Source organism: Lepeophtheirus salmonis, chromosome Z, assembly GCF_016086655.4.
Source record: "Lepeophtheirus salmonis chromosome Z, UVic_Lsal_1.4, whole genome shotgun sequence".
Lineage (NCBI taxonomy): Eukaryota > Metazoa > Arthropoda > Copepoda > Siphonostomatoida > Caligidae > Lepeophtheirus > Lepeophtheirus salmonis.
The window spans coordinates 20,832,870-21,121,227 of NC_092584.1; the positions used below are offsets into that span (position 1 = coordinate 20,832,870).

The following is a 288,358-nucleotide window of genomic DNA, read 5'->3' on the forward strand; positions in this document are numbered from 1 at the left end:
GTACAAAAACTTAAAAGTAATTTCTGTAGCACTCCCAGTTTTTAAAAACTTCTTTATTTCAGTTCAAAACATTGTCTTCGTGGAAGAGATATTAAGTCTAGCAATTGATTCACATTTATCCTCTTATGCTAATGAAATAAAAAAGAGTTATAGAATATCACGTCAATTAGGTTGTGCCATTTGATTTCGAGCCCTAAAAATATACTTATCCATAGATTAAGTTGAGTGACTGAGCCTTGTTCCAATCTAGATATTAGTAGAGTTCATTGATAACCCTTGAAAATAGTCATAGTCCCCACATTTTTCATGTGCAGGCTCACTTGTAGCTACTTAGATTTTTTCTCCTCGAGAATGAAATTATGATGATAAGAGCTTTGACGATGTACAGCTGTAGAAATCTGACATATTTTAGAATCTGTACATAAAATCATTAAATAACGAGCAAAAGCCACCCGTAAGGAGAAAAAAATTTATATATTAGGATAATCTGAATCCCTAAAACTGGATCCCTGCAATGAGGTGCTTGGCTGATGCAATATAAGCTACACTGATTGCTGCGCTAAATTGGATTTCCATGGCTTTGGAGGGAAATGGCAATACCATCGGCGTACAGTGATAATAATATATATATATTTATAAAACAGCTTCTAAAATAAATAAAAATCATTATTCAGGTTTGTAAAAACAAAAAATACTTGGGATTTACAGTCCTAAATAAGCTCCTTTTTTTCAATGAAAACGCTAAGCCTTATCTACAAGCACTTCTGGTTGAAAATAAGTCATCTTCAAACATATATATATATATAAAATTTGCTTAATGAATATAGATTACAAATTATTATTCTTAAGCATTGTTTCAAGCCAAAATATTACACGTATGTCTTGCAATAAAACCTATTAAGAAAGTGGTCAAATATTTTATGAACGACTTATGAAAAACGGATAAAATAACGCAAAATTGCAAATTCTTACTATAAATAAATTCATACTATATAAATCAAACTATTTAAAGTATTGAAATATTTTAAACAAATTGAAAGTTTTTGTAACTTCAAGTTCAAATATTCTGACGTTCATATCAATCTCATTTTTACATTAAATTAGTTTTCTACCAGATAATATTTTGAAAAATGGTCAGAATTGTACAATAACAATTTATTAAAAAAATAAAAATTGAAGGGAAAATGGATTTATTACGTATACAAAAAATGATTCTTTTTGAGGAAGATTTTTTTTTTTTTAAACTTAGTATCATACTAATATTTTAGTGCTTTTTGTTGTTATTTATGAAAAAAATAATAAGTTTATTTGGAAATAAAGTTTGTTAACAAGTTTCTTCGTTAAGACTTATTATTTAAAATATATTTTTTTAAACCTTGTAATAAAATATTATTTTGTGCGGTTTGCAACATTGTACCTAATTTAATAATGGTTCCCCCTTCTCTGTTTTTATATTTTAAGTAGTTGAATGTGCTGCAGAATACCATAAATTATAAGTTGAAATGACTGGTTATGTATATATTTTTTTAGCTGTTTACCAAACCAGTCAACCAATTTGTTTTTTATATATAAGTTTTTAGACTAATTTTCTTAACATGAAGACATCGAAGTTGTATCCTCAGTTGATTTTTATAGTTTGACAAGGTAAATTCCAATATAATTAAACCTTTTATATGTTTTGTCAATGTTGATTTACAGTCAAACCCGGATATAAACTCACATAAAGTGAACTTTTTCTTCCCTTTTTCCGCATCAAATTCATAGGAATTTATTACTTTGATGAAAAATAGGATTTTTCATTGTTTATTAGCACTATTACTAATATGGCCAGTACATCTTTTTCTGGCGCTTTCTTCTTAAATTAATTTCACATTGTTTTTCATCAATGAACATAAATTTCTAGATGTACCCCTTTTAAAAAACCAACTAATAATGACATAGGAAAGCAAAAAACATTAATGAATAGAAGAAATATGAAACAAATATTATGTTTTACTCTAAAAATTTGGTTTTATTCTGTTAATTGCATAAGTATCCAAACACTGTGAGGTTCTGGACTTTTTAAATAAGAAAAATCTGGTGCATGGACGAAACATCAATCGTCAAAACGTCAACCGCTAGAACGTCGACCATACAAATAGTCAGCTGACAGAAGGTCGACGGTAGAATATAAAATGAATGGCTACTTGAAATAGTGTTAAGATATATCCCATTTAGATATTTCCCCGCCTGAAACATAGCCCAGCAGCACCATTTCTATATAAACTACCAGTAAGGGGCCCAGACAATCCCCTTTATTTGGGGATGTTTTCAGTCACCGCCATATACCAAAATGGCATGAAACCCACTGCCACTATTTAAGCAACAATAAAAAGCCCTTCATACCCCATATGTACCCCCAAAATGTTTGAGCTATTTTCGGATACGGCCTGGCCCCAAATGGGATGAAACCAACCGCCACTATTTAAATATAACCCACTTCCATTTACACCCCAAAAGGTCCCCCCAAATTAGAAACTCTTTTGGGGTTCTTCTCATTTTGAGGCCCGGTGGTACCCAAAATACCCCCAAATTTCTGGATATAAATGGGGGTTTGTGAGGGTACCTTACTGTTAGTTTATGGAGGGAGGTGGGGGTAAATATATCGGGCTAGAAATGTCTGGAGTGAACTGTCCTGGAAACTGTTTTTCATTTTTTGAAATGTAATATTTTCCGGACGACGTTCTGCCAGTTGACGTTCTATCGGTCGACATTTTTTACGGTCGACAATTTGTCTATACGACGTTTTATCCATTCGACGTTTAGTTTATTCGACGTTTTGTCGGTCGGCGCCTTGTATGTCGACGTTTTGTCCTACTATCGAAAAATCCCGCTATAAGGACCTTTTAACCTGAAAAATAGTTGTAACTGGATTTAACAGTATTTTGCTGTTAAATTATAAGATGACTTCTTTAAATAATTTCATAAAATTAAACGTATGATATGAAATATGATAAGAATCGAAATTTTTCTCTAAAAACGTTATTTAAAAAAAGCCTTTTGAGACAAAAGGTATTGCAATTAAAAATTTTAAAGACCATTTTAGGGTTATTGCTTAAATACCAAGAATAAATGTAAGTTTTAGCCTTTGGGGGTTCTAAGACCTGCATTTTGTTGCAAAGTGTTATGTCACTCACTGGTTGTAGTGTGTAGAGTGGTAGGGGATCAAAAGGCGCATTGCCTACAATCAGGCATTCGTATTTGGTCAATTAAAAAAGTAGGACAGGAAGGAATATATGGTTCATCAAGTGAAACAGGTCTCATTGCTGAATTTAAGTTGGAATAAACTCGATTTACTTTTATTCTTTAATTTTAGCAAAGTTATTTGTTGTCATTATAAAATTCAAACACCCAACTTCTTTATTGTGTCAAACTTATTCATAACAATTTCAACGGGTTTCAAGTATCAAATCTTCTCTGTACATGTTTCAACATATACATACATACATACAAAATCTCATCTACTCCAACATATTCGGGACCAATTCATTCAAATCCTTCGTATTTTAATATTATAAAAAACCGTGAATCTCTCAAAGGACATTTATTTATTCGTTAGATTCTAGTTATTTATTACCCCCACTGCCACATCCACTGAACCAACCCTCATTTAGAGATACATACATAAGTCATTACCTATTGAATAAATGCTATCCTGGGCGTTCCTTTTCAATTCGAAAAGTCATACATAATTCTCCAAAGCATTAAATCACGATTCACAATTTGTTTTGAGAGTCTGTCAATAAATTTTATCTTTATTTATATTCTACAAAACACATAAAGAATTTATATGTACATATATCTTGGTTGGTTTTTCATAGAATAATGGTTGACTGAGCACATGTGTACACACACATCCACTGCTACTTTTATCACACCCTGATATTGATATATTATATATATACACCAATATAAGTGAAATAATTAAAGGAAGAAAATAAAAGTATATTTGTAACGGATAATTAGTTTGGCTCTTTTAAGCTTCAAAGACGATGTGATTTCTTATAAATTCCCTTATATCCGGTTATCATAGCGATGGAATAACGGTTGATTTTTTTTTTTTAAAATGTAATTGAGCTGATCGGTGTCCACAAATGAATCAAAAAAAGAAATATATATATAGGCCCTGTAGGGAATAAGATATATACTTAAAAATAATTATGGATAATGATTAGAGATGACCTTTTTCGGGGAGTTTACTTTTAAAAGGAATACAAAAAAGTGTATAACGGCTAAAGTAAACATTTCTGAGCGGTTTTTTTTTTGCTTTATTTTGACAATAAAATTAACAGAGTGAGGATTATACGATTTAAATGGTTCCAAACAGGTTTTTGGATAATCTTCAGTTCCTGACCAATAAAATAAATGATCATATGCCGGTCCAACACGATATTTTTATTATTTTATCGACATTTTCGACGTACATATTACCAGAACAGAATAGTTCAAACCACTGCTGTGCTGTTGCATTGGATACTCTATTGGGTCCCTAAACAGTACAGGTTTTTTTAGGCCCTTGCTCCTCCTTTTCACCTTCTTTGTAGTGATACTGAAGATTGAATATCTCAAATCTGGTCAAATTATGCAAGAGAAAATCCTTTCAAAAGCTCATGCAATTTAATATACCTATGTTTAACAATGTTTACTCCTTGATATGTTAACAACTTAAAAAAAGAAAAAAATGAAGTCAATTAATATTTTAGTTTTTTTTTAATGTCCCGTTTTCTTATGATTTCAGTGATGTCAGTATTTCCTATATTTGTTTTACAGGTTAGGAGTTATTTGAATTTTTGTCAAAAATTCTTACTTCACCTAAGTACTTACTATTTGAGACCCTATGAAGAACAAATGCGAATTAATGGGATTGTTGGCGTCCAAGTGACTCACAGATAACATGTAAACATGTCTAAAATACGGGCAATTCATCTATTCAAAAATTTGAAACATGTGGTTTCCACGGTAGATGGTGAGAAGAGCTTTAGTAGATTGAGGATCAATGGCACAGTGGAAGGGGAGGGAGATGTATGTGATCAGTGCCTCCTCCTTTTGATAAACATTTTATAGTAACCAAATTCGACAAAAAAAATACAATACAAAAAATTCCAACTTTTGTTCTTAAAAAAATAGATTTGAAATCATTTTTTTGGCACAAAAGTTATTTTAATCTTTGTTGCTGTCCCAATATATTTCAGTTAGATATGGAATCAGAGGGGGAAAATGTATTTGTTGAAATAAGGTTTTTTTTTTTTTGTAGTATTCGCACTGACGCGAATTATTGTATATTTTACAAGAATGGATCTAAATGCAAATAATTTCTTCTACACTCATGAGCAAGAATCCAAAAGGCAGCGTATAACAGATCATCTAGATGACTAATTTTAGTTGTGGAGGAATATGGGCATTGTGCTGTGATCCAGGAGCCTGGTTTTTAAGGTGGCCAGGAGGAACACCTTTCAGTGAAAGCAGGAAGTAGAGTACATAATTTAAAGAGGGTTTTGAAGTTTCTGTCCATCTTGGAGAAGAAGATCCAGGAATATCCAACTAAATCGATAAATTCCCTTCACCAGTTACTTCACTGTGACTGCTCAGCCTATCTGAAGGCCTGTGAAGGGCAAATCGGGGTTGTCCTCATACACGAGGATCCAACACCACCTTCTGACGGAGGCTGTGAAGGCCAGGAGGCTCGAGAAGTAAAAGTGTAAAAGATGTGGCACTTTCCTCACCTCGACTTAGCTGTATGGGCACTTTGGAGAGGGAAGCCAGCATAACTTTAATAAGTTAAGTTGTCTAATTTTTTGATAATGTAACAGATTTGCACACAGAAATCTAACTTTGCAAGAATTTAATCAGGAACAATTTTGGATGGGTATTATATTTTTTTTCTTTGCCAATTAAAGCGTCTTTTGCTTTTTGTGTATGTTCAAATTATATTACAATCAACCATCAGGTTCTTTCATCTTATTTTTGCAAAAAACTTTTTCTTCTATTTATTTTTGGCAATAAGTCAAAAATAAAATTATCAACGGCCCATAATTACTGTAACACTTTTGTTTAGGCAACCCTATATTTATAAAAAATGTCTGAAGCTCCAAATATATAAAAATATAATCATAATTATTTATAAAGTTATCATGCAATCAGAAGGAGAACATTAGTAAATTTATGTCAAGTAACTAAATAAAAAATCAATTTCTTATTATTAATGTGTTCTAGATTGATCAAAATAAAAGCAGTTGTTACTACCACTGCAATAGGTAGTATTTATTTTTCTTAGTATTTTGTTCAGTAGATCACTGTTACTATATATATATATAAATTGATTAATGTTATTGTACATTTTATTGAAGTAAATATTGCCTATTAATGTGACATCATCATTCTATAAGTTAGCCATTTTGATGGAGGCATAAACAACCACATTCTCAAAGCAATAAACCCGTTTTTGTCATATAAATCGGTTGATCTAGTCAAATCTGAAAACTTACTAACTCAATTATTAATGAAAATTGAGTAATTGAAATTAATTCATATTTCCATATATTAAAACATACACAATTAGTTACAAAACAAAACATAACTGAGCTCTCCAGCTTCATTAGAGGATGTGGAAATATCATATGAACGTGATTTGCGAATTTCCAGGCCACATTGGACAAATACGAGTGAAATAAAACATCCCAGGCCAATCCCCTCAAGTCCATTAGGGGCCATGGAAGATATCTTGGGGTGTCACACTAGACCCTTCAAAGAGCTATCAAGAAAGTAGGTTGAAAGGGCCTTGTTAGAGTAGAGAGGCTACTTTTAACACCAGCAATGAAGGAGATCCATTTTCTCATTTACAGGACTCTTTTTAGTTATTTTGAATTCTTTTTTTGACATTCTAACCTCCTCGACTTGCACCCAAAAGGCCTGCATTGTCCTTTATCTAAAGACTGAAGCCCTCTAAGACACTGTTATCCAGCACTGTGACGCCATTACAGAGTTTAAAAGAGCCTTGTAATGGATAAGATTTGTTGAGCATGTTTAAGTGTCATTTTCTCAACTTTTACGGAAGCTGGAAAGCTCAGTTTTGTTTTGTTTTGTAACGAATTGTTTATGATTTAATATATGGAACTATCAATCATTTTCCATCATTCAACCATCTTTTATTATTAAATTAGTAAGTGCTCAATGAACCACTCAGTATGTACATTCTTTTTTAATATCAGCTCGTTGTTAAAAATGAGACCTCATCCAATACAAAAATAAATGGAGAGACAAAATTTCACTGAAGAATAGATCATTCTTCTGATGAAGATAATGCAAAAATTTAATATATTATGGTTGCCCAATATTAATGTTAAGGTTTAACAGTTGACTACAGGGATTACTAATTGATATTAAATTTTGGATACATTATAAAGTTCAAATGCCCTCAGAAATATTCATCAGATTTATGTAATTTAAAAATCGTTGTTTTTTATATTATATATGAATGAAATGATAACATCAATTAATATGTAATTAAAAGGACTGATTTTGTAATTTATTAAAGTTTAATATAGTTTGAACGTAAATTACAACAAACAAAAATTTTAGAACAAGTATATAAATTTTTTCTAATTTTTGGTACAAAATTTCATAGTAGTATTTATCCATAAATAATCCTCCAACAAGCTGTGCTTTCATCTTACAATTCAATCTGTTACGTCAGTCAACCCCTTTATTTGTTTCTATTTTGAAAAATTATTAAAATAATACATGAATATTTTTTTACAATCATATAAGTAGTTAACTTAGAGAAAATAAGTATTCAAGTTGTATATTGCATAAAAAATTATTTTATAGCCAAAACATTTTTTTGCAGTTTGTAGCGCACTTTTTATTTTTTGCAAATAGTTCCGTGCACCAAAATATTGAATTTGTTTCTTCAAATAAATTTTTTGTCTGTCAAATATATCTTTGAATATTTTACCTTGCTACAATTGAATAATACATTTTGAAATGGATATTGAAAATTGGAAAATGAATAAAAATTTATACTAAAAAACCAATATAAAGATAGATCGATTTATTCTTATAATTATTTTATCTTACAATATATATAAAATCTTTATATTATACAATTTTGAAACTGGTAAACCTTCCTTTAATCCTTTTTTTAACGCTGTTAATGAATTGAGTAAAAAAATTTAATGTATCCTTATAAGAAAATAATTTTAACAACATGAGTAATAGAATTTATATGAATTTCCATCATCAAATTAGTACTCATTTTTTTGTTGCACAAAATAATAGATATAATATTATATATTGTTGCTACCATCGGTCATAATAAAAAAAGTCCAAGAAATAATCAACAAAAACAAAGGAACGTCTTTTATGCCGAACAGTTATTATCAATAACTAAATTTAAAGAAATGTCTTTTATACAAAATTATTTTCAATAACTAAATCTCAATTAACACTGGCGTTATCAATTTAAAAATAGAATTACATATAACCTAATATAATGTTTTTGGAATAATACTCCAAATTATTACTGTTAAAATGTAGATTCCAAGGAAGTTACAGAACTTGGGACGACGTCAATACAATATTTGAATCATGCATATTTTAAAAGTCCTACTTTTCACTTTTTTAATTAATTTATTACTATAATTCAAGTATTTTGATGCACGTTGTAAATTTAAATGTTCTCAGTTATAAGACACATAATAACCGTGTAATTTAAATACATCAATAATAAATTCATAGTATCAATCAATAGTTGGTAATTAGACTGACAAATTTTGTAAATAAATAATGTAATTTTAGCTAAATATATTGAGGTTTGTACAATTTTCTTTTACAAGTTCTAACTTGTACAATCATTGCAATTTGTTTCCCTAAATATTAAAAAATATCCCAGTTTCATGTTTGATATATGGAAAAGGAGATATGGAGGAGGAATCAAAAATGAACAAAGCCACACATTATTTTTGTGTCAGAGAAATGATTGATAAACTTTTACAATTCGGTACTAACGTTCCATATTGGGAATGATATATGTTTTTTGTAATAGTTGTAGATGCGACATTTCAGAAGTATGATATTTTTATACAAAAGTTACATCCATTCTTGTGATGTATAAGCTCACTTTTGGACCACAGGTTGCGTAGTGTATTTTACAATTATACAACTCTCAGATGCAAAAAAAATAAGCTTCTTTTGCCTTGATATTTTTGTTTTTGTTGCTGCCTGTCTCCAGTTATGTAACTCAAGAAACAACTTTAAAAAACAATGTAACCACCATTGGTGATACTATGTAATAAAAATAAGCAAAACCAAAAAGGCACTCTGTACAGTGCAAAACCTTCCCCTAAAATCAAATTGCAGGGGTGTCCGTAGGGGGTGGACTAAAGGTGCTAACCCCCCTCACTAATTTAAGAAATATTTGCTTTTTACTATTAAATTAAATATTTATATTTCTCTTTCAAAAAAAAAATATATTTGAATTTTTCTTTAATCTTTTTTTTATAAATAAGTTTTAAAATTTTTTGTAAATGAATATAGATTTTACATTTTTTTACAAAAAAAAATTAATATTTAAAATTATTTTGTCAAATATAATTTTTTTTCTATAAATTTAAATTTTTGTAAAGAGCTAATGATATCTGAACAAAATTTAAAAAAAATTTAAGATTTAAATTATATTTTTTGAACTTTTTTCCAACAAGTTAATTATTTGTAAATATCTACGGATTTTTAACATTTTTTGAAATGTGTTTTCAAAAAATTATTCACCAAAGTATTACTATAATAATGTTTACTTATACTTAATCAGTGTAACTCCATCTATCTCATTATAGGAACATTTAAAATAAAAAATAATTATATCCTAGTATAACAAAGTATAATAGTTTAGTCAACAGCCTTGACACATATGAATACCTTAGCATAGAAGTACGTCTTAACAAAGTATTTCTCTAAGGGATAAAATATATGTTCACCTATATAACGAATAAGGGATTTTATGGACTTAATTATTTTTTATATGTGCATATTTATTACATTGAATTAACTAATATCAAAGAGACTTGAATCCAGGATTATTAAAAATAGGGGAAAGGTTCCTCTGGAGACTTTCAATTGAATGTTCTTGACTTCATAATCACATATGAATGTACTATTCTCCCCCCTGTGTTCAATACAGAAAAGTGTCGAGTGTCGTCTAAACAAAGTAAAATTTATCTTACTAAAATATAAAGATAGATTCAATTCCACAAATTTCCAGTTTCAAGAAGACGGTCATTCTTTTATTGTAAGTGTATAAGTCTTTATTAAAGTCCCTGAGATAGTATTTCTGCATTTAAGTTCCTTGATTCCCTCAATATTAAATTATTTATTGAACTAGGTCCTTTTTTTTTTAATAGAGTTTTTTCCTCTCCTGTGTGACATTAATTATTCTAAATTGTTTTTTTTTAAGGAACGAATTAAGTAAAAATATGGAGTTGAAGGGACAACGAAAATGATATCGGCTTTAACTTTTGAGTTGCTTTATTTTAGTCATTACCAAGAAACGAATGTCGATATTTTGGGGTATTACATTCTGCAATATTTCTTCTCAAATCATTTCTTCCATTTGATCAGTTATTTGTTATAGACTCAATTAATTTTAAATTCCTTTGAGTCATCGATTCTTAGAAAAATGAATATTTAATTTATTTTATGATCATTTCACATTTATATTTTTTTTATGAGGGTAAAGTGTTAAAATAAATCTGAAATTTTGGCTTTGTGTCTATAAATTTCATTCAAAGTGTTCTACACTTGTTTTAAATTTTAAAAATATAAGATTTATATTCTAATTAGTTGACGAAACAACAGTTATTCAACTATTTATTTAAGTTTGGTTCACATACTTTTTTTAGAAGAATGTTGTAAATGTTTACATCAACAACATTTAATTCATCTACATTTCTGCTTTATTTATTTTATAAAAAGAACACCCATTAAAAATGAAGCATCTTTCTAAAACTTTTGTTGATGATGAGGTAGGACAAGGAAGTTGAATTAGGACACATATTCAAAATACGAGCCTTTTGAGTAGTTTTTCAATTTTCTGACTATATCAAAAATAATGTAACATGTATTGCCTCAATATTATTTTGTTATGTAATCTGTGACGTCATTAACAAAGCTTATATGTCCGGTTAAATATACTCAAAGGACAGAAGGGTCAAGACAGTTGAAATAGTAATCAAACAAACATTTAATACATTGCGCAATAGACAATTTTAAGCCTATCAGAATTCAAGCTAATAATTTATTTACTCTCCAAATTATAAGTTTCTCTTAGGGTCCAATAACTTGTGATAGACGTCTCAAAGTAAATATCAAAATCTAATTAAACTGAAAGAAAATGACCACAATATAGGATAGGAATAATTGTCACCTATTACAGACATTATCCTAATTAAAATAAGCAGTTTAAAAAATGCATATATATGAAAGGATCTCAAAATACAAGATACTACATACATTGAACTATAATTTGAAACAGAAATTATTTCTCAGTTCCATTATTAATCTCATATATATATATATATATATTATCAAATATGTTATGACTGGTCCATCAGCCACCTTATTACTTTGTCTAGTCATGTGTAGTGGTCCTATTTTTTGTGAGTCATTTAATTTCCAAATTAATTGATAAGAAATTTTATCAATTTTTATGATATTTAAAAAATATATATTTATTCGTTTTTTTAAATATACTTATTCGTCAATGAATGATTCATGACAGTAATATGAGAATTATCATTCATCTAGACATGAAAAAGTCAAAGGCATCATTAATTCATAAATTAACTTTTCATCTAGGTTCTTTCAAAGAGGAAGTCAGTTTTAACATTGAAGATACTAAAATAAGTAAAATTTTATTCGATATTTACTTAAGAAAATAATTCACACAGGCTTACAATTAAACAAATATTAGCAATATAAAAAAAGAGTTAAACATTTATTCAACTCTTGTACTGAAATAAGAGTCTCATAAATAAACTCACCACTGACAATTTAATGGTAGGTATATATTCTTTCAAACAACAAAAATGTAATTAACAAGAGAGCTTTTTGACTTTTAAAACATTGTTAAATACCTTAAATAAAGGAGCAAGTAAATGAAGTATTAATAAACTATTGCGTCTGATAACTGAATATTAATCTTAAGTCTCAAGGCTGGTTATTCAAATTCATGTGCTATTTTACGTCATATGTCATTAACAATTTTTCAATTCAATTGTTATTTTATAATTGATAGATAGCTTGTATTGTGACGAAAAATATATTAGGTTAAGTATATAGTTCTGAGCGTTTTTTGCTAGATGTCATTAGTTAACTATGTCTTACAATTAATACATTGTATACAAAAAGCTTTTGTTATACATATGTAAAGGCTAAGTGTACAATTAAAAAAAGTTTATTTACAGTTTTCTGTTTGTTGAAGCCAGCTGTGTGATACAATGTTCCTAAATGGAAGTAGAAAAAGTACAAATTTGATACATTTTTGAGTATCCCTACGGCCAAAGTAAAAAGGCAGAGCATGAAGCAAAAAAAAAAAAACCATGTGCTGTTTATGAATCAAATACAGTATCGAATGCAACAGTGAAACGGTATTTTCGACGATTTTGTCGGGGTAATATGGACGTCAAAGAGAAGGAACACTCTGGTAGGGCAATCATCGAAAATCTTGTTATAATAATGTAATGTTCCGAGTTTCACCTGCATATGTGTCCTTATTTCGTTGCACAGGAACTGAAGATCAGCCAGAAAACTGTTTGGAACCATTAGTATAAGCCTGGTCCTAACTATCTACATTTTATTGTCAAAATAAAGTGAAAAAAGGAAATAAATTTTTTCTTCATTTATTATTAATCTTAAATCTCAGCTCTGTTTAATCAAATTAACTAATTAAATGTACATTCTATTTACCGTCATATGTGGAAAACAAATTTTTAATTTAATGATATTGCATATTGGTTATTATATAATTGATATCCAGCATTGTGACTAATAATATAATATGAAACTTAATCAATCCTCATTCGTCCATTTATTGTAAAAAGTAAAAATAACCTTACTTAAAGTCCTTTTTAAATAACGATGTGATCCTTGTTGAATTTTAAAACCTTTTTGGCAATAAATAAAGAAAATATGTCAAGTTGGCAAATTAGATTAGGGCATTCAAGGAGTTCATAAACTTCTGGGACTCTTTGATGGATATGAATCCATGATCATGGGGATTGTATCAACGGGGAATAAGGAAAGGGGTTCATGTTTTGTTTTAAAGATTTGCCTTTCTCAAAGGAGCAATCCATTCACTGATGCCTGATCTATGGGTCATCAAGTTCATATGATTCTTCTCCCACGAGGGGCTGATGATAATTGAAGACTCCCCTCCCAACAACTTTGAATATTGATAGCTGATATGCTGAAATCAAGTCTACCATATTTCTAGGATATTATCGCCACTTTAGTTATTTTACAATAAATAAATGCTATTTCCTATAATATGAAAAAGAAAAAAAAGATTAATCCGTTACGGGTTAATTGCGAATATGAATTTTTGCTACTTTCAGTGGAATTAGGAGGGCCTCAAAAGAACTTGTGCATATAAAAATACAAATATGATCCATAGTTAATTTTGAGAAATAAAAACAATCTAACTTGCTTTTATGTTGACGGGCTGCAGAGCATATAATTTCAATATTATATTAAGAATTGCCTCCTTGAGAAACTTTTTTTTTCTCTTAATTTATCTTTTCCTCTTCCGAATTTATAGGACACAAGAGGCCAGGAACTTTTTCACGTAGTTTATACATACTGTGTACATAACAAAAATTTATGGTCAATATCTCAAAAGTTAAAAGTATTTCCTGATCTCTCTTCTAAAATAATGTATTATTTGAGAGGCTAAACTTATATACTCAAGAGTTCATAAATGTTTATTATACATATGAATGTTGTTTGTATGTATATTAATTGGAAAAGTTTTATAAATGTAATTTGTTTGGATTGCTCAGTCTAGCTCATTCAACTCATTTTTACTAGTACTTATGTATAAACTTCCAGATAAGCAAAGGGGTTTAATTTGTTCATAAGGGGCATCAACATTTTTCACTAACTAAGGGTAAGAAAAAAAAATTTCTTCCTTCGTACAACCATGTTTTTTCTCTCTCGAATATTTATAACTAACTACAAGGTACGTATGTACTTGACCGAAATACATTATATACAAGGTGCAGAAGGAAAAATTTCCCAAAATCTAATCCTTTATAAGAATGTATGTAATATATAAAAAGAAGTCATTTTTTTTCTTTTAACAAAAAAGAAATATCCTCTTAGTAAAAAGTAATTACTTATTTTGTTGTCTGATACTTTTTCGTTCTAAGTGTTCAGAATGTTGATTGGTTGAATTACACAACTGTTATGCTGCGAACAATTCCACAGAATTCAGAATTAGTTCCGTAGTCGAGAAGATTTGGCCAAATACCAACTGATAAGGCATTTTTTCTATTTATTTTTGTGTAAAAGTTGGCGTAATACAATGAAAGTAAGCAAATGAAACTCTGCGGAAAATTCACACTCTTTATAATCACATAATATTATATTTTAATAGTTATTATGAATATGGTTTACCAAACCATAGTTACACAAATCTTTCATAATCTATTTTGTATGTGTATATGTGACACTTTCATTGCAAAGTGTCCATTGCAAACATTTTACAAAGGTTTTTTTTTTAAATATTAAAAAAGGATTGAAATTGACAAATTGAAATTTTTCAAATACTTTTTATTCTATACAAAATGACTTTTGTACATTATCTAATACTTTCCTTCCTATGAATATACAATTTTAAATTAAAAAGTTCATTTATATGGAGAATTGAATAGAACAAAAAAAAAAGCAAAAAAAAAAAACAACGTCAAGGTTAAGTAATAAAAATTGATTTTTACTTTTGGCCTTCCTTCGTATATTTGATAATGGAAGATTATAATATTACATATAAGACTTAATAGGTACATATATTGATTTTTATTTCTCATGTTATGTCAATTTTTTATAGGTTCTTTCAACGTTAATTTTCTATCTTTTTATGGAGTGAATTAATACGTACCGGGTGAAGTGTAAAAAAAAAACCACTTCGTTTTTGCTAAATAAATCCAGGGGATTGTGAATGCAGTAAAGCTATTCGGGTCAAATACTAAAGAGTATGAAATAATAAATCTTCCTAAGTGTCTTAGAAGCCGAGAAAATGCCATCTGAATGCGGCAAAACAATTTATGTCTGCCCAGTTTTGGACGCTGGAAAGAAATTAAACGAGATTGCAAACCAGTTGGGAATTTCCAAGTCAACCGTCCATGCCGTTAAAAAGTCAGAGATGGTGGACAGGAAGCTCTAGGAAAAGGAAATCTAAATGAAGTCAACCAAGCTGCCTAGGCCTACCCTTTGAAATCGATGCAGGAGCAGACCAAGGACTTTGATGTTTAGGACCAAACTGTCCGAAAGACCATCAAAAAAGCTGGGGATAAGAACTAACTAAATAACTAAAATGTAAACACTTTGAATTTTAAACTTGAACCAGATATAATTTATTACCTAACAATAGAACTCTAATAAAATTAATGCTATAAATAGATTTTTCTAATCATTAATAGCCTCTTAACCTTCCCAATGCTCTTTCCACGGCCTTTTTTGATAGCTCTCTAGACAGTCTGGTATTTTTCTTGCATGGACCCTCATGGACTTGAGGGAATGTCCCTGGGCTGTTTTTTTTCATTCGTACAGGTCTAGTTTGACCTTTTTGATAGAGCCGTTCTTCTTTTTCATCGTTTCAGACTTGTTGATAGGGTAGGAGATGTTCCTGAAGACGCCCAGCGTCATGGATTGCAGGAATGGAAATTCGTCGATTACATTCAAATATCATTTTCTCGGCTGTACATAAGCTAAAGAGAGCTCAAATTTTTTCCTTGTTTTGTAACTATTTTTCACAACTAAAACTTCATTAATTATTGAACTTGTAAGTGTTCAGAATTCAATGACCCACCAGTTAGACTTCCCCAGGTGCACCAGAATCAATTAAAAAGTGAGAGGATAGTTTTATAAAAATGACATCATATTTTAATGGCATCTGTAACTCATTGTATTAATGCATTATTCTGTATTTCTAAAGGTTCTTTGTATGTGAGGCTATATAGCTAACCATTACTTGCAGGGGTATTCAAATACCCAGTAATTCTTTTCTACTTGGCTCTATAAAAACCATCCCTACTAATAATATATATTTATTCATTGGTGAAAACTAAACAAAAATATTTTTTACCTACACTATTAATTAATAAAGATCTATAGACAAGATCTTAAGAAACTTTTTTCAAACATCCTTGAAATTTATCATACAAATACCAAGTAGGTTTTATTTTTTCATTTCCTTAATTAAGTTATATATATTCTTATCAAATTAGATGTATCTAAGAATGCTATTAATTGTCATCATATGAAGTGGAAATCTCTGTATGTACACAGTAATACCTTAGATTAGGAATAGTTTCTGTGTGGAAGAAGTCCTGATAATACTTGAAACGGATTCAATGTGTGACTTTTAAAAATGTATTTACTATAATTCAATGGTAATACTTAGTTTTGTGTCGGCCCTTATTTATTCTGTCTTATGACTGCTACTATGAGTCTTGGAACCGATTGTTGAGACTGTTGGTCTATAGGATTGTCAGTACTAGTTAGAGAATAAATAAAAGTTGAGGAACGTAAATAAGAACCAAACTTAATATGATTTTAGGCCTGCTAAACTGAGCCTAATTGGACCGAGATTGAAGTGGAAGAGACTGTAGTCTCCAGTCGCTACTAAGGATGGATACAGTCAAATTATAAATACTCAAGGCTTCTCTAGTCGTATAAAGCTAAATGTTGGAAAGAACAAAAGAAGAAAAAAATTACAAGTGTTCATACTCGGCCCAAAATAGATACTAGTCTATATACTCTGTACATCAAACACTCTATACTGTATAACAGTTATTTTTTTTTCTGCTTTGTTTTAAAATGTATATTTCTTAGGCATTAATTTGATTGAAATCATAGTTTTAGATTTTGAACCAAAATTTAACCGATTTCAAAGTCCAGGGTTGAGATCAGGGCTTGAGGAAGCCCACATGGAGGTAAGTTCGAAAATAGCCAATTCGTTTCTGCAGGATTATTGATTCTTCTTGAATATATGAGGACTTATTGACGTTGTAGGGAGTCTGGCTGGAGATGCCAATGGTCAATACAGTCTTCTTGACAATGACGTCGGGGGAGGAAATTGCACACGCGTTGCTTTTTTTATTTTCTATAAATTTATGTTTGTTCAACATTTGGTCCCGTAATAAAATCTTGTAGAAATAAACGGTATAAAATACTATTTTATTTTTACTGGAAGTTTTGGGTGACCATCCGCAGTGTTGTGAGATTATTTGAGTTAAGACAAACGGCCGGGAAATGAAATATAGTTATTTCATTTTATTCATTCAGCTCCTTAATATTGACAATAATAGTAGATAAGTGATAGAATCGAATTTACAAAGAAAATGCGTAAAGAAAGAGTTATTCTTTGAGCGTTTGATCTGATCAAAAAGAGTAGTATAGAATATTGTAGAAGTGTTCGTATTTTACAAATTGTGCCTTCAACCCTACAGAGAACACTGATTTCAAATTGCTTATCCAAGTTTCCAGTACCAACTTCTATGTTTCTTTCTTTCCGAAAACTCAACCTTTCCTGCATTCTAGACATAACATTTTATGTGGATGACATTCTGTCAGTTATTATATAAAGAAATACAAAATAATGTGTTCATGTCATTAGCCTCATATACATATATTATGCTACATTGTACAAGATAAAGATATATATATATATTTATTATATATGATGATACAAATACATAAAGCTGAAGTGTAACTAGGTATCAGCAAATACATTCAATTTCTTAGAAGTTACAACACAAACTTTGACAACTTTTCATTGGTAAAAAAACATTTAGATAATATTAGCTTGACAAAAAGTCCTCTCAAAGAACTACAACACAATTACCATCAGATTTCACATACTTGACTCTTGGTATGTTGACAGTTTCAGCTCTGAGTATGTATGTACGTACGTATTTCTATGTGTGTATACATTTTTTATTTAACACTATGGAATAATAGTATGAATATATATATTCAAGACTTTTGAATAAATGAAAATTTAATACATTCCATAAAAGCATAGAAAATTTATATAATTGCAGACAATATGAACAAAAAGAATGGAACGGAAGGAGAAGAAAGGACAAGATGGAATCTTTTCTTGAAGAAGCTTTATAAATTGGGACATGGAGGTAAAGTAGAAGGGAAGGGGGTGGGTAAAAGAGGGAGATTGACTCATATATAGGTATATACATATTAATGTAATCTTCCATTCTAAGTTAAGAGAAAAATAGATATAAAAGTTGAGGAAGGGAGAACGACGTTTAATATTTAATAGGCGTAGGAATTTTTTTTTATAAATTACCTAATTATAAAAGGAAATACTTTTATATACAACACGAGTTCATTTTTTACAATCCAAGTTTTTCCTTAAAAAAAATGGACAAAAAGACTGATCTGAGTAAATCAATAGAAGAAACAGTTTATTCTAAATTTTGTTAATAATTCAGAAATGTATGAAGTATCATACCCAATCCCCCAAATTGGATGGAAAAAAACATACTATAAACTAGAATGAGGACTCGATAGGTTACCAAATCTCCTCTTTAAATCAAATTGAGTTATATATCTCAATTTGTTAACAAGTTATGGTTGATTATGCATTTTGTAGGTTTTGTCTTACCTATCAACATTTTATGCTATTTATTTTTGTTCATATATAATTTTTGTACCAATTTTGATCAAAATTCAATCCGTAGCATTTGTCAAAATCCTGGCGACTAACAAACAAACCAACAGTTAAATATAAAATAATAACTTCCGTTCAATTTTGTTGCCGGAGGTAATTAACAATTTATATGAAAGTTGGAGGCAAAATGTGATATTTATAAGATATTATAAGAACATTACAGTCCCAGATGAGTCAAAAAGAGTTGAATGAATTATAATTTTAATATAACATTACAATTTGACAATATTTCTACAATGTATAACAATGGAATCCAGAGCTTTTGATCTATTTATTTAAATTAACATAAAATGATTATTTTTTAGATTTATTCTTAAAACAAAAACTGAGAAGCCGATACAACTTTTGAGAATATATCTCACACGGAGTAGCCTCCATTGGCCTCAATAACGAGATCCATTAGGGTCCTGAACCACACACATACCCTAAAAACTAGAGCCAGATCTAAATGCTTGCATTCCAGGTCAATGGAGTCGATCAGGTACTTTTTGATCGTTTGTTAACCAGAGTGTATGTTTGATTCAAGGTAGACCAAACAAAAGAATCTATCCGATTCATGTCGGGGAAGCTCAAAGGGCAAACATTTTTATATACCCTGTCGTAGGAGTGATCCAATAGCTAATCCTAAATAGTTTTAGAGATGTGGTAGGAAGCAAAGTCCTGTTGCCCCACCCATGGACGATCATCTTTGAGCATTGTATACATTTAGATCGTTGTTCACCAAAATCATTGGAACATCCCATCTGTGTTCTACTTCTAAAATGTACTTAGCTATAAATCTGAAGCGCCGGATTTGTTTTTAGACCCTGCACATACGAAAATACATTAAGACCCTGGAAATCGACTGCTTTAGTACTCACACCAAAGGGATATCAATTTTTCATCTGAGTTTGTCGAGTAAAATTTTAGAATACAACCAGTTTTAGTGTTCCATAATTCCCATATCCGGGACATTGAAATTGGGTTAGCAGATAAATTGTCACAATTTAATCAGGTTTAAAGTACAAGCTATTCTGTTGATAAATTTAAGGCTTTAACATTGTGTTTACTCTATTTTAATTATATTATATAACTCAAAACATATTTTTCTGAACTTCCTTATATAAAAAAAAATCAATGGTAAGGGATTTTTTTAAATTGAGAACGGATAACTCCGTGTTAAGTTATGCCCTATGATACGTATGCAGAAAGCGAGTGGATACTTGATGCTTTCGATCGGTAAAAATTGAAAGGGTCACATTGAGTGTTTCTATAGAAAAAATCATCATTCAAAAGTTAAAAGTAAAAAAATTATCTTATTTAAATTTTGAATTGTTGGCTAAAGCTTTAGTTCCAATCTTTATCTCAACCTTAATTAACAAAAACAAAAATACTGTGCGGAGTAGATAATTAGATTAAGAAGAAACATGTTGATAGTGTTGTGTAGTTGCAATTTGTTTGGTCTAAACCAGTCCTATTGTCTATTTCATCGATCTTTAAATTGTTTCCAAAATGTCAATTGCACACTTTTTGCAAAAAAAAAAACAAAAAACTTTCCTTTTCATTATAATTGTTTATATTAAAGACATATTTTATTTTATCTAATAATATTATTGACATATTCTATTAAATATAACTGAATATTTAAATAAAATAAAAAATCATCGATGAAGTCACGAATATTCCTTTATTATGAACCGTTTTAGGGAAAGTATATAAACACATTACTCTATTACTAACTTTGCTAATTCGCCGAATTCACCCTTTTAGCTGAAATAACATGATAAATTCTGCTATGTAAAGAAATTGATTTTTGTATTAGATAGGGATATTTAATTATTACTTAAAAAGTAATCTCTTCGTCCCTTTCATTTATGAACAATTTAAAAAATAGGCCTTCTCGTCAGCTTAGATTAAATAATATTATTTAATTATACTCAAAATTAGCTTATGTTTACTTTTGGAGAACTTTAATCAGAAAAAGACTTTTCAAAATATAACAACAATATCCTAAATATAAAACATTCAATTGTAATTTAATAAAAAAACAAACTGGGAAAAATAATATTTCAATAGAATTACTTATTACTATATATGGTTAAGTCCAGAGAAGCAATAAAAGCATATCTTTGATTCTCTCTTGAAGCAGAATTCCATTGAATTTTATGGAATACAAATAATGGATAAATAGAAATTGGACGAAAAAAAATATATTTCAATGCTTCATAAGCTTTTCATAGTAAATTTCAATGTGAGCTCTTTGATATATTTCATTTTATACTGTAGACATCGGAAAGATGGAATACAGATATCTCAAATCTAAATGGATGCCCTCCTCCAGTGGTACTGGAACAATTGGTGTCATTGCCCCCTCCCCCACCTTTGCCTGAGTTTCCATTGTTATCAGAGATCAACTTTGCTTAATTAATATGATATTGTACATTGAACTGATCCCAACTTCCTCATCAAACTCTAGTACATTTACGTTGTTACATGGCGAAAAAACCTTATACTACAATTCCAAATCCAGTCTCAAGTCTTTGTTCACAAACACAACACACTTGATTATTTTCATCAAGTCTAGTTCTAGTCCACAGAAAATAAAAGATACTTAAAATCCTATTAAAAAATTTGAACACTTTTCAAGTCCAAGTCTAGTTGCGGGTTTTTGCTTTCCAGTCTTACATTGTTCGATCAATTCGAGTTGCAAGTCTAAAAACTTTGATTGAGGGATCAATCTGAGTTGCAAGTATTTAAAATCAAATTCAAGGCCATGTCCAGCCTCAAGTAATATATATAAGATTAGTGTTGGGTCGGTCGTTATGAATTCGGTCCAGTTCAGTCTATGGAATGGTCCAATCAGTCCTTAGGACTGTTTTTAAGACTGTAAATTCATTGGACGGTCAGTTGTAGAACTGATTCAAAAAAGAAGAAATAAACTTGAGGATATTATCAAGGACCGAACTTTATTAGTTTATAAGACTCAACTTGAGGGATTTTATGAAGGACCGAACTTTATTAGTTTATAAGACTCAACTTGAGGGGATCAAGACTTAACTGGATGAACTGCAGTCTTTCACCCTAAATAAGGCCTGATGCAGGACTATCTATGACTACTAGTAACTGGGTCCAATCTTTTTTTCTCCATATGGATGGGTGGAATACTAGGTAGCAGGTGCCCTGTTCAAACTGGAATATTGTGCCCCAAGAAATATTCAACTAGGTAGTTATTGTTCAATTCTATGAACAATTTATTATTATGAATCATTTGGCGAGGCAGGAAAGTGCAAAAGTTTATCGTCACAATAACATAACTAAAATGGATAAATATATATTTTTTTTTTTTGAAAAGTTATATCGGGGCTCAATTACGTCCTACAAAACAAATTGATGATTTAAAGGATAGTAAATATTGTAGTGTTGCCTAATTTATCCCAGAAATTTGAATTTAATGCTGTTTATCTTACCAAGATGTCTAGAACATAATTGATGAAATGATTGAAGTATATAAATAAATTAGACATTTATCCTAATCTTGATTTTGTTCCAGATTGTTTAAGTGTTAACAGAGTACAAAACATGGTGATACTTTTTTCCAAAATGTGGAATCAAAGAGTACATTTTGTTACCCAGATTACATCACTTTCTCTCTTATTTGTATATATCCCAATGTAAAATGTATTTGTGCAGGTACTATATATATATATAGGAATGAACATTTATATAAAACGTTGAAGGGTTAAAAAAATTAAAGTTTTTTATTTCAAAAAATAGGGGTGTCTTTATGTATGTACTATGTACATACAGTTTAATGTCACAGTGATTGAGGAGAAACGAAAGAGGGAGGTTCAAATAGCATACGTACATCCAAGTACATTCCCCTAAAAAGAAATAAGAATATTTCCTTTTCATTTTCTCTTTTTTTCTTTGCCTTTTTTTGTCAATTATACATGCACATCAATCTGAAACTTCTATGACAACAACAGCGAGCAGCAATAGTTTTGGAACTCCACGAAGAAAAACAGTGTCTTCCTCATTCACCGAGGGAAATATTCAATGTACATAACTAATTGCGAGAGTTGACATGTTTGTAATGAAAAAAACTACATTTAAAAATAGAAAAAAGTAAAAAGGGATTTATGTGTGTGTTTTTTTATGTATCAAGGCATCCATGAGATTATATATATATATATTTTTTTTTTTTGGGTGGGGAAGAACTTGGTTATTAGTTTTTTTTTTTAAATACAGTTTTTTGGAAAAAAAAATTGAAAATTAAATATTTCGAAAAAAAAAAAATTTGAAAAATTAAATTTTTTGAATTTTTTTCAAAAATCCCATTTGTTTACAAAGAGCCTAATTTTCTGGGAAATTTTTTTAAGAATCCACATCATTTTATATAAAAAAGTTTAAATTTTTGACAAGAAAAATTAAATTCTTTGACATTTTATTTTTAAAAATTTACAACTGTTGAGAAAAACATTTAATCTTTTGAAAAAAAAAAATGGAAAAAAGAATATTCATATACTCAGTTTAAAAAAAAAAAATTCAAATCTTGAATTTTTGTAGAAAAATTAAAAAAATTCATTGGTATTAATTGAGCATTAAATTTTTGGAAAAATATATCAATAAATTTTAGCTATTCAGAGAAAATTAAACTTTTTTGTTGCAAAAATAAATAAAACTTCAAATAGTAAATTTTATAAATAAAAAAATTAAATATACATTTTCTAGGAAAAAAACCAAAAATTATTAATTTGTAGGAGGGCTACAGCCCCTCAATCCCACCCTCTGCGTACGCCCCTGTGAAAAAAATATGACTTATGGGTATGTTTAAATCCAAAAATGCCATTGTCAGTCATCCTAACAATTTGAAGTTTATATGAAAAACTAGCTGCTTAGTTTTCATGACGTTTCATTTATATCAGCTACAAGCAGCTATGAAGGATAAATTAATGATTTAAAAACAAATCTCACTGCATATTTAGCTAGCTTAAAGGGAGGATTACTCCTAACTGCAGCTTTTAATTACACTTTGAGAGCTCAGAAAGAATTTATATGTATACCCTACAGTGAAAATCCACTGTAGAGTGAGGATGTTAAAAAACAACAGCTGATAATCAACATGGTAACCCTGACAATTTGAAGAATGTTTTGGAGGAGAGAAGAATAATGCTCATGACATTTCATTAGATCAGCTACAATCAGCTGTGACAAAGGAGAAGGAAATAAACAAGGAGTTTGACAAGAATTACTCCGATTTCAACCCTCAATTCTACTCTGAGTCCAACAAGGACTTTGCAAAAAATCATCAGGGTCTTTTATCAGCTCACATGATTGTTCAATCAGGTTTTGAATATTTTTGAATCTATTTAGAAATGGAGGTGCATTACTCAGGAATTAAATAATAATGACAACTGCGTAGGAAAAGAAAATTCATTGCTCAGATGACCAATTTTAAAAAACAGGTATGCTAAAAATTACAGCAGATTTATTTCACAGTTTATAACTCACAGAAAAATCACCCCACACGTGATTCCTTCATACTTTAATGATCTTTCCTACAAAATAAACTATTGTTTGGGTTGCCAAATAGAAAAAAATCTCTCACACGTCAAATTTTCAACAACTCTACCCATTAACCTACTGTTACATTATACTTGAGCTCGAGCTCAGACACGTGACTTGATTCAGACTGGTAAAAGTGAGTAGGAAGTGTACTTTTACAAAAGCAGGTTTGCATTAGTATGGAATTACGAGTAATTACCCTACACGTACATTCCTCTTAATCAAAGGTGTGACTGTAGCTATGTATATATGCATATATATAAAATACCATGTTTAAATAAGAGCTCATATTATGAGAAGTTCACTGTGAAACTCCATTGACTTCACTGTGAAGACAAATTGTAAAAAAAATAAAAAGGAGAAATTTATCTCAAGTCTATGAAACAAATGTTTGTAGGGAAGGAAAAAAAAAAGTACTTTTGTAACTTATATCACTGACACGTGATTCTATTTTCTTTTTTATTAAAGAAAGACTATGTTCATATGCATATGTAATTGAACAGTCAAATCCGGATACGAGCAACACTTCCGTCGCAACAAAGACGTTGCTTTTATGCAAAACTATTTTTAAAACTCAATTCAAATAAAAAGATATTAAACATTTTGTGGGCATTTAGCAATGTATATGCAAGTATAGAGGAGTACAGTGTTGGCTATGAACATTGTTTGTACATCCTTTTTAGAGCTATATTATGACAGCATTATTTAGAGATGAGTTTATACTAATTTATACATATATTATTTGCAAAGTAGTGTCAATATGAAAAAAAAAAATTGAATTACTATAATTATTTGTTAGGATGAATATTTTTATAAATAAATGATTTGCATTATTTTGCCGCAAGACTGCGCTTCTCTCTGCTGCTTTGCTTACATACTAATACAATGCTCCAGCCCCATACGTCATATATTAGTTTACAATTAAAGAATTGCTCACAGCTCTAGTTTTGATAAGATTTAAAAAAAAAATGATGCTGCATTATATCTAATAATCATATGAAATTGTTTTTATTTATAAATATTGGCTGTATATTAAAAAAACGACAAAATTGAAAACATAAGAATTCTTGTCCTGGAAATGCTCATGCCTAAAAAGATCCCAACCAAGATTCTCAGTTACCTGAGGATGAATGACATTAAAAAGCTTTTTAACCATAGGAGCAGTCCCCAGAAAGTCTGGGCTAGGTCAGAAAAAGAACAGGCCATGATAATTCGTGCCAAAAACTGCCTGTTTAAAAATCAAAAAGAACGATTTGCCGTATGGTAAAGGTGATCAATATGAGCTAGATTACGCTCTAAAGGATCATTAGAGATCATTTGAGAGCAAAATTAAGAGCAAGAAGAAAGAAAAGAAAAGCATCTCATTCTGACGGCCACAAAAAAGATACATTTTTCTATAGACAAGAACTTGTGACCTGCTAGCTCACCCGATCTTAATCCTTTGGATTATGCCTGCAAGACAAAGATTGATGTAGCCCCTTCAACAAGTCTAAAGGGATGGGGGATCATTGGAGTCCACCATCAATGGCACATGGGATAACTTGTCAGAAGTGTACATCTGTAAGGTTGGCGAGACCTTCAGGAAGAAAGATGAGAAGGTCATTGAGGCTAAGGGAGGCTACATACAACAAAAAAATGTTTAGTTCAATTATATTTCACTGGAAATAAAGTTTGAAAAACAATCTTCAGTGGCAGCTTAATTATGACGTATGGGGTAATTGGTAGGTAGCCTGTGGGCTCAGCAATTGAATGCTGGGTAATACATATCAATAAATAGAGATGTAAAAATGGTCAACATCCTCCAAAGCTTTGTATTTTTTCTAAATACAGTCAAATCCAGTTAAAAGAAACTTGATTATATCCGGATTTGACTGCATATTTTTTTTACCTACAAGATATTCTTGCTATAATTAATTCATATGCATATTTTGTAAATTAACACGTATGATCAAGAAGGAAGAAGCACACTTGTAATTTTTGTTAGAAGATATATCGGCCTTCAATGTATTTATATTTTTATGGCCATCTCTCCGGCAAGGCATTGACACTTACTTAAATATAGATCATTTTGACAAGTTTTAAACCAATAAAATACCTTTGAAGTGCTTGATATACATAAACTAGCTACTTTTGAGCAGATAAATATTTGTTGGGAATGTTCATAATTAACAAAACTAATTTCATTGGTAATTCATGGGTAAATTTACGAAATAAAATTATTATTATTATTTAATTTATTTTCATTTAAAGGCGTAGAAGACCGAAAAAGTTTTTAACCTTTTCACTAAATTAGTCAAGCTGGTTTGACTCAAAAAAATTAAAATTTATCTCAATATTTTTATTGGATGGACCAATTTAAAGATAATAAGGGTCATAATACTGCTACCAGTTAAATGCTACGTTAGTTAGTAGCATTTTTCAACAGTCCCCTAGCTTCCTTAGAACTGGAGAAAAAAATGGTGTTTTTATGTTCCTGCAAATTAACTTTTTTTTTTTTAAATACAATAAACCAAATTTAAAAAAAAAATGCATTATTAGCAGGGAAGTGATTTTGCTGCATCCTGTATATATATATGAATTTATCTGTTATATCGATGCTTTACTTTTTTTTATGTACCTAGTTACAATAAATGACCATTGCAAACTACAAATTCTAGAAATGCATGATTAATAGTTGCAAATTATGTGAGGGCATTTTTTGATGGAGTGGATTGGCTATTATATTACTTGTAGCTCATTTAAAATGTATGAAAAAAATATATAATGCATTATTTTTACAATTTTTAAGAAAAAAAAACTTTAAAAAAAAAAAAAGAATTTTGAAAAATAAGTAATTTGCTTTTATACAAAGCAGTTCATTGACTTAAATATAGGAGTTTCGAAGTTGAAATCTGAGAATTTAGAAAGAAGAGGAATAAAAAAAATAGGAGAAAAAGACAATTCCTCCCATCAGCTGACAAACCCGTGTAAATTGATGAATAAAATGGTCTGACAATGACAAAAAAGATCGAAATTTTTACTTTACATTGCACGCAACACATACATACAAAGATCCTAAACTTGACTTAAGCAACTATTGGCATCGATACGAGCTTCAACAATATGGTGGACCGCCACACAACGAAGGTTACGCAGTCTTTTTTATGGACCAATATTCTATTCTGGGCGAAAATAATGTGCCCGTCGGTTCTAGCACAATTCCACGAAAATATTATTTACAGAAGGACAATTTGCCGAATGTACATTTTGGCCAAATAATATTTGGGAAAGGACCAGTGTGGACATTTGTCCAAAAATGATATTTAATAATAGCCGAAGTAAAAAGTACTGTGCGTTTTTTTGCTTTATTTAGACAGTAAAATTAACATAGTTTGGATTATCCGATTTAAATGATTCTGAACGGTTTTTTGGCTAATCTTCACTTCTTGAACAATTGAATACGTACTCACATACAGACCAAATAAACGATTTCCATTATTTAATCGACATCTTCGACCTCCATATAAACACAAAAGAATCGTTAGAACCACTGGATTGCTGTTGCTTTCGACAAAACAGAAAAATCTTAATGAACTTAACCTTTAAGCATAATTTATGTTTCTTTTATGGAATATATTATTTGTAAGATACTAAAGATATATATCAAAAAACGCTCATAAATTTTTACATAATCTAATATACGGATATATGCTATTGCATATTTTAATTCAAATTAAACTAATAGTATGATAAATAAGTTTTGTTTATATGCTTTATAAGTCATACAGGTAAATGATTTAGTAATAATAATAAACAAACCTGACAGTGCTTCAATTGGAAAAATTACTAATCATTTCTACATTATCAAATACTACCACTTCTTTTTAGTGATCCTGGATTTGCCAGAAGAACTCCGATTTTGTTTTAGTGCAATTTGTTTGAATATTTACATGATCGAAAAAGCTTACTCATCAGACAATAGATAAATTTATTTGAATAAAAGAATAATATTTCTGTTATAAAGTAAGGAACCATCAATTTGATGCCAATGTATCAATTTTTATATTTTGATCCGATATATTAATCCACATTTAATATATATACTAGATTGGATCGTTTTAATACATTATTTATTACACATAATCCTTTTCTATCGCAGAAAATCAAAGAATTTTGAATAAATTTTAACATAAATAGCTCATTTAAACCTACTTGAAATGATAAATGCTGAACACAATGGAGGACTACAACTTTAATAAAATAGGGAAATCCCAAATCAATGAATATATGCTTGACCCATAAGTTCTTCAAAAAAAGTACAGAGTTATGTTACAGATAAACGAAATAAAGAAATATAAAGTTTATAAAGCAAGGCATAGGCAGGTTTGATATCATTCCAAGTATTCCTCCAAATGTATCCCTTTTCACAAATTTTTCTGCCCAAGAGTTTCCATAATAGTTTTATCGGGTCCAAAATATGAAAATTGAGCTGGCCATTAAATAATAAATAAGATGTGAGAGGCTTCTTTCTTTTCCAAGAAGTTTTTGCAGAGCGTGAATGTATGTCTTGGATCGTTGTCTTGTTGAAAAACAAACTTCCTACCAATTAATCTCTCTCCAAAAGGAATGGGTTGTGTATTCAGGATATAATGATAACCATTCTGAAGGAATTAACTACTAATCTCTCTTACTTCCCTTAGAGAACCATTACATATGAAATTAAGCCTGGCCTTAACAGCAGGGATTTTACAGACAAATAATAATTTAAAATTTAATAAATCTATTTTTTTCATAGTAATGTTCATCGTTTAAAATAAAAATATTGATAAAGTCATAAACATTGATGAAAAGGACGAATAAGTATTTTTCTCCAAACTTTTTCTTGTCAGTGTATAATATTAAAAATTTATTATCTTTATAAGGGTAGAAATGACCCATAAAAATTCAATTTCTACAGGAAAATAAGTTATTTTCACATTTAAATGGCTTATATTACGTCAAAAATGGTCTGGAGGCCTCAAACATTGCCAAAGTCAGTTTTTTGATTGTCTCCAGTAGACATGGATAGTTATCTAAATATTTACCGGTCTGATGTTTTTAGTTTATATATATTTGAATAAAAAATATTGGAGTTACATATTTAAATTATCATTCATCATTTAGATTGAGGTTGAGTAATGTTATTTTCGACTAGGATGAACGTTTAAAAAAGAAAGGGATTTTTACAGAATACAAAATTGTCAAAGTCTTGCTGATAAATATAGGTATATATATCCTTGAATTTTTTTATCTAAGAAGAGAGGCAAACTTTGTGTGCCACTCTTCTTATAAGAAGTGCATAATTAGAGAGGATAATCTTGGGTATTTTGTCATTTAAAAAATAAGAAACCGGAAATAACCTTGCAATTTGAAAAGCAGATAAGATTTTGATCTGTTTTCATTAAATCAGTTACGATCAACTGTGACAAATGGGGAGGGGGGAGAAGGAAATAAAAAGGACATTATCAAGAATTACTTTGATTGTAATCCTTTATATAACTCTGAGTGTCACAGTAACTTACATTTTTTAACTCTGCAACAAATTATCAAGTTACTTTTTGCCTTTTATGAGCACCTACGAATGGTGAATCAGGTTTGAAATATAACTGAATGTAATAGGAAAGGAAGTTCACTTATCAAGAGTTCAATATTAATGACAACAACGCAGGGAAAAAAGTCCTTCATCAAATTACTAATTCAAAAACAACCTAAAAAAAAAATCGGGCGACCTACAAAAAGCCCCAGATTTTCATCAGTACACATCATAAACATTTATTCATTTATCTTGGTGTGAGTGTATTGCCTTGCTAGATTTTTCTGATTGTATCATAGAAAGTAATGGGTGCAAATATCAAGATTTTTATGATTTTTCTTTTCACTGATGCGATGACGATATTAGACTTTTTGTCTAAAAAATGGGTTACCGATTTCGATCCGATATATCATAGCACATCTAGGCTTTATCAGCAAAGGTCTTTGTGCAGAAAAAAAAATCCAAAACAGGTTAACATATACTAAGAAATATAAAAACGCTAAACATCATCTCAGATATCTAAAAGAATCAAAATATTCCGTTGATAATATAAATTGATTCTTCAAAAAAAAGAAAAAAATGAACGATAATTGACTCACACGTCAAAGTTAATAAACGTATTTATTTTTTGCAAATATAGCAAAATAGTAGTATTTTTTGTAGCGGCCTTGACATCTTAAATTAATTACATTTGTGCCATGCATTAGGGATGTCAATGATTTTAAAGCATCTTGATTCGCTCAGTTGGTGAATTATAATAGGTTTTATACCATACTTATGTTGTTTAAATTCGGGTTTTTTTTATTAGATACGGTCAGAAGTAAAATTAATTTGTATATAAGTCCACAAAAGTATTAAAATCTTTCCGGATATAAGAAAAACACGCTAATAGTCAACGTTCTCTTAGAAATCAATTTTTTAATAAATAAAATTCTTGGGAAAGAAGAAAAAAGAAGTAAAAAAATCCGCATCTTGAACTTTTTCTTCCTTTTCGTTGGTATTAACTTCATAGAAATTCATGAGAATAAATAATTGACAAGAAGATTTTTCTAATTTATTGGTAGTAAATATAAACTGGCGCTAATCAATTTTTTACTTAATGTTTTTGTAATTTATTTCATACTGCTTTTCAATCAATATTAAGGTCCCCCAACCCCCCAAAAAACACTAACACTGATACAATTGCATGATGATCTGTCAGAAACAGCAACTAATCAACCACAGGTGCCTCAAAACAGAAAGTTTCAAAACTAATTAACGAAAGTATGCACAAATTATGTTTTTTTTATACTTGAAATAAATAAAACATCCGTATTTAGGAGTTTTTTATGCAGATTTGACACTATATATATTATAAATCTTTAAGCGTCGGAACTTTAAACGTTTAGAGAATTCTTTCTATATTTAATTCTTACAATTGACAAAGAAATTTACACAACACAAGAAAAACTACATACGGATTGGCCACATAATATATATTTTTTGATCAGTTATTCATTTGTCAAAAAATTACCCAGCCCTTTTAGACGAACAATAATATAAAATTGGGATTTTCAAGATATCGAGTCAGTGTTGCAAAGTTTCAAAGAAAACGAATAGTCACTGAAAAATAATTTTTCAATATATTATCAGAACAATTTCCACTTGGACTATTCACCATACCCGCGCTTTATGAGTCAAACAATAAAAGAACGTGAATGTACTGGATTTATAAAATTTTAAAGCAACTTGATTAAATATTATTTATTGAGCCAGGGTTTATAATATTTATGTACGAACATATATATTATATATATCTTTATATTAGATTAACATTCTTTATGCAAAATATGCGAAAATATATTTGCAGTTATGGTCAAATATATTATTGGATTAGCGAGTTGGGCATTTCAAGGAAAAAAACATAGACACATTCATGGATTACACATTTAAAATTGGTATAACGAGCTTAGAGTATCTATTTTTAGTCTAAGATCCATCACTTAGAGCATTTTGACGTCACAGAATCTTTTAGGAAGTCGGCCATTTTGTATAAGGCCATAAAATCAAATTTTTATAGTAAAAAAATGCTATAGAGGCAGGTCAGTAGTTTTGGTTCTTCCTGGCTGCATGGAGCTTTAATGTACTTCTTGATGTTGTAGAGAATTTGAATAGAGATGCCACACGTCTCTGCAGCCTTCTCAGTACCGACATCATGGCGGAAAAATTACTAATGTATTGCCCTTTTGGTTCTTAGTCCCCCATTTTTATACTTAGAGCCATTTTATTAAGATAAAACTTTTTTGTTTTTGTTGGTGCTACCTTTGAAAAGGTTACGTAATGAAACCTCACATATATATATAACAAAGTTAAGATCATACTTAAATCATACAGCATGTTTTGGGTTCCCCATTCTGTATATGATGTAAATGAATAAATTTGGCATTTCTTCTTTTTATTTAAATTTTGTTCTAGATTTTTTTGTGTTAACTAACCGCATATTTAACTTGTTTAATGAAAATATTATTATAGTCCATTTGACTCCCAAGTTTCTTTATGGTTTTGTGAACATTTTGTTAAATATCTACATACATCAACAGCTATAGCTCCAATATGGTTGAATATACAGTATGCAAGGTCAGTGAAAACACTCTGTTGTTACTTTAAAAGAAGAGGTACAATACCAACTTTAGTTCTATAATTTTAATTGAATAAAACTTATGTAAATAGATCCCCTTTTGATGAAGACACAAACTATTACATTATCTATTGACTTACTATATATAAATTCAATGGAAAAATGCATTGAATGTACCAACCCTCCTTTTTAAAAGAGTATGAGAAAAAAAAGATACCAGCAAAATGTACGTTATTCATTTACAATACATTTGGATTATACTTTAAGTATTCCATAGGAAGTTTTTCCCACCTTGGCACGTGTTAGTTAGAGATCTAATTGAATATCAGCAGCTGACTATGAAATAGTAATGATTGTCACTGCCTTATACCTGGAAGAGTAAAAAATGGTACAACATATTATTAGTTTTGTATTTAATTGGCAATCTGAACAATGTTATAGTTTCATTATCTAAGGTGGTTATAATTATTCCTTCATGTAACAGTTCCATTTCAGTACTGAATATCAGTCCTAAAACTTATATAGTTTTGTTCTTGATGACGTCACTCACTTTTTTTATTATATACATACGTTATAGTACTGACAGTCAGAATGACCGGTTCTAAGACTGGACTCGCCTAAATAAAAAAGGACTTGCACTGTACAAATTATAAGAAGAAGGGATGCAAATTGGGAGTACTTTTTAACTTGACCATTTTTTTTTTTTTTTGGAGTTGGCAAACTGAAGACTGAACTTTCCTTTCCTGAGGTGTTTTCATTTTATTTATTTCGTACGAGTGAACTTCAATACACTTGCTATAAAAAAGAGTGGAATTTGAGTGCATTGAATTACTCTCATAGCTTATTTTATCCAATTTAATAATACATCAAGACGTCAGACCATGAAAGCTGCTGTATATATTTTCTTTTCGAAACGAAAAATTCTTCAATTCATTCTATCAATAGTCTTGATATGGACAAAGAAGTGACTGATTTGGGATCATGAGTCTACTTTTAAAGGACTAATTTGCTAGTCTTACCTTATTCATAGTCTCATTGGATGCCTTAAAAAATGTATGACACTATCATGGATAGAAAGGAAGGAAGGTTTCAAGAGTTAAGAATAAAGGGAAATTACAAACCTGTACTGGGATTTCTATAGGTAATTCCACGGATTTCATTACGTTATTAGTAGTAAAATAATTGTTTAGTTCTAATTTTTGTACAAAATTCAGCATATCTGCTGCTGAATGCTACGCATTTTTTTAGTATTTACATGTCATTTAACAAAATGAAGAAATTAAAGAATTGAAGTGGAGCCTTATCCAGCATATTTCCAAGATGATCAAAACCACTAATGTGTACAAGAAGACCGTATTTTACGTCCAAAAATAGCTCTGGGATGGTGAAGGCCTCAATAGCTGACCTCGGAGTGGCAGACCAGCCAAGTTAAGATCTAAAGATTTGGAAGCAGTCTTTAAGGCAAATCCAAAGATGACACCTTTTGCCAAAAAGGAGGTGTCAGTATATATATAGCGGGCAGAGCAGTTAAAAAGAATGATTGCCTGTCTCTAAGACATGTTGACAGACTTCTTCTAACTCCACAACTGCAAGAAGTCCAGCTGTTATGTGGCAAAATCTCCAATAGGCGAAATTATCAGGGGCAAAAATATACTTTGCCAAATAACGGAGAAATGTTTTTATTTCGAAGAGATGGCTGACTTACTCTACAATGACGTCATTTACAAACTCTTTATAAACTATGTAAAAGTTATTTGTCTAATTATTTTTAAAAATTATTCAATATATTATCTTCAATGAAAAATAAACTATTTGAATGTCATCATCATTATATATTTATAAATATATAATTTGCATTTCCTTTGACATATGGTATACCTATAATGTAGGAATTTTACTCGAGGAAAAACGATTGATTCCCTGTATGGAAGAGGACCACACAAATGACAAAGGTATTAATACATATTGATCAGTAATATCTGGCGAATATATTAAATGAATGAGACATACAACCAAAATGTGTGTGTGCTGTTCTATTGACTATTTTGTTATTCCCTGTCTTCCATCATATTTTCTCTTTCTGAAGCTACAAATCTTCATAATGAAACGTTCCCATCGTGACTTGATGGTTTATTATCGTCTCAAGCAAGAGTAGAGTCCTATACAAAAGGGACAAAAACAATGTCGTGATTTTTTTTACTGTCGCTTATATATGTATAGGGTGGTGATTTTAACTACGGACTAAGGTTTGAGCCCAATATCTGGTCAACCATCAGACTTATGTTTATGAAAATGTGCTCATCGGACTCAAACACTTCATAAGAAAAAATATCAACAGTTGGAGTTTCTTTCCAAATAATACGACCATTCTTGTGTACCCTCCAAAGGAGGCAAATTATTCAATAGTTGATAATGTGAGAGATTTTAAATTGACATGAACAGATTTGGTGTCATGCTAGGATTTTAAATGGGTAAATGAAATCAGATTTAGTCTGGAAAGCCCCATATTTTTAAGACCTTTATTTTTTGGGTAAAGTAAATGTTGTAGCCTCATAGCTTTTCCAGATCTGAATCCCTTGGACTGTTATAAAAGTGGTTTTTAATCTCAAGGCAGTGTCCATCATGGGCATGGAGTTCCTAATCAAAATCTGCACCATAGGGTGTGCTTGAAAAGTTTTGTCTTCACTATGAATCCCGTCTGCGAAAGCTGAACTGATTTAGGGAAAATAACTTGTAATAATCAAGGATGGGCAGAAAAACGTGGATTAATTCATGTTAATTTTCCCCATTAATATAGGGAGGTTTAGTGATTATTTTGTGGTATTTGGTTAAGGCATCTTTTCTGCATATACAAAGCATAATAAACCGTCATCTCGACATCATGAATCTCATTTTTCCTTCTTTAATATTCCTTTAATTGGTTAGATGGAGTTGCACGGATTAAGTATCAGTAAATATTATAATATTAAAATGGATACAACTAATCTAGGAATCGTGTATGAATTCTATATAGATAAAGTATATTTATTTCTCTAAGTATCATCTGTGCACGAACTTACGCAGATTGAGCTCCAGAGAATAATTTCTCCCGAGCGATTTGTCCATGAGCTAGGGAGATTCCATTAAATATCTTGGATGCTGAAGTTCATGTGGCAATTATGTACTCTGTGAGGTACTCCATAAGTTATGTTTCAAGGTGGCCAAGAAGAAAATGAACTCTCCAGGAAAGAACAAAGTGAGACATAATTTAAAGAGAGATCCGGAGATCTTGTTCAGCTTGAAGATGAAAATCAAGGAGGACACTATCTAATCCGTGAATTCCTTCTCCTACAGTTTATCTGTGACTACTTGGACGTTATGTAGGTATGTAAAGGGCGACTTGTGGTTATCCTTATACAGGAGGATCCAAACTCAATTTTTTTATGGAAGTGATGAAGGCCAAAAGGCTCGAGAGTCCACATTTTGTTGCGAAACCCTGCGCATTACCCTTATATTTTTGGATTTCAAATCCTTGCCCTGTTTATGTTATTAAAAAAGTGAATAGATTAAAGTATTTTCTTTTACATATACACATGAATAGACGATGACGACAACGCCAAGGGTAAAAATCAGAGTCATTTTGTGATATGTTTGAATAAGTGTACATCTATATAAGTATGTATACATGAATATGTATTGAAGGTTCTATATACACCTTTGACTACATCATAATTCCCCTTAGCCTTAATTCGTCATTATTACTTCTTGATGGACTCAAGGCATATTAGGGTGAGGAGAAATTCTGAAATTTTGACAGACTTGTCTCTCCTTTTATTTACACTCTGTATCCATAATGTTAGATAGAAACTTTTGCAGAAAAAGATATTGGCAGATTTATTAGAAATCCATTCAAAATTTAAAATCCATCCCTAAGACGGTATTTGAATGCAGTCATCCACAAAATCATGTTGTGAAAAGATAAAATAAGAAGACATAAATAATAAATTTATTTGAAAATTTTTGATCAATATTTTTACGTTACATATTTATTAATAAAGCAACGTTTGTTTGACTGTGAAAATATATGAAAATGATTCTCAGTCTGAAAAGTAAATCGTGCTTCATTATGTATATCATTAAAATATTTTGAATTAAGAAATGACAATTCAACTGTAATCAAGAAAATACCTATGCAGGTTTGTGTATATGGTGTCAAACTGATATACAGAGTGCACTTTATATAGTGCTACCTTATCTATATCATATACATATTTTTCATCTAGGAAATACCAATTTAGTCTTATTTGTGAAATATTACAAGGTTTGCATACAGCATGGAACGTGCATACAGGGTGCACAGTAAATAATGTTCCGAAAATGTATCTAATGACTACCATTAGATTGATAAATCAAATGTATTTTCAGTACATGTTACGATTTGAATTACATATAAACGCTGGTTCTACTTGAGCGCACTAAGGACTAAAGTACTCACGAGTCATCACAATATATTTTTTAATAATATTATTTTTTTTTGTCATTGTTAAGGACAGAGCACAAATGAATTAATATAAGCATAAAGGAGTTACGAGTACAAAAAACAGAGAGTAACATTGAAGATTTGGCAAGAATTTATCTTCTATATTATTAAACCAAAATTTGTTTTTAGCCTACGCCTAACTACTACGGTACATGTGCTAATTCTATAGTAATTTTATTTTAATTAGTTATTTACCGTGATAGGATTTTGTATGCTTAAGTATTTTAAAAGTGTTTTTAAAAAAAGAAATACTCGAGAAATTACTAGCCATACTTTTTGCTCCCTATAAAAACTTCTTCCTTAACAAAATATATTATGTACAGAATTTTTAAAGTTTGTTATTTACAAATTGTTTTTACTTTTCAATCAGTAATAATGAGATTACCACTCATATTTGTAAGCTTCTCAGATGAACAGCTTTTTGAGTACGAATAAAGAAATACAATTTTAAAAACTTTCATACTATAATATTTTGGAAAAAGAAAGTATGATTATTTTTGAAGATTTACGAGTAAATCTTCGCATTTTTTTTATTTTTTGTTTGTTTAATAGATAAATTCGAGTACCAATAAACATGTTTTTTTGATAAAAATATCGTTTATTTGAGTATCAAGGAAATACAATTATTATACTTTATTTAAAAACCCAAAAATGTGATTTTATTAAATCACATTTTCCACTTTTCCCAATAAAAATTTGGCTTTGCCATACAGGTTAATACTAATATATATCAGAGAATTTGGGGAGACGTGTTCATTAAGTATATTTACAGCACCAACAAGGTTTAGCTTGTTTTTATAAAGATGGGGAATCAGCCTATCACAGTGGCGCCAGAACCATACGTGACAATACCCCTGCACCAAATTTTGAGGAATTTGTATTGGATTAAAAATATTTCGACTTGGATAAATAATGTCAATGTCAAAAGCAAACGAAACAAAATATAGTATCTGCAAGGTAGTGTGATAGTTTGTTGCTTAAAGAAAATTATGCATGACATAAATAATTTTCTCAGTTCTAGCTATGTGAGTATCATCCAGCTATTTCTTATTAAGTAATATATTTATTCAGAGAGTTGTGTTATTCTTCTTCAAGATGGCGCCACTCTCTGTTGCTTTGTTTAGAAACCAATTGAATTAAACCACTCTCATGGGTCATTTTATTTTAAATGTTTATAAAAATCTTTGTTCAATTTGTTTTTTTTATATAAAAAACAAAAAGATACTAAAAATTATGCAAAAAAGTCCCGTCCCCAAAGATATATCCCAGTTAAAGCCCTGCAACATAAATATAATCCATCGAAAGCCCCTGATGATGTCAGCATTATATCATACGTGCATACATTGTACAAATTGCCCATGGCTATATATATAAATGTTATTTGAAAGGTGAATAAATGAGTTTCTTGGATAGTTGTAATTTGTAAATTGCAGAATGTATTTTCATCGCGTCCCTGACCGATTTCGACAACCGTTTGTTTTGTCTATTTGTTATGTACGAGTAGTGATTTTGTAAACAGTTGGTGATTAGTATTAGTTCAAGTTGTAATCTCTGTTTTACACAACTTTGTAACAAAATTTATCCTTTTAAAGATTTTGCAGAATGACTTTGTTTGTAATAGGTTAAATCTCAGTCTTTACTCTTGTAAAATTCCTTTCTTTTTTTAGAATGAGTTTCTTACATTTCTTTGAGCAATAACTAATTTATTTTACGTATGAATAAGGTGTAACTAATCAATGATTCCTTTCAAAATTGACATATGATCCTGGATGTTTAACTCCTTAATTTTGAGCTTTAGCTAAACACGCTCGTCGTTGTCAACTCATATTTATTCCTTGAATCTACGCAGTCCTCAAAAATGGCTTTATAAAAATCATTAGCAACTTAATAAAATGATGTAAATTTGTCATGCTAACAGTATTTTAGTACTAGTTCTGATACCAATTTAAGTACGCGTATTTTTGTTACTCTTTGACTAAAAAAAAACAATATTGTCGTAAAAGGTAATTGATACACACTTTTGTTTTCGGTGGTGGCTATAAAATTAATTTAATTACTTTTTGTTAAAAGAAAATGTTTTACTTGAAATATATATTATTTACACAACTGATGAAACAAGTTATTTCTGTACAAAATGATATATTTTACTCATCGTAACAAAAGACATGATTTATAAATTAAAAAATTTGTCTTTTAACATACGAATATGGATGAAAATAAATATTTCAAGGATATATTTGCATGTTCATTGCCCAAAAAATTAATTGTCCTTTATTGCAAAGAATCGTTTGGTATGAAGCAGTATTATGTATAAATTATTTGGGTTGAAAACTATATTTCTACAAGTCTAAATCATTTTAACGAATTGTAATCCATAAATAAATTATTAGCATAGGAAACTATTGTACTTATATCACACATTGTGACCGGTAAATAACGGTTAATTCCCGGTATTTTTCATCGTAGTAAATTTGTTTCCTTCTAAATTCATTCCCAAACATTTATTTCCCATCATTTGTTTACTTCATTTGGTTTACGCTTCTAAACAGGGTTTGTAAAATTGTGTAAAACTGAACAGGGATAGATCGACACCAGAGACGTCGGAAGTAGGGGGGCGTTTAATGTTTCAGCACCCCATTAAATAACTACTCATTAATACGCACTTCTTTCCCAGAAAAAAGTTCCAATGTCCCTGCTCGACACTGTAAATTATAATTAGTCATGGGAGACAGATATGATTAATTATGGACGCCCATCTATTATTCGTTTTGCTCACGTCACAAATGAATAATTGAGCAGAATTGAGCTAAAGAGTTTGATAATTTGATAACTAAAAAACCACCACTTTGTTGGCGCTGTCTAATCATTTTGACAACAAATGAAAACGTTGTATTATATGTTTTTGAAATTTCGTCATCGTAAGCCTAGAGTAATAAAGAGTCATTGAATGTACAGAATGTCCCTGTCAATGGTTCTTTTCTGTAAGAATCCTCTCACTACAAATTGGCATTCATCCTTTCATCTCGTCACGGTGATCCTTTTGATTCCGAAGTGAAGGTATGGAATCTAATTTCATATATTGACGCAATAATTCTGGTGTTTCACGTGGAAACTTGGCTAATCACTGCTCAGATTCATCAGCACGCTTTTACTGATCGTAACTGTGAACAAACTCTGCCAAGGTTTTAAACAGAGGGTTCTTATGGACAAATGATCATGTAATATAAAGGAAATGGGTTCTTTTGATATCTTTACAATACCAGCTAACCCACACACACTCACTTTCATATAATTCAAAAATATTTTTTAATGTTTTCTGATGTTACAGCCTCATTTAGAAGGCCACTATGTTCAGCATCATTCCTATCTCTAGAACCACGTTTGAAGTCAGAAGACCAACATTTGGTCATTGTTTGTGATAAAGTACTTTTTAAGCAATTGCCTAGCTATTGTATACCATCAAAAAACACAGTAAAATTAAAGCATGAAATGATTGTTTTAGAAATAACAAAAGTTGCGTCACACTTAGGCCAATAACTCACTAACAAAGTAATAGATTCTCATAAATTTTGACAGCTGTCCTTTGAATGATGTTGGTACTAAATGAAAATGAGCTACTTTAAAAATATGACCGTTATCTATGTGTGAAGACCAGGACTTTTTAACCCATGTGCTATAAATAGTACGTCATACAATGGTATTGAATCTTGTACAAATTGGATTACATGGAATGAAAATTCAGGCTTTTTACATAGCAATATCCCAGATACATAAATAATAAACGTATTCGTTCTTCATTACCCGTGATTATATCTTTTGTTGTTATTATTTTTCTTCCTATCATTATCTTCCAGAAGTCAAAAGTGATCAATTCAATGGCTTAATGACTTAATTATAGGTATCCTATGAATAGTATTTAATCACTTTTGTGTTGTTGTTTTTTTTACAACTTTGGAGGATTCGTGGGATTTGTTCAATATGGATTCAGTATAAATCAATATTTCAACTGATCAATCATCGTACTTATGTAGTTAGTGTTTTATTTCCATCATAAATGGATGATTAGGGTGGTGGGTGTGAGTTTATACTCTGCGTACAGAGTAAAATAAATCGGTTTTTGTATCCATGATGATTCATATATAACTAACATACCCATGAAGATATTATTCTGCTTTGTTTTTCTGATTGAAAAGTATTTGTGTGTTTCCTTTCTTGCAGATGAAGAAAATGTTGATGAAGAGAAAAGAAAAGAAATGAAGGGGAGTTGAGGGGGAATCAACTTCTATTTTATTGCTTCTCCAGCACTTTTTTAACCTCAATTGTTTTCCCCCTCATAAAGACGTACATAAATAAAACATTCACAAATATTCAGCAATAGATTGAAGAATCTGATTGGAAAAACAGACTTATGTATCTAGCTATTATTAGATCAACATAAAAGTAAGTTAGGGTAAATATTAAGGAGGATTGTGAACTAAAGGGAAAAATGACCATCGTTCCAGGGATGCACATTTAATAAATGGAACTATTATTTTTTGACGTTGAAAGCTAAAAATTGGATTTGAGCGTTCCATTTCTATAATTCGCCCGGGATTTATTGTTAAAATTGAAATCACTTGGTTGATCAGTGTTTGACCATAAGTAAAAAAAAAAGAAGTAATTGTGAATGATACCTTCAGAAACTCTATTGACATTTTCTCTAAAAAGTAACTGTGATAAAGGCACCAACACATATTTGATCAATTCATACAATTTTAATAAAGGATTTTCAAATAAGTTTAAATGTTCATTTTATTAAAATTTAATTCAAAGATTCTCTCATAGCAGTAGTGTGATTTATAATTCAGTTCATGGTTTCAAAAACTCAAATTAAAGAAAATAGGGCCTTTAGACATTCAATAGAGTTATATAAAGATTTAAACCCATTATGACGTGTTTATTTAAATTGTTATTAAATATAGTTCAATTGATTTTTAATCTCACTTAAAAGTGAGCTTAAATCAAATTTTTAAAATGATGAAAATCAGATTTTGAGTCGTCGAAATATTCTACGACTTCACAACTTTGAAAGCAGGCCTATATCTGAACCATTTATATTGTTATTTTGTAGAAGCATTTGAACACTACACTGCAAGGTCTGCTTTGATGTAGTAATCAGCATTTTATTTGCTAGAGCTTGGTCAGGACCAAATCTACATTAATTGTATCATATGAAATTATGTTATGTTAAAAATATTTTATTTTCAGTCAGCCTTAAAATTATAATTATGTTTACTAACGCCTAACAACCTATTTGAATGAAATGAAACAAAGTGAATGTATTATTTTAGTAAATACAATTTTAAGAAATTGGATTTGTTAATGAGTTTTAAATTTACTCCAAACAATGGCAATTCCTTGAATACAAACTTGCTAAATAGTTTTTTGTTTTTTTTTCACCTAATTTTTATTTATTAATTCAATCTTACACATTAGGTTGTAACACTAATTTATTTATTACACTTTATAAATTGAACGCTGAACGGTAAAAAAAACTAAAAATTAACGAAACGCTTACAACCCTGGTTTTAAACAACATAAAGAGTGCTAGTCCCTTTGAAAAGTAATTGCAAAAATACTCACCCAAAAATGCAAACATAGATATTTGGAAAAAAATAAAATTTAGTGAGGTAACACCCTGATTTATTGGGGACTGTTATTATTTTTATTACAACAGTTCTAATGACATGACTGTTCCAACAAACTTTTGGAACACTTCATAATAAAATGAATCAATAAATTATTCATTAATGAACACATAATTATTGCGATTTGGGAGAAAGAATTCAACATTGTATTTTCTAGAATTTTTCTAATATGAATGGGAGTTATAATTGCATAGTTTTGCAGTATGAATCCTCAAATAATATGTTAATTATTTTTTCTGGCAAAGTATCTGCGCCTTATTAGGGATGTATCCGTAGATAAATTTTGATGTTTTTTCCTAGATTTTTAGGACACAATCGATTTGGATACAAAAGCTGTCCCAATCAAAAAAAAATTACCTAAATATTATAATCCTAGATATATGTGAGTAATGTCCTCATCTATATATTTTCACCAATATTTGTAAGAATAAAATATACTTTAATTCGGCATCATTTCATCATAAAGGTAAACTAGGCATGAAAGACACTAAAAGTTTTACTATTCCCACAGGTTGTAGAAATGGTAATGAGACCTGCCTCTAAGCCGTCATTTAAATATTCATATTTGATCAAGATGATGTTCTACATAGAAAATTTTACTATAACAATGCACATTAATTATAAATCTGGCCACCATCAGCCTCAATGAGAGCCTCCAACCGTCTCTGGAACCCCTTGCACACATTGGCAACGTAGTCCTCCTTTAAGCTCCTCAAGTCCTGGTTGACAGAGGTATTCAGCCCATCAATATTCGGGGACAAATTGGCGGGCCTTTTTCTCAATTTGCCACCATATGGAGTAATCCAGTGGATTTGTATCTGGGCTTTGAGGGGACAAAGGTTCTTGCCCTTGACGTTCATGTTACTACCTATCCACTATTGTACCATATTGGCAGTATGGCTGGACCCTCTTTCTGGCTTTACTACGTACGTGGCCTTGTTCGACTTCTTCGTAGTCTTGGTGATCTAGGTTACCACATTTTCCTTAAACATCATCAAGTAGGCGGCCGCATGTAACCTTTATCCAACAGGAAACCAAATTGGAGGCCTTTTTTCTAGAATGATGCCACAACCTCAAACATAATCAGAAAGTCTGGATGTTATGTCTTGTCGACTGTCCAATCATTTCATCTTTTTGTTTTTTTTGAGAATAAGTTTCATACTCGTTATTACATTTGTTTTGCAAGATTAATCATTTTCTAATTTTTCTTTTTTACCTAAGTGCCCGTTAGGCAAGTTGGTCGTTTGGAAAAGTGGTCATTCGTCAATGTGTCCGTTTGGCAAATTAGCCATTTGTCAAAGTGTCCTTTCTTCAAAATGGTAAGCGACAAATTGTTCCAAAACCAGAAAAGATAAAAATATAACTATTCTTAAAAATTATATTGACGCATATGTTGTATATCTGAATCTTTCGAAGGCACTGCAAATTGTTTTTAAGTGTTGCTCAAATTATCAGTCATAAGTATAGTAAAATTCATTTGAAAGCTCATATCAAGTGATATAAAAATAATTAGTGATTTAAACTATCAATAACATTCAAGAGCATTCCCATATTTCTTTTAGATTTGAATATAAAGTTTAAAATAGACTGAAGTATGCCTTTGTAATATTGAGACTTTTATATTTATTATGTAAAATATTTCATAAAAAATATATTTTAGGAAGACGAAAATGTTATCCAGTTGTATTTATAAATTACTAGTGTGTTGACACAAAAAGTATTATTTTTGTAAAGACCTGTTTGACTTTTTCTCAGATCAACGTAACAAACAACAATAATTATTGAAAAATGAAAATGATTTTGTAATATGTGCAAAATATTTAGTATATGATTTGATTAAAAGTTTATAATTTTTAGCTGTCACTTAAATATATTGCAAAAAAAGAAGTTATATTAATAATGAAAAATGTGATTATTTTGCTCATCACTAATTTTATCAAGCCTTGCAACACTTCTACAAAATGTGTATTTTTATAAAATGTTAACTTATTTTGACAATTCTTTTTATGATTCCATAAAAATATTAAATTTGCAAAATAAGATGATTTTTTTTTTTTTGCTGTTTTATGACAGTAATATTTTGTTGCTCCTTTTATCCATATTTTATCATTAGGTTGGTTTAATGGGTCGGTTTAAAAGTGTCAAGGAGATAAATGAATTGCGCCACTATAATTGGTTTTTACATGTAAAAAGTTTTAATTAAGATTAAGATAAAGAATTTGTAAGTGGAAAAAAACCCCAAATTTTACCTATGTACAAAGTATTTCCAGAATTAATTTTTTGGGTTAGATATTGTCTGATATTTTCGACCATGTAATTACGTTGATTAATACGCTTTATTTGATGCAGTTTTTGTTGTGAATCGAAAAGCAAATAAGTGAACAGGAGCCAAAATGGCATCGTGTATCCTACTTCCTTGACCCCATATATTTATGTTTGTGGGAATACTTTTTGCGCATGCAAACCCGAGAATACAACTTTTCCTATCGGGTTGTTCTGTTCTCTTTCGGACATAAACAAACCTTTATTATTAAATAATTCTTGATGGCCGATGCGTAATTTTGAAGATGATTTTAAGATATCTGAATTATGACTTTTATTAACAGTACAACGTATCTAGAAATTTACTACACATAGAAGCTTTTCTTGACTAAAATATAACTTTAATTTGTTACTATTCAATCCAAATAATATTATCAAGTAAATGTTTTAATGTAAATTATAGTTTATTGTATGGTACAAAAGGTATTCATTGTCGTAGTATAGAAGTTAGGTTACTCATATTAATATCAAACGAATCGTACAAAAACATGTAAGTAAATGAAATAAAAACTACGAAAAATAATTTTTTCATGAAGGTGTAGATGTTCATTGCTGACATAGGGACATAAACCTATTTATATAAATACAAATCTGTCACTAAATCTAAGGGGATAATTAATTCTAAATTTGGTGTAATCTTTAATATTCAAAATACTTATACTTCGCTAGGAAGGAGTTGAGTCTTATATTATGCAATGAGGCAATAATAGTGTGTGAGCTCCTAGAATAGAATATCCAAGAGAAGGCTCTCATTACTTTTAAGTCACCATTAAGGATGAATGGATAACTTTGGCACAAAATCTAAGGAATAGAAAGGAGAAAATAAAGTAACAAAATATTGAATAAAAATATTGTTAAAAATTTACGTGTTGTCAATTAAAGAATTTCAAAACATTCATTCAATTGAGTAATCAATCATTCCCTAAATTTCTGACTACTTAGTTTGGAACTGTTTTTCGTATTTATATTATTCATCATACTAAAGACTCCCTTTGCATCATTTACAATTTGAGTATTTATAGGATAGTTTTTTCTCATGAAATATTGTTTAAAAATTGATTTTCTAGGAAAAAGACATTTTTGGATATTTATTATTTTTGTCAAAATTAATTGATTTTTATGATATTGATATCTTTTAAGCTATTCATTTTTCTTTCTTTTTGCAATCAGTGTATATAACTTTATCCAAATTCAAATCCCGCTCAGTCAGATAAAAACATAGAAAAGTAACAGATGAAAAAAGTACCGATGTTTTCTTCATAATCCAAATTTATTTTCTTTTTTTTTATAAATATTTACACGTCACGGGTGTTTTATGTTGATTAATCCAGGGTCTGATCTACAATACTGATCAGTGATTATTAGAAGGGGTACCCAACCTCGATTTGTGGATCCATCAGTACCGGGCCGCAAAAGAATTAATTATTTATTTATATTCTTCGTCTGGGACGTTAGTAAAGGATAACTTTCTATTTCATTTACAGTTGCCAGTAAAAAAAAAAAATATTAAGCAGAAATGTAAATTACCAAGGATAATTAATTGTGATATGTGGTTGTTAATTAGTTTTGAGTTAATAATTTTTAATTGACTCATTGGATATCAAGAGTAACAAGCTAGAATGACTATTTTTTTTATTTTCTTACTGATTTCAGATAGAATAAAAATCCCTCTTCAATCATAGTCCCAGTTTTAATTAGAGGGGTCTTTTATGTCGAAAAGATCATGTTTCCTTCCCTAATGGGCAAAATTAAACTGTTATAATAACATTATAATCTTAGAATAATGTGCTAATGAAGTTCAATTTGAGTACAGAGTGCTATAAAGTTTAATAGTACTTTATAATCACCTTCCAAAGTAAAATTGTCAAGCGTTGACGTTCTGCAATTTGAAAAACGTGTGAGAACAATAATCTATATTATAAATATGAATATGTTTAAATCTACTATATTACATTGAAAGATCATTATTCAAAACCTTGAAATAACTACAGACTTACTAATTCTTTACAACATTTTATAAGTTTTTTTTTCTTACTCAAATAAACTTTCTGAACAGTTCCAAGCGTTTCTGTTTTGGGTAACAGCTGTAAAATTTAACAAATCTTATATAAATGTGATTTTTTATACGACTACTGACTGCTACAATTGTTAAATATATTTAAATAATAGTAAATACTGGGTGTGATACAATGGTCTCCTTTTTTTAGAAGACAAGTTTTTGTTTTTTTTGCTTCTCCTTAAATAACTTTTAATTGAGAGTTTATTATGAGATAGTTATTGTATTGAATATTTAATTAGAACCATTTCTTGTTTTATAGATTTGGATGATTAGAAAATTAGTTTTTGGAGATTTTGAAGAGGTTTTAAATAGGTTGGTTTCACTGAAATACATAAAGTTTTCAACTATCCAATTTGAACAAATTATTCCAATTTAAAATTCATTTATAACGCAAAATCTTATAGCATCACGTATATCTATGTAGCACTTTTATCTATGGAGTTATTATAGCTCAAATAATTTGATATAATTTTAATTTGATAAATTTCCAATTATGAAAATGAATTGAAAAAATCTTTTTTTTTAAATTAAAAAATAAAGGGATTAACTGATTTTCATTAATAGCACTAATAATAAATAGCAAAATTGCTAAAGTTTCACTTAATAAAGTATAATGTCCAAGAATTTTTTGGTATTGTTTACTCTCGAAGGAAAATACACGTTCCTCACTACTCCAACAGATGTTCGAAAAAACTTTTGCAGCCTGATTGCCACGCACATCAAAAAAGGAAGCTCTCTCACCTTGATACATCTTGTCAAATATTCTCGTGCTGAATCAATCAAACTTCAAGTATTTGAGGCAAAACGTGCTAAAAGCGTCTTGGGACTCTCCTACAAAAAGCAACTTGTACAATTTGCTTGTACAAGCTACCAAAACCTCAACTCGTACACAGTAAACGATTTATTTTATTGGACAAATTATCAAATTATCAGACAGAAAGGACAAACTCCGATTTTTGGAATGAATTTTTGTATAATCATTTGTACATATTTATTTGAATCATTAAATTATCTCAAAACATGTTTTAGTAGGTAAATGCAACAGATTTATAGACCATCAAACAAAAAATAAAAAAAGACAAAAATCACATACATATACACAAACTTTTGTGTATGTCATAAAAAAGTATTTTTATTGTTTGGCCATCTGTCTAATTGAATTAAGTTTTGGATATGTGTATGTATTGTACATGTAGCCTTGTGGGGGTAGCTGATATATGTTTCATAGACAAACAAAGAACTGTGATTTTTGTCACTATATAAAATTGTACATCATGGATGTTTGTGTATCAGATATTTTATTTAGAAATTTAAGGAATGTTCTGACAAATTTCATTTGTAATTATCCAGGTAAAGAAAATAAAATGGACGGATGGTGAAATAAAGTACCAATAAAAAAAAGAAAAAAAAGCGTTCGAAAGAAAATTATTTTAATAAAATTAAAACATAAAAAAAAAAATCCAAAAAACTATAAAACTCAACTTAAATAGAAAGTAAAAAATAGCAATATATATATACTTTACTCACTTCTTTTCCGAGGGAATTTTTTGCATACACTGAAATTTTAAGCGTTTTTTTTTGTCCCATTATATATGTAGAATGTAAATATTGACAATACTGAAGCATTCATTTTAAAAAGTTTTTTTCCCCTTCAATGCTCAAAGTATATTCATATATTCACATACTTAAAAATCAATAAAACAAGTCATAAATCCCCCCCGTTTTGTAAGCTTTTATTGCCAAATTTTATACGGAATGTAGGCAAATTACAACTACTTTGTGAAGAGCAAGGTAATGACAAGTTTTATAGATATTTTATGTATCTCTTAGATGAAGAAAAATATGTATATTTGATCTTTTTAATGCTTACCATAGGTCATTTTAAGCACATATGCTTGTACATATGTAACGCAGTAATGAGAATGAATTTCTAATGTTTTTATGCTTTAGTATCATCCCTTGTCTTTTTTTTATTATTATTACTATATATATATATACAGTAATACTTTCGATTGCGAGTTAGACATTTGATTAATAAGTTGTTTGTCTTAATAGTTTCATTTATAAATATTTCTGTAGAGAGTATTTAGATTTTTTACTTACATAAAGCGCAATATAGGCTTTGAATCATCATTTTTATGGAAACCAAGAGCAATCAACTATAATATAGTTATACTTTTCAAAAATTACAGAAAATATACTTTGATTAATTTTGTCTTTGGTGATAACCAATTGTAAATATTGATCTCTAAAAATCTTGGTTTCAGATAAAGGTTCCTTGTTCAATCACAATAAACATCGACACAATCACAAATAGTGATTGTGTCGATGCATATTTATTGGGTTCAGTCCAGACTCAAGAACGGTCCTATCTATCCTTAGGTCAGTCGGTCCTTGGATTTTTTCATAGAAATATGGATTAAAATCATTTCAAAATATCTTGTAAAAAATACTCATATTTCCAATATGTATATTTCCAGTATAATACAAACATATTATGTTTTTACCTAGTCAACATATATAATTTATTGAATAATATAACAGAATAATTAATAAAAAGGAAAAACACCCTTTAAGACATCACGAAATATCGAAATATATATTCCAAGGACCAATCAGTGGGTCTAGACTATGGCCCTTAGTCCTAAATAATACCCGACATACAATATTTATAATTGCATACCTCAGACTCTGGGTAAGACTTATCTCTTAGAATATCGGTGTCCCGGGATTTATCAGGATTTTACAACTACTGATTTTTGCAGGAAATCACCATTAAACTATTTTACAATATAAGTTTAATTTGATTATATATTCCACAAACAACTTCCTCGTTCAAACTATGTTTTTTTTTCCTTTTTGTGGTTTGTATTGGATTACAAAATTTAATAAAAAATGTACCATTTGACTCTTAATTAAGCTAACTTACACACTTGTAATGATTAGGATAAATCTGAAAAATATTAGAATTGAGAATATATGTGTGGAACTAGCTAAAAATGTATCCGTTATTCTTAACGTATAATAAATAATACTTAAATTTCACAACCTTCATTATTTCCTAAGGTTCTCCTGATATTGTCAGGCTTGTGAGCGATCAGGGAAAAAATTGCAATCTGATCAAAAATTACGATCAGAAATTCACTGCGATATAGCGATATTCCGATGAGGGCCATTTGCGATCAGCGATCCAATCAATTTAATTGCAATTCAAAAATACAATTTCTTTAAACCTATATATATATATATATATACATATACGTTTTTAACTTAATTAAACGATACACCTTTTTCAGATGTATTTATTTATAAATAATTTACAATAATGAAATACAAAGTATATGTAGAGAAAAAATAAAATATTGTCTGCCGGCGAATAATGAAATATCTATATAAATCTCTTCTCGTCTAGTTTTCTTTTTTTTGTATTTTAAAGGATCTATTTCACAAAGTTGTCCTCTCTCGGCCTCCATCTAGTTCTTCTCAGGATCTGTTTGACCTTTGAGAAAAAACGCTCCCTTCTGGCACTGCTATTTATAAATATCGACCAAAATCCCTTCCCAAGACATATATAGGGATCGATACCAATTCAAGACTGAGATTATAAAGTTTGAGACGAAAATCAAGACCGAGACCAGTATTATTAGTTGGAGACCCAGACTGAGTCTAATTGACCCAATACCAAGATTTTGATGTTTTGAGACCAAGACTATACCAAATCGATAAAAAACCAGTCTCAAGAGCTGTCTCAATATAAATAGCAGTCTGAAGAAACCACAGCACTATCAGATGACATGTAATTTTGTACAATTTGATCAGATCTCGATTGTTTGCTATTTCTGTTGCCATTTAAAGCTCAGAAACAATTGCAATACTGCAATCAGCGATAAAATATCGCCATATTGCAATTGATTGCCGATCAGAAAAAAACGTAATCTCGTAATTAACAAATGCTTTTAATGCCACCCTGCTTTAATTTACAAATGTTTTTAATGCCACCCTGCTTAATCACAATATCCTAGGAAAGGAAAACCCTGAATTCTTTGTAACTTGGTTAGCAAAAGTGATTTGAAATATCATTGCAAATTAGAGATCCCGGCAAACTCTGGAATTTTATAAATACTGTCAAATTAATATAATTTATTTTATATTCTAAGAAAAACACCTAAACATGATTCAAGCCTTACTCATACACATATCAGTAAAAGATTCAAATGCATCCTAATTTTTTTCTTAGATTAGAAGGTGAAGCTTTAATTAGATATACATTTGTGGAGTTGTGTATATAAGTCATTCGTTATGTAATATTTTTTTGTCGATGCACATCGTAGTGCATCATTTTGCAGTGCATAAATCGTTAAAAACTTTATCTTAAGTGAATCTTCAATATATATTTAACTTTTTGTTGAGTAGAAATACACAAAGGATGCTTTTAATATGAAATAATTAAATTTGAAATATATGAAAAGATATATTTTTTCTCGGGAATTGCTTTTAAAATCTTCCATATAATTTAAGGAACATGTATATTTCAATTGATTTCCCAAAATTAATTCAGCAATTCACAAATCTGTTGCTCTTACATGTAGAGGGAGTCCATAGTGAAGTATATCACTCAAACCAACCACCTCTAGCTTCAACCAAAGTCTTCAATCTGACACAGGCCTGGATGAGGAACTCTTGTCCATATTGGCTACTGTCTCGAGAATGGAACCCCAAAAGGAATCAAATGTATTATGGGCACGTTAATTGAACTTTCTCACCATGTTAGCTTAATATTTAATTAGGCAATTAGCATGATTAAGGATGATTAACATACACTCTCTAACGCCCATTCCCTTCCTTGTTATATAGTTAATTCATAAGGTGTCAACATTGTTGGCACATAGTAGTCCAATGGTCCAGATTTGACGATCTAGGAGGGCAAATATTATTTGCCTTTCGCTTCAGGAAGTATGGATTGCGTTTTTTGTTCTCAGAATAAATGAGTATTTGTTGGAGATGTTCCCGGTCCATCAGACACCTTAATAGGCTTGGCAACATCGTAAAAAGTTTATTTAGACAACTTTGTAAACTAAATCATTTACTTGTGCATATGTCTGGCACGGATGCATACTACATGGCATCAGAGGACATCTCAACTATTTTGTATTTTTTCTTATACAGTTTTGTAAGTTGAATCTGATGAGCACACTTTCATAAACATAGATCTAAGGGTTCCTAAAATATTGAGATCTACATTTGTTCCTGATTTAAAGTTCTCAGCCTGCATAGTTTGTATATAATGATCACTTTCCATGTGCAAATTTATCTAACTAATACAATTGAAAAAATTTATTCACATAATGTGACCGAACTATTTATGAATTCCAAAGGTATTTAATATCTTTTCACCGTATGAAATTGAAATGTTGGTTAAAACTTGGGGAGGGGGGGGGGCTTAATCGGTCTTGGACCAAGTCCCAACAAAGAAAACTTCATATCGTCACCACATAGTAGTTAGTACATTTAAAAAGTAAGAACAGAGTTAATTTCTTAATCGCTATAAGGATGTTACTCGTAATCTAAGCTATATACTGCATATTCACACATATATGTCTATTAAACAAATGTTATCTTTTATACTTGATTAGAAGAGATTAACATGGTTTAATAAGGCAGTTAACTTATAAATATATTTTTCAATCTGTCAGTTTTATATTACAAGGGCATTTTGAATCAATTAGGTCACTAGCATTAACCGTTATGAAGACACACACTCCCAATCATCCAAATCCTTATATGGTATTTTCTCAAAACGTCAGCATTGTTTATTTTGGCCATCTTGGGAGGCTAAAAGCACAATTATTATAAGAAATATGAAATAAAAAATCCATCCTTTATATTTATGAAAAATGTACATATTTGGATTTGAAATGGAATCAACAAAAAAAAAAACATTTAAGCTGTAATTGTCTATCAAAAATAGCAAGTGGGACATTCGCTATAATAAAAATTAAAACACTGTATGATTTTAGCAAACTTATCAAAACAAATTTGGTGTTTTCTTCGATTGCTGAAAAAGGCTTGAAATGTAAAAAAAAAAAAAAGTCTGAATTATACCGGTTAGATCCAAGTTTCCTGATTTTTTTTTTTTTTTTGAGTGGAAACACTAATGATGGATTACAATTTTAAGATTAAATGCCTTAAGAATTAGTAGAACTGAACGATTAAATCCCATTTTTACCGTAGAATTTAAAAAAAATGCGTTTTGTTTATAAGCCTGCAAATATCCTATATTTTTTTCAGTGCTTATCGAAGTTTTTTAATGTGCCAAAAAATAATTATATTTTATTAATTTGAATATCCTTGATAGCATTTTGAAAAGGCTTCATTAACTTTTTTTTGGTTTTTTTTAGAGGGGAAGAGGCTCAAGAACACCCATTCCGAACAAAAGATGGAACTAGCGAAGTCAATGATCAAAATTTATTCGCAATTTGTCGATTTTATTTTGAAAAAACAGGAATATCCCCAAAATGGTGTTGCCTTAAATTATGATACAGTTTGTCACGTCACCTAAAATAATATTTTGCTTAAGGTAAATTGCTTTCTAATTATCAACATACCCAGCCCCCTCTCAAAAAAAATAGCTAGTGACATCATTTATCAAGATTTTTTCGAAACTTATCCATTTTAGTTTTTAAAAATATCACCTTCCCACAAAAAGCTTTGACTTTATTTATGATACAGTTTGTGACGTCAGAAAAAAATGATATATAGCAAAAGCAAAGTAGTTTACTATTTATCTATATAATACATTATAACTATCGATATAAATAAAATATAAACTGATATTGAATCATATCGCTAGATCTGTAAGGATAAAAGAACGTTTCCATGAATGTTTTTTTTTTTATGTATTACATTAAAATGTAAATAAGATTTTTGACGTTTCATTTTGATGGATATTTCTTAGAGTAGTAGAAACCCACTGGTTTTTCTTTTTCTTTTTTTTTCTTCAGAGTATCTCTACATAAGCCGTAGAGTTATATTAATATCTATATAGTCCTATGTTGTAAAATCAACCGGCTTCTTATCAAAGAAGATGCGCGCTCGTTCACTACGCTCTCGCGGAAAATATACGGAGTGAGGGGGGGTTCAGAACCATAGCCTTTAGTTACATTTTGTACGTATATCGGGGTAGAACGCATCTCGTGTTTAATACATAAAGATTTGAATATATACATGTGTTATTAAAATCTGTGTCAAAAATGATACATATTTGATAGAAAATATACATATATTCATATTAAATAGAAAGTATACATTTGAATACACAAATATATTTTATATTTAAATATTCAAATAATAGCAAACAATATTAAAAAGAAATAAAATAAAATACAAAACTGTGGAATAAATATTCTGGAAAACCTAAATACCAATACTTAAAGTGAAAACCATGAAGAGTGTGTTGTCAATCATATTTCTTCTCCTTGGGCTATATTCTGAAGGTAAGAACTCTAAATCATATTCATAACAAAAATTGTTGGTCTATTGTGTAAGAAAAAAATAATATATTAAGACATATATGTTATATTATTTTTAAGGACATGGAAGCTGTAGTACATGTATATTATTTAGAGGAGTTTATTTCGAGACAGCTCAAGGGGATGAAGATATCTTACAAAGTGTATATCATGTATTTTCCCTACAAAATTTGGCCACGGAATATGAAAAAGAAACTTTTCAAACGTTATATATTTATATTTAATAGAAAATTCATTTATTCCGGATTTTCATAATTTATAAGCCTACATACATAATATTAAACAAAAAATTATTACCTATTTTTTTATTATTGGGAATCACAAATTACTCATGTATAAAAATAAATCAAATCACATTTTAAGACAATATTGTTTCGTACTTTTACAAAAATCAAATAAGCCATAGCAAAGAGTCTTATAATCAAAAAATTTCTCTAAGGATCTTAGTTACTATATATGTGAAAGTAATTTTTGATAGATTACTTTTCATTATATATCCTACCCCCTTTGATATATATTGATCCTTTGAATATTAAAATTTTTGAGCTTTTGGCTATTTATTAAGACTTTTTTTATATACTCCTAGTCATTATGGCTTTTTTTCTTCTTATAACAGCTATTAAAAATTACATTTTTTCTGAAAAAAACGTGGTTTTAATATCTTTTTTTATTTATGGGATAATACATTTGCTATTCTACTAAAAGATCATTAGTCAGAATTTGCATTTTCTCTGTTTAATAATCCATTAATTACATATTTGTAATTTCATGCGTGAAGTTGTGAGAAAACAAATGATCAAACTTCTCAAATTGTGGGCTCCAAAAATTTATGTATCAAATATGATAAAAATGACGTTATATGGCTATGAGTCTTAAACTTCTTTCTTGAGGAGTATTTCCCAAATTATCGATATTAAGAGTCTCCAAATCTTACACAAAATTATGACATTTGATAAAAATTTATTGGGCAGTTATTTAAGTAGCCCATTAAGACCGTATTCGATCAGTCCTGAATGGGTAGAGTTTCTTTTCTTTCTATACTCCTTAGAGTAATAATATCCTTCATTTTCTGGAAAATAATATTTTGTTATACTGATAGTGTTTGACACTCTGGTATAGGTATTCAAAAATTAAATTATCCAGGGTCTTGATGTACGTTTAAGTTTCGATTGGTTAAAAAAAACTATAACAGATACTCCATAAATAAACATAGACCGTCGATATATTGTTTACACATAAATGCCTTCAAGATATTGGATCAGGTCTCATTAGGTTATAGGCAATAATTTATTACATACTTTTAAAGTTGTTTAAAAGCATGAATGCTTTAATAGGACTGTAGATATATAGTGGATACCTGGAAGTCAGGAAACGCTCAACAGTTTGACTGTTTTGAAAAAATAAGTTTTTATAAATTAAATAAATAGTGAAAAAAGTTGTCAATTTCGTAACACTCAATTGATTGTTGCCTTATTCATTTCTATATTTATTGTAATAGCTAAAAAAAAAACTACTTTTAAAATGATAATTACTTTACGTACCACCTGTTTTCTTTTATTTTCTTTTTGAGTTGACTTATTTACATAGGCAGGAGTTTAATGAATACAGGAAGGTTATTTACCTTATGCAATGATGAGAACATCCCATGATGTTGATCAAAAAGAATATATAACAGCAATTATAAGCTGTATAAAGACTTCCGACGACCCTATAAGTGTGGCATTCATGTGAAATGCTCATAAACATTAATCATAAGAAAAATTTATTTAAAAGTTTTTCGTATTTTTTTTACAAATGTATTAATAGAATTGATACATTTTTCAAATTCTTTCTGTATGAATAAAATAAAAATCTATTAGATACTGGGGGTGGAACCTCGAGCAAATCTGGTATTTTGACGTATGGATAAAGAAGGTAACAACGCACTCTTGTTTAATCAATACACACATAGAAAATAAATGATATTTTTAACACAGTGTACAAAAAAGGCGTTATTATGAAAAAAATAATATTTTTTTCTTACATAATCTGCTCAAACCAAAAATAAGTGTATATTATAATTCAAATGCATATTATAAATCTTTCAACAATAACAACAAAAAATACCCGCGTAGAGTCATTATATAAAACTCTACGTTATTTATCACGAAAAAGATACATAGATTGATTTCAAGTTGACTTGCCAAAAAAACAAAATAACAGATACCAAAATTGTTTGGACCTTGGCAAATGGATGATATTGTCCATTAAATAAAGCGTCAGTCGTGGGTCATTACATTTATAAAACAGGGAGGATATATTCCTTGTATTAGTATATAGGTTAGTTATTTATGGGCAAAAGTTACTCCTTTGTCAGGAGAAACACGAAATGGTTGAAAAATAGGGAAATTATAGGTATCTACGCAATAAATAAATGTTTAGCCATCAACTTAAAAGCAAGCTGGAATTTTTTTTTTTTTTTTTTTTTTTTTTGCAAAATTAAGCCAGGATACCGTTCGTAATGTCTGACAAATTATCATCCATTTAAATCCATATCCCACTTAAAAGGGCAACAATTTCTCGTCACAATGAAAGAATTAGAAATTGATAGATGTTATTTTAAAGGAGCCATATTATTCAATTACTTCATTCAAATGAAGATTCTAAATTATTTACTTTGATATCTCAATTCATTCCATAAATTTGAATACAAAGCCGATAACTGATTGAAATATGCCTATGTAATTTTGGGCTGTATGATATACAAAAACTAAATTAGGAATTCTTTTTTTTTTTTTCATGATTTTTGTTCAAGATTATTTTTCTGTGTTAATTCACCTCATGTCTCGTATTACAAAGTACTTCTTTAAGGAGTGTTCATTCTCAATTTGTCTTTTATTTGTGTGATATTTTTTTTATTTTTACTTTAATCATTTGAAAAAGGTATCATTATAAAATTTCGAGTTTGACAATCAATTATCACTCTCTTGACTTAATAACTACTAAGAATTTGTCAGTTATCTTTAGCAAAGTTTAACTAAGACAATGAACATCTGTTTTCCACATATTTGACTATGATCAAAAGAAATTATTCATGCTTAAATATATTATAAAAAAGGATCAGCATAGACTAGAAGCATTTGCCTTAGTTGTTCATAAATAATAATTTTTAGTTTACAATGTTGTTCGTAATATACACTTTTTGACTCTATAATCAAACTTGATTTAATTATAATAATTATCCAAAAATAAAAGAAGTAGAAATAAAAACCATGAGAATACAATGAAGAATTACAAATTACGCAGCTTTAAGATGGATTGTGATGTATTGCAAAAAAAAAAAAAAAAAAAAAAAAAAAAAAAAAGTGAATGGAAAGATTTCACAATCAGATCTATTCATAAGTTTCCAATAACATTTTCTTATTATAATACAATATATATATTATATAAAGGAGAAAAAATCATTTTTTGTGTTAGATGATTTTATTTCAATGACGGATTCCTTTGCATCACTCCTATGCAGACGTTTTTTTATGTACATATTTTTTTTTGCAAAATTTGCAAAATACAACTAACCTGATGATACACGCCTCACTTTATTAGACTATAACTTTATTAGTCAAGAAAATCAAGTATATTCTACTATATAACAACGAAATAATAATTAACTAATAATTTTATCATCTTCAAAATCCGTCAATTTGAAGAGTGTTCTTACTTGAGGAGTATTTTTATATATAGTAATTATTATTTATGGCCTTCCGTCTTGCTTGCATGACAATTAACAGTTTCTAAATTGACTATTTATAGGTGAATATCCTTTTTGAATTAAATGTTTTATTAGACTTTTATTTGTCTACTACAAATGACTTAAGTCATTTTTTAATTCTTACTTATAATTATGTGCATAAGATGTAATAATTAATATTTTTACAAAAAAAAAGAGGTTAATTATCCATTATATTAATAAAACGATGGTGCGTCAACATAATTGCAATCTTGAGCAGAAATGTTGAAGCTTAAAAAAAAACAGAAATACATTAAAATATGAATATTCATTTTAGATATTTCGATCTGTTATGGGCTTTATTTTCGACTTTTTTTATTCGTGGAATACCAAAAAATATTACCAATAAAGAAACTTCATTTGTCTATAATATGGTTTTTATTTATGGTTTAATAATCCATTTTTAAATTAATCACTAATAATCTAAAAATTATTGAATGAAAAGTTATAAGATATAATTTGTTTAAAAGGATTTCAAAAGCTAATTTGGCAAAGAAATAGTCTGTTGATGAATTCGTCATTTTTTGGTATAACTTCTATACATTGATACTTTTATCCGTGCCAAAAAAAAAACCATATCCGTCAAGTACTGCCTTAAACACAATGGTAGTATAATCTCCTGTTTACTCATAGTATACTTACTTAAACAAGGTAATTAGTTCCTAATTAAGATAATGTGTTTATAATTAGTGCTTTAATAAAGATTGATACACTTTTTTCAAGTCTTTATTCATAAAAATCAAGTCCAAGGCTTATAATTGTGCAAACTGTAATTACTTTTCTTCGTAATGTATTAGACCTACTTCGAACTTTCTAAGCCAAAAAAAAAAAAGATGAAAATGAATGTGACGTATTTATTATTTTATAAGCGTATGTGCAAAAACCAAAATATATTCATTATGAGTCATGAGTTATGAATGAGACACGAATATTAATGTGACTCTGATTCATTAATTTTTGTTTTCGCCCCTAACAAAATGCTTAGATATGAATATTTAAATAAGAAACAAATTGACGCGAAAAAAACAAGATTTAGTAACTTATTTTTGTAGCAAATATATGTTATGTAGATAGGGCTGAGGCAGGTAGGAACGAAATGAAGATTTGAAGATAAAGGGTTAAACACATATAAAAATATATTTAGGCATAAAATCATTCTATGTAGTCATCATAAACCATTCTTCTTACAACATCTCAAAAGTATAGAAGGAGACTTTTTTAAACGGACTCAAAGTACATTTAAAACTAGTCAAATTTAAATGAGTTGACTAGTAAATTTGAAAGATTCAATTATCAGGGGCGTCTTCAAGGGATAGGCTGGAGGGGTATTAACCCCCCCCCCCAAAAAAAAAAATAAGGAATTTTTGCTTGTTAATAGAAAATTCAGGAAAATTATGCAGCAGAGCACAAAATTTTAGATGAAACTTTCTTAAAAAATTAACTTTTTGTCAATAATTTTGGATTTTTGAAATTTGTTCAAAAAATGTCAAATTTGAAATTGTATTTTCAGTGAATGGTTATGAGCTTTTGTATGATTTTCCATATAATAATATTTTTTTGTGAATTAATATTGATTTTACAATTTTTTTTCGAAAAGTTTTGATTTTTTTTCCAAAAAATTGCAACAAACAAAAGCCCTTCCAACGTTATATTTATGTATATAATCCTATGTATAATATCTATGTCATAGAAAATAGAAAAAGTTCTAAAAACTGATTTTTTTTGGCCTTGATGATCTTCACAGAACACTTTGTAACTGCTTAGCATGTGGCCCACAAGGTTTTTGACCCAAAATTGCTTAATGTGAACATAGAAGTTGTTCTTGGTCGTTCTTGAAACACTTAATTAGCCTTTCTCTTAACTATTTCTTACATGATAAAATCAAGGAAGTTCATATCTGGCGGAGATGAGGACCTGATTAAAAAAAAAAAAAAAAAAAAGACCGCTCTATCATTTGGACAAACGGACAGTTTGCCAAATGACCAAAAACTCTTTAGTAACAAGGATAATAATGTAAATCAAAATATATAAATATCTACGAGTAGGTACTGTTGAAAGCTAACAGCTTGATTAGTGTAGGCCTTGCAGACCCATAGCAGTAGATAGGTTTTCAAAAATTTCAAACAAAATTATTGGAGTCCAATATTTGAGAGGAATCAATGCTCCATTTCTTCACCTTTCAGCTTTCATACCCCTTCTCTCGTGCATTGCAAAAGAAGATACATCAAATGTTGCTTTTATTGAAACTATACACCTTTTATTATGATGTAAGTTGAAGCGTTAATCCGTTAAAAAAAGCGTTAAAGAGAGTAGTGATATTTCAAATTAAAAGTAAGGCAACAATTTAAATATTTGTATATTTAAGAAGATTTTTTTTTTTTTTTTGAATAATGATTACTATTTTTCGGTGTTGGTTTTTGTCCGTTTGCAGCATTTTATGTGAGATAAAGATCTCTCAAAGAAATATGGAGAAACAAAAAACGGTCATGACTAAGTAAAAATTTGATCGATTTCATCAATCTACATAAATATATATTTGTTTGTACATTCAATAACACACTTTAAAACAATCATTTTATTTATTTCAAATGTGTTTTTTGAGTTTCTTTTATCGCGATGAGATCCTTTATATATATATAAGTAAAAAAATTGCCGACAAATCCATTAACCGTTTATCTTTTAGGGGGGGATGAAAGACGTTTAATATTCATCTTTTTTACAACTTCAGATGCAGTCTTTAAAAAAATATATTCATTAGACTAATCCTATGTATTTGAGTAACCAAATGGTTAGTTCTAAAAATGAACTATTCTTAATACAATGATCCTACAATTTTTTAAAGCTGTTTTTGGGATTCCATTTTTTATAAAGAATTTTATGGTCTACTAATCTAATAAATTGTCCGTCGTTCAAACAAAGAAATAGTTATGTATATTTCATTTTCAAAGGAAGTAATTAAGTCCTTATTTCAACTTAAAGGCCAAGGAAAATTTAATTGAAAAAGGCATTACCTATATAAAAATTATAATATAGCGAAGGGGGTTAAAAAGTTCCCAAGTTTTTTTTCTGTAACCATAATAATCTGAGTATATACATATGTATATACTGTGTTCGAGCTGCAATTTGCATGAGTTTCAATTTCTTCATTTTAAAATAAATCATTTAATTACCATATTCCTTGTTCTGATAATCAACTATTAATTGATACAATCCTTTCATTTTGATCTAATAAAATGACCTGGTTATTATGTATGTATGAGTAATATAATACTTGGAATTACAACTTTATACTCTTCCAAAGAATACTTAAAATAATCAAAAATAAGACCAATTATAAATCCATCATTAGTTTAACTTTCAATAATTGTATGGCCCTCACCGCAAGTATTGTAAATTCTTCTCTAACATTTTGTTTTCTACTTGTACAATTTGCTTATACAAGTTACAACTTGTACAAAATATATATGAATACTAATTAATGACAAATTTATACAAATAGGTTACCATAAAACAAGAAATACAAATGGTTGTATCGAGTATAACGTGCATTGTTTTTCTTATTTTTCTTCATATAAAATTTCAAGTATTACATTCAGACGACTAAGTTATTACAAATATACTCATAATGACCTTAAATGTTAATTTCATTTTCATTTCATCACATTATCATGCCATTTAACAATTATTTTTATTCATACACTATGAAAATACACTTCAAAATTGGCATTTTTTCTTTTAAAACTAGTGCAGTTTAAAAATATGTAGAAATATAAATGCAATATTTTTTTATTCCATGTATGTATTTTTGTACACCAGTGTTGCAAAAAAAAATCACACTTCTAAGGCATTACATTTGATTATACACGTTTGCATTTGAACTTACATACTATGGTATACTTAAAGTAAGAGTTATATTTATAGAACATGTTCATTATAACTCAACACAAAAGTTGTTTGGTAGATTGCTTGTTTAATAATATGTGTGCTTAGGTAATGGGCATATTTTTTTGAAACACCTTCCGTTTGACATAATGTAAATGTTTTAAAGTGGCGATCAATATATAACTTTTTTTTTTTTGGAAAATCCTTAAATGAGAACTTGTTTTGTCCTTGTACATATAAATCATTTTTTTTATTTGTTGGAAAACTTTGAATGTTCATATACATTCATATACTTTGAGAAGTACGCAATGAAAATATGTTTTTACGGAGCAAGTGTATAATTAGTATTCAAATTGATCACACCCTCGTATTATCTACGTATATGTATATACAAATCTATCGAAATGTATCAATGTTAAGCGATGCATAAATGATGAAATCGAAAATTAAAGTGGTAATCCTGATAATTGATAAAATATTTTGAGGAAAAACGCTTAGCTGTCATAATGTTGTACTAGATCAGCGGCGAGGAGCCGGTAAAAACACAAATCTTACTCTGTTATAGCGAGGACATACAGACTGGAATTACTCCGATGTGGATCCTCGATTTTACTCCGAGTCCAACACGGAATGACACGAATAACTCATGGTTGCTCTCCGTCTTTTATGAGCTCACGCCCTTAGATGTTCGGTATTCAATAATTAAATATGAATGATAGTAACTTTTTAAAAAGTCAATTAAGGAGCCTGTTCAAATTAACCTTACAATAAGTCAATCCCACAAACTAGGGCTATTTTATATACCTCTGTTAATTTTCTACTTGAAAAGAAATAATTTTTGTCACTTTATCCTTTGATTTCTTATATTCATCCTGTGTCAATTATCATAACAATTACAATTTATCATATTTCTGGAGAAAAGAGTTGGAAGAAACATTACTACAAAAAAGTATAAAAAATATAGGGTTGCTTTTTTTTTGGCATCATGGTAGAGATGCTATGCAATGAAATAAAAAATACCTTTTTATTAAATTTTAATGTGACACTTGTGAAATTATATAATAAAAACAATTAAACAATAAATAATGGGTTGTCTTCATGCCACGAAAGATATTTTACAAACCTATAACTATACTCGTATGTTTACTATTTTTACGAGCCTCTTTTGTCACAAAAGAGTTGTAAACACTTTATTTTCCAAGTCTCAATGTTCTCATATTTGAAGTGAGCTGAGCATACATATGTAATGTAAATATAATATATATCATTTGCCATCTGCTCAAAAATGTAGTGGCGTCCGAAATAAACAGAAAAAAATTATGAAGAGTAGTAATACATAAGACATAAATCAGATATTATGTATTTCGTTATTTTTTATATACATCTAAGAAGGTATGTTAATAATGTGTGTATATTTCCTCTGGTGGACAGATGGACCTGACTCTACTATTTATTGACTTATTTGTTCATTGACGATGCTTGGCAATTGTTTACTTACATATATGAGACTAGGGGTAGTGCCCGGCATGGCTTGAAGAAATGAAACGTCGATGGTTAAAGTTCTATTCTAATAAAATAGAAGAATACTCCCTCAAAAAATCATTTGCGTTACTTAGCGTTTTTTATAAGCAGATCAACATGTAGTTATTTAATTCTTAAATTATATCTCCTCAAGAACAAAGGAATAACAATATCAGCTTGTTATTTAATGTGATGGACAAAGGGAGTATTTTAGTTTGTAGAACGCTCACTAGCTGCGCGTTACCTACAAACGCTAGTTTCTAAACCTTAATAACCTTAGTTTAAAGTCACAAACATTATTTAATGTTTTACCTTCCCTCTTCAAATTATTTTATTTAGATGCAAAAATGACATTAGAGATTAAATATATGAATACACAATGATGAAAATTCCCTATATTTTTTTTAGGGAGTCCGTTTTGATGGAATTGCTAATCTCAAGATTGATATTATCTTCTCCTATGCTGTTATCATTATTATTTAAAATCTGAGTAGTGTGCTTCCTTTTCTATTAAATTAAATTCTATTCAAAGCCTGATTGAACATTTGTATGTGCTAATAAAAGAAAAATAGTAATCTTGTGGATTTGTTGTGAAGGTATAATTATAAGTCATTGTTGGGCTCAGAGGAGAAAAATTGATATATGTAAGAGTGATTCTTGCAAATGTCCTTGTTCATTTACTTCACCTTATCTTCATTAGTCACAGTTACTCAAAGTTGATTTAATGAAAAATTATGATAGCTTAGATGCTTAAATGCCCAAAATAATAGTTTTCGTCACTATCTATTAGTGATAGGAAGATTTCGAAAAAAAATAAAAAATCTGACAGCAATCCTGATACAATTTCCGTAAAAATCCCCGACGCTGACTTCAAATCTTTAATATTTTAAACTATAGTTAAGAAATAAAATTAAAGTTTTTGGATTTTCTAGAAAAAAATATCTAAAATTGAAATTTTTTTCATAAAACATGTGAATGTTTCAATTTCCTACAAATAAAAATATAAGCACCCCATTACTATTCGAAAAAAGTTGAATGATTCGAAGAAAAATTTGAAAAAATTATTGAAAAATTAAAATTCTAATTTAAAATTTTTTGAAAAAAATTTAAATTATATAATTTTGGAAGAAAATTTAAAAAATGCATTGTTATTCACAGAGAGTTTTTAAAACAAGTAAAATTCCTTTAGAGCCCTTTTTTTTCCAGAAAAAAGTAATTAATAGTTAATTACCATTAATAAATAGGATTTAGTATCACAAATTGAACATTATTTTCCCGATACTGATTCCGACTCCATAAATAAAAGACCAGATTCTCTTATTTTGATTAATTGTCCCATCACTACTATCTATACATCTCTTTTTGTACTCGTTAGATGGCTCTTAAGTTGAATCATTGTTAATTTTGAAAGCCTCTTTCATGACAAATAACAAGATTCTTTGTAAAAGAAAAAATACTTTATTCTTTTAAATTGTACCAACATACTAAAGAGACAAATTTTATATTATGTTCAAATAAAAAAACGCTCCAATTTTCTATTCAGGAAATCCTTTTATATTGAAAGAAGTTAGAGTAGTTCAATACACACTTTGCTTGGTTAATCTACAAAAATATGTAGATATATAGCATAGAAACAGTTGAGAGGAATAGGAACTTACAACTTTATTTCTAAGCAACTTATTATTAGAGATTTTTTTTAAAGAATATTCAACAATACATATGACGTCACCATTCTGAAAGTCAACTATGCTGTTAGAAGCATAAATAACGAGAACTTTATTTAAATAAAGGGTATTTCTCTTAGTTGTTTCAATACCAAAACAAGTCTGAATTATTATTAACAAAATTAAATATTTGTATTGTCTGACGAATTACCATCTTTGAAGTTATTCCTTTTGATGCATCACAAATTTTACTGCAAGTAGCTAAAATTTCATCGACACAATGAAATAATGATAGATTTTATTTAAAAATCCCATATTGGGACCAAATTAAGTTTTATAAATCAATTAAATATTATAAGTAATTGTTAATTTTCTTTGATATTTCAATTCATTCCATAAATTTGAATATGAAGCTTATAACAAATCGAAATATGTCTAAAATCATGGACTGTTTGTATATAATTGAAGATTTTTTATATTTTTTTTATTATGTTTCAAGATTGTTTTTTTAAATTACTAAATTTTTATATTCTTAACAAAATAACTATACAACTTACATCGAACATTGAGGCTTTTTCAAGAACTTATACAATCTGTGAATTTACTCAAAAACGCTCTATAAAACCATTTATCAACCTTGATCTATATGTGATAGTTGACATACTAAAGACATAATTGGTATAGGATGATATATTATGTATTTACAAATTATCAGAAATAGTCTAACAACCATTGCTCAAATATATATTTAAATATACAAAACAGACAAATATATTCTCCCTTAAAAACAGTACATATTTGAGAACCAACCCCAATAACAAATATCATTAAATGAACCCAATTTAAGCACGTTGTGTGTCAAAACAACATACTTTGTCTAATCCATCAAATTGACACTATGGATGTTCATTTCGTTCTATTAATAGTACACCATGGTAAACAATAGATCCGTAATTGGGGCTTTTACACGTAGATAGATTGGTAGGTACTTATTAATCCCTTTCATCCAGGATAAAACTTTCAATGATATAATTAAATTTCCACCTTTGTCTATGAGTTGCAAGGTAATTAAAGTCTATTAACTTTGATTCCTTTGTTTAAAAAAAACCAAACTAATCGTCCCCTTTTCACAGAATCTACATATGTATGTAAGTATCCAAGCATGAATCCAGCATTGGCTGATAGATACCTAATACCAATGAAAAGCAAGTTAAACGTATTTTTAAATATATGTATATAAATATACATACATATATAGTAATCCAAAATATAAAATAAAAATCTACCAAAATGGTCATTTTATTTTTTTGTTCTAACCTTAAATAGAATAATACATATAGGGTATATATTAGGTTCTCGCATTTTTTTTTGGTTCATATTTTTTCCCTTGCACTAAAGAACTTTTTTTTTCGTGAGGACAATAAAAAAAATGACTTTGGCAAAGTTTGAGGGATCACAGATCATTTTGAGCGTTGTTCAGGACCTTTTAATTTGTAAAAAAAGGTTTTTGGGGTCGATGTATTATATGTTAAATGAATTGCATTTACTTTTTATATTAAATATAATGTTATTTGTTTTTTTTATCAACATACTTTAACCCAGTGCTAAAACATGGAAAATGGAAAAAAAGAGTTAAGAGTAATTTTAAATGGAATTTTGGATTGAGCAATTTTTTCTTCATAAAAATTAAATATTTTTGCGCATTTCAAAATTGAAAATATGGTCACTGTAATTTTCCCTGAATTTAATCAGTGCAAACTTTTAACACCCTAGTTTTAATATTGGCAAAGATGGTCTATAGTTGCTCCTAAATTGAAAGATATACTTATCAGTTCAAGATTTTGTACAGGTTGCATGTTTTCGCGTTGGACCAACGATATAGTAATTTGTCTACGGATCTATCCTAATCCTATCTATAAAAAAACCCGTTAAAAATAGAAAACAGTTCTTGTCAAAAAGTATTCATAAATTAGTCCTTTATGTTTCTTCAAGCTGTTGGAGTTATTTTTGATCAGCTCCAAGGCCCCAAGCTTATAATATACAAGCTGTTAACCTGGAGTAAAGGAAACTCTGTGGACGGTTCTTTGAAATAGTGACTTTGGTTTTTAACTTATCTCCAGGTCCAAGGGTTATCCTAAACAAAAACTGTTTACCTGGAGTGAAATTTGAATCTCCTTACTTAAATTTTGGGAACATATTGAAAGTTAAATATCTGAGGTTTTGCTTTGTGTCTAGATACCGTGTTTGGTGGTGGATAAGCAAACTATCACATCTCCAATTAGGTTAAATTATACTTCATTACTTATTTTTATCTTTGATAAAATAGGGATAACTGATGATCATACAGCAACTCTTAGAGATCCACAATAATTAAAAAAGAGGTGCACAATATTTTTTATTTATAAATAAAAGGCTAAAAAATATAGCATTTACAATTTTTGACTATGATCATATTCCAAAGAGTACGAAAGGCTTAAAAATGGTCAATTTCGACTCATAACCCGCATTTATTTCAAGTTAATATGAGGCTAGAGATACTTCAAACTTTTCCAAAGACGGATTTTTGATGGTCTGCAATATAAAAAGCTTTTGTGCATGGTTAACAAATATCAAAGCAGAAAACAAAACAATCTAATGTTGACATATACATATATTTACAAACAAAACTACTTTTCAAAAATAGAAAAAATTGAACAAACTTTTTTTTTTTGTGTGTGTGTCTGTTTTTTTAAAGGTTTGTGTGGATTTTTCATTACTGCCTTTTTTTTTACCCCTATGCATACATACATACATAGGTTTTTATGACTTAAAAGCCATGAATGTTCATATATATGTATGTAGCGAGTCGTAAAAAATTTGATAAATTTCATTGATATGGTCATAATTTTTAGAGATTTCTACTTTTTCTGAGGATGTAGAGGCAATGAATAATACTTTAATATATATTCTCAATTATAAATGTCATTTTTTCTACACAATTTTTTTGGAAAAAGAGAGGTAAGATGGAAGTTTTGCCCTAGTGATCTGCCGACTCAAAAGATATTAACTCGGTTCGATTCAACTTGAGTAGACAGTTTTTCGACTCGATGATGATTATGTTTAAAAAAACAAAAACGAGTGGGTTTCATTTTGATCAATAAAACTTATTTTTTGAGTTTGTAAGTGCTGCTGTCGTGTTGTGATTTTCTAACCAATCTCAGTTTCTTATAATGGTTCTTTTAATAATTTCTGAGGAGACATTACACAAAGACATATACACAGTGTTGCGTATGACTTAAGAAAAAAACGGATATATCCACTTTCAAGAACGGCTAAATATCATATTTTGTACATCTAGTCACATAACACAGACTATTTACATGTGATAATAAATTTGTGCTTCTCTTCTAAAGAGTGAACCTTTTTATTTTGGTTTTGAAAAACTTCTGCTACATTCAAGTATCAAGTTATGACGTCCCCGGGTTTGCTCTAAGCTAAAAGATATACACATTCCATTTGAAAGTAATCAATTGGCAGAGTATTTTCATATTCTATAAACCATCCACATAATTTGTAGAATATAGATGGTAAAAATCACTAGAAATAGGCTACAAATGAGCTAAACTATCAGCCTAGTTTTTTTACTATCAGCTAAACGATAATTGCTTTGGCTAGGCATGTTAAAATATTCTAGATTTGACCAAAATGAGATAAACTGACAATAATGCATGTTCGATGGTCTTGTAGCAAATTTCATCATCTCTTAATTACTAAAGAAAATACACCAATTTTCTCACCAAAAAACTACAAAAAAAGTCCACTTCAAGCTTTCTAATTAGGATCATTCAAATAATCCATGTAGTAATTAAAAAAGAAAATTAGTCTAAAATTTGTTAATTTATGCTTTGAACGAAAATAGCTCTCTTTCAAAATGATGATGCCATTTCAAAATGGTTTATTAAGTTTATATTTTAAACTATAAGTGGATTATAACATTTCTTTGTAAAACTCCATATTGTTAATTAATCCAATCGCAGAACGACACAACTTCATATGCAGGTTACAAATCATTATCCCTTGTACCACTATCCGTTATGAATAGCAAACCCTTCTTTAAGAGATTCAATGGTCCTTGCTCCTAAACCAAGATCTAACTGAACATTGTTACCTAATTTGTAGCAAATTGAGTCACTTGTTATGTAGCCTCGAAAATTTCCAAACTTTTATTGGCACCCATGAAACCATTAAAAAAGTATATATAATGTATTATGTATTTTTGAGTAGATGTTTAATTATAACCCAATAATTATATGACCCAATTTCTTTTACAGGTAAGAATTTATTTTTTCTTCTTCAAATATCGACATAATATTATACATATAATTTGTTTATATGTTTACAACACCAAAATTGAAGCAATTTTTTGAGGATTAAACAATGAAAAAGCGTTTGTAGGCTCAATATCTAGCGTTGGTGCCACTATAAAAAAAAGATATAAAATGGTGCAAAAAATTATTTATTACAAGAGAAAATTTAGTTTTTTTTTTATTATCACGCATATGCTCTAGTTGTTTACCATTATCCACAGAAAAAAAAAAATATTTTACAACATAATAATTAGATTTTTGTTACTACTTCAAAAAATTATATATAACAGAGCAAAAACAAAGGGACATAGGCCTATATTTAAGCAATCATAATAAATTATTCATCGGTAAGTTTTTCCAAGGTTGTTTGCCAAAAACATAACATATCTATTAGTGATGCGATTAAGTCTTTTTGGAAAAATCAAATTTAATCTTTTTACCATCTCTGATAATAACATTGGTCTGGAACGTTATTCGTTATATCAGAGCTATAGCGATAATTGGGATGGTGGTGCGTTTACATCTCTACTAAATCGGTACCCCTAGTTATATATCCCCACTATGTTTAAAAAAATGACCATGAACGTCCCCCTCACTGCAAACAAAATTTTAATGTATAAGCAATCCAGAATGACAATTATTCTTTATAAACATTCCACAAATTTCTACCAGCCAAAAAATATCTATGGGCCCAGGTAGCTCAATGGACAATCCACTCGGGAGAAATTCTTCTCTTGATCTTATTGTGCGTAGGCTCGATAAATTTTCGTTCCTAAAGAACATATCATGATCATATATAGTAAATGTAAATACTGAATCATTGCAACTCCATTTTACCAATTACAAGGAATTTTTAAAAGTAAAGAAAAAAAAAGCTTTGAACGTACATTTAAATTATTATAAAATAATTTTTAATTGTATATTTTGTGTCGGAAAAGTATCGAAAATTGCCAAAATACCGAATCCTAATTTGCTACCAAAACATGTTGGAAAGTATTGGTATTGTTCGACCTATCTTGCAAAAACATAAAGATAGAACAGGGCTACTCAACTTATTTAAAAAAAGGTCCAATTAGACAAGTTTCAACGTACGCATTAGATTGAAAATTTTGATTCAATCTAATCAGAAGAAAATAGCAATCTGGAACATACTACAACACACATACTTTTGGAGAGTAGGCAGTCAGTTGAAATGTTTTGTTCCATACTCATATGTTAAAAATGACGTCAATAATGATTATATAATTAAAAACTTTTACTTTGAAGGCATCATATGGGATTTCCATTTAAACTGACTAATAAATTTCCGTTCCCAGTATGATGAGTCCAATTAAACAATTGATATTAAATTATTAACTAATTACCGGACCGAGCACTAAATATTTATCGGACCGAGTATCAACACTAATGCCTAACTATGCAACTTTTACTTACCTGTAGTATAAAGGTAAATATTTATTATACATCGTGATGAAATGGTCCTTATTTTATTATTTTGTACTAATATCTTTATTTGGGCATTTGAAGATCGATTAAATAATTGGGTAATTATCATAATTAAAGATCTCTCTCTCTCTAAATATATATAATTAATACATAAATACCCAATAAATCAATGAATAAATTTGAGCATGCAAAATATGATTCTTGGAAATCATTACCCAATTTCCCATTACGCTCAAAAAAAAAAAAAAAGTACCTAGGTATATTTCTTTGAATTCCTTTTTTTCTTTGAACATGTAAAGGGGAATCGAGTCATATATATATTACATATATTTAACTATAATTAATCATAATTATGGAGTTTTTTTTATGAAAAATAGAATTACAATTTGGTAGTATTTTTTAATATTTTTTGTTAATGTATGTGGTCAATGTCATCATGGGCATAAAAATAAATGTGTTATAAATCAAAAAACATATTTCAAATACATATGAATTCACGTGAAGAAAAAAAAACACAACAACCCACATTTCGTGACTTTTTATAATACCATGATTATTTATTTTCTGTTCTTAAGGCCTCTGTCTTACGTCATATAGGTGTAGATAGGTATTTAGTCATAAATGCCCTCTATCCATTATTTAAAAGTGTGAACTTTTAAATAATGTTTTATTAGGGCACGACTGATTTAAAACATTTCATCATAGTGTTATTTTAAAAAAAACTATATCCAATAAAAAAGCCCTTACAAGTATTGTTGTGATAGTCATTATTTAAAACTGAAACCATTGTATCGTTATGATCGGCCTTGGTCTGGTCCAGTTCAGTCCTGAAACTAATAAAATTACGTTCGTCAATCAACTTATTTTCTTCTTCTTTAATCAGTTTTAGTACTAACAGTCCGATTTACCAATCAAACTCATGGGACTAGTCCTAAGACCGGACTAGACCGAATAAGTATGAACAGACACAATACTACCCAGAAGCGAACCCTTGAATAACTATTTAGAATTACATATAAACTCCCTTCTAGTCAATAAATAATTTTTCCTTTGACAATTATGGACAATCATTTATTGTTCTCATCTCGACTCTCACACACCTCTCCGCATAATGAGACCTTTGATCTATTTTCATGACCTTATCCAATGTGCTAATAATCAAAATACCTTGAAAAAAGTGGAAATCCCTCTCCTCTTAAATTAATAATAGAAACTTTTTATCCTATGAAATAAAGTATTGGATGTGGGCACATTACACCCTATCAATGAGTATAACTCCATTGCTGAAAAGATTATGATGCCTTTTTCATGTTCCTTTATAGAAGAAAGGTTAGGAAACACACTAACAGAAAGAATATGAATTATAAAATATATTTTTTTCTTATAATTGGCAAACTTTCTTTGATAGCCAATTAGTATTGAACTGCAAATAATTAGTTAATTATGAGGTAGAGGTAAGACTCGACCTGATCGTCCCTTAGTCAGTTTTGTTTTGTTTTGTTGGAAAGTCAATATCAATGGACAAATGATTATATGCATAAAAGAAACAAATGTATACCTACTTCTCAATAAATAAGTATGTGTGTCCTTAGTCTGAAAGAACAATACATTTGTAAGAAAAAGGGGTGAGGAGAATAAGTTTCATACAAAATGATTTCATTGACTAAACATTATTATTTTGTGCTTTCGATCGTGTTATTTATTATTTGTTTCTTACCTTTTGCAGTAGGTGGCTTTATGCATTGTGTATATGTATGTGAGTTCTTATAAAATACACACAAATATCAATCATGAGTTACCTTTCAATTCATTTATAGTAGAGTTATTTTACCATTCTTTCCCAAGACCTTTTGAGTAGATTTATACAAGTACTACTTGTCTTAGCTATCCCTCGTAAAAGATAAAGAAATGACAACACCGAAGGAACAACTTTTATTTTTTTGCTATCTCTCATTTGGCAAATGAGGGAAGGAGCCGTGGGTTGAACTGTCATTGCTAATTAAGTAAGAGTAGATATTTGCAAATATGAGGGGGAATCATTTGTTTTATATAGATATATACATACATGAAAGGTATTTGCATACGTCCATACTAACAAGATGACATTTGGAGGATCATATCCTGATTTGTACATATAGTAATGGCATGTTCTATAAGAAATATCATTGTTAAAGAAGTGTTTTTAAGTCCAAACTGACCCGGATCTGGATTCTTAATGATATAATTGCGATAAGCTCAATGGAAATAGCATTTTTTTGCTTGACTTAAAGGCCCTAACTACTAATTTTATTTAGATACATTCCTAATAAAAACGGAATTCGTACTTATCGTGCCTTAGACATTTTGCCATATTAAATCCTAAACAACATTAGTCCTCAATAGCTTTGCAACCCGGATATCTACGTTTATAAAAGGGTCCTTTTCAGATTTAGCTGACATAATTAGTTATAATCCTATAAAAAAATATTTGAGATATTCGTCGAATACCAACGGCCAACAGTATTTCTTGTGTGCCTCCATATTCACGCCCAAAGAGATTATTGAGCTGACAAAACTCCCCCAATCATCTGATTAAGATGTTGCCAAGGCTTTCAATGTAGCTGATGGGTAGAAAAAAATCTGGAAGGAAGTCTCATGGCTAAAACGAAAAAAAGTTTCTTGATGTCAGATAAAAATAAGCTGAAAAGATTTCTTAACTGCAATTGCTTTTGCATATTATATGAAATAATTTGCAAAAGTAGTTACACCCTTTCAACACAAAACTAATTCCTAAAATAATCTTTCTATTTTTATTTTTTTTACATTCTTTATTTTAAATTAATTAATTAATCAAAAACTAGCATCTGCTCCTGGGCGTCATTTTTTCGTCCAGGGTTTTAGATTATACATAATTAAAATAATTGAAACTCGAAAAATCGGCTGTAGCAATGTATAGGTGTAAATACATTTTTTTAATTTTTTTTTTCGAAAAATGTTAAAAACGCAATCCATGTTCAAATAAATAATCTTTGTATAGAAATAAATTAATGTCTTTTCACCTGGATGATCTAAATATATTCTCCATGACTTCTGCATATTGTTTCAATACCTACCTACAGCAAACTACCAAGTTTTCAATAAGTGTTTTAAATACACACATACATACATAGGTGGTTGTATTTAAAACTATGTACAATAATAACATACTTTGATTTAGGCGTGTCAAAGCTATGTATATATTCTAAATGATTTTCTTTTTCGGTAAATCAGGAGGAAAAATACTTCGTTTTCAAAATCCTTGAAGCGTAGTATATCACGAAGGAATTTTTTTATTCAAATAATGTAAAGTATTTTTTATTTAAAACGTTAATGAGTTTAAAGAAATGAGCTTATTTATACTCTAGAGAATTGTTCTTCACGTCACAGATTTCATGATAGTTGTTGTACTGTAGAAGTTTATGGGGAAAAAGAAGTTAAGAAAGTTTTATCCAGAGAGTGGTCACCCAAACATGCAGTATAATTTAATTATGATGTTATCCCATTAACTAAAAGGTTTACTTACGCAACTAATTATAGTTTTGTCCCATATCTCTAGCCAATAAAGCTATCGTATCAATAACAAATAAACTAAATTCGGTTGCAATCTCTTCCGTGCCGATATAAGCCCTTAAAAGGCTGCAAAGACCATTGGTACCACCATCCATACTACCCACAACATCAAAAAGTCCATTAAGAAAGGGAATTATGTTTTCAAAAGCAACACAGAATCCAAACTAAAGACTTCTGGACTGCCTTCATTTGATCCTCTTTCGCCCTTGATCTCTGGACTTAGCAGATTGAGTCGTTTTGGAGAAAAATGTCTGCCACTTTTCTCATTCAAATTTGAATTTGATGACAGCGTGTTACGCTATGGATACGTCCTTTATCATCAAAAGTTATCAATCTGTTGTCCGGGATGTTGAGACTGTTATTGATTTAAATTGTGTTCATATTGGATAAAGAAATTAGCTAAATACAGTATTGACAAATATTATTTTTTCCCCTTTAATAAAATGATGCACTTTTCATATATTTATTAATAATTTAATACATTTTTCTAGCATTTTTGGCTTTAAATGGTCAATAAAACAATGATTCAACGTGAAAAATCTATACTGCTATTTTTAGAAAATAGTTTACAACGAGAAAAAATATTTGTTTTTTACTACTAATTTTCATATAGATATACGATAATTCCTCATCTTATAAAAAATGTCTTTTTATTTGGAAAAAGTATTGAATTGGTTCATCTGTTAATGTGAGCTAAAAGTGTTTTTTATATATATATAAAATAACTGGTTGCAAATTATTGCATCAAATAATATTTAACAATTAAATAAGATTATAAAATGCTTTATTTCTTTCTTCAAACAAACAGAAAGAATTGGAATTATTCTCCCAGAATGAGTGATTCTAACCACATGACCTAAAATTAACGTATTTTCCTTGCTTTTTTTTTCTTCAACCCCTGGTTTATATACACACACACATATATATAAACCATATTTATCTACATAAATAATTATAATGTTATGGTTTTTTTATGCATGGTTGTAGAAGGGTTTGGAGTTTGTTAAATGATCTTACCTACTATGTATTGTATAACATTGAAATAAGTATTTTGAGGGGAGGGATACAGGGGTGTACAAGTTACATACCTACGTATTCAAGCCCTACCAAGGAACCAACTTTTAGCAACAAAAAACAAGTATGTGATTATCAAAATAGAAGGCTGATAATTATAGTACTTATATTTTGAGGTATTAACTTTTCCTTTTCTTCTCGAGGCTATCCTGACGACCGACCTCTTTTTGCCCCCTCTATCATTACACCCATTGAGAAAAGGAAAACACTTGGGCATCCACATTTCATATGTACATAACGGAAGTCACTCATAATATTATGTCTTTCCGCCAAAAAAGAGGGGGAAAAAAAGGGAATTCAAAATATTTGTTTTCCTTTTTTCCTTCTAATATTTAGAGTAACCATTTCTGTGAGTGTAGGCTTCACCCTGACTCACACCCTCCATAGACAAATAAATAAACTTTTGTTGTTATAGTTAGATACATATATGTTCATTAACGAGGTGTTGGAGAACTAACACCCACATACATAGTTAGACAAAAAACACCGAGTCTACATAAATCGAACTAAAAATGTACAAATATGTACTAGAGACAAAAAATATAAATAGAATAATTTTCTATCCTCTTGAATATATATATATATTGTCAATCATCACTCCTTCGACCTCTTCTTCAATCTCCTCCCCCAAGAAAAAGTGTAATAGAAGAGTATAAATACGAGAAGAAAAACGACGCAGACTGAATATTCAATTCTCCCGGTGATAATCATAACAAAAGAATCACATTAAGTTAATGAAAACAAGAGGTGAACAATGTTCATATCTTGGGGTGAGACTAGTATCAACTCTTATATTTGGACAAATAAAGCTTCTAGAAAAGACATGCGTAGAGGTAACAAGATTGAGCCAAGATATCACCGGATCAAGCGGGTATTCCATGTCGTCAAATTTGCTTTTTTTTATCTTAATAATGAGATATTCAACTCTGATTAACTCTAATATATGCCAATGTTTCATGTACGTATTTGAGTCATTTATGGGCATTTACGATACCCCAGGGTTTAACCATAATTGAGAATCTTTACTTGATTTAAAATACTTATATTAGACCGATATTCATGCTCAATTTGAGAAACACCAAAAGGTACATGTGAATACATATGAATGATAATGATTCGTCTAAGAATACAGATGTAACCTACATTCAATTTTGGCAAAAATAATTCTAACTTGTTTTTATGTTGACGGGCAACTTATGTTCTTCTCTTTTACTTTATGTGCTCACTGAGGACAATTTTTTTTTTGGGGGGGAAAGGGGATTATTAATTATGAGTTCATTTCAATTGAATGATTGCAAAAAAAAATTTTTACATGTCTAATTTCCAAAAATGGGTCCTTTTTTTTATGTGCGTTTTTTTCAAAATGTCATCGGATTTGTGCTTTAAGTAAACATGGACCTATTTCTATTTTGAAACATGTTGAGAATCCATGGCCAATACAATTAAAAATTGAAGCTTTTTTGGACAAAATCCGGGCATCAGACTCACTTTAACGTACATTTAAAGGCAAAAATAGCCATTCTTCTTCTATTAGTTCAATTAAGATTCTATAAAAACTACATCATATTGCAACTCATGTATTGATTATAATGTACTACTCCTTAATACTCGAATATATTTATATTTAGTCTCTCCTGGGAAATCAGTTTTTATAGATAGTTTTAAGAGTGTTTTTACTTATGTTACGTTTTATCTATGTATCTATCTATTATATGTTGTTGATCTTAATCAGCGTATTTATATGGATCCTTTGTACGTTTTTTTTTATATCCATGTACAACTATATTTCAACTTATTATTATATCAAAAATCATGACCAAAGTGAAGGTAAACTAGCACCTTCAAAATAACAAATAAACCTTCTCATAAAAATATTGTTTATACATATATCAATAATTATGGCATAATTGCGATCTTTTTTGGATCTGAATTTGTATAAGATGCTCAGAACTTTTGTGGTAATATAATTCATTTCTTTTTGAGTAGGGACACAAGTACTTTGGTGCATGGTTGCATTTGGTATAATATTAGGGGGATTGGGGGAATAAATTTCTTTTTATCATGCCTCGCATTCAGGCAGGTTCTTTCTAAAGGTGAAATTCTAAAGTTACTTTGGAAATACAGACAGTTGCTATCATGCCTTGAAGTTCTGGTGAAATAACATTGCAAGAATATGGTTTGATATACCTAATATTATATTAAACTAAAGTAATTAAAATGAAGGTCCTTAGTTTTTATTGTTGAGATAAAGTTTTTAGTTACCTTTTTAACTCATGAAAGCTACAAATTTGATTTTTTTAAAAGACAATTTATTTAGCAGGCACGGTATTAAAAATTTATAATATCGTCTCAAATTTTATTGTTTTAGTAGGATAAAATCTAAATTCTATTATTTTTTCATTTGGAATGGATGCACAGTCATAATTTTGGGCGGACAAGGCTACGGCAGTGGTTCTCAAACTATGGTAGCAAAGCCCTGTAGAATTTACGTTGAGGCGTGACTGACAAATCCATATTTTAAAATAAATTTGCCAAAGAAAATTGTAAATCTTGATATTCTTTTAATGTAAAATGTTTAAGACACAATTTTCTACACCAAGTTATTTAACATCACATTTTATTACCAAAAAGATACTTACTTTTTTTCATCTATTAAAAAAAGTGTATACATAACACCTGACACGACAGGTGCAATTTTATAAAAAAAAATTATTTCAATACAATGTAAATTATTTAAAAGAAATCTAAGGATATATTTGGAAAATTCTTAATTTCTATATATCCCACTCCTTTGAAATTTCCTCCTTGTTGACTCGTACGTCTAAATGCAAGGCACGGTCAGAAACTGACCTTAAAAAGAGTACATACTAAATTGATATAAATTCAATTCATTCAAAAATGGTGTTACTATATTCATTCATACTCCCGTAATTAAATATCTAATCAAAAACTTGTTCCGAAAGAAAGTAAAAACACTGTGTCCATATCTTTATCAATATCCTACTTATACTTAAATTCAAGCCAAGCTGCATAGTTATTAAGCAATTAAGAAACGGGGAAGAAGAATAAGAAAATATAATATATGGGAAGGCAATATGTATCTTTTTTTTAAGAGAAAAAAATTCTAATTATTTTCTGTTAAACAAACATATAAAAAAAATAAATTGAAAAAAAAAAACCAACACAGTGAAACCTTGAAAATGAAAAATATACATATATACAAAATAATGAAAAATAAGAACCTAGAGGCACTTTCTAAGAGAGTCCAAAACACTTTGTTTCTTTATTATGACATCAATATACCTATGCCTTGTACACACGGACCGATATCTAGGGCTTTTTTCTCTCCCCCCCCCTGACATGTTATTATTATTTTGGTCCTATTAATTATTCACGTCAAGATTTTAAGAAAATGATAATTTCATTATACCTTCTTTTTAGACGCGATCAATCAAAAGTGTTTTTATCGTGTTAGCTACAAAAACAACACTATTTACCTACTTTTTTAAAAATATATATATATTTTTAAAAAAACCAAAAATTGTCAGATTTTCATCTCTACATTAAGTAGATATTAGGTATTTAATTATTATTATTTTAAGTAGAGTGGAGATGTCTTCTCTATCAGTACATATTTCTACAATAATTATAATTAAATCCTCAACGAGCTTACCTTCTTTATATCTAAGTGTAGTCAGGAACGCCATGTTGGAGGTATAAAACCGTTAATGAAGAATGTTATCAGATTTTAATTTTTGTTTTTTTGGAAACACATATTCTAAAATTACAAGTAAAATGTAGATTTTACTTAAGTAACATTTAGTATTCAGAAAATAGTGGTCAGCTGTCAATTTTTCTGTTTTTCCCCCCTTGTCAGTATTTAGAGCGTGTAGGAAATGAATTCGAATTAGAAGCCTTTGTTTCTTATTGATATCAATGGTCTAAAGATAATCATAAACACAAAATAAGGAAATTCAACCGGAAAATAAGAGAGTCATATTCAAAAACACGGAGCAACGCAGAGGTGCAAAAGAGGCCAAAAGAATTAATTAATGGAGTTCAAGACACAGTTGAAGGCAAAATAGTCAAGGTGACCGTCAAATGGACTTGCTCATGAATTTGACAGCAGTCAGGCAACCATTCTCCACTTGGTGAAGCAAGAATCTACCCTTATTTCCTACAAGGGAACTCCTTGTTAGGTTTTGAAGACTGTAGATAGATTAAAGCGTGGGTCCCGATTCAAAATCCTTCTTAACAATCTTGAAAAGCAAGAGCTTTGGGATTACCACAATCCTGACGGTTCCCCTCTGGGCTTTGTTATTTTTTTTTATGCCCCAAGGGTAAGCTTATGGGAGTCGGATAGACAAAAAAATATTTGACAATATTTTTTGAAATATAACAATTTTCCTTAATTTTAAAAAACGGGTTGCATTTAAAAAGGAGAAGACTGTTTAAGGGAAAAAATACGTCACACAAAATTATATCAATTTATTTCAGAAAAAGCAATCTTATTCTTGAGAATTTATACAGCCTACACAAAAATAAGTTCCTTATTTCCTTCCAAACCATCCTTTGACTAAAATAATAGGGCTGTTACAGACAAGACGGGGGTTGTATTAGGCTTATAATATCTACATACATAAATAAATAAAACATACAACCATGTAAGACTATCTAATTTGACTACACTCCACGCCTTAACCTAAATATATACACATATATTTATCCATCGTGATCAGTAACTCCATTGCTTCTTCCTTCCTCTCTCCCCCGACATAATTTGATTATGTAAACTTTGTTACTCAATGGTGTACCTACTTTGTTCCTATAACAGGAACATATCTTTTTTATTTCATGTAGTAGTTTTTATATGTATCATTTCCGAGTTCCCTAATATCTATTTAATATACATACAAATATGATACTTATCAATGTATATATTAGGAGGGTTGTTGTTGAACTTTTTCTTCTAATTTTAATTATGCAAAAGTCGTAGTAATGTATTTAAAAACAAAAAAAATGTTCCATGATATAATTTGTAGGTTACATATTTTGGTGTAATTTTAAAGTAAGGCAAAAATATTATTTAATTAGTCAATCATTATCAAAATATAGGAGTCTTTTTTATTTTACTAAAAATAAAGTTTTTAGTCATTGTTCTAACCTTTCAAAAATATCAATAAAGTTATCATCGAAAGTCACCTTATGGAGCTGAAAGAGATAGTAAACTTGTGCACAATACGCAGATCATCAATTTTCTCCGACTGCCTTCTGGGGCAATCCCACGCGAAGGAATTTTACAATTTTAATCGTCTTCTTTTACTGTGTACTCATGCTAGCGACTAGGGCAATTTTTTTGAGCAATGTGTTTAATGGCATTGCTCAAAGGAAATTTGTAAATTAAAATAACTCGGAACCTTGCAAAATTTGCAAATTTGAGATGAGTCAATCATAACGATTGTCCGGTTTGGTAAAAAAAAATTTCTACAACAAGGATTTTTAGCTATATAAAGAAAAATGTTGTTTCTTAAAATATTTACTGCCTAAGATAAAGAATATAACTCTCTTTTGTCACAACTTAACTGAGAATTGTGATCTAAGGATGATATTAAAGAAACATACATTTTTGCATAGGTAGTTAAGCTCTTAAATGACAGCTTTAGCCATACTCAAAATTCTTAAAAAGTATATAAACAAACCCTCCTAAAATACAGTTATGTAATATAAACCCTTCCCCCCCCCAAAAAAAAAAAGTTAGATTAAGAGACATACTTTTAAAATTGCTTGAAAAATTCAAAGAGTTTTCTTTCAAAGAGCGGAACGAAGTTGTATAACATATATCTATTTATTATAATGCTATCAGATGTCCTTTCGTTCGCATTCACTTCTCGACATCTCTCCTTGACAAACGCTTATGTTATGTACAATATAATGTACGTTTTTTTGATACTTACTATCCACGTTTCAACCACTGTGTCAGTGTTCATGGTTTTCTAGTAATAACAAAAAACAAAACAAATAAGCTGCCTTTGCACATAAACTACTTATTCAACAAAGAAAATAAATGTATATAAAAATTCCACGTATTTTTTCTGGCTTGAAGCCAGAAGTGGACTACTCTCTTAGGCTGGTAATGGATAAATATTTTACATGATGGTTATACTTGATGGTTATAGGGAATATACTCGTATATATTTACAAGTATCAAGGTAGGCATAAAAAATGAAGTATAATATATGTATTTTAAATTATACAATCAAATGCGGACAAAAACGAAATGTGATTAAGAGCAATTCTTTCCAGTACGCGATATTTTATACTCTGTATTGGTTTTGATTTGTGTAAATCCAACTAATTATTAAATTCCCAAAATAAAATTATTATAAAATTACATATGGACTGAAAAGTAAGGGGATTCACACATAGATGGCGTTGTTGTTTTTTTTAGTTCACTTTCAGTTAGTATCAACCTTCAAAGTTAGGGAGCTGTCAAAATGTCAAGACAATGGATCAAAAACAATTTCGTATCTTAATTTTAAACTACTTCTTGGTTGGAAAAAAATACTGTTTAAGATAAGCAATGGCTGGAAAATTATCATTAGGCATTATGAGCTTTTTTCTTATTTGTACTTCAAGCTATATGATTGCACCACTTTAAGTTTTTAATTGTAATTGAGTTTGCAAAAAAGTTTGCAAATGCCTATAAAAATTGAATATAATTTGAATTATATATAAATATGATTTATAGAAACGTTTTTGTTAGCGTACTTCTGGTACATATCAGCTCCATATCCATTACAAATATTCATTGTCACTTTTGACTTATTTTCCCATTACAGGGAGCAAAAATGTACAATATGGCAGTTCTTTTACCTTAAGACGTACGATAATTCACGACTGAACCGGCTTTGCGATTCTTTTATACGCTCACAACTTAGTAATGCCTTATAGCATGATCCCATGTGCCCAATATAAGAATAATAAAAGATATTCGTAGTTTCAAAAAAGTTGCAGGAATTATAAATTTACTTTTTCTTCAATTTGATCATATAGTTTTAACGATTTTTTAGAAATTTATTAGAAAACTACATTTATACATTGTGGACGGCCCTAGAGATAAACATTTTGTTGAGTTTGAGGTGTTGATTCCTGGCAAAATTGATTTCAAAGAAATGTATATGATGTAGGTATTTTTGGACTCGTTTTGTTCAACAAACAATATTTGTTTGTTGATATTTGCCTCCCTAGGTGGTTTTTGGTTGTTTGTCCACCCCCCCCATTCCCCCATCCCTTTGAAAATATTATTTATTTTGACAAATTTGATTTATTTTTCATATACATAAATAATTTTCACCCTCACTAGTAAATATTACTTTTTTTTTTTTTTTTTACTTATTGTCCAGATAAGTAAATATTTTTACTAACTCCACTGCTGCGTCCAAGTTATGAAAGATCGCATCATTGATTCCTTACAAACATACAATAAGAAAAAGAAAGTAGGAAATAATAGAAAATAAAAAAAGATTTTATTTTTATTTTCAAAGAGTCATCTTACTCTTCAATAGATATTGTATTCTCTGTCTTTTCGATGGTAGAAGTAGCCCCTTGAGCTGCAAAGATATATTATGTGAGTGAGTGAATAGAAAAAAAAAAAAAAAAAGGAAATCACCACATTCCCAAATATTTTGACAGATATTTATCATGGACCTGAAAAGAGTGTGAGCCGCAGAAGCCACCACACACCTGGCTGTGAGTATTTTTAAAACGTTTGTTTGTATAAGATGTAGCTCATAATTATACACCCCCAAAAAAAAAAAAAAAATATATATATATATATATATTACTCAGTGATTATATTTTGTATTGGAAGATCAATAAATACTTTTTTACTAGTATAATATTGTTCCACAGTTTACCTCACTCAACGTGATTGCTCTTGTTCCGTAAATATTGGCAGAGACGCCTCGGTAATAAATCGTAGCATGTACGAAAAAAGTCTTCAATAATATAGGTCTCCATTCAGGGGCTGGGCTATTATTTTGTGATGGGGACTGAATTTTAGCGAAGAAAACTTTAAAAATGTATTTTTACCATATTGACATTAAATTTGTTTTCCTACAAAGACATACTTTTTGGGTGACAACTATACAAATTATTGATTTGGAAGCTACAGTCCGTCCAGTCTACTCCCTATGGATACACCTACCGTGGCCTGTATATCTACCATCATAGATTTGTTGTCTGTAATTTTTTTTAGCCTTGACCGTATTGTGATACATTGCAATATCTCTGGCTGGTTCTATACCCAAAACACAAAAATTGTTTTTTGAGCTCAAGAAAGTTAAATGGGGGGTTGAATTATAAGTCAAATAGTGACTGGTGTCTTAGAAAGCAAAGCTACGAATGAGAACGTTTGCCAAATTTATGGGGGAAAAAATATATCGGTGAAAATTGTACCTTTTTTTATTTATTCAAGTGTAAAAAAAAAATGTAAGGAAACGATAAATTTTGCATTTGTAGATCAAATAAAATTTGTTTTGGCATTTGTTTGAATATAAATTTAACAAAATAAATAAAGATGCTGAAGGGGTTAAGGATAGGTCAAGAGGAAGGCCTTAAGTTTTTGTACCAAAAGTGTTTCATACTGTTTTTTTTTTTTCGGAAAAATCACTTGGATAATTTCTATATTGAATATTTGTAATTGAGTAGAGTTAAAGGTAACACTATATTAATGAGCTACTTTTATAGGTATTTTACAAGTTGAAGCATGTTATAGTAAAATGTACAAATTGCAAACAAAAATGAGGAATTCAAATGGTGAATTTAAAATAACTATACCATCATGAAATATTATTGTATATATATATTGATGATTCTTTTTTTTTTCCTATGGAGATGACAAATTGAGCAGATGTGTTCTGTGGCAATTATCAATTTAAAAAGCCCATAGTTGAACTACCTATAAATATAGAATAACCAAGAAATTTCAATAGATAAAAATGATTTTTTATAGTTAAAGTAATATATTTTTAGACTTTAGATTTATAATTAAATAAGGCGGAATGAGGCGTCTAAGTTGGAATTTGTACATTTAGCTGATGATAAAAGTTGCAACTTGTACAAAACAGATATATATATAGACAAATAAGAATTTTTTTATTTTGTGAGAGTAGAGTGGATACAAAAAGCCTTCAGAAATGTTTGTGGTTTTTTTTGGCAAAGGCGTACACACGTTAAATATAATACATTATATTATCATTTACAACCATTTTAATTGCTTAGTTTTTACCTACAAAATCCCCAGAAGGTTAGAAATGTTGTGTGGCTTTAATTGTAACAGATTGTTATGAAAGTAAAAAAAAAAAAAAGAGAAGAGAAGTAACGTTTCATTTGGCATTTTTAAATGAATCAACATAAACTATTTTATTTATAAAGTAATACAAATGTTTTAGGATTATAGTCAATGGTTGTGTAAGAATATGTTCAGTGGATTCAAGCAACAATGAGCATTTGTATTTCCTGGTTACAATGTTTATTGCCTATTAGTGTTGCTTTGGATAGTAGAATAAAGTATTTTACAATGTTTTTTATCAAAAGCATATAGTAAAAGTTTCTGTAAGGACCGTTTGTAAGGATTTTTGTTTTTACTCAGGGCTAGTCTCAAAAATTAAAATTTTGTTCATAATTAATTTTGTTTGGAGTGGAGGGCCCCATAAATTTTGATTGAAACGTTATCGGTAGGTCAGTTTTTTTATGAAATAATGGTACTTTAAAGTAGTAGTTCTAATACCCATTTTGTATTTTACCCGGTACCACTATGATACCGGATATGAACAACTCTATTACCTATTTGTAAATAAATTTGGATTATCTACTAATGTGGATAATTTCTTAGATCTTCACAGATGACGTTCAACATCTTATATTTGTTTTTTACATTTTAATTATTCTTAATCATTTTATCTGCAATAAAATCTTTATATAGGTATATTGAAAAAAGAAAAAAATATATACAATAATCATCATTGCAACGAAAAAAACAAAACAAATCCGATTAAAACCATTGGTCACTGACATAAATAAATACTTAAATATATAAATCCCTTTTGATATACCAAGCGTGGAAAGTCATTAAATTTTCTTTTTTTAAGTTTCTAAGAAAAAAAAATGCACAGATTTTTATTCAACGACGTAAAAAAACACCCGTAAAAATATGGATTAATGATATATTTGTGATTGCTCCTTCATTAAAAACTGAAACAGAAAAAATCTCATTTAATCTTTTTATGGTCATAGAGCCTCTGTGCGTAAAGAACAAATTCCTACCTACAACGTGTTTTTTTAAAAGAAATATATAGGTATGTTTCGTATAAATTGTAACTACTAACTTTTACTCTACGTAGACTCTATAAGCTGGAATTTTATTGACTCTTAAATGCGTATTAATTATTATCAAACTATTTTCTTTGAGAGATCATTTTATTTTTAACTATTGATTAGATTCAGTACACATATAGTTATTAAGGATATAAATACAAAAAAAAAAGAAGGGTTCTCAACCATAGTTAAACAAGGATTCAATTGATAATTCTATAAATTACATTTAAAAATTATTGTTATGGCCACAAGGGTCAAAATAATTTACTAAACACTGCTCAATATCCATGCCGACGTTACTTATGTGGTATCTCAAAGAAAAACATGGACACCCTTAATATCTATGTATAATTAGTAGTAACTTTTCCCGGCTTTACAAGAACAATGTCTAATTTAAACTCTGAAGAACATTGATTAGGGGCAAAAAAAGTAGGAAAATCGACAGCTTCCACTAAAAATATTGTAAACACTACACTAATTTTAAAAGATTTTAGCTAAATTCTTAATTTTTTTATTATAAAACGTATAACATAAGATTTAATCAACATTTGATTGAACTAAAAATTAGTTATAAATAAAAAAGCAGTCACGGAACCTCTTTTTTTCAATAGGAATATAAATATTTATAATAATATATCCAAATTATATGCATATTCATTATTCTATAACGATATAATTGTCGTTCCCCCTACCTTTTTATTTTATTTTTCTTATGATGGAAAATACATAAATGCTGCCCTTTTAAAAACCATTAAACATTCTATACATAAAGAGAGATAGGAAACGGAAAACAACAACTCAGTTCCCGAAAAATGAAATGAAATATTGAAATGATTAATGACATATGGGTGATATTTTTTCCTTTTGTTCTCCCTCTTTCGGTTTCGTTTTAAAAAGGGTCATTAGAAGAAGAGATGTGCGTTAGGGGATTTTTTTATTTGTGTGTATGTGTGTGTTTTGTTTCTTTTTAGCTGAATCATTTGAAAAATTAGAATAAAAACAACAACAATAAGAATTTCTTAACAGTTCAGTGATTTATAAATAAGCAAAAAGGAAAAGAATAACTAAGTCACATTTACTTTTATGGAAATCATCCAGGATTTGTACATTCTTTGACTTATATGGAAACCTTTTTTTGTCTCCATGGAATGGGACATCTCTTCTAAGTGAGCAGCTAAAAAATATAGGTGCTAATTAATTTTGTATAACCTGTTTTACTCCTTTTTTGACTACTATGTAGGTTTATACAGTCCTATAATATTTTTCAAAGAAATATTTTTTAACAATCTGTCATTAATAAATATATTTGTTCTGTACAAATTGTAACAGATGTACAAGTTGCTACTTGTATAAGCAAAATGTACATGTTGCAATTTATTCCTTTTCAAATGTATGATTTAAATATACAAAATTAGTCATTCCAATTACCCACTTTGAAATAAAAAATGGACTGGACTGAGACTAAAATGGAGGGGACTTTAGTCTTCAGTCCTAAATAAGGATAAACAAAACACTTATTTTTTAGGAATCTATAATTGAAGTAGTAAAGTGTTCATCTAACAAATTTTGTTATTACCATTCGTATTTGACTGATTCATTTGGAAAGTGAATTTACCTTGGAATAAGTATGTAGGTAAATGTTCATTTTTAAACCTCTTTATGTGTCCTTTATTCTTATGAATCCATATTTACTACTCTTCCATAAATCTTTTAAATATTCATAAATCTTAAGATGACATCAATTGCTGAATAAAGGGCTTGTATAATTAGATTTTCCTTCTCAAAAAGCCAAATCACGTTTTTCTCATTAAAAAAAAAAATAATAATAAGAGTAAATCTGTCGTCTTATTATGATTATTTCTATAATGACATAAAGCAACCATGGTCATAAATAAGTCAGTAAGGTGCAGAGTTAGAGCCTTATTTTTTTTCCAAGAAGAAGAAAAAATTGCATATTCAATTTGACAAATATAAAAGGTTTTTTCCAGACTGAATTGAAAAGCTATAAATTACATACATATATCGCATGGAATTTCTAACTCACGAATCGTTTAACATATTTCGTGTTTGTTTATTGAACCAGAAAAAACCATCAGCTTATTGTTCATATATTTATATTTATTCTAATCTTTGTGGTTACTCAAGGCTATAGGGAGCTAGAATGAGGAGTTGAACATTACATTTTTATTCTTCAACGTATTAATTATCTTTCCTTTGCTATTTATCAGAGCCATAATCACCCAGGTGGCCTAGGTGGGCATGGGCTCCCAATATTTATTTCAGTTGTAGCATTTATCTACATAGTTCTAGATTAAGTACTTAGGCGTTCAACTCAGGTAGCCACTGTTCTATCCAATGGTTAACTTGGGTTGTGAAGTTACTATGCCCCTTGATAATATGCCCCCGTTCTAAACAATGCATCATGACTGTGCACCTAGACGGAAACAGTAAGAGTTTATTTACTCTAGTATTGATTTGTGTCTCTCAAAAGTTATACAGTCTTATCACACTTACAATTCAACAGAAACTTCCTGGCGCACTCCATACAAACTATGACTATTACTTTATAGATATAGAATATATATTTGTGAAATTCTACAGAGCGAACTTGAAAAAACTCTGAGACGCTTCAGTCACCAAGGAGCACATTTTTTGAGCCATTGGTCTTGTGAGTCATCTACAGTCACTCCAATCAGGTCCAATAAAAAAACCGTGATTATGAAGCTATTAATACAATATTCTGATTAATCCTTTATAGACGTCGTATAATTCATTTGAAGATCACAACAAAAATGGTCAGGCTTCATTAGTAAGATATATATTCTATTTTAATGACTATATCCAACCTAAATGCAGTATCCTAAAGTCAAAGGAAGACTCTTACAACTATAACTGAACCAAATTGACCATAATATTTCAATGAAATATTTAGGGGTGTATATTTTTGTACTAATAGAGTAAGTTTGCTTTTGTTGAGATTGCTTTGGTTTGAGAGACTACATATTTTTTGGGTCCATATATTTGGCTTAAAAAATGTATATAACATTCTGTGGTATTATTTTTTTTGTATGAAAAAATGTCCTATGTTGGTCACTTGATAGAAGGAGGGGTTAAAAATCTGTTAAATTTAAATTAGCATAAAAACCCCACTAAAAAACAAATACCAATTGGTAAAACAAAAAAATGAGGCATAGTGTGAAGCATAAGAAAATCCCACATATCACACAGTTGGATATCACTTATTAAAAAAAAACCCTTTATGTATTAGGTAAATATTATCCTTTACAATGAATTCCTATGGACAAAGAAGAAACACATTCTCGATCTGTTTTTTGTTCAAAAATAAAAAGTGTAACCATTCCTTTTCTTTTTAAATTTCACCTAAGGGGTTAGCCCTTCTAACATTCAAATGGATATTTTAGCAATGTACAACCTTATTAATTCCTTAGCAATAAGTGTATTGTCTACCTTTCCGTATTAAAGTTTACAATATAGAATTCATGGCTTAAAATAGTAGTTGTCTATAGAATATTACATTTGGTAAAATGTAAAGGATAGTTTATTTGTCAATCATTGGTCACCATCAAACAAGGAATGCTCAATAGAATATAAGACATTTCTCATTTCTCCATACTTCGTTCATACTCAACTAGCTAATGTATTTTGTTGTCAACTGTCGATTATCATGGGCATTTTGTAATTATTGTTTTTGATAAATAAAAAAAGTAATAAGTTATATTGCAATATTTTAAATATTGGTCCTCTTATAATTTGTAGGAATACATTTTGGCAAGTATAGCAAAAGGCAAATATATAGCTGTACATTCAATACAATATTAATTAAATATGAAAATCCTATGTAGGATTTTAATATTATTATAAACATATTTATATGTAATTGATTTTAAAAATTCCGACAGAAAATATGACAATGAGAGTTTGGGATTATTTAATAGGAAAATTTACAAGACATTCTTTGAAACCTCCACAATTATTTACCAAATGTGTTAATGATTCAGAAAGTAACAAAAGTTAGATTAAAAAATTAAGAATTTAATTTGAAAGTGGAGTGTGAATCCTTTTACTATAACAAAGTAGAAGAAGGCACATTCCGTATAAGTGGTGGATATATACCCCAGTAAAGTAACATAGGGTTAAATGGTCTTTTTTTCCCTGTCGTTGTGGATTTATAGAGAGAGAGAGGGTAAGAAAAATATTACTACATACTATTTCAAATAGCAAAACATGCCATACAAGGACCGGAAAACGCAAATTATATTATGTAGTAAATCATAAATCATTCTATAAATGATGTTTCAAACTCTAATCTACTCCTATCTAGTACTCATAACTGTTTTAACTTGAATCATTTCTAGAAACAAATTTGTCCTTCCTAGGATTGAACTTGTGGATGAAACTTTAATGTCCACATTTTGTACACCTGGTTTTTCCTAGTGGTTTCATCTAATGAGCATTATATAAAATCAATTAAAATACATGTAACAGACATAAAGTAATATCTAATTATAGATTTTTTTTTTTTTTAGTTCATGTGTTTTTTCCTTCTTAAAAATATATAGATAGGAGAGTTAAGGGTTATAAGTTATGTTGTTCTTAATAGGGTGATGGATTCTGAGTACTCCTTTGCTATTCCCCTCTTAGATAAGAAACAATTTTAAGTAGCTGTTTTCTGGAGGGACCCCTTTTTACACGGGTTATCTGTACATTAGACTCCTTCATTTTCGAGTTAGTATTTCTTGTTACCCCCTTTAAAAACATTATTTCTCTTCAAAACAATATAAAAGTTCACTTTGCCAAAGTTTGAGACCTCTGAAGCCATTAGTAGCTTGATTAAAGCTATTTTAATATAGAAAAAATGAAATTATTTACTCAAAAATACGCCTTTTTAGCCTCCTTATACTTAAGGCTTGACGGTCGTAAAAAATTAGCCACTAGCCAAGTTTCGGGAGTACATGAAGAATATAGTTTACTTAATAGTCACACATAATATTTCTTTTTCATGTACATTCGACGTGATACGTTGGCATACACAATATTTGAACCCGAATTCCCTATATAAATACGCCATTATGTAGTCAAACTATCTAGTAACAGGCCACTCTAATTAGGCCGAATTGTATTTTTAATATCTACGGCAATGTGTGTCTGTCAAGCCCTGCCTATACTGTCTAAAATATGATGCCATGAGTCAAAATTTGTACTTTTTATATTTTATTTTAGTATTGGGTTGATATTTTTATAAGTATTGAGAACCAAATCCTTAGTATAATTAAGGATGTGCAAATTACCTATTTTTCAGACTTACCGGGTGCTGGCGAAAAACCTCTTTACACTTTCAATCTAGAAATGTATTAAGAAATAGTTCAGCAAACAGTTGTAACAGATTATGTCAATAAAATCAAAATAACAAATATGATGTTTTGACTATCCTAATCATCGATTGGGATAGACAGTTGGCATGGAGATCCTCAACTGTTTTGCAATCTCTGTTGGTTTTTGCCAGCGTCCAAAAGTGCGCAGACCGAAATTCGTTGGTAACGTCCTAAGACACTTACGAAGGTCTAGTTTTTTCGGGTTTTTTCCGGTTTTTTTCCCGGGCAAGTTTACCGCATTCACAAAAACCTTGATATATGTAGCAACAACGAAGTATAAATGATTTTTCAGCACCCGATAAACTAACTAAATGTAATCTTAGTTAGTATTGTGTCGGTTCTTATTCGTTTGGTCCAGTCTTCAGATCGGTCCATAGGACTATACGTAATCGAACTTGATTAAACAAAGAAGAACGGGGACGTTATTAAGGACCGAAATTTACAAGTTTTAGGACAAATATGCACGACTTAACTAGTCTGTACCCAGACTTAACTAAAACGGACTGCATTTTTCCGTCCTAAATAAGGACATACACAACATTTATTCCTGTTGAAGTGATAGTGGTTGATCAAAAAGAAGGAACAATGCGGGAAAACGTATTAATCCAAACATTCTAGTGTAGATTTACTTACAAATAAAAATAGGGAATCCTTACACTTTTTCCAATATATTTTAATTCAAAGAGTTTTTATCTTTGTTTTTGAGGGGGAATTCATACCTTATTTTTTTCATTTGTCATTTTCCTTTGATATTTGATGATTTTTTTTTTTAATATTGCTTCTACTTGGCGAAATATATTTATATATTGCATTAAAGAAAAACATTTCAAATTTTGAATCTCAGTTTACATATTTGCAAATAATTAAATTTACTCTCTATATACTCATGTACAATGCAAATTGTTTTTGTTGCCAAAATTAAAAAAAAATATATACCGTATGAATGAGTATGTAGTGTTCGTAATTGAAATGTGTATATCCTTAGGGCCTAGATGTGTATCAGCTCTGTAGATAATTGTGTATATGGTTGTTGCATACACAGAATGATATTTAGGTAGGTAAATGAAAATTATATTCCGTTACAAATAATTAATATTAAAATTACTGAATTGCTTGAAGGAGATTTTTCTTTTATTAATTAGAAGAGAAAATTGATATTTTTTTGTACATAGATAATTAATATATGTAGTTCATTTACAGAAAAGCAAGACAAGTTTGATTTGATTAAAAATGAGTAAATCTTAAATTGTATTGTTAACGTATAAAATCTTCAATTACTATTGATAAATTAAAATTACTAATCTTTGTCAAAATACACATATTGCATTCCAAAGTCGCAAAAATCCATAGTCATTATTTGGAGGAAGATTAGGATAGATTCCAATTATTTAAAAAGGCCAAATATGGCTTCCTTTTTTTTCTTTTTTGAGCATATTGAAATCTCAAAAAATCGAATATTGTTTTTAACAAAAGTCAAAAAGAATATCTTTTATAACAGGCGATCAAACAAATAATATGTATTTTATAAGAAAAAAATGGTGTTAGATAACCAGGAATATTATTCGTAGTCTAGATCAAGGCATCCAAAATAGGATTTTACAGAATTCAAGGATTCCTTTATAGACCTCCTAGGATTCTGCGAATAACATTTCCTCGCATATTTTCATTTACTAAACTTACATATTTGTGAAATAATTTGGAGCCTTCCTTAGGAAAGTTTCAAAACCAAAAGAGGTTCCGTGTTGAATACAGTTTGAAAAACTCCTAGCCTAGTACTAAGGGGACCTAACTTTTTAATATTTATAAATCAAATCTTGAGGTCCAGGGGGTACTGACCCCCCTTCCCCCGCTCATAAACTCCCCCTATGCCCTGGAGCATTAATTTGCAAACTTTTGATAAAAAATATCCTGAACTTTTCCCCTGATCCATCAGAGACCTTGAAAGCTGTTATATTATAGCCCACATTTGATTTGTGCAGCTTTCTAAACTCTAAATTATCTTTGTACATGCGCCCAGTACAGAGACCCACTATAATTGCCACACAACGTTCGTATTCGGAGTATATCTAAGATAATCTAGTACTTTTTCTGATACAGTGTTGTAGGCTGAATATGATAAGCAGCCTTTCATGACAAGGATCTCAGGATTGACAAGTATTTGAGTCTAAACTTGTTTCATATTCAAAATCTCCACCCTGTATTCACAAAGGGAAAAAAACCCTTCTGTTTAAAGTATAAGAAACAGAAATTAAAAATTAAACACAATTATTTTACATACCTACAACCGTACAGCTATTGTGTACGTAGTATACAAATGTTTTTACATGAAATTAGAAGCAATATTAATTATATTTTTACGGATCTGTGGTTTCCGGATATGATATGTGTATGTACAGTCATAATATTTATTTATACTTATATGCATGGATATGTCTTTAATGTTAGCATGAGTTGAAACACGATTTTACTTGTGTCTATGGTAGTAGATAAATATTTTGGATTACAAGTGTCTTAGTCTAAGATTTATTATTTAGTTAATTGTACATCAATTAACTACAGACAACATAGTAACAGCTCATTTACATGTGTTAAATTGTGAGGAAAATAACTAATTACTACAAAAAAGTGTAGCCTTAGTTTCTCATTTTATATTATGTGGACATACCTGGGATTAGGAACAGAATATGCTTCTATGGAAAGATATTTATTTTCCTAAGATCCTCGCTCTGTAAAAATGTAGTTCTCAATCACAGACGTTATCTTAACACATAATCATTACTTACAAGTATCTTATATTCAAAAGTTCATTATTTAGTACTAGATACTGCAGTCCCGTACAGTTCAGTACGGTGTTCGTTTCATCTCAGTCCTAAAATATATAAAGAGTTCGACCTTAAATGACGTCAATCAACTGCATTTCTTCTTTTTTAAACCAGTTCCAGTACTGACTGTCCTAAGGATCGATAGTCCAAAGGATCAACAATCTTAAGGACTGACCCCAAGGATTGATAGTACTGCTTCTAACACTGAACTGGACCAAAGTTTTAAAGTATCAGTTCCAAGGACCGATAGGGCCTATCCTAGAACTGGACTGGCCCGAATAATTGAAGGACTTACTCAAAACTACTTTTAGATAAGTGTTGATAAATAGATAAAAAAGATTGCTTCTTGCATATGAATTTATATGTTACCATTAGATGTCCATAATATTTAATGATATTATGGAATAAATTGTTATCGATATATGTCTCCTAGTTCAAGGATTGTTAGAGAGTAACTAAAGTATACAAATATTTTACAAATCATATATATAAACTAATATGAAAATAACATATTAAATACATGATAGAACTCCATGTTTTTTTTATTCTACATTTTTTTGTCAATTGTCAAATTTTCTGTATTTTTAAAACCTTTTATAAAATTGTAAAGTTAAACGTTATAAATATTAATGCTTTTCGTTTCTTGTACCATTTATAATCCTTCGACCGAAATGTAATAAGTATACAACATACAACCATTCAATGAACACATTCAGAAAGTGAAGATGTAGTTACTTTTAGAAGAGCCGAAAGTGATTCATTTTCCTCTTTATTGTCTTTCCAATAAAACCAGACGTTTGAAGTACATGAGTTCCTATAGACAAGAAGAGGGTGGTTTTCTGATGGTTGGTTGAGAGTGTGTATAGTTATTATTATATAACATTGTGTTTTTTTCCCCCTTCTTCAACCTTTATTATCGGTAACTAGGAGGAGATGGGATATTTTCTTTTAAATATATATTTCTGAACACGTTCATTTTACATTGTACAACATGGACTTACAATATATATTTTCTCACTGATTGACTGACTGACCCCTCCCCACAACACCTCTTTTCATTATTACGTAGTAAATGTTTCAAAGATGTAGTAGATTGGAGCTTAATGGAAATGATAGGTTGAATAATTTTTTTATATTAACTATCCAAGTTGATTTAACAAATGAATAACTTAACAACTTACTCACACAGAAGGGCGCTTTTATAAATTCATTTTTTTAAAAGGATTTATTTTATAATAATACTTAATTTAATATTTTGTGATTTTGAATTTAATTGGAAAGAAACCCTGCCAATTAAAACTATACACAAATAAAAAATTGTAAGTTTCTATTTCAAAGGTAATTTTTCTATTTTATAAACGACTGTTACTCAATTCTAGTAAATATTGACGGAGTTGTATGATTCTAAAAGTCAATTATAAGAACCACCATTAATTAGTGAGGCTTAGGAAATTTAATACAATTATTTTTTCATGAAATGAGGGTAAATTAATAAAAGTTCTAATTTACTCAAACTATATAAGCGTGAATCCACTATCGGAGGTTTGGGAAAAGATCAACCATAATCATTTGTACCAGAGGAGGAGGGAGAAAGGTAAAGAAACAAGGACATTGTCAAGAATTACTCCGATGTTGATCCTCAATTCGACTCGGATTCAAAAACAAGAACTTATTATTATAACTGTGCAATAAATCCTAAGTCCACTCTAGTTCTAAAAGGGCGGCAAAAATACTCAAAAAAGAATTAAGAGTATGCCTCAGCAAATTTAGTTTCCCCATACAAAAGACATTTACTAAACCTTATTCTTTGCCTCTGTTTATATTAATAAAATATGAGCTACGCTTGGATCTGCATTATCTAAATGTTTTCACAGATGGATAGAAGATTGCGGACAAATTTAGTTATGAATAGTGCATTTCCATAGAAGACGAAAATTTATTCCACAGATACGGAAATCTGAGCTGGTTTAGGACTGTTTTTCAGGCTGAGTTGGAAGGTTTTTATCAAGCAAAGCGTGCCCTAAATGATATGGATGATTACTTCATATCCCTTCTCATTTTTGACGTTGACAGTATGGCAGCTATTGAATGCTTAGAAAGGAAAAGAGGGTCCTTCACAGAAAAAAAATGATGTATTTAAAAAAAGATTGGAATTTCAAAAGGACCCATAAGTATGAAATGGGTATGGGGTCATGACAGACCCACTGAAAATGGGGTGCCAAATGACTTATCAATGGGCATTAGAAGTTCCACAGTCAACGTTGGAGAAATATATTATTAAAATATCTATTTGTTTAAAGGACTTACATATATAGCATCCCTCCCGAAGTTTCCAGACTTTTTCTTAATACGTACCTCTTCCTTAATTATTTTTCTGCCTGTATGTAATGTCCATTTCAAAAACTACAAAAGAATAATCTATAAATATCATATATATATTTACAATGTACGACCGTTAATATATATTTTTCTTGTAATGTAATTTAAATAAAAAAAAACAAAAAACTTTATGTGGAAGTTTGGACGTAGATTTTTTTGTACATACAAGGGTACATGAGTAAGTATACATCAAATGGGGTAATAGGGGGCTATGTATTTACATATGTAAGGTTTTATTAGGTATTAAATGTAGAAAGAAGTAAGAGAAAAAACCAATAACTTTTTCCTACATATTTTTCTTCATTTTATGAATTAGTTTTCTGTCTTGTTGTGTCAGTTCTTTGCACTATTTAAATTTATATCTACTTGCTATGTACAGGAGTATTGCATAATTTAATATACGATCTATGGAAATGTTGGAAAGGTTGAGAGATGTTAAAATTAACGTCTAGCTCTATTCTCAGCTCAAATACCTCGATTGACAAAATGGAAAGGAAATTTGTCAAGAAGAAAAAACATATGATTATTCAGCTCCAGTATTTTTCTTAATGACAAATGTAAAGTATACGAAATATTTAAGTATTATCATTGGTAGATGAATCATAATACTTTATCCATGGTCAATATACAGAGTGTATTTAAATACGAGGTTTCATTGCATAACCAAACGATGTTTGAAACAAAAATAAACTGTTTCAACATCAATTTGCCCTACTTTTGGCCTGCCTCAATGTGGCCTTCTTCTAGCCCTGACCTCAAACAATAGGGCTTTGCTGTCAGGGGCATCTTGGAAAAGAATGCCTGCAGCATTTCTCATCCAAATTTGGATTATTTCCGAGATACAATCATGATCACGTGGACCGCCATTGAATCGGCCTTCATGGTCAAGAGATGCCAAGTCAGAGTGTCGAGGCTGTTATTGCTTGGAAAGGAGAACATATTCTATAAGAAAATATAGTTTAAAATATTAAATATCACAAATTGGTCTTTTCTTATATCCAAGAAAATCCCGTAATTCAAACTAATACAAAATTGACGTCTACATTCAAATAAAGTCTCCGATTTATATCAAATAATATTAAGATCAAAATTATATGGAATACCCTTTTTAAGTTTGTGATACGTCGAGTTAGTCAAAATGTCATATGTAGGGGAAAAGGATTGGCTATACACTTGAAACGGTGCATTATTTTCTGTTACTTTTTGGAAGAGAGGTTCCGAGATACAATACTTATAACAACTTGACAAAAATACATATATTTTTTTACTACGTGTAATTTTTATAGTCTCTGAGTGAGTAAATGTGTAATAGTCTAGACTAAGTATTCGATCACGCAATTCCATCACACACACAAAAAAAAATAGAACACTTATTTCCCCCTGTGTTTTTTTTTTTTTTTTTTTTTTTTGACAATTTATGTTTGTATATATATATATATATGTTCAAAATCTAATCAGTACTCGGTTTTTCTTATTATTTTTCATTCCTCTCCCGCTTCATGTACATATATAATAATATCTTGTTGAAATAATCAAACGAAATGTGGACATAAATCCATTCCCAGTTTGTTTTTTACATATTTCTTCAGATTCTCAAAGAAATCAAAGAAAAGTTCAAAGAGGCTTCTATTTAATTTTACAACTACAATATGGATTTAATTAGAGAAAGATTGTGGATCAAAAGAAGGGGTTTTTTGATCGATTCGTTGTATCAATCTTGGATTTATATATATATATATACTTCATTGATAATTATAAAGGATTCTTTTTTTGGGGTGGATTTCTTTTTTTTTGGACCTAACAAATACAAATTCCTTAACAAATTTTAATATCAGTTTCTTTTTTCATTTATATATAATAAGAATGTTAGTGTCATGTTATTCTGTCAACTTATTGATGACAGGTCATCATTAAAAGTCACGCTATAACGCCCTATATTCTTTACGTACACACGCTGATCATTCTGATTTTTTATACTACGTATCTAGAATATTAGAAAATTAAAGCCTATTTTGGAACTGAAATAATAAATCTTATTTTTCTTATTAGACAACGTTGTTTTTTTTCATTCTTTTTTGACAGAAAAATGTTAATTTAAAAAAATCTTTTTTTTCTTTCTTATCCAATTTTTGAAATGTCTTTCATCAATGAATAAATTGATTCTTTAGAAGGTCAAGTCCTTAGAGCTCCATGAGCTTTATAAAAAATAGAAATAACTTTAATACTCTTCAGCTCTTCAATATTGTTTATGGAGTAGCTGATTGGATCTGTTTAAAGTTATGTTTATGAATAGTCCTATACAAAACCAAATATCTTTAGATCGTGCATCATAGATCAATGTTTGAAAAAATGGACAAATGATTTATTTTGTCATTAAATACTTAGATTAAAAAGCATTATTCATTATTTTAAATTAAAACATTTTGATGGACAACTTCAACTTGCAAAAGTATTAATAAACTGCGTTTTTTTCCTGAAGTATCTCTTTGGAGCAGAGAGATAAAATACCGTGAAGTAATTTTTATAATCCGCGTATAAAACCCCTCTTTTTTTATATTGTCAAAATGCACATATTACAATATACGTTCAAAATTTTCTAATTAAACAAAAACTTCTTAAATACTTCTTAGAAAAATATCTATTTAAATAGTTTTATACAAAGTAAATTATAATGTTATTTGTTTCTTTTTAAGTCTTCATTAACTCAATAAATAATGTGTTGTTTTTTTTCAAAATTTGATGGAGATGTAAAATATGAATATAACTTTGTTTACCAATGCAATTTTTCAGAGAAAATTACTAGAATTGTATTGACTCATGACAATACAAAGAGCCTTATACCTAATTTAGAGGGTTGTATACCTCTGTGAGAGAAAAAATTCTTAGTAAATGAGATTAAAAATAAACAGTACAAAAAATAATAACAAAAAAGAAAGTCGACATACAAAAATAAAGGAAGGGGTTGAATGGTGTTGGGAACTTTGTTTTCAAATGAGAACAACGACACTTGGAATTATTTCAAATTAAAGAAATAGACAGGGAGTATTTTTTCCTTCATCTCATAGTCTTTGTAGTCCCTCCTTTCATTCATATCTAGTAAATTCTTAGTCTTGAAATACTAATACAAAGTCTGATGTTGACAATGTTTGCAATGTGAACAAAGTCTTTAAAAAATAATTTACTCACTTGTAGACAAAATCTATTTGAGTTATGTTATACAGAATATTATGATAATTACAAAACACTATCAAATACCTCAAATTAAACTATCGAATATCCAGCTACAACACTTATTACATTTGTTGAGTTAACAAAAATATAAAAGGACTATCTTATTCTTTTCCATACGTCTTTATGTCCCAAGATTGAATGATTTTTTTTTCTTTGAAATTCAGTATAGATTACATTTGTGTTTTTTGACGAACGACTCTCAATTTTCACTATTAAATTATTATAATTAATCCCTTAGAAGCATCTCTAGCAGCAGTTAAATTTGAAAAATTCATCGTCATACAAATCTTTATCTTTCTCAAAAAAAAAAAAAAAAAAAAGAAGTCCGAAATCAGTTGATAGTTAGTCAAATCAGCTAATCATAGAAAGTATTGATTACTCAGACCTCTCAAACTATCATTGTCGTATGATTTATGTACAAATTTTAGAAATTAATGCCATATACAAATATGTCATATTATTAAAATCTGAAAGGGTAGCTTATTCTATACCGATTTATTAATATTTTATAAAAAGTGGTACAATAGATTTGTAATAGTAAAGTTAGCCAAAATTTCTTCATAATAATAATAAAATGTACTAAATATATATATGTTGTGTGCAAATTGCAATTTTGTACAAGTTAACACTTGTATATTGCATACTGTAGAAATTGATTTTTTGTTTATTTTAATACAATTTACTTTAAAATATTAGTTGTCTGTGGCACATTATAAAGCTCAGATAGGCACACAGCTATACTGTTCATTAATACATAATAACCTATTAATTTTAATAGATTAAAATTGAGTGATAGTATCAATTAATTGTTGGTAATTATAATGATCAAAGTTTGTATAAAATAAGGTTTTTAAGACAAAGAAAGTACAACTTGCACAAAATATGTATATATAAAAGTATATATCTTTTTGGACACGAAGCATAATTATAGTGTCATTACTTATTTCATACTTTATTCATTTGATAAATAAAGTATGAAATAGTTTTGACGTAATAACTGAGACGATGTAATCGACAGTTTATAAAAAAATACATTGGGTATTTTTGTGCTAGGGAAGTCATGTCTTGTATAATGAAATAATTAGAATTATATATGTTTTTTTTGTTTTTGTTTTTCAATAAACAAATAATTTAGTAAGTAATAATGATTTAATTACTCAACCTATCAATTATTTGTGTGTTTTCTATAGATGAATTGATAAAGAAATTAATTTTCTTAACTGTATGTATACATTTGTGTTTGTGCGTGTCGAATCATGATGGTTTCTAAGATTCAAAAATACATTTAATCGTATAATCAGTTAAGTTGAATGGAAAGAGAAGAAAAATACACACTAAATAATTCGTCTAACGATGCATAAAATTGGGACAAATCTCTTTTTCTTCATCTTTTTTCTTCTCATAGTGAAATCAATCCCTCGATCCTACATAGGGGGGACTGATCCTTTTTTCCTTTTCCTCTCTTTTACTTGATTGAAGCCATTTCTCCCCCATTATATATAAAATAGATAATATGTATATATAAGAGAAAGGAAGAAAGAAAAAAAAAACTAGGGGGAATCGGATTTAGCTAAAGGTATGAGATTAAATAAAAGTAGAAGTATTATTTAGGTTGATGTTCCCTACAGGAATCAACTCTTTTTGTCTCCATTTATCGATCATTATTTGTCTATTAACTTTAAATCATCTATTCCTTTATATAATACAATCTTAAATACCGAATCATTTTGTACTTAGAAGTAAGATCCTTTAGAAATGAATTTATCATTCTCTAAGTCGGCCATTTTGTTAGATTCGAGTGTTTGCTCAATTATATACAAATATACGTTGTTGTCCTTTAAGTAAGCCCTTAATTTTTCCAATCATTTTTCAAATATAAGAGTTTCAGCCTTTATTGAGAACTAAAGACGACTTGACCGTCCAGGTCAGTCTCGGCCCGATCCAGTTCAGTCATACATATCAGTTCTAAAACTACTAAAGTTTGGTCCTTGATGACCCCACTCAAATTTGTTTTCGTTTTTTTCTTTTTTTTAATCATTTCTTTTACTGATATTCCAAAAGGCCAGCCCCAAGGACTCATGGGGCTGGTCCTAAGCATTGAATGGACCAAATAAATAAGACTGACACAACACTATTTATTAGTATTCTTAATGTTGATTGGTTGATTTTGTACGGCTTTTGTTCAGCTCTAAAGAATTATTTAATAGTAATTTCATATGTTGGAAAAATTAAATCCTGATTTTGAGCTTTTTATGTGCTTCTTTTTGAAGAAAAAGGAACTCTGTTTTTAAAAACAATTAAGTTTTTATAATAAACAAAAAACGTGAAGTTTTCTAATGATTTTTCATAGGAAATGTGTCTATTTTGTATGATACAAAATGGCGTCGCTTTTGGTTATTTGCCATCAATAAAGTGAGTCACTTTAAAAAAGACACATTTTATAAAAATAAATATACTTGTTTCCATCTATTTTTGTAATATTTTCTATATATTGATTATCATATTTTTAATTGATTTTTTTTTTCTCATTTATTTTCTATAGGTAAGACAAAGTCCATAGTTCCCTATTTTTGGACTTACAAATAGATGAAACTATTTCCCCCCATGTCTGTTAAGAATCATAGATCTTCCCATAGTCCTTGATTTATCATCTACTACATGTAATTCAAATAGAATATGTGTACGTTACGGAAGCATGCTTCATCAGTTTTTTATAAAGATATATATTACATATCCAAATATAGGCTATGTACATGTTGGGAATTGGTGCAAGTTTTGACTTGTTTATACTCTAAGTAAAACGTACTTCTCTACGCGTCATATTTAATTATATTGCAAACTGTTTCAATGGATATAGTTGGACTAGTTTGCTTGTATATCATATTACATATTTCTATACAGAAATTGGAGACAGGGAAAGCAGAAAGTTGGAATGATATCATCACAAGCTTTTCTTAATAAGGAAAGACTTTGCTAGATTAAGATAATTATATAAGTTATTATCTTATAATCACTTGGAAGGATCTTGAGAGTTGATGGAAAGTCTAATTACCTGAGAGAGTTGTACGTTTGTCTCATATGGAGTATTGATAGTATGGAAGTGGCTCAGAATTAAAACGTAGACTGTGGTGTGAGGGCAGAGGAGATTAATAGGATGCTGAACATAATGATGCATTCATAATTAATTGTCAATTAAAGAAAAGGTTGTAATGCCTCACATAATGAAATGTGATCCCTTCTAGCCTCATTCCTCTGTTCTACTCTAATCCCTTCCATCTTTCCGACCTATACTCCATAAGAGACGAACCAACAACTCAATACTATAATGATCTTCTTTCAGGATACTTCAAAGTTTTGCATAGTGAAGTTATCTCCTTATTATGAAAAGGTTATGATAAGTGAATTCCTCTTTCCAATTTCGAGACAGAAAGAGAAATTTGTACCTGCGGACAAACATGTAAGCCATATTCATTTTAATTATACTTTTTAATTGTTGAAATCATTTTATTTGACTCTTTCAAAAATTATGTATTATTTTTACATTTAAAGGCTATGGTGGCCCTTGGCATAGGTAGTACTGGCGTATTGTTATGTGGCCGAAATAATCCCCCATAAGAAACAACTTTCAATAATTTCAAACTAACTTCTTTTTTTGACAAGATGAAATGAATTTGGCAACCAAACCATGTCTAAAGTCCCTTTAACATTTGTGTGTAAATGATTGAAAGAACAATTTACTGTAATGTGGAAAGAGGGATTGCATAAAATCTTGCCAAGGTTCAGGCCGGGCTTGTTTATAAGTAAAATGACTCTGTAGCCTTGGATTATAATGCAATTTAATGTACCATAGAATCCTTCTGAAATAGTAGTTTCCTTGCTAACAGTTACAAATTATACCCTTAATATATGTGTGTTGTCCACCCTCAGTAAATTATTCATATAAAATATTTCACCCCATTTTTTACTGTTATAACTTGTACGGCCTGCATATAATACAACTTGCAACTTGTATACAAGCAATGCGTGTATTTTGTTGTCAGCTGTCGATTCCCTCGTCTTACTTTATATGTCATGGCTCCTTCATAATGTTTTCACTCTGGATAAATGAAGGAAGTAATCAGTAATTATGCTCCATTTTCAAAAGGACAGGAATAGAACTTCTTGTTAATTCTTGTCAAATATATATACAAGTGTACAAGTTGGAAGTTTGTATAAGAAAATTGTAAAAGTTTCAATTTTAAATGCATGATTTAATTACCATTTAAGGATTTCTTGGGGAGTTTGCTTCTATATTTTACAGTAAAATTGGTGTTGTTAGACGGCGCTTAATTACTACGGACAATGCTAAGTACTACCACTAGTGATTAATAGTTCTACAAGTGAGAAGAATGGACCACTCGCACCTGATTTTGAGGCAGTTTTCTGGGGTTTTTGGGGTTTTTTTTTGAGGAAATATTGGAAGATACAGTCAAGATGATAAAAAAGAAGAAATGGTTGTAAAATACAAAGGTTTTTTTTCTTCTTCTTTTTATATATCGAACAAAATTGTCCCCTTATACTCGTAGTTCGAGATATTCGATGTACATAAAAAACAGAAATCCAAAGGAAGAAAATAAATACTGAAGTAGAGCCACACCAGCTCTTTGTAAAACTAATCTTTAGGGACTCATAATACTAGAGAATAACTACTCCACTTAGAACATAAACTTCCCAAAATCTTGATATACCCATGTACCTAATAAAGATATCTGGTCGTCAATTGGTATAAGGCCATTAAAAAAAAACTCTTTGACGATTTCTTTAATGTTTTTTTTTTATGATGACGTAATCAAGAAATAACATTGTACACACCTTTTGATACTATCATATCAAAGTGGATACAACTTTATGGCGTCCCTAGAGGTTTTTTATATTTACCCATCATGATTTGATGTCAACCCCTCTTTTTTCTTCTTAAGCTTTTGGCAATGATTACTCTAAATATTGTTATTGGATTATCTATCCCATAGATAATTGGACACTCGATCATATTTCTATATCATTGTTAACCCCTTAAGGTATGAAAGTAAATGACCCTTTCTGTATGTACTCGGACCACTCCTTGGTAATTACCATAATAAATACTTCCATTTACAAATCATGAATAAATTGAAATAATTTTTTGCGGATTTTTAATTTCTTATTTTTTTTTTCAAAAAAGTTATATATTATCAAAGCAAAAAGTGTCTATTAGCATACGCCTAGTTACTTTGTATGTATGAAAAGCAGTGAACAGGTGCACTCTATATAGTGATTCCTAATGTATATCATATACATTTTTTTAATTGAACAAATAAAATGTTTTTGTTTTAAAGGTGTTTTTTTTTGTTAGTGAGGGTTCTGTTGATTAAAGAACTCATCAGTCATCTCATCATTTAAAAAGAAAAATTATTTCAATCTTGAGGAGAGCACACGTCCTACAAATGGATATAAATATTGAGTAGTAACCTGAGAGAGTGTTCTTATGAAAAATGGAGTATTGTAATGCGGAGTATTATCGAATGTGAAAAATAACTAGAGTTTTCATGATGTGGAATGATTATAGTCGTATGTATTTTAAGATATCCTCCCGTCTTCGACTGTTTCTAAAATCTTCTACCTTACAATGTTTCACCTTCACAAAGGAAATGCTCAAATGCTTTAAGAAACAAGAATAGCGACAACAAAAGGAAACAACTTGCTCCTAATTATATGAATACTCCCATCTAATTAATTAATTTCTTTGGAAAACTGAGTCAAAATCATCATGGTTATATCCGAAAAGAAAGGAAATATAAATTATGTATATGAATCAAAAATTAATTATCAGATTTTAATTAGACGTATCAAAAGAATTTCCGGCCTCATCTTTCTTGAAATGCCACAATGGAGAGACTAGAATATAATTTATACAATCATATCTGGGATTACGAGGCAGTATGTATATAATTGCATATCTTTATTTGGTGCGTCAATATCAAACCATCCTCAAACCTAATGGAGTGAGATACCAATGAGTGTTGACTATAGCCTTTTTTTATTACATATAAAACTCTGATATGGCGTTTTTAAATAGTATCCATATATTGTGAACCTTTTACGGTCTTTCAGTATAACTTTTGGTGCCTCAGAATAATTGAGCATGATAATTGGTTACATAATTAATTAGAATACAGATTTAATTCAGATTCATTTTTTGAAAGAAAAAATATTCAGGTTTGTTTTTATGCTAACGGGCTGCATATGTATATTCGAGCTACTCAAACTTTTCGACTTGCTCCTTCACCCTGATTGTATTGAAACATCTGTTCTTTCCTCCATCATTGTGGCAAAAGGATTTGTAGAGTATAAATATTTTATTTTTCCCTCTAACGTTGATCCATGTCCCCATTATTAGTTATGACTAATTATTTCCAAAACGGTAGAACAGATAAGCCTGAAATTTAGTAAGTAGACGTATAAAGTAATCAAGTATATTCATTTTATATTTTTTTATGGCTCCGTGGTTATTAAACGACTGTTTTGACAACAATAAAACGTTTTTTCCCTTCTCTCTTTCTGCATCTCTGTATCTTTGCGTCAACCTTCATTCTTTGTTTTTATTCATCTACAGTACTCTGCTACTGTACTACATATTTAGAATAAGTTTACATTGCTTTCCAAATTCCCCCAAAATTACCATTGAACGATGGTAATGGTAAATGATCGAACTATAAAATGTGGATTCCATTTAATTACCAAACTATGAACAGTTCTTAGAGTCATGCTGCTTATACTCGTAATCCAAGAATTTACTGTAATTACGTATATCTATGTAGATTATAGGTACCATTGTCTTGTAAGTCGTGACTTGGAATCCTATAATTCAACAATTTCATTTAATAACTTTACTTTTTGTCTTTTTTTGCTATATGTAGTTCGTTATTAATAGGTGAATACTACATTATATACGAAAATAATAATGATGCCTCCACACAAAAAAGCTCATAAATTCCCCATGTCTGTGTGTTTTTTTTTTCTCTATACATAGCATTATGTTTCGTCACACTTTTGCCGAATTATAAACCCATTTTTTAATGCCATTGTTAACATCTATATTAATCCAATGTTGGAATGATTATACGAGGTGTACGAGTGCGTATGTGAAAATGTCCGATCAAACTCCATAATATTTTTGCAGCCAAAATAGTAAAACATATATGTTAAATCGGTATACAAATTTCATTAACAAAGAATTTCCTTTGCGAAAGTTTGATTCAAATATAAGAAAAATGATTGACCAGGAAAATAAAATCTTCCTGTAGATTTAAGTCCCAAAGTTATTGTCAATATTATTCAATAGGTGTTAGCCACTCTGTTTGGCAATGCCAACGTGGCAAAAATAGTGGATTAGAAACGCCCAAGGAAAGACTGTCAATTACTAAGGAGTTGATAAAATTTAATGATAATGCCATCATTCAGGATTGTGCCAACAGAGGTGAGGCTCTGATTAAGGCTAGTTAAGGATATCCATGTATCTAATACATCTATTTTATTGTATATACTCTTATTACAAAAAAAAAAGAAGGCAAATTTTAACGTAAGCACCCTGTATATAAGGAAAATGGAAAAACTAATGGAATTTGGAGTTGCAAAAAGGATTTTAATTTCCTACAGCAATATCATATATTAATTTATGTACAATATTACTTATCCTTGTGTAACCAACACAAGAAGGCAACATGTATGAATGCTTCGGATTTCATGCTCATTTAATGAATAGATTAATGTGGCGTTAATCTTTTTTTATTAGAACGTAGCTCTTTTTAACAATTTTCGTGTACCTATAAAATGGACATTCATAATATGTAGAATGACCGTGTTAGGTATTATCTCATTGACACCAAAATGGCGGCTAAAACATTGTATGTACATGCATAGGTGATTTGCTTTGTCGAAGAAGCACCCCTATAAAATAAAAATTTAATTACTATTATTTTGTTCTTGTTTTAATATATCTACTTTTTAATGGCCCCATTTTACTTCTCACAAATAAACAAAATATCTCGTTGTATTCTTACCCAGAAATGAAGGGAGATAAGACGTTTGATAAGAAAAAGAGCTCATTTATTTTAAATAAACACATTAACTAACTAAGGCACACTATTAATATGTATCTTTTAATAGCTTCGGAAATTGTTCTATTTGCTATTATCCCCTAATTAGTCAAATGACATAGATAGAAATTAGAAATATGTAGTTCATATTAAAGGGAGTGGACTGTTTACTTGCAATGTACGTACATAGTTCATCACTGAGTCGATTAATCTGACAGTTTTATTAGATAACATACCTACAACTATGTAAATCCTCTGTTTGTCTTGAACTGGCGTACTGACTAATGACCCCACAAATATTTTCTCGTTTGTATCCATTAGTTCTGCTTTGGGAGAGAGAGAGGCAAACGTTTGTGGGAGGAGTAATATTAGTAGTTAATGAGCTCTAATTGTGTCTAATTAATTAAAAAAATGATTATGACTTTGATTAACAGACTACTCGTTTTTTTTTTTGTTTTTTAAATATATCTGTAAAGGCGTAAGCATTGATTTATTTATATTTTCAAGTATATATGCTCCCTGTTAATACATAAGCAAGTTAGAATGATGTTTATACAATATATTATTCTGATGAATCCTTTGAAAGTCCTGCAAATTGCAACTGTAAGTAGACAAAACTCAAAACAAAATAATGATCAATATTATTGGAAAGATCAGAGCAGTGACAAATACGCTTACAAGAATCAAATAAAAGTATGTTCTATACTATATATTCCTGGCTATATCATCAACTTATCCAATAAAATTGAATAATTGATTTAATTGCATCCATCAAATCGGAGGCTATACCCAGTGTTGGTATTGTAGATGAGAGTGGCAACACATACACATTCAAAAATTAAGAGGGTGAGAGATCCCCTTAAAAAGCAGAGTTATTTCGTTCAGTTCGGGGGCTAGAGTTACGCATATGAGTAACACATATGCCATAGAGCTATGGCATATTAACCAACACCCCTTTTCCCACATAAAAAAGCACGACACTTGAAAACCAAGAATTTAATATTATTTAAATTGTATAAAATGGGAGTACAAAAATAAGAAACGACTATTTCATAAAATATGATACAAAATGAACTGATTTTAGGTAGCTGCAGCTGTCACGTAGAGCACATTATGTTTTTTGTACGTACTTTTTCGGGGCAAAATAAAAATAACCACATATATTATGATCCTTGTCAAATGGTCAAATCTACAACCAACCATATAAAACGATCCCAAGACGTTTCTCTCATTTTTTTTCTTTATAAAATCTGATATGATGTTTTGAATCTTTCATATTATGTATATGTAAGTACATAAATATAATATTATTTTCTTCAGCTGAAAAAACTGTTATCTCTTGGGTTTTTTTGGAGACAAAATATTCGAGAAAAAGATATCTTGCTTATGTACAAAGGAACTAAAAACAAATATTATACAATTTCAACAACATGATATTTACATATAATATATTTTAAAAAATGGTCAAATGTTTTATGCTTTTTGCAAAGGCATCAATCTCTAACTATTTTATTTTTACATATAAACATACTAGGGTTTATTTCCCAGGAATTCCCGGTACTTTAGACTTAGAGGAAATTCAAGGAAAATCCTGCTTTAACCTATAATTAGTATTGAGGCATTCCTTATTTACTCAGTCCAGTCCATTCTTAGGAGAGGTCATTTCAGTCCTTGGGATCTGTCTTACAATATACAGTACATTGACGTCATAAAAGACCAAATTTCATCAGTTTTTGGACTGATATAGACTGAACCAAGACTGAACTGAACTTGAATCCAGTCTTTTTTCCTAAATAAACACCAACCAGCACTACCTATAACAAAAAAAGATGGAAAATAAATCCTGGGGTGACCGCCAAAATGAACTTCTCATATCCATTTTATGTAGAAAAAATGACCATACTATTATTCACAAAGTGAGAGAAGCGTTTCCATACTTACTTCTGCTATATGTAAATATTTGAGTAACGACAATATGGCGCTCACCTCTTTATATGCTGTGATTAGTTAAAAATGTATTATTTTATCTTAAATATATTAATAAATACTTAATATAGATATCATTTATGTATTACTAATGGGATACGGAAATTTGCCGGGATTTTGTAAGTCAAAAAGGTGCTTCCCGGTATATTAGTAACCCTAATAACGAAATATATTTATATACAATCGTTCTCTCGCCTTGTCAAACTCATGTAAAGTAGGCAGAACAAATGGCACATCACTCAAACTCTATGCTAATTTATTCAATGTAATCATATTATAACTCTAAGTGGGTTGTCTTTGTTTCTTGTGAGGTTCTTTGGTAGTTTTGTACTACTAAACTTACCACTCAATACATGGATATGTAACAAATATGTATGTATTGGTACGAAAAAGGGATTGGCAACGTCTTAAAAACTGTAACAATGTCAGACGCACCTTTTGCAACCTTTTTTAGATATGGTTATGTCCATTGGAATGTGTTGGCATTTTACAATCATTCATTTAATTTGCTACGGGGATGCAGCATGTAGATTTAACATTGAGGAATAATCTTGATTATTCCTCACTTTTTTCTTCTGAGATCCTTGATTGACTTTAATTGTGGTGAGGGAGGACTAGGCAACAACAATAAGCAGCTATTTCCTCAAGTTGTTCCTACTCTTACACGAATATACTCAGTGTTTCCTCGTGGGAGTCGACAATGTGGGATCCGAGTAGACACAACAGATCCGTGCTTCCCTCTTGGGAAAAGGTTTGTTCCTAATGAACAAGAACAAAGTGATGTGTAAGCCCATCCTTGGACACATATACAAGACCAACCAATCCATCAAGGCCGGTGCTCTGGCTCTTATGGAAATTTGGATCAAAATTATATAACTTTTTTTATGACATTGTATAATTTGATATCGGGATCCGTCTTTAGAATAAGAACAGTCTGATGTGCTCTCAAAATTGATTGGTATACATAACTTAAAACGTCAGTCTGAAACGATATTTTAATGAACTGTTGATGACGTCAATCAAGCCGAGCAAACGTTCAGATGACATTTTTAAAATGAGGCTAATACAATTTTAGATTCACAGTCTGATACCAATTACATAACAACCAAAGGTTTTAAAACTACTATATTTTGCACAATTTTCTAAATATGATTCTCGATATAGATATTAATTACAGCCTTACCTCGCTGTGATAAGTATTTAACACTTTACTTAATTTTCAGCTGTCAAAATTTGTCTTCTCTTCCCCTTTATTTAGGCTTCTAAACATTGATTGGTTGTATTTAAATGAGCACTTGTATGCTGTAAACAATTTCCAAAGATTATTGTGCAATAATTTTATGGTTGGGATGAATGTTGTAATTCCAAAGGAACATGAGACTCTTCTCTGTTTTCATTTTTTGAGGAAAGGTTGGGAAATTGTATAAAAGTAGATCAATTCATGTAATAGCGGACTGAAACAATCGACCCTCTTCGAATCCCAACTCTAATACTTATATAGACACCTATAGTGCCTCCCTCTTTAAAACTAAACATTCCTTTCGAAAAGTTAGTTATTTGAAGGTGAATTTATGGTCATCCGTCAATATTTGCTATGATGAAAGGACTCAATGACAGGTGGGTAATTTAGAAACGACCAACGATTTTCAAATAATAATGCATTACGTTTCTTTTGGGAGGATTTGAAATAAGAATAAGGAGAATGAAAATATAGGTACACAGGTAATTTAAAAGTATTTTTAATAAATATTTTTCTGAGTTGCAAATTTGATTTTTCCTAAAGAAAAATATTTTGCGTAAATAATGGATATTTGCATAAAAATAACATGTAAAAAAAAAAAGAAGAAAAATGATAGTAAAGTCAAAACAAGGAATGCGATCAACATTTAACAATTTATGATGAAAGACACCGATTTATTATTTTTGATTGCTTGAAGGCATAACACTCATTAATTCTCAGGAAAAAAACTTTGGAAAAATCGAATCAATAATTCAATTTATGTGTGTGGCGTGTCAACAATAAAACAATCTTGAACTAAAATCAAGTGAAAGAAAAAATGGTCTTTCAAATAAAATCTGTCAATTTTACCTCCGCAGGATTAGAAGAATACATTGCTGATATAAATTCACAATGATTTGGTAAAGAAAACAATTATTATAGACACTCAATTTTGATAAAAATTGTTATAACTTGCTTTTGTCTTGACGAACAACATATGTGAATGTCCTAAAACTTCTCTATTAAAGAAATATAAGTAGCCAGCAAATTTTAGAATCAGCTTACTACCAACTGATTTTCGACACTTTTCCCTTCGTTTCTTTTAAGAAGAGAGATTGCGTGATACAATCATGATAGCAACGTGACATAGAATACATGTTTAACAAAATAATACAATGAATATTTACGACGTATTTAACAAATTACAGAGAGAGAAGGTATTTCAAATGATACAACCACAATTATACACAAAAATTCACTTTCTATTTGTGATAAGGTGGTTTCCTTACAAAAAAAAAAAAATAATCTTATTGATTTGGCTCTCTCACCAAAAGGAAAAGAATTAATAATTATTATTATCAAATTATGAAATCAATTTGTACAAACATCTTTTTGAAGTACTCGTACATATTTTAGAAAACGACACAAAATAATCTCCTCCCCAATACATTTATTGTGTACATACCCACATAATTATGGTTCTTCTATACTAACATTCCCTTCAAATAACGTTTACAAACTCAGGTACTCACATATGTAGATATAATCAACTCTTTTTATATTTATCTCTTTTGGAAGTGAATCAATTAAGAATCACAGGTTTGATTATAAAGAGCTTTGGTGTGAATGCTAAAGTCATTTGAATATTCCCGCCATTTTAAACAAATGAATATGATTTTTTTTTTAAATACTTGGAGTATTTCTACTTTGCATGGGTTCAATCATTCATGCAGCTTAACTTGTGTTTCTTTATTTTTAAAGAATGGAATAAAAGTTGACGTTGACTCTTTGTCCCCACTCTTTATATATTTACCACCTCATGTGGGAATACAAATTATACGTGTTTATTCCATGGTTTTTGAATTTCATGACTAGGGACTGAATTACGACTATTCATTCGAGACAAACACTTGATTATGGTGCCTCAAGTCCTCTTTGAGTCACATGAACCAGTCACTCCCAACCCATTGAGTTATTTGACTCAAAAATGTCTTGATAACAACTTGTTTGTTTGATCCCCAGTGGATGGAAACCATCTTTATCAAGTTATAGTAAACTCAAATAATGATGCGTAAATCATTCTCGAAATTAGAGACTCGAGTCTAGTTATGTAAATGCTCGGACTGGAGTACTTATTTATGATTATACATGACTTCATCCTTTTAAAAGTCTGTCATCTACTTAGAGGCATAAATAATATCATTTTATACGACTAAAAACACTTTTTCTTATACAACACATTCGGTATTCTCATTTTCAAAGGCGTTTCAATTAGATTTTGAATAAATGATGTCTAGTTTGATGAACACATATTGACGTACCTTAGGGTGTATTATGCAATAAGTGACGTCAAGAAATAAACGCTCTTTATAAAATTTGCAAAAAAAATGTTGTTTTTGATAGAGACAAAATAATGTAGTAGAAATCAGGTAATACTTTAAACATCCTATGCAACATTGTCTGTCATTTTTTTTTTAAAAGTACTAAAGAATGAAAAACAAACAACATTTTGTGTCATCAATAGAAGGAACCTCAAAATATTTGCCACAAAAAAAAAAAAAAAAATCTTTCTGGGTGGCGGAAGCATGATACACAAAACCACTTGGTCCTAAATGACTTTGACCTCGAATAGCTTTGTGAAAAAAAGGAACATACAACTGATTCGTTCGCTCTATGGGGTAGGTACTCTCCCCCCTTCTGTCTCTATTGTTATTCATGAATGAATAACAATAGGTCGTCTATATTCATAATAATGGTAATTTCTATTTGACAAAAAAATAAAAAAATGAGAATAATGAGACCGTGACAAAATTATAAATAGCACATAACTTATTATCGATGGCTTTTTATGGTTACAGTTTATTGTAAATGCGAAATCAATAAATTATCTATGTATATATTCATTTATCTCCCCCCCCCCCTCCTTTCCCCATTTTTTATATTGCATACACCTCATTTGTCATTTTATTTCTCCACCCCTTAAATAGTGGCATGATTTGTCATTGAATCCATTTATGGGGCTATATTGATTTGAAACATTGTTCATTGATATAAAGCAACTGTATAATATGAAATAACGATCTTTATCATTGAATTTCCCAACCTTTTCACCTCCTAAAGAGAAAACGAGAGATACAAAAAGGAGGGGAAAAATCATTTCGAATTAAGCCAATTTCTCTCCATTATAGAACTTTTCTGTATAGAAGTGCAGTCGATGTTCTTCTCCAGGACGCTCCAAACTATACAGCCAGGGGGAGGGAGATCAGGTCTGGAGGAGGACCACATAGAGCAAGGACAGAAGTCAGCCATATTATGGATACAATTATTTTGGTTCTTCTTGTCTGTTAAGGTGGGTTGTAATAAACATGATGATGTTGTAGGTCGTCCACTTGGAGATGCCAATGATCTCTGGAGCCTTTACAATACTGACGTCGGTAAAGAGGAGATCACTGTCTCATATCCTTCTTTGTTGATTCCCTGTTATTTTAATACTTTGAGACATAGATTCAAAACTTACTTTTTTACTTATGTTTCTCCTGTCCTTTGATTGCCTAACCAAAAGTTGTGATTAATAATAACTGAGATAAAATCGCAGAATCATGCAACTGTATGTTTTGGGTACCTATCTGTGAATGAAAATTATTTATAGCTCTTAATAATATTTAATGTTATTTTTACCGCCCAACGCTTTGAAATCTTATCAGAGGGGGTTAAAAAGTTTGTAAGCAAGCCGTTCAATATTTTTATGGAGTCCCGTTTATAAATCTATAAATCAAGTCCTTAAATATGACGTAGTAGAAAAGAAGAGTACTCTATTTTTATGGAGAAAAATCGAAACGACAAGGAAATGGTATATTTTTAATACTTTCCTTTAGTATGAAGAGTTAAAAAATCAATCACCTTAAAAAAAATTATCGAGTCGAATCAAGTCTTTGATTTTGAGCTCAAGTCAAATCGTTAGTTTTCAAAACTTTGACTCGAATCCAAATTTACTCGTAACTTATATTCCATGTCCCCACATCTGATATTTGTAATATCTCTCAACCTTTCCTTCTTCGAAAAAGAGAGGGATTAATCAGTTAATTATAGTTAGACAATTCTCTCTAACTGTTTGATCATTTGTCATTGAGGTGGAGGGAATCATTGCTAGCTTTAACGAGTTATGTGTAATAGAAAATTTATTAGGTGATTACCTGATGTATTGTAAGCTTTCATGCAAGCTATGGCGTAATATCACACTCTATAGATGTAAAAGTATGTTTATTAAAAGAAATTGAAAAATAAATTGGGAACAACGTGAAACGTAAAACAACGGGAGATAAAAGGAGTAACCATGAGCCTACTCTGTCAATTCTAGTAAGAGCCTAAAATAGACTTACACTTATACCCCCCCCCCTAACAATCCTTTTATATTAATATCCATAGTCCCTGAGCTCAGGAACTTTATATCATGATGTTCCTTCTTCAAGAATGAACGAATAATTATATCAGTTTATGAAAGTAAAAAATAAAAAATTTGTGCAGGCTACAGTTTTGTCCAAGTTCATATTTATTACAACTATGTCGATAACTATCTATGAAATTGTGAATATGCTCCAAACAACGACTATTTTGTAGTAGTGAATCATTTATTATATTTGTTAACAATTTATTAAAAGATTTCTTCAAAATAAGTTCTTATATAAAAAATAAATACAGACGACTGATGTAATAAATTATAAGATACTTGCCATCAAAATAAGATAAATCAGATAGGCGTTTTTTCTCCTTCTTTCTTCATGATTTACTTTTAAGGCCTACTGCCTCTTTTGTAGAAATAAATAAAACAATATCATGCTCTATAAATATATTTATACGTAATACATAGTTAATAGATCAAATTATTTAACCTACCCGATTTCAAGCCCCGTATTGAGAACTGCTACAACCCTTGTCATATAACTAATAAACGTAATTTGTATAAAAAAGTTGGAAATTTAATCCCTTTATAAACTTATTGAACATATAATACACGAATATTTATAGTACATGTTAGAACTTGAAAAAATTCCCATCTTATCTATAACATTTATATAGGATTTAAAAAATAGATTGAAGCATTAATTTTTGGACTAGTAAGTCATCCTTTTAGTCAATGTAAGAAACCCCTTATAAGAGTAAAATCCTTTTACTAAGACAACTACAAATGAAATAAGAATTGAATATGGGTCAATGGCTTTTAGTTTTAGTTTTTTTTTTTCAATTTATTATATATCTTTTTTTATAAGTAGGAGATTATGGACATTTTCAAAAAATCCTTTAAAATACGTATATACTTAAATAAGCGGATGCTCGATTATTCATTCTTAAGTCTGAATTATCTTTTGATTTACATAGAAAATGTGTCGTAAAAAAGAGTAATTTATGCTTCATTTAAAAATATAAAACTGTTAAATTTTTGTCAATGAATTGGGATAGAAAGTAGAATAAAAATAGTTATGTTAGAATTATGAATAATTGAAAGATATTCACTTTTATAATTCGTTGGCATAAGGCAAGTAATATGCTATTATAGAACAGTGCAATGTCGGCAATTAGATAGCGTTAGTACATCGTTCATTCCTTCTTGTTATAGTTTTAGTTTTATGTTCGGCATTCCATTGCTGGCCAGCATTTGAACAAATGTAAATCAATATCAATATACACAGGTAGTGTTAAATTTCGCTAGTATTTTGGCCATGTTAAAAAAAAAACCAAAAATCAACATGATAATCCTGACAATTTGAAAAATGTTTTGGAGTAGAGCAGCCTTGCTAGCATGATGTTTCATTAGATCAGCTATAATCAGCTGTTATGAGAGGTGGAGGAATAGCAAATATAACAGGGTCTATGCAATAAATACTCCGATATCCTTCACAAATTCAAGGACTTACAACTATTACTCTTCAACAAATTCTTTTGAGCGACTTTCCGTCTTTTATAAGCACTCACGAAGATTCCATCATGTTTAGAATATAATTCAGTATTGTAGAGATAAAGTTCACTACTCAGGGGCTAATTAGTAATTACAACAGCTGAGGGGAAAAAAATCAATTATTAAAAAAAAGAAACAGCCAATAATAAAATACAACGGGGTTTCATAACAAAAAATATACTCAATTTTAAAAGCTCGACATGCTTTAGGTAGCGTTAAGCATTAAAGTTTTCAATGGACTATGCAGTAAAGTCTTGTTTTACAACAAGAAGTAAATTTTCATATTCAGGAAGACATTTGATTAATTTGTATTAGATAAAAACTTATTGTATTATTTCTTTTCAAATCCCAAGTTTTCATATCTTTTTTAAAGACATACAAATCCTGCTCTCATCATTTGTACAAACGATGATACTCGCCTACATAATACTCCATTGTTCATAAGCCCTTAAATATGATGTAGGGAGAGAAAGGTATTATGAAACAATGGTACAATTTATCATATATATTATTCAAAAGGGGGCTTCAAAATCCTGTAACATCTTCAAAGGAATCATCATAATGATATCCATTCATAAATATGTGTTTCAATATCCTTTCATCTATATCTTTGGGAGAATTCCCAATGGAGGCCATTTTATGGGTGGAATAATTTAGTTGGTTTTTTGTATCAAAAAAATAATGCCAAAATATCATCATAATGCAAATCTTTGTTTTATATGTAGAAAAGATGGGGGGGGAAGGGGGATCCTATTTCCATTTAGTCTTGTTTTATCTCTCTATAAAGGGTATCGTCCCCTACGTTTTTTGTTCTCCTTCCTGTCCGTAGCATCATCATCACTCAAAAAAACATCTGATGATAAATTTCCTACCAATATTCCACATTGTGGAAAATATTATTTTTCTGATATTAAATTTGACCATATGCGTTTATTTACGTCTATTGAAGGAACCCCAATAACAATGTCTCAGGTTTCCACCATTTTATTTATTTCATACCATCATTAAAGATCTTGATCATTAATCAACCAAGGAATTGTGGGATTTATGTTTGAATAAACAGCTTTATACATTACTTAATGAACCTAAAGTATATAATTTGCTAAAAAAAATCCATTTAACTCTTTTCTTATCAATTTACCTTGTTTACAATACAATACGGGCCCCCGTAGCAAATTTTTCTGCTAAGAAAAATACAAACCTATTTGGTTTAAAAAAAAGAAGAAGCATATTTATAGAAATTGCTGTCAAATCACAAAGGCTCCATTTTATTGAATATGGTCTCCTTTAGAAGCAATGGCAGGCTCAGTACGGTACGTAAAGACGGTACAGGTTTTGACGATATTGTCCTTGGCTTTGTTGGCCCAAACATCGAAAATGGGGGAATAAAGATCATTCACATTTCGGCGTGGGGTTGCATTTGTGATGCCTTTGATGACACCCCACCAAAATTAATCAAGGAGGTTCAAGTCGTGCAACACCGGAGGCCACATGTCCTTGAGCCCGAAATCAGCAAAGTTGTTGGTGCAGAACTCTCCTGCAATGGGAAGACGTAGCTAAATCGACACTCTAGAAAAATTATTATCTTGAACTGAATGTACGTAGATTCGCAGCTTGGTCGTTTCTAGATAATTAAATATACATTATGTATGGACTTTAAAGACAATTCATAGAGAAGACGGAGTAAATTTAGAAATATATTATTTAATTAAACTTAATCAGTGCAAATCCATCGGACGAATTAAAGAAACATTGACAAATAAAAATAAAATCCACTTCCTGAAGCATTTGAGATCCTATTGCCAACGTTGTTGGGATGCTTGATATTGCGAAAAGTCCTCACATTGGTGGCGACGTCGTTTTGGGCTATGTGAATCTATGGTAAGTTTAATACACGACGTCTAGTTCACTCTGAGTCAATAATTTGGTGCCGGACTCAAAACAAAACCGCGTCCAACAAAGATTATTTATGACGCAATCTATTAGTCCAAAAAGTCCCATAACATCTTTCTCTAAAAATGTATTAAAAGGTAATTAAATCAATCTTAAGTTATGCTTACATATGCACCCGATTTTTATTTTGCATCTCTTAAGATTCCTTTTTGGTACATAGGGTTTTAAAGAATATTAATGGATGAATGGGGTTGTCTAACTCAATAAAGGACTTAGAACAATAGAAAATAAATGTCAAGAAGCATGAAAATTTGATTTAATTCATGTTTCGTTTATTTTGTATTACGAGTTTTTTTCTAATATATGATATCCTCGTAGTCCAAGGAGTGGCTGTACTTAACATGGAGTGACAGACTCAAAAGGGTTCTAATATAATATAAGAAAATAGAGTTCAAATATGCACTGCACTTGTCATCCCTCATAACTAAATGTCAAAACCAAAAAAGAAATGCAAATTAAGTCATAGGACTGTATAATATGTAGTCTGTCTTTAGTTAATCCCATTCCTCAAAAAAAAAGTTAAGGGGGAAAAAAGAGTTACCCCAAAATGCTTTCTTTTTCATCATTTGATGATGACAATGAGATGATCGCCCCTATCCGCCCACCCCTTTTCTCCCTACATATATTAAAATATAAATAAAATTCTAAATAAAGAGAGCAGCACGCATAACAAATCTAATAAAAATGCAAATGCTATGCTCATTTTGACAAAAAAAATTAATGTATTATAATTTTATCCATTCCTTCCTTGTAATTACAAATGTTCATTTATTTGCCGGTAGGGGAGACTGAGTACGGTTGTTAGAGTCATTTTTTCGGTATAATATACTTAGAGTTGACATATTTGTAATGAAAACAAAACAAAAAAACAATGTAGACAAATCGGAAGAGGAAAACCGTTTGTTGCGTATGTTGTTTCTTCTCTCTGTTCATCATGGCCGTAGTCCTGGATTTGTTTTTCCGAAATAAGGATTCTCGAACTGGTCGGTGGATGCACAAACACGTCTAATCCCAGCTTCCGAATCTTCTTATACTCATATATACTTAGTTACAATAAAAGAAAGGGAAAAACAAAATTACTTTTCGCCAACATATTATATTGAAATTTAATTATTCAACATCATAAAAAGTAAAGTTATTTATTTATCCAATTCATATTTAATTTCTACCTCAAAGCCGATATTTGTCCAATGTTGCAACGGTCCTTGAATAGATTTCGAACAATATTAGACTTATATTTAGGTATTAGTTCTGTTAAAATTGGACGAGTCTAAGCTGAACATTCTTTGAGTAATTCTGACAAAAACAATTAGTGTTGCAAATGTTGCCGGGGTCTCCCCTACAATGTACATATGTAAATATACTGAATCTAATTATATATGACTCCAACACTCCAGAAAAAGTTTCCCAACCAAATAATACATATGTACATAGACAACGAAACAGAAAACAATTCTCTTAATTCTTTTTCAAATATATGTATGTATTCAGGAAGGGATGAGGATAAAGGATAATAAGATATGGGGTAACACTATTATTAATTCTAACGCTAAGCCTCAAAGATATCAAGACTGTTTTACTGTTCGTTTGTTATTATATTTTCTCATACTCTTTCAGAAGGGTTGGATTGATATTAGGTATTTGAGAGAATGTCTTTTGTATTATGATACATGGCTCTGTGTCGTAACTATTCTGCGTCTATTGTCCCCTTTATTTTTTAGTTATGTAGCGATCAAATAGGGATGTTTCGTGAATTTAAAATAAAAATGTATTACCGTGAATATCAACTCTTTAACATTTGATATATTATTGCTCGGGTAACTTCAGTGATCAAGATTTTATGGAACTTTGATAAATGTGAACGGTTCGTTCTTCACCTAAATAACATACTTACAGAGTGACAAAGTATAGCGTGCCGTTACCACTTGATTTCATGTAGGCAGCTAGCGGGGGATTTTATAATTAAAATCTAACTTTTAGTTGTTTTGTCTCTTGCTAATCTGTAATTGTAGATGTAGCATAAAGTTCACTGTAAAACAGCTGACATGAAAACCTGGGATTAGAATATGCTCAAATTATCTATACTTATCAATGGTTCAGCCTCCGATCCCATTATATACTTCCTTCGCCTTCTAATGTTGTCTTCCGTAGTTTCATGTGGAATCAAAGAGGTAAATATATCCACATTTTCCAACATTCAAATTCGGTTATATCTAGTCAAGTAGTTTCAGCAGTTCCGGGGATTTGCTAAACATATTTTTGTATTCAGAATTCTAAAAAAAGTGATTTGAAAAAACAAAAATATTAATTTTAAAATTGATAAAAAGAAATTGAAATTTATTTACAAAAATGAAAAAGTTTTAATTTAAATTTAAAATAGAAAAGAAAGGTCCCTTCACTTATTTTTGCCTTAGTCCCACTCAAATTAAAAATAAACTGTATTACTTGCCTTCTAATACCACATTTTTGGTTCATTGTGGAATCATATACAAAAAAAAAAAAAAAAAAAAAAGACATATGTATATTAAAACCACAAGTGGAAATAATGGATATTTTTCCAGTGAAAAAGTGATACGGATATTGTAGATATTGCTAATTGAGATATTAATATCCGTCCTTATTTATTTGGAAAAGTCCAATCTTAGAACCAGTCCTATTTGTTCTTGAGGATGGTCCTTTGGAACAAATTTAAAAAGAAAGAAAACAATTTGAGTGATATCATCAAAGGCCGAAATTTATAAGTTTTAGGACTTATATACATAACTGAATCATCGGACTGAGATTGAACTGGAAAGTAGAGCAGCCTTCAGTCCTAAATAAGGACCCGCCCACCACTTTGTGGATACATGTAGAATGCGGGTAATCTGCGAAGTAGAACATTTCTAAAATATAAATAGTTTACAAATGCGAACGATAGCATTCGGTACATCACTAGTATGTACAGATCTACCTTAATATTTTGGTATTGTAAGTAGCTTCAAGTCTCAGCGGTATATGAACAGACACAAGACTTTCTCCCATTTAAGCATTGTGCTACTTCTAATTCATGGTCAATGGGCTATCTACTTATTAACTAACTATGATTCTCATAGATTCGAAAGAGAAAAAAAAACCCTGTAAATACATAAATATAATCATAACAATACCCTCAAACAAACGGGCTCATAAATCACTATGCAGCACAAAGGGGGAGGAACCGAGGGACGCTACTCGGAAAAAGAGACCCCTGGCTCCATAAATGATATATATAAAAATAGTATTATATTTATTCAAAAGTACAAAGCTAGCCACGCTCGCTATGGGTTTGTTATCATCGTTTTTCTGTTAATGACAACCTTCCTTGCAACCTCAGCAAGAATAAGAATGCATTTTCAAAAGTTGTATTATAATGAAAGGCATAGCGAAGATTGGGTAACGTCTGGAGCGAATTGACGTGTCATTTGGCACACGATTCAATGAATACAAATATTATATATATTTGTATTATTTTTCACTTTTTCATCTATTCAAAATAGTATACAAATTTATATGTATATCTGCTCTTCAAATGAATTAGATATGGCAAGTTTCTCTTTGTGCTCAAATGTCCTTCATGGAATGATTTCGTAATTTTTGATTATTCATCGTTTTATAATGTGGAGCACAAGAGTGGATATTTTTAACACTTGGTGATATATTATTAGAAATATAATGTTTTCTATGGTCAACAAAAGCTATTACTCATTCACAGAGCAATTCATTGCATCTTTCAATTTGAAAGAAATATACACAAAATGGGTAGTATTTAGCCAATTACTCCCCTCTGGCCCAGCCCTCATGAATTCACTTTTTTAATTGAATTATCAAACTTAATTTATAGGGTTATAAAAAGCGACATCTTGTGGGAGTGGAGATTTCCTGCAGACAATTCAATAAATAAAAAAACATTTTATGGAGGATTACAATTGATAATTAAATTAGCTTCGTCATATGTAAACATTCGTCGACCGACATATGCAAGCAGATGTAGCACAACAATAGCTTATAATGTCAATTTAATTGTATATCAATAGTATTAAGTCCACTACGTACTTAAAATAATAAAAACCTTCAAAAAAGTTAATTATGCATATTAGGAGTAAGACCCTTAAAATTTGCAGTAAGATATCCTTATTCCTATGATTAAATACTTCCTTTAACCAGAATTAAAATGGATATTTTTAAATTATGATTTGCAATCATCCAAGTAAATTTGAACCCCATATTAAAGATACACTTTTTCTTTTGATATTTTTGTGTGCTGATAGCAAATATTTCAATGCACTTGGTAGACCGCTCACCCCTCTTTTCTTAATTAACTAAACTTTAATTAAGAAGTTCTTCGCCACAGGGGATAGAAAGGGTTTTTTTAATAGCCATGGAGTCATAACATTATAGTTCTTTAGTACATATAAATTAAGACTTGAACGTCATGTAAATTGACTTAAAGCTGTGAGACCCCTGCTCCAATTTAGATATAAACAAAATAAAAACTATATGGATTTTTTATCATATTATTATATATAATTGATTTAGTGTCTTAAGAACAAAAAGTGAGGGAAAAATGTTTAATCAATTTAGGCTTTTATAATATCTCTCCAATAAACAGAACGCTTCTTAAATATATGGTAGGATCGTAAAGTTAATTCTTTTTTACTCTATCATTGGCTAGATAGTTGTAAGAAGTACGTACATACATCAAAAATGTCTTGTTTTAATTATAACAAGCATATGATTTATGTGATGAATTCCCTATTTTTTTAAATAGATAAAGGATGGTCAAAATGTTTAATTTTATTTCTCCATTTCGGAAGCATTTCAAATAAATAAATTTTTATTACCCCTTCATTTACACATAAATTTTGCTGTCTGTCAGTGATGTTGATTTATTGCTCATTTAATAGCATATATATCTATGATTTATACGTCTATCTAGTGTTATATCAATCCATATTTATTTGGTCCAGTCCGGTCTTAAGGGTGATCATACAAGTCCTTAGGAACGCTACTTAATACCTTTGCACTGTCAGTATTAGAACTGATTAATCCTATCAAAGCTTAATACAGTTTTATATTTTATATATTTGAACTGTATTAGTTTAAGGACTGATATACAGGACTGAACGATACCAGACAAATTATTTGGATATATTCGTTGAAAGTACCGCCAATTACACTTACAGTAATACAATTTTATCGTCATAATGAACAGATTGATAAATTATATTTGAAATTTGGAATCATCCTAGAAGTTTGAACAAAAAGTCTAGAAGATACCGAAATGTTGGTCTATTTGTATATAATTTCTGTTATTTTCTTATAATTTTAACCTAAAAAATATCGCAACATGAAGTAAAAAATTACTCACGCAACCTGAATCCATATAAAAGCAAACTAGTATGGTTACTTAAAAGGATAATTTACAAGTGACATACATTATTATAATGCTCTACTGAGAAGTGAGTTTAAATGGCTAACACACGTTCACTACTCAACATCCTAAAAAGGGCCGTCATCATCATTATCATTGAGGAGTATAAATACTGTTTATTTATTATATGTACTGTATAAATAATATATAGAATAAAAAACTGCCATTTGATGACTCTTATTTCCGTTAAATAAATAGATATGGCATAGTGTATGAACGTATGAAATGTACACATTGATGATGATATAAATAAATCTTCTGTTAGTTTTTTTTTCTTCTTCCATTTTTTCCTCCTTCTTTTCACGTCATCAGTTTCATCAGAAAACTTCCGGACTTCCCCTCCTATTTTTATTTTTTCAAAATGGCAAACGAGAAGTCCCTAATGGAACTGGTTTTTCTTATTCATATCCCCTCTATACTCTTACTAACATTATTATTAAATATGATGACTGAGCTCCAGGATTCCTTTGATCTAACTATACTACTTTGATGTGGTAGTTGTCTGTCTATAAATACAAAATGATCAACTTCAAAAAAGAAGGGGCTAAAAAGTGAAAAGTGTATTGAGTACCCTTTACTCAATTCAAAAAGCACATGACAGCTGTTAATCTATGAATAAATTCCGCGTTACGTCACTAATTCATAAAAATGTACTATATTTTGCTGTCAGCTATCTATTTAGCTGATTCTTTACGTCGTATCAATGTCCTGAAGGTTGATTGGCTGGATTAAAATGATGGCTGGGAATAGATTTTAGCAATAATTTATAGTATTGAAGCAAAGTTTGTCCGTCTGGTTGTAATCTCTACATATATTTTTTCATTTAATAAATAACAATGTAATCATATGAAGGAAATGCATTTTAAATGTAGATGCGATTCATATTAAAATAGAAGAAAAGTACATTATATAACTAAAGAAATTGTCAATGTAACTTCAGATGAGGTGTAGTGACGAGTGTTTGTAGCTAAAGGTCAGAGCGATCTAGTGGATTAAAGTACTCCCTGCCTCATAACGTCTTATTAAGAAAATTCTATGGAGCAGTCATTATTCTTTTTTCATTCTTGAGGAGAGAACATCTAACTAACTACATGTGAGCTAAAGCTAAGGATTTCATGGAGAGTTATCGTCTATAGTGTTCGCCTGTTCTTCGACGCCTAATAACTCTGGATAATATCGTGTACAACCTCTAGTTGAATAATTTTTCAATCCTTGGCAATAATTGACAATCTACTAACAAATAATTGGGCCTTCTCCCACCTGTTCTTTTTTTTTTTTATGAAAGCTTAAAATTTCTAATAAATGTAGTAATTTGAAAAATTGACAGGTTTTGTTGTTAGCTGTCGATGTTTCTGCTTCTTTTCCGTATATCACTATTCGTCTAAACATAACTTGTTTTAATTCGAATTAAATGTTGTTAAACTTTAAACAATGCGTTACAATAATTGAATAACTATTGCCTATCTGCTACAAACTGATTTCAGGCCTTTTTCATTAAATGAAAAAGTTGCGAGGTACAATGAAGATAAATGCCGGATAAATAATTTTATTTATATATTTTATCAATTAAATAATATTCCTTTAATATCCCAACTTTTAATAATTATATTTTCTTATCTTTTTTAGGTATGTAAAAAAAATAATTTATAAATGGACTCGGTACTTTTAATATTCCGAGCTAATTTGGATGGTCAATGGATAGGGTACGACTGTCACACATTAGAAAGGTTTGAGCAAGGCACAATCTGTTTTTTAAGTACTCAACTTGCAATAGGTGAATTTTCTCATCTATCGTACGTGTGGCACCTTAAACAACGCGTTTGGTAGTAGACATCTTACTTCTAAGAACTTTGTATATAATAAATTGATAACATTTTGAAAATAATGAGTTTTTGTGATTATAAATTGTTATCATTTGAAGAAAAGAAACTAAAAAGGACAGAGGAGACAAGATGTTTGATTTAAGAAAATAAATAAAAACTATGTATATGAATTATATCCTGGATTCATCTAACCTCGATAAAAAAATATAGAATGTATATAATTTGATAGAGCCTAATTATGATTCAGATACAATTAATTTGCTTTTATTTAATAGTTTATGTTTTTTGTTTATTCTACAGAAAAATGCATTAACCTGCTTAAAACGTTCACTTGTATTTAATTACATTAGATGAATCTTAGTCAAAGTGTACAAAAGATAAAGATGGTGCATTCACCGAATTTTAAACGAATCAGAATTAGAGATAAGAAAAAAACATTCTTGATTTATATACATGAATCCTCTGTCCCTTATAGTCTCTTTAGTTTTAATGAGATTCAATACCATAAAGAGATGTATTTGAAAACACGTGAGTCATTTTGGTGATTCCTTAATTTATAATCGTATTTTCACTCCTGCAAACAAAAAAAAATATTTGAAAACAAAGATACTTTTTATTTTGAAAGAAACAATTGTTGAACTATCATGATTATAATATGTAAAGGTCTTGAAAATTAATTCTCCACATGTGTGCGTATCAAAATTGAACACGTATACACGATTGATAAATGTCAAAAATCATTTTTATGATAAAAAATACTGTCAAGACAAGCGTTAATTATTATCAAATGTATAAAATCCGTTTCCAAAGTTTAGTTCAATAAAATAAATCACGGGAAGTACAATTAAATTATATCTACAACATTTTACATATTTTAGACGTTGTCTTCATAAAATCACTTGATTTTTACAAAACAAAAGTGTTCATTGTTATAACGGATTCTAATTTTTTTTTTAAAGCAACAGATTTGAAAATTATCTAAAAATAGGTTGCGTTACATACAAGTAGATATAAAGTTGCGTGAAAAAAGTTATTTAATATTTTCTAATAAAAAGTTCCGTGATATTTTATATTCTTTTTCTCATTTGAAAGGTTTAAAAATCATTTTTAACAAAATGAAATATAATGCATTGACTTGAATATAAAACTTTGCAAATTAGTATGTTTTTTACACATAATTTGAGTGTTTGTTTTTAACTTGCACTTAAAAACTACAACATCAATAAGTAGTCTGTAAATAACCTTTTTTTATCAATAATAATATGTTTATTTTTCAACTATTTATCCAAATACATAATATAAAAATGAGATTTTTTGAAATATGGAAGTTTGTTCTTAAAAGTAAAAAAAATATATTTATATTATCAATTATTTTGTAGGAACAATTGAAATATTTGTTAAGAGGTTTTAAAAAAATATATATTTTAGAGCATCTTCTAAAAATGTTTAAAATCATTAGGTAGCCCAGTGAAAAATATGATTAAAACAGACACTTCATAGTCTAAATGCAAATGCCCTGAGACAGTGATGAACAAATCAAAATAAGAGCTCTAAATAAAATGGCGAGTGTGTAATAGAAAACAAGACTTTTTGAATATGGAATTTAACAATCTTAATTTGGGGAAATAGGAGAGCTACATTAAATAAAATTCCACAGATGGTGGGACATTTCTAATCTTCAATGTATTCTCCATCGACTTTGATAATGGCTTGGAAGGAAAAAGACTATTTACAACATCAAAAAAGGTCATTAATGACGGAATTGACATCTAGATGAGTCTCAATAAGTTGGGGGACGGATCGTACACAGCGAAGGTACTAGAGTCCTTTTTGAAGACCAACATTCCATTTTGGACGAAAACAATGTGGCCACCCTTGGCGATACAGAAACACACAAGACATCAAATAAAGTACATGAAATAGGCTGTGGCTGTATTTCATAGTCAATCATTTTCAGTTCTAGAAGGGTTTTTCTTCTTGAGAAAGATCCATAATTATATTCCTTAGTCCTTGTTTTTAGTAAAATGAAATGTATTTTTGCTGTTAAATGTTGAGAGAATATTATTTGCACTGCGGTCAGGCCGTTTATTTAAATTATTCATTAATAATTAAAATGACTTGAAAATGTCATCGTTTTATTTGTATAATTGGAATGTATTTATTTATTTACTTATATGGTGAAGTAAAATAAATCCATTAATTTTTGCCTGAGATTATTTAGCGTTGTTAAAATAATTGGATTTAGATCCAATATGCACAGTTTTATTTGATAGATTTTTGCAATTTTGAAGGTAATCCCATTATGTCTCTATCATAGGAATCCTTTTTTTTTGCAACCTTAAATATAGGAGAATTTTTCATAAGAAAATAATTCTCGATAGACAGGAACAAGCGATAATCACTTGATGCTAGGTTTGGACTAAAATTTGCATGCATAGGAGCCTCCCAACCAAGCTCCCAGAGTTTCTGGAGAGTCACTATCGAAGTATCTCCCCTGGTCCAATTTGTCTCTTAATGGTCAAAGCTAGGCGCTTTTTGGCGATTGATTCATTCAGGAGATCCAATTGTTGACAATATAGGTACAAATTAAGAGCCTGACGACAGAAGGGAGCAGTTCATAGTAATACACGTCCAATCATTCCAAATACATATTTATGTATTTATATTAAAAATTTCAGATGGGATTAAAATTATGTAAAAATCCCTGCACCCCAGACATTGTCAAGGGTCATTCAAGCACCCCAAGGCCACATTTTGAGAAACGGTATTCTAAGCAACAAATTTGTTAAAGTAATGCCTTTCTACAAAAATGATGTATGTAATTAGAGATATTAATTTTGAAACTTTTGTAATTAATTATTAAATAAATTATTTTATATTGTTTGTATCTTTTCTTTAAAAATGTATTCTTTTGCAAAAAAGACATTAAGGACAACATATGTATATATTTATAAAGGCACACAGGCTTGATAAGTAGTTATTAATTATATATTATTTTGTTGCCAGGAAAAGCAATTATACAATATTAAGACATTTTATCTACCGGTTGTGGATTTTCAAAAACTTGATAAGTAATATTAAATGAGGATAATAAAGTAATTGAATAATCCCCCTTTTTACGTGACGTCAGCAGTGTTAATGTCAGTCACTTTGAGGGCCTAAACAATCAAGTTTTTTGCCAATTATATTAAGGAAGATAGCCAACTATTGGATGTGAAAATGAGACCCACAAATCAAACCTTATGGTCTATATAATTTTTATCGCTCTATTGTCTAGTGGTATTACATATCCTACCCTAAAAGGTTTATAAGATATCTTGTTACATCGTTCTACAATCTTATTTCCGTGCTGTAGAAAAAAAATATCTATTAAAACGGAGAGAAGAAGATATTTATCTTTAATTATCCTACTTTTTTCGTCGTTAGTAGATCACAAGTTTTTTATTTTTTATTGAAGCAACTTAATTATATAAAATTATAGTTCATAGTATTTTGATTTAATTCAAATATCTGGGTGTACCGAGTTGTACATTCAAATCTGAACACTTTGAATTTTAAAAATCATGAAAATATAATTTAATAATTAACAATAAAATTTCAACAAAATTAAAACCATAAATAAATGTACGTCTGAGCTATCATAATCATTAATGTAGCCACCCTTAGTGGAAATGATGACTTCCAGTGAAAAGCCTGGCACCCTGCTGCGGATGAATTCCTCTGCCATGGCGTCTCTTTGCTGTTTGAAAGTAGCTTTAAGATCTTCAGTGTTTGGATGACGGATACTACACGTCATCTTTCGACATACATCCAAGAGGGGTGGTCGGATGGGTAGCATCAGAAAAACTCAAAAGAGTTTTGGCACGGAAGAGATGGAACTCTTTCATAGAAAGTGTCAAAAGTGGCCTCTTCAACCTCAAAAGTCTCACTCCATCATTTTTTTTTATTTTTCTCTGGAGGGTCTGTTGTGAAACCTCAAGATCTCTTGCATGGACCGTTATGCACTTTAAGGGTTTGGCCTGTCTTGTTTGGTTTTTGTACTCCTCCGGGGCCAGTTTGGTCTTTTTAACTGAGCCCTATTTCCTCTCCAACGTTTCGGACTTGCTGATGGCGTATACGGTATTCCTTTCCAGGAATACCGTCTACGCCATCTTTAACTGCTTGGAGTTCGCGAAATGAAATTCGTGGATCATTTACAAATGTATTTTACTCGACTTGTACGTAAGCTATATAGCTCAAATTTGTTTGATTTTGGATCTCGTTTTTTATGCTTTAATATATTGAAATATGAATTAATTTCAATCACTTAACCTTGATTAATTATTGGATCAGTAAGTGTACAGGTTTCAATGGACCACCCGGGAGTATTGTCATCGAGTAGTATTCAATGCAGATCTGATGTATTGCTTTATTCTTAATTCCATTTGATGAAGTGTCATCAAGAATGATATAAAACGAACAAATTATAACTTATATAATCTGCTTCTATGTGTTACACATTGTACAAAATTGCAAATGGAACACAATTAATATATAGTGTATTATAAGGCCTTCCCATTTCTCATAAAATTGATTCCTTTAATAAAGTAAATATATATTTGAGGATATTGTTGTTATTTCGTATTAAATAATTATTAATATAACACATCACATTCCTCAATGTAATTAACTCATCATTCACTAAATCGCTAGTATGGGACAAGATTAGTACAAAAATGAAAGGCTGAAGAAAAATACATCGCAAATCTGGCAAATCAACAACAAATTTTATATATTTTTTTGTTAGCTGTTGATTTTTTTACAAAGCTTACCTACAGAAAGGATGGATTTACATTTTTGTTTCCTTTGGATTTAGGTTGGTTCAGAGCTTTAGACAGTAATAATTGTGTAAATTTCTGGTACCCAAACTTTGGGATCCTGATCTGAATTAGGATTATATTTTTACTGAAACCGAAACAATAAATATCCCAAAGTTATTAATAGTAGAATCATTGTTATAACAACATTGGGCACGTCGTTACATTTATGGGGTATCGCAACCTCACACGCACAAAAAACTCAAATCAGTTGATAGTTTGTCAATTCTTTCAACTATGGAATTATAATTCAATTATAGTTGATAATTGTTTAAAGCCTTATACGAAATAAGTCAAATCCAACCAATCAATGTTAAGAACACTCAGAGAGAAAGAAAAGATAAAAAGTCGCCAGCTAAGAACCAAATAAAGTGTACATTTCAGTGTTTGCTCATGAGGTAACGCCATATAGAATAACTACATGATTCAACAGTTTATGTAGATGCTGCTCTAATCACTAATCATCATTATATATTTTTCATAACTAAGATTAATTATTAAACAATACTATATAAGCTTTTTAAGATCAGAAAAATCTGTTGGACCTTTTTTATAATCTGTAAAACTTTGGGGCCCATAAGTCAGTTTGGATCTCGGATCTGGGGTACTTCGAATCCAGGTCCAAGATACGTCCTTTCACTACAATCATACCCCATATCAATGCTCTGATAATTATAAATGTGTTGAAATGGAATTAAATCATATTAAGAGCTGTAAACAATGTCCAATTATTGAATTAATAAATGAAAACATCCATTAGAATTACCAACTGCCTTTCCGTTCGTTCTTGGTTGAAAGATTGGGAGATAGAATGAAAATCTTTGATTCCTCTTTGAGCAAATAATATCTGTTTTTGTTTTTTCTATTCAATTTTGAATAGAAGATTCTTGAAATGAAATGAAAGAGAGCACTGAATTAAAACAATAGGTTGTCATTAGAAATTAAAATAATATTTTTGTTTATCTGTTAAATTTTATCATCATACTAATAATTAATAAAGAAAATGATAATTTTATCTTTTAAAGCAGTCATTAGACAAGTGTTTTAATTGAATTATCTCTTTTCATTTGTATAACTATTCAATAGAATAGTGAAAAAGAAATAATAGCCCTTAGTTAGTCAAAGAGGGGAGGGGGGGAAGAGTGTGTGTTCCATGTTTAGAGAACATGACTATATAGATAAATTGGGAATTTATTTTGAAAATGCTATATCTGGGCGCCCACTTTGAATTTTGCTCAGAAGATTGTATTGCTATCACTGTCTGCATGATCTTTTTCATATGAGACTTTGGTTATTGAGGAAGCCATATAAGCTCATCACTTTTCAAAGCTTTTGAACTACTTGAAGCACAAGGGTGCTTCAAAAGTTAGTGTCCGCAGTGATAAGAAAAAGTTTTTGGTGGACGAAATATCGGCAAAATATAAAGGTCATCACATATGATTCAAAAAAGTCCAAGAATCCAGAGGGAACCATGGTTTTTTGGACCTGTGACTACAAGGCTGTAGTTAAGATCAACACAAATGTCTACCTGAAGATCTTGAAGGACGTCTTGCTACGATGGATGGAGGAAAAGTTTGGCCTGGACAATGTGGTACACCTGAAGAACATGGCCCCGTACCATGCCTCCAATGCAACTCAGTTAATCCTATCTGAGAGGGTCCTGATTCTCTGTCAAGGCTGAAATCTTGCCTAATATTAATCCAAATTTGAACATTATCGATTACTATCTTTGAGGCATCCTTCAAGAATGGAAGAACCGATGAGAACTGTAGGATGGTTCCAGGCCGCAGCAAAATTCAGGCCAAGGATCAATAAAGTTGTTGAAGCTGGTGGTGGTCACCTGAAATGATTTCAAGTGAAAGATTACTGGCATCAAACTTTCATTAAATGACAATGCAATATATATTATAGCTTCCCAAAATAAATTTCCAATTTATCGGGAAGGCCCTATATTCCCTGATTAAGTTACAAACCCTTTCTATCCCATTGTCATTCTCCAACAAACCAAGCATTTTTTTTTTAGGAAGGATAGGATAAGATTAAATTGATGTTTTTCTAGGGAATAAATGCCATGAGTTGAAAATATTTTCCCCTATCTACATATTCCAGTTAATTGACGTAGTTTTCCTTACAATAAGAAACTACTTCTAAGAGCAACAATAGTAATCCTTTTGATTACTTTATAAGAGGAACATTTTTGTGTAAACGATATTCAAATGAAAACAGATGAAAAGAAAATTGTTTTTCTATTTTATTTATTATCTGATATTCAAACATATTGTTTTTATCTGTGGGCCCTATTGAGGATATTCATTTGCATACATGTGTCATTCCTAAAAAATATATAGATTTAAATATGTTTAAATAGAAATTAAAATAATATTTACTGATAAAGAAGACAACATCAAAAGAATACCGATAAAACTGACAAAAACTGTGGGTTTTTTTTTATATTGAATTATTGGTTTTTGTTTTGAAGTTTCATATTCAATTTTAAAAACACCCTTACTATAAACAAATCAAGAAGGCAGACTTGGCTTGTTAGTTTAATTAAATAAGTTTTCATTTCACAAATAAACTTAAATAGAAAGTAATTATAAAAATCTTTTATTATTAAATGTACAACCCTTGGGATAACTCACCTTTTTTTTATGATAATAAAATGAGTCTTTTTCCAAAAAAAAAAAGCTCATTATTCATAACTAGCGGTAGTAACCGGCACTGTCCTTCTTAATTATGGGTATCCTTAACAGATAAAACATTGCTTAAATAATATAAAAGATAAATCCCCAAATAAAACATCATTTTAATTCTCTGTTTCTCATGAGCACACTCATACGTATCTACTCGATGCTTATATGTTCTCTCCACAATAATGAACCACTTCATTTGTTTTTTTAATTATGTGATTAATTCGGGAGTAGTTTAGTATCTAGAACGCTCATTAACTATGCTATATCTACACACGCTCTTTTTTAAACATCATCTAAAGTCAGGTTTATTATTTTATTTTTGTAATTTTCTCTTTTTTGTAAATAATTAGTTGATAAAAATTGAGCCCCCATCCGACAGACAAACACACAGGGAGGTAAACTTTGCTTTATTAATATGGAATTGACCCTTACGTCACAGTTTAACCTTTTATTTATCTTAATTCTACTTTCTTACTGTATAGTTTATATAAGAGTATTTTAGAAAAATGGCCAAATTGGACGGTAGTGATTGTTGGACTAATAATCTCTATTAAGTTCAAGAAATATGCATAACTTAACAAAATATAATAATAATAAAAATAATACTAAAAGGATATTTATCATAAAGAAATATTGGTTGTTCTTGGAGTAAAACGAAATTCTACTCCTTATTTTATTTTCCCTCCGGAAGAAATGAAGTAGAAAATGATGTTGAATATTTTTTTCCTTTTTTGTCAACCCATCACTCCTTGTTTATTCTCCTTATGTGGAAATAAAAGTTATGCGTGATTATTCCAGGTCTTTAGGAATCCAGGAACAAGGTAATCTGTAGGTAGACCCCTCTTAGGTATAAAAGTGTGCCTTATGTGGCAAATTGTAAAATATACTCCCCCCAGGAACTTATATGTCTGTATATTAATTTCAAAATTATACAAAATATAAGAAAATCTTCTGCTGCTGTTTTTTGCTTATATAATTATGTGGTATGGTTTTTTTAAATTCAATTAAAGACTTGTGAAAAAAAAGCAGAGTTAATGAAATTATTCGGTTAGTCTAATTAAATGTCCCGTATACATATGTACAATATAATTTTTTGGTGAAAGCATTTATTTAATGATTTAAAAGGATCTCTTTTTGTATCTCCAGGGTATTGTTAAAATATGTAGCTTTTATGGCATTTTTGCTTTTAAAGTCCATGTATTTCAATTAAAGTAAGTGGATACGTTTTTTTTTTTTTTTTTGAAGTGTATACTTTTCAAGTGGTGTCATCAAGATAGAAGATGAACGTCTTGTTAGGTGTATAAGTTACCACATTTTATATCAGCTCTGTAGTTTTCCGGATGTAGCCTTTCTCTCGATGATAATCCCGTTATTAAAGGCCTTTTTGACGTTGTGAATATGCTCCTTGTTTTCCTTAGTCAAGCTTAGTATCTCAGTTGGTGGATCTTCCATACAAATTAGAGTTGCAATTTCCATTCTTATGTCTCTTTGTAAGGCCAATTTCGGATGGATTATGTTAATGTTTTTTGGAAGGGAATGAGAATACACATAGTTTGTCAGGCTAATATGTTTTTAATTACTCTTTCTTATAAGACTCTATATTTTCACTCCGCACTCGGTAACTCGAAAATGGCGTCGTTTCTATTTATTATCCAATCTGCTATGTAAATGAAAGCACATTGTGATCTATCCTCCTTTTCTTCTCCGTTTCAAATTTTACTAATATTACTTTCCATATTTTTTAACCTTCCTTAAAAAATATTTACTATACTTTTTGAAATAAGGTATCATATGACCACTGTTGATAAACGCCTTATTAAATCCCCCCTCCTCTTTTTATATTTTTTTCCGGGAAAAAAATATATATCCGATAGATCAAAGAAATAGCAAAGTTGTTGTTTTTTTCTAATATAGATCTTAACAACCAATTTATGGGAAATCTGCGTTTGAAGTTTTAAAAAAAAAATAATTATCAAATTATCTGAAAAGATTTTTTTTAATTATAACTAAAACACAAAATTTTCTTATGATATTTTATTCGTTTGATAAAGTTAATGGGTTTGGAAAATGTAATACCTTTAACATTGAATGATTGCTAATGGCATATAAGACACAAATTAATTATTAACATAAATAATGCAGTAATTCATTTTATTTTTAAGTGAGTCCCTGCTATTCATTCTTCAAAAAAGATTGTTTTAATACTACACTGAAAGTATCATAAAAATGATAAAGGATCTATACTTTATTTAGAAAAGTAATAATTTGGAGTTTGGGATCTACGGGTCAAATATCTTAAATAATTAATAAGTAATACAGTGGTCCATGCTTACCATTCTCCCTCCTTTACTTTATTCTGAAAGGATATATGATAAAAGAAAGTACCCCTGTAAAGAAAGAACTAAGTTTAGGGATTAGAAAAGTAAAAACGGTTGTTGCGCGTGATAATTCTTTTAATTTGTTCATTCCTGGGGGTGTTCAAATACCATCTCTATATATGATAAACATCAGGGAATACTATGTAGAGTGCACCCTTTGACGGTTTTTCGTGCATAAAGACATACTGATAAATAAATTTAGCGTTATTAATTGAGTTAATACAGTATTATCTTGTAAATGCAAATGAAATTTGCAGTCTGTAAAGGTATGAATCATAATAGTTTGTTGGCTGAAATTTACCATAATAATTGGCTAATGAATACAAATACCCACAAATCCCTATTGCTGACTTTTAAGTTGACGGGCAACATATATACTGATTTTTCATTTTAACATTTTTGTGAGGAAATGCGTCTCTATGTAAAATCTCATTTGTTTTTTTCAACTAAATTAATTACATCTGTCATATAATATGTGTTATAGAAGTTTTGTAAGTACATAGTGAGCTCTATGTTTGTTTGTATGGGCCTAAATTATTTACATACTACATAAGATGTAAACAAACAAGGCACTGCTTGGAAGAGTGCGAGAAAAGCTATAAATGTTGAAAGCAGAACATCTGACTCTTTTGTACAATAGTAATTACATACATTTTAGTATTAATACTAGTTCTAAAGATGAAAGCCAATGCATAGATTAATTTGCCTTTCATACTTAAATACAAACAGAGAAAAAAACCTAAAAGAAAATCTTGTGGAGGCACTGCAGTGGCACTATGTACATATATTTAAACAATAATATAATATAATAAAAAAAGGCTCATCTAAGTAGCATTAAAATACTTAGCTATTTCCATTTATATACCTATAAACGTAGCTTGAGAAAAGAATAAAGTAACTTGCTCCGGGCGTTAGCTCACTAACAGAATAATTTACATTGCATTTGTTATATATTTCTGTCTTTTTTTTTCCTAATCAGTGCTCGAAACGTTGATTAATTGATTTCGAATAATACTAAGTGTAGTAAAAACTACAATATTTTTCCAATAGATGGTTTTAGTTATGTGTATTTCGCATTATATAAATGTGGCCCATTTAAACTTTAATTTGTAAGAAAGATAAGATTAAGTACTAAAAAACTTCTTGGATATATCTGTGATTTTTTGAAACAGTATTCTGTGAGTGGCCGGCAAAGATGGACACCAACAGAGAGAAAATATGTGATATTGTATAGTTTTTTATCAAACAAGGGCAAAACACAAGACAGGCAGTTGGAAATGTGAACGGTGTATTTGATTTAAATACGTTAACAACCAATCAGGGGCAATTTTGGTTTTGTTGATAGTTTTCGAGTGAATTTGTTAGAAAATAAACAAGAAAAAGTCAAAATTATGTACATAATATTTGTATTTATGACTTTATTCTTAGAACTGGTACATAGTTAATTGGAGATTTTAAAAGCTTACGTTCATAGAAAGAGGATTCATTGTGTTTCACACAAAAAACAACTATAATAAAACCAAATGTTTCCTGACTGTTTGTGGGCCTTTTTGAAATGTTACAGGGGGACTGATGATATTTTCCACTCAACTTTGCAATGACAATTTTTCTAACTCTACTTAGCTTTTCAGAGACTGTCCTGGTCGAGGTTTTTATAAGAGGCACTATGGTAGAGGTAGTTGCATGCCCATATACTAAAGTGTGGATAGCTCCAACAGCTTGTCTACTCCAGTGAACTAAATCCGGCATGAAGTAGGCCTAATTCCCATTCTGGAGTAACTTGAAAATAAATCAACTCTACAATGCGCATAACATCGACTTTATTGATCTCATCTTATCTGCAATACAGTAGTGCTTACTTTATTTAGTTGTGTGTACTACTCCATAGCCAATCAATCCTGTTCTAATCTTAATGTTATACAGTATGTTAGTCTTTCATTTTATCCCATAGAAAAATGTCATTTTCTTGTATGAACTTTTGACTTTTTCTTCAATTTTTGTAGCTTATGCTTTTATACAATATGGTTGACTTTCATTAGGAGCACGTGACGTACAAACGACATTATTAGAGGAGTAAAAAATTGCTTTATTTCAATTTATTTCTATTGAAATAAATCTTTCGTTATTTGTCAAAGTTTTTTTGTCAAACATAAGGTTCTCCCTTCTATTTTCTGTACATACATATAAAGAGACAAAAGATTATTTATACATTTTGATTTGTAAAGAATCTGAATATATTTAACTTTTCTTTCATATTTTTTTCTTAACGAAAAAACAACTTTCCCTACTTTTATTGAAATTTATTGAAGCTTAATTTTCTTACAAGTCCATAGTATACATGTATGTATACATACATGAGGTATATTTACAGTATACAGAAAGTTTGTGAGTGAAAAAATGGGAGAAAAATATATCAAAATGATTCACTTAAAATCCTATAACAGAATATTGAAAATGTCTCACTTATTTGTATTTTTTTCATCCACCAAAATATTGAGAAGGACAACAGAGATAAAAAAGCCTCACACTTTCATTCAACAAATAATGATGAGGGTTTTTGTTATTGAAAAGGGGATTATTTGGAGTGGGATTAATCAAATAAGGCCAACAATATATAGAGTATTAAAAGTGCCAGACCCTTTTGCCTGAAATTCAAAGTGCTAGTGTTGGGGTTTAGGGCCTTTTTACCCCTAAAATGAGAAAAATGCATGAACTTTAGATAAGGAATTTATCTGACTTTTAGATGATGAATTTCTGTCTGATTAGCCTAAAGTTTACAAGGATGTCCGCAGTATTATTAAGTTAACCCATAAGGTGTGCACAACTTCCACCACGCTTTTTAATAGTGATGTCATAGAATATGATTGGTTGTGTGTTATATCAAAATGTGTATGTCTTGCCTAGCAGTCAGTGCGATACATCAAATTGAAAATTTTAGCAAAAGTGACGTCATTGAGTATGATTGGTTGCATATTTTGTCAAAATCCGCCAGTATTTGGTACAATATATCAAATTCAAAATTCTAGCATGCCCCATTACATAATGGTCTAACCTTGTATTTCTATTAACCTTGAAATAAACATTATCCAAATTTCCTATCAGTTTTTCACCAGTGTGTTAAGCAGAATCCCTCTCCGTGTCACTAGGGATACGCATGATATAGTTTTGTCATCAATGAACTGTCTGTTTAGACCGTCAATATATCGTCCTATTATATGAATAAGTGGCCTGTCAACACAAAAGCAAGTTAAATGTGTTTTCCTAAAATTGAGTCCAGATTGCATTTGCATTCTTCAATTATTGATTTTCTATATCTCAGAGAGTATAATATCCTGATTAATCCTTTAATGGCTCCACTAATTTAACTTCAATGGATAAAATTTCAAGGAACATAATACAATGATTATTTTGAAATAGCCATATTGAGACAAATTTAAAGATGATCATGAAACGAATATTTAAAAAAAAGTAAGCCTGATTGTTTGCTTATGAAGTATTAAATGGTTTTGAATTTATGATGTAAAGATATAAGTGTTGTCTTTTTTTTTTCAATAATGTTTTGGTCTTGAAACATCACATTCGTAAAATATGACAATATTTCTACAAGAAAATCAGATATATCACGATTGAAATCAATATATGGAAAGTTTAATTCATCGATCCACGTGATTTATTTACTCATAAAGAGTCATTTATAAGGATTAGTAATATATTCGTAGGATTATGGGTATCTGTTTGATGGTAGGAAAAAATATTTTATGAATTCAAATTAGATGATGTACTACATAAACTTTGAATTAATTTTAAATTGATTACCAGTTCAGTCTAATTCAGATCTTCTAAAAATGTGGTTCTTAACCAGAGGGATAAAGATATCGTATAAAACGCCATGTTTTATGTAAATCTAATTTATTTTCAATTAAAATATTGCATATTTGAAAAGAATGTTATACTGAAAAAGATTATATTTTGACTTAAAACTATACCCTTAAAATAATTAGAATCTTTTAATTTATTAAATAATTTCACGCTTGCCAATTTTTTTTATATTAAATGGGTGAATAGAAGCTTGGGCGGTCTTACAGAGAGAAAAAAAAACAGATTGCAGAACCCTCTTTGGTCATCAAGCTGACATTTATATTGATGTAGTTTTTTTTTACAAAACTTGAATAATATTTTTAAAAAAATGCTATGTTTCAATTACTTTTTTTTATAAAGAAAAAACATTCATTTTCAAAATAAGACCTTTTAAAAACACAGAACAGTTTTTATAAGGAAGGACATATTTATAACTTGCAGAGCGTCTATTTTTTAAGAATCAAGAGGAGGGCTGACAGGAAAGTCCCCATAAAATGGATATTGAATAAATAAGGCACAGTGAGCTTGCGTGAGTAATTTATTGCATAGTAGATATGCTTTAAACGGTGAATTATGCAGAATAAGGATTTTTGATTTGACTTGCTAATTGAAATTAGAGCGAGGATAAAGATTAAAAAGAACAGCATCTTTGACGCATAAGATAAACTCTTATAATATGTAAATATACAGCTACAATGTAGGAGGGAGAAAAACAAAGAAAAAAGATATATTTCATTATCCTTAAGTGGTTTTGGCGTTTTTTTTTTTTTTTTTTTTTTTTTTTGTTATTTATCGATCTTATAATTTATGTTTTAAATCCCTTGATGAATGAGTTGGTTTTTATTTGGTTCCCCTGTTATTTTTTTAAGTATGAGCATCATGGATTAAAAATAGTGACAAAAGAGGCGTTAAGATGCATTTTTACAAAAATAAGTCATTTTATATCAGGAGTTTACTATGTACGGACTCTCAATATTTCATTGTTGAACGAAATACTTTTCCTTGTTCCATTTTTATCAAGCTTGTAACATTATATTAAATGATGATATTCAAAACATATTTCAACCTTTTTAAAGAAATCTAATCCTTTGTTAATATATTTAATTTTATTTTTATACCACTTGCCAGAGTTCTTCGTAAATCCATCCCATAAAATTAATTTGTTCAGTTATTGTTACGTTAGAACTCATTGTCACTGGACCAGAATGTAGAAACAAATACGCAAATTCATCAAGCCAAGTGGTGTTTCTGATGTATATATTCATTAAACTAGCTACATAATTCTAGATATACTCACGGATCCATCATGATCATAAAATAAAAGGAGTGATTGGTTAAAAAAAAGGGGAAAAAAATAATCAATCTAAATTTTTATTCAATCCTTCATGAGGAAAAAAAAAAAGAAGAAATATTCCATGTGTCTAGAATTCCATGCAAGGGAAAATGTTGTGAGTAAATCATGGAATTCCTGAATGATGGAATAATCATGCTTATTTTTCTACATTTCCCCTCTTGAAGGAATGGAGTAACAAATGAGAAGTTTTTCTACATTTCCCCTCTTGAAGGAATAAAGTAAAAAATGAGAAATTTTTCTACATTTCCCCTCTTGAAGGAATGGAGTAAAAAATTCCTTTTTTTTTTTTTCAAACAATCCCTCCTTTTACATTATCCTCATATTGGATGCGCAATTATTCCATGTCTCTTCAACTCTATGAGTAGAGTTGAGTAGTTTGTAAAGAAAAAAAAAAGACCAGGATAATGCAAGAGCAAGACATATGGTACATCTACTTAAGACCCCTGTTAATATCAGCTGCGTGTTATATGATTTTGTGGGTCACAGGCAGCTTTGCCTAAAAAATGTTCGTATCGCACTCTTTTGCTTCCTGCACCCTCGCCGTTAATTTTTTTTGCCGTCATACATGCTTGCCTCCAACATGTTTGTACTGCTATGTACTTGCTACCCTACATTTCCGCTGTTGAAAGTTAACTAATCCATATTATACAGTTACTAGCCTGACTTGTCAAATAGATCCGAAATTCACATGGCAAGTATGAATTTTAAAACTATACACGTGAACATTCTGCATCGTGCTAAGCCACTCGTGGATGTCTTTGTTGGAATGTATCTTCTAGTATCAATGAATAGTGATGGAACGGGGGAAAAAAGAAAAGAAATTTCATGCTGATAAAGATATTTATTTATTTTATAGGTACTATGAAAGTCAATTTGTTATTACATGCCCAAGCCTTCAATTCAATTTAGAACTAAAAAGTATTTATTTATTTCTTAAAATAGCAATTACATGTCAATATTTACTTTATAAGATCTATTTGATAACTTTTGACGGTAAAAGTCCTGGACGGCAAGTATGTAGCACGACAAAGAAGCGTGACGGCGAGTGTGCAAGAGGCAAAAGAGAGCGAGGCGAACGTGTTTGAGGCAAAATTATGTTAAAAAAGATTTTTTTTTTTTGGGGGGGAGAAAGCAATTCCTACTACCTTCATGTGGATAACTTTCAACTATTTAAAATATCATTGGTCTATTAGTTAATTTTAAATTGAATTAAAATCATCTATTTTTATTTTATTATGAACTTTTAAGCCAATTTACTTCAGAGGGGGAAAAAAGAAGAAAAAGCACAGGTAACAACTGTTTTTCTTTTTTGAATTTTTAAACGTAGTTTTTTCATTACAAATCACACAACTCTATCCATGAGTAAATACAGTTAATAATATAACTGTTTAGATAATAGAGGGACGAATATGACATCCAGGTACATTTTGGAGGTGATATCTTTGTCTAAAAAAAAAAAATTGTGCATAAATAAATAATTTACCCGCAAATTATCTTAGTTATAGGCAGCTAAAAGTTTGTATACTGAACTATATTAGAGAAGGAAACAGACATTTCCATACTCTTAGCCTCTTGAAATTACGTTTCTCTCCTTAAAAAAGGAGGAATTGATGCTTCAAAAGTTTATTATGATGATAAATAAATATATCTAGACGATCATCAGGGTCTTGCAAAGTGTACCCATCTACAAATGCATTATTCCTTCTACTTAATGAAATATATAGAACTGCGCAATCAATTAATCAAAGTGTGCATATATTTGTTTTTGTATATCGATAAGTATGTACATACATAAATTGTTTGTCGTCAAAAGAGGGGGAACAGGAATAGAGTTGTTCAAAATATATAACTTTAGACGGGCGCAAGACTTTTTGTAGTTGTAATCTGAATTTTTTTCTTTGATTATGCTTCAAAGCTGTTGTGATTATATAGTTATTGAGGAGAATATCTGAGCATATAGCACGTTTGATCATGAAGAACGGAGATTAACACTGAGTATTTAATAAGGAGTTATAATTTGTGTACTTTTGGGTTGTTAAGGAAAAAGAAACCGAAAATCAAGAACGTAATCCTTACAATGTGAAGAATGTTTAAAAAAGCAAACAACTTAGCTGTCACAACGTATCTTTAGATCAGCTGCTAGTAGCTGTGACGGGGGGTCCAATATCGATCCTCAATTCTATTCTTATTCCATCAAGGACATACTATTCTAACTCTGCCAACAAATATCGAAGTGAGTCTCTGTCTTTTTACGCACATACAGGAATATTCAATCAGGTTTTGAAAATAATTGCATGTAGAAAAAATAAAAGTTAACACCTAAGGCTTTAAATAGATTTTTTTAAAGAGGGCGCCGACCTGAGTACACTCATAGTTACTCTCCGAGTAGTTGGTATATAGCCATGTCAAGATGGTCTACGTAAGCACCTTATTGTGGACTTCCTGGCCCATTTTCTGCCATCCCTTGAAAAAGAACAGAGGCATCTTCTTTCCATCAGAGCCCATATTGCTGAGGGCCAATGTTTGGGAAGAATATTTGGTATGGTAAACCCCTTGGACCTCTTCTTTTGTTTCCCCAATCCCATGGTTGAACTTTTTTGTATTCCTGATCCTCCTGGAGTTCCTACCCATTGTCAGAAGATGGCGTGGGATCCTTGTGAAAGGAACTAATCCCAAGTTGGGCTTGGAGGTCTGAGATCCGCTGTTTTTTTATTCTGACTCACTCATGATGATGAAATGACTAACTGATTAGTTAAGTTTGTTTATGTAAAAAGAATGGTAGAATCAGAATATTCAATGAAAGAGTCACAAAACCTTTTCATTGAAATGGGACAATATAGATTAGTTAAAAGTCCATGTTTTGCTGCCTTGCCTGTATACCTAAGATAAACATATGTAAAAAAAAATTCTGCAAATATTAATAAATTTTTTTTTTTTAAATAACCAATTATCACGAAATAGAATAAAACTGTTTCAAAAAAGGTCAATATTTACTTAAATGGCTGTGTGCTATGTAAACAGGATATATTTTTCTATTTTTCTTCAAAGAAGCACTACTCTGAGGGAAGTTTAAATTTTTAATTCGTTTCATGTAATCTTCTATTAATAAGTGCATACCCAATTACTGAATACTTCAACATTATGAACAATTTTTTTATTACTCTCTTAAAGTTATCTGTAATTTGTATTGTTACTGACATTTTAGCTGTATTAAAAAATACAGGCCAGGGAAGTAAAAGAAAGATGCTTCAAATTATAATAAAAAAATGACTTTAGATGAATACATTTTGAGCTTTTACAGAATAAAATATTTGATTTGTAGGTCGTCTATGCCTATATAATATTGGTTAGTGAAAAAAGTAATTTCGTATTTCCCACACTTTTTTGAACAAATTTTATCATGTTCGTTATTGGTCACACTAGATCTTACGATGTAATCTTATAAAGGTGTCAGTATATAACACAAACGTTTTTCGGATAGTACTGTACTTGATTACTTCAGTCTTGAATTATTGCGCATCGAGTATGGGGGGTCTCACAGGGGAAAAAATCACCATATTTGAGGTTTTTACAACTTGAAAGGGATAAACACCTCGAAAGTACCAAGAAAATATACGATGTATTCAGGGAGGGAGGGGGGGAGATACTCTTTCGGTTCGTATTGCACAACAATGGTTCGCGCGTTTTTTGGCTGCTAAATTCCCTCTTTTGTGAACCGTTTGAAGCACTGATCGAACAGAAATTATCAGCGCTGGTAAATAGAAGACAATAAGACATTATCAAGACAACGCTAGGCCGCACATATCTTTGATGACGTGTAAGAAAATAGTACTTAAAACGATGCTATTGCTACAAGTGGTGAACAATAACTGAAGCCTATGATCCGGGGAAAATTTTGAAACCAAAAACAGACGGATCAAACATCAGATGACGGAGTAATGTCGTCTTTAAAATGCGGCAGATTTTGCCCACGCATCCTGAAATACTTTTAAAAAAGTATTTAAATTCATCAAAAAATACGTATTACACTTTCTCCAACATACTGTGGTGTAAAAAAAAAATGTAGAAATTGTTTAGGGACCACCTTCAATACGTATCAATTCTATTATCCAAACACAATTAAGCTGTATTGAGTCCCTGGTGATCCCAACGTATCTACAAGGATATCTTCGCATCCTTTCCTTCTTCCTCAGAGCTTTGCTAGTTAAATCTAAAAAGAGAAGCAACAACTAGAACTCTACAGCTTCGTTTGTATATTTCTCTCATTATTTAATTCTCTTATATCCTCTCTCTCTCTCTCTCTCCTCCGCATATAGCTGTGTATGATATATTTTATTAAAGTAAAAAAAAGTGTATGATAATAGTGAATTGGTAGTTGTAATAGATCATTTGGAATGAGTGGTTCACCCAACTTATTTCCCTCTCAACCATCCACGACACTCCCACTTGCATAGAGTTACACACAAATTAGGGTTGATGGTCTCTTGTAGTTTTGATTATTTGATGCCTCATCACATAGAAGCAAAAACGAGGACGGGGATCTGTGATGAGGGAACTGCCTAAGAGACCTCTCATCCACCACTGCCCCCCCCTAAGACAAAAGAACTATGACGAATGCTGCTCTGGTGTTCACTCTATGTATTCTAAGCATTTTGGGAGGTGTAATTATCTGCGGTATTTACATAGCAGTACGAGAGTGTAAGAAATATCGTGTTCGTCTTGGAGAGGATAACCGTGACGCCACTGTTCAAACTGGTAATTTGATCCTTGCATTAGCCACTTCCTCCGTCTTTTCAAATGACTTGGAAGGAGGGGGAGGGGGCCAGGGGAGTACTGAGCGTCAAAAAGTGAGGGACAATGAAATTAGATCTAGTGATTTTAATAATACAACAAGTGATCATCATACAAGTGACTATAAGTCATCAATACAGCATCTCTCTGTGGAAGCACAAAGGAGTACTCAAAGTGGATCTCCTGCTCCTTCGCCATACCATAGACAGTTAAGAAAGCTCTCAAATTGTGATGTCGAAGAAGAAGAGGTATATAGTGAGGAATCGGATGAAGATTCGAGGGACGAAGAGGATGCGGCTGTAGTTTAAGTCAATTATTCTCAAAGTTTAAGGTTTTTTTTTTGCGTTGTTGTTTGTATTGCATAAAAGCCCCTTCTAAAGAAATAGTGTTGTGTCGGTCCTTAGATAGACCCGTGGTCCAGTACGTTCGAATCCCGTGTAGTAGAGTACCACTTGTCGGTTCTTAATGAATCGATCATGAATATTTTTTGCAATGTATGTGTTATGATCCAAGATGATAGCTCATATATCTTATTTCGTTTAATAAACCATAGACATTTGTATGAAAAGTTCTTAGGAACGAGAGTTAAGGAACGGTCCCAAGGACTGACAGTTCAACGATCAGTCCTAAGACTGGACCGAATAAATAAAGACCGACACAATACTACAAACCAGTCCTCATACCCAGGTTGAAAAAACACCGGACTACCTTGATATTTGGAAAAATTAAAATTTTTGTTTATTTTTTCATGTTATATTGGTCCTTGATATGCAATTTAAAACCAGTTCCATCACCTTCTGGGACTTGAAAAACATTGCTACTTTTGTAAATCCCTCTACAAGACACTAATACCATTGTTTAGTGTTGTGTTGGCCATAATTTCTTCGGTCCAGTACAGACTTGGACTAATACTGAAATATAAATATTACTCGAATAATGGGAAAACGCTCTCGGAAAAAATTATTCTCTTGTGCATAGATTAGATACTCAGTCATTCCTGGAGAAGGAAATATATATAATGTAAAATATATATTTCATACAAATAAAATTCTCTAGTCAGGGGGAGTAACTGTTATACTATAATGTTTACTCATACTTCATTAGTGTAACTAATAATAGTATTAATTCATAACGAAGGATCGAATTTACCTATTTTTTTAAAGACTAAAAAGTGGGGCTTGACAACTTTCCACCATTTGAATTAATTTAATAATACTCTAAGTATATTTAAAGCACGCTAATATTTTGTCATTATTTTTTCAAATTGAGGCTTAATTAAACTATGTTTTACATCTATAAAATTGGTGAAGATTTATTTAATTTGAGGTGATACCCTCAAAAATGTAAAGGCTTAATTTTGCAAAGGTTTTTCCATGGGATAAATTAAAAAATTTGTGTGTTTGGGAATGATGGATTTTCAGTTATTTTGTCAAGGAAAAATAGAGAAAAAATAAACCCTCATCATCTTCCAAAGAAAGCTAGATGCACATTAAATGATATTCAACAACAAATTATTGTTATTTCTAAAACATGTTGTGTATAAACATATTACCTAACTAGGATTAAATAAAACTTACATAAAAATTATTATATGTTGTTTTTTGAGAAGAACAAGGTTAAAAATATATACAGAGAGCTTCTTGATAAAGCCCCATTATTTCATTGTAGATAAATCCACGTGTACAAAAAAAAAAGTATTTAGTTTAATACTATGGTATTTAGCATTATTAATATTACAAAAAATATTTCTTTAGGCAATCTACTTTTTCTGTTCAAATTAACATTGAATAGCAAAAAAAAAAAGCAAAACAAATAATTAGAAGGGTACAGATATATAGCACACACTATAAGTATTTTTTTTTTGTGAAATAGTAGTTTAGGTCCCGTATTACAATATAGCTGATATATATCGGTTATTATAGACAGTTTGTGGTAATTTTGTTAACCATTACTAATAATTTTTGAAGTTATTAATTAAAGAAACAACAAAGTTAAAAAAAAAAATTAAGCTACTCAAAAATCCAGCCATTTTAGAAAGATTAACTATTTATTTTATCTTACATAAACATTTTTAACTTTAAAAAATCAATTTAAAATTAAGTTAATTTTCAGAACTCTTTATTTCATAATTTACTGTCCAAATAAATTGTATAAAAGTTTGAAAATATCAGATAAGACCAGATTGGTCATCAATAAAATAGACCGTCTTTGTTACTCTATACTCTGATCATTGCGTACAACCTGAAAAAAGTATTAAGAAAATCTATAAATACATCCAATTGTCCATACTGAATTTACCAGGGTGGAAATTAATCTGTTTGTGACGTTTTTTTAGCCCCACGTAAATTTAAAGGGCGCTTGTTTAGCTTTTGTACTAGAAACATAAATATTAAACTTTTAATATATATTTCTTAATATATTAGTACATACAACAAACAAATTAATCCACAATATTTAAAAAAAAAAGTTCGACTAAAACATTGCAACAAGGAATATGTGAAACTACTATCTGTTTAAAACACTTTAATATATTTTAGATTTAGAATGAATTTACTTCATTATTTATGCCTTAATATGTCGTTACTTTAATTTATAAGGTTATTTTGAAATTTTTTCTTATCAGTATAAAAAAAAAAAAAAAATTGGCAAATGGAAGTTACATTTTTTTCTGTTTCAAAACCTCATTGCCATAACATGTAAATGAGCAATAGGGAATACTTGATGTATAAAAATATCAACTAAGGTCCTATGTATTCAATCAAAATCTGATTTATTTGTACGGGCCATGAAGCCGCTCCTCAAGGGATGCCTACAACAGGAACTAATGGACAAGACCTCTCAAGAAAAGCAGGAAGTTTAAAAAAGTATCCAGAGTTCTTGTCCATCTTGGAGAAGAAAATGAATGAGGACACTACCAAATCGAAGAATCGCAAACGCAATTACTTTGCCTTGGCTGCTAGAACCATCAGGAGGACCTTGAATTCCACCTTGGGATTATAACACAAGGATTCCCCAACCCCTTCTGACAGAGTTCATAGAGGCCAGGGGGCCCTATGGTCCACGTTTCCCTGCCCAAACCCTGTACTCATCTCTCTTTTCATATAATCGGTGTAAAGAAAACCAATCAACTTCTTTATCGATATTTTCTATTAGTCATCTAAACACGGCAATGAATTGATATCGTATCGGAATACCTGCTCATATCGAATTTTTTGACGGCCCCGAGTCCTATATTACTTTTAAATATATATATAAAAGGGATTAACCATAATTTTAATGTGAGATAACCCATTTTTATGAATATTCTTTAATTAAATCTTACTTATTTATAGAAGAAGATAAATTTTCCATTTATTTTAAGAGAAAACTATTTTGTGGGTATACTTTAATTCAACTTTGCACATATAAAATAAATAATTGTTGCTTCTAAAGTTCTATATTCCTTTTGCTTCTTCAAGATTCTTCAAAGAATGGTTTACAATTGTCATAAATTATTATTATTTATAAGACTGTTTATTATATTATATTACATTATTAATAAAAAATAGGATACTACCAACTTTGCTTTTTTTAAAAGACCCTTGAGAATCCTTCCCCCGTTTTTCTTCTTAATAATCTAGGTAATGTTTCCATATATTTCAAGAAGAAAACTTGCATAAAAGAAAATATGGCTCCTTCTATATCTCATATTAATATATTTTCATTCGGTTATCAAAATATGTATAAATAAATATGTTTAAGAAATTTTAAAAGTGTATTGATCATGGAAATTTAATATTTTGATTTATTATCTCTTTTGCTAATAATTTTTTTTTTCAGACTCACATATTAGTGACATACCTATGTACATCAAACAATAAAAAACACTTTTTAAAATTCCATAATTGATTTTGCCAGTGTATTAAATTTAGTACGCATTATTTTTTGTCAAAAACTATGTTTTTTAGGAAAAAAGAATTTAAATTTTATGAATAGCTGAAGATTTTTGATATTTTTTCAAAAAAACTTTATGCATTCTGAAGCATTTATAGATTTTTGAATGATTTTTTTTTCATAATTAATTTTTTTTTGTGTAAAAAGCGTTGGATTTTTGTACAAAGTTATACATATTAGAAATTTTTTTACATCAAATTAAATTTTTTATGATTAGCTTATGAAGTATTGTATTTGTTCCAAAGATATTACATTCTCAAAACCAAGGCACAAAAATATATACAATCCTGTAGACGCCTTTAATGTTATTTAATTATTTTTGGCTGTAGAGTACATATATAATTGATATCATGGGATTTAATTAAAAAAAAATATAAAATTCGTATGAATACTTTGTATTTTTATGATGTACTTTTTAAGACATTTTTATTTTTATCTTTTCATTTTATATTTGAGTGGTTTGGGAATATGTATACAAAATTTGAGTAATATACAACTACTTTTTATTTAAAAAAATATCATTTGAATAGAATGAGGTGTTATAAAACTTTATTTTATTTGAACCCTCATTTTTTTAAAGCATATTACGTTTTTAAGTTATTTACTACTCTAATAATAGTTTAAAAATATGAAACCTAGATATATCAACCCTTCACTTTAAAAAAATATAATTTTAAATAAAGGTGCTCAAAAATTGTAAAATATTTTAGAAGCTTTTCAACGAATATAAGTTAAAATGGATATTACAATACTATAACACTTTAATTGGCCTTTTTATTTTCTGTGTATGATATTTTAATCCTCATTTAACAAATATGATACTTTTTAATTGCTATATGATACACCTGTATATATTATATATTAGAAAAATCCTAAATGAAAAGAACAGTTTGTATACAGTAGATTATTCATAAATTAACATATTATTAACAAAATATGCCCTTTACTATACAGAATAAGGCATCTTTCATACCTGATCAGTCTCTTTTTCCGTATTCACCGTTGGATAAAATACATAATAAGACACAATCAAAAACATTTTTGAAAACTAAAAACATTTTTGCTCAAATCAAATATTGAACAAAGATATATGTTATCTGTATACATATAAAATAAAGTTGGTTTTATGTCCTTTATGGGTGCCCACTCCGTTGGGCATAAGAGGTTGAAACTTTGCATTGATGCCTCTTTTAAACCTGATCAGGCTTATACCAGTTCATATAGGGGGCTTATTTCAAACCTAAAGCACATATGTTTTTTGAGCTCAAGGAGACTAGATAGGGCAATGAGTTAACATTTTACAGGCGTCTTAATTAACAAATATACGAATAAATACGTTTTATAATATACATATTTATATATTAAAAAGGCCCTCACCGATGGGATTTTAGTATTAAGAAGGAAGTATATTGACCGTTTTCAATGTGATTTTTTTTCCGCTCACTCCCTGTCCCGAGCAACGCCGGGTAACCTTTTTTTACTAGTTTATTAATATACACTGTTTTTTATAATTTATATCTTAATCAAAATAAAATATTGATCCTTAATTAATTTTTTAGTAACGGGGAACGAAAGTCAACATTTTTTTGTAACATAATCCAATAAGTCTGAGATATTCTTCAAAGTATCTTGTTTTTGCACAATTAATTGTTCATACAGTAGGTTAATTCAGTGCTGCCCAGTACATTAAAAAATTAAAATTAATTTTGAAACTGTCTGTTTCATATAATACAAAGAATAATTTTCCCTGTAATTTGGTTTGTATCTTTGCATGATAAGATTTAGAGAATAAAAAAGATTCCATGAAAACTGTTGTTTACTCAATTTTCATTCTATCTTCAAAAATCCTGTCATATTTTCCTTTCTTTTTTTTTCGAAAAATGCTGTTTAAAGTCTACCATGGTTTTAAAAGCCAAAAAACTGTTAGCAAAACCATTTCTTAAATTTGAAGAACCTACATGATAAATTTCAGTAGAATCCATTAATTAGTTTGACTGTGATTCCCACACACACGTAATCAAATATATTCCCACATAATATCATAGATTTGATTTTGTAAAAATGAGATAAGACCTACAAAAAAAGTATGACATCACAAATATTTTCCGGCCATCTCTATTTTAGGTTTGACATGGAAATACTTAAAATATTACCACATAATATATTCTGATTAGTTAAATATTATTGCTAATAAAATGTAATACCAGGCTAAACTTTCTTAAATGATTGAAGATGGTCTCTAATAATATTAATTTTCACCCCAAAACTGTTACTTTTTTTCCTCATATATAATGGCCAATGGCCGAGAGACCAAAAAAACTGTCAATATGGTTTATTGCTTAAAGTAATATTTATCTACCTAGTTATTAAGAAAGTTATACTTTGATTACAATTCCACATTCAATTTATTAATATTTGCTTTTATGAAAACTAATTTGCAATGTTTATCTCAGTACGGAGTCATATACAATTTTTGCAAAGCTTATAGTAGCAGATGTAATTATTTATATTTATTTTTCTTAATTAGTTTTTTGTATAAATACACGGCAAAACTAATTAAATAAACAAGTCAACAAAAAAATAATTTAGGATTTATAACATGTTCTTATGTTACTTTATTTTTTGATCACAAGTCAGTAATAAAATACTACAAAACTAGACTTTCAATAAAATTAATTTTTATTTCAAATGACCTCAGGTTTTTTTTTTTTGTATTGGCCTTAATTGCCATTCATTCCAACATTTAAAATTAATTATTAATGCAACACAAGATAGTACAATAAAATCAATTAGTTAAGACAAGTGAAGATCACAAAAGTATATCAGGAATATTTAGTAATAAATATTAGCAATAATTGTTGTTGAATTTTAAGAATGTAAGAACATTGTCTTAAGTATTAACAATATGTAAAATTCAATTTTTTTTAATAATAGCATCATTTTGTCAATATTTGAAGTAGTCTTTTTGCCTCATTGTTGATTGAAATACTTAAAAAGCATTAATAATAACGTCTTCATAAGTTTAGATAAACATTGACACTCCCACAAAATGTGATTCATTATTTCCTTACATCCTTTTAGTTTTAAATGAATTAAAGACAAAGCCGTAAATAATTATTCCCATAGATCATTAATATATGATGATATATTTAAGAAATTTGAAATTGAATTTTTCTTACTTAAGAAGTCCTAAGACACTTTTTCCTTACTAACCTCATATTTAATTAACGATTTGGAAGGATAATATGTAATTTAGAAGCTTAAAATCATATTTATTAGAAATGGAAGGATTCATCAAGAGACTAAAAATTTAATTAAGGCAAAAAACTTGATTCAAAAACTTTGCTACAAACACATATTTAAATATGGAACATAACTTTTTTTATTTTTAATAAAATATAATTTATTATTTGTGATCAATCTATTAATACTTTTTTGTCTGTTTTTTATAGGTATGTATCTATTTACATTCGCAGCTGCTATAAAAAAAATCATCTAATGGATCTTCATTGGATCAACAGGTTATTTTTATTTTTCCCCTCGTTCCTTTCCATCTATTAAAGTCAATAAAATATAATGTCTTTATGATTGAATTTTTATAACTCTGATCAAAAAGAAACTGTTATTTTCTAGTTCCCAATTTGTTTCTCAATTTTTTTATTTTATTATATCGGTGTACACATGTCCAACATGAAAATCCATGTATAAAAATATAGTGGTACACTTTTTGCGTTGGTTAAAAATGACTTACCCAAATAAGGGATATGTTCGAACTAAAGATGGAGCACCTTCAAACAAGACCATAAAAGAGTTTGGTGCCTGGAATATAACCTATTCCTTACTCTCTACCTTCTGGGCCAGTATTAGTCCCGATATAAATCCATTGGATTATATTGTGTGCAGTGTTTTGGATTCTAAGACCAATTGAACCTCTCCCCTTAGTGTGGAGTCTCTTAAGTCAGCCATAATCAAGGAGTGGCACACAGTTTCTCACACGTTTATAATTCACAGCTACTTGAACTTCATAGGTTCTGTGGAGGCTGTCATTGACGGAAAAGGGAGAGATCTTGAATACAAGTTCTCCCTTACACATTTCTATTTAAGGTTTTATCAAAATTATTTGTCTCGAAATCGTTTTTACACTCCACTATTTCCCAAACAATAAATGTTTTAATTAATTTTAAGTTTTGCTTCCACGCTCCGTCTGTTAGTTTATTCTTGACAGATACAAAAGATTCTTGGCCGCCTCTGCGGTTTTCTATTATTCAAAAAAATCGAAAAAAGTAATCAATTAAAGGGAAATTTAATAAAAGTTGTTTGAAAGATCCTGTGTTTTTCTAACAGATATTTTTTTTTCAATATCCTAATTTTGAAAAATCTTTCATAAGGCTTCAGAGAATTTACCTCAAAATTTAATTTTTCCTTCCATCTTTTTCGATAGTAAAAAATGGCAGAGAAGACTAAAAGATACAAAAGAAGTCGAAAGGTATACGAACAAAAAAAAATTGAGAATAGAGATGAAAATTAGATAATTCCGGTTTCTTTTTATCAAAGTATTATGTAAATTGCAATAATGGCGTTCTAGAGAACTAGAAAGAAACACTCAGGATTTTTATTCCCGCATGAGGTGGATATAAAAGAAGTGATTGTTCGGAAAAAACATTTTTACGGGACATTCTTAGCTAAGCTAAGCTCCATGCCAGGTTATTACATATCTCTAGAATTCTATGATTGCAATATGCAGGGGGTTCCCTTTTATCGTGGTTTGGGACCAAGAAAAATCCACGTTATATGAAATCCGTGTTGTACCTACTCTTTTTTACTACTAAAATCCGTAAAATTATTATTCAATGTCGACTTTTGACTATCTTATCTTTTTTTTTAAAGTATGTTCAGAACAATAAAAAAACTTTAGTCATGATAAAATATTTAAAATAATGTATGCTAAAGAAAATGCTAATTAAATAAAATCTGAGTCTGGAATTTACTTATTTTTTAATCTGGTCATTTCAATACTGTGCAATAAAATAAAATAATAGGAACTTATCCAATACTTATTCAGTAATCTTTTTAATTGCAAGTTTCTATAATTAGTAATAACCAAAAGTTTTAAGTCTAAGTATCAAATCAAATATTAATAGGACTCTCCAATTGTTTGAATATAATGCCATACTATGAAGGAACTCATCAACAACAATAAAAAATATTGTTTACCTCAATATATAATTTTTTTATAATTTATTATCATAATATTAAAAAAACGTGATATGAGGTAAATATAGTTATTTTTCCCAACGCAATTTCCTCTCAAACCAGTTATTACATTAATAAAATCAAACCAGATTCGGAAAGCTTGATAGATTCTAATTTATTTTATTTAAAAAAACTACCTAAAGCCTCAATTACAGTCGTTATACGAGGTTAAAAGCATGAACGGGCATTCACCCTTACCCTTGGAAAATCCATATTTTCCTTCTTGATCTGACTAATAATTTGGCTTAGCAGCGGGATCCGTTAGTTTTTGTTTGATTGCGTTCCATATAAAAAATTAAATCTATTGGATTTAGATCCAGCAAGTTTGGAGGCCAAAAGTCTGCCAAATATAGGCTTACATATTGTCTTGGAGGCATTAGAGGATTTTTGTTAGGTGTGGAAGGGAATTTGATTCTTTTTTTTTAACTAGCGCAAGTTTAAACAAGCCTTTTAACAAAAAAAAAAAAGTTTTATTAAGTGCCTCTGTTTCCCTAAATGAGCTTGCACACTTTCCATACATAATAATTCCAAATACAGCGTTATGCGCTATCCGCGCTGTTAAATAACTATGTTATTCGGGTACCTCCTGTACATTCAAAATATTAGCGTTAATATATGATTTCATGTATATTCTTCAAAACACTCATAAATGAAACAAATTAAAAAAAAAATCAAATTTAATTATTTATCTTATCATTTCATTTTTCCCTTCTTCAACTTTTTCGCCTTTTTTTTTCATTTTTGTCTGTCATTCTCTTTGAGGAAAAAAGAATACCTGATGTACATACATCAATTTTATTTCCTATTGTATAGGGTATATGTATGTATGTAAATATGAAATCTCAAGAGTAAAGAATATACATATATATTTTGTCAATCAAAATATGATAGCAAAAAATAGAAAGCAAAGAAAAAAAAGGAAAGTCAAACCTTTGCATCAAACAAAAAATGATGAATAATTTTAATACTATTTTTTTTTACTCTTTTCTTCTCATTTAACAAATTCCCTCTATTAATAATGATATTCTAAATACTAATAATAATTATCATTATGTCTTTCTTCTTGTGAAAGCAAACTTTGATAAAGTATACGTATCTCATTATTATAATGGCTTTATCATACTTTGTATAAGCTATTGGGTTAGGCTGATCCACCATCTTCGTCCTAACAAACCAGCATTGCCCGAATTTATTAGGCGTTTGATAAAAGACAACCTTTACTTTAATAATACAAAAGATAAAACTCTAAGAAAACCTCAATGTTACTTGTCGTTTTCATAAACATAATCACAAGTAAATAACACCATCTAATAAAATGAAGGTCTTATAGCGCCCGTTGATGGAAATCCACATTTATTAACACTATTAAAGCCGATGAAATTTTGGAATAAGTGACAAAAACTATAGACAGATATTTTTTCGGGTTTTTGAATGTGTGACATAATTTTTTTACTTGTTATCTTTTTAAGAAAAAAAATAATAATATTCACCTTTAAAAGAATATATGTATGTAGGGGAATTAAAAACATTATTATCGAAATGATTGTTGAATCATTACAGAACAAATATTTTTAGAATCTGTCAAAAATGGTTCAAGTATATATATATATATATACTCTAAAAGGGGGCACTATATTTGGTGTTTGAACAATGTGCTATTACTTCAAGGCTAGTCCACAAAGTGCATTCAATCCATTGTGAAAATGTAATTTTGATAGTTTTTCTCATTTTATCAAAAATTTATCGACTTTGTGTTCAAGTTAAATATAAATATCATTCGTGAAGTAAAAATTTATAAGCTTTTTTTGGCTGTATTTTGACAATAAAGGTTGACATGGTCAAGATTAACAAGACCATCATTTGCTGGGCAATGGAATAAATGCTCACATGCCGATCCAAATCGACGATTTTCATTAGTTTATCGGCTTTTTCTAGGTTAATGTTAACAGTAATGAAAAATTTGTTAACAGCTCTTTGCTTTTGCATTTGATACTGTATCACATCCATAAACGGTACAAAACATTTGGGATACCCGCTAATCCTTTTCGATTTAGTCGTATTGATACTGAAGAATGTATAAAATTTTCTTTTTTGGCACTTCCATTTTAGAAAGCTGTAAAACACAACTGGCCTTACGAAATAATCAACTATAAGTGAACGTTTTTGAAATATACGCTTAACCTTTGACCTTTTTTGATGCAATGTATTAATTGTAAGATATAGTTCAATAAAGACTTTTAGAAAAAACTTAGAAAGAACTTTTTAGTTAACTCAATATTTAAATAAATACAAACAGATATCTCCATTTAGTTCGTATAAAATTTTTTAACCACCTGCCTCACTCTAATTTAAATGATTATCAAAATATTGTACAACAAATTATTTTAGGAGCACATCGGGAAAAATACAAAAAACTTAATCCACATTATATAAACTTTTCCTACTATTAAGCTTTATATATGTATATATATATATGAAGCCTAAATACATTAATAATAAGTTAATATCAAACTTTTCTTTTTTATCTTTTTTGTAATGTAGTTCTTGTTTTCAAAAATGTGAATAAAATAGTTGCATAGTAGTATATATGCATTTGTATAGAATATTTGTTGATATTGCTAACATGAGGAAAGTACAGTGGTTCTGATCATTTGTGTATCCAAAGTGCTTCGTTGGGCTACAATTTGTTTTCCTTCAAAATGAAAAATAAGGACTATATTTTAATGTATCACTTAAGAAAAAGGAATTTTTAATCAACAACATAACTTGAAAATTGAAACTTCTAAAACCCTTTATAAATAGAGAAATTTGTTACAAAGAAGTCATTTTCAAATGGCTATGGAGGTCAAAAAAAGGCCTTTGAAGACTGAAACTTTACAAATATATCTTTTTCATTAAAATATAATAGAAGATTGAACGATCAGGTGACTTGTAAAATTGCCCACCATAGTCCACAAGCTAAATTTAAAAGAGTTGACATTTTTTGATACTTTTGACTTAATGTATAACCTAAAAACCGTACTTTATACACTTAAAATTTTATATAACTTTTGTTCTAAGCATAAAACGGTTTTAATTATTACAGCATTTGCGAGTTTCTTATTATTAATTTGAAAATAGATATTAAAAAATCGCATTCATAGGTGAAATACCTTTTGTATCCCAAAAGTAGGGCTGAATTTGATTTAACCCTCTAACTTTAGGGATGTTTAAAAAAAAAACTGAAAATCATCAACCCGGACAATTGGAAGAATGTGTTTTGGAGGAGATCTTAAAACTTATCGGAGCATCATCAACTTATGTCCTCATTTGCGTGATATTTTCACTCTTTCAATCGAGGTTTAAAAAAAAAAAATAGATACTATATATGTCAAACTTTTTTGTGATATATGTACCTATTGAAGGTTTTAATGTATTTATTTCAAGAGGTAAATAAAATTATTTATGAAAGGAACTCTAAGAAAAAAAAATATGAAAAAACCAAACAAGGACCATTGAGAAATAAAAAGAAAAGCGAAATCACATTTATGATAGATGATCCTTTGAAAAATAAATTATTTACCCTCATGCTCTAAAAAGCATTTATTTAGGAAAAAATATATAGATTCAATATCAACGTGTCGAATGTATTTCTTTTCTATTCTTATTAGAGTCTTTGACGCAGTATTACGTCAATCTTTGAATTAGTCCATTGATTAAGCTATTACAAAATGTAATGTTTCAGTACAGAGATCACTAACGATACTAAAACAATTATCAGATATATATATTAAGTAAAACTATTGATAGTATTTTGTGTACATCCGTCAGGATTATAAATGTAATGTAGTAGCGCTTTGATATACGAGATAAATTCGTATCTGGCCCGTGCTTGTAAGTAAAATCAATTTAAACTTTATGAAATATCTATAAAATGGCCCTTGAAACCGAGATTCATTCTCTTGCCAATCTCGTATACGCGGTACTAAAAGGGATGAAAATTAAAGTACTTTGTCTAAATAATGTTAAAAGATATATTTTTACTAAATAATACTTAAATTAATAAAAATCCTGTATCTCGATTTAACTCTATAATTTTAAAGGAACAACATAAAAAAATATTAATTTTTTCAATATTTTAAGATTTTTCAATCAAAACTTTTTCCTGTTTAGATGAATAAGATGCAAAATAAAAATATCCGGCGATACCAAATTCCAAACATTTGTCATTACAGTTCTAATCCACAGCTGTCCTACCTTATATATTATGGGCGGCAATGCCACTAGGCCGCAGGAACTATGAATTTAAATTCCATGAAAAATGCTTACATAAAATAGAACTATTAAATATGACACTTTATTTCAACATTTGGCAAAAAATAACAAGGCAAAAGGACAACCCTGTTAGAGTCTCAGAAAGTACACAATGACGTCATATATTTTCAATGTTTGTACGCTACATACTATTATTTGCTATATTGTGAGAATTTTGCTAAAAAATACATATTGAAGTGAGAACAAGTTGGGGCCGCAATACGGCCTGAGAGCAATTGGTTGGACATCAGTTGTTTATTTGAGGATGGCAAATAGCTACAGATAATATTGTCTTAAATGTGTATCGTTGCAGATGAATAAATTTTTTTCTTGAAGGCTTATTATTTTCTTTATTCTTTTCAAGAATCCTTTTTTTCTTGAGATAAAGTTTTGTATATATTTTTTTTTTTTCATTAACACCTACTTTTGTGTATTGTAATATACGATTTTCACCCTTTTGTCCAACAAAACATTGTTCTGTTGAAAAGGCCTCTAAATATACGAATATATTATGTATAAAAAATGTATCAAATTGGACAGCTTATACTATGTTTATATAATCTATTTCTTTCAAACATTTTTTTTTTTTGAGTTCTATCATTATGCTGATATCTCAAAAAAAAATATATATTTTTTATGAAAAAATATAACAAAGACAATCATTTTCAGGAAAAAGGAAATGAAAGTGATTACAATACAGACGTCTTTAGTTTTAAGAGGCTTTATTTGGTTTTTGACTCTTTCAGCTCACGTATTCTTTTGTGAGTGTATCAAGTTAATTAAATACTACTACGGAATAATATTTATCTTAATGAAAATAAGCGTTTTCATTAAGCGTAGATGTGAAAGCAAAACTCTTGTTCAAATATGCAAAACCAAAAACCAAAAGAAAAACAAAGTTAGTATTAGTTTTTAAAAAAATTAAAAAGACTGTCGTGCGATCAGTTTTGTCACAAATAATAATTGTCAGCCCTAGGACCGGTCTTTAGCGGTCTTTATGGTAACTTCAACCGCTGAAAGGATGTAACTACTTTCTATATCATTTCAATTGTTGAAGTTTCATCATAACCTGATTAAAGTTTCTCAAGTTTAAAACAAAAGGTGTCTGGCTAGAATTTAATATTATTCATTCTAGATATATCCTTATATTCCTTTTTATACTTATAACTTAAACCTAAAACTCATAGTACTGATAGTCCATACAGCGGCGGAGGCTTTGGCAGGCCTGTGGAATTTCGTGCATATCAAGCTTTTGCCCTTTGTACTGGCTCTCGTTTTGTACTTTTAATTTATTTCCCTGGATTGATGGAGTAGCCTAAGGAAGACATTAAACCTTTTAACAAGACAGTCCACTAGCCCCGAAGGCCCAAAAAGTGCAAGATGGTTTGACTACAAAATTCCATCACTTTGGAAGCCTGGATTTTTGGCCTGCAAACAGTTCGGACCTAGCATTCGTCCATGAAGGCCCTGAAGAAGTCCTTTACCTGTATAAAGGCAAAGCTGGATCCTCACGAGGTGGCCCGGGTCTGCCAAAGCTTCTGGCTTCGTATGGCCGATTAAATGCAGCTGTCATAAAAATAATAACAAATTTGGTTTTAACCCAATTAGTTTCCTTTATTATAAACATTTTCGAAATTTATTTGGATCACTCTGTATGGGTATACAAACCTTGTTATCGTATTCCTCTCACATAGTTATTTTTCTTCTCCTGAAGAAGAAGAAAAATAAGAAAGGACGTGATGATGAAGATAAGAAAGAAGGATTTTTTTTTTGTTTTGTAATAAACCTAACTTAATCAAGTGGTTACTTGATTGTTATTCAAAAATATTTCGACTTATATAACTTGTTACTTGAAGTAAGGTATAGGTACTCTATGCATGAAATAAACGATCTTTCCTCTTTCTTGTTTGACCAATTAAAACCTATTTTCTTCTACTTTGTACTATAGGAAATACTCAATGTCTGTAAACACTAGAGTGTTGTGTTCCTACTTATTTAAGACTGAAGATAGAAGTCCCCTCCAGTTAACTCCTAAATACTTATAAAATTTGGTTCTTGACGACATCAATCAACTATATTTCTTCTTTCTTTAATCACTTTTAGTACTGACAGTCCTAAAGACCGGTCTTAAGACAGGACTGAACCGGAACAAATAATTAAGAACCGTCACAGACTTCTGTTACTCCTCAAAAACTACTAGAACACCCTCAGCTAAAAATATAGTGCTTTTAAACTATTCATATATTTAGTCAAAACAGATCCGTCGTCGTAACAAGAATCCCTGATCATTGCTCAAGACTCGAGCCATGATCACTTCCACATAATTTTATTCTATACATGAACATTTAATATTATGTTCTTAGTCTACGGTTATTAATTTTTTACCTGTAGAATAGTTATGAAATGAAGGAGAAAATTAGATTTAAACAATGTCTGAAGGAATTAAATGATTTTTCTTATAACTATCATTCTTGTAAAATGTAAAATATTTATGAATTAACAAATATATATTTTAATTCTGAAGACAATCCTTTATTTCAATTCCATCTTCAATTTGATTACTTTACTTACTATAAGAAATGGCCGTAGTTTGGGAAAAAAAGAAAGAAAAAATTACAGTTTGAACTGTTTTATATTGTTCGATGTATGCATTTATTTTGAGTTAAAAATATAGTCATTACTCCTCACATTTTTGTTTAAAGACACAAAGGATCAAATAGCTACTTAGTAAGAGCTACTAGTATTTATTATTTATCCTATATCCTTTCAAAGTGTAAGGCTATTGATTATTACCACAATACCCTCACTTAGATCAAGAGCTTATTTTAAAAGAAGTACTCATTTACGTACAGAAAACTAACACTGAGAGATTTTTTCTTCGAAAAAAATAACACACGTATTCAATGTCAATTGAATACGTGTATTATTTTTGGCAATGTATGCATAGAAAAAAAAACTGCTTCAAAACATTTGCTAACAAAGTGTCATGTTACTTGAGGTATTTCTAAGTTTAAAACTATACTTTAAATAGTTTAAGTAAACTTCATTTGTCTAAGCAGAAATGACACATTTAAGACGCTATTATTTTGAATAGATATTTGAACCAGTGCTAGCTGCACTATCTGTTATTAAAAATTGAAAACTCTGGTGCTGTGACAACACTAGAGCACTACTATAAAGTGAGCGTGAAACAATTCAAATGTGCGTATAGTTAATAAAATTTAAGAATCACTCAGAAATGTCCCTTGATTTGTAAATTATAATTCCCAGCCATGATAATAATTTAAACAACATTATATAAGTGTGTGTGTTGAATGTAATTCTTTTGGTTTCTGTCTAGAAATTGTGACGAGGATAGCGGAAATTTTAAAATTAATTAACACAACCTTTTAATTTGGAAGGAAATAAATATCTATTAATAATTTATATTATGTATTAGGATATTAAGAATTGACTCATTAAGTGAGATCATCGTTGATTAAGAATACAAATCCCGTACAAGGTAGTTATACTGTAATGATTCATAGTAAACAATACAAAAAGTTGAAGTTCCTTACATAATGAGCCCCTCCGGCCTCTTTCCCCCTTCGAGTCCCCTTCTTCCCTGAATACTTCATAAAAGAAAAACTTACAAACTTATCTACATGATGAGACCTTCCATCTACTTTTATGATTCTCCAAAGGGCTACTTGTTTCTAATAACTCGTAAAAGTTGGGATACCTCTCATCCCAATATTAAATTGGAAGAAAGAACAATTTGGTATATCCCGCTCTTTTTTTAAATAAGTATATCATGTTCATGATTGGTCACATCGGATCAAACAATACAGAGTTATTAAGGTGTGGTGAGTACATTCTAATTTCTAGATGGAAAGAAAAAGTATGGCGTGCAAGCAAACTTATACAATCTATGCATAATTTATGTATTATATTAGCAAAAAAGAATCAACGTTTAGATATAAGGACTTCAGAATATTTGGATCCAAAGTATATCATGAGTAAAAACGTTGATTATTTACAAAGTGTACTTAATTCTTTTGTAGTAGTCAATTCTACTCTGAAATACAAACAATTTATATCTTGTCGTCATTATTACTATTTTTTTTTTCTTAACTCTCTTTGAAGAAGTGTCTCTAAAAGATTTATAGTCTATGTGAGAAAAAAACATAGGTAGTAATAGATGGTTCATCTACAATACAATGCAATGTATTGAGGTATGAGCCAACAAAAAATCATATTTTTTCTCCAAAAGCTTGTGTGACAGTTTGAAGTTTGGGGAATCAATATAGATTAATTGAACAAGCTATTCCTTTTATATAATATTTTTCTTGTATCCAAAATACAATATCCTTTTGAATTTGAATTTACAAATAATGAATTCTGATTGGTACATTATAACCTAAGCGCTTTGAATTTCAAACTTTAACAAGATAACTTTATATTAATTTGACTTAATATAATTTAAAAACAATAATCTATAAATAGATGTGGGTCTGGACATTAGTCCTATCTTATGGTGTACTAGTACTGGCTCATAGGGGCTTTGAGGGCTCGGTTTTTGGATGAGGGACACTGCAGACTTCCTCCCGACATGGACCCAAAAAGTATAGAAGAGGGTGTTGTCATAAGTTGTCAAAAGTGACAAAATAAAGTTCAAAAGAGTCTTCCAACGGTGGAGATGGGTTTCTTTCATTGTTCGTGCCAAAAGTGGTCTCTCCACACTCACAAGATATAAACCTTATCTATTTCTGTGTAAAGGTTCCCCCATGCTCACTGACGCAGGCCTCAACAGAGCGGTGGAAGGTCTAGCATGTAGAATTCAGTCTGTCGCCAGACATTTTACTTGTCTGGAGCTGAAAAGCTGTTTTAAAGACTCCAAATTTGGGGTTTGGTTGGTACAGGATTTTGCTTCAGATTTTTTTATACAGAATAGTACAGGAGGTTCAGGCTTAATGGTGTGCAGAACACCTTATACCAGAATCCCTTGGACCATAATTGTATCAAAAGGCAGATTTGGACAGTGGTCCATGTAAAAATCCCGTCTTGGGTCCAAATCCCTTCCCTGTAGTAGCTGTTGAGTGAAGGAATTATCTGGGTTTCTCCTTCCCTTTGCTCTGTACATTTGGTGCATAGCTTTTACAGCAAACTGATATGGTTAGTTTTTCTCGTTTAGTACTTTGGCTTAACATCCAGTGTCGTTGTAGTTCCCTATGATCCAATAGACGATGATCCGGAAGATTACAAATCTTTAAAAGACATCCATTGGTTTGTATCCAGCCAAAAACCAATAAATAATTTTTAAGGACGCTCAACCATAGGAATATTTAGTTTAAACATCATGCCACCTCTTGGAAAATAATTTAGAATTTTCCGATTACTTTAATCAATTATGAGCTACATACCGTATATTTGGGAACACCCGGTGCATTCAAAAGAATATTTTGTGTTACATACATACTTAGACATAGTTACATAACAGTATTCAAGATCAATTATAGACTAGATACATTGACAAATTTTTTATATAATTTAAAAAATAAAAGCACTCTTCACATTACTTTTGACTTAGAATGATGCATTGACTGAGCCCTATTTTTTATTAATAAATGTATGTTTGTATTATATATATAAATAGGTTTTGTACCTTGATATATTAAAAATACCCATTTACGATGATGAACATATATATATATATAATAGCAAATATTAATATCAAAAATTATGTGTATAACCTGAAGCTCAATTTTGCTCTGTTTATTTTAGACCATTTATATATTCTGCTTTTTTTCTCTCTCTCTCACTTAAACTATCCTTTGTGTATGTATTTTCACCATCACCCTCTTGCCTTTTCTTTCTTTGTATGTATTTTTTCTGAGAAAACATAAAAAAACAAACAAACTTTCATTAATAAAAAATATTAATGACTTTTTGTATTTACTTGCAAATAGATCAATTGAATAGGTTGTTAATTAAGGGACAACCTAAAGCTTAGTAGAAAAAGTTGGACTGCTATGAAATGATTTTATTTCTATGTTAGTTTGTACACAAAAGTACATTTCAACAAAAGATTAAAACAAAATCTATGGTAAAGCTAAGATTCTTGCTGGACATAGAAAATATGAGTACAAACCGCTACGAAAAAGAAACTCATATTAGGAGCAATTGTGACGTATGTTGCAAAAGAATGTTTTACTTATATCTGTCGAATATCCAAAAGTAACACCTCATTAGTTATCATTGTTATTATTTTCATATTTAGTGACTCAATTAACATGTTGGTGTGTCACTCTGCTAGCAATTATACACATTACTTTAGTTTCCTTGTATTTGGTAGAAGTCCTTCATTTTTGACCTTTTGCGTTCCTTTTGTACTCGGATCCTGTCTGAGTAAACCATCCAATCTTTCATTCCCCACTTACTTTTTTTTTCAGATCTTTTTTCATATTAAAATGGAGCACTTTGTACAATTTTCCAGATATGTGTTGAGCATATTGAATATGGAAAATGGTGTCTCTTCCAAAAGTTCTTCAAATTTGATTTGTTCCATTTTTATTTTTCCACAAATCATTCTTATTCTGCATTCATTGTTCAGCTTGACTTTTATTCTTGCAAAAGATGTGTTTGTTGTTAGTTATGTATCATTCCTGATTTTTTCGGTCCAGTGTATCTCTTAAAATCGCCCATATCCGTCTTTGAAACCAGCCTTCAGGACTGTAAGTGGTAGAACAGATTAAATAAATCTGAAATAATGTTAATTGACGTCTTTATACGTTGTTAGAGCTGATATGCAGGACTGAACTGGACTGAACTAGAAGGAACTGCAATTACCATTCCTAAATCAAGAAAAGCAGTACAATTTGTCGGAAATGAATAGTTTATTCTTTTCTGCCCTCAGAGGTCTAGTCCATACTTCATCTTAGAATTAAATAAGACTTCGTCTGCCATTCAGACTCCTTTGTGTGGTAATATATCTTATAGACGTCTGATAATGAAAGCAATTGAATTTAATCAATTTTTTAAACCTGTTTGGTGTTTGTTCCTTTGAGATCTCTGAATATATTTAGACTAACAATTTTGGCATGGCCTTTTTTATTCTCTTGAAATAAGTATGTGTGATTTCGAATACAGAAGGAATGTTACTTTCTTGTAATATGTAAATGAATTTGAAGATAAATACTGATGATTTAGTTGTGGTAATATTCTTTCTCCTAATATCTAATCTGTCTCATTCAATCTGACTCATATGGAAAAAAAAAGATTGTTTTGGAGTAGGTTGAGTGTTATATATATACAAAATAAAATAATTTTGGAAAATAAAAGAAAAATCGACAATATCTATCGAATAAGTGACTTAAGATATTTATAACAACGCTTTAAAATTTCACTTATTTTTTATCTTATATAATAAATATTTTTTTAAGTAACTACTGCATTTGTTTTTGCAAATTTTTGCTCAAAATATATTTTGTAGTGTTGTCACTAAGCTAATGTTTTAGTATCGCAATTGGTATTCATACTTTTTCAACAAAAAAATAAAACACCAAAAAGTCATTATACAGTTTATTTAATAGTAAAGTAAATTAAAATGTATATATATTAAAAAACAATAGAAAATATTTCTAAGGTGCTAAAAACTAAATAAAAACTATTTTACAACAATTTATATAAATATAAAACATTTAACCATTAAATTAAATTGGTTTTTTTCACAAATTCTTTTGAAATATTTTGAACGAAGTTGGTTTTTTTTGTTATATTTCCAATATTTCCATTACTCAATTATTTCATGTGGTACCGACTTTTTTTTTAAATTTTCCTGTAATTGGTGTGAGGAAATTGCATTAATGAAGTATTTGTAAACATTAGAGTGTTCACTATTTTTTAAAGCTGACCAAATTCAAGATTATTATGGATCATAAGATGGATTTAGGTGTCGGTAATTACCTCCTTAGTATCAAAAACCGTTACCCTCTATCTGGTCAAAGTTCCGGCGTTCCGGGAGTACTTCAAAATGAGGTCAAACTAAAAAAAGGAAAAAAATCTTATTACAATTTAGGCTAAAGAAAAGAAAAACTTATTTCATATTTTTTTTTGTATTTGTTAGTAATTTTTTTGACTTTATTATGTCATCGGTTTTGTAAGTTAAAACTCATCGACTATCGATGGTATACAAATATAAATAAATAATTATTAAATTTCTATTTATTTAGCCATTTATATAATTAATTTTTTTGAAGAACAAGATTCCAATGGGCATAAATAGACATAGTTTTTAAATCTTTGAATACTCAATAAATTAGAATTGAATTCATACTTTTGAAAGTTTTTATTCAATTTTTATCTTGATTGATTGTAACAATTGCGTGTCTTTTCTCTAAATCATATGTTTTCTAGGATTCCTTTGTTTTTATGGTGTTTTTTTGTTTACTTCACTTGAATGAATTGACTTTAAAAAAATATTAGAAAACGAAAAGAAAAGGAGCCACAATTTTACAGAGCTCTCAAATTTCAAACTTTTCATGTAAAGTGTATACAATAACATTTGTGGCTATCAAAGGAAGTGTACTAGACATATATGAATATTTATATATATGTTTAAGCAGAGATCAATTGTACTTTATCCGGATTTGTCAGATTGTACAAAAGGTTCCACATTTGATTAATCTAAAATTGAAACAAATATAGCACAATTTTGTGCAAATAAATGTTTTTAACCATATTGAACCTTAATGTTTCTTTATTTTAGTAGCCTAATTACTGTCTTACCTGATGATAAAGTCATGGGCAGTTAGAAAAATAAGGGGAAACTTCATTTATTTTAAATACCGTTGTTTGTGTAAATATGCATATGCTTGGACGTGTACACACACAGTATATGTTGTAACCCACCTGAAGGGGTTCTCTGACGGTTGCATTTAAGCTATACTTGAATACAATAACTAATATTTGGGACCTTCTTCTAATAAGCAAGGTTTCACTCTTTTGGCTTATTGTTCTTGCGACATGATTATAACCTCAAATGTTTCGAAAGTAGCATAAACAAAAAGAAGAGACTCTGTGATCTCTGTACAAGGAAAAAAAATCAAATTGTTAGAGTATACCTTGAGCTTTTAAGTTTTAAAACTGTCTACAATCTTTAGCACGACCTAGAATTTTATTTTTATTTTGTTAATCTTTATTTTATATTATAATTTTACATATACATACTTAAATATTATTTAATGAAAAGTAACAATACTATTTAGTTGTAAGGAATCAATATTCGATATTTATAGGTAGTAATGTATTTTTTCAAATAAAACATCAATACATTTTTGTGAAGAAAAATATTTATTTATATAAAGAGCCAATATTACTCACATTGTATATATATTTATACCATATAAAAAAGTCATTGATCAAAAAAACAAAAAACATCAAACCATATATATTTTTTAACCAAAAAATGATGAATTAATATACACACTTATTTTGTAGGTTGCTATTCACAACAGTCCTTCACACAAGAGCCAGCATATACAGAAGTGAATCCAGAGGCGGACACGGAACTCATTTGTTTAGTACAAAACATTGGTGGAGAGTGTCGTTGGCAAAAGGATGGAAAGGTAATAGTTATAACTCAAAAACTTTTATGTGTATGTACTTTTGATTACATCAAAGAAAATTATGTGTACTTACTCTCTCGTATAAGCAATTAGATTGATAATGTAGATACATATAGCATGGTACTTGCTGTATATGCCCTGTCAGTTTATTTATTCATTAAAATGGTAAATGATTGCGTCTATTTCTGTACAAAATACACCTTTAGTATAAAAGATAAATTAATAAAGTAGTACTAGTGTAGTAGTAGGGATGAAAATTGTGTGTATTTTGGGCATGTTTAAAAAAAGAAACCGTAAATTAACATGGACACCCTAAAAATTGAAGGATATTTTGAAGGAGAGCATCTTAGCTGGCAAGACGTTTCATTGGATAAGCTATAATCAGCTGTGACAAGCAAGGAGAAGGAAATAAACAGGAATATATGCAAGAAATCCTCAACAACTCCTCAAAGTTATTCTCCGTCTTATATGAACGCACACGAATGTTCAATCAGGCTTTGAGTATAATTGAATGAACTTTATTACTCAGAAGCTGATTAATAATGACAAAAGTGTCGGAAATGAAGATTTATTCTTTAGTTAAACAATTCTAAAAATAACTGGTCAGCTAAAAAATACGTTTATATGAATTATCTCACTCCTTGTTTTTATTAGTTTGGCCATACGTCATACGTTTGTTGTCCATCTCAAAATTAGAGATAATAACAGGCAAAAGTTGAACTTCCATCCTTGCAACTTTTTAATAGTAAGGAAATAAATTTGCTAAGTAAAGCGAATAATATATTTTTGTCATTGGAGTATGAGGAGTGGGAATTTGAGTTTTTTGAGATTTTCGAATAATTATAATTTGGACGGTCATGAAGGTTGCATTATGTGCAGGAGATTATGGGGATCAACGGTAACAAAGTATTCGCGGAATTAGAGGGACTTGTCCCGGCCATGAAATCATACCGTAATTTTTTTTTACTACCTTAGATAAGGAGAAGTGATTGTATAGGCCCACATCCATCCGTACACAGACCGACTCTGATTTGTCCTCTCCTACTACTCCAATAAAATAGTTTTGTGTCACTGCACTTCGGGAAAATTATTTCTTTATTATTAAAAGGTTGCGAATATTGAATTTCAACTTTCCACAGTCGATGTCTTCCAAGAAAGAGGAAGTCTTAAAAAATTATACCCGATTTAGTTTAATATTCTATTGTTGATCGTGAAAAGAGATAATTTTACAGATTCTAAAAGAATCTGTAACCTAAAGTTACTTAGTTTGAAAGCTTAAAAAAAACAAAAAGTGCCCGTGAATCAGAGATCAATAAATGTCATTAAAATAAAAGTATTGTTGTACAGATTTTGTCAGACAAGTCAGATATATTGCGAGAGTATTTTTTGAAAAGTAGTATAATAGTGTTGGCAGAATGGTCGAAAGACCATTTTGAGCACTTTTCTCTTCTTTTTGCAACTAAGTTATGGTCAAGTAAGAGGTCCCTGAAGTTTTCAGGCTGAGCAAATATACTCTGATAGCACCTGTGGGGGTGGTATAGTCAAAATATTCCCGAATTTTTCTGTATACTAGTTGCAAGTCAGAAACAAGCCATTTCCGCCAATTACTTGTATGAAAACTAGGGTAAACAAATTGAATGATATATTGGTCAGTTGTGGGGCAATATTAAAAAAGTAGTAATGAATATTCAAAGACTAATCATAATCTTAATTTTTATGTTGGAACCCAAATATTTCATCAATATATTATTTCAATCAATGGATTTTACATTCAATTATATTACGCGATGGATTGAGACATCCAAGAGTATTTGCTAGAATCTACATAAACCAAGGATTTTTAAGACATTATTATGTGCGCCAAGTATATTTAACGCAAAATGGATCTGATTTTTTTTTTTTTCCTTTATGTAAAATTAAAAAGTCAAAAATATATGTGGCCTTGTTTGTCCTAATGCTCGAAGCAGCCAAGATTTTGGGCACTTTGTATATACTGTAAATTGTTACAGTTTACAAAAAAAAGAAAACAATTATTGGTTTTTCTATAATTCATTTGGAGTTATTTGAGTAAAACAAAAGTCTTCAGAAGCACCCCTGACCTATAAATAGGCTATGGGGGCAAAAAAAATAAGTGTGTTTCATATCTTAGAAGATTAATCAAATGAGCAGTTTTCCAAGAAATATAAAACACTGGCGTGTTAAAAAATGAAAAAGAAATTAACTTTATTACCCTCACAATTGGAAGAATCTTGGTTAGAAGAGTAACTGAGTTCTCATGATGTTTCAATAGATTGGCTGACAAAGGGTATAAGATGAGAGAAATAAACACGGCTCTCCCATTCCGTATCTAGCAATTATATAGGGAGAAATTACAGCGATATCGATCCTCAAAAGTACACCGAGTGTAACTAATCGACGTTTAACTCCAATAATTCGTCTTTGATTCACTAGTGTTTATTTTATACAAATATGTTCCCCCTACAAGAATAAAATGATAATAATGATAAATATTTTTTATTTGTCATATAGCCAAAAAGAGCACAATTTTCACAATTTCGTAATTTTTAAACTGCTCATTAATAGGTTTTTCAGATGTTAAGCCTCATTTTTAGGAAATTTTTTTATTATATACTTTTATCTTAAGGGGGTCATCCGTAAAAACATACTTTCCTGAAGGGTTTTTTTTTACATAAACAGTTTATAATGTGTATCCACACTTGTATATTAGAAAGTTGTGGAATGAAATAAATAAAAAGTTTTGAGAAGTGAAGAATGAAGGATTTTGTTGCTATTTTCTTCTCTTTTTATGTATAGAAGATAAAAAAAAATTTATTTCCCTCATCATCATACAGAGAATGCTAAAGCCTATCAAGAATTATTTCTATTTGAAGAAATAATAATAATAATAATGTATAAAGACTTTTCTTTCTCCCTCATATTAAATAAGACTTATTGAAAGCTGAAAAGAAAATCCTTCAAAAAATAGAACAACAGAGAGTAACTCTTTTTTATAAATGAAAGAAAACAAAGCGGTTATTTTTCATCAGACGTAAAACAAAACAAAATACACGCGAAATAATCATCAGCTTTTCTACCTACCAAATGCCTTTTTACATTTACTTTTATATCCTAAGCAATGAAATTCGTAGAATTTAATTTTCTTTAAATGTGTATATATTAGATTCAAACTCTCTCGCTCAAAGTCTTTTCAAAGTCCACCACGGCCCATTTTAAAGATTTTTCTTAATTTTAGTAGGAAGCTGCACTAACACAGGGAGTTATTTATCAATTGGAGCAAACTTTAATCTCATTCAGATCCTTAGAAAATGCATTCTGACGATTTCTTTGTTTTTCTTTAATATCATTTAGGGTAATAGTAGAGTAATTTTCAAAATAATTTCCATGGGCCTTCTTTAAATGGTACCAGAGTTGCTTCAAATGATTTGGTCTTGACCAAACTCACTAATTTAAAATTTTTGAATAAGAGGGGATGGGATGGCACAAATTTCATTACACACGTATAACTAATTCTGGAGTTATTCGCGTTTAAAATATTCGCTACATTTGAGTCACTGCCTCTATTCCCTAAAGGAGATGAACCATTTTAATTCATAAAAGAAATATTAATCATTCATAAAGAGTTGATGATATTAAATTTAACTGACAAACTGGGGTTTTAGCCTTGGTAGATCCTTTGAATAAAAACAAATTTGAATTAACAAAAGCTCTACACTATCGGGCCTAGGTTTCCATTTGTCTCTGTGTTGCCCTTTTTCAAGGTTTGAACGTTTCATGATAAAATTCCAAACCGTATTAGGCAGTGGAGTACTATTTGTAACCGTTGTCAGAAATGCCATTTTATTATATCTCAAACTTACACGTAAATATTTGCATTTATATGAATTTATATAGTACATAATTTACTTCATATAATCTTCTATAAGCGATCCAAGAGTAAACTAGCAGCACCATTATGAAATTCTTAAATAACCTAAAATTACAAAACTTTAGGGAAAAAAATTATATTTTTTTTTTTCAAAACACTACTTGATGAGTAATCGTTTTTCTTAATCTCGACCACTTACTAAAAATGAAAGTAAATAGACACCAATTTTAGTAGTCACCTAAGTTCAATTATTAACAAGAAACTTTGGGCGGTATTCACTCATATAGGATTTGGATTAGGTCAAACTTTGTTCCAATTGTAGTGGACGGCCCTGTTTATTGATTTTAGATATGCCTAAAACTAATATCCTTTGTTAAAAAACAATAATAATTAGTCATCAAAAACAAAATTGATAAGGCACTCATTATCATAAATTCAATTATATACTTTGAAAATATGTCTCAAGAAAGAAGTATTTCGTGAGATTCAAATAAAATTGAAACAAGATTATGCAGTGACCAAAACTTTCAAATATCAATTGTCATTTGGAAATGAAACCATTTGATAAAACTAAGTTCCCTTCTTTCAGGAACGTAGTAAAATATTTGTAAATCTTTGATATGTCAACATTTAGATTTTAAATCTAATCTTGATACATTTTTATTTCAAAAATAATGATCACTTTAATAATAATATACGCAGTACTTTTGTATCCAAAGATTTTAAATAAAATACTTAATTAAAAATAATACAAAAATACATTGACAAAATTAGGACTAATAAAAGAATTATAAGTCTAGTTCAATACCGAAATGTTCATTCAACTTTTGATAGATACAATAATAAATTGTTACATTGTGAAACTGTTCCATCCCATAATTAATAGCCAGAGTATTAATTTTTTGATTATAAATATCTGTTGTTTTTTTGTAAATCAGAGTTTTTTTAACTTTCTTTAAACAAGGGTTGTCTTTTTTTCTCTACAAAAATTGATCAAAATTATGATTATTTCTTACAAATGTGAATCTAAATTTTTGTTATGCTTGTTAGAAATTGTTAAAAGTTTTTTTTTTTAAAGTAAATACTTAAAGCTAACAAAATATAAGACTTTGCTCAAATCATAGCATTTTTTACTAGTGGAAGATACCCTATTTATAGGACAGATATATACTTAGAGTTGAGTAGTTTCTTATTATGAATGAACTACTTTTAAAAATTAAAGAGGAAAAACGGTTTTAGGATTTGTTTTTATTCTTTTCGTAGATTATTTCATAAGTTGTTGTGTTTGAATTTTACTCCAAAATAAGCATTATTGCCAATCTGTGATGTAAATTCTTTTAAAAACGTATAAGAAAATAAATCGATCTAAAATTAAATATAACTAAAGTATGTTCCTTTTAATTTAAATATGCCAAAAAAATTGATCATTATATCACTTATTGATGACCTGGGAGGTATTGTAACCGTATTTGATTTATTTATGAAAATTTTGCTTCGACTTGAATATACTCGTTAACGGTGAAAACTTATAAAACTTTCGACAAAGATGGTTTTGTATTTTATATAATCCACTGGACGGATCAATTATTATTACTTCCGTCATCCAAGATGAACGGAAGTTTTATTTTTTTCCTCTAATGGTCACCAGGATTATGGGAAAAGTTAGGGATCGAGCTTGATTATAAATGGTCACCGTAAGATGTCATTTTATTGTGAGAGATTCCGGTCAAAGTAGCACAAAACATTAATAATATATACCCGACCATAACTGTAGAACATATTGAGCTACAGAGCTCAAATTGGTGTCCGTATGACAATTTAATGAAGATGCTTTATATATTAAAAGTACACTTTTAGAAAAAATGAACATGGCCGAAGGTTAGCACACTACCGACTGCCTGCCTAGGAGAAATTGCAGTAACACAATATTAACATTATAATAAATAAGTTTGCTATGATTTTGATATACCTCTATAAATTTGTTTTAAAATCTTTTTAAATGTATATAAAGTGTGGAATATCTATTGAAAATTGAACGAGACATTTACAAATTTATCTTTGAATTGACTTTGTTGGTACAGTACAATAATCCATATCTCACTGCTTCAACGTTAATTGGTTTCTAGGTATGTACTCATTGAGGAAAACCCAATTTTTTTTTTTTATAAAATATGATTACGACAAAAACAGCTTTGATATTACAAAACACTTTTTACACGAGGTTTTTTTTTGGGGGAGGGGGATTTGTTTTGTGTAAAAAAGTTTTGATATTATGCAAAAAGAGTAGGTATTATGAGGACTATAATATAATCATTATTAAAAAAAATATATTTTTTGTTCCATTAGAACAAAAGTTATGTAAAAAACTTTCCACAAAAAACTGTATATCAAAATTCATTTACATTTATTTTTCAAACATATAAATATTTAATGTCAATAAGAAGTATAAACTTTTTGTTTCTTTTCAAGTGTAAATACTTGTGTCTTAGCGGCGACGCCTAATTACTATAAACAATGTCGGGCACTACCACTAGGGACAAGTAAATGTATTATAAATAAGGCCCAACCAAAAATATCTTTTTGGAAAATGTCATTTCAATTTTACAACCTGATTTAAATAGACAATGTTCCCAGTAATACAAAGTGTATTTTATTTAAATTTAGCAAAGCCATTAAAGGGAATTATTTATTTTTAGTTAATTATTGTCATTTTGCAGTTTATATTTAACAAAACGGCATATTAATATTAATTAAGTCTTTGAAGATTAATGCATATGTTAGATTACATAAACGTCTCATTTGTTTTATGAATGAAAATAAACAACAGTTTAATACAATTTACAAAATAAAAAAAAGGGATAAGGGGATTAATTAATCAAATACAATAATCACAAATGTATGTATTAATAAATACTACATTGATTAAAAAGAATAGTATTTTTATCAGATTTTGAATTCATTTATCATTCAATTCCCAAATTATTTTAATTAATGCTGGTACACTTGTTCAGAACGCATGTTCACAATATCAGTCATTTTGCATTCTAGGTTGTTTTTTTTATGGATAAAAAATTAGACGTGTTTTGATGTCTTCTACAATTTTCTACTATTGACAAAATTACAAATAAAACATGAATATAAGGGAAAATATTTTTTGAAACTTATGAAAGATTTTTTATTTTTCTAAAACAGTTGTTTTTTGAGAAAATGCTATACTTTGAAGAGAAAACCGTCTATCAAAAGTTTTAAAGAATATATTTTTTCTTTCCATTTTTTTATTAAAAGTAGAGAAGGGAACACCAAAAGACAATTTGAACTATTTGTCTGTCAAAAAAAGACAAAAAATGGAAATTTTTTGTGGGTATGTAACAAATCAATAAATTTAATAATTAAATTTGGAATGGAAAAAAAAAGGGGTTTTCTTGATCATACTTCGTATAACAGAGGTTATATGTTTTTGTCTCTGTTTGTTAGACAATTTCCATGTTGACGCATCAATTATGATTTAACTTGGTATGAAGGTTATATAGGGTCTGAGTAGGATGTCATTACATTTTTAGAGATCAAGGTCAGAGGCAAAGGTAGCTCAAAACGGTTCAAAATATATAATGGGCAATTACTTTAGAACTTATATATTTAAGTACAGAGATCAAATTGGTCTCATTATGTAGGATTAATAAAATTCCTTCAAATAGTACACAAATCCAAGGTCAAGATTAAAGATCAAAGTCACTCCAAAGGTCAAAAAAGCAAACACATTTAGAACCAGAGCGTAAATCATCTCTTAGTATTATTTGCAATAGATATTAAATTCAAAATATTTTACATTACTCATTTGTGACTTTAACGGAGAGATTATTTAAAAAAAAAGGAACATAACTGAGGGTTCATCACGTGTTTTTGGAAGCTTACTTGTTTGTACATCTTTGAGCTCTCTTATCTTTTTAAAGCCTTCCTTGTGAGTATGGTATAAAAATATACCTTTTATGTACTTATAAAAACTAAGATGTCACAGTCTTTTTTTCTACATACAATATGTCCATAAAAATACGTCTATTACTCTAATTAACATTGCATATCCTAGAAAGAAGTTTATAATCAGTTTCTTTTATTATTTTTTTTTTAATGTTCCTGTAATTGGTCAGATAGAGTTGAACTGATTAAGTATATGTACTATTATAGTATTACAATAACTCCATTTTTATATAGAAACTGTCTTTGAAGTCCATATGCATAGTATATATTCTCTTCTCTAAGAGTGACCGTGAGTTAAACCTACGCCGTTCATGAGAATAATATATTCCAAGTGCGTTGTTCACCTTCATACTTTCTTTGATGTGGAATACAGATGATGTTTAAGAAGGAGGGAAGTTATATATATATATAACAAATTTGCGTCCGAATCATGTAATTTAAATTTATTTTTAAGAACTTACCGAATTTTTAAAGTAATAACTGTAAATAACATTGTACTTTTGTATTCTTCCATATATATATAAGTAAGATTATACTTAGTGATCAAACACAGTTTTATGGAACGTTACATCCCACTAGGATTTTCCTTTCCTTCACTCATATAAAGGAGACACTACACACGTTTTAGCAAAAGGCTGGGATTGCAAAACATTCCTATAAAAGTAACGGAGGACTAGAGATACTGTTGTACAATCTAAATATTCTCAAGTGGAGCAAGTTTTTTTTAGACTTGATAATCAGAGCAGTCTCTCATTTCCCCCTAAAGCTGCTATGATATTTATTTCATTCCTGAGGAGAAAACATCTTAGTTTAAAGTAACCACGAGTTGAATATTTTGGAAGACAAAGAGTAACACATTGGATTTGTTGGCTGGAGAGGTTATACATGTAATTCCTGGTAGGACTCAGAGTAGAATTGAAACACAAGTATTAAATTTTTTTGGAAAAAAATAGAAACATACAATTTTTTCGAAAGAAAATTTTTTTTTTAAACTTTCTAGTAAAAAGCTAAAAAATTCATTTTTTTTTGGGGGGGGGGGGGTCTACAGCTCCCCACCACACAACCTTCGGACGCTCCTTATTAGTATCTTTTTTCTTAACCTAAAAACTAAAACCCCTCTGGTAATTCAAGATGTTAATCAGCTGTTATAGTATTATATAAGTGTCAAATCACAAAATTAAAGAAAACTATACCTCCATGGATTGACTGATTAGAGTCGAGGTGGGCGGAGTTATGAAACCCTAGATATACAGAATAAAAACAGCATTTAAGTTATCAATTTTGCTTTTATGAGTACACTAATCAGAGGTGCCTTAAATATGTATTTGAAAGCAATAGCGGAAAGATCACTTTTGACACCAGCAATAAAAGACCCCCATATCCTCAGTTACAAGACTATTTTGGTTCTTTCAAACACTTTTTTGATACTTTTGGCCACACTACCGGCCTGTTGCCAAGACCTTCGACAACACCTTTTGAGTGCATGTCAAGGAGAAGGGCTCCAGTGTTCGTCATCCTAACACTGAGGCATTCAAAGCCACTGTCAGATAACACTGGGGTGCCATGACAGAAGACTACATCCACAGTGGGTTCCAGGACTCTCACCGCCACCTGGAAGCTATCATTGACACTAAGGTTGGCTACATTAATGATTAAGAGAGCTCAGACCTACATCTTTTTATAGAAATAATTTTGTGGAAAGTATATATTTAATTACTAAACTATATCTTATTAAAGTTTTCAGATTTTGTTGGATCATTGAGTATAAGCCTTTCTAGGTAGTCTAATCAAACGTCATGACAGCTGAGCTACTCACTTCCTAAATATTATTCAAATTGTAAGGAGTTTGTTAATATTGCAGTTTCTATAGTTAAAACATGCCAACAGGTCATATATTTTTAAAACTCTACCTAGTGATGTCAAACATGTATCAGACCTTTGTTTCTCTGATCCGTGTGATACCCATAGAGCTTTCTTCCTACCGCACCACCTCTCCAACTTCAAGTACTTTTCGATAGTCTATAAAAGTAATAACTTTTAGATATAACTCTACTATGGAACTACATTAAATATAATACATAAATATTTTCATATGTACTTAAGTGCATACTCATACAATATATGGGAGTGCAATACCATGTACATATATTGTTGGCAATATGTAGATTGAAATAATTAATTATAATGCAATTACATTCCAAAAAGGCATTCAAATCAATTATACTTGTATATACATATTTTTGTACATATAATTGTTTTGCAACGTCTGTTTACTAAAGTATTATTGTCACAATGCAGTTGGATATGCAATGCAAGCAAAGAAAATACTTGGTGCTGCTTTGCTCATGTCCAATCATTATATTATTAATTAATTTTGAAGGGAGTTGTTCTCAAAAGCACATTTATTAATGGATTAGTGTATCTATAGTTTACAGCTTGGTTACTTATGATGAGGATAGTGAAATAATTAAGTTTTTGTTAGTGAACTGAGATTTTCTCCACTCCAAATTTGATAAAACTGTTTTCAATCCGTTTAAAATATATTTTAATGCTGGAAACATCATTAATATGGTCCTGAAACATCTGTCAGAATGAATGCAACTTAAGCTAGAAAAATAAAAATGGATTTTCTAAGAACTATAAGCAAAATTTTGATGGAGGTTTGGTTAATTTGATTAATTTGTTCCCTAGTAAGTTTTTTTCTTTCTTTATTCCCCTTCTTTCAATTTAAGGTTTCTACAAATTTAATATCAGTTATTTCCCCATATATCAGGCTCAATCTCATCAAAATTCATGAGTACATTTTTAGTACCACAAGTTTTTTAAAAGCAATTATAAAAGTTTTTATCAAAAATGAAATGATTATATTTAAACTGCAATAATCACAAATTATAGCGTATTGATGCCCAATTCTGTTGTTGTGAGGATTGATTAGCATCATTTTGAGTCTGTATTAACTTTATATCAAGAAATAAAATTCGCTTAATATTTGGGTTAACGTTCAACAAAAGTTTATTAATAACGTAAAAGAAAGCATGTTCCCTGTGGGACATAAGAATGTTCAAATGTTCACAGTTATATTATCCACTAGCCGAGTGTGCCCTTGTTGCTTATTTCATTCAAAAACAGCCCCTTAATGATCTTAGGGGCCAAGAAAATATTATAAAACATGCTTGGTTATTTTATACGTCTACTTGCTAAATTTCAGACTCATCCGTTCGATCGTTTTGGATTCCATGTGGGGTAAACACTTACAAATATACACATAGTAAATGCGTAATTTGAATGAATCAATTAATATTTTGGCAGTTCAAATGACGGATGTTGTAAATAAATTCAAACGTAGTTAGACAAAGAAATTGCAGCTTGTAAGCTCAGCTTATACAAGTAAGAGTTTTGTATAACCATAGAAAACCTACAATTGCCAACCACATGGTACAAAAAAATGGTTGATAAGTTTAAAAATAAACATCTCTCTTTTATAAGAAAAAACATAATCAAATGACTATATATATATGAAGCATCCTGCCAATAACGGTAAGGCTTGTTTTCATTTTGAGGTGGATAGATATATCTATATACATAATAATTCAGCATTATGGAATTGTGTACAAGTTGCAACTTGTATAATTATAACATCCCATAACATCTTATTTAATTTCAATGTCAGTCATTTCAATGAAATGTCTAATTATTTTCTTACGAATGAAAATTAGTTATTTACTTACGAGTAATAAATGTAAATGGTAGTCAATGAAATGTATAGTGCCCTGTGCAGACCAATAATAATTTATCAACAAAATAGACTAATAATGAACACGTCATCATAAATCAATCGCATGTACTTAAAATGTATTTCAAGAAAGAAGGATTTTACGAGATTCAAGTAAAATTGACACAAGATTACTTATGTAGTAATTAAAACTTTTAGATGCTATTAAGTATTTCTTGATTGATGAAACCATTTGAAATGGACAAAATGACCATATCAGAAGACCAACAATAAAATATTTATTTGTAAGTAATTTTCAATAAAATTGTCAAAAATGCCATCATTGATATATCGACCATGTAAAGAACACTTAATACATTGCAATATTCACTTAAATCTTTATTGAAACGTATAACACCCACATAGTTGATGAGTTGTCTGAATATAATTACTTTTTGGAATTAGTTTTATGCTTCTCTTTTTTTTTTAAATCGATTATGTTATTTTTTTTTAATAATTCAAACAAACTGAGAGACTTTTCCCGTTGATGTTAATTTGAAAAAGAAAAATGTGTCTTTATTGTATCTTTAAAATTTGATTTTCAATTTTAAAAAAAAGTATGACTTTTTCACTTTTGTGATGAAACCATACGTTTGCAAAACTGGAAGGCCATTTGTAAGGAATGGTCAACGGTCCATTGTTGGCATAGATACAATTGCATTCTATAAACTTTTTTGAGCCACATATTTCTTAACCTCCTTAAATCAAAGATTCCAAAAATAATATATATAAAATATGATGCCTATGGCGTTTATTACTATCAATTTTTAGTTGTAAATCGTATAGCTTGTTAATATTAATTATAATTTAAATATATAATACAATCTTTTTTATAGATCATATCATTTTTCTTAGGAAAGGCAGCCTTTATTTATTGCAGTGATGGAAGATGAAAACATTGATATAAAAAAAAAATTTAACACCATTTTCACAATTTCTTTTGTATCCACATATTATACATAATGACCATTAATGCAGATAAGTGCAAATATATAAATAGCAATGAAAAGATGCATAGGCCATAAGTCTTAATATATAAGAAAAAGGTATTTGAAGGTCAACAGAACCTATAACATAAAAGTTTATTTGTTCGGTATTTATGTGGTTTTTTTATTATACACATAATAAAATGTAATACACAAAAGTCAGCTAGATTATGGTTTCCTTCATCAATGATGAGAGTGGGGCACAGTTCAAATTAAATTTTGAAATATATAAGATACTGCAAACTAATATTATTTATTCAAAATTAATTTGAAATCTGAGAGAGATGTTATTTTTAACGTATTGGTCTTTCTAGTGTCAATATAACGAATACCAGCACAACTATTGATACCTAGATCAAAATCACATAGATTCAATTGATGTTTATAGACCAGTGTTTCTCACACTTTTGTATCCAAGTGTGACGAGATAGGCAACCCTTGAGGGGCTCCATAAATAGAAAAAAAAGTACCCTAGACTATGCCGTAATGACAAAAAGTTGAGAATTTGGTATGCCGGATATTTTATATTTTGCATCTTATGCCTCTAAATAAGAAAATAACTATCAAACGATAAAAGAAGTACTCAACATCTCAGCTCAAGAGAGGTTATATCATAGAAAATTAAAAAATTGCGTTTGATTTTCACTATTAATGAATTAAAAACAGTTACAAGGAATTATTCATTCATATTTTCTTTTTAAAAGGTTATCACAAAAATAAAAAAGGAATTAAATATTCATTTTAAATGAAAATTCTTAAGCTTTTACAATATGAAAACAAAAAGATGATAAAAAAGAAAGAAATAAAAACTAAGGGATAATAATGAAAATGTCCTATTTTTTAAGAGTTTCATGGACAATTTTCGTTGTCCAAAATAATAATTCAGCAATATAGGATATCTTATTTTACATAAATGGACAATGAAAGTATATTTTATATTAATATAGTATACAGTTGGTATAAAAATAACGGAAAGGAAGAGAAACATCAAAATAAATGCGCGTAATACGTAGTACAAATAGATAATATTTATTTATTGGCAGGCTGTTTGAAACTAAAACACTCATACTATGAGCCAAGTTAGAGAAAAGTTGTTAAAATAGAGTCTCAAAATATATGTTTCATCTACAATACTTAAAAAAATAAAAACCTGTAGCTGGATTTAAATCGATAATTTTAAGGAAACAACATCAAAAGGTTTTTTTTGTTGACATTTTACAGATTTTAAATTAAAATGCGTCCATGAAGGAACCTTTATTGAATGTTTCATGGATATTTTCTTTTTTGAGGGGAATAAAATGAAAAAATAAAAAATATCCATGCATAGTGCATGCGCAGGTAAAACGTTGCTTCGAGTTTTGGCAGCTCTGAAATAATAATTAATTTATAATGAAGAAGTCAATTCCACTTTTCTATTCACCTCACTGCCTTCCTTATTTATTATTTAGTTTATTTAAAGTGCTATAACGGTTAGAATTCGAACTACATTGGAACATTTATTTATCATGCAATCATTTTATATTCAAATAAAATATACAATTGTATAATATTCAGAAATTAAGTATCATTTTTTGGCCAAATGGTCCTTCAGCGAAATTTGCATTCGTAAATTGTCCATTGATAAAAATGTTTTCTGCCAAAGTTCTACTCATAAAGTAAGCCCATAATTGACTTAATTAACATGTGCATAAGATATTAGATTTTTATAGTAAAAATGAAGAATCATTTCGGTCTTTTTTTATATTTGTATTCAAAATTGTTTTTGCAAAATTAATACAAATAAGTAGAATTTATATCCATTATAGATGTTATTAATTAATTACTTTAGTTGATATCCTACACCATTCCTATAAGCAATGGTTTTGTTCAGCCTAACTTTATTTTTATTAAATATAAAGTTGTTTTTGTTTGTAAGATTTTTGCAATTGTTCCTTTCTTATTTTTCTTTTGCAAAACAAATATAAATTAACGATAGTGGATCATGGATTGAAAACAGTTTCTTTATTCAATCATATTATTTATTTTTTACTTAGCAAATACATAAATATATATGTGGCTCGACAACAAAAGAGCAAACTAGAATTATTTACCTTGGAATTTTGATGGGGATTACATTTTTTTTTTTTTATTAATCATCGTTAATTTCCATCTTCAAACTATTCTTTTTAAACCTTTGGTGAATCCCTAAATTGCACTTAAAGTAGACAAAGTAGTTATATATATTTCAAATTTTCTAGTGTATATTACACTATCCCAAAAATTTGAGTATAAGCCCTATAGTGGACTCAATTATATCAATGAAATAATATAATATGTTAAAATTTTCTGCCTTTCTTGATTATTTATAAAAATAATTCTTTATTGCCAGTCTACATATAATATTGAAATGGCGTATTATGTTTTTTTAAGTAAATATAATTTACTGTAAGTCGTAGTATATTCTCTTTATACGGTACGAGACATGGATACACATTTTCAGTCCTTGAAGGGCAAAAAATATATTGTGAATGTTTTGTCTGTAAGATATAAATGTTTTAATAAAGGGGTAATATTATATAAAAAATGAGACTAAATCCCCTATAGACAAAGCCCCTTACTCAAGACAAAATATCCACAGAACAATAATCATGTTTATATTTTTTAGTTTATATCAAAAGTCTACAAATCAAGTAAAAAATTTCCTGTATTTATTCAAATTTTTTCAGTGTTCCCTCATGATATTAATTCATGTTCAGAAACATTTAGTCGGAATTACTTAGTACATAATTATTGATGAGTATAAAAACACAAAACTGTTTACATATATATTATTAAGTCATAGTTTTTACTGTTGGAAACTTTTACATGGACCAAAAGAAATGGAGTTAGCTTCAACGACAGGAGTGAATAAACCTTAAGATTTTGATTAAGGGACATGATGAAGGTTTTAAATAGTAAACATATACAAAAAACACGAATGATTAACAATGTAACCCTGACAATTTGAATAATGTTTTGAAGGAGAGCAGCCTACTTGCCGTGAGGGTTTATTAAATTATCTTCAAGAAATTACTTCAATATCTATCCACAAATCAATTTTGAGTCAAGTTAGGACTTACACTTATACCCAGGGCTTGACAGCCACATTAGCCCATGGTTCTTAAGAAACCAGTTGGGCTACTGTAGGGTGGCTTGTATCTAGCCTGTTGCCTACATAATACCCTACCTTAAATACTGCAAATACACAGGATATTCAGGTACTGTTCTAGCTTAGAAAAGAATCTGATACTTGTGGTACTCTGGGTAGTAAATTTTTCGTAAGGCTAGTAATAATAAATTTTAGTAGTCCTGTTGGTTAGTGGCTAATTTTAAGGGAGTAGACTCCTACTTATAACTCCCTATGCAAATGATCAGCGTTAGTTTCTGACATTTATGAGCACATGTATGAATATTTACAATTTATTACAAATTTTCTCTCCTCCAAAAAGAAAAAATAATGATAAAAGCTTTAGAAACTACTAAAAACACTGTTTAGGTTGTCATTACGTACAAATGCTTAGGATTTACAGCTGTAGGCATGATTTCAAGAATAATATCCCTCACATTCTCGTCAAAGCTTAGAATAGTGGACCTACATTAAATCTTTACAAAGGGGCCACAAAATATATTAATCTATTTTTTTGGACTAAAGGGATATTGTCCATTATTATTTTTTTTATCCTAGTATCGCAAAAAAGTGCCTTTTACATATAGCTATTGAAGAAAAATATAATTATTCAATGTCACATCACAGTTGTTATTGACTAGGATCTGCCAAAATATAGAAAATATTTATGCTTTTCTTAATTCTTCATGTTGACAAAAAACTTTGTTATCATAAATGATGCATTAAAACTACTGCAATAAAGGAGGATATTTGCAATATCATTTTGGCAATAGAAGTGACTTATATTAATCGAGATTAGAATACAAATGAGTTTACTTTACAAGTACCAAGGGATCTTTCCTATGAATAGCTATAGATTTTTGAAATTTTTCTCAATCATTCTAACTTTGTTTTATATTAACAAATTTTTTGATAGAGTAAAAAATATCCTTATTTACGTATTCAATGACAGTATACTATAATTTCATTATATAACTATGTTTGGTAAGTTTTAGAAATTCTTACCTCTCAGGTCATTGTTTCTCAAGTGGTAAAATGCTCACCAGCAGGGACGTACTAATATATATATTCCTTTATAAATACTTCTTATGGGACAATTATATTTTTGCAAAAAATTGTATTTAAGAAAATATGAAAAACTAATTCAACTATATACAAATTATTTTTATTTTTGGAATAAAAGAATCAAAGGTTTCTCTCTGCGTCCTAGAGAGTGGTATTTCAATGTAGTCATTCGCCTGTTACAATTTGATCAGGAGCAATCAAAAAAGTACATACACAGGTAAAAGGCAGGGAGTTAAAATTGTGAACATGAGCTTTTATGTGGTCCAAATGCAAACCCTGGGAGTATGGTAAAAAAATGCCAAAAATAATTAATTAGTTAATCAAAATCAGATTTTTAGTCGTAAGATACATTATTAGCTAATTTTTAGTCGTAATATACATTATTAGCTAATTTTTAATATATTGATATAGTTTTATAGAAAGAAAACTAACGAAAATAACTAAATAGATTTTTAAAATAAAACATAGACAATTGTTGACAATTTTACATTTTATTTTCCAGCCTTTGGGCTTATACGACGGCAAATACGAGTGGTCTGGTGATCCAAGAACAGGAGATTGCAGTATCATCATTAAAAATGTCAACATTATATTCGACGATGGAGTTTGGGAATGCCAAGTCACTAGTTCTTCTTTCGAGTCTCAAGACGCTCTGGCTTCTTCACCGGCCAAACTCGTCATTCGTGAGCCACCAAAAACCTATAATATCCTTCAGAATAAGAATATAATAGACGACGGATCTAAAGTAACATTGGTTGACTCCAAAGAAGAGTCTGTTTCATGTCAAAGTCGGGAATCGAATCCTGCTCCATTCATTCGATGGTTCCTTGGAGATGATCAAGAAATTACAGAGTTCTCTGTCCAGAACAATCAAACAGAAAGTGAGGATTCCCGACGTTGGCAATCCATGTCTGTACTGCAATATCGTTTTAGAAGGAATGATGCAGAGCGTCAACTTACATGTCGGATCTATCATCCAGCCATAGTCAATGGATACTACGACTCCTCCGTTGATCTGGATATACTATGTAAATACACAGTTATTTCATTATTCTCTATTCATTAAATCATTTTCTTTCATCCACAGATAAGCCTGAAGTTTCAGTTAGACAATCCTCACAAGGTCTTATCGAAGAGGGAGCCTCCGCAGTGACCCTCTCTTGTTCATCCGATGCTAATCCTCCTGGAAGAGTATTTTGGAAAAAGGCTGGAGATAGTGGAGATCCAACCTATGCAGAGAATCTTAATTTCGATCCCATTAATAGAAAAGACTCTGGAGCCTACATTTGTCAGTCAGAAAATCATATTGGACTCAGTGATGAAGCAATCATCGAATTAAACGTTTTGTGTAAGTGATTACATTCATAAAAAGTAAATAATTAATTAATGCTTTGTGTAACAAAATATTCAGGGAAAAAAGAGATAATTTAAGTTAGGTGTGACGCCAAAAATATCCAATCAATTATTTTCATAAATATAGAGCACATTTGTTTCTGAAAGAAATTGAACGAATAATAACGTTTCTTAAGATGAGGCCATTTAATATAGTCATATTATGTTGTAATAATAAAGTTCACGTCCATTTCACGTGCAGTCGGATGGTAACATCGTGTATGAATAAGTATAACATACAGTCTTTGAACTCAAATGATTTAGTGCGTAAATAATTTAATATCCGTTTTTTTTTTTTTTGTAATAAGCTAATTTACAACAACAATTTATATATATATTGTTATTGAGCTTACATGCAATAAATTTAGTTTTAAAGGCCTCCAATATATATAATCCCAACAAGCAACAAGCAGATTTGTTATTATTAGTTTTTTAAACAAGAATGAACCCCTGAAACCCCCATAAATAAAAAAATTGCATACAAACATTTAATTCTTTAATTTATTTTATTAGATTTTCCATTATAACTTTTGAGTGTTTTTTTAAAGCAATTCTTTATATTTAGTATGCTAAAAAGTTGGTGGACCTGTATGACTTTTTATTCCTCTGTATGCATAACATAAAATATATAAGTTTTCAATATCCTTATTGAGAGAGTTGCAATAACGCTACAGACTTTATAATAAACCGTAAGTGACCACATATTGAAGGTTTATATACAAAGTGGTAAGTCACAGCCCCTCCAACCTACCCCCTGCGGACACCCGTAACTAATTGAATTTCTATTGACTTCTTTTTTTATAGTAATAAAGTGTTAGCAAAAAAACTCAAGTTATAAATTTTATCAAGTTTGTAGCATCATACAATTTAGAAGACTGATTTTTCAGCCCGAACCAACCTCAAGGGGTTCGTATGTATGGTCAAAATGTCTTTCAAATCAAATTATTACTAGAATGTAATATAAATTTGTACAAAAATTCAATTTAAAAACTTTCCGCATACTGTCTTACATTGAAGAGTATTTAAATGATTTCCATTTTTATGATAAAAAGTTTTGAAAATTTAAAGTGTAGTCATTTAACGTTTGATTAACTATTTAGTGATTGTTGCATTTAACAAAATGGCGTACTTTCATAAGATTGATGAGATCATTTGAAAATGCTTTATATTTATCATTAAAAGTTGGAATAGATTGTCACTTTTTACTAATAAAAAATATTTCTCATTTGTTAGTACATGTCCATAATTGAGCGTCACACCCATTCTTAAATATCCTTTTCCCCCCTTATTTCTCAAACAAATACACACACTTTACAGACATTAATCAAGACATAAATTATGTAATGTATCTGTTATATATATAAGATATATAATACGAGTATAAACATTACCAAATAATACATTTTCTTATTTTTTCGATTAGTAGTTTTCCCAAGAGTTTAATGATCAATAAAGTGCTCGCAAGAATTCAATACACATAGATATTACATGTTGAGTACAGCTTGCAATTTTTTTAAAGAGTTGTTTATTGAATTTCCTTTTGATGTATAAGACGAATAATTATTATCATTCAAAAAAATAGTAGAAAATGCAATGGGTGAGGAGTCTTAATGATCAGTGCTGTGTCAGTCTTTATTTTAGTCTGCAGTCCTATCCAGTTCCGCCTCGATCTGATCCAGTTCAGTTCTAAAAATTACGGTGCTTGATGCGTTACGAAACTGTATTTCTTTTTCTTTTTTTAAATCAGTTCCAGTAGTGAACGTTCAAAGGGCCCACAATCTTAAGGAACGTCACCACTAGAAATATGTGCATTAAATAAAATTAAAAGTATAATATATATACTTAAAAAATATTTCGTTGGTGTGAAGCAAGTAGAGAGCAGAGGAATGCCACTCATATTGTCTTGCATGCTAGCACAGTACTTTTATAATTAACAGCTAGCATTTGTTGGTAATATTATTTATCTATGTGAAACATTTTACGAAGGATGGACGTTCATAAGGACCTGCCCTCCAAAAATTAAAAATAAAACAATTGTGGAAATTGTGTAGTAATTATAGAACAAATTAATTGACTATTATTTTTCTTTCAGATCCTCCCAAAATTCTCCAAATGAATCCTTCAGAAGGCATCACTGTGGGAGTACACAATCGCTCAGTCCTCTCATGCACTGCTGAAGGAAATCCTGAGCCCAAGTACCAATGGTTACAAAAACTCCCTGCAACAAATCAAGTTATTAAGCGTGGATATGAAGAGAGTCTTATAATTGATGATACTACATATGACCATCAAGGAGAATATGTTTGTGAGGCCATTTCATTTATTGGAAATCAGAAAAAAGTTGCACAGAGTGAGCCGATTCGCATGGAAGTGAGAGGTAATCCAAAATATATATGAATATTTAATTTTTTTGCTTCATTAATGTTAATAATAATTATTATTTTAAATGAAATTTAGGTATATTTAACTAATTTTGATGCAGTTTTATTAGAGGTTACATCTCTCGTTAAGTAAAAAAGGACGAAAGAAATATATTTGTTCCATTTAAATATATATTAACCCTCAGTAAAAACCCTTTATTAGAAAATGAAAAATACTTCCACCATGTATTTTGTCACATTAAAATGGATATTTTATGAAAAAACAGCTTTATTTACCAATATTGACTGTAACATATGATTACTCTTGGACCAGTAGTGATGTAAATAGTCTGTATTTTTTAGTTGGACAACTTATTTAGGAATAAGTAATCTGACCTCATATTTTCTTCACTTCTAGATAGGATTGAAGAATATAAAAACCAAAAAAAATAATACAAGATAGCTATAACGTATAGTAATATGGTCTAGCCACACATCTCCCGTTTCAAACTTTAGGCACCTTGTCTGTTTGAAAGAGATTATGATAAAACTAGTATCTACGTCAAACTCAGCTGTAATAAATGCCCATAAAAAACCATAGAAATATTGTTCAGCCCCTCAAAAAGTAACATAGGTTTCAAATTGATTTAGTTTTATTAAAGACTCAATTAGCAATTAATTGAGTTTGAAATAAAGGTAAAAAGAACATATAATACACTCTTGTAAATATTTTACTTACTTATAAATCAATGACCGTGCATAAGTCATGAAATAAATACGTTTTGTAGTAAAGTGTTGATTGCATTAATACATTTAAAATTAGTTTATCTATTTTAATAGTGTCTTTTTAAAAGATTGTTTTTGTTCTGGGGGAAATAAAAAAAAAAAAAAATGTGAAGAACAGACTTGTTATTTTGTTATTCACTCCAAATGTGCTGTGCTTTATAAAAAAAATCATTTTGAGTAACAAAAAAATAAAGATATTATTTCTTTTCAATGTATAGTTTCTATATCTATTTATATACTTTAATAAATACAGTGTCGTACATTCATTTAATAAAATTTGGCATCTCCATCATTCCTTATTTGAGTGATCATTTGAAACTAATATTCAGCACAATTAAGGAATTAACCCCTTCATATTAATCTCACATACTTCAAGGCCTTAAATATACGTCAAATACAGTCATTATATTAATGGATTAATTGGGTAGATATTTGCATAAATATTTGTGCTCCAAAGCTAATTATTTTTTTTCGATCTGATGATATTGAATTATATATGGACGGAGATTTTGATTGATTGCGTCAAATTTCACACCAAGAATTGAAATTTAATTGTTCAAAACTGTGAACCGCTGTAATTTCATTAGCTACAGATACTAGCTCATTTCTTTCTTTTCTTTAAATTGAGTGGAGTAAGAATTAAAAAAAGAGTATTGGAAGGGAATTTTATAATCTCCTACCTTTATTGCAGGTTGCAACATTTTCTCCAAAAAAAAACCCAATAAAAACATGGAAAAAGGCCGGAAATGAGTTGGTAGTTAGCCAATCTATCCCCATTGTTGATTAATTATTCTATAATTGTTCAGAATTACTTATAAGTGCTTAACAAGAGCTACTTTGAATTCAATCAATGAACTTTCAGAACACTGATAACAAAAAAAATCGACAGCTGACAACAAAATTCAGTGTGATTTTTTGAGTTAGGAACAATTATGTCAATTGTTCAGATCCAATTTTGATATCAGATAAATTTAGCACTAATTAAATGAGATATACTTTATATTAATCATGAAATAACAACATCTTTTTCTAATTGATTATGCTTATAATAGTAACTTGTACAATAGTAAATTGTACTTGTACAAAAGTATTACAAGTAATTTGATCAAAAACTTAAGCTTAAACTAAAAGTTGAGATGTCAATCATTTTTTAAAAATTTGATTTTTTGACCGACGGGTTTTTGTTAGCGAGGAAATAGTGTTAAGGCAAGTAACGAGTTTTCTCATGAAATCTTGAGTGTTTTTTTGTTTTGTTTTGTGTTTGCTTTGTTTTATAGAGAAACTCAAAAAAATACTCTAGCAGCAAACTTCAGCTTACGGCACATAACTTCATAGAACAGAGTGAACGTCATCATAAATAGTTCATATAGAAATCTTTCACAATCAAAGTTTTAGATAAAAGGAACTAGACTAAATTGATCTATTGGATCGATCCCATAGAAAAGACTTAACTTTTTTACATAACCTGTCCAGATACATAAATAACTTTATTCAAAAAAATGAAAAGCATACCTGTTAAAACCCGACACAAAATACTAATATTTTTACTTTTGTACAATAACATATCAATTCATTATAGTCATATAACTGAAGATATATGTTAGTAATTCCTTGAAATTATAAAATAATTCTTAAGCGAATGAGATTATAGCTGTGAGTATAAGTCTTTTAAAGGATTTGAGCCCCCTTTGTGTGTGCTTTGTCATTTTTTTTCACACCAAATGTCATTTATATCAAATACACTATTTTGTTCGTATTGATGATCATTCTTAGCCAAGATGTTGTTTTTAAGTTAGATTTTAAAGCTCATAGTAACATAGACATAACTAGGGCATCCTTCAAAATATAATAACATTTATAAATACATTATATACAAGATTTATCGATTTACAAATATATACTACATAAAGTAGATTCGAGGAATTCAAATAGTCATAGGTACATGCTATGGACATAAATTATATCGATATTGTAAAAAAAAAAATAATAATAATATTCATAACAATGATGTCCCCAACTATTGATATTTTCTTTTAAAAAATTTGTGATATTTTTTTTGCAACATCAATCATTTAAAAACCCTATTATTTGAATTAACAGGTGCTCCACAAGTTCTACGTTACTCAGTGGCTAAAGAGGTTGAAGCCATTAGTGGTAGAGATGTTCGATTGGAAATGGAAGTATGTTCAGATCCAGTTCCTAGTCGTACCACATGGGACTGGGGGTCCTTGAGAGTTGAGGCGGGAAAGGTAAATTCATTATAATATCTACTTTTATCAACACTAAAGGAAGATTTCTCTCATAAAATGTTTTCAAGTTTTATTTGTATTCTTTAACTAATGGACTATTGCCATTTTGCAATACTGATCATAAAAAAATAAAAAGTTATTTGAAAGACATTTTAAAAGCCAAATGAAGGCCTCAAAAATTCAAATTCCACTTAATGGTCCTACGAATGTATTGCTTATAACTTTAAAAAAGTTTAAAGGCCGTATGAAGACAAAAAAAAAATCCTTATTCATTAAAGAAAAACTTTAAATTATAGCCAACATTTTTTGGGTTTCTTAACCTATCTCATTAAATTTGGACATAAAATCTTTCATTGACACTTTATGAATATGCAATTTTTGCAGTTTGTAACGTTAAACTAGTTTGGAATTGATCATGATTATGAATGATTATTTTTTTGTTCACACCGCATTACAAATATTCTTATTAATAATTAGGCGTTCAATTGTTTGCTTACCCTTAAATTATACATTTTAGGCACTCCATGACCGCTACATGGCAGAAGAAATGATTGAGCATCCAAGTCGTGACGATTGTTATATTGCTCGACTCCTTGTCAAATCCGTGAATCCTACAGACTCCCGACGGTATTTCCTTGATGTGGAAAACGTACATGGAACAGATCGCTATGCAGTGGCACTCACAGTCAAAGACCCTGTCTCTATGGCATCTGTTATAGGTGTCGTGATTGCACTTCTTGTTGTTTTTGTCATTCTAGTCATTATCTTACTCTATGCCTACAAGAGTCATAAAATGTGCTTTAAAGGTAAGTAATTAATACTCGGCTGTATGTAATATATGTGGTTAAGGTCCTACTACTATTACTAATATTGTATAAAAATGCATTTAGGGTAACTGAGTGGGTTTACTACAAGTAATATAATGTGTCACAAAGGATTTTACTTTGGAATATGGATATATTAATATGCACTCTTCAAAATGTATATACATTCTTTTCTTTTTTAGAGATAATAATTGCCATTAAATAATATTTATTTAAATAAAATATTATCATCTCAAAAAGAACAAGAAAAAGTTTTTTAATATACGTATGCATTAATGCATTTTTTATTAGGACCTTACTTGTTTCATTGAATAAAACTGATAATTAAATAGGTAGATAAATACATTGTATGAACTTTAAATTTGTACAAAATTTTATCAAATGAGTATCATATTATTTATATAGTCGTTGATTTGAGTCTTACATGTAGACTTATAAATGATTTTTTTTACACTCTATCTCTAATTCAATGCTGATTTTTGGGAGTAGACACCTGATATAGAAAAAACTTATAAATAATACTCTGTCCTGCTCTGGCAATACACACCAGCTTCCATTTTCATAAATTACGAGAAAGTTGATTTAGTGATTTTTTAGCTGGTTATTCCAGGGAAGATAGTGAGTGAGAGTGGTCTGCCTACCTTTAAAAACAATCTTAGAAATATAATGATCTGCTTGAAAATTTATTCAAGACATTTTGCATATTACATATATATTTCTAAAAATTGATGGATTAATTACAATGTTTAATATGTAAATCAAAAAGAAGACAGAAAATGACAACCACTAATCTGGACTCTGTTTGTTAAACCTTTTATTCACATGTGAAAAGCCACCTTTTTTTTTGTATTGTAAAAAGCTATTTGGATTGACACAAAAGCTAATATTGGAGATTTAGTCATTTTTATTTGTTTCTTTAACAAAAGAATTTGTGGCTAATTTATTAGAGCAAGCAAATCTAGAAAAACCTGATTTATTCAGTGTAGGCAAAACAAAAAACTAAAATTGATACCTCTACATTTCGCCAATATTTACAAATGGTTCTTGCGGTTATTGAATTATATACTAGGCATTAAGGGCATACTAACAAAAAATAATGAGTTTTTGAAACATTTCTGTCCAACTGAACAGTAGTTATTAATTTATTTTTTTGTGGAAAAAAATTGTAATATTTTTGAGTAAATTAAAAATGCAGTTAAATAAACCAGTTTTATAAAAGTAAAATTTCTATTTTATCAACTAACCAACAATCATAGGTTTTCTTTTTTTTTCTTCTTCTAAATTTCATTTTGAACAACTATATAGTTTATTATTTGGTTCATACTTTAAGATGTACTAATAAGCAAATTAATCACGTGGTTATTAAAAAATAAGGCAAAATATTTAACAATTTTTATTGAAAAAAAAAATTAAAATCAAAAAATAAACCACTAATACATATTGACTATCTAATAGAATATTAAATTATTGCATTATTCAAATCAAAAGAAGTATAAATTAAACTTTTTTTTTACAACTTCACCAAAAATCTTCTTTGTTATGCGATAAAGCAATAACGCTCTAATAAAAGTTTAAATTGTATTTAAACAGATATTTTAAAAGTTACTCCTATTTATTAAAAGAAAAAGACTAAGAGGTTATCTATTTGTTTGTTTTTTATTGATTGTTTTTTTGTTACATATTAGATAGCTAATCAAAACCACTGTCTTCTTTGATGTCCCCATTTGAGCCCTTGTTGAATGAGAACGACGTAGGGAGAAGTAAACAAATGATTTGTTCTCTTCATTTTTTCCATTTATCTTTGAAATGATAAAAGTTGAAATACATGATATATATATATAAATATATTAGAGATGTGTCATTTGAGAACGGCTTAACTCTTACATCTCTTTGTTTATTTTAAATAGTTTTCTATTAGGGAAAACTATGGATGTGGAATATGTGGGGAAGTAGCTTAATATGTAAAAAAGGAGTACTCCCGGCGAGTGGAAAAAAGCACGCGTAAGGTTATGGTATAAAGAGATACCATCATTTTTTTTATAAAAAATTATATGCTGAAGGTACACGAGATTTTATATTTTTTCGGGGGTCTACTAGGTTTTTGATTTTTTTTATGACAAATACAAATATAATAATAATAAAAAATTATTCAAATAAATAAATTTTCTGTATAGAAAATTCATATTTATGCACACAAAATTGATTTTTTTTTTCCAAAAAATTCAAAAATCCAGAGCTATTCTCAAGAAATTAATTTTTCATAAACAATTATAAGTTCCATAACTGTTCACAAGAAACTTAAAACATAAATTTTTTTGTAAATAAACTTGAAAGTGTATTTTTTTTTGGAAAAAGTTTTTAAATTTTCAAATTTTTTTTGTACAAAAATTGGATGAATTGAATTTATGGGAAAAGAAATTGAAGAATTTTTTTTTTGGAAATTGGGGAGAAGGGGGCTACAACCGCTTCAAACTAACCCCTACAGACGCCCCTGTTTTATGGGTTTTTTCTTTTCTCTTTTGAGGGTTGAACATTTGAGGGATACTTAACATTTTGAGGCTGTACCTTACTCAAAGTTTGCATGTTTTGAAATACTTATCAGATGTGAAAAAATTGCTGGATTATGCTAAATTATATAAGGTATTAGTGGCGAAGCCTTGGAATAAAAATCTGAACATTTCATATATATTTTGAAGAGGAAAAAATTAAATCTTGTAATATGATGTGAATATTGGAAAAATTATTTCTACTTTTTTTTAGAAAAAGATAAACATAAACTCAGTTTTTGAAGTATAACAGGAAGGATATATATATATCTATTCTGTCTGGTGGGCAAAAAGTCTTTTGTATTGAACTGAGTCATATGATTTAGGTTATAAATTTGAAATCCCATCATTAAAAGCCTTTTTCTTATCTCTTCTAAATGAGAGCTATAAAACACAGTACCTGTATACAAAAGTATTGAAACTCTGTATACATACATATACATTTATCTTCTTTCTTTTTCTTTAAATTTAGAAAAAACTTTTACTAGACAACATAGCGCCATGTCATATAATAAATCTTTCCATTTGTCTTTTATGGATAATATGTTTTTTGGAATTTATTTTTACACTCCATGAATAGATTCAACGTGTTGTTTTTCTCATACAATCTGCTTGTAAATATTGTATACTTAATACACATATACAAATAATGAACATTACTTCACTCCATGCGACCTTATGAATCATTAAACATTGAGTCATAAAAACAGCAAATGTTACTATGTTATCATATTTATTCATATATATTTGTTTTTTACAAATATAACCGTACGTCATGATTTGTTTTGTATACTCATTATTTTTTGTGGATATCTAACAAAATATACTTTGATATTAGGAGTGGGATGGTATGGGTAACGAACCTTCAAACAGTACTAATGAGTTTGGCTAATTACGAGTATTAAATTTATGTAGACCAACTGAAATGATTTTCTTGACAGCGAAGGGTCTAAATGCTTCAAGTACGGGGTTGGGCAGAAAAACGTAGATTCTTGAGCGTCCTGGCCTTCAGGACTTGTTTGTGGGGTCCTCGGGTATGAGAGAAATCCCAAATTGCCCTCTTAATGGGCATAGTAGCCACAAAGAAGTCGTTGGCGAGGGGATTCATCGATTCGGTGAGATTCTACTTGATAATCTTCCCCAAGCTGAACGGGTACTACGGATCCTTCTTTAAATTGTGTGTCAACTCCCTCCCTTCCCTCAGAAATATTATCCATCATTCTGTATCTTGATCACCTTAAAAATCAGGCGCCTGGAGCACTTCAAAATGTATGAAATCCTCGCCACTTTAACTTCAGAATCTAGGAGATCTGAAATGTGCTGTCTTTTGGCACACTCATCAGGTTTTCATGATGAAATGTTTATTATCGTTTATGTAGAAAAGATAGTTTGAACCAGAATGTCAAAAAATAATCATTAAACTTTCCTATATGTATGAGAAAATTCACATTATTTAACAGTCTACGTTTTTCCTCCCTACCCTTGATATACTACGTAGATCGTCAGTATCTTACTCGAGTCCCTAAAATGGACATATTTGACAATCGAAGTAACTTTATTTAGATACATTTTAGCTCATCAAATATTTTGCCTTTTGAGAATACAAATCTATCTTTCAGTCAAAATAAGTCCAACAACTTTCATATTTTTAATCATATTCAATTTTTCTATTTTTGGCCAGTCAACACAAACAGAATCCAAAATTATTTTTCTTAAAAAAATGCATCTAAATTACATTTGTATTCTTCTACGAATTATTGTCATTTAAAAAAAGTTACTGTGATTAATCCGTTGAAGATTCTGCAAATTATCGATAAAGTAATGGTATGGTTAATTAATATATTTAACATGCAAGGCCAAATCAGGACCAAATTAAGACTCGTAAATCAAATTAAGGTTCTAAATTTAAGGTAACATTATTATGTATCTCATCTTATCCTAAACATTGAAATACAAAGGCTTAAGCTAATTTAAAAACAAACCTGAAATATTAGGAAAAAAATATATTTGACATATCTCATTTTCTTGATTTTTTGTTCAAGATTCAACACATTAAGATAAATATCAGAAACATTGAGCTGTGGTTCGTGCCCTACCATCTCACACCTTTTAATATATTTACAGTAATATATAAAACAAAAAACGCTTTTTTTCTTACAGCTGGTCATACAATCATTTATCCGATTCATGGATAATTTTTTATTCATTAAGTTTGTTTTTACCAACAACTTTTCTTCGTATTTTTACTTGTCAAAAACAATTTTTCTATGTAATTTTTTGATACTTGACACACAAATTCAATTGAAGACTCTGAGAGACCCTCATACATATATCTTACAGCTTGCTCAAACCCATCTTCCTCTTCATTGAATAAACCAATCATTAGTGGTGCCAAGAACTCCGTTTCTCCAGAAGCGCAACCTTGAATTTAAAAAAAAAATTAAATTGTTTGACTATTATAAATTGTTTTGTTATAGTAAATTTATATATTTTAAATGGATTTTTGCGAAACCCTTTTTTATTAAAAAACAAAAACAAAATAAAAACACAATTTCTGACATATTTCTATGTATGTTGAACAAATATCAAGATTTATATAAGTATGTATATGTTAAGAATAAATATTTTTTGTATGAAGAACAGTATTATTTACTCTTTTTTTTGAGTGAAAGCCATTTTTTCATATTTTCTTAATCATTGGTTAAAAAAATCAAAAATAAATAGAGGTATATCATGGAAAATAACTTTCAAGTACATTTGAACTATATAATTTATATCTACAAGGTAAGAGTGTGGAATGCTTTTTTTTTTTTTTAATCACAAAAGACACAAAATAATCACCGAATTTCTTTATATAATATTTCACAAAATACAACATTAAGCGTTTTAGAACTAATACTATTTTGTACATAAATGCATGATATATATTTATAAAAACTCACTTGTTCTTACAAAAATCAATCATAATTATTTAACCCTCTGTTAGTGAACCGGGATATTATACACCCTGAAATTTATAAAAACGCTTCTTATTCATTGGAAGCTAAATTTCTTCGCCAATACAATTTGAGTATACTACTCAAACATTTAATCAAAATATATACAATTTTTTATTTATCATGATACTACATTGTTTTTAATCAAGGATAAGTAGATATAGTTATGAATTCTTTTATTTAAAAGCTGTTAATTTGTTTATTCAAATGATTTCTTGAATTCTACTTACTTTTAATGTGAGTATAAAACAGGAGGCAAAAAATGATAATTTTGTGTATATTTGTTTATAAAATATCCTTAACTTCATTAAATACTGACAAGTTTTATTCAAGTATTTTGAGAATTTTAATTTACATAAACGTGGAATAGTTTTGAAAAATCATAAAAACCTTTAATCACGTAACTATTGTAATCCTACAACTATTTATCATGTAAATAAAAACATTTTGTGTTCGGAGTTAACTAACCATGTTATAAAATAGGAGGTTCACTATGAGTGGGTTTAAAATCACTCACAAATCTATTTTTTTCTACACAAAATATATAGAAAACATAATGTTGCATATTTTATAATAATATATTATCTTTTACTATCTTGCAGATACATCCAAGTTAAACAAAATTGATGCATCGTAAGTTTTTTAAAAAGTCCTAAAAATTGAGTTGATTGAATAAAAACTTTTTTTTCAAATTTGTTTCCCTAGAAATCGTAGTTTTGATCCAGAGAAAGCAAATGGCGGAATGTACAATGTAAAAACACGAACGACAGAGCTCAAAAATGGCCAAAATCCATCTGACAATCATGGTTTAAATGATAAGGTAAAAACGGAGATGATTCCATCAAAGGTCAAGCTCCCACCTTCAACATGTGTTTAAAAAAAAAAAGTCATCTTCTATATTTTTTAATTAATACCAATAAACTATGTTTTAAAAAAACTGCCATTAATTCACAACATTCTCACAACATCATATTCTGTCAAATCAATCAACCAACCAATTAATTATTTCTCCGGATTCAATCCACAACTACGTCTATATATAACTTCTTTTGGATGAACAAATCAACAACCAAAAATTATCACAGCCTCTTTCATACAAGCAAACAAACACGCACCATCTCTTTCTCACAATCTATATCTCTCTAAATATATATATTTCTCTCTCTCAATCCCTTGGTCACGGGTATTAACACTATCGTATGTAGGGGCTCAATTTATTTAATCTTTTTGCATGTATATAAATTAATTATTTGAAAACGTTTACTAATCTTTTTTTTTTAAATCGATTTGTTAGAGTTTAAAAAGGGTTGGCTAATTTAGTTAAAATAATATAATTAATTGTAGTTAATTAATTACTACAAAAGGCTGCTAAATATTATACAAATAACTTATCCCAAAGAAGTTATTAGCCTTGTAGTAAATACCAGTCTGCAAATCTGATTATTTTTTTCCCACATAAGCTGATTTAGATCCATTAGACATTGTACATGGGAAAAACTAATTTGAATGAATTCAAATGCCCCATTATTTATGGGTTTAAAGATAAATAATAAAAGTTGGCTTCCAATTTTAGTTGCAATAAAAAAAATCAACTTGACTAAAATCAAACATTTATCTAAAAATGACATTAACTCATCGAAAATGTATCATGGAAAATTTGACAAATAATCAAAACTTCAAACATTCGAGTAGTGAGACGTTAAATTTATGTTCTCACTCTTACGGATAAGTGAAAAAAATCCTACTTTTCTTCTCTTTTCAAAAGAAAGTGAGAGTTCATTTAAAAACAGAAACCAAATTTATGGCTGGTCAACTTTTAATTATATACTCATTCCTATTATACAAATCTTGAGAGTTATAAAGTATTTTTTTTTTTACAATTTTCCTTTGAGCAATGTTGTATAAAAAATAATTAACTGTTGATTGCGAAGAAAAACATTGGCCTAGTCGCCACCATGAGCTCGCAAGCCGGGAAGAGTATTGCAGTAGCACCACTCCTCTGAGGGAATCGTCCCAGAAGGCCAACGGAGAGCAGCCTAGGACCTCAAGGAAGACAATTTACAATGTGATTATGCATGAAACTCCTTACCTCTGAGAATTTGAATACTAGAGATAAGTAAATAATAACTATTGGTCTTGTAGTTCCTTGATTTTTGTAAACTTAATTATTGTTTTAAAATTGGGAGCCACCTCTTATTTCATTTGAAAAAATCAGATATAAATGATTAAAAGTAGCCAACCCTGGCAGATGATGCAGAAATGTAACTTTTTTCTGTACAAAATGTCAAGTAAAAATATTTTGGTAATGGTTTAAACTAACAGACAATTCTATTCTTTTTTTCCCTACTACTAACAGAGCCACTAACTTTCCTCGAAAGCTTCATCAAAGGACATAAATCTTACTAACTACATATCGTATTTATGGTACTGTATTTCACTTTTGATATTTGAGTTGTTGTTTCAATTATTGTATTTTCAAGCCCCATCTAAATCATTCCCTAACAAAAACTTTGTATTGCCTTTACAGATTTGGCCAGAGAACCCTAACTATCAAGTCTACTCTCCCAACGGATATCACCTCGACACATCCTCTACGAAACGCCACTCCACTACAACTACATCAGCCTCTTCAGCCTCTTCTTCACGAACCACAACACCTAGTAAAAGTGTGGAAAGTGTCAACAAACTATTATATGCAGAACTACAATTCCCCGTCACATCTAACTATGGATCCATGAAAAAAAGAAATCATCACAGATCAAGACTACGTGCTGCTGCAGCGGCCGCTGCAGCTGATAAGTCATGTCGGGTCGCACCTGAGGACGTTACACATGCATACAATTGTCAAACAAACGAATCTCTTCAACTCTCTGAGACTTAGAACTTTTTCCATGGCATGGTTACTAGAGTGATAATGGAAACTTGTTCATTGTTTGGTTGTGTGTTTTTTGTTTTTGTATGTTGTTATACCTGTGATTTTGTGTATTTGAATTTATTTTGTATTATGAATATATCTACAGGGCTCGCAGAATCCCTAGCCCGACGTCCTGGGGGTATTTTCTTTTTCACTTTTTAGACTCACAGGCTAACTGCAAATATCTTTGATACCTTGCCTGGCTGAAGATGAAAGGAAAACGCAGCGTCCTTCTGTGTGTTATGTGTGCAACCAGGCACCCACTTGCTTACAATATATCTCCTGCTCACATAGGTTATATCTGTTATCAGTTATGACACATATGAATCACATTACATACAAAAAAGGGCAAGTTCATTTCATTCCGGGCAACCACAATCTAAAGAGTCCTTAATATAGAGTGTATAATCTTGCGAGCCCTGCTCAATTGTTGTTTTTAAAAGAGACTTGTGACAAAAACAAAAGAAAAACAATAACTAACACATGTCTGTGTGGTTTTACCTACTACTAAAAGATAATAAAAAAAGCAATAATAAATTGTTCAAAGTTTTTTACGAAGACAAGAAGCATTTTTTTTTAAATTTATTACTTATCGACATAAATTGCTTTATTTAAAGCATCATTTTGTACCGCAACTATTTCATATTAGTTCATTTAACTAGTCATTGATTAAGAAAAAAAGATATTTGTTTAAATCCCCCCCCCCTCCTCCTCTTTTCAACTTGATATTATTTAACTGTCCTATGAATTAAACCCCTACCCTTACATATAATGCTGTGTGAGTTTCTGTTTGATTTTGTATCATTATAACTATTTTCTCGTGTGTCAAAATTGTGAGTTAAAAAAATGTCACACTTGTATTCAGTCTTTACTATTTGCTTCCTCCTTGGTATGCTATTCTATAAATATGTTTCAACGATAAAAATCTGTAGTTAGAATTTTTTTTATAAAGATGATAATTTATTACTTATTCATGATAAATAAAACCAAAGAATAATAAAAAAAATAACTAATTTCTTTTCGATGAATAGTTTTTTTTTAAATTTATTATTAATATTTTTAAATTTTTTTTTATAAAACCTGTATTTTATACCTATATTGGTTCTTATTACAAATAAATACATTCATTAAATTCTTTTACATATGTCAAAAGTTGTTTCTTTTTTGAAAGTAATATTTCTTCAGAGAAAACAAGCACATTATCTTCTTTTTGTCTTGTCAACGAGTATTATATTTAAGATTCTAATAAATATAAAAAGCACAACAAAAATTTAAATGTGACCTTAAAAAAATAAAAAAATAAAGGCAGTATTGTGATAAACTTAAGAATGACAGCCTCAAATCTGATGAAATTTGAAAAAATGGCACTTGATTTTTCATCCAGTAATATAGTTATATAAAATGTGTCTATGTATTGAAAGATCAGAGCATTTTTTTACCCTTGAATGTATTGTTCAATCATGATGAGGACGTGTTTTTATATATTTTAGCCTTTCTCTTGCTTTTCCCTAGTTAATACACCTCTGACAAAGATAAATGACATATCTTCTCTCTCTGCATTTTACAGTCTTCAGCGATCCACTCCATTTTGTTGTATCAAACTAGTCATTGGTAGAAAGTAAGTAATAGAACGATAGTTAGCCCATTCCGTTTAATGAGATATTTGAAGGCTTTGTATATCTCTAAGCTTCTTGTTACATTCATCTGTCTTATATATATGATTACTCCCATAACGGAAGAAATGTATTTCAGTTTTTGAATGAGAGCATTCACCGATCTTACTAGATGATTCTAACAAGTACCCTTCATTTATCTATAAACTTTTATTAATGGCACACCTTATTACTTCTGAAAAATATTAATAGCATTTTCTCACTCTTCTTTTACCAGTCTGACGCAATCAACTCAACTTTGTATTATCCAACTATTCATTGATAGAGAGTTAGTAATCAAAAAATATATCATCCGTCATGTGTACTCAGATATTAAAGGCATTTTTATATCTTTAAAGAAGCAATTATCCCTTCTTGTTATCTCCTATCTTTTTTTTTAAATTATTTGATTAGTCTTAAGGTATCAAATTATGTCCTTAATGTTTTTAATTAAAATTGATTTCAGCATTTGAATGAAAACATTCGCAGATCTTACAGGATTACTCAAACAAGGATTCTTCAAGTATGCATGTATATTCATTAATTTTTAAAAACCATCTCCTCAACTCATTTGTATATATGTCTCAAACAATCTTCCAACCTTTGTCTATAAGTTAGTTATCTGCATTTTCCCCCGAAGAATCGCAATATATTCTATTTTTTATCACATGTTCTGTTTCTTTCATCTGCTTGAGTAATACCCTATGAATATTTATACAAGGAATGCTTACATCTCTTTAAGAAAAACTGAGCATTAGATGTAGAGTTAATTTCCTTCTTCCATCTACTATAATTTTCAACTAGATTTTGGAACTTAAAATGGATAATGCGACATTATAAAAAAAGATATGAAAAACAATATTAAAAACTCTTGAAAAAAAGACATTTTTTAAAACTCTCATGAGAAGTTTTACTATCCATAAAATATCTAAAATACATTACTCAGGGGAACTACTAATTACATACCAGATATTTTATGTTTCTGTATGACTTATTTTTTTCTTAATGTCTAACATAAAAAGATATAAAGCCCCTTTTTATTTTAATAAATAAAACTTAAAAGGATCATTTAAAATCTCAGCATCCGATCAATAAATAATTTTTGAAAGATTTACAATCATATGGAAAATGAATACTACACTCGGTCCGACAAAAACAGAACTTGTAATGCTTATTAGACAAAGAAATATAACTCGATTGGTCCAATATTTGCAACAATTTTTGAACAAGGGCAACATAACATTTTGTACAAGCTAAATAGTCACATATTTTGTAAGATCCAAGGATCTTCTTTTCAAATGTTCTATAAAAGGATTTGTTGGTGATTCTAATCTGTTTATTGATGGTTGTATAAATGTTACTCTCCATTAGCCACAAAACCATCAACTTTAGGTTATGAAAGTCATTTTAAGGAATATTGTGTTAAAAGACAATCAGAAACACATCATCTAAATCCAAAAGCAATCAAATAAATAAATAACTTTGGTACGTCAAGCGTAGGGACGCGCAGTGAAGATAAGAATATATTGACTCAGGAAGAGGAGAAAGATCTCGACTTCTTTTTAGGACGCAAAGAGTAGCAAAACATATATTGACGGATGAAAAAGAGAAGGATCTCAACTTTTTCGAGTTATTCGGATAATTAGCACTTTGACGGGTCACAAAATTAGATGAAAGGTCTCATTGTGTGGAAGGGTATTCTTAAATATATAAAAGAAACATTCAAAAATAAATCCTTCTTCCCCCTTCCTGAGTCAATATGTGCTTAACCTTGCATCCCTACACTTGACGTAGAGAATTTATTTTTTTAAGTTTTTTATTAAAAGGTTGCGATAATTGAATTTTAACTATCCTCTGTCCTTGTCTCGAATTTCGATATGGAAAGAGATGTGCGGGCAAAATTATAGAGGATACCCCAATTTTTTTTTTTGTGAAACAAATTTCTATAAGGAATCGATATACTATACTGGACATAACAACAATTCAGATAATCCACAAACATGGACGACTCGATAATTATATGGTTGGATAAAATGGGAAGAAAAAACTCTTATTATTAATGACTGATTTCTTATAAAATATACATATTTCCAAAGTATATAAAAACCCTCAATTTTCGGATACTTCTGTAAGTAAGTAATTTAGGAACTTCCCATTTCAAGTGAACCAGGGTTTGATTAGATCCTGTTTTTGACAGTTCACTGATGACTTTTAGCTTATTTCTAAGCAAAAATGTTTATTGGAGAAGTATGATATGTACTCGAATTGTATAAAAAACACAGTGAAATGAATTTAAAAATATGAATATAGAATTAAAATGTCAGCATACAATTTGTATCTATAAAAAGTACAAATCCTCCTTCATTTTTATAAATTTCTTTGAACTTGATACCTAAAAACAAGATTTACAAGTTGATTTTATTTGATTTTTTACATTGTATTTCTTTTATGTGAAGTATTTTATGTTGAAAAAATTTATATATGGGGGAACGTTGAATATAACGTTTGATTTATTATATCCGCATACTTTATATCCGGATTTGACTGTATTTTCAAAAAATAATAAAATTGCGAGGATATTTACATTGTTGAAATATTTATACAATAGAAAAAACCCAAAAAAATGGTCAATTTTGTATGCTTATTGTGTCTTTAATTCGGTGATTCCACGGTCTGATATAATATCTATCCATTTATATAACAATAATGTTGTGCAATAGATTAATTACTATTTTCAAAATAGTTTTTGAATTGCTCGTAATTGTATTCTTCATTGTATATTTAGAAAATGAGATATCAAATAACTAAAATATTTGATTATTGAAGAAAAATATTGAATAATGATGTTTTAGGAAGCGTTAAAAACATTATACTGCTTTTCGGTAAAGCGGTACATTAGCTTTAGCTTAGTACTAACCCATTTCAAAACAATACTATAATAAATTGATATTGTAACCGATAGGAACCCTTTCCTAGCAAGTTCAAAAAGAATAAATATGTTTCAGTTGCGTGCAACACGTTTCAGCTGTGTCTACCCTTCACCAAGTATATCGGAGTTTGCTCTCAACGAGTTTAAATTAATGGAAATAAAACTGGACTTTGAATTTATTTAATACGATAGGATTGTTAAACTAATTTTTGTTATAGCGGATTTTTTTTCTTTTTAAAACATTATGTATTTATTTTTATTATTGGATTCATGTATGATCTGGATTGTGTTGTGTTGAGTCGAAATTATGTTCGGCACAGGTAATTACATTGCGCAAAAAACAAAAAGTATTTGAAAATTACTATTGACGATTTCTTTTCCCTTCATTCATCTAGAAAAGTTGTATCATATTTATATAAATAAACATTTGAGTATTAAATTACTTTCCTCAATAAAAGAACAATAAAATACTACGTCCCATTCCAATTTCTTAAAGTTCAAAAAGCAATCATAAAATTAACCAAAAAAGGACTAGAATAATAATATTTATAAAAAATAAAAAATAAACAAGCAAACGACTATTTCGAACTTAAAGATTTCAACTTTTTTAAATTGTGAATTTTCTTACCCAAAAAAACAAAACCATCAAGTATATTGCTGAGAACAAAGTGTGAAATTTAATTAGATCTCCGGTAAACTTCCAATTTGAGATGATCTCATCTGGAATGTATATCGTAAAAACAGTATAGCAAGAAGCTCCAGCAATCCCTCTTAATTCCTTAACGTTTATAGGTTTCAAATGTGTCAGTTTCTCCTCGAGAAGAGCTTTGCAATCTAAAATGACATGCTGTATTGCTTTGGTCTTTTTTGGAGCATTAACTTTTCTTCTCAATACTCCAAACTGTAGAAGTGTAGAAACCACTCTTTCTGTAACTCCCTTCAAAATGAGCAACACAAACTCTCTCAGTATCTGTCGAGACTGAAAATTACTAAAAGTATTAACCACAGATTTAAATGGTTTAAAACTGTCTTTACAAAGAGAATTGAAATAAATATATCCCGAAGATATTTGAAATTGTGCCGTAAACTTCTTACCATTTGCTATTCTAATAAAAGATTTTTAAATTCGACTTTGCCAAGAAAGCACACCTAAAAACCGGTTTCATTATTTCTTCATCTCATCCACATTTGCCAGTGGATGTCCCATTTTCAATTGTCGGGGGATTGACAATCCATAAGAATATACATACTGTTTCAGAGGAAATAAAAACTGGCCACAATTGAGAATAAAGCTATTAGTTATGTGATGGATAATTAAGATATTTTTTGAGAGAGCTTCATCTCCAAATTTACTGGGTCCATCCAGGTTTTAAAATAATATTGGTATCTGCAATTAATACTAATTATATTCACTATCGTACTGGAGTCGTACGTAGGCTGACCATTCCAAACTATCTTCTGTACCGCAGCATATGTAGAGGAAAGTGTTTCAATCAAACCATTAGATGGACCAGAAACCATGATAAGCCACTTATAAACAGGTGAACTGTTCTCGACTCTTGATCCACTTTAGATGAAAGATCAATTATAATTTTTTGAAAAATTCACTCCCAAGAAAATGAGGCCTCCTCCTAATTGATTTCTAGGTCTACTTAGACCAGAAATATAAGATTTATGTAAAATTTTAAGACCATCATTTCTGTTCTCACTTTATAGCTTACTATAGGCAGGAATGTTGCTTAATATAATACAAGCGTGTCTATTATCAAGCTCAATATGATTTTGTAAGTTTAAGTTTCTCTATTTTCTAAGGTTATTAATTATTTAAAATTTTAGAAAAGTTCAATTAGCCTCTGTTTCTCCATTTTGTCTATACTCAATCCCATGCACCACAACTTTGTTGGTTACAGGACAACTGGCAATGACCATACCATCCACAGGAAACCATAGCCCTGCTTTCATCTCAAACTTCTAGTAATGAGATAGCACTATTTCCAATCTTTGGACAAGCTGAAATTCAAAATTTGTCTCTGTATACAGTGTGACATCATCCACAAAATGATAGACTAAATGTATAGATTCAATGAAATTAATCCCAAATCCACAACATCTACGTGTCAAGGTTAAAGGAAACTCTTGAATAACCATGACAAACATTCAAGGAGTTAAGGAACATCCTTGACGGCAGCTACGTTCTAGAAATATAAGATCCCTCACTTTTCCCTTCAACGTAATAGTAGATGATTTGTTGAAGAGAAGGACTCCAATTGGATTGAAGAAGCACTTTGAGGAAAAATGCTTATCTCCTCCCTGAGAATAGGATTGTGAAGAACGGAATCGAACATTTTCCTAAAGTCCACGACCACTATAGCCCCAGATTTGCCCAGATTATATTCACTGATTAAATTTTCATTGTATAAGTCTTGAAAAATCAGATATTTTTCTATGTTTACGAAACCCTGTTTGATGACAGATATTTTCATATTCAATATTGGTTTCATTTGTTTAGCAATAATACCTGAAAGAATTCGATATGATTCATTAAGGATGTTTATTGGTCACCAGTGACTTATATATTAAAACAATTCATCCCTCTGTAACTTTTCTCGGTAGCCTAGCATGTCTTTTCATCGCCCTTCCATACATAATAAATAAGGGCTAATTTCACATATAAAGGTGGTAAAATTTCCCCAAATTCTTTGTTATCTTTGAAATATTTATTGATGTGTTAAAAAATAATTCTAGTAGACAAAATAGCACCGGAATGACATTCAGTAATTCAGAAAATCCATAAAAGTAAATTGAAAATCTTTCATTAAACATTTTAAAATATCATGGGGCTTTGTAAAAAGTTTTACCACTGTGAATAATTTTTATAATCCTCAAATTTCCACATCTCTCATTTTCCTTTAGCTTTTTGAGTCCTAGAATAGAGTTATTTTTAATAGCCATTTTTTTTTCTTCTCTCTTCTTCAACTGCATCTAATATACATACAAGAGTACGTATTAACAATATCCGTAGTGAAAGATTTCCAAAATATCGAACTATTTGGCAAAACTTCCTCTAAGTTTTCTTGAAACTCCTGTGATTTTTTCTTACATGTCTTAACAATTTTAGTACTTGTTTTAATTATAATAAACTTAATAACATCACCTGCTCTTGTACCCAAGTAAGAACAATGAAAATTACTCTTAAGTCTATAACGAAGAAGTTCTTTAAATTCATCTTCCTTCAATATCTATTTTTGTATTTCATAACCTGACACGATGTTAGATCACGTAATTCAAGATCAATAATTATTTATTATGTGAAGCTGGGTTAGTATGATAAGATGTATTTTTAATATGGGAAAACAATTTTGGAGATATAAATGCCAAATCAATCCTAGAAGACTGGTCTCCCCTTCTCCATGAAAAAGACTTTTAGAGCTCTGATGTATGTATATTCAGTTAATCTAGTTTTAAGATTATCTTTTGCAGAATATGTTTATTTACATTGTGCTCGATGCATTAAGATCCACATTCAGATCTCCAATCAACAAAAGCGGGGATGAGTCTTTTTCTTGGTCGTTGAGAACTGGATGAAAAACTGGGATGACTTTTGGTTGCGACCATAAGCCTTAGTTAGAAAAGAATCAAAACTTGAAGTATGTATGAAAACTGTATGACACTCTCTTGAACCCATGTACTCTTTTACAAATACAAGATTCTAAATTTTTCTTAAAATAAATGCTAATACCTCTTTGGATGACCCAGAATTTAGAATGTGTTTAATAAGTGCATGTAGGAATATTCTATCTCTTTCTTATATAATATTGAAAGAAATTATTCTACTAATTCCTCAGCTAGAATGGGTTTTTATCAAATGCTTGCTTACTTACGCCAACATCTTGGCTCTGGGATAAATCAGTAACTTTAGTTTCACTTGTGTTTGAAGCCATTATTTTATTTTTAAAAGTAAAAACAGACGATAAAAATACATAAATTTAATTTTGTGATTGAGTTTATTGGTCAGATACATTTTAGTACTTCTTTATCTCGTTCAACGTTTGTCAATTAAAGTGCAAATCATTTCTGTTGTGTTTTTTAAGTGATTGGGACCCAGAACAATTGAGTGAGACATTTTTGTCGTATAAAAAAGATTTATTAGGGTTATCATAGCACAGAGTGTTAGATGTTTAATTTGATTCCAAAGAGTTCGAAACTAAGCAAACTATGTCTACTTTCATTAGTACCACTAGATGCCTGCATAGATGATGTGGATAAAAGTGGATTGCTCTTTGAATACACAGTTGATGCTTGATTAGATTCTATCAACTCAGCCCCGTTCGGTACTTGAGCTTCCATATCTTCCACTCGTCCCTTATATATTTTTTCCCTTTTGAACCAGATCCTGTTCATTAGAGAAAATAACTTTTTCTGCGTCATTTTTTCTTTTAATCCTAGAGATCATCCAAGACTTATAGTAATTAACCGATTTAGTTTTTCAACACAAGAAGACCTAAAATGACCAAACATAAAATAGGTTCAGCACTGTCGACATTGGACAATAAACACAATTGTTTCCCTTTCATCTCTTAATTGAATCCACGAAAGGATATTTCCAGGATTTCCGGTAACATTTATAAATATATATAACCCCTTGTTTTCCAATGTTGGTATCTTGGATCATTGTCAATAGGGAATTTTTGAGATGAAGAAGCGTGACTATACGAAAGATTATGACCTTACAAGAAGGTTTGCGACGAGATCTTTGTGCTTTCTCACAAGTGTTTCCATTGCCATATTTCAAAGTCAAATCAAATGCATGATTGCCATCTCTAGCTAGCATGAGTTTACAAAAAAACTATACAAGCTTTGAAAGAATGATTATCTTCATCGTACGAGTCAACTTTAAATTGGAAGAAAAATTTCATTCGTAATTCTTTAAATAGGAATTTTATTTGAAGTTATTAAAAGAGGACTATGAGGTATATCCCAATTAATACTGTGACCCTCATTGGGATTTAATTTCAAAATATCCATAGCAATCAAAGCAAGATTGCTAGGATCCATTTGACTTTTACTCAAAGGACTACGTTTTCAAATCTTTGTACAAATAAAAAGAAATGTTTCCAACACTTCAAGTAATTAACAGTCCCATTAGACTATAATTAAAAAAAGGGATGGAATCTTTGTATTGAACGTTCCCATGTTGGCGGAAGGGATTCTTGATGAAGATTCAAGGAAAACTATGTTTTTGTTTTTATCATTAACATTGGTACAAATAACTCCATGAAACACCTAGTTCTTGGAAGCAACCGAGCCCAGTTGTTGATCCATTTACAATGGATAAAGTTAGCAAAAGGAAATCCCAGCTTGGATTTCCCCTTTTTTGATTATTTCGCCAGACTTCAAAAATAATATGTGAAATTAACAACAACGACAAAACAAGAAAAATAAATTCAAGGTGAGTTGATACCATGAATAGATTACCCCCTGCGGAAGAACTCCTTGGATTATAAACAGGTATTAAAATACAATAGGTACAAAAAAGGAAGAAAATCCCTTGATATGCTCTGAGATTAATCCAAGACAGGTTTCGAACCAATAGGTGAGGTTTGAACCAATAAGATAAATTTCGAAGACTTGGAGGAGTCTCGAGTATACACTGATGTATTCTTGTTTTTTCACCAACAAAGAGTCTTAAACCCACACAAACTGATAATTACAAAGGACCAAAGAAAAATACTTTTGCACTAGTCAAATACATAAATACAAATATCCTAGAACGGTCTGAGATCGTTATATTTTAGTTAGACAAAATTATAGTCTAACAAAAAAGTCTGAACTGGTCTCCAAATTGTTTCAAAGGAAAAGTTCGGTCTAAATCGGTCCCAAAATAAATTGATCTTGATCAGTTTTACAGATAAATTGCTTATAACATGACATCACATGTTTTTACAAGTACAATGACGTCATACGAAGTTTAAATGGAGTTTATTTTGATCTGGCATATTTTATCCGTATACAGTATTTGTTCTAGAAATTAACGTGTACTTTTGAGATTTTATAGAAAAAAAATGAATGAATGTTGATCTAGAAAAAAAAGGTCACTCATAACCTAGGCGAGAGAAAAAATCAGTCCATACATTGAGACCGAAAAAAATCGGTCATTTAAGTGAGAAAGAAACAAAATCGGTCTACAAAATGAGACCAAAAAATTGGTCCAAGTCCGTCTAGAAAAAATCACTTAAGACCGAACCGAAAAAAAAAAATTGATGCTCCACCGAGTTTAACACTAATACAAATTTTGACTAGCCATGTAAATATGTGTAATATCCTGATAACACTTCAACAAAGGACAAATTTATGCATTGCTCCAAGCGTGGACTAAGAAATTAATGTGAATTGAAGTACAGAGGACTTTTTATATCCAGAGTTTTTCCAAATTACCTAAGAAAGTAAAATAGTTATTGATGATGTAACTTGTTAAATACTGACGGATTATATTTCCGCTTTATTTCCCATTTAAGTGGAAAGATGAAAGAGTGAATTGAAATTCTTAATTATAATCTTAATACTATTGTTATTTTATGTTAATTCAAAGTTTGTGAAAATAATCTGATGTTTTTACATTGAATATATTTCATGTTTTGTTTCATTGAAATGAACTGAATTATATATTGTAAACATACAAAAAATAGAATTTAACTAATAATAATATAAAATGACTACACATGCGGTTGTAACAGTAATTTCCTGTGAATATTGTCCCTAGATCAGTCAGAACAATCATCTATATTTAACATTAATATGTTATAATAAATAAATAATTATAAAGGAAGTTTGCTTATGAAAAAATCCGTACAATATCATTTAGGAAGTATTTTAAAGGTGTTGTAACTCCAATAGTTAAAGAAGAAATGAGTTAAACTCTCTAAACGGAATTATCATATCAAGGAGAATAGGGACGACTTCGACTCATTGAACAGAAATATTTTATAGGGTAGTGATTATTGAACTATGGTATATTTACATGTTATTAATTATTGTATATTAGAGATGACTCTTCATACAATTTCAAAAGTAATAATTTCATTTGTCCTCACTAGTCGGAACAAGTCGACAATTTTTCACCTATTATTCTTTGACAGGCCGGCAAAAAGGCTGAATAGTCACTCTACTATATAGAATATTTCCAACAATACCCCCAGATACCCAGATCTGGACAACTTTTTCCTTGGATAATATAACTTTTCAGGGCTCCAAACTAAGATTATATTTTTTTCAGAGTAATTGCTGGATATTTTATTTAAAAAAATGAATGATTATTTGTTGATCATGAAAGTTTTAATATTCTGACAAAAAATTGAGCTTTGAAAATCTACCAAAACAAATATGCAGCGAATTAGTACAATATATTATGAGTACAAAATCAAGTTAAGTAAAATCTCCAAATGAAAAAGAAGTATAAACATCGTTCATTTATTCTATATAATTATTATTGGCCTCTATAAAGGCTTCAATATGAGGTCAAAAACTTTGACGTTCCGGGATTTTGGTGGCTAAAGGTATTGAATCTACTTTCGACTACAGCCCACAATAACAGCAGTATCAGTAAACAGAGTTAAGGTCTTATCTTTAAGGAGGGTTTGTTGTGTTTAAATGTTTTATACCTCTTATAGAGGTATTTGTATAGGTCAATGGAAACTATTTAAAATTAACACAGGATCTAACCCGTGCCTCATATTTCAGTTTACACTTAAAGAAGTACTCACAACTTTATTTCTGATAATTTTTTTTACAAAAGTGTTATACTCTAACAATCATTTGCAATTGTTTTTATTTATAAATATTGCCTGGTTGCTCCAAGACGACAAAATGGAATCTAAAAGAATAATTATGTTGGATATACTTGCACGCCAAAAGACTCCAACCCAGATTGCCAATTATCTCAGAATCAGCTGGCTGACTTTGTATGGCACAATACATCAATTTGAAAGTCAGAAAGTCTGGACAATGTCAGAAACACAAAGGCCTTGACTATGCATGTTAAAACCCACCTTGCTAGAAATTTAGTGAAGACGTTTCACGGTATGCCCTATAAGATTAATATAATCTTGTTTTACTACAAAGGACCATTATACAATACTGGGGGGGGGGGCGAAATCAAGAACAAGGAGGAAGACACATTTAATTACTCTTCCACAAAAGAGAAATGATTGTGTAGAGCCAAAATTCTTTTGAATATGTCCAAGAATATCTGGCCTCCTACTCCCCTTTTCTTAATTCTTTAGATTATTCCGTCCAGGCAAAAAGTCGAGAGAGTTATCTCCAACAAGCCTCACGGGTCTGTGAAATCTTTTGAGTCCACCATCATGACTGCATATGCTGAATTGTCAAATGTCTATATCCATAGCTCTTCAAAAGATGGTGGAGACCTTCATAGAGACTGAAGAGATCATATTGAAAAAAATGTCGTTGTTAGTTATAATTTAGAGGAAATTAACTTAATTTTGCTCTAACTGTCTTCAGGAGCTAGTTTTGAATAAAGTTTGAATAATAATTTTCAGTAAAAACTTACAAAATGACGAATGGGTCATATAATTTGTTATAATTTAGAACTGTCATAGAGTTTTTTGAATTGGATGTACCAGAAATCCGGTGTTTTAATAGCAATGTGACAAGGACAACTGACTTCTTAGAACACATAGCTCCCATTGGGACAACTGGTCCGAACCCAGAGTAAAACAACATGACCAAGTACAACTTTATTTGATATATGATACTTGATGTGACAATGGCCTTTCATATGAAGCCCAAAAAATGAATAAAAGTATTTTTTGAAAAAATGGAAGATGTCTGAGGATAAAATTATATTTTAAGCTCAATTTCGATATAAATAATTGTAGCTTGATTTATTGTAAATAGATTAAATATTAGTGATATTTTAGAACATTTAGGCTACTTATTTTCTAATTAGCCTTCGTTTGTCTATCAGAAACTTTGTTTCAGTTCGTTTATGCTTCATTCAGTAAAATATTACATCTATAAATATACATTTGTGTTTATTGAATTAAACTAAAAGCAAATAATTTGTATATGTTTTTGTACATTTGTTTGTATGTATATACAAAAAATCTAAAATTAACTGTTTTTCGTATCATACACACGCTTCTATCATATGTGATAAGATATAATGAGTTATTTAAAAAAAAATATGTAGCATACTAAAATTAGGAAGCTGATAAATACTTAGTCGTTCGTTATAAGATTCTTTGAAATTTCCTTTTAAGAAGGCATTAACAGAAAGGTATATTTCACAGTAGAATGGGTGGATATTAAGGGGAAAATGAGAATTATTCATACTTCCCGTTCATAAGATAACGCCAATGCGTCTGAATAGAAAAAAAAACGATTAGTGGGGGAAAATGTTAGAAAAGTTTTAATTTCTTTACTTCCTTTTCAGGGTTTTTCAAAGATTTATTTTACTCCAAATATAAAAGGTACAAACAACACCACGTAGCAACGAGCACATGATCAAATTTATCCCAAATTTAGATGCTTACTTATGATTTTTTTTTTTAATTCCATATTGTGCCAATTACTCAAAGATCCACACCACAAAAATGCGGATCTCAAATGATTAAGAGATATTGTTTGTTTTATCTCTTAAAAGTTATAACCGAGTGACAAAAAAAATTTGTACTAAGTAAATTAGAACATTAATTGGTCCAAATGGTTGGTGTTTCATTTTAAGATTTTGAACGAATTAGCACTTCAAAAAAAAGATGTGAATGAAAATGTTTACAAATTGCAATTAAAAAATGAGGTGAATAATTTTACACGAAGGATTTACAATACTTGGGATGATCATAATACGATAATTAAATATTCCATGGATATTCGATATTTCATGGTGTAATTTTCAACATACTTGAACAAATTAATAAAATGTAATAGTCTGTAGCTCATTATAAAGTTCAAATCCACACAGTTATATTGCTCATAATTACATAATGACCATGTAATTAGTACAAATAAAAATGAAATGATAGTATCCAATAATAGTTGCTGATTAGGATAATCCATTTTGTTGTTTAATAATCCATTGTAGGAAATTTTACAATGAATTTACACAAGTGTCCCCGTATACAGACATCATAACTTGTACAAACATATATATATTTTAGGGGTGAGAAGGTATAATTATGTAGATATTGAAGTTTTTTTGATATTTTATTCTAAAATAATTTATTTTCTGTACAAATAAATCATTTCTTAATATACTTAACTTATCTAAAAAAACAGAGGTTGATATAAAATAAACACAGGATATACCTATAACACCATTATTAATAAATTTAATATTTATTTGTGTACACTTTTTGGTAAAAAAAAAACCCCGATTAGCAGTTGCAATATCGCCAGCTACCAAAAAAATATATATTGCTTGATACAGATGTACATTATAGTTTCAAAGTATCATGAATCTAACATAGAAATATAAGGAAACTTATGTCAATTAGGCCTTCACCAATGCACTGGGGTTTCGTCAAGTTGGATGCATTTTTTAAGGCAGTATCTCTATTTCTATTACTTTTGGATAATTTTTTATTTCAGTTAATTCAGTTTCGTATGGTATCATATCAATATTGATGGGGTAATAGATATTTCAGACACAAAATATATGTTCAATTTTGTAAAAAATAATACTAAAGCCATTGGCCCGTTGTATTTACTTGTGTATGTTATTTCTTATGAATAACTTAATCAAGAAGGATAAAAAAAAAATAACCAAAATCAATATACATATATATATACCGCACCGATAGTAAAAACGTACCAATAGACCTGCAAGACGACTAAGGATTGTTCCTAAGAAAAGACCGAAAAAAAAGAACTGACACAAGATTAACTGTATTGACGTTTCTTAAATCGGTGCTGCTATTCTAATAAACTTAACTTAAGGAAATTAATATCTCAAATATAATGTGATGGGACTTCAATATTCCTGCAGTTGACTGGAATACCTAAACACCTTATTCCAACTCAGTAAATCTACTTCTCCTCCTTCCTCCACGACTACATCACTGAATCTACACACATAAAATGAGACATATAAGATCTTGTCCTCTCTAATTCATCATGTAATATTAAGGCCAAGGTGATGAAGAAGGTGTCCCTCTCAGATCACTACCCCATTGTTATTGATTCCGACGTCAAGTTTAAAAAGCCACACGAGTCACCCACCTATACTCTAGATTTTAAAAACGGCAAACAAACTTTTATCCGGTGACTGGGTTTCACTCTTCTCTGCCTAAATTGATACTTTCTTCTTCAAAAAGCTTAGTAACGTCATTTATTTCCCTCTTGCAATGATATTCAACAAGTCGATGTTGGAGGAAATTATACCGCTTGACTCGAAATGCGCCAATATTATCCAAATACACAAGAAAGGAAGCCATAAGCATGTTTGCAATTACCGACCAACTTCCATCACAACCACGATCACTCGACTAATGTAGAAACTAATCAATTCTGAAGTGATAATTATTTTTGACAAACACAATTTGATATCTCTCAGACAACATGGATTCCGAAGTGGAAAGTCTTGTGTAGCAAACCTGTGCGTCCAATACTAATTATATGCAACATAGTTTTTTAAATCGAACTATAAGGACATGGAACAGCCTCCCGGAAGAGGTGAGAAGAACGTCTTCACTTTACGGTTTTAAGAAACTTTTAAAAAATAATCAACATCTACTTTAATTCCACGCCACATTATGTCATTTCATATTACCATATTGTTTCATTAAATTTGATCATATTGTTTTATTATACACTATCATAATGTTTTATTGTATTTTATTATGAGTCGACAATATTGGATTTTTTTTATATTAGCCACTAGTCAAAATCAAACAAATAAATAAATAGAGGCATATTTTCGTTTTATAAATTGTAATTATACGTATGTGATTTTAATAGATGAAAGTATATATATATATATATATACTTCTCTTGGTTCTATGACAATTTGCCGAATTAACATTTTTCCGAAAGATAATTTGTAGAGCGGAAATTTTGCCGGAGGACTATTTCGAAAAATTTCTCAAGAAAATTGTTTTTAATTTAACTTAAAATGATAGATTGATATGCTATATACAAGTATATGTTAGTTGGTAAGTTAATGAGTTTTCTTTTGCAGAAAAACATTTATTTATAAATTAATAATCATATTATTATACTTACTTGATTATCAATTTAGCAATATAAATAATCCATCATGTGGAGTGATAACGAATTGATAACAAAGAAATGATTAGGTCTTCTTTCATTCGAACTGTTGAGTTTTTTGTTTATTATTAAAAAGTACTCCAACGGTAAAGATATGAACTACATACTACTGTGTTTTATTTATATAATAATCGTTAATTAAATCAGGGCAGTGCTTATACATTCACTTCATAGCAATGTGCATAGTTTGTTGGCAGACCCAAGGGCGTTCCTATTCTGTAAATTCAATCTTCTTTATATCTGGAACAACTGTCGTCATGATGATAACCAAGACTTCACTAAAGTTCGATGATATAAAAACGTTTCTTCCTGTAAATAAAAAGAACCGTCGTCATACAGCTGCATTATACAAAAAATATTGGAGGATAAAAGTGCAGATTTGATGTTAACTACATGGAATGAGGATGACCGTTAAATCATCACATGGAAAATGTAAACTTTTTTACGTCTTTTTCCCATAGCATTTGAATAATATTTAATTTGTACACCTGCTCGGAGTTTTAAGCTCAATTTCGTGAGAAAATTTAATTACAAATTGTTTTGAAGACCCTCCTTGCCTGTTGGATGAGTAGTTTGTAAATCACTCATCAGATGGATAAATAAACTATGTGTAGAACTAATTGTCTTTTTTTTTTTCAAACACACATAAATGAAAGTAAATTTAGCATTGTCGTATAATTTTATTTCCAAATGTATCCCCACTTAAGTTTGATACATTTTAATGCGTCTGGGCATACGAAAGATTAAATTATCCAATGTCTCACATGAAATTTGGGACCAGGCAATTTTTGCATTTTGGAGGAGAGTTTCTTTGGTTGCAGGCGGTAATTTATTTATCATATTTTCACCAACGGCTCATAGATTTTTTATTGGAGATAAGTCCGGACTGTTGCTAGGCCATGCACAGTTTGTCCAAAATTACTCTAAGTTAACCTACCCTCATGATTGAGATGTACGTAGAAGCTATGAGCGGGATCTCCTTCTTATTGGAAAATGGCTGGTAACAGTTTCTGAGTCTGAATGCATTCGTTTTATCGGCTCCTTTGCATCGCAGTAATAAGACACATCTTGAGTATGGTCTCCACATAGTATGAAGAAGTCACAATTTACCCTTGAGATATAAAATGGAGCTCACTAAAAGCCTGGTAGCTCATAAGACCCCAGACGTGAATTTTGAGTCGGCACAACATCATCCTTCTTGTGAGCCCAAACATGATAACTTTGACAATTGGGATGATGAAACAGTTCAAAGGTGGATTCTTCAGAGAAAATAACTCTTCTCCAGTAATTTTTCTTCTCACGACAGAAGAATAAGTAGGTTTTTGTTCTGAATCTCCGTGAGTTTCGGCTGCATTTGAGGCCTGTACGGCAAGACTTGCAGTGATTCCTTCAAATGCTTACAAACAGTCTCCTGGGACACCATTTGACGTAAATTTGCGTCCTAATTTCCGCAATGATTGCCCTTTTATTGTAAGACTTTTGGCGATGGTTATTTTTGTAAATCACACAAATTTTTTCTTCCTTCACTTCCACCCTTGTTCTCGAGGCTCTTCTCGGAAAGGTGACTATTCTACCTACTTTTAATTACTCAGACAGAAATACCAAAGTCCCAAGCGACCTCAGCCTGCCTTTTCCGGCCTCAAGTTGGCTTACAACCCTGTTTCGTATACTGAAGGAGTGCTCCTTCACTATTCTATGACATCATACTTTTTTTAATACTATATTTAATTTTCAATTAAGAAAAAAAATTCATACAAGCTTCTTCCTTACCTTAAATTTGGATCGATGCAGATTTTTATGAGTCTCGAAGCCCACGTACTTTTGATCTTATTTTTATCCCTTTTCATTTTTGAACTTCTTTGTAGATAAGGGGTATATTAAAAAAACAGGTCATCAATTTCTGGACTTACTGTATAAAACATCATTTAATGCTATTAAGTTATACAACAAAATAATGGTTCAACCATTGGTTCTATTAATAATACGAACCCCATAAATAACGAACCTAAACTGCCACTTTAATAAATAAACAGTTCAGGTAGTATAGCTTGAAGATTGATGATTTATTATTAGCATAAAATAAATATAAATCTATAATATTGGTTATAAATCACCTCCAAACCTCAAATTATTTTACATAAACTGATTACCTAATGAGATTATTTTATTAATTTTTTTGTTTTATTTATACAACCATTGCTTTAGTTAAACAATTGGTTATAGGTAAAAAATATATTTTAAAGTTAACTATTTATAGGATTAAATATTACACATTATTTGATTTAAAATTGCAATATTTGCTAGTTATGAATAAATCCAAATGGAAACACCCTTAACTAATCGGGATTTAGAAGTTTTTTCTTCTCTTCTTGCGTCTATTAAGATAATTTTATAAAAAGGAAAGCCTACTTATCATTCTGATTCAACAATTGATATAATTCACGAAAATTGGACTAAAAGGACGTTTGTTAATAAGTTTGGGAATCCGTTTTTTTTAGAAAAGACGTCTCTCCATCATAAAATTTTATGTTATCATGACTTAAGCCAGGAATCCATCTTTTGGGGTGGGAGATTCCGTCTTCCTCTTGAGATGTCTCTTCAATATTTTACTCCTTCGAAACCATGGTTTTTAAAAATGAGCTTTTTCCAAAATTCATTTGTGGAAGTGAAGTCTGATAAATATTTGGTACTACTCGATCTTTCTTCATCATGGGAACGAAGAATTTACGGATCAATTTTTGGAATTTGAGACGGCACCAAATTTACGACACAATTTCAAATTTCCACTGACAATATCAAATTTTATTATCCGTGCAAGGACTGGGGTTTTATTTTCAACTCTACCCTACACGCTTTTGCTGATTGTTCATTTTTGAGAGTAGTCAAATATTTGATCCAATTCAACTTTTGTGTGACAGAAGATATTTCTTCTAACTTAATAAAGGCAAATACATTATTTGGAGCTTAAAAGATAAATAAAAATACTTGTCATGTTCACAAAGCCGTGGAGTTTGCTTTATTAAATATTTAATCATTTATTGCTAAAAAATAACTATTGACTCTCTATGAAGAATTTAGAGCTATAATGATAAGACTCTAAAAATCCCTCTTTCATCATCTTTGTTGTGAGCATGGGCTGAAAATATCATCGAATTTGTTCCTTCGAAGTTCGTGCAATATTTTAAACTCATCAAGTCAATGATAAGAAGACATTGTCGTTTTTCATTAACCTTAGCTGATGTTTATATATATATTTTTTAATATTATATCAGGCTATTTTACTTCAGGACATTAAATACGAACTATAATGTGCATACAGGGTGCGTGGACAAAATCTGCCGCAAAAAAACTACAAGCTTATTTTATAATATTTATTGATAAAATAAAAACGAATATTTTTATTAGGATATAAAGCAGCTATCTATTCAATGTAGCCGCCGTCTGCGGCCAAACCCTGCTCAATGCGGCTACGAAACCGAGAACAGGCATTTTGGATCTGTGCTGCTTCTATCTCACTGAATTTCTCCTTGATGCAGATGATGAGAGACTTCTTGGTGTTATGGGAGGAGCGGTTGGTCCTGTTTTCTCCACGTAGGACCAGACAAAGTAGTCCAATGGGTTCAAATCCGGTGATGAGGGAGGCCAAGAGGAGAAGGGTACGAACGCAAAAGCTTTGCTTTTCAGCCATTCTTGTGTTCTTGTATTCTTCACCCTGAGGCCTGTCTCGAAGATGTGGGGCGGCAGGACATGACCCTCACTTGACAACACCCCAAAAACCATGACAGTGGCCGGAAACATGGTCTTGATGACCCTGGGGACGTCTCTGTTGTTCACGGCAATGCAGCGATGGTTCTGGGAGTTGTGGGTTTGATCCTCAACAAAATTCTTCTCATAAGAGAAGAACCAGAGCATTCTACAAGGGTTCTTCAAGTTCTGCAGTAGCCTGAAGCTTTAGAGCAGCCGCAATCCTTGAGTCTTTTCAGTCAGAAGTTGGACTGTCTGACGCCTGTAGGACTTGCACTGTAAGTCCTCATTCACACAAGCCCTCACAGTCCACTCGGCCGTCCCCAGTTCCCTCGCAATGGCTCTCATGGAACGCTGGGGGTCCTCGGCGATGATGTCCCCTACCTTGTTGATGAAGGTGACGTCCCGGACAATCCTGGTGCTCTTCTCCTCCTTCTTCTTCCTGTCGACAACGTCTATCGGGTCTGATGACTCCTCCAGCTGCTTCCTGAGACTTCTGACCGTTCTCACTTGCATTGACAGAAGGCCAGAGATGTCAGCATTGCTTAATTTCATGTGATCACTAAGCATAATCTGAATAGCAGCGCAGCTACGATCTCTCACATTGAACATAATGACTTTTCTTGGGCACTTAAAATGATGTTATCGCTACAAGTGATAAACAATAATGAAGCCTATGATCCGGGAAAAAATTTAATACCAAAAACAGACGGATCAGACACCAGCTGATGGAGTAATATCGTCTTTAAAATGCGGCAGATTTTGTCCACGCACCCTGTATATGTTATTATTTTTTAAACATCATTGTCTTGTGGCTTTTTATTTATATCATCTACTTTTATCTTTATGTGTATTCGTTATTTACACTGTTTCTATTGTAGAATATAAATAAATTATTTTAGCTAAAAAAAAACAAAGATTTGCTTTACTTTATGAGCTTTACACCTCCAAAAGACATTAAATATGAGATTGTGTTACATTATTGTATATATATTAACAAATTAAACTTCCCATATTTCCCAAGTCCATAACCCTACCAATCTTTAGTCTGATGGAGATGTTCAAATGGTTCATAGAAGCAGGGATACAATTAGAATTATTTTGAAAGAACTCTGATGCTAGAAGTAATGGACTTCTAATTGAAAATTAATCGCTAAATGAGCGTTTTCAATTCCATGACGTCGCAGATTGTATAAATAACCTTAAGCGAGGTCATGTTGATGACATCATTTTAAATAAACATATGTATCAACTAAAATGGCAAAATTTGGTTTTAAAATTATTAAGAAAACTTCCTTTTACGGGTTTTAAAATAAAGAAAATTTAATATTTACAGAGATGGTAAACAGGTTGGTAAACAAAATCAGTTTTGTTTGAATAAACGCAAATTAATTCCTATGTAGTGAAGATCCTTTTACTATGAAAATTGGGGATTTACCCCCACGCCTTCATAATATTCCAATGATAACTGCTAATTATGAACAATTACAGATGAGATAATAAGTCGTTTATGGGGCTTTTAATAAATTTTTCAGGTTTTTCGAGCATCACAGAGTGCAGAAGATAACACTTTTCCAAAAAAATGGTGGAAAATACCTTGTCTGTTCATTAAAGTTACTTTGTGTACGAAGCATTTGATAACTTTCTTCATTAAATATGCTTGAATAATTAATGTACAGTATTATCTTTATGTTGGTCCCATACTATAATAATTACATTTAGTTAACTATCTCATCTTTTTGACAATGACTTTAAAAATTTAATCCTGCTATACTTTTACAAGATTTTTTTTTTTCAAAGATTAATTAGTGACTAGAAAAGTCGAATAAAAGTAAGGAGAAAAAATATATATAAGGTTTCTCAAATACTTTTTTCCTTTTATCTCAAATTTCCAACAACAACAGAGAGTATTTTTGAGGAGCTTCTGAGTTTTTAAATTAAAGTTACACTTTTAACTATTAAATGAGATAAATTTAAACTTTCTCAGCATATTCTTCCTGAAGCTTTGAAAACTGAATAAAAATAATCTATTTTGAACAATAAACAATTATAACTAAAGTCACAAGCATAGTACATACTTTTTCAAATTTGTTTTAGGTTTATTTTTTGAAATATATTGACATAATTGAACCTATTTTTTATCGTTTAAAAAAGATGTATCTTAAAAGAGCGAAAAATAACAAAAACTTTATAGCCTTTTTCAGTAGCCCATGAGTTTAACAGAGAAAAAATAAAGCCATACCTGGAATTGGGGTATCAAACTTTACTAATTTCATGGTTTGGGGGGTTTATAACATTGAACAGTGTAATTCGTAGACTTATGATTTTTGACCAATAGGTTAGTTTGTCCAAGTGATTTTATGTAATATTCTTGGTCTCAATTATTAAAGCTTTTGAAGTTTAGAAAAACTTCATAATTTGTTCACAAATGTTGTAAAATCTATGGGCTAAATAGTTGACATGGTATAGATATAGAATCAGCTGTTTAAGAGTGTATGACAGCCTTTAACATGTACGGATCTCCATCAGTGAGTAATAACTGAAAATTTTGTAAAATTGTTACCAGTAAGGTCATTTTAAATAAACAAAACTGTTGACAAAAAATAAGAAAATATATACCCCACACCCCAACAAAAAATCAGACCCTAAAATATTTATTACCTCTACCAAAAAAGTTAAACAAAAGCTATGTTTTTTGCCTTAATAATTGGTAAGGTAGTCAGAAGGTTTACGGGGAATGTTACGGATCGATTTTGATGAAACTCGATACGAAGGTACAATAGGTACGGTCACAGTAAAAGACAATTAAAGTTTAAGATGTCAAGGTCAAAGGTAACAGATAACACAAAATGTAAAAAATACTTAGTCGACCATAACTTTTGAACGAATTGAGATCCATAACACAATTTAATTTGAGGCAGAGGGTTTCCGCTCCACTGAGTCTCCATTTTATTTACAAGGTTGTTTTTATTCAATTCCACATTCATTTTATAACTATTATACTACAAAAAATATATGATCAAACTAGAAATAAATAAAAGAAGAGTGTTTTTTCTATAGTTTTGCACTTTCGAAAAAGGATCAACTAATTATCTTTTGAAATCACAATAGAATGCCACATTATTTAACGGATGGTTTTAACGCTGTGGCTCTTCCCTTCAGACTTGGATCCAAATCAATTGCAAAACATGATTGCAAGTTCCAATTTTGAAAAAATTAATAAAATAAATAATTAAAGCATATACTCCTCTAAAGAAATGTCAGTTTTTAAACAAAAGTGATGTGATTGTTTTTTTATTTTGATTTTTTAAATAATTGTTTCACTAATATTTCAAATCCTATTTTTAAATATGTTTTTTTTTTTGATGTGGTTTTTTTTTTTCCTTTTTGTGATTGTTTTATTTATAATATGTAGTGTTGACTTTTTTTCAATGAATCAGAAACAGTGACCATGATGTAATAGAAATAAACTATTACAAATAACTCCACTATTTCCGAATATATGGTAAAGATTTCTTCAACAAATGGTTTAAATGGTATACTACTTCTAGCTACATATTGATATGTTCATTAAGAGATTGATTTTTTTTATGTGAGCATTGGTGCGTCAGTCCAAATTTATTCGGTCGAGTACAGACTTAGGGTCTATATCCTATCAGTCCATCAGAGCAATTAAGTTAATTCTCTAAGTAAAAAATAAAAAATATAATAGATAAAGTTTGACTAAACTTTAAAAGTTTTTACGACTCTTATGCAGGACTGAACTTAAACGGACAGAGAATGAACCGGACGGGACTGGAGTCCTCGGTTTTTAAATAAGGGCAGAGAAAACACTATATGTGCGTAAAGTTTGAATATTTTATATACTACATAATATAAAAATAATTTATGTGTAATGAATGTACGTCCAGCACAGGAAAACACGGAATAAATATGAATTTATTTCAAGAAGAGAGAAAGATACATACTGTGGACACGGAATAAAAGTTGTTCAGATTTTGAGATACGAACGTAAGGTTATTTTTAATTCTGGTAGGACCAGACTCCTGGGCTTTAGAGGGTAAGTTTGATTATACGTGATTTTCCGTGTCTCAATTTTTATTTTGAGGTATGGGTTATTGATATGAAAATCGATCAAAAAAAAAAAGAAATATTGTACTTAGAGAAAAAGGTGGAACGTATATTAAATAAGTGATCAATGGCAATGATAATAAATAAATCATTTGAAAGAATTGATTTATATTTACCAAAATCAGTATTCTTAATCTTAGTATGTTTCTTCAATCTTCATTATGGTTGAAGAAGGATCCGACAAGTTATCAATGGCAATGATAATAAATATTATTCTTTTTTTTCTTTTTTTTTTTGGAAATTGATAGTTATCATCTCCCCCCCCAACCTTTAAGTCTTTTTTATATGGGTTTGATCTTCTTTTACTATTGACCGGTCCTTAGGAATGTAATTACTATAACTAACTTTTTTTTTTAAATTAATAAAGTTGAGTGACATCATAAAGGACCGAACTTTTTAATTTTTAGTACTCATATGCAGTACTGAACTGAACTGGACCAAGAATGAATAAGACAAGACTATAGTCTTCAGTATTAAATAAGACCGACTATATTAGTGTATAGTAAAAATATTTTTTTTTTCATAAAATTTTATCCATTCGTTATTAGTACATTTCTTGGAACACGAGATTTTTATTTTTTTTCATTTTAAGAAGTGTATATTATTGTAAAATATAACACTTATAAGAAGTAATGTCCAAACTATATTTAAAAAAATATATTTGCATTTTCGGTAGACAATATCCATAAGTGCAATCCTTCCATAGTAACAGCCCTGATTACAAATTCTCAAAGTCTTCCCCTCCAAAACAAGAGATATCTGTCTTTTAGGTTCCCCACTCTCGTTTATCCTATCTATCTTGCCAGCAAGGCAAGTACAAGGGTTGTACAGTTCATTTGCCTCCAATGCCCAAGACCTTGACTTAATAAAGAAAAACTTCAAGGTCCTAAAGGAGAACATCACTCAGCTAAAGTAAGGTCAGCGAAAATCTAACCATCCCCAAATTTGTACGCAATCTGGATGAAATTCTCAAAAAAGAATTGAGCATATTGAGAGCTATTGGTTTAGTGCTTGATAGTGAGAATGTGTTTGGCGTGAAAGACATAAATAGACTGTGAAAGAGGATTTAGCATTTTCAAGGACCTCCTCACCGATAAGAGAAATAGAATAACGGTGGACATCCTGAGGGTGAGATGATCATGCAGTGGAATAGGAGCTTGTTATGATTTAATAAAAATATTTAAAACCAAAGTAAACACTTTTTATTATATATATTTGCCTTTTTTGCTTTTTTTATTTGCATTCTATTTGCATTTTATTTGTTTTTTCTGCATTCTCATTTGCTTATTTACCTCAATTTTTATGGATTATCTGAACATCCCAACAGATCAGTTTCACAGCTTTTTTTAATGGCTTTATGTTAAACATAGAAATACAAGATGTCATAAATTAAACGCATAATATTAAAAAACTCCAAAGCATTTTTTATAGTCCTAAATTTCGAATTCAGCTTACCTTTGTTTGAATAAGAAAATTGATTTTTTTTTCTTTAATGACTCAAAGCTCTAATAAAAATACTTTATGAATGTGTAAAAATATATATAATTTAATAGCTGAAAGTCTGAACATTAATTTGAAATTAAATTAAAGACCTTTTTATATACCCACTTTATAGCGTTTGAGATAAGAGTATCGAAATATTTTTGGATAATGCTATTTTTTTATAAGTTTTATAGGAGTGGTATATTTTTTATTGGACTATTAATATAGGAAAAGAAGAAAGAAGCAATAAAACTCAAATAGAGTGGAAATAAAATCCTCTTGAGTTTAGAAATCGGGATTGATTCGACATCGAACTCCCTAGTTACCCCCCCTATTACGATTGGATTTGAGAAGCTTTTGCTGTCAAATAGTGTAAGCGTATTTTATTGACATAACACATGGTTGATTTTATTTATTGGTAGACATTTTATTATTTTTTATGGAATGAAATTTCAGCAAAAGGTTTGATGAGGATTTAATAAAAATAGTGCTGTGTATAACTTGTATTCAATATTTGAGCTCTCAGGGCGGATAATAACCACAATAAGTGGCCTAAATCCCTTGCAATCCTTGAGTATGTGGTCAAACTCAAGCTTGGTCCACTCCTTCTTGATGTTATCCTCTAGAAACTGGACACTCATTTGAGGAGCAGCACAGGAATTGGAAATCGGAAATGATGTCATAGATTAGTTGCAAAATAATTATTTATAACAATTACAAAATGTTGGGCTGGAAGGACGACCCACGGGGTTTTTGGACTTTTTTAAAATGAGGTTCAGACGGTGGACTTTTGGGCTCGTGACTACACCAGCTCCACCTCTATTTTGATTGCTATGCAATCACCGTGGCAATCATCTTTATGAAAAAGAAAGTTATTTAGATATATTTACTTACAAATATATGATTAATTGAAGATCATGCAAGGATAGGTGTATCCTCAGGGTCTTGGCTAGAAGCAATGAATCCCCTTCCCCCATATTAAAGAAGTTTTGTTTGTTATCAAAAAAATTTTATATCTATTTTTTTTTAAATTTAATATTTGAAATTATATTTAATTTTTCAAATATTTTTTTCCAAAAAATTTAATTTCCTCTAAAGAACTATGAATTTTTGAAATTTTTAACAGAAAAATTTAGTATTTAATTTTTATATCAAAATATATATTTTCATCATTATATTTTGAGAAAAAAAAATATATTCTTTACATTGGGATAAGTTGTTTCTTTTCATTTTAACGTGTTACAAGGATTGCCATTATTTGAAACTTTTTTTTTTTTTTACAAACTCAACAGTACGAATTGAAAAAAAAAAAAAAATTCTCAGTAAGACATTTATTTTATAAAAATATACAACTGACTGAAATGTTTACTACAGAACGTTTATTTTTGTACATCTATTAATAGATACTAACATTATTAATAGATATAGTCGTTTAAATTAATATATAAAAATTTTTTTAAATCTAAATAACAACTTCATAATAAATTTTATTTAAGGACAACTTGCACAAATTAGTTTATCTGTTTGCTAAATGTTCATATTCTTACAAATGTATTTTGATGTAGTATATAATATTTTTGTTGAATAAAAAATGAGCACTTGACGAACAAGTGATCAACTGATTCAACATTCTTTCTTTACAACTTTATGACATTTTGTTTTTCCCTGACTGAATGAAGAAGTCTCTCACAGTATGCTTGATTTCAAAAGTCTTTAAATAATTTACAACAACAAAATTATGATGTACACTGTCATGTATGTAGTTATATTAAAGACGGGTTTGTTCATTCTTTGATTAAGTGAATTTATATGAATGTATTTGTCAATTTTTTTACTTGTTATATACAGAAATATTTTTGTTGATGTAGGTATGTCTGTAAATAAAAACAAGTTTCTTTAATAATGCCTATTGATGCACTGCAATACGTGTCAGGCGTGTTAGCATGATATTGTGCAATAGCATGCCAATCACTATCAAAATATATATTTATTATATTAAAGGGACTCTACACTAAAGCTTTCTAAATCTATATATGATCAAAATATTAAGATAGGATGCTTCCATTTACATAAGATCACTTATTTACGCAGGGCGAAGATTTTAAATCCGGGAAATTGAAGAATAATGTATGCTATAATAATTTCCCCAAAACTAATTAAGCTTGATACAAATATTTTGTTCTTACATGACGGGGTCCATATTGAAGTCAAACTAACCACCTCACGCTGCAACCACATACTCCAACTTGTCCCAGAACCTGACACAAGTTTTGATGAAGAATTCATTGTCCATTTTGGTCACTGACTCGAGAATGTAAACCTGCAAAGAGTCAACATTTCCTTTGCTTCAAGAAGTTGGGAGTTTTTTTATTGTTTTTTTCTCTCAAAACGTTCGTGAGTCTTCCCTGAAAGTGTCCAGCTCCTTAAAAGCTTTAGCAATATCTCCAACGCCTAATTGGAGCAACTTCATAAACTGAATAGTCTCATTGGGCATGCGTCTGGCACGGAGCACACAATAAAGGATAAACGGAGTTCGTATTTGGAGGGTATCTGTAGGACTTTTGCAGAGTTTTAGGGGATGAATTTGATAAGCACACTTTCATAAACATTGGCTATATATTGCGATCTAAGCCTGTTCCTTATTTCATACTGTATATATTTAATTACAGTTTAACTATCATAATCCCTTCAAATATTGTTTTGAGAATGTACCTACATTTAGTTTGAACATAACTTTAAAAAGTTTAGTTAGAATCCTCACTCATTGCCAAAGACAAATATAGACTATTTCTAAAGAAGTATATCTCCCTACGAACTGATGTTTATTTTATCTATAGACATTCAAAATTACATTATTGGTTAATGGTACTCTGCTAGTTAATGGTAATTGAGTATTTACTCCAAGTACATTATATACAATAATCATTACGACTTGTTTACGAGGAAAATAAAAAAGTTTTATAACCGGTATTATATTCTAAGAAGTAATAGATTTTGTAAACAGTTTTGACATATATTATTGATTCTATGAAAAACAACTCTTTTTTGGTCAGGAATAATATGATGTAACTAAATCATATCTTTTTCAAATATTAATTAATTTCGACTTATATAGTTAGGGCTTTTTATATCTATTAAATAATATATGAGCAATACCTTTAGATTTTAAGGTAGTTGGTTCCGCCGTTATAATTGATTATCAAAGCTACGAACGAACATAGTACTCTTTGTGCGTGTATCTAAAGCATGGCGCTGCCAAAAGAAGGGACGGGGGATACCCTAGGTTTACATAGTTAATGAGTGACACCTTGAATCCTCAATTCCCAAATTTCAAACCCTAACTGCACAACTGATCTAACAAACTCCGGACTGATCGAATCCAGTGAGATATTGAAGTATTTTTGGTTTTAGAATCTAATCGAAAAAATAATTTTTTTTTAATCATAATTTTTGATATTTATTTATTAATTCATAAATTTATGAACATAAATATTTGAAAGAATATATGAAACAATAATAAATAAATAATTTTGGAGAAATTCGGTCTATGTCTTGTTTACTTATTTAAAAAAAAAAAAATGTAAAATGATTTTTTTTTTTTTTGCAGAAAATTCAAAAATGATACGTTTACAAATCATTTTATATAATACTGAAGAAAAAAATTGCAAATTAAATTAAAACCATCAAAAGTAGATCGAAACAAAAGCCCATGATGTCAGTCTGGAGGTCAAAGGGCAAGGCTGGGGTATAAGGATAAATACATGAAGAAAGGAAAATATAAATATATTAATACATTTTGAAGTATATATACATCGAAAACTGATCTTTTATCGAGCTCGTGAATAGCAAAAATTATCATGAAAACATTCAAATGTATGTAAGGAGCAACCTTGGCATCGATTACAATTAGAGCACATGAGCCCCTCTCCACAAACTCCATAGCGATTATGTCGTCCTCCACAATGATCTCGAGGTCCTTTTGCACAAGTTTTCACATCGCAGAGATCGTAGTACCAACCAAATTCGCATTTAGATACGTCTACGTCCTTTGCATCAGCTCGGCATAGGTAGGAGGGATAAGCTTGGGTCACTTGATTCGAGAGAAGAAGAGTCGTAAGGACGAGTAGAGTTGTGATAATTGTGGTTACAACTTTCATGGACATGCTGGTAACTATTATTGGTGCTTAGTATAAATATATATATATATAAATATGTCAGGAGCAAGAGGTTGCGAGTAAACTTCTTCTCTTGTATGAAGATATATTAATACTGTGAAAATGGCTTTCGTCTACTTTTTTTGCTATGAAACAAAAAACTTTTCTTTTCTTCAAAATTTTGTTCTTGTTGTTGAAGTATTGGGCACAAGGAAATAGTTTGAAGTGATATTGTTGTAATTCTTAGTAATGAACATTTGTATCTTTAATCGTCTCTAATGTGAGAATGAATTATGTGTGCCTCATTCCTCGTATTAAATAGGTGTTCAAAAGGGATTTTTTTTGCCTTCTTTAACAACTTCTACTACTACTCAAGTAAGTTGTAGTACAGTATTGGAGAGTGTGAGAGGGAGACGTTAATAGAAAAGCAGCATAGTTTAAGCTTGTTTTCTTAGCAAACGAGGAAGAAATAGTAGAAAAAGAGAGCGTCAATTCAAGTCTACAAAAAAAATTAGTGTTCAATCATTATGAATTTGTATAGACATTGAGTATAACTTGTACAAACAAATACATTCCCACGCCTCATCACTAAAACTTCCCCTTAAACATACAGACACCGTATTCATCCATCAGCTGTCGATTTATTTATTCCTCCTTGTTATTAATGTTTTGAACGCACACTGATTAACTCTTGTTCAACCCAGAACAATTTTCTTTCACGAGAAGAAAGATTCTGCAACAATTGGAAAGGATTCAGCAAAATACAAATAGATCGGGGGCTTTATAACATATAGTATGTATAAAAAGGTTGAGAGATACAATATAAATAATTTTATTTATTTATTGTATAATCTACTATGCTAATAATTAACCACACGTTAATGTTTTCATTTCATTTGGATCTTTAAAACAATTAAGAGAGCCCAAGGAGAGTTGCAATAGTCCATTTTTTCTCAAAAATCAAAAGAACTGCAGCCTTACATATATTCTATATATGCATGTGTTACAAATATAATGCAGATTGTTACAAAAAAAAAAAAAATTGTGCCCATTTATCTTTGAGCATTGCTTTTATTATAATGCAGTTTTATTGATCTTCCTTTCACTGATATAATTTGAATTTTGATGTATTAATTTTATCAAAGTTATAAACTCACTCCGTGAGAAGAGATTGGGGATATTGTAACTCTCAGTAAATAGAGGACAGTTTCCACAAACAAGTCCTTCATTTTTCATTACATTTCATGCTTATTCTTCTAGTTATTATATATAATTACTTGGCCGTACCCGTATTATACATTTTGCTTCAAATTATTTTATTATGTTTTAAATAACTCCAGAATTTTGTAAAACTTGTCACTAGACAATGTTAAAAGTTCTTTCCTCCCTTCAGCCACTATTATAATTAAAAAGATATTACTCCTTTAACCATAGAAAAGACTAATTAACTAATCCTCTTCCCCATTCCCTTTTTTAATTCGTACTCAATATACGTTCTCCCATTATCCAAACACTAGAACGACGAGGGTATCATTTTTGATACCTAATAGGGATAAATGAAAATTTGTGAGAAATTTCTTAATTGTATTTGTTCAAAAGTTCTCGCAAAAGTTCAAAATAATTAATTATTTTGTTGATATATTGAAAACTACCTAGACAGATGTGTGGATCATATTTGCTATCCAATCATTTCAAATAATGTTTTTGTCCCCCAATTGTGGCTCATAAAAGGTTCAAGAAAGTTCAGGCATGAATGTATAGCTTTTGAAAAGAATTTTGTACCTTCCTTATATAAATATTAGCAACGATTTTCCTGAACTATCCATTCTTATTCTATTCTAATTTTCAATTAGATCAAGATTAATGATATGTCCAACCACATCAATCCAGTTCTTTTGATTTCTATTTTGAAGTTTTTGACAGGCCTGTCACTGATGATTTTTGTTGAATACTATTATTAGTTTTGCAAAATGATATATGTACATATGGAAAACTAATTGGTAAATTAATATTGGATGACAGGATGCAATCAAGTGACCAATTCTAGCCCTCTAAAAACATAACCCAACCAACTTATTAAGAGAGTCAATGTATGTCGGTAAGAATAACACAATCTGGGACAAATAGGAATTAGAGATAGCCCTACCAGTTTTTCTGACAGAAAAACATTTTGAAGGAAATCATAGTTCCATCATTAATTGCAAAATGAAACATAATTACAAATATTAAAAAATAAATGAGTATCATCTTTGATATCTGCATGGTTTAAAGGGGTCGTTACCATCCGTCGTTCTAGTGTTCAGAGAATAATTCGTTTTTGGATTATTAACTTTGTCTATGCATTTTCGAATCGGCAACCCACAGCTTTAAAAAAACCTTTGAGACACGTGGAATCGATCTTGGGTTATAAAAAAATCAACTTATTTGCGCAAAAACAAACTTTCTCTCCAGAGCATAGGAACCTAGTCTGCTCAAATTGAAACTTAGCACTAGGTACGTAATTCAGAGTTTTGAATAACTTTTAATTATAATCATTTTATGTCTAAAGTATGTCTTTGTTTTTGAAATAAATACTCTGTCTATAGTATATAATAATATATTTAGAAGATAATGTATATTATTACTCTGACATCAAGAGCCTTTTTACCCTGAACAGGGTATTGGAGAGGTAATTTCTCCAATTTTTCATACACATCAGCAGAAGCGTTACTAATTTTCATAATTTGGGGGGGATGAACTCCACCAATTATCAGCACTGAACATAATTTCTTTGTAAAAAGGTATATATATTTTTTTCGATTCTTTATTAAATAGGGTTTGCAAAATAATGGATCCTTAAGGATTCCCGGGAAAAAATAGTTCAGACAACATTAAAAAAACTCTTCCGAATTTTTAAAAAATAATTAAATATTGTTAAGTAAATTTCAGAGGGGTTTTTTTTAATCCTAAATTTCTAACAACAGAAAAACAAGAAAAACTTTGTCTCCTAATAGATTCAGAGCCTTAGATGAAAAGATTCAAACACTTGAAAAGCTTCAAACTAACTCAACAGATTGAAAATATCCCTATTATATCTACAAGGGATTTACCTTAATACAAAATCCCAAATAGATCATTACATATAGCCACGCCTTTTTTAAACTTTAGAAAAACTAGATGAAATTTAACAACAAATTGAGTATTATTAATAGGGATTCCAGAATTAAACTATTTTTAAATCTAATGTTCAGAATCATGCAAATAATTGATAATGGGCATTAGTTCAGATGTACTTCATATCGATTTATATTTTTTAATAAAAGGATTTTTCAACGTGTAAAAATATATTAAACATTCAGTAGAATTACAAGATTAAAAAATAGATAAATATCTCTGGGGTTGTTAAAAAAACGACAATATTCAAAATTAGTATTAAATGATTTTTCTAGAACGATTGGACTCCACATTGAAATAAGCCCAATCAAAACCAACTTTTTTTTTGTGACTGATCTCGAACAATTTTTTTCTATAGGATCGATCCGGACCGAATGTCTGTTTATATTTCTGTCCAACAAAAATTAAAATGGTTTCATACTAGTCTATGATTTTCTACGCAACATTGAAATATACACGCAAATGATAGAACCATAGACCCTTCAATCGCATAATTAGGATTTGACATTTAAATCAATACTCTTGAGCACTTGTATTACCAAGCTTAGAGTATATGTTACAGAATATACAAAATCCCAAATGTTCCAATGAATATACATAAATTTGTGGAACGTGAACACAAAAAAAAAATCATGAACCAAAATTGATTTTTTGTTTTTTTAAATCAAATTAAATTACAGCCCAATATTTGATTAACATATTCTGGGCACTATTTATAGGCATTGTATTCAAATTTCTAGAACCGTTTAAGATACCAAAAGAAATTAACTAAAGTTTAGAGCTTTAAACTCCGAAATGGACTTTCAAAAAGAATCTATCAATTCCTAATTATTTCATTTTAATAATGAGCCTTCACTCCTTGAAGGAATGTTTTTGGACCTTCAAACGGTTAGTTTGAATGATTTTTTTAAAGAAGTTGACAATAATTCTAGCTTACTTTTGTGTTTACAGATAACACAAATATGATCCGTTTTTGAAGCAATCAAAAATGGAGTATGAACAATGTACATCTGTTTGTCTCATGAGAGCACTCCATCCCTTCCTTTTTATTCATATTCACTTCAATTGTTATTGTTTCCTTAAAAAATATACTTAAGGACAAAGTATGTGTAACAACAGCCTTGGCTATTAAAAGCATCAAAACAATCACTATCTAGATAAATATACATTACATGAATAAACTACACATGATCAAGCGATAAATGTTTTCTCTTCCTGTACATTTTATTTCGCTATTTTATATCAAATTATATTTTTTTGTTATTCTTCAAAAACTTGACATCAAGACTTTAAAGCTTAATTAACAAAACAATTCAATCCGTCAGCAGATATTTTAGAATTGCGTAATCATTATTGTATTTACTTGTTATTTAGTAACAACAGAGTCAAAAGTCCTCTCTAAAATATACTTTGCTCTCTACTCCCCTTCAATTAAAAGACATGATGTTATGCCGTGGTATTAGTTATTGAAATAAAATTACACGTGAAATCACTTGGTTTGTATAGGGGTGTGCAGAAATATCCTGGCAATATTATTAAGTAAGTTCAAATAATATTAGATTGCATTTTAAGAGAAAAATTTTAATTAAATATTTTGTTGTTGTATTATTCAATACAGCCACCCTTGGCATTGATCACCAACTCTAAACGGGGCATAAAGGCTGACCAGTTTTGTTAACCTGGATCCTGCTCTGAGTATTGAATCCATATGCACAATGTATTGGGAAAGTATTTGGGTTTCAGTCACGGCATCACAACATTCTTAAGAGTTCTTCTTCTGAGGAGGTCAGCTTGATATTGTTGTCAAAAATGAGAGCCGGCATAATATCCCGTCACTAATGAATTTTAAAACCGCCATGATCTTAGACGGGAACTTAGTCTTCATCACAGAGTGGAACATTGCATCCATCCTCTGCCAGCAAGTGTAGGCAGCGTCCAATCTGATTTTTGGCTTTATAATGTATACATTTTTTAAAAAGGTGCCACTTTCTTCTAACAAGGTTGTGCTCTTATCGTTCTAGTGATTCCGGTTCTTGAACCACTAGAATTGGAACCGACAAATTCGAACCGAGACTGCAATATGTTGCGTGTCTGTCTTGGTTATTGTGCTTCTGTTCCTATATATAATATATAGGGAAAATAAAATTTATAATAAAGAAAATAAATTAACTTAATCAAAAAGTCAATTTTTTAAGTTTTTTTTTTTTTTGTGCAATTACTGCGTTGTCTAATGATTTTTTACTTCTCCATGGTGATACAGTTGTATCTGAGTTCTAAATAGCTAAGGGCACTCATGGATCTGGAAATTTTGAGAAACTAGACGGTGTAAATAAAAGAAAGAGGGGTAGGTTAGATTATAGATCCAAGTCCGCTGCTATGCTTGTCGAAGATTTCATAAGCCAGGATTTCCCAAACTTTCATATACTAAGGACCCCTACACTGATATATTTTTAGATGAGGCCCTTTTTAAAAGAAGCATTTGTACTATTTATGTGTAGACTGAAGGCAATATTTAATTACCCATCTTCCTGCACATACCCCCCTCCCCCTGCGGCCCTGTTTGTATGAAAAACAATTTCATGGCCCGAATTTTCTAACGATGCCTTTGTTTGAGTGCATATTATTAACTCGAGTCGTCAAAAAAAAAAAAAGAAAATAAGAACCGAGACCGATAAAGCTGAATTAAAACCAAAACCTTTGAAATGAAATAACAGAGACCAAACTGTTAAATGAAAAAACCAAGACTGAAACCGTTAAATGAACTAACCGAAATCGTTCAAATGAAAGAACCGAACCAAGAATCGATAAAATGCTTAACTGGAACCAGGCACAACCTTGGAAGAGCTTTCACCCATATTGGTCTATTTCTTTCTTCCTGGTGTTGTTTGGTTCGAGAAAGTCGAGTGATTATTAAAAAATGGGCAAAAAATAACTTTGTGTGTGGATTAACCAATACTTTATGAAAGACAAAATGAGCTCATAGATATAACAATTTGCAGCCTTTAAACGCTTTCTTTTTTTTTTTTTTTTTCCTTTTTTTTATATCATTCATAAATTAAAGTTTAATAAACACACGAAATTATTTTTCGTCAATTTTTTTGAAAATAATTCCAAAACTTTTATTCAATTGATTCCTATCATACACCAGGCGTAGGCCCTGAAACAATCATTTTTCTCGAATATACCTTCCTGCCAAATGAGATATCTTCTTCCTATTTGACAGTTGACAATCCGATGATGATTGTATGACAATGCCATGGAGCAGAAAGTGGGATACTCGACTTTGTTAAGTACTGGCTTGCAGCAGAACTTTCAATGCTGCCAAAGCATATATAATATATTATATGTTTTTTTACAGAAGGTGCCGTTATAAGAAAAACATTTATACCTTAATATTTCTATGTATATCTTTTAACGTTTATTAAGTTTCCAATAAATATTTTATTACTTGACATCACGTTTTGATATCATATTTGATAAAAATAGATGAATAGACTACATACTTTGTCATTAACCTATATATATTCAAATAACAGTATTATAAAGTTAGTCTTTTTTTTCTTCTTATTAACTGGAATTTTTTCATTCTAAAGCACTAATTAAATTGCCCAAAATATCACAAATATTTTGTAAAATGTAATAGTATTCATCTCAAATATAGACACTGTTATAATGAAAAATGTTTAAGAGTAATTAAAATGACGATTTTTGCAAATTCTAGGTATACTTCGCAATAAAACGGAGTTTGTTATACGATTGATTATTTATTAATTTTCTAGCAAAGACAAAATACATTTGAAACAAGACGAGTAAATTGCAGTAATACACTACAACATAGTAAAATCTCACAGTTAGAACTGCCTTAGTCTTGCACAATCTCTAACATAGCTACTTTCTTCCGTTCTTGAGGTCGGAACAATACCACTGAACATGCCCTTAACATATAGTTGTTGTTTTTTTTAAATTAAAAAAACGTTCTTTAGTATATTAATACGGAATGACCCTTTAGTGTGAAGCCCAGAGGTAAAAATAGGTCTTCCTAATAAGATCAGAGAGGAGCTGGGTCTTATCACCATCAATGATGTAATTACCAAGGATATAATCAACCATCCGATCGTGAGTATGCTACGCGATTCCCTCTTAAGGATCTTCAAGCCAACCCAAAAAAATAACTTAACCTAAGAGTAGCACTGAATATTAGTAATGCAGCTATTAAGTAGAGAGTGAGAAAAAGACAGCCTCCAAAGGATCTCTGCAACACTTTAAAATGCAAAATAATGGATAAAATGATCCAGAAACAATATGTGAGGTCATCATTCGATCCATATCTCACTCCTAACCAGTGCTACTTGAGATACCGGGTCGCCTTTGGAGTGTATTATATAGAGAGAGACACGCCTTGCAAAGACTGCACAAAAAATAAAACGCTCGCCCAAGTTTTTCGTGACTGTGAATATTAAGAAGGAATATGGTTTATAATGGCTAAACAACTTACTCACTATGTAGGGAGAGTGCCCACCCAAGAGGAAAAATTTATGGTTTTAACGACATGGCTCTTCCGTTCAGAATGGGATCCAAATCTATTGCAAAATTCCAAAACATGATTGCAAGGTCCAATTATGAAAACATTAAACTACACAAAAATATAGACTACGCTGCTCGGAATGAATTTCGCTTTTTATCACGCGTGTTATAATTGTATTTTTAATTAGATATTTTTACTAATTTGTCAGATGATATTTTTTTTGTATTATTATTATGTATTTTAGGTGGGGTTGTTGATGTTGTTTTTTTCGCCAACCTTTTTTCGTTTTCTTTTTAAGATTGTTTTGTTTCAAAAAAAAAAAAGTTTCTATAGTTAAAAAAAGAAACTTATACGCGATATATGTGTGATCTGTAAAAACTTACTTAGATAGACATATTTTATCTGTAGTTAACTTTTTAGGAAATATATATCTTTCTATTCAAAATAAGGTAAACAAATAATACGGAGTGGTCCATTAAAATCTGAACAAGTTGATTTGTAAACTTCATCAAGATACCATTTATCAATTAACAATGGAATTTCAAATAATATTATCAGTAGATGTGTACTTTTGTTTTTCTTAATCATTAATGTTGCCGCCCTTATTCCCAATTATGGCTTCCGGGCAACGGTTGAAGGTCTGGGACCCGTTGCTGAATGTTATCATGACGTCCCAGTGCTGGCTGACAGGGGCTTTGAGGGCCTTGATGTTTGGATGACAGATACTGTAGGCCTTCCCCTGGGTGGACGGTTATCCTGGAGACGCCAAACTACTTGGAATATGTAAATGGAAATTCGTCAATCAAGTACAATTGTCATTTTCTCGACTTTGAAGTAAACTCAAATTTGTTTTGTTTTGTAACTAATTGTTTATGCTTTAATATATTTGAATATGAATTAATTTCCATCACTCAATCCTTGTAAACTATAGAATTAGAATGTGTTCAAATTTCAATGGAACACCCGTTATATTATTATACAGTCAAAGATCCTAAAAAAGTAGTAACTAAACAAAAAAAAACTTAATTAGCGGCATTTGCCGAATAACAAATGAATAGAGAATAATTTAAAAATGAACAACAAATAATCTACATTGAACATATTCTTACAAAACAACCCAATCAATGTAGTTTTTTTAAACTGTCAAAAACATTTGTTTTCGTATTTTATAACATACACATTGAAAATGCATCAAAGAATATAGCTTTTATATTGTTAAAGTTCACTATATTTTCTTTTTTTTTTGTGTTTGATTCAGATCCGTTTAGTAACAATTAAATTTGATATTGGTGCTAAACATCTGAAAGGAGCAGTTGTGACTCAAAAAGATCGATTTGGAATTTTTAAACTATTAGTGGCATGCCCAGTATGATGTTTTTATTAGTTATGCCTGCTACCGATTCTAAATCCAATTCCAAAATTATTCGTAACGCTAAAAACAGTCTTAAGACTATTTTAAATCTGTTACATCAAAAACGCCTTTGTTTCCGTTTAGGCTGTGTTATATTGGTGTCTTCTCAGTTTTATATACTTTTAATAATTGTCATTAAAATATTTAATAAAATTATAAATCTACAAAGATCAATTTAAATGTCGTTTCTTGTGTCTTGATAAATATTTTTCATAACTTAGAAAAGAATAAATAATTACATACCATTGTATAATAATAATAAATGAGAGCCGTAAAATACACCTTATATTTCTGTTTTTAGTTTTGATTCTTCCTAGCAGAAAGACATTACTTGAGTTTAAAAAAATATTTAACCTTTAAATGGAACTAACAAATTAATATAAATCGTATTTATAAACGATTCTAGGAAAATAACGTAGGGAAAATTGTCAGTGGAAGATTGTCCAGGTGAAAATTGCCAGTTAGGAAAATTACCCGTAGAAAATTGCCCGTATTTCGTTCAAACTTCATAATGAATAATACCACATTATAAATAATTATCTCTATATTATTTAAGACAAGTTTCTAAGTATATATGTTTGTTCCATTCTCGAAGGGAGTAGCTTCAAGTATTATAATAATATTATTGCAATAAAATTTCCTTGCAATTTCTTGAATTCAATCCAATCTTCTAAGAAATGGAACTAGAGGATTGGTAAGGAGGGGAGGTGGTATAAACAGCTTAGGCCCTCTTAAAATAGAGTTCAATAGCCTCCACCCTCGGCTTGACCAGGGGGTAGTATGGGATTGCTAAAAATCACGGTCAATACATCCGAGGAACCCCTCTAACATCAAAAAATAGGTTAAGCTCTCAGATTGCACAAGTTATTAAGTGTACCCCTGGATCCTTCAAAACCACTAGTACCATCCAAGGGTACCCTCACGTTCCCCGCGCAAAACGAGGGCTTGGAACATTTTATTTTTTAATTATTATAGGGGTTCCTTGAATCCGGACAACCTAAAGGCTTTGAATTATTTTGTAGTGTTAGAGGGATTCCTTAGAAGTATTGGATGAATTGGCGTTGATTTTTAACAATCCCACACTACCAAGGACATTGTCCAACCTAAGGGCGGAGGGTATTCTACCATATTTGAAGACCCCTTAGGCTATCTATCCCCCCTCCTCTTATATAGCAATAATATTACTCACACTTGAAGGTACCCCTTGAAGGATGGAAATAACAAAATATGTTTAGATATTTGTCATATATAATATTAAGAGAATTTATAATGCGTTATTATTCATCATGAAGTTTTAAAAAAATACGAGTAATTTTTTTAATTGGCAATTTACCTCCATGGCAATTTTCTCCGGGGCAGTTACCCAGCATTGTTCGGGCCAAGGAGGGAGCGGGAAATCACATTGACAATGGTTTATATCATTTATTTTGAATATTTAGACTCCTTTGGTGTGGGCGTGGTGGGTTGTGTTATAAACTTCAGATTTCTCGAGATGAAAAGTCAGTTTTGTTTGTTGTAAAAAGTTTGCTAAATTTAAATTCGGAGAGAATAATATTGACCAAAAATTTGGTATCCTCTTCTTCTCCTGAGAAAATAAAAAAATACATCCTTGCAAAATGTCAACCTCCTAAGTCCAACGATATGGGCACTCATAAAGGACACACACACACAAACTCTATTTAAAAAATTATATTTATAGATTTATGCTTTTAAAATATCAGTTGAATGGAAAATTTAAATTCTGAAAATTATTTAATAATAAACGTTCTAAAACGGATATAAAAATTTTGAACAACAAAAAGTAGATTTACATTTTTGCATGTGATAAATGAGTTTTGATAATGTTCTTCCTCCAAAAAAAAAATATATTTGTTTATATCTTGAATTTATATACGTCAGAGATTGGAAAAAGGGTCTATATATATATTGGAAGTCCAACTAAAGTCCAAAGTTTTTGATATCAAGTCTAAAGTCGAACTTCAAGACTTTGATCTCATTTCCCAGTCATTAAATATATTGTCAGCGAATCCTTAGATTACTTTCAAAATATTTTAAACTCCATGATCTAATCTTAAGGTATGTTTTGATTTAAAATTTGGTAAAAATAAATGAAAGGATATGGAGGCAAAACCCAAATCCCAATTGTTATGTATCCGATGCTAATATATATTTGCCACGTATCTTATTAACAATACGGGATTTTCCCAATGATAAGTACTTTAAATCAATTGATATTTTGTAATGTTTTTTTGTAAAAAAATGGTATCAAGACCAACAAAGCATCGTATCTTAGCTTTCGAGTACAAGTCAAGTCTCCTTCAGTCTTTGATTTTGAGTCCAACAAAAAATTTTCAATCTCTTAAAATCCGACCTTGAGTTTATTTCCCCGCTTTTATATTGTTATATATCAAGAAATTCAACAATTCATAATCATCTTTACATCCAGGTTAAAAGCTTTACAATGTTATACCATATAGCTTTTGACATTGATGTTTGACTTCTAGTATGCTAATCAATAGGGGCGTCAAATGGTATATACTGTTTTTGTTAATAACATAATTTGTAGTAATATATGCTGTTAATATACTGTTGTTATATGCTATGACGTCAACATCTGTATGTTTTGCCCAGCAGTCGTTACGGTCCTTTAAATTATAAATTCTGGCATGCCCGATTATATGATGCCTTCATCTTGTATTTTTATTAATCTAGCTTTACTTTATATATTCGCGTGGTGATAACATAGTCGGAAGCTGAAATCTTTTTGATGAAACAGAGATAAACTTATTATAAGTATTTACTTCAATGAAAGACCGAAGAAAATATTTGAAATAGTCAGATACAAGGTTAAACCACCGAAAAACTGTCCAACAAGTTATTAATATTATAGATATTTGTTTCAATTTTTATATGAATAAGTTAAGTCAATTTGATGGTGCAGTATTGGAACTTTAAATCAACCTTTGATATCATCAATTTCAATTGGTGACGCTTCTTCTTAACCAGCTGGTACCTTTTTCTTCTTTTCGTTATTCCTGCAACGGGAACGCTCTTATACTCTTTTTTTTAATAAAAATTTTCACGTCATAGCATCTCAGCATCTTTTATGATCAGTGTTACCAAAATATCCCATTTTTATCAGGTTCAGTTAACCTTAAAAACAGCGGCTCATATTGACTTAATCACTTTTTTAAATAACTATCGATTATAGTACTCATATCAACGGATATATTCATCATACTGTCGCAATACTGAGAAAAAGTATCCCAGCTTGTTTGTATGTGATCGCCACGCGTATGCGAATCTGTTGTTTTCTTAAACTGATTCTTGCTAAAACTTATTGAGACTTATATATTTAGTCATCCGCAAAAGTCTACTTGGTCGTTGCAACTCTTTTTTTTTCTCTCTATAGTGTACAATGTACATAGTACCCATTAATGCAAATAACGTTTGTTCAAGGATTTGATTACAATTGGACTCTTTTTTTTCCAAAATTCCCTTGAACACTATAAAAAGCATTGGAGAGCAAAATCTTCGTTCCAATTCATATTAATTTATACTAAATAACAGAAATTAAACAATGATTGTACAAAAAAACAGTTTTCATTCAAAATAAATTGTACATATACCTCAAAAACAATATTTTGACAAAATATCAATAAGAAAACATACATTTCATTTCCTTTGTAACTTCATTAGGGATTTATCCACTCCAGAGAATGAAATATCATTTTAATATCTTGACCATATCATATTTTTGCTACAGTCCCTATCATAAAGTTAATAAAAAACTATTTCGAATAATGTTTTTAACATGTTTTTATAATTTGTTTATCCATTTAAGATGGAAAAGAGATTATTTATACTTTATTTTTTATTTCATAATAATTAAATAAATCCATCCTCTACTGTCTACATAATTTAAAGATTTACTTTTTGTTGAAATACATTTTTAAATCATTAGTTTTCAGGTATCAAATATAGTAAAGGGTGTTAAAATCAATTAAGTGCTTGCTCTACATTTAAAGGCGCGTTCGCAGGATTCTTCGGACTGTAGTGTGAGGTGATACTACTAAGAAATAGGATTACTAACTTTAATTCAGACTATCTTTATTTGTAGGGAACGGGAGTTGGACTACGTCAGTTTCGTATAGTATTGTTTTTAAATCCCCTCCCCCCTACTCTTGAGCTAAAAAACCTTAATGATTATTCTATTTTCAAGTACTTTTCTCCTTTTTATAATTTCATCTATTTATAAGGTTTTGCTTTTTTTTAACCAACAGACCATTTTTTTTAAATCCATCTCAAATATTCGACAATTTTTGAGTTAATGTGGATAAACCTTGTGGCAATTTTTTATTTTTTGAAATTTTGTTATGATACAGCAAATGAAAGATATAGTTCTTTGGAGAGGTTTTTAATAAAAATAATGAGCTTACGTCAAATGAGATTTTTGGAAAAAGAAAATTTTTTAAACAAAGTTGTTTTTAAGAGAAAAGAAATGGGCCTGAGGGATAGTTTTTTTTAATGTATGAAAATGATAGGAAACAATAGGCTGAGAATCCTTTTAAGGAGTAAATTTTGTAATATTGTTAGCGTATAAATTAAGCAAATTAATTGATTAAAACCTATCCCCGGTATCAATAGTATTTAGATGTAACAATAAATATTAGAACTGGATACATATTTTTTATTAAACTATTAGATTGAGTCTTTAGAAAATATATAAACATAAGTTCGTTTTGTATGTACATTAACAAAATTGAAAGAAAACACATCATAAATACTAGTATAATATCTATTATTTATAATAATTATAGAAAAAATTTAACAAATTAGTCAGAAAAATCATCAAAAATAATATATCGTTTCAAAATAAGTAATTAAATGATTCTAATCTTCATTATCCGAGTTGATGGTACAACTTTCATATTTTGTCTAAGAGTAGATAATTTACCAAAAAGACACCTTGTTAAAAAAAATATAATAATAATATCTATAGGTCATAACTTTCAACAAAGCTTGAAAATTAACTTAGTAATTAATCATTTGCTAAGCCCGAAATTCGATTCGTATATATTTTTTTAATAAGCTAAGTATTATATACTTCTTGAACAATTTATTCAATTGCATCATGCTGTAATATCTTATGCATAGTGTTAACAAAGTAATATAAATAAAATTTGCATTTAATAATATTTTTAAATCGAAATATAATGTATATTAAATTAACCTACAATTGACACAAACTAATTTCAATCCCTAGAAAGTTACATTTAATAATATTCTTCCAAATTTAAAGTCTTTCGTTGTTATTTATACTAAATTTCTTAACTGAAGTATTACTTGGATAATACTCTCAAATGTATTAAGTATCATGCTTGATACATATTTACGTAATTTTATTTTTAACATATTTAAGTAGTTGGACAATTTGTTCAAAAACAAAAACTTAATGACTTTAAATTCATATATTTTTATTTAATGAAAAAAAAAGTGAAAAAAAAATGAATTTCTTACTTATGACCTTATAGTGTGCCAACGCATTGCGTCATCGAAAAAGTGCTAAAACCAGTCGTTTTTCAATAAATTATAATACCATATTAAACATGATACGTTTACAAGGTGCAACCCTTATTCAAACCAATACGATTATTTTAAATGGATTTTGTCCTAAACTAATACTCCAACTTTATTAAAAACCCAATGCCCAATTATAGTTGTATCTAAAATGTGTATTATTATTCAATGTAATCGCTTTTGGCCTCAATAACGGTCTAACTTGTCCTTGAAGACTGGAGTAGGTCTGGATGACCGTTTTCATTAGCAAATTTCAGAATTCTGGACATAGTTTTGGGTCCATGGGATTGAAATCCAGTCTATCCTCTATTTTTAAAACCTATTATCTACATGTTTTTCAGTATTTTGCCTTGACTGAATACCCTAAATCCCCTAAATAACTTCTCAGTTAGGCTAAATAGCTTCACAAACAGAAAAAACGGTGGTTTTTGCAGGTAAATAATTGATTTTACAAACAAAGCCCTTGGAGACCCACTTCAGGCTACAACAAAATAAAATATATCTGACAACCAAGTCAACATTTTCTCGCTTGCATAATCTACTCCAGACTCTTGCAATACTTTCATGACTCTCCAAACAAAAGAACCTGAGCTGCTTTATGATGTTTGCAATCACAATTATGATCGGTTACGGAGCGGAATACCCCAATACCTTCAGCCTTTTGCACAATTGTAAACACTTCTTACTATCCACCCCAATAACCAACAACGTCCCTCCTACACATGTGCAGCTATTGGAGTTGCTCAAACTAAATATAAATATGGACATGATCAGGTACTCAGCAATTAAGCTCTCTAGCTTAAAACAAGGTCAAAAACTCACCTTTCAAGTGGACAGAAAATTGTTGTGAGCACTTATTAAAATGAGCTTGGATTAAAAATCTATGTAGAGGTCAAGAACTTGACAAAATCCAAGAAATAGTTTCACTCAACAACAACATGAACTATGCGTAATAATAAGGCAAATAAGACAACATACATGTACATTGTACTTGTTATCCGACAACTTTGATTTGCAATAAGACGCACAAATTTTGACTAATATACTTGTTCTTCCCCGTCGAAATACTTAACCCATAACGAATCTTCAAATGTGTTTACTTCACTTTATATAATCAGATAAAAATAGAGCAGACTTATTCATAAAAAAAAAAAAAATTTCATAATGAGATCAAGCTTGCATAAAAACAATTGAGCATCGATAAACAGCATGATTCATATTTCAAATGGACTGAGATTCCAATATTAGATATTTCTTTGAAAATACGTATAAAAAAAATACTATTCCGGGGGTAGAACATTGACGTAGTGCTTAAATATTATCTTGTTTGTCTGCAAAAAGTTATTTTTGGCTCCATTGGAATAGTGATCTTTAGAATATTTGCATTTGAATCCGTAGAGACAACCCCGCATCTGCATTTGCAATGTAATAGGTGCAGTAAAAATAAATTCATTATTTGTAACAATTTTTCTTCTCCATTAATGATATTTCCTTAGCGTTGAACAAGACTTCTCACCGGAAGGTCGATGCCCTAAGGGCCGTGATAAAGGGGAACAACTTGTCCTTGGACTTCATCAAAGCCAAAAAAAAAACGGATTTTAAAATAATTTAATTTTTGAGTTCTCCCCTATTAATAAACCTATCTTCTGCAAAAATAATGGACTTCTTATAATTAGAGCAATATATATGGTTCCTTTCATTTTGCAAAGCTTTTGAAGTTGAGTTTCCTCATTTTAATAATATAAGATATTGATTTCTTATACCCTCATTTAGATAATTATAGTAAGAATATTAGTAGAAATAGTTTTTTTGTTTTGTTATATTTTCATTGAGGGATTAGATTTTGTAATTGTTCCTTTGAAATTAACAGTAGTGTCGTCTTTTGTAGGGTTGACAATTTTATTAAAACTATTTCTAACTTACTTTGTTTATGTATCCTAGTATTGTGGGTACTTACATGTCCTTGATTTCTATTAATTACTGCTGTGCCACTACTATAAAATGCATTAAATGTTTTTTTTCTGTTGGAAAAATAATGGAATAATGCCCCAAAAATTGTATGTATACACCAAAAAAGTATCAACATTTAATGAATTAAAACCAAAGACAAAATAGATCATAAAATTAGTGTTATATGAAAATAAACTCGGCAAAATTCGAATACAAGAACAGCTAATCACGTCTCTGTTAATAATTATCCCTAAGCATGATGATTATTCATACTAGAAATGCTAATATTGCTCTAAGGCAAAATGTCCTGAATAAAGTAGTTGAAAGCAAAATTAGTGGGTACCCGTGAGAGCACCCAACCCTCAATTCTGACTCGTTTTCCGAATTTACAACAATGGATTTTTTTTTCCATTCTCATTAAATCAAGCGCATACATAAATTTAAGTATCAGGAGTCATACTTGAAACCTGATATCTTATATTCGCATTTTAACTAATACTATTTGTAATTTCTGAAACTCAAATATTTATCTGACATTCTTTTTCTATGAAAATTCAATCAATTTAAGGACTATGTGTTGCTAGTCGGTTAAGTGTTCTCCGATATATTAATATTGAATATCAAAAATTATCTAGATGGCAAATTGGTCCTGCTATTTGTGGAAAAAAAAAAGAATTAAAGAACAAACTTCAAAGAAAAATTCGAAATTTCTTTTAATTTCATATAGCTATAAATTTTTACATTACTTTAATTATGTGAAGTTTAATACAGTCACATAGGCTACATTTTTAAGCAGATTTTCTTGAATATTGGCTAGAATAATAGATAATACATCATTTGATGTATCTCCATCCAGCATCAATCACAGCCTGAATCTGGTTCTGGAAGAATAAACAGCCGTTGAACAAGTAGTTCCTAGGCATGTTGGTCATTGTCTACTTGATGAAAACAATAAGAGACTCACTGATGCAGGAAATATTCGATTTCCTTTAGATCCAAGATAGTGCGAGACAAAATAAGCAATCTTTATAGGATCCGGACTATTGGGGGGACATATTTCCTTCCTAATGAATTCTCAGCATTGCTAACTCAATCATTTCACCGATCTGAGACATAATTAGGTGCTGCGTGTTTTTTAGGGTTTGGATTGCAACGACAGTCACATTTGAGAACTTCCATTTTGAAATGTTGATGTTTTTGTCGAGAAAAATCATCGTCACGGCACAAAGCCGATCCTCCTTTTTAAATTCACTCTTTTTTATATATTGAGCAACTGTTCCTATGATTCCTAAAACTTCACTAAAATTTGTTGGTCCAACAATACTTTTTTTGAAAAATAAGATACCTCATTAGACAGCTCCATTATAATATAATCCCCTTGTATTTTTTATTTATGAATTATAAATATTCTAAATATATTTAGATAGATAAATAATTCAATTTTCTAAATTATTATTTATCTTTGATCACTACTAACCCAACTTAGTCCGAAAACATAACTAAGTTATTAAATAGATGTTACAAGTTGCATATTGTTTCGAACTTTGGAACAAAAATATCACAGAAGTTACATACAAAAAAGCAGTAAAAGTGCCCGACTATACTCCTTAAGCGATAGAGAAAGAGTGGATGCAGAAAAAACACGAAGCTTCCTGATGACTGGTAAAGCAAATGGCCACATCTGGAGATTATCCGTATTGTAAATTTATTTGTGGTTCATAGAAAACAGACTCACAGAGAATATACCAAGACCCTTCAGGTTGCGAAGCAAGTGACTGAAAAAAATAGTATATAATTTACAAGGACGTCCCTAGATTTCGAAAAGGCTTTTGACCCTATAAGACATAAATTTGTTGAAACCTCTCCGGAAAAACTAATAAACAAAGGATTGGACAGATTATGTCTCCCAAGGACCGACATTGATTCAAAAACACATTGAATAAGTAAAAATGGCTCTGTTACAGAATTTCTACTTCATTAGTTTTTCTGTCGAATCATCAAGATGGGAGTATAAATTGCACATTCTTTAGCGAGAAACTTGAAATATCAGTACACATTATTTTGAATGTGATAAGATTTTTCCTTTAGTATGTATGTATGAACAATCTACAAGTTTGGACTAAAAAAACAAATAGGGTTTTGTGGCACCGATCCAAATCTTCCTGGGGATTTTAAGGTTGAGGCCATCATCAGCAAAATACTGAAAAAAGTATATTCGTACAGATACAACAGGTAATCCCATATAAATAAATTTGTGAAAAACTAGACGTTTTGTCAAATTTCATCGACAATGGTAGTTAACTTGGACTTTTGTGCTTTTTAATTTATTTTTAGTGTGGTTTTGTGTTATTTGTCAATATTATTTTTTACATATGTCAGATATATTTAGTGATTGTACTTTCTTATACGTCAATTAATCAAAAGGCAACATTTTCTATTTTATATTATGAAGAATTTACAATGGTTATATATGACACATCTTAATCTGAGTAAATAAATAAATCGAGGATTTGTAAGTACATAGAAAATTGAAGATTGGAAAGAGTTTAGAAGATGTGACCCCAAAACCTAATTTAGATAGAAGAAAATCCTTTTAAATTAGTAGATATACAGATTTATACATATTTTTTTACTTCGAGCTTTAGGAATTATGATAAGGATTATTTTTTTCGTTAAAATATTTTAAAGCTTATATTTACCCCAAAAAAATATTTAAAAAAAAATTATTTAAAATTGATGGAATTCTTAAGCTTTGATTATAAAAAATACACTCATTTAACCTAACCCTGCCCTTCATTCAATGGACACTCGATAGAAAGCAAACTTCTATACATGGCATTTTTTCTTAATTGAATTTTTGCTAATTGAAGCATCTTTATTAACCCTAAATAATAACACTCATTTGATATATGTAGATATATATGTTCCAAAGTTGTGGTGGATCATGTATTTTTAGAGTTTTGTGCTAGCTTGACCTCTCATAATTTTATAGCCATTTACTGTGACACTAAAAAATGTTTGTACCAAGTAAGACCCAAATCAATCTTTAAGATTTGCCGTGATCCTGGTGACAAACGACTAAATAACAGAAGCAAAAACATTAGCTCCCTTCAACTTCGTCAGTGGAGGTAAAAATGTATGCAAAAATACACATATCTTTAATTTGAAAAGTTACTTAATAAATCCTTTATGAACAAAACCCATATTCTATTGAAATTTATTATTATTTTTTATCCAATATTTAGTAAATCTTTTGACCTTGATCAATCATTGTATATATTAATTATTTATTGGATCAAAAATGGAGAAAATGTATTTAATATAGTAGGACTTTCTACATGTTATTAAAATATTGGCATAGCAGTGTCATTCTCGTTTTTTTATAATCAAGTATGTTGAATAATAAGAGAGGAATTTCTTTGTTTTTTCTTCAGTATACGTATGTAAAAGAAGGTGTTTCTAAGCATACAGAGCCTTTTTTTTAAATCTGAAAAGTATATGTACATATTTGTTTTTCATTTCAGCTACGAAAATATAAATAATTTTTTATATCGGAGATAACAGATCATAACTTCTTTTCTTTTCATATTTATTTATATTGTAAAAGAAGATATATATACAGGTATGTTCAGGGCATAAAATAATGTAATATGAAATCGCTAGAAAGAATTGCAGCACATTAACATACAAAAGCATTTTAGCTTAAAATTAAATCTCCTAGCCAAGACCTACACCTGAAACAATTAAACATTCCAAGGATCAAATAATAAGAAAAAAAAACCATTGTACACTAAATCATACAAAACACAATAATAAATCTATAGCTTTCATACTTCCTAACAATTCCTAATAAGGTAGTCATATATCTAGTTGAATCTCACAATTTATATTTGACAATATCAATAGCATGATCTTTGGAAATAACACACATCAATGCAACTTTCCTATGAACAAGCAAATATTTAGCTGCAGAAAACTAAACTATTGCTCTAAAATTTTCTTTGAGAATTGTTCCTTGAATTTTGCAGCTATTTCGTCTTAGCTTTAAAGCCAAGTCAAACAAAATTGTTGCCTTTAAGTTATTCACGTTTTCTGCCTCCACATGAAGATAAACACATTCAATTAAAAAGAAACCCAAGGGGCTCTCGACAAAATATTGCTAATAAATTTTAGAGAGATTGTAGAAAATAATACAGTCCCTCGAAATATGGAATTGAGACGTAAATCTTCTTGTTTTGACAACTCCACGCACATATTTCATCATCATATTAGCTCAAGACTCCGGGAGTTTCAATTTTCTTTCGAAATTTTGACATATCTTTTTTGATGCATCTGTGCATGAAGGTGAAATCCTCATGTTTAAATACAAAAGCCCTGGATGTAAATGATGTCTTCCATATTTTGTTAAGTTGAAATCGTCAATATTTAATAGGCAGTTTGAGCGGGGTTCAGGTCACGAACAGTAATTATATTATCCTTTATTACTTCAATTTCTTAGTATCAAACTTTTTCAATACCCTTGAAAAAATATATTTTGTATTCATTTTGACTCACAATCAACTGCTGATGTAGAATCAAGGACAGGATCCCTGTTCCATTACATTCTTTCCACAGCTGCCCAATCTTGAGAGATAGACAGGTCATAACTTGAGCTTAAACTTTGAATTGAGCGTAAGGGGATTGGAATATTTCATACTTGAATAGAAAATTTTCAAGGCTAGTCCGCTACTAAAGATCAAGACCCAAATCCATCGGAAATTTAAAGTCCAACTCCTCAATCCTACAAGTGGTAAACTCGCATAAATACGAGTATATAGAGTAGGGTCCCAAAACTTCTAGCAGCATTTAATTACGATTTATCCTGTAATTTTTAACTACTACAAAGTTACATTTCAGAATCAAACTAAAATAACAAGTTGTTTTTTTAATATCCGATGTCTTTACGTCTAAAAATATCGGTGCAAACATAAAAAGGAAACGCGTGAGAGATCTCTTCCGTGTCACTGCCCTGAAGGCTTCAAAGATCACTACCATCTACTTTCGGACACCCTGCAACATCAAGAAGTCAATTAAGGAGCTTACACTTTCATTCAGACAAGAAAAACCAAAACTTCTGCAGCTACAATTTGGCTAGTTTCTACCCAATGTATATCTAGCTCTACTCCAGCCCTGATCTCAACCCTCTGGACTTTGAATTTTGAGGTGGCTTAAAGAAGAAATATCTGCAACAACTCTCACCCAAATTTTGGATTCCCTCCCTAGACGCCATCATGACAGCGCAGTACACTATGGACGCTGTCATCATTTTGAAAAGCTGTCAATATATTTGTTGTATCATTGGGGATGTTACTGCTTGTAAAGAATAACCTCACGATTAAAAAATAATAGCTCAATATATTATTTAAACAATCTACAAATTGGTTTTCAGTTATTTCTTCATAATTCCATTAAAATCAAATTTTTCTTAATTTAGTCATACATGAGTCAGCACTCTATATGCGTCTATTGAAATCTTTCAATCAATTATGATCAACACTACTACAAAAAAAAAAGGATGATAACTCTCAAACTCTAAAAAGTCGTTCATACACAAAAGTATATGCCTAACAAGTACGAAAGTAATATAGTTTTGCTTTTCATAACAATAGAGCGTAAATATTATCTTGAAAGCCAAACTTTTACTTTTCGATACTAATCGATATTTACAAATACTATGTATCAAGAAACAAGTATTTACATATCTCTGTTTGTTTTCCTCGTCTTTGATGTTGTAGGGGATTCGGTTGGTTTGTTGTTCGATTGCTCCGCACACAATAAAAAAAAATCCATTGGATCTAGATCAGCCAAGTTTTGAGTTTTGGAGTGACAAAATGACTAAATTTGAAAGAATGTGATTTTTATGGAATCCAGAAGAGACAACGTAAAAAACAATTTATGATATGAATAAATACCATATTTAACTAATATTTTAATTTCAATATGTTTTTCTTTATAAGTAATAAAATCCTCAATACGGCAGCAAACATATTGACAGCTCTTGACGATGAAGACCCTGTCCACGGTGTACTACGTTGTCATGATGCAAGATTGAAGCAAATCCAAAAATGGATCTTTTACCTAGACTTCTCAAAATCTAAGGCATTTACCCAGTTAGATCAAAATCAATCCCTAACCTTCGGCGTAGCCTAGTGAACAACGGATAAACTCACAAACAAACAGAGGCAAAAACATAGCCTCCGTTCTACGTCGTAATGATATTGTAATTAATTATTTATCTTATAATATTTCGCATTTAAGTATGAAATGTAATGGTTAAGGTTTCAGATACTTTTTACCTGTTGTAAGGACTTGTTATCCTTGATCCAGAAAATTTGATTTCTGGTATTTGTGTAGCTTAGAACAAATAGCTGAAACAACAAGGTTTTTTTATTTTTCTTTAAATTTACTTTTATTTTAGTAGGACACCTTAATGTACAGGGTGCACAAGCTGCCTTTGCTATGAAAAGTTTGTTATTTTTCAAACTCAACTTTCTCCCCAAACATTTATTTGATTTAAAAAATTCCCCATCTTCTGATTTTTTAAATTAAAACATGGTTGCATTCAGCATCAATTATAGTATATCTTATTATTCTATACAAGACCAAAAGCGCGAGAAGACTTTTCCCAATTGTTCCTTTGGCAAATCCTGGAATTCCGTCATGAAGCCAACTGATAAGTGCGTCTTTTTTATTTTTTTATTTTTTTGACGGGTTCGGATGGTTTGTTGTCGGATCGCGTCAAAAAAAAATCCATTATTCAGATCCAGCAAGTTTGAAAGCCAAAAGTCCGTAGAGATGAAGGCAGTAAATTTGTCTTAGGTGTGGTAGGGACCTCAATCCTTTAAAGGCCTCAAATTACTTCCTTACCTCACGAAGAACGTCTCACTGAGTCCAAGAGTTCGACCAATTTATGTGTTGTCACTCCTGCAGCTCACTCTCCGACGGGCTTTGCCCCTTTTCCAAATATTTGGTATTGAAAATTCTTCAATAGATTTCACTCTATTTGAACTGGTGGTTGTTGTAACAGACTATCAAAAAAAATCAGTTTCCTAAGTGCCTACGTCTGCCAAAGAGAGTGCAACAAAGTGGTGGAGTACTTATCTTGCTCACCCTGAATAAACATAAATATTTGCAACATATATGCAAATATTTTGGAATTATATTTCTAACTAATGTATGTAGTATGTAAATGCAATGATGGTTTGAAATTGCAGTCACGTACATTTAATTTATATCAGTTGAAATTTCCTTTTATTAAAGTGATATTCTGTTATTGACTTTTGTTTGTTTGAGAGAATATTAGAGGCTGAAGAGATATGATTAATTTTGTGTTAGAAGTTAAATAATAGTGAATGAAACATTAATTTGTTTCTTAAACTTTTTCTATATACAAAGGTGTATTAATGAAATAAAAAAAACCTTTGAAAAAAAGTCATGCTGTTGTTTTCATTTGATAACAAAAAATATTAATTTAACTCGTTTGTTTATCCCATGATGATAACCTAAAATTAGAGATTAATAGTTCCAGTACACAAATTAGTATCGGTATTTTTATATTTTTTCTCCCAAAATATACAAGGCTCGAAGATGAAATCTGTACCCTTCTTTGGGTCCCCATGGAACTTAATTTTGTCATCATATCTTTCTTCCCCGTAATACACAGACAAAAATATATATGCAATGTAATTTCGTTACAATGGAATTAAACAAGTGTCACTGATGATGCACCATCGCTTCCGTTCGTGTTTTTCATGTGTTTTTTTAGATATTAATATTGAAAGATATTGATCGTTTCCTTTTTTTTACAACCAGCGTTAATATGTTGATGATATTTCTGTTTGTCGATAGTATTTACTTGGAGGAGAGAAAGGAAAAAGGATAAAGTACTTGTATTGGTTTTTTTTTGTTACTTTGTAATAGTTAACATTTATTTGATGGGGCAAATTATAACTAATAACTTATAGATACGATTTAATATTCGAAATAAAGATTTGACAAAAAAATATTTTGAAAATGAATTTCATTTTTAAAGATTTTAGAGAAAAATTTCAAAAATACATAGTTACTCAAGGGAAATTTAATATTTTTTTTTTCTTTCAAATATTTAATTTTCTAGTAAAAAGCAAAAATGTATTTCCTTCTTTTTGGGAGGGTGTTTTTTTTTAATAACTTAGAAATATCAGACTAAATAAGAATTCGAATAGCAAATTAAACATTATTTTCCGATCCTGATTCAGATTCCAGAAGGAACACTGGATTCTCCTTATCTCAAATCCGATTAATCGTTCTATCACAATACCAGATCAAGAAAGAACACATTTGCTTCTTTTGTAAGGGATCAAGGGAACTACGAGTCATTTTTTATTTGATTGTGAGCCTATTGAATATGTTTGAGATCACTTCAAGTGTGTTTAACAAAGTGGCTCTTTTCAGTTCAAAATTGAATCCAAATCTATTTGAAAATTACACAACATGATTGCAAGTTTCAATTTTGAAGAAGTTATGCACTATAGAAATATAGCATACACTGTTTTAAATTAATTTCGTTGTTTAACATGCGTTTTGTGACTATTATCCTATTTTTATTCTTAAATGAGATAAATAATTCCCTAATTTTATATTGGTTTAATCAAAATATTAAATTATTTGTCGGATCCTATTTTTTATTATCTTTTTTAAATGAGGTGTTGTTGTTTTTTTCTCCTATCATTTCATTTTTTTGGTTATAAAAAGTGCCCACATTTTTTAACAATTCAAAAACTGTGTGTTTGTAATCATAATAATAAGAAATAAAATTAAAAATTGTAAAAACTTTTAGTGTATTTTTAATAGAATTTTAAAATATTATTAAATTAAAAATATTTAACAAAGTTTAATTTTGGCCCTAATCAAAAAAAAATAATTTTAGTACCACAAAAATTCAGAGCATTTTATAAAAAGTTCAAATACACTAGAACGCAATTTCCTGATAATTATGTTCAAATTATTGATGGATGGATAAAAAGATTTCTATATGAATGTGATTTCATTTTTGTGGTTCTTATGGTTTAAGTTTCAACTAATAATGTAATTTAAGATATAATAATTAATTGGAATATGGGTGTACTTTTTTTTTGTAAGTACAAAGAAAAATATATATATATATATATGCATTTTTTAGGGAAATGTCCGTACAGCAAAATAAGAGAAATGTTTTGCAGTAAACTATAAAAACAAATGCTTAAAGCGACATATAACACAACAATTTATAATCATAGTCTAGAAGATAATGTTTAAGAACTGTTTTTTATTAGATGTCGACATGAAGTGTCTTCAAAATTAAGATATTACACTCTTACCGGTTGTACAAAAAGTAATGAGACATTCTAAAAATACAATTTTGAACAAGTATTTTTGATTCAATCTTAAAGTTTGGATTATTTTTGAATATCTTAGACTCTAAGCCTTTGATAGATGTACATTTTGTAAATAAAAATTATGTATATGTATGTCGCAATGGAGGCAAGAAGTTCCATCATAGGCAGTTTAATCCGCGTCTGGAGGTCCACCTTGGATATTATGCAGGCCTTAAACATCAGCAAGGCCATGGTCTGTGAGCCAGAATTTGTTTGTCTGATGGAGACAACATTAAGAACAACCCCAAGAGTAGAATCCCTACCAAAAAGTATCCTGAAGACATCATGGAGGCCTTTAAGATCAACCCTACGATGAAGATGTCAGAGTACGCCAAGAAGAAATAGGTGTATCGGTCTACTGTGGGTAAAGCAAGGTTGCTTAGAAGAATTGAGAGGCCACACCTGTCCCAACGTCAAAAAAAAATCTGTCTTTATCGATGTCAACAGCTCATGAATGATCTAAAAAACAACATCAAGTGTGTAATTTTTTTCTCTGATAAAAATACCTTTGGCGTTGACCCCATCTACAACAAGTAAAATGATTGGGTGGTACGCATTGTCAAGGCTAACAACAACGTTAGGACAGTCACCAAGACCAGACATTTGGCATCAGAGATAATGTTGGGGATTTTGAGATCTACTGGAGAAATAAGACCTTCAATTTGTTTTCCTTTTGTATACTGGTTACCTGCAGCCGACTACTTGAGGGTATTCAAGGAAGATATTGTACAATAGATCACCTCGACCATGAAAAAGTACAACAAGGCCATGTACGTATTTCAGCTCCGGTCCATACTGCTGATATTGTAAAAGAGTGGATAAGTAACTATATGAACTTCTAGTCCAAGGACCTTTGGCCCCCTCAGGGCCCAGATTTGTATTCACTGGATTACTCTATTTGGTGGCAAATTGAGAAAATTCCCTGCAAAGTCCGCCACACGAATATGGATTCCCTGAAGACCTCTGTTAACCAGCAGTTGAGGATCATGAAAAAAGACAACGTTTCCAATGTGTAAAAGGGGTTCTGGAGGCGTTTGGAGGCTATCATTGATGCCAATGGTGGCTAGAGTAATGTTTAATATTCATGTTTATACGGATATATATTTTTTACATCGCGTTTTTTCCGACTTTTTTAAACACTCGAACAATTATAAAAAGACCCTTTATTTTTTTTAATCTACACTCTATAGTATACTTTAGAAACATTAAATCAGATTATATACATATATTTCTTTATTAATCTTGATAATGCCTTGTTTAGGATTTATTCGTATATTTAATCTAAATATAGTTAATTTAATTAACTGTTTTGCTTCAATATTGTTTCTATGTTTTCCCCTTTGATATCTTGAATCCCTCTTTTATTTTTGTCCATTCAATGACTAAATATTTGAATATGAGTAGAATGTTAGTCCCAAATTGTAGCTATTATCTTATATAATGCAAGCCATCTCATCAAAACTAATTTAATTCCCAAATTTTGTATCAAATTATGAATATTTCATACCAAAATTTATCAAAATAAATGTAGTGTTTTGAATGTAAGAAAAACAAATAATGTCTGTTTAAAACCTAAAACTCATGTTGTGAATATTATTTTATACTTAAGGATTTATTTTTTATACGCGTCTTATTTTCATAAATGTATTCTCAGAATCTTGATAGATATCTACGAACGAACAATCATACAAAATTTAAATGACGTATTTTTTTAATTTATAGAATCGGCCAAATGCGTAAAATTGTACAGTTGTTTAAAATTAGAATACATAAATTGGTACAAAAATTGAGCTTTCATCAGGTATTGTAAAACGGATGAAGGATTTAAAAGTTGTTAAATGATGGGGAAACATCCCTTTTATACTATTAAAATATTTAATGTGTTCTAGTTTAAAAGTCCATATGTATATATACTGTTATTGTATTCAGGCCCACAGAAATATGAGTCTTTTTTGATCTGCAAGCATAGATTATCATTAGAGACTTTGCTATTATTTCCTCCACTTTAAAGTCATTAACTCTTTTAATTGTACGAGCAATGGCCCCATGTGATGCATTGAGACTTATACCAAACCATTTGGTAATGCTATTGTCCCCAAAATTCCCCAAAAATCCAAGAATAAAATAAATTGAACAAATATTCTTCAGCTCTTTTGCAGTGACTACATCCATGGTCCACTTTATTCGACTTGCTGGTATGTATTGAGAATCTTGTATACCAGTACCAACCCCACTCTTTTCACCATGTAATAAAGGGGCTTGAATGTTTTTTCTTTGGTCCATTGCTTCTTTTGCCATATTTAGTTTCTCCGAGCGCTTTGCGACCAACAAACTTGATGTTGATTTTTTTCTTTCCAATCATGATTTTTTTGTACTTTTCCCGTTCCACTGAGCCGATTTCTATAAAGAAAGGGATTGGCGGGCAAATTTTAAATAGAGTAATTAAAAAAAAATCGTTCAACTGTTTACCATGAAATTAAATAAATTGTTTTATTTTGACTTTCTCTTTTACTCTTTTCACTAACTATATTATAAAAAATGATGCTTACTATCAGTGGTTAAATAAATTATTTGCTAAAAGTTATTAAAATACATTTTTTAAAGGAATGCATTACTTTCATTTCTGAGCGACTTTGTTTTTTTAAAAAGCAGGGTCTTGGATAAATTTTTTAAATTAAATGTCTCAATATTTCATTTAATGACTTGTTTTTAGAAAGTCATATACATATATTTTTAAATAAGTTCATTTTTTGCAGACTCTTGCATAAATGAACGTTTTCAAAATTATCAATTGACATCTCATTTTTCCCTCCTCAAATAGTATATGGAGAAAGGGTACCCCACCCCTGACCTTTTAGCACCCATCCACCTCACAATATTTATCAAATATGTCAGCAAAATACTTATTTTTAATAAAAAGTGACTAGTTTACACATTTTCTCTTGCTCTAATAAACCTATACATAAATAAACGATTCAATGATAAATTTACACTAATTTGAGAACTTTGTAGCCTGTGTAATTGTAGGATCATTAGCATAGTCTAACTTTCCTACAAGAAATCAATTAATTAGACTGTGGCAATGATTTTATCATAATTGAGAATGGAGTACTTGTACTCCATACTTAAATAAGATATCCATTTTTTCAAATAATCATAAATACAAATATTTTTATAAGTTTTTTTTTTTAAAAAAAAAAAAAAAAAGCTTCGTACTTTATTCAAAAAATAAATTATTAATTTTTCTTCCAAAAAAAGTTCATTTGTTTAAAATGAGACTATGTCATCAAAAAGACGTGATAAAATAAAATATGTACACAATTTATTCAAAAATGGTACAAAAAGACTCGCACATTCCTGAAAAAAAATTCATTCTTAAAATAAAAATAAACATTCAATCAACATTATAAAAACTATTAAGAAAAAGGAAAGCTGAAAATAATAAAAAAGAGTTGGCTCAACCCCCACTGTGGAGCACAATATGTAGGCTTAACAGGAAGATGATTGAAAGACAGAGTGAGGTAACATAAAACTTACATCAGTAGAGGAGAAGAAGCGAATTGATTACGTTTCACTGATACACACAAGATCCATTATATGAAAGTACAAATTATTGAAAAATAATTCCAAATACAGATATCCTGAAGAAACAGCAACCATTACTTTATCCCAGTTTATATTTTTTAATTAAAATATTTAATTTTCAGATTTTATATTTCATTTCTTTATTATTAGTATAATAAGTTAGGATTGAAAAGGCTCACAAGAAAGAGTGAAATATATTTTTGTTTACTGAAGAAATTGTGTTTTTTTTTCTCCTTAGTCCAATTAGGAGAACTTGACTTACTCCAAAATAAATCTTCAATAAAAAAGAGTCTGAAAAAATTTAAGGAACAGTTTAAAAAAAAAAAATTTTTTTTTTATTGAATTAATGTAGGGCTGTTTTGCAGAAAATTTCTGCAACTGGAATGTACAATCTGTCAAATGCAAACCCATGATTATTTATCCTACATGAAGCATTTTTATTAAATCTACATGAAGACATCAATAAAAACTGTGTACCTTAACTTGTTTCAAAGTTATGATCAATTATGTATTTAAACCTTTATTGCAAGCTTGACCTCTAAAAATGTAAGGCCATTTTACTCTGACCATAAATAATCTTCCTACCAGGGTAAATAAAAATAAATTTGTAGCTTTTACCGTAATCCTGGTGATCGAAATATATACTAACAAACAAACAGAGGAAAAAATAAACCTTTGTTCAACTTTGTTAAATTACAACAGTAATGAGTCAGAATAATTTTACAATTGATGTTCTATTAAACAAAAACATTTTTATTTTCAATCTTTTAGAACGAAATGAGGAATATCAGTTGAGTTAGAGATATTATTATCCCTTGTAAAACAAAACAAGGAAAAAAGAGAGGATATTAATAGTTTTATTCCCTCATAAATGACATAAATCTTGTATCATAATTTATAATAGCAATAACTCTTTTTGAAATTTCGGGAACATAATGTTTCTCCTCGTTAATTTAATTTAATTTATCAATTACATTTATGAGTACACTCTACTATGTACAGTTTTTCATACTGATTTTTTGAGAAAGATAGCCATTATTTTTGTAAGAAAAAATAACTAATAGTCTATTAATCGGATAATTATTTTTCTTCAAATTAAGCCTTTAAAAGGCAGTTAAATTATCACACATAAGTCAATATTTGATTTCTTTGTTCACTGATTAATTTTAATTATAACGAGATATGTGAAATGGGTCAAAATTCTTGGGCAGTCAATATAAAAAATTATTCGCAACCTGAACATGTGCGTTTTTTTAAATTATAATTAATATCATATACGTAGTTATATCAGAGGCAGTGATTCCGCTAATAACTTCAACTAAGAACGCTGAAATAACATATAAAGATATTTATAAAACTGTTGTCTCTGTCATGTCACCCTTTTAGTTCCACTCCCACCTCAGTATTCCTAATTTCTTCCTGTATGAAACTTCTGACGGATCCCTTGGTAATTCGCAGATACACGAATCTACAAAATTAGCAGAATTTTTGCGATAGATAAACAGACTAGAATATTAGCAGATTTTTAAAATACGAAACATCTGCTTCATATATATAGGGTTGATCATATTATTTTAAATCAGGAATGTCATTGCTGCAAAATCACAGAGGAAGAAGACAACAAGACATCTTATCTCTGAAATGGTAAGCCGAGACGGTTCGAAAGAGCATTGAAGATTCCAAATTTGCAAAAAATAACTCAGTTCTATTCTTCTCTGATGAAAATTTTTCAACGTTGATGCCACTGTGAAACAGTATAAAAGCTGCTACAACACAACTGAGCATCCGTACAAAGTCTCAGCTTAAGTGATTCATGTCTTCAAAACAAAAAATCAAGTACTCAATGTAGATGTTTATATCAAACTTCTGAATAAGAAAGACCAGGAAAAAGTTCGGGGAAAACTGTGTTTCTCCTCCAGACGGAGCTTCATGGCATTGCCCCACTAACAGTCAGGCCTTCCGGAGAGACAATTTTCTCCACTTTTGGGACCCCAAAATGTGGCAGCCTTCTTCTCCAGATACGAACCTCTTGGACTACTCTATCTAAGTATTCTAGAGGAGATGGTATTTGCTCCTCCTCATAGGAATTGTTCAGTATCTATAGCAGGGATAGGCAACATTTGAGACATGGAGTGCCAAAATTTATAATCAATGAGTGTACCACTATCAACAATAATGGTAAAAAAAAAAACACACAAACAACCGAATATCTTCTATTTTGTGCGTGCCAGTGAATAGGCCTCCCCGTGCCAGCAGTGGCATGCATGCAATAGGTTGCCGACCCCTGCTTTAGAGGCTTCCATTAAGTAGGAGTGGGCCTAGCTCGAGTCTGACTAGATAGTCCAATTTCTGCATAGGATTTAGGCCACTTATTGAGGCTAAGGTGGTATACTTACGGTTCCTAGTGTACAGGCCTCAAACAGTGGATCCAAAATTTTAAAACAGTTCCTGGAATACAATCAAATATTATTAAAATTATCGCTTAACAAATCAAATCTTTGATGAGATGCAGCTCCCTACCAATATCAAAAAACGACTTTGGATGTGCCTATGGAGTAAATTTGGGATATAGCAAAGGATATTCTCTAATGCATGATAAATGTGATTGGAACAATGAAGCAAATTAAGAGAAATAAAAATGGTGAAGTGGTGTTGCCTAAGTCATCTGCTTTGAAGCCCTACCAACAGGGGATTAGGATTTGTTCAAAATCTCTGATATCATTGTATGAATATATAAATAATGAAATTGGCCTTCCATATCTATTGACATTTCGTTTGAATCAAGATTGTCTTGAAAACTTTTTTTCAAGAATAAGATATATTGGACGCCCCCACTCCCATCATAATGCCGTAGAGGGCATGGATCGATTTCCGATACTCGTAATAAGTGGCTCAGAAAAAATGGATACTGAGAATGCTCCTGTCAGATCTGAAGCAGATCAATGTTTTGTTTCTGTGTTTCAACAAATTACAGGTTGTAGTATCACCAATGCACTAATGTATATCTACTAATCCTTAATCTCCTTTTAGATCCTATTTTGAGCAAAGCAGATTCAGAAGATAACATAGAACTTTATCAAGACTTTGATGATATAATTTATCCTCAAATCATTAAAGGTTAGATTGAAGAAGATATAAATAATGATGAAAATACAATCGAACAACTAAGTATCCAATGATTTACATCTTCCTAAAAATCTGTAAAGATGAAGTATTTATTTATGTTGCTGGATATGTGCAATAGTATTTTAAACAAAAGTAGCATAAAAAGAAAAATAGCAAGTAACGTGCAAAAAACTGTTCATTTTATTTGTTAAAAATAGAGACAGAAATTACATTTTTTTTTAGGCTCATTATTTAATTTCAAAAGATTAACGTTCAAATGTGAGTGCCTGTGTGCTAGCCAAGTCTAAAAAACCTTGTCAAGCAATACCTCGGAAATTGGATGGCCATATTTTTTTCGAAGAGTCCTTTCTTAACACAACTGTAATGCTATTGGGAGCAAAGTTTTCTTCATGTGTCAAATCCACAAAGAGTCTATATGGGAACTGTTTGACGTTGGATTAATCACTTCTATTTCAATAAAGTATTTGTTTTAAGATACTTAAGTTTAATTAAATCATTATATAACAATGCATACTATGTTTTTTTTTATTTATTTAAAATACCTAGTATATTAATTATGTTGTACTTCATTACAATGACGTATTCTTTTATACCGGTAGTGACGAAGCAACACTATCTTTTCTTAGATTGAACTCCACACATTCTCCAAGGAGTTATCATCTAGTATTTTTTATTTGATGAAGAATGATAATGATAATTTATAGCACCCTAACAAATGACAGTCAATACAAATAGCATATAAGTAATTACAATATAACAGGATTGATATATTTTTTTTGAATTGAATGATGGAATTGATGTTGAAAAGGCTGAAGAGTTAACACAGAATAACTAATCAGTAATAACTAAGAAGCCTATAATTTAATTTTCCTTATGGATTTGAGTGAAATCCAACAATATTCTTCGTTCTTTGCTGTAGTCCACTATGGCAAAGTGATTCTCTTGAGAAAATGAGACTTAGCTTCATATGCTTCACTACTCCATGGAAGATCCTCAATGGGTTTGAATGTCTTTGAATAAAATGAAGACCTAGTCAAATTGTAGAATCAAGAGTCTAGATGGTTTATTTTTATATGATGGAAAATAAACACAACACGCAACCACTCATACACTATGACGTAAGATTTAAAACAACTTAATGAAGGGGAACATATACGCTAGGGTATGTACTTTTTATTCGAGTTAAGATTATGGCTAATAGAGCAAGTTATAATATGGTAAGGAAATAACCTATGCAGAAATTCTAAGAAGAAATCTTTGGGTAACACATCTAGTTAAAAGTTTGAAAGTTGTGTATTACGTCAATTAAGATCAAAATACCTCATTTATCATTATTTTGCATGAATGTATTATTATAGACATTATTCTAACTTATAAGATACATTTAGAAAGACATCATAAATTATGAAAAAATTTCTAGAATAATTATTCCTTATAATATCAACAATTATTTCTCGAAATATATATATATTCAGTATGGAACTGAAGGCCACCTTGATGACGTTGTTATAGGACAATCAGGGTACTCTTTCTCCAAAGTGGTCTTCATTGAATCAAGATTGCCCGAATTATCTTATTAAAACACCATGTTATACTCAAAGAAGCAAGAGTCGATATTAGTATAAATATCCAGAAGGGCAACTTTGATTTAAAATAAAAATATGATTTTGACTATATTTAAAAAAAAAAAAAAAAAATACAACATATTTTTATCCATGAAACAACTGAAAGTTCCATTCAGCTCTTAAACTAGGTATACCTATTAAAATTTCTTACCCTAACGTTCCAGCTTATCTATAAAAATGCATAAAATAGTAAGATAGTCTGATTCAAGTGTATGGACAAATTAAATTTACAAATTGAACTAAATCTTGGTTCAATTTTAAGTAATAAACTGTTGCATCAAAAATTTTAAAATTAATTATTTTTATTATAAAGCCTCTGAATGGGACTAGGTCAAATGTTACTTTGTTGGATTCACTCCATTCAAATTCACTATTGAATACTGATGTTTAAAGATTAACTCTACAATCTGTGTGGTTATTGAAAATATATATTGTTGAATATCAAAAATCAAAGCATTAAACTTTTGAATTAAGTTTACTTTGATATTGATCAACTCTTAGGCCAGATTCAAAGTATTTTAACTCTTATAAGAACCACAAATTATTTTTTTAAAGCATCAGAATTAAAATCAGATTAATGGCAATAATCTGTATGTAAAATGACTATATGTCATACATGCTCAGAGTATTGCCATTATTCTGATTTATAACATAGAAACTTCCGCTCTTGACTCATTTTTTGATTAAATATTTAATAAAGCATACAATATGTTTTTTTCTATATACAATACATATTTATATATTGTATATCAAGAACACAATTCAGATTAATTTCCTGTAGATGATTGATTGAATTAGAAAGAAATTCAGCATGGAGAGGAGACCGAAATATTTGTAACCCTTTCTGGGCAAGAATTTGTTTGAATTAATCCCTCTAATCAGGTACATTTACTACTGTCTTTTGGAACAAATGCAACAGTTAAAAAACAACAGCAACTCAAAATATATACGTTCCATCAAGAGAAACGAAGCATTCTTAGCAGCTGAGAAGATCACACTTCTGGGTCTTGATGGAAATATGATGCTCATGTTATTAGATATTACACCTTGATGTCAGCAAAATAATTGAACTCTTTAAAGTGGATCGTAAGGTCTTAAAAAGATTTTAAAAATATTTAGTTATTTTATTTCATTCTAATTCATTTTTGTTTCGGTTCTTTTTATACGAGGGTGAACTGAAAAGTTTCCCACCATCACGTGAAGATAACAGTACTCGTAAATCAAAGCTAGGATCAGTGATAGTTATTCACTAAAACTACAGGAAGCGGGGATCAAATTATCGCCTACTTTAAACCTTGATAACTTGAAGACGACATTATCAAATAAAAAACCGGTTACTAAATAGGAAAGCTATTCTCGTCAGCTGACGATACGTAGTTCAGTTAGCATCATGCCGTCATCATATGAGGAGATAAAGAGCTATAAGTGGAACGAGGAGCTTCCGAGGTCCACCGTAGTCATGGCATTGGTTAATAATGGAGGTAAAATCTCCAATTCAACGATTGCTTCAACCTTAGGAGTGAATTTACAGACTGTTCAGCGTATCTGTAAGAAGCTAGAGGACACCTGGGATGTTGATGCAACCATAAAGAGGGCACCCAAGGAGGAGGGCGCCGACAGGAAGGTCAGGGACACCGACTTTGTCGACAAGGTGAAGAAGATGGTTGAGAATGACCCTACCAGGTCCATGAAGGCCGGAGACAGGCCCTGGGTGTGGCAACAGGACTCAGCACCCTGCCATGTGTCCAAAATCTCCATGCAGTGGTTAACCGAGAACTGTTATGACGTCGTAACCAAGGATTTGTGCCCTACTAACTCTCCCGACCTTAATCCTTTGGACTATTTTTGTCTAGGACTATGTCGAGAGACATATCAACATACCTCCCCATAGCACCAAGGCCAGCCTGATGGACTCCATCAAGGAGGTATTCGGCAACATGGACCATAAGATGGTCGAAAGAGCCTGCAGCCAGTTCAGAGGCCGTATTGAGGGCGGGGTTGATGCCAAAGGTGATTATATCGAATGAATGGCTACTTTATACCTATATGCTCGTAATAGTTTTAATTTTCAATAAAAAAAGTTAAAAAATGTATGTTTTGTGTTGTTTTTTGTAGAAAAATATTTTGGGACAATTTGATCCCCGCTCTCTTTACATCTATTTTGGAGTGATTATGCGAACAGTCGTTTGACTAGGTTAAAGTGAGGTTTTTTTGTGAAAATTGAGTATCAAACCTTCATTAATTACTTTTTTTTTTAAAGTGTAACCTTTAAATAGATTCAACCCATAACGGATTGTCCTTTGAAGTATAAAAACTTAGTAATTCAATAATTACTTAAGTTTGATTGATTAAAATTAATTTTTATATCGATATATTAAAGTATAAACAATTAGTTAAAAACAAAGCAAAGGTGAGCTCTCTAGCGTAGAGTAGTAGAGGAAAAAAACACTTGAACGTGATTGACGAATTTCCATTCGCTCACTCCAAGTAGTTGTGTGTCACCCGGACCAGCGTCTACACTGTCAACAAAAGTCTGATACGTTGGAGAGAAAGAAGTGCTCTGTCAAACCGAAAACTGAATGCGGAGGAGTGAAAGAAAACAGCCTAGGCAAATCCACTCAAGTCCAATATAACGCCAATATAAGAGATCTCTAATTTTGACACAAGACTGTCCAGATATCTATCTAAAAAGTGGGTGAAAAGAGACTTGTGAGGCTGGAGAAACCATATTTAACACCAACTATAAAAGAAACCCATCTCCTCAGATGCAAGACTCTTTAGAATAAGCTTTGTGGAACTCTTTTTTGATAATTTTGTCCCCACTTTAGTGGCCTGATGCAAACCCCTTCCATTACACATTTTGGATGCATGTCATGGGGAAGCCCTGCAGTGTCCTTCACCCAAACAAAGAGACCCTCACCCCACTGTCAGCTAGCACATTTCCATGAGATTAGAATACATCCAGGTCTCACGTCTTCCCCTGCCACCTGGAAGCCATCATTTCTGCTAAGGGTGACTACATTAATGATTAACAGAGCTCAGACATAGATCTATTTATAGTATCAATTTTATTAAAATTCAAAGTGTTCAAATTTCAATGGAGCACTCGGTAGCAGACATATAAAGGCTTGTTGTTTTAACATTGAAAGGCGTCTAAGCCAATTCAACTTGTAGTTGCGAGTAGAAGTGTTACATGGAGACTATGTTGAAAAATACAATCAAAAATGTATTGTATCTTTGTTAGGTTGGAAATTTTTCAGGCCAACCTCGTATGTATGCATGCCTCTTCCCAAATTATGTATGTTGAGGTATTTTATTTAATGGTTTTGATTAGTGATATGATATGATATGATTAGGCAGGTTTTTAGGAGAGGTAATTATTACCTATAATGTTTATGTATGTGATTTGTTTACGTGATCCTTCTTCCTACTAGGATTTATTATGTTATTTGTACATATAAAATTAAAACTTCAATGCAAAATTAGCTATATTTACACAAAATTTTTAAATATTGTTCTTTCCAAAGCATAGATTTTATCCAAAAAACACACACAGCAAACTGAAAAGAAGGACCTATTGCAAACTGAACTAAACTATTATTAAAATCCTCCTTTACTTCTTCCTTAACTCTTAGCCCGATCATATTTTTGGGAAGTGTCATCATCCGTAATACAAAAAGCAATATTATGAGAGTTTTATACAGTTAAACCACATTTATATCACAAAATCAATGGCTTAACTAAGTCATTGTGAACACGTTTAAAATCTCAGGATTTCCATATCTTTATTAACACTAAACCTTTAAAAATCATTAAATGTGAAGTTTTATTATATACTACTGTATATATCAACAAATTAAAAGTTATATATATCTCCAAAACTATAGACCTATCACTCATAAACAGGTTTCATCTTATGTTGTGTTACAAATTTTATTATTTTCAGTCCAGAATGTCATTGTTGGAAAATCAGGGAGGAGGATACAAGATATCTTATCTCTGAACAGAAAAAAAGATGAGACAGAATTGAAATAGCAAGGAAGATTCGGATTTTTCTCAAGGCCAACAAAAATTCGAGCAAAGTTTGTGCACTTTGCTGATGAAAAAAGATGCAGCGTTGGTCACTCTGAATAAAGAAAACAGCCGTTACATCACAACAGAATATCCAGACAATGTCTTCAGCTTCAATGATACATGTCTTCATAACAAAATAATTCCATCCCTAACCAATGTTTCGAATGTTGTAGAGTCTTCCCTCCCATTTTGTGGAGAGGAAGAAGTGGCTCAAGGCAGATGCTTACATCGAACTTTTCCATAAGAAAGGATTAAGGCCTCGTATTGACTCAATTATAAAAACTAAGGGACCATATATTGAATTAAAGTTGTGTCAAACACTATCATCAGATAATTTTTTTAATATATGTCCTCACTCGTTATAAGAAAGTTTTAAGAGTTATCTTGGGCTAGAGAAAAGTCCGGAGGCATTTGTTTTTCTCACTCAAGACGGAGCTTTGTGTCATTGCACTACTAAGATCCAGGCCTTCTTGACACACGACTTTCCAATATGTTGGTACCATTTATTGTGGTAACCCTCCTTTCCAAACGTGACCCGTTTTTACTACTCTATTGATGAACTTCTGGAGGAGATGGGGTTTGCTACTCCTTACAGCTGATTCCATCAATAAGGAGTGGACTGATCTCGAGTTTGAGTGCATAGTCATGGTCTCAAAGGATTAAGGCCTCGTATTGACTCAATTATAAAAACTAAGGGTCCATATATTGAATAAAAGTTGTGGTAAACACTATCATCAGATAATTTTTTTTAATATATGTCCTCACTTGTTTAAATTTTAATCTTCAAAAATTTAAAAATAAAATAAAATGTATACCACTAAATAAGATCAACCCTGAATATTTTTGAATCCCTCTAAAAATGCAGAATGTACTTTTTCATCGAAATATAACAAAAGATAGGATTGACATGTCCCCCTATAAATTGGACAACCTAAAACACAATGTAAAAAATTTGTGATGACCTTTTATATGACCTTTAAACTGTACTTAATAAACTTAAAATCTTATATAGTAATTGCGGTAAGCATAAAAAGGATTTTATGACCACGACATTCCCCAGTTTCTTCTCATTACTTTGAAAATTTATGGGTGAAAAAGTAATTTTCAGGGTAGAGTGAGGGGGGGAGGGGAGGGCAAGGAGTTTGGCTGTATTTTTTTGCTTACCAGAGTATCCAAAAAAGTTGGGCTAAAATTTAATTTTCTCATTTTTATAAATTAACACCACCCCCTAGTTCAAGCTCAACCATATTTTTTTATAACGAAATAATTATATTTGTGTAAAGTATATTCTTACATAACTCAATAGCTATCTAATAATCAATCATATAAGTTATTTGAAAACTACAATCCAAAAGCAAAGGGTCTTCAATGTCATTTTTGATCAAAATCATCATGAAAAAGAGCTTAGAACTCAATGCTTGAGTGAGTAACGGATCGGAAATTGTATTTTTAAGTTTTTCAAAATATTGTTTATTTGATATAATAATTTTTATTCAAATCAGATAAAGAAATACAACAAGTCATCATTCTCAATGGAATGACCCATATGACCCATATATACTAGATGAATAATTTGAGTATTTTTCAAACTATTTTTTTATTTATTTTTCATAGAGCCTGCCAATATGAATATATTATTTATGTACATTTTCCTTTAATTTAATGTTTTATGTCTTTCCAATAAAATATATTTACATTATTTAAACTAAAGTTATGTATACTTTAATTTTAAAGAAAAAAGAAAGTCAAATTTCATACACTTATTTGTCGTCATCTTTATAAAAACCTATTTCTTCCTTCACTTTTTTTTCTTTCTTTTAAACTCATCATCCTAGGTATTTGATGATAAAAATATATCCCTAGTGAATTAATTACCTGTCTTTTTATCCCCAGTAAATGAATTCCTTGTAAAATTCATCACCAGTAAATGCATTTCTTGCAAAGTTTATGACTAGTAAATTCATTCCTTGCAAAATTCATCAACAGTAAATGCATTTCTTGCAAAATTCATCACCACTAAAGTAATTCCCAATTTTAAGTGGATATTTAATGACGTCAGACAGCTTATATTTATAAGCTAGTTTGTATTGCTTGTATAGAACTGCAGAGGGACGGGGAAATAACTTATAATATATGTCAGACAGCTGTCAAAATGCTTTAGTTTGTGAGTTATTGTGATTATGATATGTGTTTTAACTTTACACTCTTGTTCATGGGGAAAAAATACTGTTCATCCTAGGAAATGGCTTGAAAAGTGCTATTAGTACTCCACTTCATATAGCAAATAAATAAGATCATAATAATATCAATTTTAAAAGTTTAAATACATAATTGGATTAGAAGCTAATTTTCAGAAGTCAAAACTTATGACAAACTTCTCAAATATACTAGACTTTCAAAAATTAGAAACTGTAAAAGTAATTAAAATATTGGGATCCTTGGTTTCTCTAGACAGAAATGATGAGCATCAAAATCAGAAATAAAATGAAAAAGATTTAGTCATTACAATTTCTAAGTACCTTTACAATTAGAAATCTTCCCTCCAGAATTTTCATCTGGAACACATTAAAGCTACCTAAAATAATCCCTCTGTTGAGGGCTAGGGGGCTTTCTGAACGAGTAGCAAAGAAAGTGGATACAATATGACAACATTTTATATTTTCTAATGGACCAAACAAGCTAATTTTGTGGAGAAGAATATATTGTATGAAGAAATTCGAGGGGCATGGGATGATATCTTTCAGAGATTTGTTGAAGACTCTTTTATTCTCTTGGATTGGACAAATTTTGGAATAGGGTTCTGTATGGTCAGAGTTACTGAAGATGAAAATTGAGGAGAAGACTGGGCAAGATATAGAGATAATGAAAGGCAAAGGTCTATTGAAGTTGCTCCAAATCATAAAGGACATGGGTATGTTTTGGTGGGAAAACGATGGAATTAATTCTGAAATTTCAAAAAAAAGTTTAATCAAGTATGAAATGGCAAGAACCTGTGGATAAGAGTCCAAGACTAGACTACATGAGAAATTCATCAATTAGAAGGAGACTAGACTTGTTGGGAGAAGTTTGGAATATAAAAAGTTTTTTACTTTTAGTGAAGAATTGGAAAGGAGAGAAATTTTGACAAAAATATATTTTCATAAGATTACATATGGCCAAGGAGATAGTTTTTTTTTTTTAATTACGTGAAAGGAACAAAGAACAAAACAATTTGAGAATTACTGATGGCAAACAACGATAAGAAACACTTCTTACAGTTGATTGAGAGGCAGATCAAACGACTAAAATTAGAATCCAATCTAAGAGATGTGTTTAAGAGCCCTCCGAAATGTAGGGTTTGATTTGTCTTATATTGGTTAAAATATGGAATTATAACCAGCTTTTGGTAGTACTCTGGCAAGGTCTATCAAAGAAAGGATTTACTTCTTCTCTGGGAACAATACCTCCAACTATTTTTTATTTGATAGTAAAAAATGAATAATATATTGGACCACTTAACCTGGGAATCGTTTTCCTAAATTCAACTTGATTTTAAGATCAAAAGAGTTATGTTTTATTAAAATTGTTCTTGTGTTGGAAAAAATAAATTTTATTATAACCGAAATAAAACATATTTGTCTATCTCCCTCTTTGTGAATGCGTGTGTTTAATATGATTGAAGTTTTGTCTTGAATAGTAACTATGCTATAATATAGTTGTACTGTTGAACAATAAATAAAATTGTAATAATATCAATTTTAAAAAACCCAATTTTGAGCGAAAAAAAAAATGTATTTTTCAGCACATGTGTTATTGTATGAAAAAGATAGAATGTAAAAATAAATTTATATTTTTCTGACATTTAAACCACAAACATCGACCTGTGAAACCAAACTGACAAAAAAAAAAGATGTTCTCAAACCAGAGAAACAAAAATTATAAGGGAAATATTTATTCCTTATACACACTTTCCTCTGGATCCCATAGATAAATTAATTTATTCTTGCATCGACCAGCCTCCTATGCTATATGCAAATGATTACATGAAAAAAAAAATCGTGAGGACATATTTGGATTAATTTATCGATAATTAATGTAGCAAAAGTTCAGCTTTCAAATAATTGGAAATATGCTACGATAATTTAATGTGAGCATACTTAACAAAAGGGAGCAAATCCTAAGCATATATGAATATTTAGTTGTTATAATCAACCATTCCTTAATTTAATCAAAAATAAATTAATTGGATTTCAACGTAGTAGATTTATTTATTAAATCCCTCGTTACTTTTCCGAGGTCTTTTGGAAACTTCAGCATAAATTCCTAGTTAATCTTTATTATTCTATTTTTAGTTTTTCAACTCTTTTTTCTCAATATATTAGGAATTATTAGTGATTTCACAAGTTTTAACCAATTTTATTCCTCGGATTTGATCGTGATGCTCCAATAACCATTAAAAATATTTTTTTATTTGAAAATTTTTGGGGGTTTTAAGCCTACAAATATCGTACTAGAAATCGGCACAAGGAGAAGGTCGCCTCTAGCGTCTATTTCGCACTGCCTCGGAACATGTAGTTTCTTGAATAAGAAAAGATACAGTGTGGTTCCTATAATGTTCCGAAAAACTGATGTTCACCGTCACATAAGGCAAAAACGAAAAAAAAATCTGAAGGTTAACCTTGAGGTTTTTGGGCCAAAGAACATGAGATTTTCCAGCTTCCCAATAATAATACTCTCTGATTTTTTAATATTTTTTTATGTCTCTTGAAACAAAATTTTCATGGAGGGGTTTTACATCGATAGTTATTTTATAAAAACAAATGCAGAATTTAATGATCAATATATCTTATTCTATCATTGTGGATGATTAAACAAAATACACCAATGTAACATTATTGAGACTAAATTTAGCTATTTAATATTATTAATCATAAAGTTATTCGGTTACATAGAATTTTGCTAATTTCAAATTATGAAATTTAATTGAAAAAATTATTTTTTGTATATTATAAATTGAAGCAATTTACTGGTTTTCATTCATCGCACCAATAAGAAATAAAGACCTACAGATTGGTTTAATTTTATAAAAATTATGTCAAATGTCTCGTGCTGTCTTGATGGAACAAAGTACCCTTTCATTGGACAGAGTTGGCTGATTCTAGGAGGTTGATGTATCTAATTTAATACAAATATAATCAACCATTTTTCAACAGATGATCCCGCAGCTCCAGAGTCCAAATAATGTTTATCAAGCCAAGCCTTGGCATCAACAGTATTTTTGCAACCAAAAAACAAGGCTTCAGTAATGCATGAAATTATTTTTTATACATTTTTTTAACAATAAAAAAAAGGGTTAAAGCTCATGAACCGTGTCCGACAACCGACAAACTTTTACACGTATCCGCTTATAATTGCTAAAAATCCAATCGTTTAAATTTATTGGAGCCATCGACAAAATTTTCAGTCAAACTAATTATAAGGGAGATTATAAATTCTGAGCGTTTTTTCACTGTATTTTGACCATAAAATTAACATAAATAAGATGACTTGATTTATACTGTTCTAAATGGTTTTCTGCAATAAGAGCTCACATGCCGGTCCAACTCGACGATTTCCATAATTTGATCCATATTATTAAAATGGAATCAATGAACCACCGCTTGACTGTTGCATTCGATACTCTACTGGGTTCACAAACAGCACGAGTTTTATTGACCGCCTTCTCTAACTTTTCACATAAGAATGTATCGATTTTTTCCTTTTTTACTTCCATTTTAGAACGCTGTAACAAACAACTGGCTTCAACAAGCACAAAATTGTAAACAATCTTTTTAAAGTGTACTTTTAACCTTTACACATACTTTAAGTTTTTTTTTTTTGTTGCAATGTATTAATTGTGAGATATAGCTCACTACAGATATTTAGCCAAAAACCCTCAGAACTTTTTACTTGACCTAATTTATATATGTGTTATGTACATCAATTACTTTTTCTAAGGAATTTATCATAGCTGTAAAGCAACAAGAAATGTAGGAAATACAGGACTCTAGTAATGCAGGTGAGAAAACCTAAACAATTCTAACTTCGTTTATAAACATAATATATAAAGAAGTTGATTCATAAAACAGTGTTGTGATTACCATGGGTAAGAAATAGGATAGAGAAGAATAAATCATGGTTTTGAATCATTATTTGGCTGAATAATAGCTATTTTAGGCTATAAAAGTTACTAAATAATTACTGTTAAGTTTTTTAGCTTCTCTCAGAGGTGTGACTAGGATAATATATCTTTCACCTAAAGATATAAATACATACATTTTTAATATGTAAATATAACAATATCCCGTTTTGTACGGATTCAAAAACCCTTGAGGCTTTCGTATAATTTTTTTTTATATTCAAAATAAAAAAATAATTAAATTCATATATACACAACAAAGTTAATTGATAGAACTAAGAGTTAAGAAAGATCATTTTTTATAAATTAGCTGTGCGTTTTGGAAATTTGTTTCTAAAAAATTAAATTGTTTATCAAGGGTTGTGGATTTTGGACATTTTTCTCCAAAGAAATCAATTTCTTGAGAATAACTATGGGGTTTCGAATTTTTTTTCCCAAAAATTTAATTATTTATGAATAGTTGTAGATTTTTATAATAAAATTAAAATATCAAATTGTCAATTTAAAATTTTTTCTTTCAAAAAATTTAATATTTGAAAATTAATTTTTTCATTTTTTTTGTTTTTTAAATCCAACTACCAAATCTCCTCCTCTTCCAAAATATAATCCGGAGGACGACCCTGACAGCAATATTTTATTTTTTTAGTATTATTTAAAATATTAAAGAATCAACATCAGGGATTTTTATCAAAATTGCTTTAGAATGTTTTTTTTTTTTTTGTAATCGTTCCCTCACTATTTCTTACTAAATTGAAAACTGTCACTACACCATTCCGATACTACACAATTGAAGGTAAAGAAATGCATACGTAAGTGGGAAAAAGGATGAAATAACGTCATTGATAGAATCATAAAAATCTTGCGGGAGTAGATATTTCATGTCATCAAATAAATAAATATAACAATTCTATAAGGAGCAATATAACTATTATAAATGACTTTTGTCATTTAGAAACATTCGTGGACAGATACTTTTTGTATAAACTTGACTGATAACATAATATTAGAGCCTGTGTAGGTTGTCAATAGTAAAGAGGGATCCAAATATTAAATCCACTATTTAATTGATATAATAAGTTATTAGTCCTTACCCTGGAATCTTTCAAGAAAGTTTATCATGGACATTACAAGTAGGACTTTAAAAAGTTTGTGTCATATATATCCTTATTCTTTTAATACTTCCTTCAAACAAAATTTAAATGAATATTTTTTAAATTATGACTTGCAATCATCTGAGTAAATTTGAGCCCCTGTTAAGTAAAACTCCCCAAAAGAATGAAATTTTTTGTGTTTAAACAGAAAAAGCTCCAATGCACTTGGTAGACCACTCACCCCCCTTTTCCGAAGTAAATATACTTTAATTAAGAAGTTGCTACAGGGGATAGAAAGTGCTCATATATATTCATATTCCAATAATCAAATGAAGGATTACATTTTTTTTTTTTTTTGTAAATATTATGATTTATCTTTATATCAACTGATATTAAATAGTTTTTTATCAAAGTAACTCCCTATTAGTTGCTTCACTATTTACCTTGTGCGAGCAAATAATCTGAATATTCAATAATCAATGAAATTTTATTGATAGTATGTCGATATATTTTTGATGTGCCTTCTCTGTAATTAAACTTTCCCAATCTATGCATGCTCATGTCTGAAAGATTGAGTAATTCATTTAAGATTAATATTTAATTTCAAGTAGTTTTAACATTAGAGTAGTGTTGTTCGTTTAAACGGCACGATAGTTGTACCAGAGTAATGGCACAATTAAAACGGAATTTACTAACTTGAAATCAGAACTGGTGGATGCTGTTTCATTAAGTCATGATGTCAAAAATTGATCTCTTTCCAAACAAAATTGTCCTTTCAAATATAAAAAGTAAGAAAATAAATTGTCTTAAATGAGACAAAATCCTTCAAACGCCTCTGTAAACTCATTTAATTTACACTTAACTGTATTTTGTTATGTATTTTAAGTTGAAAAGTTTGGAAATACCGATATTTTTTAATTTTTTTACAAACGAAATTAATAAGAAAATATTGGAATTTTGCGTAGACATTGGCTGATAAATCAAATTGAAATTGGAAAAACCCATGATACATATATCGGATAATATATCCAATATTTGCATTGCAGATGGTATCATTGAAAATTCATGGAAATTTCCATATTTCCTTTGATATTTTAGATAATGCAATCAGAAAAAAAGTAGGGAACTGAAAATAATTTTTTCCTTCAATTTCTTTGTGTCAGATAATGCTTCATACAAAAAGTGCTAACACTCAGATGAACAAATTATGAATCCATCTGTTTTGACTTATCTACGACGGTCATTTGATAATTCTGTGCAAATTCAAATAGATGGCGCTACAAGAGAGTATCGAGGCTATGTTTAGTTAGTAGCACCTTTTGGAAGAACATACATCAGCTTTCAGACAGATGAGTTCATTTCTTTCTGTTTTGTATTCGTTTGAATCGAGGGATCGGCGGGAAAGATTATAGGGGCACTATTAGATTTGTAAACGAATACCAAACAGAAAAAAATAGACTGATCTGGCCGAATGTCGGTGTATGTTCCTCCAAGAGATGCCACTAAATAAACTTAACCACGATACGTACTAGTGGTACAATCCCTCAGACTTTGCACATATTCAAACGATCCTCGTACTTTTTTAAATAAATGCGACAGAAAGTTTGATTATCGAGTTATTACTTTTGGTAAACAAGCATAGATTTATTCTGTACCTAGACAAGTCGAGTTTTTGTTGTATATAAATAGATCTTATTTGTAGATGGTCTGTTTGCTTACACTACCAAACCGGGATTAAATGTATGTATACGTACTTTATAAGTTAAAATTCCCTTATACAAACAATTTTTTTTCTCATGAGTCAGACTTTTTGATCAAGTAAGCATTAGCCAACAAATACTTAAGCCTGACGAATGAGCAGTTTTATCTTTGGTTGTTACAAATTCGAAATCACCAGTCAAATTCCAAAGAATAATAAAAGTCTTGAGTCAAAAGCTAATAATAAATATCTAGTCATTTTTCTTTAAACATAGGAATTCCTTAGGATAGAATCTGTTGACAAACGAAACAAATCGCTTCTGACAAAACAAAACAATTGCTTATAGATTATAGGTACATTGGATCATTTGTTAAATATTCATTTTAATAAAAAATATTGAAAGGAAGTCCTTGAATAGCTACCCAAGGACCATATCTACCAAATAAAGTCAAAATTTGTTAGTCTTACAAATTTTTATGACACCTTTTAAGCATTAAGTCTCATGAATCTCGAGAAAATAGGGTTATAAGGGAAATTTAATGTATATAAGATACAAAAGTAATTTTATAACTAGTAAATCGTGGATACAGGATAGAGTCATTTTTGACAACAATGTCATAACCTTAAATTATTTTTTTCAATGGCTTTAAATCCTTTCAACATTTAATTAATTTTAATAAGCTTTATTTAGTTAGGGGAAAGCATGTATGAGAGAAAGGGCAATGGTATAGGCCGTAATTACATTGATGCAGATCCTTGATTCTACTTTGAGTCCAACAAGGACTTGGACTTATGACTCCAGAACAAATCGTCAGGGTTACTCTCTGTCTTTCTCTCTCTTGTGATTATTTTATATGTCTTCCTTTGGACCTAATTAATATTCCTACGAGAATAATGATGACAACATTGATAAATAAATAAATATTTTATTCGGAGCCATCATAACTATTACCCTCTATCCGGTCAAACGTTCCGGAAGGAACAACGAAAGAATCCTGGAAAATATATGATTAAGAGAAAAGACATACAAAATTTAATTGTTACAAATCACTCAAGATCAAAATTGAATAAAAACATTCAAAAGTCGGATTTCATGAATTGATTTACTGATCATTTAAAGATTTAAATATTTATCGTCATTTCTGTCTTGTTCTTGAAAAAATTTAATTATATAAATAGCTGAATAAATAGAAAATCCATTATTCTTTATTATATTTGTATGCCGTCAATAGTTACTTCATGAGGGTTTACTTACAAAACTGACTAAATAATACAGTCAAAAAAATTGCTACCAAATTCAAAAAAATTATGAAATAATTGTTTTCTATTCTTATACCTTAATTATAACAAGATTTTTTTCTTTTTTTTTTAATTTGACCTCATTTCGAAGTCTTTCCAGAACCCTGAAACTTTCACTGGGTGGAGGGTAATGGTTTTTGATGGCACAGAAAAAATAATAATGGAGGTCATTACCAACAACTAAATATATCTCATGATCCATGATAATTTTGAATTTGGTCAACTTTAAAAAGTAGTGAATACTCTAACGTACAAACATTGAAAAATATATGAATGTAGGTGTCTTGTATTTCTTAGACTCTCACAGGGTTGTTAGTTTAGTTTTTTTAAGCAGTTTGGCCTTGAAAAATTAAATGTGGCTTTTATTTATATTTGGTCTAAAATTAAAATAAATTTATATTTAATAGTTTTGTTTTATCTTGTTCTGTTTTTTCCTTATACGGCCTATTATAATAAACGGCCAGACATTCCGGATTTAGTAGATTTTTATTGAAATTTATAATGTAATCAGACAATCAAACTAGAGTGTGATAAGAAATTTTCCCAAGAGACTCCAACATTTTAATTTACAAAATATACTTCGGCCAAAAGGTTTTCCAGGTGGTTCAAAGCCTATCACCCCCACTATCTTGAGTATGAAGGACCTCTATGAATATATTTTAATACACCCCGGCCCACAGGTTACGCTAGTTCACTGCTTGTCCACAAGTGGGATCAAAAATCCATCTCCGCCACTATCCTGAGTTTCAAGGACCCATGTAATATTCTATAATACACCCGGAGAATGAGTTTTACGAAGTACCTGCAGGTTCAAGAGATGGATCATTACCCAATGCCACCACTTCCTTGAGCATCAAGGCTTTCAATATCCTATAATATACCCCAGCCCATGGGTTGTGCAAGTGAACCACTGGTTCAAAAGGTGGGTCGTTAGCCACCGCTTCATTGAGGATTAATTACTATGTACAAGAGGATGGCATTTTATACTTATTATAGATTTATTTTTGGGAAAAATATCCATTTATTAAATGCGAAAGTCCAAGTTAGTGAATGTGTGTAAGATTCTTTGTTTGGTAATAACGCCCATACCAATGAATGGATTTTCCTGAAATTTTCATACCGGTAGTTGCATAAATACGCGGACTAATTTTTAAACGCTTATATCTCGAGGTTTCGTGACCGGAAATAAAAAATTCCAGCACAAGTAGCTCGGTAAATCTTTTGTTTTTGTTACTTGCATCAAACAAAGTTGTTTACGATGAATGACGAGGCCAAACGTTAAAACTACTAGTTACCACTCTCCTCTGCGCCGGTAGGTCTGTCTACTTGGAGATTTTGAATGATCTAATGGAGCCCCCTTTATCTTCCAGCAGGATGGGATACCTGCCCATACCTCTGGAATTACTCAGGTTTGGCTCGCTGCCAACATGCCATTTTGGGACCAAAACATTTGGCCACCTCAATCACCTGATTTGAATCCCCTTGACTACAGTGTGTGGTGGCAAATTGAGAAGAAGGCCTGTGCAACCCGCCACCCTAATTTGGACTCATTGAATGTCAGTGTCAACGAGCAATGGGCAGCCATGGGAAGACCATTACATCATGAATGTGTGCCAGGCCTTCCGCAGGTGCTTGGAGGGTGTCATAGCAGCTGATGGCGGTTATATTCAGTAATTATATTACATTTTATACCAGAATAAATTCTATATTATATAATGCTCAAAAAAAATACGTCGTACGAATTTTATTACACATTTAAGTATTTGCCACAAATAGTCAACGTATTTATGCAACTACCGGTATAGGTTCTCAGGGCTCAAGAGATAGTCCTGGTAAGATTTTGATTGGCGAACTTAAAGTAGTATTTTTCTAAATAAGAAGTTTTTGACAAACAAACGATTTTTTCATATATAACAAAAAAATAAAAACCCTAAAATTTTAAGAATCATTCTTGCTAGATATTGGTAAAAAAATTTTAAAAGAGATTATAAGATGTAGACTGTAGAGTAGAAAAAAAAGAGAACAAGGGCATCCGCAGGATTATCTATATATATATATATATATATATTTTATTTTATTTTGGGGGGAGAACTTGATTTTTGGAATTTGTTTTGAAAAAGCGAAAATTTAATTAAAGTTCAAATATTAATTTTTTATGAAAAAGAATTTCCAAAATTCATAGTTATCCTCAAAAATTATATTTTTCAGAAAAAAAAATTCTCAAACCTACAGTTGTTCAGAATAAATTATTTTTTTTTGGAAAAAAAATTCAAAAATCCATAGTTGTTTACAAAAAATTACTAAAATCCATGGGTTTTTACAAACAAATTCAAAAATCTATAGCTATTTGCAAAAATTTCAAAAATCCATAGCTGTTTACAAAAAATTTTAAAACTTAAATTTTTGAATAAAAATTAAAAATCTATAGCTTTTAACAGAAAATTAAATTTTTTTGAAAAAATCTATAAATAAATTAAATTTGAAATATTTAATTTTCTACTAATAAGGAAAATTTCTTAATTTGGAGGGGGCTACAGCCTCTCCAACCCACCCCCTGCCTTGGAGAAATTGACAAAGAATTTTTGTCAATTAAAGGATAGATGAAAGAACAATTGCTCAACTTGTATATTGTGCCTCCTCTAAAACTTATAAACCCTGATACGAGGTAGGGAGTGCATTCATTTGAGGTACAGTACATTAATTTTAGCGCGTATCCATTTGGGCAAGCTTCTTTTCAGTGTCGTGCATTTGGGGACATTTCCATAGAGTGAACCAAGAGTAGTTATAGACTTTAAGGCCCCTATATAATGTATTTTCTCGTTTAAGAATGTTGAATGTTTCTTGGTTCAATGAAGCTAACAGAGTTATAAAGGATCCCCCAAAAGGATCCATCTTGAAGTATTTCCTAAAAAGAAGTAACTGCAAGTATTTTTGAGTAAAGTCAAAAATGTATCAGTAGTCAATAGTTTACCTTCGATAACAAAACTTATCAGAGAATTGAGATCTTTTCTTAAAGATCCTATTCCACTTATACCCATCGATCAAAGTGTTTGAATGCCATCCCACACAATAAGTTTTGTAAATTCGTCCTTCCACAGAAGTAAAAGATCCGAGGCGCAATTCCGTAACAATAAGCTGTACCTGAGATATTTATTCCATTTTAATTTAAAATCCGTTCTAGTGATTGATGGCTTTTAATACTGAAGTCATTTTTTTTATTTTTTTTTTGTTATCTATATAAAGATGTTGCTGAAATGAACGACGCTGAAAAAAAGGTTGCCCAAATAAAAATTGACAAATGAATGTTGGGTAGATGGCACTTTCTCAAATTGCTCAAAGGAACAGACATGATGAAGCAAAATAGTTCAGAATCAATGTCCCTAGGCGACGCTGGGCAAAGCTACTTTACTTTTTGTGTTAGGAACAAATGGCAAGAGGAAAAAAAGTACATGTGACAAACTGAAAATAAATGGCGAAATTCTGAATTCTGATTCTGATATTCAGTTAAAGGATACAAACAACAAACACAGCAGCGGTTCGAATGGAAGAATAAGTCCTAATCACTTAACTCTCCGTTATCAATTATAATATCATTGTACAAGATAAAATATTCATATTGACTTATAGATTGACAAAGAGGCATTATTATAATATTAAATTGGGAAAAAAGTAATTTTTTATTTCCCTCACTTTTTTTAAATAAGTGTATCTTGTTCGTTATTGGTCACAATAGATCATACGAAGTCTTGTAAAGGTGTAAGTATATATTACAAACGTTTTTCGGATAGTATTGCGCTTGGGTACTTCGGTCTTGAATTATCGTACGTCGAGTCCCAAAGGAAGAAATTTTCTATATCTTACATTTCTACTACCTCTAAGAAAAAAACGCGTCGAAAGCTACCAAGAAAATTTGCAATGTATACCAAGCAGATACCCTTTCGGTTATCATTCTACAACAGTGGTTAGATCAACTTTTTTTCACTCAATTCTGTCCTCTAATGTGACCAACTTGACCGTTTGAAGCTGGCTATTGAACAGAATTGGCCAGTATTGTTTGAATTCGAGAGTATCATCTATTCCTGTCTGTAGACAACGTGCTTGGGGGTACAAATTTGGTTTAAAGGATGTGAAAATTTGGTTGTCCAAGTTTTTCGCCAATACGGATAAGGGCGAAAACAAGAAAGACAATATGAAGTTGGATTCTGGTTGGCAATAAATTATTGAACAGAATGAAGCAGGCCTGTCATAAATTAAATGATTGTAACACTCCTTATCGAAATCCAACTTTCATCCAGATTGGTCTATTTCTTTGTGTTTGGCATTCGTTTGAATCAAGGAAGTGGAGTGAGTGATTTTCAAAAAATGGACAAAAAAGAATTTTATATTTTAGAATGTTGATTAAACATAACTTTATGAAAGGCAAAATGCCTCAAAAGAATAAATAGAAGCTTGATAAACATAATGTGGGCTCAAATTTGCAGAGTGGCGATATGGGCACGAGTGATAGTGAACGTTCTGAACGCTCTGTTGAGGTTCCTACTCCAGAAATCATTGATCAAATTCATGATATGGTTTGATGACAGAAAATCTAAGGTGTTTAAGATTGCTAGTACTATGAGTATCTCGAGTTGGAATCTTATTTCCATTAATTTTGCTACCCCAACTGCTGAGGTGTGAGGCGGGGCATAGTCGTAATGGAAAAGGACTTTTTTGTGGGCCAATCGTGGGCGTTTTTATTCAATCTTGGTTTTCTAACAGTCCAATAATGATAAATAATATGCAACTTGTAATAGTTTTAACCTTTTCCATATAGTCTATGAGGATTATTCCTTGAGAATCCAATAGAATGTCCCCATAATCTTAACGATCGATTCCTGGATTCAAACGAATGCCAAATAGAAAGAAATAGACCCATCTGACTGAAAATTGGTATGATTTCTTCTAAAAGATGATTCTCACTAAACATCACCTCGATGCCTACCAGTAGTGACATCTCTTTGACTTTGCACGGACTTTTCAAACGACCTTCCTACTAGGAAATGAAAAACATCAAATTTTGAGCTACTCTGGCGTCATTATATTCTATGTATTGATTTATATTTATGGTTATAGACACTACGACAATAATATCCCATAAATTCGTGTTGAGTATTGGAAGTCCTGTTTTTTTATGCCATGTTTAATATTGAGTCTAAAACCCCAGAAAAGAAGATTGAAGCTCTATATGTAGGGCCCAATGTATATGAAGTACTTGCTGAAGGACGATTTCCATAATAAGTTTACTAGGGCAACGATGAAGACGGAAAATATAGATAAATATCTCAAAAAAATTAGAAACACCTCAATCCAACGGAAATGTACCTGAAATATTGGATATCGTCGAGGGTCTTCTTTACTGGGAGACATTTTAATGATGCCTGGGCGCACTGTGTGGAGTACAAGCAAGGCAAGACAATCTCTCATGTATTCGGGATTGTGAAACACTACAGAACGTCATAGAGAATGTGAGGAAGCGTGTAAAGGAGAAAATAGGGAGAACCCCTGATCCAAATGAGCTTTGAGACGGCTTCAGAGGAACCAACGAGGGACAACGTTTGGCGTTGAAGGTGATATGCAAGCTCAGACTCTTATCTCTGCGGCACGTTTCAGAGGTGTCTACCCTTCACCAAAAATAGTGGAGGTGGCTCTCAGGGAGTTTGAATTTACACTAATAAAGCAGGACTTTGAATTCTTATTAATACAACGGGAATGGTGTGGCCGAGATTTTTGGTTTTATGTTGGGTATTTTTTAACACTTTATAGCAATCTGTTAGTAATTATCTTCACAATGAACAAGTAGATTTTTGTTTCTTCTATCCACCTTAGCTACCTATAGTTAGTTAGTTAACCACTACATACGTACGTAAACGCACGCTTATATCCTTAGTTTTATCTAACGATTTTGTGGGTTAATTATTATGTTTTTATTTTAATGCTACTGATTACCTTGGGGGGGGGAGAGAAAAGGGTAGAGAAGTAGGGATGTTACATAATTACGAGTCACTCATTAGTCATAATCAACTATGAATCATAGTTCTTTCTTTTGAATGATTTAGATTTGAGTTTTATGTCATCATTGACATATGCTTAGGACATATGGGAAACAAAGAAGAAAAATGTTAACCTATGTCTGTATACTTACGTATATATTATTATGTTTTTTTAGAAAAATTTAGTTTTAACTCAGTCACTAACTAGCATAATGCCAACACCCAAAAATGAAGTGTTGTGAGAATATTTCAAGATTTATTCTAACCAGATATGTCGTCGTAATAGGTGATCCCTGATCACTATTAAAGACTTCATCATTTCTCACTTCTACAGTTAGTTTCGTTTATTATCATGTATTACATTTCGAGTTAACACTATTATAATAGTTTTTAATATATGTATGTAGTCATAGTTGAGTATTTATCTTAATTATTTAATTTGATTTAAGAGAGATAGATATTTTGCAGTCATAGCAAGTTTTTGAATAACGATGGTAATATATATCCGACAGACGCTCTAAGATT

At 30.0% G+C, this 288,358-nt stretch overlaps 3 protein-coding genes and 2 long non-coding RNA genes across 11 annotated transcripts; 4 read left to right on the top strand and 1 right to left on the bottom strand.

Annotated features, from left to right (window-relative positions):
* Positions 1 to 54,450: 54,450 nt before the first annotated feature.
* LOC121130510 (synaptogenesis protein syg-1) lies at positions 54,451 to 203,867 on the top strand. Of its 5 annotated transcripts, none has more exons than XR_011783806.1 (11): positions 54,451 to 54,789; positions 169,698 to 169,825; positions 187,157 to 187,682; positions 187,742 to 188,002; positions 190,139 to 190,423; positions 193,293 to 193,441; positions 193,959 to 194,247; positions 200,410 to 200,440; positions 200,513 to 201,008; positions 202,164 to 202,231; positions 202,335 to 203,867. XR_011783806.1 is itself a non-coding variant. In XM_040726246.2 (10 exons), exons 1-10 carry the CDS (start codon positions 54,738 to 54,740, stop codon positions 202,686 to 202,688), a joined length of 2,190 nt encoding a protein of 729 aa, XP_040582180.2. In that variant the 5' UTR covers positions 54,451 to 54,737; the 3' UTR covers positions 202,689 to 203,867. The 5 variants fall into 5 exon arrangements, 2 of the variants coding, with proteins under 2 accessions (XP_040582180.2, XP_071749780.1); XR_011783805.1 differs by having other exon boundaries at positions 200,513 to 201,004; XR_011783807.1 differs by lacking the exon at positions 202,164 to 202,231 and having other exon boundaries at positions 200,513 to 201,004; positions 202,335 to 203,737.
* LOC121130440 (uncharacterized) lies at positions 125,949 to 128,407 on the top strand. Its single transcript, XR_011783808.1, has 3 exons — positions 125,949 to 126,081; positions 126,615 to 126,715; positions 128,271 to 128,407. It is a non-coding gene; the product is annotated as an uncharacterized lncRNA (long non-coding RNA).
* On the top strand, positions 146,310 to 155,657 carry LOC121130181 (uncharacterized). Of its 3 annotated transcripts, none has more exons than XM_071893681.1 (3): positions 146,310 to 147,072; positions 154,127 to 154,540; positions 154,737 to 155,657. In XM_071893681.1, exon 1 carries the CDS (start codon positions 146,558 to 146,560, stop codon positions 147,047 to 147,049), a length of 492 nt encoding a protein of 163 aa, XP_071749782.1. In that variant the 5' UTR covers positions 146,310 to 146,557; the 3' UTR covers positions 147,050 to 147,072; positions 154,127 to 154,540; positions 154,737 to 155,657. The 3 variants fall into 3 exon arrangements, with proteins under 3 accessions (XP_071749782.1, XP_071749783.1, XP_071749781.1); XM_071893682.1 differs by having other exon boundaries at positions 146,319 to 147,049; XM_071893680.1 differs by having other exon boundaries at positions 146,321 to 147,040.
* Positions 203,868 to 232,708: 28,841 nt separating the features above from the next.
* On the bottom strand, positions 232,709 to 233,386 carry LOC121130373 (neuroparsin-A). The gene has a single exon (XM_040726123.2). It carries the CDS (start codon positions 233,102 to 233,104, stop codon positions 232,769 to 232,771), a length of 336 nt encoding a protein of 111 aa, XP_040582057.1. The 5' UTR covers positions 233,105 to 233,386; the 3' UTR covers positions 232,709 to 232,768.
* Positions 233,387 to 233,485: 99 nt separating this feature from the next.
* LOC121130374 (uncharacterized) lies at positions 233,486 to 237,741 on the top strand. The gene is made up of 3 exons (XR_011783856.1): positions 233,486 to 235,588; positions 236,607 to 237,136; positions 237,200 to 237,741. It is a non-coding gene; the product is annotated as an uncharacterized lncRNA (long non-coding RNA).
* The last annotated feature ends 50,617 nt before the right edge of the window (positions 237,742 to 288,358 follow it).

Bases quoted from the DNA above. Each gene is read 5' to 3' on its own strand.
- LOC121130510 (XM_040726246.2), top strand. From the start codon at position 54,738: ATGAAGAGTGTGTTGTCAATCATATTTCTTCTCCTTGGGCTATATTCT. The intron at 193,442-193,958 runs GTAAATTCATTA...TATACATTTTAG, and splicing joins TGAGAGTTGAGGCGGGAAAG to GCACTCCATGACCGCTACAT. The intron at 200,628-202,334 runs GTAAAAACGGAG...TTGCCTTTACAG, and splicing joins ATCATGGTTTAAATGATAAG to ATTTGGCCAGAGAACCCTAA.
- LOC121130373 (XM_040726123.2), bottom strand. From the start codon at position 233,104: ATGTCCATGAAAGTTGTAACCACAATTATCACAACTCTACTCGTCCTT.
- LOC121130181 (XM_071893680.1), top strand. From the start codon at position 146,558: ATGACGAATGCTGCTCTGGTGTTCACTCTATGTATTCTAAGCATTTTG. The intron at 147,041-154,126 runs GTAGTTTAAGTC...TGTTTTTTATAG, and splicing joins GGGACGAAGAGGATGCGGCT to GTATGTATCTATTTACATTC.